Raw genomic sequence first — 288358 nt, 5'->3', positions numbered from 1 at the left:
GAGATTAAAAATAACACTGCTGATCGGAAAATATCAGTGTCCACTACGCAGGTCACACACTTGGGGCTATCTGAAAAAAAGCTTCAGAAGGGTCTAGACCTTGAAAGCAGGATAGCAACATCAGATAACTTGGGAGAACAGATAATTCCCAGGTTTATTCAGGCATCCTGAGGGTGCCCTGAAACTGCCTGCTATGTCAGAGCTGTGAAGGGAGAAAACACAGAGGTCTCCGACACATGCATTTGTACAGGCAGTTAGACCTCGTTAAGGTGTTCAACATTGCATTTCAGATTTGAGGTACTCAGGAGAGCCAGAGTGGAGTGTTCAGGACCAAAATTGTTCCAGAACTTGGGCATGGAAGTGGCTGAAGGAAAAGCTGCTTCTACGCAATAAAAAAAAAAAAAAAAAGAGGTTTAGGAAATATCTTGTTATTTTGCATGTACTGAATAATGGGTAATTTCACAACTTTCAATGCCCATACTTAGGAGAAACTTTTACAAACCAAATTCAATGAGGTCTGCTCAAGGGACTGTCTTGCAACACTGGAACATGCAATATCCACAGGTATTGCAACATCTAATTGCAAAACCAAGACTGTTTTCCTCCAAACCTCCTCATGCCCTCCTTTCAGCCAACAGTGACAGTGTTACACAGAGCTAGTTTTCTTTTTGGTTAGTGAGTTGTATCAGCTCAATAAATGTCTGACAGTCGCTCAGCACATCCAACTCGAGGGAAATGGCAGAATTGCAAGGCCAGGGGCTAAGAAGGGGAGTAAGACTTCTCCTGTCGGTAATATTGGGCTATTAGCAGAGCAACTTCTGAGACCACAGCATTACTTGCAAACTGCTCAGTTGTCCCCTTGGTTACAGGAGAGAGTTCTGCATGTCAGTACTGTGCCCAGAAGCTACAGCACCGACAGGAAAGCTGTGCTGCACTCCCACCACTGGCACTGTGGCCACAGTTACAAAGACCAGGGAGATGCAAAGTTTAATGAACATATATTGGACTAGGTGGTCTTGGAGGTCTCTTCCAACCTAGATGATTCTGTGATTCTGTTATATATTGGTCTGGAAAATGCAATTGTCTGTGAGTGACGAACTAAAAGAAGGAGCTTTTAAACACACCAGTTCAGAGAAGAAGCACAGCAGTTCATGACTACTGACCAAAGAACAGTGGGTATCTTGAAATAACTTAGTACAAATACCTGGTACCTATTCCCATGTTCCTATGTGGTCCTTATGCCCTGATCTCCTCTTCCATGCACACTCCCAATTTTTCCTCTACCGTAGCCAACTTCTACCCCTTCCTCCACTTTCCAAGTCAGGACCACTGTAAATGGAGTAACACTGGCTGTTACAGACAGACAAAATACGGTACAGAAACGGTTCAGGTAAAAAGGTGAGCTGAACTACCCAGATGGTCGTAAGAAAAACAGCACCTTCCAGCGGAGTTCAGTGAGACCCAGCTGAAAGTTGAAGGGCTCTGGAGGACCCCCTGAGGCCATGGCTCAGCTACCTAGCCATGCAGTCACAGACGGAGGGCTCCTGTTCCCTCATGCTGTTACTCTCCTTCCCCCTGTGTCTCTGGGTGCTATCTGTGCAGCCCAGCCCCTCCTGCGGCAGGGGCCCTGCTGATTATCCAGGTTGGCTCATTGTCACGGTAGACAATTTAGCTTCAGTTCCTCAGTCTTACAAACTAAGCAGGTTGAGCAAGCAGTGGCGGTATGCCAGAGCTGGTGTAGGGAAAGCGTCGGGAGAACACAGTGGGTGACAGGAAGATGGAAGGAGCAGGACTGCTCCCTCTCACTTGATAAACTGAGCAACATCTTCAAACCTTACATGACTTCTGCTGATGGAGCAGTGAGTCAAGGGGGCTCAGTCCCAGCGATGCTTCCACTGAAGTGCTGGGAGCACCCCTCACCACCAAGGCTTCACACGTGGGAGAAGGATGGAGACAGCAGGAGGATGGAGGCAGCAGTACTGCACAGAACGGACACTCTGAATGGAGGAAGACTGCAGCAAACACACAATAGCTAATAGACAGTGAGAAACCTGGCTTAGAATAGCACTAACAATATTTCAGGGACTGGACTGTTCACACAGCACTGGTGTTTACATGGACCTCGCGGGGTGACCTGTTCTGACAGTGCCAGCTTATTAATGAGTGGTTAATACACGCACTAGATTTAAAATTCACATAGGCAGAAGTAACAGCTCTGGGTTTTAAGTGTCTATAAGCTTGACTGCAGTTTTGGAAATAAATGAAAAAAGTGTTTTGTTATGTCAGTGTGACAGAGCACCATAATAGGAGAGCGCTAGTTGCCCCTCAGCCTCTGTGACAAACAGGGACCATTTCTTATTCATCGTACTTAAAGCTCTCCTAATACTGCTCTTTATTTTTTGCAACCCTGAAGCTACAGAATTTGCAACCCTGCCCCCCAAAGTGGCATCCTAAGACTAGGGGCAAAAAGCAACCACCCCAGCACCGAGCAGTGGCAAACATAATGGGGATACATTAGCTTTGGCTGACAAGCATGGACCAAAGGCAAAGCTGAGCTGGGCATCTCAGGCAGCAGAACTCTCAATCCCATGTTCCTCAACTCCTGCTTGAGCAACAACAAACAAAACCATCCCAGATCTCAGATCAGCCTAGGTGTTTGTATCTTACTGCCTGCTGTGACACCAGATAAGTGCACTTGCTCAGAGCCTTCAACGTCAAATAGCCTGGAATTATTTGTAGGAATTACATCTCTTGATCGCCTCTAGGAGAACCATCTAAGCACCTCTCTGCAAGCAAATTTGCTTTGGAGGAAGGGAGCAGTTTCCCACATCCAAGGCAAAACATATTGCCATTAATATAGGCCACACGTGATATATGCACCATCTGAAAACAAAAACAAACAAACAAACAAAAAAAAAAACACAAGGCAACAGGGCTGATCAGGAAGAAGGACGAGTCCTGCCGTTTGCAGCCCACAGCCATATTAGGTTCTAGATACCACAGACACCAAGTGAGTCTCTCCCCAGCCTCTCCCCTGTGCACAGGCCTCATCACACCGGGATAACCCCAGGGGGTGGCAGGTAGAGAGGGAGAGGTGATGACATGCGAAAGCTGAGTGGAAGGTGGCATACACCAGCCAGAGACTGTGGCGTACACTGTGACATTTACTCCTGCCTACAAGAAACCTGCCAAGTGCTGCACGCAGTCTGCTGTCTCCTTGGCTCTCCTCGGCGCTCAGTCCAGGTGCATTGCCTCTCCAGCCCTGGCACTGCACTTCACGCAGAAGTCACACTCGTCCCCCATGGTGTGCTAACACTGCGATAGCTCCCAGGGATTTGGGGACAATGCAGTTCTGAGGAGGCAAGAGTAGGAAAAAGATAAGGCAGTGCATTTCTCACCCTCAGAGTGGAATAGCCTTTTATTTCAGTGCCATGAGCTCTTGGCAACCCCACCCCCTTCATAAATCTGCTTCTACAAAGCTAGAGCTAGAAGGCAGAAGGGACTGGGAGCGAGGGGGCTCATTGTGAGCTGCTGTCTCACAAGTGACTCTTCACATGGGCTTACCTAGACAGGTACCTACCTACCTCCTACAGGTACATGTTTTTGCTGGCTTCTTATGAAGCAAAGGCAAAAGCTGTTGGAATAAAGCTGTAGACATATATATGATCTGTTAACTCTGGAGTTCCTGTGTTGCATGGCCTCTATTATCTACTGCCATCATCATCAGATGGTGGTTTGGCTGTTAACTTCAGAGGACATAAATGTAGTTCCAAAAAGAACATTGTGTGAAAAACACTCCTGATAATACAGCAGTGGGCACAAACCCATTCATTAAATAAAGTAATTAATAGTCACCTAACCTCTTCCCACTCACAAGCGAGTGATTAGATGCCAATTGTAGTGCTTATTGAAAATTACCATAGACAGAAGTGTATATCCTAAATGTCAGTAAATGTGGGCAAGCTCAGCCACGGCTACCCACTGGTGCCCAGGGGAGGACTCAGGGCAGCAGGAGGCAGAGGCTCTGGCTGAAGGAATTCCTACAAGAAGCTGTAGGAAACGGCTGTACCCTGGATACGCCTCTCTGCTCCCACCAACCACGGGAAGGACACAAACACTCCATGGATTTTATATCCTGAAATGGTGGTTACGTTGGGAAAGCAGTGGTGGAGTCAGTTTGTGTATGTTTCCCAGGCCCTTCTGTGGAAGTCAGTGGTGAAAATTCCCATAAACAACAGGTCAGGATCCAGCCTCTCTCTTTATATCTCTGCATAACCCTGTCATTGGACACTCAGGCACTCTCAAATAAGAGTGAGAGGAAAAGGTTACCTGATCAATCAAGTATTTCCTTCAGCTGCAGTTCTTTTTCCTACAGGAAGCCCTGGCTTGTGTAAGCCACTCAAGAAGCAAACATCAAAGGACTCCTCTATCACTTAGATAGAGGAGTAATAGACTGTACTTGAACTCTACTCAGTGAAGTGAAACTTCTTAAGCTGAGAGCTGAAGTTAAATTTGTTGTTCCTGGCAAACTGCCCAAGAGGAAATGGATCTAGGGCAGAAGTTTGTTTGTTAGATAGTAGAGAAAGATTGACACTTTTATAACATGCCACAAAAGCAGGGGAAATAGAAAGAGTTGCTCAAACTACTGCTTGAGCTAAGATCTACTCTTAATGCTGCAGTGGTTATAAGACCTCTTTTTAGTAATTGGCAAATAATGGAAAGCAGAAAGTAGGAAGTACGCTGAGCAAAGATCCTGCCCATCAGGCCAATTCAAAAGTAGAGGAGGTAAAATCCTTGTGTAGCATCAGCCACTTTAGGTCTTTGTATACAACAGTTGTTACTTCAGAAGGAGACTCGGATCAAAGATGCTCCTCCACCAAAGACACGAGGTAGTGACTTGCTGGTCCTGTCCACATGCAGCACTTCAGAGCACTGTGTGCCCATAGCCTGCCACCCGCTCTAAAAGGAGTCATGCAAGGAGTTCTCAGGTGTTTGATAAAATACACTGCAGCACACAGCTCGGATCCCACTCCAGCACGCTCTCCTGGAGATCTGCTTGCCTACATACCTAGAGGTACCTCATCACACAGACCCTCTCCCATCCGGTGTCTCCCAAAGGCTCAGTCAAGCTAAGCTCTAGAAAGCCAACGGAAAACATGGACTTTGGGCAAGCAGCAAGAATGGTTTCATTGCACTGAAATTCTTTACTATGTTTGTCAAAACAACCAACTGCACCTAGCTGTCAGCCCTGTCAGCCACACCGCATGCAAAAACATCACATGAACTTTGCCCAGTCATCTCCCAGGTGGAGCTCAACTAAGATGCCTTCTCCTAAATAAGAAATCTGCAGTTGCATTTTGATTTTTGAAGTAAAGAGGTTTACCTCTTTATTACCTATTAACAGTAAAAATATTTCATGGTAACATGCATTAACAGTAAAAATATTTCATGGTAACATGCTATTTTGGGATCTCCTTTACCATCTATAACTATATTGCCTATAAGATGCATTAAGACAGAGAATTCAAACTGGTAAAACCACACAAAAGCAAAGGCAGTGCATTTACCAAAGATACCAAAAGACTTGATCTTTGCATTTTTTTAATATTTGTTTCCACTTCATTATGCCTGGGGTGTAGTTTAAAGAGCTGATTGTGTATAGATACAAAAACAACTCCAAGTACAAAGAAGTGTTACTGTGCACATTTAGTGATGACTCAAAGTTTATTGCACAGATTTTGCAATGTGGAGGAATTATAAATATTGTTATATCCTGTTCCTTGGTATTTTTTTTCTTTATTATTATTATTACTATTATTTTATTTGGAAAGGCTTTGCCTGAAGGTTAAACGGTCCCCATGTAATCTATGAATGACACAGAAAAACCTGCTTAGATATCAGGTCCCACACCTGCCGCTCCTCCCAGGCTGCACAAACACTGACAGCTCCCAAAGCACATTTGCCACCAAATCCTTTCCTTCCATGTGGGCAAAACAGACAGATCCAACCACCAGGCCCTCCACAGACACAGAAAGCAGTTTTCAGTTGTTGGACCATGATTGCTGCCTACAGACAGTCCTTATCTTTCTAAAAGCAAGCGCTCCAAGCATACAGAGGCATCCTGTGAATGAAACCGAGGCCATGAGCTGCCAAACTGACCCACACTGGTTCTGCCATACGCCATGAGAGAGGCTACTTGAACACTGTCCAAATACATTTCTTGACTGGGCCTTGGCAAGACTGTCTCTTAGGAAGGCAAGATTAATCAGCAGTAATCAGTAAGCATTCATCCATGATTAAGTGCACAGGCTTTGAACAAATCTAATAAAATAGCAAATAACTCATGAATGGTATTTATACTATAAAAAGATAAGGGAGGACAGAAGGGAAGGAAGGGAAGGAAGGGAGGAAGGGAGGAAGGAAGGAAGGGAGAAAGGAAGGAAGGGAGAAAGGAAGGAAGGGAGAAAGGAAGGAAGGGAGAAAGGGAGGAAGGAGAGAAAGAGAGAAAGAGAGAGAGAGAGAGAGAGAAAGAGGGAAAGAGAGAGAGAGAAAGAAAGAGAGAAAGAAAAAGAGAGAAAGAGAGAAAGAGAGAAAGAGAAAGAGAAAGAGAAAGAAAGAGAAAGAGAAAGAGAAAGAGAAAGAGAAAGAGAAAGAGAAAGAGAAAGAGAAAGAGAAAGAGAGAAAGAGAGAGAAAAAAAGAAAGAGAGAGAAAAAAGAAAGAAAAAGAAAGAAAAAGAAAAAAGAGAGAAAGAGAGAAAGAGAGAGAGAAAGGAAGAAAGAAAGGAAGGAAGGAAGGAAGGAAGGAAGGAAAAGAAAAAGAAAGAAAGAAAGAAAGAAAGAAAAAGAAAGAAAGAAAAAGAAAGAAAGGGAAAGAAAGAGAAAGAAAGAAAGAAAGAAAGAAAGAGAAAGAGAAAAAAGAAAGAAAAAGAAAGAGAAAGAGAAAGAGAGAGAGAGAGAGAGAGAGAAAGAAAGAAAGAAAGAAAGAAAGAAAGAAAGAAAGAAAGAAAGAAAGAAAGAAAGAAAGAAGGAAAGAAGGAAAGAAAGCCCTAAAGAGAAGCAGGAGGAAAGCATGAAATCATATTTTGGCTTCTTGCACAAGAACTACAGAATAAATCATATGCTGTTGATACATCGCTTTAGGATTCTCACCCAATAGCTGTTATGATCAAATCTATAGCAACTCCATATGTTAACAACAAGGAACGGGGCTGCTGGAAACTGTTTGGTTCTTCAAAGCCAAAATAACTATAAGCAGGTAACAACTTTACCTTTAAATTAACACTTTTAGCTAATTGGGCTGTCACTTTTCCAGCTGCAAATCACTAAAGCATTTGCCTCCTAAATTCAGGGAAAAAGTCTCCAGAGACCATGAGTCAGTGAATGAAAACTGGTTTGGGTCCCATGGCAAAGAAAGCACTTCGCATTCAAAAATAGATATATTTCTTGTGGGAAAAAACAGCCCAGCTCCTTCCTCTCCCATAGATAATGCAAAATGTCAGGCACCTCCCACCCTCCTGTCCCAGGAGATCAATAGTGTTGCAATGATTACTTTGTTTTGTTTGTGTTGTTTTTTCCTTAAAGGTTAGCTCACTTCTAATTGCAAATTGTGACCCAACAGCCACCAAATCCAGCTCCCTGCTTATGGGAGGATGAGGCATGGGACAGCAGGGTGCCACTCGTGTTGAACTGCTACGGCTGCAGAAAGCAGCAGGCTTTGGACACTTGGAAGAGACAAAGCTGAGATGGGAAGGCCAGGCTGGGCGACGGGGAACGGCTGGGTGCAGGGAAGCGGGTAGTACCTGCGTCCAGTGCACAGCAGCAAGGGGCTCCAAAGGGACTGGGAGGGGATGGCATGCTGGGAAAACCTACCTGCACGCTTGTGTTTGCATTTACACAGCAACAAGCCTGTAGGATTCATCTCCTACACTGAGAGCACATCCTAAAGGTTGGGGGCTCTACAGAGGAGCAGTGTATGGTGCTGAACCTCAGAGATAACATTCAAAGGTATGGCATGTCCTACCATTTTAAGTCAAGGCTTGCAAGCAGCAGGTTCAGTGACTCCAGCATAAGGACGCCTGCAAGTCCCACGCCGTAACAGCTCCAGGGGTGCAGCAGAGCCACAGCGCTTGCCTTCCAACTGCTGCACAGGTGAGCCTGAGCCCTGCCAGAAAACTGCAGTCCCAGCACGGTCAAGCAGAGGATCCAAGACAGTCACGCAGCATCGCTGCAACACCGCCGTGTCATGCCACAGCACTGCAGCCTCATGTAAAACCACAGCTTATCTGGAGTCTTGGTAACTCGTGCCATTAATCCTTAGCCCTCTGGGGCCTCTCAGCTCTGCCCACTCCACCTGTACTGCCATTGTGCCGCATTTGCAGGCAGCGGGGCCAGGCACGCGAGCGTGGAAAGATGTGAGGACGCTCCCTAGAAGTTCCTCTGCTCTATTGTTCTCATTTCACTGGATAATTTCTACATCATCTACATTCCATCTACATGGAAAAAATAAAAAAAATAGACTAAAACTCCCAGACAGGCAGTTAAACTGAACTCTAGGCTGTGTGCTACCACTACTGGCTAGGCAAAGTTCTCACAGTCCTAGGGGAGTTAGGAAAAGGGGGAGTAAATATCACAAGGGATGGCTTTGCTTACTCACATCATTGGCATAGGCACACTTGTTTACGTTGGATTGGCCTCATCTAAACTTTGCTGGAGGTTGACCATAATATTTACAAGCTAAAAGAACAATTATGTAGCTGAGAGCAGCTAAATGGAACAAAACAAAACCAGAGAGGCAGAAATCATGTCGTTTGCAAAAGTCAGAAAAACAAACTGAGCCATCAGACCACACATCTTCCCCACTCTATATAAATTTACACCGTGGCACAATTTGTGCTGCTTTACTGCAGTATGGATGTTCTTTGAGTTTATAAACACTTACGGTGCTTATATTCTCCATGTTCTGATCTGTACCATATAAATTTATATGAAAGGATATTTCCTATGCCTCATCTGTTTGTTTACAGAGTCCACCTTTAAAAGACCGATACTTTTTCCTTCGGGGCCTGTTTACAATCTGCACCTGTGATGCTTTCTTCAATTCGAATCTCATGGGCTGTATTTATTACATAACTGTTTTCCCTCTTTTAGACACTATTAATCATCCCTCTGCCAAGATCTTCTTCCCACACCAGGCTTTACTGTACATTCCTTGCATTTTCATACCATGATGTCAGTCCAGAGTTGGAACAAAGATAAGAATGGCTCATGATTTTCCTTCAAATGATCCCTTTTATTCAAAGCTATATATAAATTAAAAACCTAATATCCACCGTGGAATTCAGGGGGGGCCAGGCCTGGGGATTTACGGTCCTCTCATATTCCGTATCCTTATTTCCTGAAAACTAAGAGAACATATGCAAAATTATTTTGGAAAAATGATTGTAGGAATACAGAGAGCACAGCAAGCACAGCATGGCTTTCTAATCAATGGTAAAGCAACTAGGCAAATATGTAAATTACATCTGCAAATGTTTTGAAAATAGTTTGTCAACTATGCTTGAAAAATTATGAAAATCTTTCACACTTCTGAATGTTTGGAAAAGTGAGACTGTTGCATACATTTAACACTTTTTTGTTATTGTGAATGATTTTTTATGTTTTAGAATAGCAAGAAGAAAGAATGCTGAGACAAGTTCCATTCATTTACATGTTTCAGAGATAGGATGGACTCTGAATTTTTAATTATGAACTTCGCTTTATGAAAGAAAAGAAAAAAACTAATAATCTGGCAAATCACTGTTCTGGGGCAAACACTCATCCTACTGTGGTTTTCTTTGGCCTGAGTACCCCAAGTAGGTCGCTTCCAACTAAGTTATAATACTCACATTATAAAGTGTAAAGACTGCACATAACGTCATAGCAGCATATCAGAAGAGCAGTGCTGTAACATGCCTGGCTGTCAAATCTCAGCCTATAAAAATACCTGGGCAGCTCTGCTCTCTTGGAGTAAAGAAGAGAGCTGCTCAGGCAGAACAGTATTTGTTTTATTGACAGATTTTACTGTTATCCGTTATCCACCAGTGGGCTCCATTTGCAGTTTTCATCACAGAGTAATTGCTTATTAGAGACATTAGCAGGTTGTTTATTTGAAAACTATTATGCTAATAAGGAGCAATCATATTAGCAAGGTGTGCTCTGTACAACTTTATTTGTTTATCCTCAGGGACTAAACTTCTGAAAACCCATACCTTTTGTTCCATACTGAAGGATTTGAAAGTAAAACATCTGATATTTTTCAGTTTGAGAAATTCGTCCAATAATAATCAGTAGTTTTATTGCCATCGTAAATAACAGGAGCTGTCTCTGACAGGAAGATATTCCTAGCATTGAAGGCCATTCTGTACACAACCATTTACTTGCTAAGCAGCCTGGAAAAATTATGTTGTTGCTGTATTTGCATATTTTCTTATTATAAATGTTACCATAGTTATAATGTACCAACTTGAGTACATTATTAAGCCCAAAGGAAAGGAAGAAACTAATTGTAGCATAACATCTAAGGCTCCAGGAAAGCACCTGTTTCTCTTATCCTTTGAGCCTCAGGGGGTTTCTGACTTCAGACTCACCAACAAACTCCGCTATGAAAGCCTAGATTGGATTAGTTATATTTACACATCCCAAGACGGCTAACAAACCAAGAAATGCTCACAGCACATTTGCAGTCTTGCAAGAAAATACATTCACCATTGGCACAGCTTAAAGTTTTTGCCATGCTGTTGCTGTTTATTATTTTATTGTGCTGGGGGGTTATTTGTACTGTACACAGCGTAACTTTCAGGCAAAAAAATAAGAAAACGGTCTTGCAACGGGTAGTGCCCACAAGCACAGCAGAGCTGCAGTGATTCCAACCTGACTGCATGCCAAAGCAGCTACGCTTATTATTATTTATATTGCACTAGCACACAAATCCAAATTTGGGATCAGAGCCCAGTACTACTAGGCGTAATGTAAACACGTAGGTGAAGAGCTTCCTGACCTAAGCAATGCATAATCTAAAATGACAACAACAACAACAAAACACAGGAGAGAAAGAAAGAAAAAGAGAAAGAGGGAAAGAGCGAAAGAGAGAAAGAAAGCAAAATGCAGAGCAAGGGAAGAGAAGGAAGAGAGAACGTGTATGGGGACTAACCACACACCACTCGGCTCACCTCCTGCTTGCCTGTTAGCCTTGGCAGTAAGCGAGCGTAGGATGAGGTCTGGATTAAGTAATCAGACAAGTCCCTGTAAAAATGGAAACAGAATAGGCTGGATTTTGTTATGCAAACACATACACATTAAGCACTCAAAGTATCACAGTGTATTTCCTATCTCCCTGTTTCTATATACATACAGACCTGCATGTGTGCTCACATATGACTCGTGACATAGTGAAGCCCATTTAGATCTTACTGCAGTATAAGCAAAGCACTGAAAAGGGAGGTAACAATGCAGGGAATCAGACATGTTGCATCACAATTGCATGTGTCTATGGGCTGGAGTCCAAAGCCAGCAATCCGGGTATATTTTGGAAACTCTTAAACCTGAAGTTGGGTAAGCACACCTGGATATCTACCTGAACTTTCACATCACTGCCTTCAGAGGAGAAACGAGGAGCAGACATAGATGAATTCTCACAACATAGTCAAAAGTATTCATGTGGGAGACTTTAACACAGTAACAGCAAAGGAAAAAGAAATACATAAAAGGCTTAGTTCTGAAGCTTCAGCCACTCTTCAGGAAAGAGACCTATCACTTTACATAATACTTTACAAATCAATGCTTGCTTCAAAACATGTCTATTAACAGCAAGACTTGCAGATCTGGCAGTCTCCCAGTCCAAGCGCTTCCTCCGTGCCAGAGAAGCCTCTCTGAGTAAAGGCTGCTTTACATTACAGTGAGTCCAAAAAGCTCCTCGAAGTGAAAGCTCAGCTAAAACCCAGGCAGTGGGTGCCCTCGCAGCCAGCCCCTGCTCTGCCAGGCACTCAGCCCCCTGCTATGCCAGGGGAGGCACTTCTGTGCCGAAGGACTACCCCACAGCTGGAGCCTCAGGACAAAAGCCAGTTATAGACAGCCGAGAGCACACAAGAGCATGTAGATGCCCTGGAGTTTGCAGGCTGTGCTGTTCCACCCCGCCAAAGCACCAGGGTGGCAGCCCCACAGGCTCCAAGCTCTCCCCTCAGATGCTTACATCACCCGGCAGAAATCCTTCAGAGATGGAAAGAGGGCTAGATATTTAAGAGGGGTGTTTATTTTTCTGGAATAGCATATGCAGTCAGCTGCACATTCTCTTCATCACAAAGTCTGGTAATCTGAACACCCCTTAGCTGGTGTCCTGTGTCTCTGGTCCCTCTTGATCATCTTAAAAAAAAAAAAAACAAAAAAAGAAAGAAAGAACACACTGCCACTTTATGGTGCTCTTACAAGCACAGTCTTGTTTGTTAGCACTTAGTGGGAGTACAGAATGGCTTTGTGAAGAGCTATCTGTTCCAGCAGGTTTATATTTGAAGGTGACAGTAATGAATGGGATCAGCCTGTTCCATGTTAGCAAGAGGCGAGGCTCAGGCTGAGACAGGCAGGGCGCTGAGGCAGATTTGTGTCCATTTGGGCTCCAGCACTGCACCTTTAAAGCCCTTCTCTTGGACTCATCCTCGCTCCAGGTTGTTGCTAAGGGAACCAGCATTTGAGGATTTGTTTTGTTCCTCCATCCATAACGCACTGACGAGCTCTGCTTGTATCCGAACTTCGAGGGAGAGCCGTACCGGCTGCACGCACAAATGACTACAAGTGAAAACATACCAGCGATGCCACAACAGACAGGAACAGATGAGCTGAGACTTCACAGCGTGCTCAGAAACACCTATAGGGGGGAGGCAAAGCCAAGCCCGGGCAGCTCCAACCACCCGCGCTCCACCCACCAGCACCACCTTGGGTGGCCAGGGCACCCGTCCTGCCGCTCTCACAGGTCCCTCCTCGCCAAGGCAGCTGGGTACTGACAACCCCCATCTGTTCCTCTGCTCCGTCTGCCCATCTGCTGGTTGTAAGGGCAGTGTTCCACATGAGACAGGCTTGGTCTGACTGGGATGTCTAAGGCGTGGAGGGAAAGCATAGCACGATGTATCTGCACAACCACCGCTATGAACCATCAGGGCATTTCAAAATCACCATTTTCTCTTTTACCCAGTAAGTCTTCCACAGCGTGCATTGCTGAAAAATAACTCTTCCTCTCTTCCACACTTCACAATTTATTTTTTCTTCCTTTTTTTCTTTGTCTATGTCAGTTCTAGCATTCAGCAAGGACACCCCAGGATCAGAGCAGGTGGGGATTTTTCTAGCCATTACACTGGACTAAGCTCTGTAGGGCATCCCCCAACCTCGTTTCAGGGTTGGCTTTCCTGCTCTGCCTTCCTCCCTGGCATCAACTCAGCCGCAGTGTTTGGGTTATGCACTGGATACAGAATCAGTCCTCCATTCTGCTGCTCCTGCAGCTCCATTCATTTCCCACTGAGTACTTGAAAATAGCATTATATGTGTGTGTATACATTCATACACACACACACACACAAAACAGAGCTCTCAAGAGTTTGCATCCTGGGAGGAAGCCAGCATTGATTTCTTTAAACTCCGAGTGACTCCTGACTTATGAAGGAGGTCATGTGTCTAAGAAACAGCAGTGGAAATTTGTCTTTCAGTGTTTCCTCTTATCACTCATCAAGGTTCTGGAGTACATTCACATCTCTGTAAGGGCCCTGAAGAAGCTTTACTGAAAAGCCTTTTCCCCATTAGCAAATCTGTGAAATTGTCTGAGAGACTGACATATGGGAATACAGATAGATGCATCACATTCGTTGATCCTTGCTACCCAGCTTCCTAGCTGCGGCGCTTAGCTCTCATGCAGCATCACTAAGCATTAAAGCCTTGATATTTTATCCATTCTTACACTTGTCACAATGCACAATGAGTCTTAATATTTTTAAACAAACTTGTGAGCTCACAGGAGGGAAAAGTAATTTGGCAAAGGTGAGACACGACCGCCTGGGTGATGGCTGACCCACCGATGTTGGTGAGGAGCTCAGGAAGCGCACGCACTGCAAACCTGCAAATGTGTTGTTAACGTCCAGGGAAAAAGCCTGCTGCCATAAATCACCTTGTCTAGGAAAATACTCTGAAATGACAGTAACATTCTCTATATTTGGGAGATAAACTTCAGTTTCTTCAGCCTCCTTCAAACTTTATCACAAACACAAAGGAAAGGGAAAGAGAACAAGAAAGCAAACTACCTGAGAAGCCATTTATTTTCATCTGCCTGGACCTCAAGAATATAATTCACCCAGTTTTTCTTCAGCACCTTCCCCCTTCCTGGAGACATCACACCTAAGAAATAAATTATCGAATTAAAGTGAATGTAGACACTCTCCTGGGACAGAGAAGTCCTTTGCCCCTTGTGTTGAGAACAAAAGGACAGGAACAGGGAACAGGAACTTGTGCGTTCAGTGGGTATTGGCACACAGAAACTCGGAAGAGGTGGCTTCCACTTTCTGTGCTTATACTACTGCCTTTAAATGTCGATGTGTCAGAGCAGGTGGCTGCTTATCGTGTCGTACCAAACGTCTGAGGCTCATGAGTGAGAGCTGTGTGTTTGTCTCTGAGGCTGGCTTTGAATGCTGCGTCCTGAATGTCCCTGGGGCAGCCTATGGTCACATCTCTGCAAGCACCTGCAGGAGAAGTCCTGGCCCCTGCAGAAACTCCTGCAAACAGAACCTCTCAGACAGCAATACCCACAAGTGAGTGTATTATAAACAGTAAAGAAACCCTGAATGGCTCTTTTCTACTCAAGATTAAGGCTGTTGTCAACTGATTTCATTTCCCCGGAACACTGTATAGTAAAAAATAAATTGCATGTAAAGATCATGTGACTGGGAACGGAGAGATGCCTCTCGTTGTAGGCTCTCATTTGCCCTTTATCACACTGTTTTGCTTCATCTTCTATAAATAGATTGCATGCAGTGCTTTTCCTTTTGGCCTCATAACCATGAACTGGATCTTCACTGGCTTTGGGGAGTCTGAAGAAAATCTGCAGAGAATGCTACAACCGTATTTGATAGAAGCTCACAAGTGCATTAATTTCAGAACAGGGCTCAGCTGGCACATTTTAAAATACATAATAATCAGAGCTGGTTGTAATAGATTCATCTTCTGCAGTAGAAATCAGGACTCCAAATAGCTTGGTTTCTGCAATCTGATTTTAGTTACAGTTAGGCTGCAATCTATTTTTGGTAACATACTGTTTCCCTGAGACAGATTCAGCTGCTCATGAGCATTGGGAGCCTTCTCTACAAAAAATATAGTGAAATTTCCTTTTAGCTCTGACTAGACCTGTCCATTAGAACTCAAACTCAGTTCTGCAAAGATTCCTGTCCATCTTTTCATTGATGGAAGATACGGACACTGGAAATAAATTTCCCCTTTCCCCTAATTTTTGGGTTAGCACACAGTTTCCATTTAAAAAGGCAGGAAAATCTGTTAATCTGATATATGAATTAAGAGCTTAAGAAAAAGAAGCATAATTTAAAATGAGGTTGAATTAAAAATAGTAAAATACCAGTTGTGTTGAATTTGTGGTGTCATATCACTCAACTACTTTTTTGACACAGAGGCTGGGGGGATTCTCTGCAGTGACTCCTCCAGATGAGATGGGTTAACAGGGGCTTGGCATCCAAACCATTGCTTCTACCAACCGAGCTTTCCAGAAGGAGTTTAATCTGCTTGGTTTCCCATTTCACTGCTGGTCCAGCCCCTGCTGCTGCAATCCACCTGCCTGCTTTTCCATATTAATCAGTATTTTGCAGGCTGTTTTTTCTGTGACACCGTACAGGTAACCTCCAGGCACCCTGACTTCTAGCACTCTGATTTCCAGCATCAGAAGCACCAGCTTGGGTCAGTCCAAGGGTCCCCTTAACCTCCCTCCAACAGGAGATCTTGTAACCAGCTGAGACTATGGTGTTTAATAGCTATGAACTCCTATTCTCCAGATGCGCTTACTTGTGCTTATGATGTCTTAAAGTCGCACGCGGCAAGCAGAAGAGATTTACTTTAGCTCTACCCTAGGGCTGATGAAAAATGCCTCCCACTACAGCACACTGACAAGCATCAGCAGATGGTGGTCCCGGCACAGAGCAACCTCTTGAGCCATGGTTCTGAGAAATGTAGCTCCTTATTTTGCCTCAAATTCTGGAGTAAAAGATAAACTCACTTCTGTACAATATTTGCTTTACTGAAGATGAACCCTACCAGCTGTCCAAAGAAGCTAATTCCAAAAATGGCAAGTATCAGAGTTCAGATGTGCCATTTGACAAATTTGGTGCTTGCTGTGTTTGGTTTTGTTTTTTAATTCTTCGACTACTACTAATGATGTAGTATGTTAGAAATTTTGCTCACTTCAATTATTATCAAGGTAGTCAACCTATTGGAGTGGATTTCTGTCTATGCCTGCCTAGAATTTCAAGCTCTAAAACATCCTTGACAGTTCGAGTGTTACAGATGTTGTAAAATTTGAAGAGAGTTACTCTTAATTTGCTTGAATTCCCAAACAAACAAATACATTTTCATACAATTCTCTGGAAAGATATTTTTTCCCTGAAAAACAGTTATTTTTGGTTATGTTCAACCACTGTTTTCATGCACAAAAACAATAATAAATCCCACTTCACTTTAAAGTATGAATGCAATCTTAACTATTAATTGTGGTGCTGTTAAACAAACAAACAAACAAACAAACACCAACGAAATGGGTAAGAAAATCGCTCAGAGCAACTGACAAAACCTTTTCACAAACCAGTGCAACTTCTCCAATCCATACATATTTACACACAGAGCTTTCAAATATATGGATATGTTTGATTTTGGAAATGAAGTCAATTGGTAATACATCATTTCCTGATGTAAGGGATGTTGTCTTCATAGATTTTCACTGAAATCACACTAGCTGATTCAAAATTCTTAAACCCCTTCTTGTAACTAACCTTGACCCTTCAACCCTGAAAGGTTTCACGACTAATTGCCTGAGCCAGGCACTTGCTTGAGGGAAAGGTCTTCAAATGATGGATTTCAAAGAAAAACAGAGATCATTTTATATCAAACACTAGCAGGCTTGCAGGCTATGGCATCCTCCTGCTTTGAATTTGCCTTATTTTGACTGCCTTCATCTTAACTGATGTTATTTCAACAGGAATTTGGGTGCTTAGCTTCCCTGTGATGGTATCTGTAGTAGCACCACAAACGGCCCTGCATTCTTCGCATATTTGATGGCATGCATCAGCCCAGTGTGGAACAAAAGCTCTTGTTTTGGACACATCGCTGCAGACTGTTGCCTGATCCAAACTGTCTGCTTCCTTCTGAACTCTTAAACAGAAATGACAGATCGTTCTGTAGTTTTTAACAGATCTAGACTCAGAAATCTTATCTGACATTGCCTAAATTTGAGCTGCATTCTGCATCCAGTTTTATTTTATTCTTTAATTTACATCACAGCACCAAACAGCATAGCACCAAAAAGACAATGAAAATTTAAACATAAGCTCTAGCTGGGGAGGATTTTACTTGCAAAAGAATCTGAATATATGCAATTAGCCAAAGCTGAGGTGTTACTTGAAGAACTGTTGCAAATGCTAATTACGAATCCACATACACAGCAACTGCATAAAACAGCTTCATTTGCAATGTCTGGATATTAAATATGGCCTAGCTGTTCACAGCTTGCAGTCTCCCATGCAAAGAAATAGCATCTCTTACCTCCCATACACAAGCTGCAATGCTGGCTGCAGTGGGGTAGGGGACAGGTTATCCTCCAGATATTCCTTGACACAGACAAGCAAGGAATGGAAATGTGAAAATCTTAGATGCAGTCTTGGCTGCTCTCCCTACTTGCCAGGCCAAGAGGATTGTTAGGAACAGAGAGTAACAACTCTATTTTGAAAAGTAAATGAATAAATTTAATCCCCACATACCTCAAGTATTAAGGCAAAACATTCCTACTCAGGAGAAAAAAGATCTTCGAAAAAGAAATCAGATAGGGACACTGAATGGACATCTAGTCCATCCCAGGTCCCGAAGTAGGAACAAGTTTCTCCATGTCATTCTTGAGAGATATTTCTCTAACCTGTTCTTGATTGACCATCAGGGATTTCATAATCACCCCTAGTTCTCCTTTCCAGTGCATTGCTGCCCCTGCTTTTGGACAGGCTTTTTTTCCCCTCATCTTCTTCTACTTTTCTTTTTTTTTTCCCCTGTCTTCTTTGAATCTCTTCTGCTGCAATTTAGTTCTAATATTTCTTGTTCCATCTACCACAGAGCTTTTACTCTCTGCAAACAACACACTGCTCTTCCTTAGAGCAGCCTTTTCTGTATTTGAAGAGTCTTGCAATGTCTCCTCTGGTCTTTTATTCTTTAAACAAGCCAGGTAGTTTCAGTCCCCCTTCTAGGCTTGTTTTCTAGTTGTTTGATCATTTACTCTTTGGAGCCTCTCCAATCAATCCACATCACTCTCAAAGCTACCATTCATCTTGGGATGTCCTCCTGGGACATTATTACCACGTATGAAACCACGTTTTCCCATTCAGGTTTTAAAACGACCTCTATTAAGCTGAGGGTTGCGTCTTCAGTGCACAGTTAACTTGAGTTATTTGTGCTTGAGTTAATATCTCCCCAGTCAGCCTCACGTCACAGTCACAAGAACAGAGAAGTGGAAGGAATCTCAGGAAATCATCTCGTCCATACCCCACCTCTGAGGTGCAATCAAGTGCCATATATCTACACTGCTTTTAAAAGACTCCAGCAACAAAGTCTTCATGACCTCCCTTGGCAGTCTTTAGATTAGAAGTTTTAAATCCCCATTTGCTGGTTCATCCCAGGGATGTTTCAGTCGGTTGCGTGCTCACCATACCATGTTTTCATGATAAAAATATAATTTGTGCACGAGAACATCATGTAGGACTGTATCCTAGCTGTCTTTGAAAAAAAGGTTCCACCAAATCTACTAGACCAGTCACACACAGTGGCACCATGATAGTTATCTATCATATTCGTGAGGACAATACAGATTTTAAAGTATCAGCTAATAATTTAGACCATTATCCATTTTTGATAGTGAATAAGCATTAGCTTTCTGTAAATTCTCCATGACATCCCTCCTCTCAGATTCCCCTGCATTTTCAAGCACAGATAATACATTTGGCTTCTCAACATCATCAGGAGAGTCACTCATCTTCCAATTTTCTTAAAGATAATGGCAGATAGCTTAGCATTTGCAATTTTTTCATATTCTAGGATATAGTATCAAGTCCTGCTGACTTGCATAATCTGTCTTATCTGTCAAGTACACCTGACCTGTTCCTTTTTATTTCTGTCTGTTTTTTGTTAAAATTAACTGCATTAAGCATCTGGTCACAATTCATCTTTTCTTTGGTGGCTGAAGGGAGAAAGACATCGAATACCTTTGCCTAGGTCACCTATTATTCTCTCATTTCCTCATTAAGTAATAAACGCCTACTTTCCTCTACTTGATTACTCAGGTATGTCCTTGCTATCCTTCCTGCCTTGGTAGCTGCAATTTTGTTTTTAGCCTGAGCTTTCTGACTTTTACCTACACATCCACGAATCTGTCCTATCAGTCCTTGGCAAGTAGAAATGCACATTCTCCCCCCAGTGTTGTAAGTCGTGCTCCTCTCTCACTTTTGGGGATTGTTAGCTGAATGCTCATCTCTCACTCTTTGGGATCATTAGCTGAGACTGGCCGCGCTGCAAAGTAACACTTGCATTGCACAGAGGGATTGGATTACTGCACAGAATAACTGTGTTAGCAGCTGTCAAACTGTGTTAACTCAAGCTGTAGCCTATTTGACCAGACAAGCCAGGCAGTTCAAGCAAAACTACCACTATCCTCATCTCAAAATTTCTGCATTTGGACAAGACTTGAGCTGGGGCAAACCTGAAGTCCTGACTCCAGAGTACTGCATAGTCAAGGCAAGTCCAGAGAACACTAGGAAGAGACATTAAGTGAATACATTCCTTCATCTCTATTGAAATAAAACAAAAGCAACAGGCTACACAGCAGGAACAGAGGCCTCGCTGCCCACTCGTATTTCAGCTCTAGTGACAATGAAAAGGATAAGAAAGTTTGATGCTTTCAGGATGTGGTTACTCCCAGGGTTGCTCCTTCTCTGCTTTCACACCAGCTCGCCTGTCCCAGAGGGTGTACAGGAATGCTCTGAGCCCACAGAACATCCTCAATACACCTGCTAATGGAACAAAAGGCTTCCAGCAAACCCAGATGAAACACTACACAGCATGTACTGTAGATAAATAGGATAGATGGGGGTCCTATTTATCTGTTCTACAAATGGAAAACATTGAGAAACTAATGCAAATGGGAACAAGCTCCCAGAAATGTCCTGCACCCATAAATTTACCATCTAAGAGCACGGCAGGCATGATGCTGGTAGTTCTGTGCTTCGTTTAGCTCCTGCAGTCATACAGCTCTACGAGTTTCAGTGGAAAAGAAAATAAAATCCTCCAGTCCTTGGGGAAAAGTCACAGTTTATCTCTAGAAAGCATGAAGCCGCAAATCTGAAAAGATGCCAAAGTTGACAGTTAACTGCCACATACTACTGAAGCCTTTTTTTTCCCCCCTTTTTCTTAAACTCTTTCTTCCCACTCCCAGGCCAGGCTCCAGTTTGGAAGTCACTGAATGAATTCCACAAGTACTACAGTTTGTGCTTTCACAAACAGCTTAAAAGCTGAGCTATCAGATTTCACAGCTCTGTGAAGAGGCTGGAACAACTTCAAAGCACTTCTGAAATATCTACTACTTTATTCTGGAGAGACAATGGCCTCTTCGTAGCTAAGGCTGAAACAATCCTTCCGTTTGAAAGCTGATTTTGACACACGCAGTCTCAACTTCAGTAAAATAACACCACCATGTCTGAAATTCACAAGCAAGACCTTAGGGCAAGGCAAAAATTACCTGAAAATACTGAAGCAAATCAGTGTTTGAGATCTCAAAGTTTTTAGAGAGATTACGTGATCTTGGCAGGCTGCATCTCAAAAACAGGGTGAATTCAGAATCCTAAATTTGCTTTCATGTGCTAGTCCTGGTGCAAAGCAGGTGTTTTTGACAAGTTTTTTTAGTTAGTGAATGTGGCTCAGTTTTACACTATCAGAACTAAATCATCTTTAATTTTTCTCTTGACTTTAGATAAATTTTAGAGACAAATACATTCAGCCCTGAATATATAACGCTTCATAAAACCTTCCTATCCTGAATTATTTCAGATAGCCAATAGCCATTTTTTAAACAAACATCATTTTCTCCTTTGATACTGTAGGAACTCTCTACACTTTCATAACTTCTTGCCTACAGAAAACATGCAAGATTTTATACACTCTTTACCAATCAATTTACAATCAAAACCTTCCACCCAATCTCAAGAATGGTTGCAAATGTCTTTTCCCATAAAGACAAGGGCAGGCTAAAGAAATGTATGTTTACTAGGAATAGCAAATTGAAATAAGAAATAGGAATAATAACAATAATTAAAAAAAAAACACAGATATTTATATCAAGAGCAGCAAAACTGACTAAGCAAATACTGTACTGAGAGTACCCTTCTAAGCTCCAGGTCAATGGAAAATTTTGATTTACAACTGTATCATGTGTAACAGAGCTGCTACAATTCCAAACATGACAACTGGGTGACACGTGTCATTTCCCATGTTCTTATATGTCCTAGTATTTCAGTTATTAAATGACAAGCTAGGAAACAGTAATACACTGATTAGTGACAATAAAGCTGGTGAAAGGATAGTCAAAATTTATCAAAGTGCGATGGGAGCTATAGGAAGGACAAAATGTTAGCTGCGCTGATGTTTAGGAAAAAGAAACAACTTGAGAATTCTAAGCAAGGACAAAATGAAACACTAGATTCGTTCAGGAGGCAGGATGGCATGTACTTGTATGATACTTGATAGAAAAGTTTACGTGGAAAGGACAGGAAAGGCCAGCTGAAAGCACGGCAGTCTAATGCTTCACCATCCCCTCTCCTTCCTCCTAGAAACCTCCTGGAACAAACTGCACACAAAAAAGAAGACAAACTCCGCACTGCTGATTAATCATAGCTCTCGTTGCTAAAGAATCAGAGGAGACAATAGCAAAGTTTCCACTGAGTTTATCAGGAAGAGGAATTTACCCTGATTACTTAATCCCCTTATCCTCTTGATCTGGTGCTTTGCATCTGTACTACTGCTATCCAGTCCCTGGGAGACAAACTGTTCACGTGGTTCGCCCTCTGCCACCGTCCTCCTCAGAGCACTTATCTCACCTGTTTCATTCACAAAAAATGAAGGGAAAAGACGTTTCAACTAAATTAGCAGCTGGCTTTATCAACTCACGCTGGTCTTCATCTGTGGAGCTGGACGAGGTGACGATGTTGAAGAATATGCCCTGCTCTGTCGTTCCGATCTGTGACAGACATAACTCTATTAACAAACTTCAGGTAGATTATGAAAAGTGTGGAAACTGCCTCTCAGAGCCTCAAGTCACTTAAAAGCCTCAAAGCCACTTAAAAGGCATGAGCTGTTCTTAGATGACACTACTAAATTTGGGAATCTGTCTCCAGTACTGACTGCAAAGCTGATAAACCCAACATCCAGTTTCTCTCTTCCCACTTCCTTTCCAATAATCTCATCATGTAACCTTTATTTTTCCCTAGTTTCAAATGCTACAAATTATACTTCAAGCCGAACTCCCCAAGCACTGTATAGCCAAGAATTAGCTCAATGTTCTGTTAGGGGTCCCAAAGTCACAAAATTCAAAGGCAAAGCAGAAGAAGAGACTTTGATGGAAATATAGTTTACTTTCCCTAATGACTCCTCAAAAACAAAACAAAACCAAAAAAGTGAGGGGGGAATTTTCTTGAGCTAGCACTTTAAAAATAAAGAAATATACTCTGAAAAGATAGCAGATAATAAAGATCAGACACAGTACTGGCTTCAGTTTAAACTCATTTAAATTAGGTATGCTTTCTCTACTCCAAGTAGAGAGCATATTGTTGAGAGAACTTTTTCCCATGAAACCCCTTCCACTCCAGTTCAGATGTAGGCATTATTGTTGAGCCACATTTTTAATGATAATGTTTGGTTTGGCAAGTTTTAGTGTGGTTATCTTGGAAAATAAATATTTCAAGCTATGCTATTTATTTGATCCCAGTATGTTCCAAATTATTTTGATGAAATTTCAGATGTTGTACGAAGGGAAAGTCATAGCTAGTAAATCACCTGGAAAGCCCCATAAAGGACAGGTACTGAGGGCCTGGCCTTGACAAAGAAACAACAGTAGGTTGCTGATCTGTTGCAAATTGGAAATGCCTACAGTAAAAGCAAGGGTTCTTTTTATTGCAAGAAGGAAAGCAAATATATACAGCAGAAAGAATAGTAATATGACCCTACAGCAATGCTCACCATTAAACAGAAGGATCATAACTCTTCAGAGCAGTCAGCACTTAAGTTCATAAAGTTATTGAGGTGGTTCTCCCAGCATTCACCTCTCTCTCTTTCTAAAAATTGTTATTTATGTGCATGCATGCACATATATGTTATGTGGTTTATTAACTTAAAGGCAAGAGTTCATACCAAGCAGGAAAAGAGCTGTTTCTTTATCAGCACTATCTCCTTTAAACAGAAAAGAACAGAAAAAGCACTGCAAATCCTAATAAAATGCAAAGAACAAAGATTTAAACCCTAAAATGATGCATGATAGCTTACCCAAATGTGATTTTTTTGTTTTGTTTAGTTTTAGGTCTGTCACTCTTTAATGATGTCATAAGAATGGCTCTATTTTTCCTGAAAATACAAGGGTTTTTCAAATAATTCACAATATCAGAGAATTATATAAATCACTTTTTATAGTTCTGAATGCCTTAAGAAGTTCATTTCAGGAGTGCAGAAGTAGCAGCAAGTGGCTTGGTTCTCAGAAATGCTGCATAACCTCCGATCCCAATGGAGAAGACAGTATCTGTCATTGCCTCACACTTAGGGAAATCAGGCCTATTCTAACACATGGAAACATATAATAAAGACACTTTCTATGTCTGTCACATTGAAGTAATTGCTAATGACCTTGTAAAAAATTCACCTGTTTTAAAAACAATACTTCATTGGAAAACTCATAGGTTTGTATTATTTGCATTGTTTTTCACACAAACGTTCAGATGTATCTCTCCAGCTTTTAAACTGTTCTCAATGAGAAACACAGACATGAAATACCTCTTTTTCAACTTCCTCCAACACAAATGCTGTCTGCTTAGGAGTTAAGAATAGCAGCAGCAAGCTGATAGGAAAAGTAGGAAGAGGAGAGCATTTGAAAATTGATGCTTAGTTCCACGGCATTATCAGAATAGGCTGACTGACAACTATGATAACCTTACATACTTTATGGGAAATTTCATTATTTCATTTCTTTCATTACATACAGTATTATAAATAGAAACCGCAATTAATATGCAATGACAACAGGTAACGTAAACATTTGGCCTCAATTTATTTCCTTCTCTATGCCAGTCTTTTGTATTGCATATAAACCCAAAATACTGCACAAGCATTTCAGAGAAATTCTTCGGGTATCATCTAAATAGGTAGGTAGATTTATCTGTGTATTTGTCTTTTTCCAGAAGAGAGAGCCCTCAAACCTAGCAGCAATACAAAAGGATTGTCTAATTTACTAAGTAGCCTGCTCAGAAGCAAGGATCATATACAGACTGCATTTACACTGACAGAGATCCAGGATGACTATCACCTTCAGGAAAATAATTCCAAACTTCCCTTGCTTCAACAGAAACTGCTGAATCGTACCCCGATCTCACAGAAATGTGTCTGTTAATGAAATTGAGTCCTGAGTGAATATTTTACACATTTAAAACACAAATAATTAAACGTTTCCTCTAACAGATACTCCTCTTTAAAAACATCCGCTACAACATGTGCATCACAACTGCAATATAAAGCAAGCCATAACTTGAATCCAAACAAAAAACATCACTTGTAATTCACTATGTAATCCAATAATGAATAAATGCCTACTTAATACAGATGTTAAGGCTGTTGTGGGACAAAAATAGAGTTTTCAAGGATGATTTGTGACTGTTGGTTAGTTTGCAATAGGTGCTGTTTGTACATTTGTTGTTTTTACACACAGATTGATACACACACACTTTGATAGTCACTTTCTGATTCTTCTCCCAGTATGTCCTTCCTTATCTACTACACTACTATCTAATTCATTTTTTCCTTCTTTTTATTTTCCTTTGGATGGCCATAGTTTATTTCCTTTGAGAAAGAAGAAAATAAATACAAGTAATTTTCACTAACCTTCGCACAGAGAAACACCACCGCTATGGATGCTGTCTTCTGCTACCAGCCAGTCAGGTTCTCTAAACAAGCTGCCCTCTGCCAAGAGACTGAAAAAAAAATTTAAAAACAAATTAATTAGCTTCCTACAAATTAAATTTTTCCTTTCTGCAGTCTTAAAGATTTTATCTACGTTTTCCTCTTTAACAATAAAATTGATTAAAGTCAAATTGCATTTCTGTAGGCATAGATTTGCTAAAGCTTTTGATACAGCCCATTCCAGATGCAGGAGCCGATATGATAGATCCTGCCTGGGAAGCTGCCACTGACTCCAGACAGTGTCTGAAGTGCAGTTATGCAATGAATGCCTTGATGCCCAGCTACTCAAATTATTTGTTCTTCACAATTACCTGGTCGTTTTGGTACGTGGCTAATTCACACAGATCTGTGCTGGTGGCTGCATATAGAAACTGCACAACTCTTTGGACAAGGCACAGTTTAATATGTACTCAGAAGTTACTATATACTGACCACAGAAGTGGTCACTGGGAGTAGTTCAAAATGTTTTACAAGAATGCTTTGATGCTATCCAGAGCAGCGCTACTGGCCAGTAGCAAAACTGTAATTACACTAGCTGGATTTGAAAGCCAGGGTTGAATTGCAAGAATTCCCTCCTCAGCTCACCCGTTCCAGAACTTTATCAAGGCCAACGTACTTTTGGAAAGTTCAGTTCCAGTTAAAATGTAAGGCTACAGCTGAAAGCCTCCTGGGCAGTTTTTGTTTTAAAATCTAGGTCACGTCACTCGAAGAGCAGCTGTAGATTTTCCACACAGGTGCAGAGGACGCAGGGATTCTGTATAGACGAGAAGATACGAACACAAAAATGTTTACAAAACTCCAACTGTATGTGGGGAAAAAAAGTATTAACACCAATTCATTATAAGCTTTGTCTCTGGCCTTGCTGCCATCTGCGGTGGGGATTTTGTTATGCAGTGAAACAAGAGCAATATACAGCCTTAAACACTGCCTGGAGCACACAAGCCCTGTGTTTATTCCCAGTGACATATTCATAAATTATAAAACCAAAAGAGGACCACTTTGACTGTGTGGGCTGCAGGAATTTACTTAGTCATGACATGTTCTGTCTGCTACTGTGGCCAAGGCAGGCATTCAGGTGCTTGCAGCCAAACGCTCATTTGTTTTAGTCAGGTATGTTGCCACTGTACACCCGAAGAATGGCCCCATAACTTCCCCCATTGGGGATGAGTGGTTGATAGCAATTGCGTGGCTTCCCACTGCTGCAGATAGACTGGGTGCAGCTGCTGCTGGGCTGGGACCTGGGTGGCAGAGCCCTCACAGCACTGGAGATGCTCCACAGGAAGGGCCGCAGACACTGGTGATCACGGGCTGAGCCCTCTGACAGTGAGGTGCACCTTGCTCCGCAGGCCTCAAGTGCTGCGTGGGGTCAGGCAAGGCCGGTGCGGAGAGGATCGACGCTCTGGTGCCAGCCGGCTTCAGGTCAGCAGCCAAGCTTCACGCTGGTCATGCAGTGTCCGTGGGCAAAGATCACGGCTGTGGATTGTGCTAGGCTTTTTCCAGTCTTTGCTGGCTACGTTTTTTAACCTGTTGCTTCCCTGCGTAAACACGTGCAAGCTTGAGACTATTGCCTAACTTTCAGCTCAGCTGAATTTTGCTGATTTGAGGAACTGTTACCTCTATTCTCCACTCCCTAAACTGGCTCTAAACCAGGGGATTGAGTGACCAATAATAATACAAGAAGTCCCTATTTGCTTTGTGCCTCATGGCACTGGTTTATGGGAGCTGTGCATGATGTTCTCCCACACAAGCCCACGTGCAGTTCCCGTTACCTAAAACACCGGCAGGGAACCACTCCTTTCCCCTCGCCCCCAAACAAAGAATCCTTACAACACCAAACTCCCTCCTTTGTTTAAGCAGCCTCACTGCAAGCTACTCTATTTAAACAACATACAAACACCAATGACTTAGATTACTTTATGTCATATAATTATTTTCAAAATAAGCTGCTGGTCTAGAGAATTATCTTCTTTTAACTCAGTTTACTCTGAAAAATGAATGCTTTTTTCCTACTTTAGGAAGTCAGGATACCTTATCATGTTCACATATTTCAGTTCACTCTGCCATACATTACCCTGATTAATTTTGGCAGTGACAAAGTTGTAGAAGGAATTTAAAGTTGTGATCATATGGAAGCATTGTATTTACTGCAGCAAAATCAGCATTGACATTTTAACCCTCATGACCTTTCTCCTCTGCAGAAGCACAGGAGGTAAAACCTCTATCTGGAGGGGTTTTTTTGAATATTTTGATCATGAACCCTACATGATCAATGGAAATGTGCACAGTCCTACACTTGGAGAGAGAATTTAGTTAAGAGAGGTAACAATTTAACTAAGAGTATTGTAGTACAGCAATAGCACCAAATAGGTATATTAAAGATGGAACTACAGAAGAACACTAAGGCTGTTAAATCAAAGATAGTCATAAATCTAAATTTGGTTTGTCAACATTACAAACCAAGAATGTAAATGATAGACATAAGAAAACTGACTTGTTTGCTGGGTAAATTTTCCTTAAAAAAAATAAAAATAAATAAATAAAAATGCAGAAATACTGAAAGCAACAAAATAGGCAAAGATGACAAAGGAGGAATTTGAGTACATTGGACCTGTAATTTATTTCCTTTATTGAGTTTTGTTTCTGGTTTCCTTCTCATTATAGCTATTGGAGTATTTTTTTTAGGGAAGTATTACATCTAATGACAGTTACCTATGTGAATTGTATGTCATTCATGTCTCAACTCTTCTTTTTGAGAATTGGCTTGAACTATTTTCAGACTGAGAGTGTACTTCCAGTAATTTCCCAAAATAACTTCTGGCGATCCCTGGAGCTAGATTTGCTGATTTCTGCAAAGTGACACAATAAGTGTCTACATAAAGATCAAGTATGAATTTATTAGAGAGAACCTATCTGAATGTCTACTGTGATGTGATCAATCATAGATTCTTCACTGACAAGCTTCTGAAAGTGCTTTCAACCCTGCACACACACACAAAGGTACTAAGTAGCAAAAATATACTAAGCAAACAACAACCAAACAAAACAGTAAATTCTTAAAGCTGTGATGTTCATCACAGCTCTGCTAGAAAGAGCTAACCTATTTGGCATCAGTTTATATTGCTGTTATACCTGACAACCATTTTGCTTAAATAACAACACTGTTACGAAAATGGATGAACACACCCACATTACTGTTTTCACCATGTTATTTGCTTATCAAGGATATGTGATGATTTTACAGTGCTGGAAGTTTCATTAGGAAACAATTTCACTGCACTGCCAGCTAGCAAGGTGTTAACAAACACATTGGGTGAAAGAGACTCTGCTCCTAACACAAAGTTCATTCTAGATCTCATCAAAAGAAAGCAGCAAATTCACTTAGCCATTAGTCTTCTAGTTTCTTGCTACTTCTAGAACCAGAATAAGCTTAATAGGTTGCTATGATCCACACTGGAAGTTGACAACTTTTGAGTAGTATTGTGACCTATGTGACAGTGTTTGAAATTGTACTCACGAAATAATGTTTAGAAAGGAAAAAGAGAGAAAAAGAAGAAATATGTTAGCTCACTTTTTATTTCAGAGGTCTTATTTCCAATGAAATCATGGCATCTAGCTAGTCAGGAACAAAATTACCCAGCCAGACAAAACCACCTGGTATTCCATCCAGCCATCATTTTCAACCAAAGATAACAGAGAGGACAGAGCCTTTTTAAACCAAACTAATTCTAGGCTGTGGAGAAACAGTCTTGTTTCCCCAAAAAATTAATGCTACAAGCTCATCTGCTCTTCATAAAAATCGCAGAGACTGTAGTTGCATGACCCAGTGGCACCAGGCCAATTTCAAGTTAAGAGTTTCGCACTTTTCCTAATTCTTGGGTCATGTAAGTCCAAGTCAATTCAGTGATATTACTCACAGTATGTCTCCAGAAAGCTTTGCTGGTATGTTCTCCTCAATCGGGGACAAGCATGACTTCCATTAATAGATTACAAAGAAGGTTTTTGAGAAGAACTGCAGACCTGGCTCAAAACACATTCTGGTGGGAACACCTTGACTGTGCAACAGCTAAAAAGAAACACAAGATCGAAGGGGACTGCTGGGATAGAGAATGAGACCTTCCAGCAACCAAGTGATCTGACTGAACAAGATAACACTAAAAAGAACAGAGGAAGCATTAAAGCGGAAATCTGGAGAGAGAAGAAGGGCTGGATAGTACTACTGTTCTGCAACAATGAAGCTCACGTATTCTCTTTACAAGTAATTCTGTGTTACTCAACACTGCAGGAGTTGAGTAGTTCTTATTCTATATTTAATCCTCCTAGCAGCTCTGTGAAGAAGGTAACAATCATCTTCATTTTGCATATGAAAAGCTAAGACAACAATATTAACTGGTTTATCCACACTCATACACTGTTTTGGAGGAGGTAAGAACAAACAGCTTGCTCATGTCTCATTGTTAGCTCTAATTTTAAAAATAACACAGCAGACAGGAGTGTCTTGATCTTTCACATACATGTGTCATTTCAGATCCTTCCCCTCATCTTTCACCTCAGACGACAACCCTCTGGATTAGCCACATGACTGAGAGACTGGTGATGAGCCAATAGATTACCACACCACTTCACACAGAGAAAGCCTGAAAAAGAATCAGGCCAGGCAAACTCTTTTCTGGCAGGTTTGGGAAAGAGCAGAGTTTCAGCTTACCTTTTCCTGGGGGGTGCCCCTGAGGTGGCACTGAGGGTTGGGATGGGAGGAGGGCCATGTTACTGAGGGAAGCCAGCAAGCTTCAGCAACAGGCCGCATTATGGCCATCACAGGCCCACTGAGAAGCAGCTAAAATTAATGCAAAGCATGCTGCTGATAAAGGCACACTGACAGTATGAATGAGATTACTCTGCCATGTAGCTGAGGAAAGCCAGAAGATGAGGTAAAATGGCAGGCTAGGCAGGACATCGATGACTTCCTCCTCTGAGGAGGTGAAAGCATTCAGATTCAGTGCACAGGGTCTTCAGGCTGCACTGAAGAAAATATAATCAAATTCTAGTTACTGAAAACTTGGGAGTATATAAAGGTTGCTGGAAGTTACTGAAAACTTGGGAGTACATAAAGGTTGCTGGAAGACACCCTCTTCCTCTCAGGTCAGTCATATCCATATTTAAAAGACAAATAACCATCACTTTTCGGCCTTCCATGGGCTGTAGTGTTTGGGATCGAGACTGTGACCACGGTCACCTCATTTCTGTAAACTTTTTAAAAGAAAAACCAACATCTCGTTCTTGATTTCAGAAAATATGGCCAGAGGACAGAAAGAGATGAGTTTGCCTTGCACTCACCTGAGCTGACTGCAGAAAGAATCAGGCTATGAGAAATTTTGTTGTCCTCAAACTCTTGCATTCCTCAAATTTCCAAACAGTCTAGAAAGAACTGAATCCTTTCTTTTTCAGTTAATGTTCAAAGAAGTGGAAAACCAGCACTATGCTACGCTGAATAAACCTGAAGGGGCAGTATCTCACTGTTGAGGAAAAACTGAGAACACCATGACATTTCAACATTTTGTTGACAATAAAAGATTCACAGAATAACTGACATTTTACACAGTCTAATTGATAATTGGTTATTTAAAAACAAACAAACAAACAAACAAACAAACAAGCAAACAACAAGAAAATGAGAGATAGGAGCTATCATTTCCTAGTTAAACAGGGTGGTGGGCCCTGAGGCCTTCTCCCACTGCTGTCCCTGTACAGGCCAGCTTTAAGCAGTAGGCCGGGATTTCCAGGCCTTCTTCCGCACCAGGAACATTGCTTCATGACATTAAATTAAAATTAAAAAATAAAAGTATACAAGACAGACTGACTTTGTGACTACCACATACAGTATACTTAAAATGCCACAAACCTTTGACTTCTCAAACAGGAACAGAGCAGTAAGGAGGAACTTTTCAAAAGTTACTGGCAAATTGTCACAGACGTTATCCTGTATTTTTATCAATTTTGTGGCATCACTGCTGTTGTAATAGTTTTTCCCTGTGACATTCTACCCTCTACAAACACAGGAGGCAAGTTCTCCAGTCAGGTCTCATTCCTCCAAATACTCTGTGCTCCATTTTCCATAAATACAAGCAGGGCCTGAGAGCAGCTGAAAAAGCATAAATATATATATTTTTTTTCCAGTCACAACACATTATGTCATTGTGATTCAATATCATTTATCTGCCTACAGATTAACTTGATTTCTCCGAATAGATGAATTCTATTTGTTTAATCTACAGAGTGCACATAAGTTTTATTTCATTTGTTTGCTGCCAATCTCCAAATATAACTGTCAAGTATCCTAATACAGCAGAAATAGGAGGCTGGGGGTCCCAGCAGCCAGAGAGGTACCTACCAAACAAAACCTTTTCATAGGTTATGCAGTGTTGGGGTATTTCCCAGCAGTTACTTTTGCATGGTTTTTGTTTTTTTTGTTTGTTTTTTCTTCCATGCATTTTGGTAATGCAAAGCACTGATTTTCAAACCATCTACCGATTCAGATCAGTAGATCAGAACAGCACAGAGCTTCTTACAGAAAACATACTCTTGGTACAATTTATGAGGCACAAGGTGTCCAAGCTCCCCCTCCCTCCCAGAGGCCCATCTATTGCAAGCATAGACAAACATTTGATTATCCCATTACTGTTATCCCAAATGTAGAACGTGAATGTATTTAAATGAAGAAGTTCTAATAATGTCTGCTTTTTTATTAGTCTCCACCTTATCTTCTCATATATGTTTTTTCAGAACATGTATTTGGAAAGAAGTGTGTGGGGCAGATCATGGTCCCCCCTATCTCAGCTAGATTTCTCATTTCATCCTTTATGAGAATAGTGTCATATTAGAGGCCCCCAAAGGGAAGAAAAAAGAAAAAAAAAAAAAAAAAAGACCTTTTCTACAAACTCAAAGTCCTTATTTTTTTTCCAATTTCCACTCTTTTTCCATTCACCATCCTACAGACTGGATAATTTTATATGGGCATCCGGTATGTTCACAAACAGCTTATTTATGCTATCTTCAAAGTCATAGCAAAATGAAATTATTAATAAGCAGATAAATACAAGGTGAACTGGACAAGTGTGAATACTGTAACTTTACACCAGTGAACTAGCCTCAAGGCTTGCAGGCCAAAAACATAGGCTTCACCCAAAGATGGGTGGGAGGTCACACAAGAGATGGACAAAGGATTCACTCTCACTTTAAGAGGATAGGTTATTAGTTATTTTCAGTATCACTTCTTCAAGGTAAACTAGCTTAGGTGAATTAAGTTGCAGAACAAAGCACTTATACATCTATCCAGACTGATTCAATTAACAGTTGATGTGCTGTACTTAAGCTCCTACCAAGTACTAGCTTTGGCTAATCATTTCAAAAGCAAATGTGAAAGCTGTTCATATTGCAGCATTAATCTCGGTTATTGCACAGTAGACTTACGTAACTAAAGTACAACACATATTGAGTTGATAGAACCCATTTAAGCACATACTACTCATTACACAGCCCTTGAGTGTTATAGAGGGCATGAATAAAAGCATCAGCTAAAAGTCAGCTGGTAGCAAGATGGACACGGATGCTTAGTTCTTAAATATGCAACAGCTCTAGAATATATCTACAAACGTGGCCTGAGTTTCCTTTTTCCTTTCTGAACTTGTATTTCTGCTAGGAGAAAAAAAATAGAAGACTTGACATTTTAAATGCTAATTAAATAGGTTAATATCAAAGGCTAGAAGAATGAAAATTTATCTGGAGCTTGACAACATATGTGCCAACTCAGCAACAAATTTAGCTTTAACATGGCAATCCTTGCAAAACAAACAAAAAACATCTATAAGCATTGCTATTACTCCTGCAGACTGCTTCAAACCATTTTTCCAACCCCATTCATTTTCAACCTATAGGACTAATAAATGCATTCGGCATAGATTTTTTTTGGGGGTGGGGGTGGATTGAAGCTGCCAGTAATGGAAGCAGAAAGAAACAAATAATAACCAGCAACTTCCAGTTGAAACCAAAAAACCAACCAACTCCTGAGCATCTGAGTTTGACAAGCTGATGCAGGACAGATCCCATTTTTTCATTTTCCAACTTAAAGAAATGATCTCTTCTGTGTCAGACAAAACAACAGAATACATAAAGGGATAAGGTAGGATAGTACCATATTGTTGACAAATTTGTACTTTAATTTAAAAGGGTTTGCTTTATAACATTATATTTATTAAAGTCTGGAATTTGTAAGAATAATTATGAAGAAACATCACGATGATCATTTGGTTACAGATTATTTTTGTTTAAAATATTATCAAAACATATTTGCTAAACAGGCAGGTATAATTTTACTGAAGGAAAAAATAATCACTAAACCAAAATGTTAACATGCATGTTAACATCATTAATAAGCACTTTTTTGTGGCTGTATGTACTAATGACATGAATGGACAGATCAACCCATCACAGCAGCACTATCCTCCACCCACTTCTCCAACCAATATAATCACCATTGCCAATTTCTACATTTAAAAAATATATATACTTCATAAATAAAATGTGTTCATAGATCTATCATTGCAAAATAGTTCCGCCTCAATTAAATGTGCTCATTAACGCCTCTTAACATTTAACAGTAGCTTCCAGTACCAACAAATCTGTTTTAGTTATTGCTGGAGCATGCAAGTTATCTGAAACAATGCAAAGAACAATGGCCAGAAAATACTGTTTTATCCAAGGCACTTTAACATCAACACGCGCTAATATTTAGCAACCAAATCAAACACTGTGAGAATTTATGTTAGGATGGAGAAGGCTGTGGGGAAAGTGTTTGACAGGGGTGATTATTTATTTACTTTACTTCTGAACATACACAGATTGACATCGCAACTAAACCCCATTAAAAAGGATCATAAGATAAAATGAAAATGAGTAACTTACAAATTTAAGCACTCGTCTGAGGCATGTGGCTTTCTTTTTGAAGCAAATGCTACATTCTTACATATTCATGGTTCTTTAGAAAAACGCATATTGATGCTCTTCATGAGCAAGGGATAAGCTTCTGTGGATCAACTTGCCCTTTCCTATGTAAACAACGAGCAACGCCTCACATTTTACCAATCAGTATCAGCCTCTTTTGGTGGAGACTGTCCTGTCAGCAAAGGCCAAGATTTCCAAAGGCAGCACCCTTGGTAGCCACAGGTCCATCTCAGGCTGCAGCCTCAACCATTCAACAACACCCTCAGGTCTGCCAGAATCACTATTCATGCAGTTTTTGCTAGTGATCGGGAATGATTCAAATATTTAAAATATTTTTAAGCTGTAAGACCCTTCTTCACTGAATATTTTGACTTGGCAAGGTCAAAAAGGGGTTATATATGTGCAATGATACCAGCAGATCTAAGGGAACGATCAGCCTCCAAGCAAAAGGAGAGGTGAAAAACAGCTGTGCAATGTCCCCTTCATCTATACTGCAGTCAGAAGAGGACACTGCATTAACCTCAGCCTAACCCCAGACATCATAAACACCTCAGGGGAAAGAAATCCTTTCTTTGAGGGTTTGACAGCCATTGTGCAGAGAGGGCTGGTGCATTGAGTGCCTAACTTTTTGTGGTAACAAAAATCCTGTTGAACGTGCCCTGGTCCATAGGGTTGCTTCGCAGAAGCAAGAAGGATGACCAACAGGGACCTGACATGGCTTCATGTTCAGTTATCACTTCAACAACATTTTGCTTTAAGATCCAGGATCTCAACATTTCTCCAGTCCCCAGAAGAATTACAGCTCTGCAAACGCTACACACAAAAGAATTTCATATGCATAGACCCAGAGTAAAGCACAGGAGAAGTCGCAGAAGAATTCTTCCTCATTCTTCCTCTTGCACCGAATTCCAGACAATCATCTGGGCTGTTCTGCAAAAATCTCATGCTGAAGTCTTGCTGTGGCTTCCAGTGGTTTCACTTGCTGTGAATTCTCCTACCGACTTAAGTGGAAGGAGGACTGTATCCTGAAGATTCCCCAGAAAACTGAAATAAGAATTTTAGTGAAATATTCAAGGAAGCGTACTCCCTGCTACACCTAATTACAATATAATTTTTTAATTCTTAAACTGTGGTGATCCAAAGCTGATCTTAAAAACACAGTGGCAACATCAAAGAAAGCTGGTAGGACAATCTGAAACATGTGAGACAGCTCACCAAGAAAAACAAACAAACAAACAAACTACAGCAGATAAAACAGTATCTAGTTTATTACATATAGAAAGAGATTTCCAGAATTTACAAACACCCACATTTTCATTCCAGGGAAAGAGTTAATTTGAAAAGTTCACCCTTTTTTTGTGTTCATTTTGTTTTGTGGTTTTCTGTTGGTTGTTTTTCTTCTTTTCTTTACAATATATACAATGGAAGACTTTGATTTCTTTTTTTTCTTCTGATTTTTTTTGTCAGTTCCTGTGCAATTGATGAACTCAAGTTGACACTTGTAAATACCATGTACAGTAAATTTTGTCTTCATTGTAGTTAATACAGACTATTATTTTACAAGGAGTACAAAATTACTTTTCTTTTGGAAAGAACTCAACTCAACATCAGGGTTATCTTACAACTGATAGTATCAGTAAATATGACTGTACAATCAAGGCCCAGGGACCAATGACTCGTATTATATTATTTTCTGAATTACAATCTTAAAACAAGAATAGTACCCTAACTCTATTCTTAGAAGCCTTGTTTTAAGCAGGTTTCCCACTCTGTTTACAACAGAATATAGTATACCTCAGTTCCACATCAAAAAAGATGTGCTGTAGGAAAAGTTACATTTTAATTAAAAAAGTACATGTATAAATCAAAACCTATGTTAAATATTTAATACTCTTCAACCAACATTAAGTTTTGTATGTAATAATTTACAATGATGATTTGTCATACAGGTTTTCAGCAGCAAATGAAGTTGTGTAAATGTGCTAGTAAAATACCCATTCTCACCATGACATAGTGGTGGGCACATCAGTTCATTGTGGCCAGCTAAGTCCTTATGGTAGAGGATGAAGTAAGAGAGACTCATTGTCCAGGTGTCACAGTGCTTCTGCTTGGCACAACACAGGATGTGCAGCTCAGTCAACTAACTCCTGAGGTTTGTGTAAAGTAAACAAACTGAACTGGATGCATCGTACCCATTTACAGAGGAAGAGGAGGAGGAGGAGGAGGTGAGGTCCTAGTTGTGATAACATGAAACATTTAGAGTCTTGATACCCATGAGTTAAAAGAAGGATTTGCTGAGGTTGTATAGGTCATCAATCTGAAATGGAAAGAAAAAGAAAATTAGCATCTTGGGCACTTAAAAAATGTTGCTGCAATCATCACACTACCCGTGCCATCCTCCATTGTTGTTTTTTTTGCCTGTTTTGTTTAAAGCGTTATCATCCAAACTGAAAACATTAGCACCTTGAAAAATGATGGCATTCACATTTGAACTGTACTGGAGCATCTGAATCCCCAAAAGCATTTCAAACAGATGTTGGCGATAAAATTCCAAGCAGTCAGAAATACACATAGAATTTGCAAGAGATTCACCTAAGCAGAAACAATTTAAGTGTCTATAATGATTAACCCTGACAAACTCCTATGACAAAAAAAAAAACACCTCAAACCGTTAGCCTGCTGCTGGCATTTTTACCCACTACAAGATCTGGGCCTCCTCGTAGGGCTTCCTGGCCACCCACAAATGCCACGATTTGCACCCACACGATGGAGCGGGGCTCTCTGTGCCCTTCCGTCTCGCATCCCGCTGGGAACCCCAGGGCAGACCCTTCAGCGCCTGGCAGGTGGCGGTTCCCCTGCTGGAGGAACCAGGGCTGGAGTTGCACGGGGGGCACCCCACAGCGCCCATCAGCAGCCAGCCCCCTCCCAGCCCTCAGACCGCAGCGCGCACAAGCCCAGACCGTCCCTCCTCGCCTGCAGCCATACGCAGCCGTACCCACTGGGGCCTGAGTAACACCCCTGTGAAATGAATACTATTTTTGTTTGAGCTGGGGTTAGAGGACTGCCGCCATTTACATTTGGGGAGTTTCACATAGAAACTGATGAAGCAAGACTTAGATTTTACATAAACGTGTGTCTATTTCTATATTTAATATTAACTATGCTCCTGAAAAGATATGTAAATAGCGTATTTTCCTCAGTACAAATAAAGGCTTCCCATAGACACGTTGAAGTATAAAACTGAAAAGACCTCCTGTCCTATATTCTTTAATTGCCCAAGAAACAGAATTTACTTTGTGTGGCCCTTCAAGTGAAAGGAAAGCCTATCCTTGCAAGTGATGTGTGGTATGCTGTGAAAACTCCCCAGAGAATTATCTCACAGATCTCTTATTTACTTTCAACTTTCTTCTGCACTCATGTTGCGATCTACTGGAATGTTCCTACCAGGATATCTATATACAGCTTCGCAGAGCCTTGCAGCTTTCAGCTATGCTGCACCTAAAATTAGCCAGTAATGCCATACTGCATTAATAAAGACTAACGACAAAGAAGAAATGATTTAAATTAAATTGAGGAGTGATGTGTGCATGGAAGCGTGCATTTCACACCCAGCTGGGGCCCAGCAGGGCTGCAGGAAGAGTTTGGTGACCACCAGCAGGGCCTCAGCCTGACCCTGCATGGACAGGGCAAGACGAAGGAGACAGGTGCTCACCTCATTGGAGCTTATTGTATTAAAGGAATTTTAAATATATAAGTAATAATTTGCAGTGTCACGATTAACTATCACACCTCTTAACTAGCATTCAGGTAATCTCAACTGAAATATATAATCTAGAAAACAAAATGGTTTATCCAATTCAATTCCTCACCCTTTCAGTCCATGTAGTCGAAGTGCTACTCACAGACGAGTGGGTAGCATTGCTGGATTGAGAAGTCAGAAAAGCAAAGGAAGAAAGAATAACAAGTCTATCCAAAAAAGAAAACACTTCCTAGAGGAATTCACTAAGAAAATAGTACTGAGGATAATCACAGTTACAGCAACCCAGACACTCACATATTGAAGTCCTGAGCACCTGTCAAAGGAATAGAAAAAAAACAAAACAAAACAAAACCCAGCAGGCTGAAATATCTGGGAGTTTGAGACTTGGGATGACGAAACAGAGTCATGCAGGGTGTGAACAGGAATGCGTTGTGTTTCATCCAAACTTCAGCTGCAGGTGTGACAAGGGCACGGACCCTGTCTTCAACCTCGTTATTGCACCTCCATCCGGTATCTTCAGTACAACATGGAAACCTACTTGTCACCCCCTCAACAAAATAAGTTGGTTGTTGTTGTTGAAGTATCAAGCAGGAAAAAGAAACTATTGCAAGTTAATTGGAAAGTATTACCAGATCAAAACTCAGCCTCCATCAGTTGTTTTAGTCAGTAATGATATTCTAGTCCACAAGTGTCAGTGATCTTGTAAGAACTAGCATCATTAAGGAATACTCTTTAGAAGTTGTTTTAAAGAATTCCTATTGCTTTCCAAGGTCTAGAAGTCCATTTAAAAACTACTTATTGTTTTGGCCTAACCAGAACCCCCACCACCTTTAGAACTTTAATTAAACAAACAAACAAAAAACAATCCAAAGCTATTCCAGTTCTTGGGGTGGTAATGCACATGTTTAAAACCTGCTACACATTTTCTGCGATTTCAGAAAAACAAGTTATGCTGGAGAAGGAGAAATTTTCTTCTGATTTTGTGAGGGGAAAAAATGAGACTGTATGTTATGGACCCTCTGAGACTACTGATTGCAATTATTTGCTTTCAACTCCCCAATTCCTTTTACGAATCTCTTTCCCAAAACAAGAACTGTGCCCCCGAGAACAACAACGCCTGCTACTACCACGATTTGTCTAAATGCCCCAAATGCCCAGAAAGCAGCCCTTCTGAGAGCAATGTGTCACTGGAAACTGCCAACCTGTAGGGCTTTGATCCAGGGAATTCTCACTTGTGCACAACTTCTAGCAAAAAGCCCCGTCCTCACTTTTAGAGTACAAATGCTCTTTGTTAGACTCAAAGGAATAGTTCTTAATTTTTTGGCATAATCTTCTCTCCTCAGTGAACGATTACAGTATGTTTCAAGGAGAAAGCACCTTCTACAGCGCTGAAGTCATCAGCTGGATACCCCATTGTTTCTTATCAACAGCCATCAGCATTTCCTTAACAACATATGAAAACAGTGCGGAAGACAAGTGTTTTAATAGAGAGCACAACGACTACAGTGAGCTGAGGTAAGGATCATTAAAACCACTGACATCACCGTTGGCAAGCACAGAGAAGGGAAAACCTGTGTTTAATCTATTTCCTATTCACCACAAGCTTTAGCTGGAGTCCCCAATAATGCACTTTGTGGTTGACTTTATGGAAAAGATTAGTGATGCAAGAAAAATGTACTGAAACAACCAAGCATCTTTAAAAGTTACTATAAGGTACCTCTGACAAGTAGTCTCTGCTCAACATCTGTTACAACACACACGCAGATAACACTAACGCACGTTCCAGCTGGCAGCAATTTCAGCTCCAATCTATTAGTCCAGGCAGGATACAACACAACCAACTGGAGTTCCTATTACAGCACAAGGCCCATTCTTAAATCCAGTAACTAAAAATAAGTCGATACCGCATTTTATTTCCATTATGGGGGAGCTGGCAAGGCATACCTAAAGTTTAAATTCTCAAAGAGCAGAGTGTCTAGACAATTTACCAATATATCTTTCCTGAAGTTAACTGAATTTTCATACATAAAGTAGGTGCACTGTTAAAATATACTCACAGTGCAATCCTTACTCCCTCCTTACAATCCGCCCTTGTTAAAAGGTACCCAAAGACCAAACGTTTCAACAAATGCAAAAACTCAACTGATCCTCAAGCAAAAGACTTCAGTCACCAGTTAAAGCTTCTATGTATTACCAAGGGCCAACAGTGCGTCCTACCCCAAAAACACCGATAGAAACGTCCTTCCACAGGGTCATTCCATTGCAAAAGAAGATAATGTGCAGTAGCTGTTGAAGTTCTGTGATCAATGTGGCAAATAAATGCAACTACTACATCAGGGATGAACATACTGGGGCAAAGCACAGCTCCCAAACGCCCAAGCTGCTCAGTACCCTGTGACAGCTGGACATCCGTGGGACACAATGCTGACAGCAATGGGAAACAGCTCTGAAGGTACCCCTAAAGGCAACAGAGCCAGGGGAATTAAAAGATCACCCCTGACTGAAGAAACAGTAGATTTTTCTACATCTGCTGCAGGAAGATCATGTCCCAATCCTGCTATCAGCCTTGCTAAACCAAACATATTCTCCAAAAACGTTCCTGTCCCACCAGCATCTTATTTGAAACAACGAACAAGGAACAAATGCATTTGTTGTTTACTTTAGGATTGTACAATGCATCTTATTCTGTATAGATTAAAGAGGGCTTTAGTACATAATGAACCCATCTACCTAATACAAAAATAAAAAGGTCGTGAACAAAAGGTCAAAATTAAATAGATAGCCATCATGAAAATACACCAGAAGACTTGTGCAGAACTTCACAAGCCCCAGTCAGCACCTGACCTGGGCACCTGTGATCTGCCCAGGTAACCAAGTGTCTTTAGAAGTCTGACACAAGGTAAACGTGTTAAATAGTGCTGAAAAACTCAGTTACAGCTCTTGGTGACTTTTGCATGAGCCATCGTCTACTTATAATGAATTGGCACAGGTCTACTTAAAAGCTGAATTTGTCCATGTCTTTGTGTTCGCCACACTCATTATCATAAGTAGTGTCTGTTTACATTTTTCTTGGCATTACTAACGTGCACACAGATATGGGAAGTATCCCATTCGGATAAATTAAAAACATCAACCAAAACTTAAACTAGCTCAAATAACTTCTTTTCAAAGAGATGCATACATACGGTACAATTTTCCCAATCTCACACAGACCTTGAAAGAGTAAAGGAATGCAAGAAGAAACAATGGTTGCTCTAGTATGTTAATTGCAGTCTGAGTACTAACAAAAGGAATTCAAAATAGAACTAAACAAGGTAATTACAACATTGCTATTTAACTTGACAGGCTATAATCTACATTTAATAAGCCTAGACAAGCTTTTCTTCATTGTACCCCAAAATGCCTATTTCAGCTTTCTTGTGATCATCATAAATAGGGAATTACTGATGATTTGGTTTCACCAAGTCCTTTCCTACCAGACTGAGTAATTAGATCTGGTGTTTTCATCCCCTTTTTCTTCTTCATATAGGTAATCATTTACTGATGGAGACACCTCAAGACAAGTAATAGGTTGTAAAGTCTTTCTGCTACGAACTCAGACAAAATTTACACCTATCACATACAACACGGGGAAAAAGCCATCTTCCCCACAAGGGAAGCGTCTTCTCTGTAACCCGGAAAGAGATGGCAGGAATAAACAAAACTAAATGACTTTTAAAATAAGATGAAGAACAGAACAACATTCTCACACTTATGAAGCTCATACTCCTGTTTCCTGTGTTGTGAGTGTAATGGGAAAACACCAACTAAGCCACGGACATTCTTTGGGCGAGCTTCTGCCCAGCAAAGAGCTTGTACATCTAATTTCAACTTCACGGCACGTCAACCTGACTTACACTCACTCAAGACAAAACTAAAGTCTTCACTGAAGTCAGCAAGAAAGGCTGCTGCCACAAGCAGGAAACCAACGACCGACTGCCAGCGAACATCTAGCACAGGAGAGAGTGACATCATTAGAGGTCAGATTTGTCCTTTTCCACCTGTAAGGAGCAGGAAACAAGCCAGCTGTCTGCCCTGGTATGTAGATACTGGAAATAGTAATTCACCACAGAAAAACTGTTTAATGCATTCCCTGCTCTATTATGCCAAATCAGCAGCAGTTACAAGGTTGAACAAAACTGAGTTAATTGAATTTCTGATTAAATATCTTTTCAATTATGGGGAAAAAAATGTATTGAGTTTTTGTTTTTCTTAAAAGAAACAAGATACGACTGGGTTTAAAAAGAAAGACCTTTAATTCTATCAATAGACTCTGTTTAATAAATAAATGCTGCAACTTTCCTTGCTGTGATGCAGCTGAGCATTAAAACAAGAGGACCGCCCAGCAGTTACAAGTTACAAACCAAACAGATGCAGCCCTAGATTCAGGTTGGTTTTTTTTCTTCTTTATGATGAAATGGAAAACATGAAAAAAGTATCTCTCATGAAAAAGTGCTACATTGTAAGTGGGATTATCATGTTTTTTCTTCCAATTTTCTAAGGACAGAAGGTCTGGATCTTTCCCCTTCCTTTGCTAATAGTCCAGGCTGAGTAATCACCTCAAGGCTGAGCCCAGCTTACATAGAGAAATTCCTTCTGTTTCAGGACTGAAAATAATAATGTTACTAGTGCAGTGTTTATGGCTGTATCCTTGAAAGAGAAAACCACTGCTCAGTGTTTATCTTTATTAAAAAATATAACTATATATCAACCACGTTAACAAGTAGCATTCAAAAACACATCTTCATTCTGCATTTTGTTTCTCAAAGGAGCTTTCTTAGTGGAGATTTTTTATTTTACTTATTACATTTATGGTAATTTGGAATTCAGTAAAACTCAGCAACCCTGGGAACCATTACAACTGCTCCATCCCTATGGGGAAGCAGATGATCAATGCACTTTTAGATGCACTCACACACCCTCAACTTGCTACCAATTTAAATACACACAATTAAATTTGACCAACTTGAGTGCATGGAAACTGTGCTCATACTATATCAAAGAAATTACATCAGCAGTAGAGCTGAGCAACTCCTAACACCCCGTGTAGCTTCCAGAGCATTAGAATACAACTCAGCCACAGAATCCTGTTCGTTATCTTCCTGTGAACTTGTATTTCACTTGCCTTTCTGCGCTGTGGTCTATTTCCCCATTCCTGCAGCCAGCATTGCCACTTCTCCTCCCTGCTTTTCTCTCCCTATCTTATTAAAAAAATAAAGTAACAACAAGACCCTGCATAATTAGTCCCATCTACCTTGAAATTATTTTTGTGACACACACTAAATTGTAAGAGTTCCACCTTAATGCAAGGTTTTGCACCATTCGCCTTAGCTAGAGCCATTTCCTCCCAATGGACAGTAAGGGGAACAAGACGGAAGAAAAATGGCATTTAAAAGGAAGACATACAGAAGCCCCGTGGGGGATAACCTGGCCAGCTGACCTTCCCTTTGAAATTTTGCCAGTGCAAATTAAGTAGCTAGTCTGCAGCACTTCTGGCAGCAGCGTGGGAAGGAAGTTCGGCAGTGACTTTGGATGAAACACTTCCTCAATTCCCAACAACAGCGCATTAAATATCAAAAAGGATAATAATGATAATAAGGAGGTGCTGGAAAACACATTCTCAAAAACAAGCCAAGAGAGCACAGGAGGGGATTTGCAGAAATGAATTGCGATGAAGTAGAAAAAATGTAACAAGAAGTTCAGAAAGCTAAAGCAGATGCAAAGCACACGTTATTTTGACACCATTTGCCGTGACTTAATACAAAAGCTGTAACAGAAGTAGCAGTTAAAAACAAATAGAGGTAGTGCTTTGCTAAAAGACAAGGAGAAGGCCTTCGGTAAGTGACAAAAAGCCCCAGTCAAGTTTGTTACAACTTGAAGATGCACTAGAAGATGATTTAACCATAGTAATCTGTACTCATCTGAGCTGACCTCCCCAGTGCCTCGTGAGCGGGCGCAGCCGTGCTCGGGAGGCTGTGGGACCCCTGCTCCCCCTCCATCAGCTGCTCACCACCCCTGTTTCCAGCCCTAAGATGTTTCCAGCAGTGTTGGTGACAACTGGATCACAAATAGCTGCCGTCTGTGGACTTGATGTCTTCATCTTGCAAGGTGAACAGCACATATACAACAAACCTGGGCTTCAGGACAGCACGAGGGCAGCCTTCTGGTTAGATCAGGCTAGAGTCGCCAGAGACCTACCTCCTCTCTCACTGCCACACACGGCTGTAATGGTGCATCCATGCAGTATTTTCCCCTTCTCAGAACTTCAAACCTGGTGTTCAGAATCCTTTGGCACTGAAGCCGACAACTGAAATCCAAGGCACCAGCCAATTCTACCCTATTCATACTACACGGTCTTAAACAACAAGAACGCATATGCACAGGGCAGGGACAAAGTTATCAGTGCTTAAAAAAATGACATAGCATTTGAGATTTTCCTGACTATATATTACCAAGCATTATTCTACATTAGATCAGATTTGTAAAATTAAGAAAACTCTACATGCAAATAAATAAAAAATAATAATAATAGTAAAATAAAATAAAATTGGAAAAGGAAACAAAATTCCAACATAAGAATGTTTTTTTTTATTCATAGAACATGAGATCCACCCTTCTAATCGCACTGATTTTGTGATGAAGATATTCTGGGCTGCAACGGGATTAACCTTAAAAATAATGCTGAGCACTTCAGTGAGGTCTGAGGTAGCTCGTGGCTCAGCTACCCACTGTACCATTTGAACACTGAAATGGTTGTTTGTATATAGATGAGGTTTTCAAAACAATTGTCATCCAGCTTATTTTCAGAAACCATGGTAACAAGAAAGGAGTAAACAGAGGGTGATGATAGGGCACAAAGGCAACGTAATGGATTCCAAACAAGGGGCTACCTCAAGCTGGAAGTCCATGGGCAGAGGAAGCAGCACCTGGCAGGCTCTCCAGGCACCTATTTGGATACAGCTGTGAGTTAAATCCAAAGGACAAACACCGATCAGAGAAATCAAGTAAGTCCTTTACTGCTGTTTCTTTAGAGCTCCACTCTGTGAAATCCTAAAAGCCTGAACGCCTGCCAATATTGTATTTTAAAGATATGAACGGCTTAAACAGACCAGTCTTCACTTGCTCAGTTGCTATGATTTCAAAAGGGAAACCGATCAACACTCAAATTAATAACCTCATTTCAACACCAATCTAGCGTTATTAGACTGTATGGTTTCACAAGCAAAAGTCAAAGTAGGTAAAAGTTGTTCTCATCACAGAACTTGCAGCCAGGCATTTTAATTCAGTAATTCTTTAACTTTTTCAAAGCATGCCAAGGAGAAAATTTCCCCATATAATGGAAGTTGTTCACAACAGTATGAGCAAGTAACTTGCCAGATGATAGGTACCGTGTTACTGTGACACATAAATCTTCCATCAGTTGTCACATCCAGTATTATGGATAACCCTGTAGAAGCTATTACTGTAAGTCAACAGAAAATTAAAAGCATATAGTAATACAGATTAAAGGCTTAGCATACACACAAAAGGATCTGTACATGACATTACATCTTATTAAAACATCATTAAGATGTCTTGGTTAATCAATGATTAAAAACATCCACTAAACATTAACCTTGACAAAATACATATAAAATCAGCTTTATGACATAGCATGACTACACGATACAAGCTCATAAAATAGAAAGTTCTCCATGTTCTTGTAACCTAGGACATGAACTTACACCATCTGCCACCCAGTCTTTTTAACCAAGAGAGGAGCTTTTAACTATCTTGGGCTGCTGACAGTCTCAGTGGCTACAAGTACACACGATGCTACAGCTAAACCCCCACAAAAAATAAACTACATTAATCACTCTTTTGTATTCACTTAATACGAAATGTTACTCAAAACACGTTTTACATAGAAGAAAACGTCTCCTGAAACAGTAAGACATTTAATGTTATATTGGTCGAGCATCAATAACAGTTTCAGGAAGGGTTTCATGAAATACTATCTGACAAGAGCTGACTGACACTACGAGTCTCATTTGTTCAAATCGGAGCTGATGTAGCACAGGTTCCTTGATGTCCAGGACTAGCCCTACTTTTATCCCTTAGCAAGTCAAAGATTGAAATGTGCTAAAAGAGGCAAGGAGGGTTAGGAATAAGGATAAACTTTGCCATATAAAAGTAAAGGTCCTCAAGACAAATTCCAGAGTTTGACATTACCCTATGCTTCCTTTTGCCATCAGGTGTCTTAACAACTGTGTATCCCACTACTGAAATCTTTGTTAACGTTCAGCCATACCTCAAAAAATCCATTGATTAAAATAGCCTGAAAAGAGCATTTCTAGGCACACAAACTTTTTCTTTTCCTTCAGGGCAATTGCTCAGCAGATTGCCCAAATGGCAGCTAAACAAGCCAGTTAAGGGGCAAAGACATTTAGCTGGAGAGAAGCAGAAATACGGGCAGTTAGCACAAAAATAGAGACAGCACGAGCAGCATGGAGAGCACGAGAGCAAAAGAAGAAAGTATGTCCAGCCATACTCAAGAAACCTCAGCTTGCATTGGTTTCTTTGGTCTGGCTTCCTGAATAAATGGAGCTCATGTGACTGATAGAACAGAGAGCTGACCACCTAAACCGGACATAAAATTCAACTTAATTTTGGCAAGGACATGAGATTTCAGATATACCAAGTTGCCTGATGTTTTGTAAAAATCTCCGGCCGAGTAAAGGACTCCTTTCCTGAGGCACAGCTCCAGCCAGCGTGGCTCAAGAGGCAGCGGAGACCAAGGGGATCGGCTCCCACCCCAGCACCGTGTCTGGCAGAAGAGGGCGGAGGTGTGCTGGGGGCAGGAAAGGACCCATCATATAATAAATGGAAGAGAAATCTATAGGAAGTAGGGCCTCATTAGTCCCACTGCTCACAGATCATCTGCTGGTATAAGCAGTTTTGCTCAGAGCAGTGTTTTGTCACTACCGTCACTGTTATGTTATACATAGAGTGTATTAAATTCTTAAATATTACATGAGATTTCACGGCTTGTGTATCACATGTGGGAGGTCAAATGAGGCAAGTAATGTTCTGCTCAGCCTCATCATATAATTTAAAAACCAGAAGCCTGCAATATACTTCAAGGAGCAAGTGCAGTCCCAATGAATGCCTGAGATGGAGGCACCCTGATACGCAGAGCAAAAATATCAGTGGTTGTAACAAGCAATGGTGCAGTTTTTAGAAAAACTCTTGCAGCTTGGATCTTAGTTGTAAAGGTAACCCAAACCACAGTAAGACCACAGCCAAGCAGCTATGTCATTCAGTTTAACTCGTGGGAAGTCACTTCCAAAGATCCTGTCTACCTGTGTCTATCCTGAAAATCCATATACCTGAGGGAATAGTAGCAGATAGTAACAAATAAGCATGTTCTAAGAAAACTTTCTAAAAGATAGAAACCAGAATACCCCCGAAGTTGCTCATGAGACATCCTTTATGCAACTAGTATCAAAAAATGAAGGTACTGTGCTGCCAGGGACAATGGGGAAGTGGTAGATAAAAAATTCTCACCAAAAAGCTATTAAATTCCCCGGAATAATTCTTTAATTATCCAAGGGAAAATGAAAATAAAAATATTTTTGTTAATACAGGCAACATAACCATATTTGAAATACTTCCAACTTTGAGAGAAAAAAGCAAAAAAATAATATGATCAATAAATAAGCTTGAATGTAACAAGTTGAAGAAATGGTTTTCTAAGTGAACTATCCAGCTCATTGAGCTGAGTTTCTCTCCCTGTCCCTTCCAAAACCTTTTCCACTTTCAGAAGATATCTTTTTAAAATTCTCCCTGCATCCCTTTCCTTATCCAACAAACTACTGCATTCATTTTTTTTTTAAGATCTTCATATGCTTGGAAACTCTCTGCACACCTAGTGGTAGGGACTGCAGACATCCTTGCTACAGTCAGGAGAACAGATGAAGAATGGCAGAAAGTATCTAGACTTCTACTTGCTAGCTGCCTATTCACGCCTGCATCAAAAATCATTTAAGTCTCATTTAAGAGAAATGGACCTAAAATTAAAGTTTTAATTAAGTTTTATAATAAAAATGCTAGTTTTATCTTTGATTTTCATGGGCTTTGGGGGAAGAAAACAAACAACACATGCCCAGCACAACAGAAGAGATGCCAGTCTATGTTATTTTTCCATCTGTTTTCCAGTAACAGTCAATTTTTCATATTATTGGCAAGGTTTTTTGAGAGGACATTTCATCTTTTTAAATCACATAGGAAACCAAAGAAAACACCCTTGCAACTATGTCATATATAAAATACATATACCATGCAGTTCAGAATTTCATCAGTATACAGTGCGCATCACACTTTTCTGCAACATGAATTACTACTTATCACGTGCATCATACAAATTAAAGGGGTATAATGACCCTTGCCTACAAGTATACATATATACAAAGATGAGCTAAAGTAGGCTATAATTGCATGAAAAAAATTAGTTCGGTTCATTTCTGGAAAAACAAAAAACTTCAAAACCAGGTCAGCTCCCTGTCTCAGCTGAAAAACAAAACCCACAAACTTCTCTATTGTTAGACACAATTTATGATGCCTAACACAAATTCCGAGTGCTGTCGGAAATAAGAACTCTCTTGCAAGGAGGAGGAGGAAAAGCAAGGAACAGTTATTTTCTACAGATAACTACTTCCTGTATGGCTAATGATAGCTTTCTATTACATTTTATCCACAGTCCCAATAACTGCATCATCATCTGCTTTAAAACATTCCTTTCAACTTCTCAAACGTGCTTCATTTCCAGTTACCAACTAGGTAGGATGCTTAATGAAATGTTTAATTTCAACTAAGAATCACGACAATTAGAAGTCAGAGCTCCTGCAGCATCTGTAGACATCTTGTTCTACAAAGGCACCAAGATGAAATACAAACACAGGAAACTTTCCTTTCCATAGCTCAGTGTCCTGGTGTTTCAGCAACGTGAAACAAGCTTTCCAACTTCTCTTTTTGTCTGTGATTCTCTTCTAGCTGCAAGTCACATCTGGTAGGAGAAGCTGCATCAAGGTCTGCGGAGCACGAAGGCTGGCACGTGCAGCATAGTGGGAGCCACAGCTTTCAGAAATAATAATTGAAAGGTGTAACAAGTTCTACTGTAAATACAATTCCGCAATTCTTAGTTATTTGAGTATTGACATAACAAAGCATGGCTTTCAAACAAATACAGCACCTGAAATTTAGAGAGGACTTCCTTCCAAACTTCAAGGTCACTGTTTGACACCAGCAACACATCAGAGCTGCTCAGAGTATTGCTGGAAGGGCTGGAAGGTACAATGTTCTCACCAACCATGCTCCTGAGGATGACCAGACAAAGCTTTCCAATAAATTCAGACTGAGGGACACAGGTACAAAGCACGGTAAAATTCATCCTTAAACTCTGAAAGTTGTCAAAAATATTAACAAATTAGATGTTCACAGCTCATGGCAGGTGGTGTCCCTGCCCAGGGCAGGGGGCTGGCCCTGTGTGGGCTTTAGGGTCCCTTCCAACCCAACCCATTCTGTGATTCTATGATAATTTACACAATCAAGATTATTGCTAGCACAGTCTTTGCATAACTGTAAATGTAACTTTTTATTGAATAAATACTCCTTTGCTACTGTTTTTATTTGGCATCTATCTTCCAGGTGTGCTTAAGAGTATGCCCACACATGCTTCCATCCTCTTAAGTCCTTTTCCATGTGCAGACAATAACTTGCTGCTATATTATTTCTCATCTTAAGCTTTCAAGAATGAAGTAAACAACACTTTTTTTTGCGCTGTTCTTTCAGTCAGAGCAATCTTAGGACAGCAAAAAATAGTAACGTATTCAGACACGTGCAAGATTTCAAAGCTGTATATTTCCAGTGTTGAACTGGCCACTTCAAACGTATAAAATATTACTTCACTAAGCAGAGTTATGCTTCATTGAAAGTCAGATCACAAAATTAATGGAAATGCAAGAAAAGAGAACAGGATTTTGGAAACACCCCACAGTTCCCATTGAAAAAAATGATTAAGCCAGATAAGAACACAGATGTCTGCTGACATTTTACTTTAGAATATTTGAAGACGACCTTCCCCTTCACTTAACGGTTTACAAATCAGATCTGGTTACAAAAAAAACTGTGCTACAATCTCCATTTATAACAACCCCTAAGAAAGCCAGATTCCTTACTAGCAATGAGCAGATTTCAACGCAGCGGGGCCGGTACCTGCACCACGGAGCGTCGGCCCCAAACAGCCCAGCTGCTGCCTCCGTCCGCACTCACTGCCTCATCACTAGGATTTGGGAAAGCCAGCATTGCTTTTCTTTCTTCTGACTTAGGAAACCAACATGCAACCATGAACAATATGTTTATAACTTTATAATCCATATTCTGTAATATGTAAACAAGTACCCATTACTTAGAGGCCATAGATGTGCATAATATTAAATAGTAACAGAAAACAGCTGCCTTCTCCTTCCTGATTGTTTATATTTCTAAAGCATCCGCTCTTTTAAAATATTGTCCATGCAAATCAAAACATGCTGTGCCTAAACGAAGGACAAAACAACAACAGTAGTTTTAAAACACTGCACTTCCTGCAATATTACGCAAATCCAACTCCAGGCTGCAGCCTGAGAGCTCGCCTGCTTCAAAGGGGGAAGCAGCCAGAGAGGTGGGGAGGGACAAAAGGCACGCCTGGCTCTGCTGCACAGGTCACCCTCAGCACCTCCCCAGCAACCCTGAGACTGCTGTTAGGTACACACGTGTGTTTTTATGTGAGGGTGCCTACTCTTTGACTTCCTTTGCCACAAAACTGTGCTATTATGTCTCTCTCTATATACATCTGTACAGAGAGATTGATTACATAGAATATATATATCAATATATATCTTGATATATGTAACTCAAAATATACAGACGCTCATACTTTGCTGATACGGGTTAGCAGAAAGGAAGATTTTTCTTACGATTTCCTTCAAATGTCTACAGTATGTGCCATGTTTCCCATCGGTATTAGCTATAGGTACAAACCACGTGCACAGATTTATCCATCACTAGAAAATAACCAACCCAAAACAAATGATCCAGAAGCTTTCAAAGCTCTTGTGACGCACGTCTGAAGCAGCTTACAGGCTGAGGGAAAAACAGAAACACTGAAATCACTTTTAAACTTAGCAGCTGTGGCACATTGTGTGATCATCAACGTTGCTTCAAAATGTGTGATGAACATCAGGCTACCTTACCTTTTGCCTTCATTTCCAGCGAAGCAGCATTCAAATAGGACCCTGTTACCTGCACTACAGCAGTACCCAAAAGAAGCTGGTTCAGGCTTTTGGGGATGAGAGATGGTTGCAAACCTGCAGATATCAGCAGAGTCTCACACGCACATCTGCACAGAACTCGCAACCCAGTTTTCAGCCACTTCACAAGGAACATCAGTTCGCTGTTTACAGAGCTACCTGAAGTGATCACAAGATGACCATCTCCTTTCCTGCGCACCCCCGAATGACCTGCAGATGCCAAGCGATAGCTTGGCTACCATGGCACAAATGAGGCACTGTCAGTAACCAGTTCAGCTGGCAACTCCCTTGCAAACAAAGTTTTTAGTGGTTTTGCTGATTTTAATTAGTCAGTATTGCTTTTATTTTAGCTCAACAAAAAGCTTGTAGAGAGGCTCTTGTGACAAAATAACCTGATGTTCACTTTCTGTCATTTTAACCCTTATCAGAAAAAAAAAAAAAAAAAGAGAAAAAAAAAAAGCTTTTAAGAGCCCCTGGTACCTACAACACCAAAATGACCCAAGCTGGGTTACCAAACAACACCTAGCCTTCCTATAGCTATAAAATATTTTCTGCATTGGTGGCCATTGTTTCGGTGAAGGCCAAATATTGTGGTAGCAGCAGTATGTGCTGACACACAGACCAGCTCACCATTCCATCTCGTGGGCTGTGAAGAAGACAGGAGACCCACAGGAAGGCACTGCTTGCTTTGACTTTGAGAAGAATTTATCTGTCCCTGGATTGAGTTTCAGCGGGGCCCAGCCGCCCCTCCGCACGTTGCTGGATCTGGCCCCTTTCCAGCCGCGGAAGCTGCCCGTGCTCCTGCCCCAAACCCCGCAGCTCCTCCTGCAGCTGACTTCACTTGTAGACCGATCGGCTGGGCGGTGGGAAGTCACAAACACCCAGACTGATTACTAAATCGCTGGTTACATTATCGTTTGCGAGAAATGCTGTTTACAAATTGGAAAGGCCATTAACTAAACACAGTGCAAAACAAGTGGTCTGCTTTATGTTTTTCTTCCGTCATCCCATTCCTACCTCTTTTTGGAAGAAGTGCCTGACTGGTTCGAGTCGCAGGGCAAGCACCGAGCCCCAGGCCTGCGCACGCTGCAGCAGCCGCTGAGCATCCCCAGATACCAACCTCTGCACGGCAGCTGCAGCAAATCAAAGTCCTTGCTGCACCAGTTTTTCTGATCACTGAATGGTCACCAAGTGAGGGAAATTTTTTTAAACAAGTGAAAAGACGGGGTTAGCTCTGTTTCGCGTGTAGCAAGATGTTTATAGTAACCACACAGAACAAACAAAACAAGCAAGAGTGTCGGAGGTGTCACTAACACAACCATGAGGTCGCAATCTTGCTAGTTACCACAAACACAGGAACATCTGCGGGCAGCAGGTGAGAGCTCCAGCGCGTACACAAAGAAGAAACAAGGTGAGCTCACAGAAACACTCCTCTAACGTTAGGTTCGTAGTCGATGTGTCCCGATACCCCCGCAGCCAAACCTTCCCCACAGCTTCCCAGCGTTCTGCTCCACCCACCCATCGCCTGCTCCTTCCCTGCTGCACCACACACCTCCACCTCCCCGCCGATACCCTGCCCATCAACATGCTGATAAACCAAACACAACGGTTCGGAGAGGCAGGTATAATTACCTCACATTTCAAAGCGTATCTAACAGCCTGCTAGCTCTCCTGCATGCCCCTGCGCATCGGCTGGGAACCACCACTCTAGGGGCAGTCTTTCCACAGCTACAAAACGGAGTACAACGAACCTTTAGATAGTGCAACTGAGCTGTAAGTCAATGAAAAATATTTATTGCAGATAAAAAAACAACAGCATTGAAATGTCAGACCTCCCCTGTATTTTTTTTTCCCACCGTTCACCAAATGTTTTGAAGGAATTCATCAACTTAATTTCTCTTGCAGTATCACCCCAAGGCTGCAAGAAGGAATCGAGAACAACTATCAATACAGAACATCATGGTCATACATTGTTTTTCCTAAAAAGCCCAAATCAAGCAACTACGTAACTGCACTGCTTTCTTCTACAATTAGAGGATAAGATAAGCTGGGGAAAAGATTACACCAAGTCACCGCACTGCCACAGCCCAGCATAACAGCGTACTCTGCAGCACAGTTGTGTGCGTCTCAAGAGCTTCAACATTTGCGGGAGCTTTCCTATCTGCTTCAATGAAAACCAATACCTCTGGGTTTCGCTTCTGGCTGTTTATATGAAACTAAAGTTAGAAGGCAAGCTGAGCACCATCGGGGGAATCAAGACAAGTGTGCAGCCAAGAAAGCTGATGCACAGGGAGCCTGATCTCATCCTTACTCAAGTAAGGAAGTGAAGGAAGTAAATTCATGTTCTGCCAACAAATGTTACCCTGAGCAGAGATTTTGAGAGGACAAAAAGATGTGTATTTTTAAGTACGATGAAATACAAGTGCACGTCATGGAGAGCTAGCTACCTTTTTATAACCAGTCTAAATGCCATTTACAGCAGACAGTTTGGGCTAAATATAAAAAGTCACAAATCTCACATATTGAGATAACTTCCACGGAGGTGCTGAAATTACCTTTCAAACCATACAACACGACTTCACCCTTCTCATAATAAATAGTTTGTTTTAGAACAGCCAGGAAAGGACAACCATGCAGCGCTCTGTGATTTGTGGGAGCAGAAAGGCTGAAGAGATTATATGGATACTTTATGTATTGCTCCACAAGAAACTGAAGGGTACAAAACACCAAAGGCAAAATCTCACTCAGCCCATAGCTTCGGCCACCTCTGCCTGCGGCCAGGCTGGGTCACTCCTGCCTGGGGCAGCGGGATTCACAGGGCTGCCATGGGAATCGAATCCTGCAAGGTCTGATGTTCTGCAGCACCAGGAACCTGAGACAGGGAGAGGACAGGAGTCCAGGCAGAGGTTTGCAGCCTTCAGTATTTAATCTTCTTGTTAAAATAATTCTTCCATTCTAATGGCACATGTGACAGACGGGCTGCCAGCCCCACGCTAGCCAGAGGTACAAACAGAACTCTGGATACAGCTTGTTTGACAACTTATCAGACGTTTTTTCCTCTTTCTAACAAGCTCCTTTTGTATTTGATCCAGCCAAGCTGCATCTTTTCTATCTGTGGTAATGTCCTGCAGCCTGCAGCAGCAGCTGGGGACAGTAGCTCTGATTGTCCCCACTTCCCAGCCAGCTTGGAGCTGCATGTCTTCCACCGCCTCTCCTATGCCTCGAGCTGCTGGGAGGATGCAGCTGCCCAAGAAGCCCTCCCTGACATGCTATGTTATGGTCAATTACTTCATTATTAGAGAAGAGTATTTTGGACTGCTTCTGCCAACCTCTCACAGCTAAATAACCAAGCAAAGCTTCAAATCCAACTGCCAATAGGAATACACATATATTAGGAAGTTGGATTGGATTTCAGTTTCTGCTCCACAAATATAGTTGAAAAAAAAAAAAACACACCACGAAGACCACAACAAACAGCTTCCATAGAAACAGAGAAACAGAATTGCTCCAGTTGTACAGGCTGAGAGCTCTCTCCCTTCAGCAGCGAGCAGGCTGTAATGTTATCTGTAAGCATCCATCTGCAGAAGAATAATGTCAATGCTTTAAGTAGCAAGGCCACTTGAATGGATATCGAGTGCTCTGAATTCATCACTCTCGGTATGCAGTTTACAGCTTTACTTAGCCACAGAGAGAATCTCAGCATCTTACACTTCTCTTTGTGCTGCGTTTGTCAAACCCTCTCTCCCTCAAAAGCGCACTCAGACATGTGCTTTCAGCTGCCATTTTTTTTTTATTCCTCCCCTGGATGAAAAGGTGTTGAAACTCATCCCTGAGCACTGGTATGCAACACGCAAGGTCTGATGGCCCTCTGCACACCTCTGTGCGGCAAGGGGGGCTCCGTGTCGCCCCCAAACCTAGCAGAGTTGGGCCAGTGCTCAGCGCTCACCTGGGCCCTGTCCCCGCCTAGGTCCAACTGGAGCCGTGTACCATTTGGAGGAGTGGTAGGGCTGCCAGTGGATGAGAAAAGCAGCCCAGCAGTGTTTTATGTTATACTTTGGCCTTCCTTAAAAGGCCAGGTTTGAGAAGGACCTAATTTCCCCCCACACTTCCTTCATCCTTACAGCTGGTTATTTCTAGGAAGCAGGAAGAAGGCACAAGGCCATCTACCTCACCGCCATTCTCCCCAGCCACCAGAGCAGTAACGCTGTAAGGCAGCAGAACGGTGAATTTCTCCTGAGTTTTTCAGGCAGGCGCATCCTAGAAGGTGACAAAAAGCAGAGGAGGCTTTCTCCATCCACTTGTTTTTCACTGTTGCATGCCATGGCTGGCACCAAACCAACTGAAATCCTAAGCCTCCTAAGGTCATGTCTCCAATGTCAGTGCTCATCATGTTACCAACCACACTGGTCGTACTCTTTTAGTGCCTTCCTCCCCACCCACCAAGAGTGGCTTTTAGATAGGCTCATCATACTCATTTAATGCAAATTAAAACACTATTTTCATCAGTGAATACTGCATCGACATTTAACAGCATTTTCATTGGACTGGATGGAAACAGTAGATACTCAAAACCAAACCAAAAAAGGTACAGAGCTGCTTCAAACAGCAAATATTAAAAACAGTTCACAGAGCAGTAAATATCGACATTTGCATGTACATATTTCATAATTTAAGAAATTATTCTCTGGTCTGAAGAAGCAGCCTTTTTTGTTATTCTTCAGTTCTGAAGTTACTGAGCAGGCTTTACTTTCTACACTTGCACTCGGCATTAAAAATAAATAAATCAGAGGCTCTTTTTCTGTATTCTAAGAAGTCAACATCTACAGATGAGATTTATGGTCTCTTTCAAGGAAAGACTTTCATATAACTTCGGATTAATTTACATTCTGAGCTATCAAATTTTACTTCTGAGTTGTGGAAAGAGAAAGAAGGGACAGGGAGGGCAGGAAGAGAGCGAGAGAAGCTCTCACAGGGCTCATGCTCGGCGTTCTTCCAAGACAACTATGCCCCAGCAAGAAAAATTCAGATGGATATATCCACGTGAATAACCAACTATTGCTAGCACAGCCTTCTTAGTGACAAATGCTAGAGCAGTTTGACACTAGACTAAGGTGAAGCCCGACTATGTTCAGATTTGGACATAACCTAGCTCTTTTATTAAGAAAGTTTTCCTGCAGAATAAATACATTACAGAACAACAGATTAAAAATAGGTCAAGTTTAAAACAAATATCTTTGAAAGGAATGTCCTCACCATTTTTTCTCTTTTTCCTATTATGCCACTTTAAGCATTTGTTCAAATTGGATGTTTTTAGCCTTGCAACCTCTCCAGTCTTAAAATTATGCATAGACTCCAAGTTCTCTTTATTAATATGACTTTTAGAAGATTTCCACCCAGATTCATGCTAAAAATATAGCAAAGAAAACCACTAACAGCACTAGGCATACTGTCTTCCAGTTACTAGTGGTTACCACCCTACAAGCCACTGCTATACTGAAGTTAACTTTAAGAGATTTTTACAAAACCACATTTACTTGAAAATGGTGTAATACACTCTCTTAGACTCTAACAAAAGAGCTACTCACATTCTTCAGATTAAGATTCAATGCCTTTTAACTGAGGTTTTACTCCCCCTCAGGAGCAAGGTCCACCCAACTACTTGCATCAATACGCAGCACTGGCAACTTAGGCAGAGGCTGAGGAACTCACATTTCTCAAAGTGCAGCAGGACATAACCAAACACCGAGGAGCATGTCATGCTGATCAAGTGATAAAAGGTGTTTGGAGTCTTGTTGCATAAACAGTGTACCTGCTCCCCACCACAAACACTAAAGGAAGCTAAATCTAAATAAAATCTTATCACTTCTAGCTGAGCACTGTCCTGAACCTCTCGTTGCAATCCAAAAGGAAAATGATGAGTGTGACCCAGATGAATCACATTCCCAGATGGACTTCCCAGTCTTTTTTTCCTGGCTAGAAAGAAGGAAATTTTTTCCAGTTTCCTATGAAGCAATAATCATGTCAGCTTGCAATACTGATAAATTTAAATAAGTAGATCAAAAGTCTCCCTGGGAGGTACAGCTTACTGAACATGAAAAAAAAAAAGAGAGGAGCCTTCACGCCTCCACCTAACCCTGCTACAAATGAGAACATAATTTTGAGCGAATGACAGAAAGATACCACAGAGCTGCAGAGCTCAGTGTAAGAAGTGCCCAGCTGGGTCAGACCCACAGCTCCCCTTGTCTAGAAGGCATCTCCAGCAGGGCAGCAGAAGGTGCTGTTTCGAGAGAACCTATAAACCACGGTCTGTGCAAACACTACCTGCTGACCAGGACTTCTCCTGACCCTGTCTTGAACCTGCTCTGACTGCTTGTTTTCAAAACATCCTCTGGCTGCAAGTTGCATAAATTCACTAGCTGCTGTGTAAACAAATACTTTCTTTAATCTGTTTTAAACTGATTCTCAACCAGTTTCATCAAGTGTCCTGTAATTCTAGTACTGCAGGATTTCTGTCAAGTTCTTCATTCACCTTACCCACCACCTTCAGGATTTTGTAAATCCTTCATCACCTTGCCCACGTCAGCTTCTCCTCTCCTAACTGGAGCCTTGTAAATGACAAAAACTGCTGCTCCACGCAGGGCAGCGATACCATCCCTTTGACCTTGAGTTGCCTTTCTCTGTACCTTCCCTAAACTACATATTTCTTAAGATGCAGACACCAAAACTGCACCCAGTGCTCAGCATGCGGGCACACCAATGTTTTAAACATTGGCAAAATGATGCCTTTTTCTGATTCTCAGTACCTTTCTCTTATGATGCCAAAAAGCACTGCCTGTGGTTTTCTGGCTGCTGCTGCTCCACATTTGCAACAAGGATAGAGGGGAGCTGTGAGTGACAACAACAAGGCCTCTTACAAGTTACAACCCTCAGGTCCGAGGTCAGCATCACACAGGCATGGTTTAGACACATTTTTTGCTTACTGAAAAAAGACTTCTACTTGAAGACTTATGTTTACCTATGCCGATGTTCCTGTACCGCGTTCCTGCCCACTCAGTTACAACGATGGTCTTCTGGAATTCCTCAGCACTGACGAAGCATCTGACTACCCATCAGGAATGGTAACGTTGGTTTTCATCAGAACTGGAATTATTTTGAGGCTGTTGCAAGTTAACAAATCGGGCTGCTGAGTTGAGTAATGTCTGGAAGCCAGAGGGAAGGCAACTGAGATCAATCAAGACCACTACAGCTACTTCTATCATTGTGGGAAGATTACTAAAGACAGAAGAGTTATTAAGCAGGGCAGAAATCATAGGCAAAATTTTAGAATGTTCTAAAAATACAGAAAATAAAAAAGAATAACCACACCTCCATGACTGATGGATGAGGATAGCAAACAATCTTTTTTCCTATCACATGATCAGATTTGGGAAGAGTACCCAAAGGGCTTTTGAGATATTAAAGACCTGAATTTTGATCTTAAAGGGATTTTTTGGACATTCTCTGCATCTCCGTTTATTGGCATTAATACCAGCCCTTGTTTAGTCTACAGCTAGCTCTCCCACCTATGAAAGCGGTGGTGCTTGAAGAAAAAAATAGATGTATGGGGTAACATGTTTTTCAGTGCACTTCCATTCATTTCTTCCTTAACAGGCAAACATTCACCCACAGTCCTCAAATTCAGAGGACTGATTCTGCCCGAGTTTCACAAACAACTTGCGCAATTCCAATACCTTCAACTGAGCATGGAAAACAGACTGAGCAATCCCCAGGAGATCAGCATGCCTTGTGTGGACTGGGATGTACCAGGTGGCACTGTCTTTGGACATGACACACTTCGGGTCTTACTGCATTATGTGAGTCAGCAGTATTTGGAACAAAGTGCACCAAATATTTTTAAATGTATTGAATAAATTAATTGGAACTTCAGTATTTGTAACTCAGTAGAGGGGGGTTAATCTATCTTTTTTGTCTTTAATTTCCTACTTGACTTTTCCCTGGATTTGACTTCTCAAGTCCAATTCGCTTCTTTCTTCTTATCTTTTTGAAGTTTAGCTGTTACATGTATCCATAATACCAACAGACAATTCCCTGCATTTACATATAAATAATATACCAGACTGTAATGGATTGTTCATAGCATTTCAGACAGTTCATGGAGGCAGCTACTTGATCATTACTATGGAGGAAATCAGATCTCCTGCAACACTAACTCTGGTAACACTCTGGCACAATGACCAGAAAGCAAGGTCCCTCAGGCACTTTCAGATCCATCAACCATCAGTCCTCACTTCTACTTTGCAATGAAAAGTGACTGTGAAGACAGTCTTCAAAACTACCTTTTAAAAAGTTAAAGAAAAATCCAAATAACATTATAGGAAAAGAAAAATTACTATCATAGTGAAGCTTGAAGCAGGATTTTTCTGCTAAAGAATTCTGTATTAGAACAAAGCTGAATCACCACAATACTGACAGAAATGAAACAAAAACTTACTCAAATTAGAGGGTTGCGACAGCTTATCACACAGAATAATTGACCAACAATGGTAAACAAAAGTCTTCAGAACATCTGTGATTAATGCAAGACCTTAAGAAAACAAACATTTTGGCTCGGCTGCCTCCTGAGCACTAGCTGTTGTACCACCATAGGAACTGTCATCTATCACGCACAGCACTGCCAGGAGCCGTCCCCTAAAAGACAGCACACAAACATCACGTCGCATAAGTACAACACTGGAAATCAAAAAAAAAAGATAAAAAAATTAAAATTAAGACAGAAAAAAAAAAAACACACTACTTTTGAAACTGAGAGTTTCATCAGACTCTGTTGATCAGACTTTACAAGAGAAAGCTACTGTTCTTAGCCATAGCTAGTAGTAGATTTAGGTAACCTGGCAGCTAAGCGTGCACTCTCAATGCGAGCAAAGAAGCAGTAACTTGCTGGGAGTCTGCTTCCAACCAAATGTAAGTAACACATTCCTTTTGTGTTTTTCATCAGTGTATCCATTGCACGTAACAACTAGGACCTATCCTATTTAATGGAAAAAGGTGTCCTGTCCCCCCACAAGAACTCCACTAACTTCACGATTCTGAGTGCTGTCTCTTAAATAGAAGTCTTTTTTTTTTTTTCCTTTGCTTCTTTCTGTTTCCCTACAAGCCAGCCAGTCAGAAGTACGCTGTGCTATGGTATCATAGTGGCAAAGCCATGCTAAATGCAGAGAACTTTTTGAACCCGATCAGCAAACAGGACAGACAGCACGCCCTCTCCTAGCCCCCAGGGCAGAACACGGGGCCGTGGGCACCCCGAGGCTGGGCATGGAGAGGTGGAGGTCGCTCTTCCTTCCCTGCTTTTCTCAGCCAGGCACCTGCTGCTCTGCTGGACAAACCACTGGCATCCCCTCCGCACAACTGTCTCCAAATAGCTGGATGCTAAAAACAAAACAAAAAGCACTTCCATTCCTAAATGGAAAGAAAATTAAGTGACTTTGCTATTAGTAACCTACTGCCTCCGAAAAAGAAAGACATCTCTTTGCAGTGCTATCCTGCTGGTAGCTGAAGCAGGAGGTACGTTTCATCTCCTCCTCTGCCAGAGGGTTTCTCTGAAGGAGCAGGAGCTGGCCCCCAGGCTCCCAAGCAGGTGAAAATGGCAAACCAGCCCATGGAAGGAGCGAGAGATTTCAGACCAGACAGCAAATTAAACACTAGCAAACGTGGGAAGCATCAAGAAGTTCAGGAAAGAAAAAATAAATAAATAAAAGGAAGGATTTGTGTAGTAAGAAATTTTACAAAGTAGACATTAGTGTTGTTGCAGTGCCTACTGAAGGGAAAATAGCTGCAAGCATTAAGCTGCATGGTGCTACGTGTTGCGGCCTCTCAGTCTTGACCACACAACCAGCAGCTCCAAATTCCTCTGGGGACTATCAGGAAAGAGCAATTTGGCTCCTAATTATCATGCATCACCATTCCCTCACGTAACGTGCTCTGACTTTCTGATTCTACACAGGGAATGGTGTTTGCCTCAACATTCAAGTAAAAACAGATTTTCACATTATTAAAAGGATAAATTTCTCTTGAAGGAAAAAAAAAAAAAAACCTTTCTTACTTATCTAGATTTGTATCTTCCCCTTTCCTTATGATTTAAATATTTTTTTCCACTCAGGACAGTCTGTTTACACTTTTAAAAAAAGATGCAAATAGTTCATTAAAATAAAGCCACTCTCAAACGTTCTTCCTTTCATCCTAAAAATTATTTTCTTCCTTGTCCAGCTCCAGATGTTCTGCCTATTTCGATCCCACAAGACATCAGAAAGCCTTAGATACAATTTCATAAACTGAAGACGACTTTCCACTCAACATTATATCTGCTGTCTTTTCCTTGCGAACAGTGTCCTAAGTAACAAGTCTGCTGCTTTGAAACCATATCATAGCCTCTATCTCTGTTTTACTTTCCTTACAACCTTTGTACGCAGAATCTGTTTTCAAAACATTTTGAAACCTGCGTGTGCAACAACTTGTTAGCAAGTAAGCTGCCAGAATACACACACTTGAGATATTAGCATGTGCTAAATCAGGTTTTGAGTTGTAAGTACCTTACTCGGGCATTCCAAGTTTGTTTAACTTAGTGAAACAGAAAAGGACTATTACTATCACATTTACCTTGGCACGTATACTCAATCCTTCACAAAAAAGCACTTGGTCCCACGTAAGTCAGAGGCAATAAATAACATCATTTATAATCTCCTTAGAACAGGCAATGACCGTGTCTCAAACACTGTAGCTCATCCCTCTCCTCTTTCAACTTCTCTGCTATATGTCCTAGATCAAATCTTCTGGTTTCTTTAATCTGCATTTGCCATTTAAAAACACATTAGATTTAAAAAGGCTCCCTGTAAAACGTGGTACTTTCTAAAAGGAAACAGAAGAGCTGACACATGAAATGAAGATAATGCCTGAAAGATGCACTTACAACCTTGATATTTGTCTTTTTATACATCTATCCACAGCGGTGAAGAAACATTCACCTTCATTTCCAAGGTGCTGAAGGACTGCCCCAGGAATGTCTGAGCTGAACACTGTCTGTGTCTTCTGGGGTCACTTCTTAGCGCTCAGCCTCGTCTCGCATCCCAGACTGAAGCACCGAAGGGAAGATGCAGTCACCCTCAGTTGACTAGCACTGTTTACATGTGTTCATTTATATCTGTCTTGTTCCATTTGAATGAATTATTAATTTGAGGTTCCCTCTACTAGGACTTTCATCTGTTAAGGCATTAAGTTATTAAGGGAGATGAGGCACATGATGATGACAGGTCAGTGAATCTAAGATGATTATCTATTATCCTATGTCTTTTATGAATTGGTCATGCTTGACCACAAGGATAATGGACACAGTAAAGAAGAGTAAACTTAAAAACAATTTCATCCAAGATTTTTTCAGCAAGATCAAATTATAGCATTCTGTCAGTCACGTATAACTTGGCCTGCACATGAGAGCGGCAGTGATCCTGTCATGAATTATGCTCACAGAGGTGGAGCACTATAGGTTCCTACTACAGATAACCCTGTCACTTGCTCTACTGAAATAATCTGAATGATTTACACAAAACTAATACAGGTTTGATGGTCTAAGGAAGTGGCATTTTGTAGCAAGGGATAAGAATTTCAGCACTAATTAAAAGGCCTGATGAACACAGAATTAAAGTACAAAACACAATGTCAAATTGCAAAAGAAACAGTATGCATATTGCCAGCGATAATTAAAGAAAATATTGCACATGCACTTTTCCAAGAATAAAAGTTAATTCAGTGCTTGCAAGCACCATGCTCACTCCTGTCCGTGCTGACTCTAGGGCGTGCAATCCCCTGTGTGTCCATAGAACAGGTTTTCCTTGCGCTGCCGATCCCTCCTGCTTGCTTGAAACTCTCTCTGACCTCTGCAGCAGAAGAGAAGTTGTCCTGGCTGCCAGGTTTAGCATGCCCTGATGTTTTAAAAATAATAACAACTTAACATGTTAGCAGCACGCACTTTAATAAGAGAAGCTGAGGAGGAAAAATGGTGATGCGGCTCTGGGAAGCAGCGAGCAAGCAGCTGGCCGGCAGCTGGCGCGGCCGAGCGCGCACCCGCGAGCTGGAGGCGAGCGCTGAACTTTGCCCCATTTCCCGAATTCCCGTCCTGCAGCTCCTGCCTGCGAGCAGCAGCCCCAGCGCTCACAGTCGGCAGGGCTGTTTTCTTCAGGTTTGTCAGCAACACGCTGCCAGCTCCGGACCCGAAGCAGCTGAGTAGGTAGCAGCACCTTCCAAAGAGAGGGTTTGTGTCCTGCCCCTCGACCAAGCCACCTCAGCCTGCCACCACGCAGAGCTGGGAATGGAAAGGGAGGCCGAGCTGCGAACAACTCGTGCCATCAGCAGCTCCCCTGCGCCCCGCGGCACCTGTGACACTGCACTTCGTGACCTGGGGAGCAGGACACCGTGTCTAAAGCCACTACAGAAAAATCCACACATCCCGAAGTAAATATCTGACTATTTCTAAATCACAAAAGAAGTTGAAAGGTTGTTCTATTTTTCCAAGAACTTAGTTTCTGTGCAGCTTTCCTTTTTCTTTCACTTCAACTGCGGTTCCATTTGTGCCTTGCTAAGTCTCTGCTAATTCCCACCCTCAAATTGTTGTCCCCCCCCCAACACACACAGGTTCCCTGTTAGTTCACCTGAAATGGCTTTTCAGCCCTGCAGCCCCCCCAAGTCACTTGCTCACAAGATCCAAAATACCCTTCTCCTGCTTCCCAGAACACTCTGAAACATTTTTCCATCCTTTACGTGACCTCACCCTTAAGGACACTTTAGAAAACAGCGTTCGATGCCTTCTGACTCACAGCCAGTGGTTTCACTGGCAGCCAAACATGTGCACTCCAAAACACTCTGCAATCTAAATTGCAAATACAGTACAAGTATATCAAGTTCCCTTTACAGTTTACGGCTTCATATGTGAGTGGAAAAAAACTCAAAAATAAACAGAATCAAATGCTATACCCTACGTTATGGAAAGGGCTTCAGTTATGGAAGGACTGTGAATGTTTCGTCCAAAAAGATATCCCAACCGTCTATCTGTGCTTTGATAAAGCTAAGCAAACAGCTTCCAGCAATAAACACAGGGGGAGATCTTTAGATGGCAGCAGGTAAAAAAGCAAGTACAAACTCACACTGAGAAAGAATAAAGTAAAGGAAACCATGGGGGGGGAGGAAGGGGAGAGAGGAACCCACACCTTTTTATCCCCTGAAGTGCAAGATGAAATAAAAAAAAAAAAAAAAAAACTTGTTACAGAATGATGGGTTTGGCATCAAAACTCATAATTATCTTCTCCCTTCCTCTCACCTCTCTAAAATTCTAAGTTTATTTCAGAGCTTTCTGAACTTCTTCCCCAAGGCAAAGATACGAAGCAAACTTCCACTGGAAAACTCCCTGCCTCTTCTCCGTGGCAAAGCACAGCTGTGGAAGGGAAGGGCATGCTCTCTTTGAAGTCTCGTTATTAGCAGGTCTATTTGTTAAAATCAGCTCTCCCTCTTGCACTGCTCAAGTGATCATGCTGTGCATTTTGATACCTTTTGCTTGTCTGCGTCAGTTGCCTGGCCTGGTGTTCTCTCAGGTGCCCTCAAAAAGAACCTCCCAGGCTATCCAGTTTCATCATTGCTGAAATCACTGAGGATTCAAAGTTAAATGACCCGGGTCAGAAAGAGTTGGGAGCTCTTCCTCCCTCTTCAAAATGCTGAAGTTTCAGGCAGTTTTCAGGGCAGTGACCGCGTCTGTCTGCTCCACTGCACCGAGAAGCCAGGTTCGCAGCTCACACGGCACACAAAGCATGTTGCACACCCCTGCAACCATTGCAGAGAGGATAAAAAAGAAAGAAGAAAAAAAAAAGGCATAATCTGTCATTTGCTTTTTAAGCAAGTATCACTTGATGTTAAAAAAGATCCAGTTCTTACAAAATAGTGAAAGATGGGCTTCTTAAAAAGCTCTCTGTTATTCCTAAATTCCAATCAGCAAGTAGAGACAGCAAGACAGATTACAAGGTAATGACAGAAATTACACGTGTGATTCAAAGTTAAACACAGAGGAAAGGAAGCTGGTACATACACCGTATTCCTGGTTATAACCTTTATGATGCAGGCTTGAAAAAATCCTACAGCCAGCACTTCTGGGCATGTTTCGGCAGAAACAGCTACTGGGACGGAGAAGAGGGAGAAGGCCTGACGGCTTCACTCGAGGTTTATAAGCACGGTGAGGCTCACTGATCTAAGCCTTATGAAGACTTTGAATCTCGGCAGCAAGTTGCGGGTTTGGACCAGGCCCAGCATGGCACCAGAGCGGGTGCAATAACCCGTGATAGCGGCTATTTGTATTGCTTGCACTGCAAGAGCGCGCGGCAGCCTCAGCCGCAGGTGAAGGCCTCGCTTTGCTGGCTGCTGAGCAAACAGAATAAAATGACAGGCCCTGCCTCAGCAGACCTATAGGGAGAGAGAAAACAGACAAGCAGATACATCTGAGCATGGGGAAATAACAGCGTAATATTTGTCAACGTGTCGTGAGCTGCATCTGCAACTTGCCAAGGGACGCAGCTGGGCTATTTCACATCTATTAATGAACGTACACCTGCAGTGGTGCAACCACCCAACCTCCTGCCTGTGTCCACATCAGAGGACTTCCATCCAAACAGTGAGGACTCTTATCTTTAACTGTGCTTAGCACACTAGCACAGCACACACCACTCCAAAAGGCTGAGCGCCGCAGGCTGGGCTTGGGCATTTTCATTCTCCTGCCTCAGGTGACTATCATCCTGCACAGAGTAAAGCTTTAGAAACACCTCTTCACTATTACCAAACACCAGGTAACATTTGGATGGTCAAAAGATAAGCGATGGGTTACAGAGGCAGAGCCTCCATTAACTCCTTCATGGCCAGAGGCCTTGGATGATGTGGTTACTGCTTCCAAACGCGGCCTGCTGCAGAGGTCACCGTACCACCCATCAGTTATGCCACCCACAAATCTCAAGGCTTCTTCTTTTGCAGTAAAAATTTCATTAACTCACTTTTGGTCTTAGGGACTTACTCCTTACTTGGCATTTCCTGAAAAGATCCCTAAGGTTTTCCTTTGAAGTTCATTATTTTTCTCCCCTCCTCTGTCTAGCTTCCTAGGCCTCAAACATGAGGAAAAATCTTTATTTCCCCGTTTGAAAGAATGCCTTGAGTTATTAGTATTTCATCCATGTTACAAAAACAAGGAAACACACATCTGTTCTTAACTTTCAAACAAGTGATAAAATGGTAAAAAGCCTAAACTAAAATATTTGCATGTAGATCTTAGAAACAAAATCTAGAATATGCCTCATGGCATAAAGAAGAGTCACCTTTTAGGGCTTCACAGCAAAGTGAATTACTCATCCCTTCTCTGTATGTCAAAGTCATGCACTGGGCAACATAAACAACCAGCTCGCATGTTGTTGATAATGACATGTTTATAGAACAAACCTCATTGTATTTTTCTACTAGCTAAGTGTTAGAGAAAGTTTTGTGTGACACATTTCCCAAGCAGCAAGAGATTGTACGCTTCCTGCAAGCCCAGAGAAAAGACAGAGAAAGCCTTTCAAGATAGCTAACTCAAAAGAAAACAAAACAAAGCAAAACAAAACAAATCAACAGGAAAAAAAATACACTATGAAAACCAGAAAAACAAAACAAAAAACAACAAAACCCCATCAGCTTTGTGCATAAGGCTCACTTCCACATATTAGACTGCAAAAGTTTCCCTCACCCTAAAGCAGGAAGAGACCTTGTCCCTTCTGCTTCACACCACCAGTATAACGCCTCAGGACCCTGCTATCATCCTGCCCAGATGAAATAAGCACTCTGAAAACCAAATGAAAATGTTGCAAGGAGATGATGGTTGCAAGGAGATGACGGTCATGGTCTCATCCCCACTTGAAGCCTGTGCTGAAGCTCCAATCACCCCTTCTTCCTCCTGACATGGTATCTAACAAAAAAACAAACAAACAAAAAAAATCAAAAAAGGAAGCAGCACTCAAGAGAAGAAGGCTCCTCCAAACAATGGAGATCAGAAGCACTGGGGGAAAAAGGTAGAAATTAAGTGGAAAACAACCAAGTTTGGAACAGAGTAGGGAATGTGACCTCTTGTCTGCCATCTGGACAAAGGAGAGGTTTTATCAAGGCTCCATGAGCATACAAGGCATTTATTTTTGGCAGAGTGGAGAAAGCAAAAGCTATCATAAGGTTGTAAAAGGAGAACAAATATAGCTGACCTAACAGCCTAGGAAAATTGTATTTCCAGCCACACACAGTAGATGTGTGGATTAGATGGGGAAAAACTAAACAAGCCAGAGCTGAAAAAAGTAAAGCAGAAAGTACTGACTTCCAATGATAGAACTCTGGACAAAAGCTGAACTGGGAAACTAGCAAGAAAAAGCCAGCTCTGAAATTTTACAGTCCGCAGAATTTAGATACACAGCTGGAGAAGGAGGTCCAAATCAAAGACAGCATGTTCACATCAGCGGCCTGATTCAACACAGGAATATAATGTCATATGCTCTGATCAAAAACACAAAGGACTTATGGGGGGCTGGGGGTGTCTGGTTTAGCCACATGGAACTTGAGCTGATGACTGAACCTTGAATAGCTGCTCATACCTGCAGCCCACATAAGTAAACAAAGTCACTGAACCTACCCTGGTTAAAATTATACCCTGCTGTAAAAAAAAAATAAAAAAATCCCATCTGCTATGGAATGTCTTTGTGTCTTCCCCAAAGGTCAAAATGAATATTTTGCTTTATTCTATGGCTTTCTTTTTGTCCAGACCAACCACTATTATGCATGGTATTGAAATACTTACATAAAAACGTTAACTTCTTCTAGTTCACACTTCTTGTTTCTCTGTGCAAGCATGTACATAGGCCAGCCTTTAAAATCACAGCATTTCTTCTTGCTTAATCAAAGCCTTGTGTGAGGACACTGACACACAATAACTTGGTACTATTCAGCCAAATCAGAACACCCCACGTTCAACAAACAGACGTATGAAACAGATTTTACAAATCCATGACATACATGTCAGAAATATTTCACAAGTGATTTTCATTTCCAATCTTTGGTGACCCTTTTTTCTCCAGAAAACAATGCTCTTGAGCAGATTGGCTTAAGCAGCACTGAGCATACAACCCTCACTCTAACGCGCACATACACGTCAGTAGGGAAGTAAGAACCAGAGAAAATAAAGAGTTCAATAACATCCGCTATCAACTTTTAAACGCTGATAAGGAATCCATGGAAAAGAACATTTGTGGACATGCAGCAGCACTGCAGCATAGCAAGCCCTATCTGTTCTCTCTGTAGTAGTGAGGACGTGCCACTCCACTGAAGTGGATGGAAGTTTTGCTCCCAAACCCTTGAAGGACAAAATTCCTCCACAGTGTGCACACACATGAGCAAAGCCATCTCCTCCTGCCACCCTCAGTGTAATGGTACAAAGCTCAACCTGACATTAAAACATGCTAGCGGTACCGAGAAACCAAAATGAGCCCTATTTTTCTAAGGCAGTGCAATTCCAACAGCAAAAGGATCCAGAAGGCAGCTGTGGAGGTGAGGAAGAAGCCCCATGGAGATCAGCCTCTCCAGCAGAGAGCAAAGTGCCTCCCCTCCAGCCGGCGGGGCGGGATGTCCCTCTGAAGGGAGATGCCGCTGCACAGCACACGCAAACCCAGCTTGCACTGCATCTCTGAAACAATACGCTCAGCATTTTGGTTCTGCTTTTCTTATTTCTGGTTTCCATACCATTGCTAATAATGAGCTGCCAGATGGCAAATGAAAAGAGTGTGCTGTGTGACCTTCAGTTGCTGAAGCAGAATGAACTTGGGGGAATCCTGTCACTGACAGGCAAGCACATCGCCTAGGAGGTGCCAAAATACTTGCACTGCCAGAGCCTCTTAAGGTGGAGGAAAACTACTCATCTATCTGGACTGCTGGATTTCTGTGAGGCTGTGAAGAGGAGGAACATAACTTAAACACAATAAGGCAAGATCATGAAAGCAAAATTAGAATTTCTTTCTGCAAAGTTGTAGGAAACCTGTGTCTGTGTGCCTTTGCGCGTGTTTTGGAAACACCCAAGACACACCTTTATATAAAGAAAAGGGGAAAGAACTAAAGTTCCCTCACTTCCTTGCTCAGAAAACATTCATTGTTTGGATAAGCCACTAAATTAACTTCAGCTGTAGAGAAAATGACTCATTAAAGAGAACAATCAAAAATTTCACTGGAGAGAGGGGGAGGAGGTAAGGAGGAACTTTAACCTCCCCCCTCTCCTGCCAAATAAATGACACAGTAGTTTGAAAAAACAAACAGAATGCAATAACACTTCTTAATAAATAAGGCTTAAAACAGAAAGCTACAGAGAACAGAGGTGAATGAAAAAAAAAAAGTCACGCTAGGGACGATTCTGGTAGTTTTTGAAGCATGCTAATCCTCCAGCTGTACTCAAACTACATCTGGAACCGCTCCGTGGAGCGGCAGGAAGGCAGAGCTATCTTTCAGAGCTTACTTCCTAACACGGATCGTAGCGTTGGAAGCTCATCACACAGTTAAAAGCCAGTTTTGTTCTTGCAATCATGCATCTGCTGGACAACGTGCATTCAGCTTTTATATCACACCACAGGGGACAACACGCAAAAGACTTTTAATGAATGAACAACAATTTTCTTCCCCAGGCTCATCTGAGCTGCCACTAGATCAGCAGGGAATGTTTCAGGGAGACTGACGCTTCCTCATGTCTGTCAGTGACTTACCAAACCTCCTATAATGAACTGGGGTCTGGGGGAAGAAGAGAGTCCCTGCCTGTTTCTCATGTGTCGTCTGGAGTAACCCAGCAGGTCTGAACGACCGCTGCCTAAAGCCATTACACGTACTTAGCACTTTCACCTGAAAATTATTTCCATGTACACATGGCCTTATCTAAACTAGAAAGCCTGATTTGTCAGCGAGGCTTTTGGTTTTGGAGGAAAGGTTTGTTTGAACTGATGACAAGCACAGACAGCTCTACCAGTATGGATGCTAAAAGCAGCAGTTCTGCTGGTGAACGATGCCTTTTCTTATATACAGCTTACTATCTTTTTACCTGGACCAAAACAGGCCGTAATGGAAAAGGGTTTTCTCCATAGCATAAATACAGATATACCACGTTTGAGTCCTGTAAAGCAAAGGCTACAAGTGTTCTGCAGTCTCGTTTATTCTGAACGCTCACCATACAGCACTCCTGTATTTTGTACAAGTCTTTCGCCTTTACCTGTTTCCTCAGCCTACATGCATATGCTAAAATGTGACCCAGATCCATACGGCAGAAGACATCACAAGAGACATTTGCTAAAGGAATAAAAGCTGATGAGCTACTCTAACAAACATAGAAGTAAACAAGCTTGAATCGAGACAGATCAAATGTCTTCACCAATCTGCAGAAGAATTTTTGGAAAAGACGAAATACCCAAGGTAGGAGATAAATTAGACAGTGAATTACAGATCATTTTGTAGCACTTTAGAACTAACTCATTAGTAGAGCTAATTAAAATTAATGGAGACTTGCTATAAATTCAAACAGAACAGTGTAGTAACAGCTTACAGAAGAAAAAAAGTTTAAAGGGACACATCCTAAAAGGAGGTATATGATGCCCCAGCCCCCTCAGCTTCAAGCAGGCTACAGCAATTTACATCAGCTGCAGATTCCTCCCCTTTCCCACCAAGATGAGAAATATTTCATAGCACTCATCCAAAAGGATCATCGTGCAAACATTCCTCCAAAATATGTTTACACAAATGTTACCAATACCTTACACCATTTTTTTCCTCTAACAATCCTTGGCACGTCAACGCTTCCTACCACTGCAAGCACACAATGAAATCAGTGTAAGTAACTTCATTCATACCTATGTTTAAAATTTTATAACAGCCTATCAAGCTAAGAGATTATGATTCATCCAAGCCATTAAAGCCCAATTACACTGACTGAAATGTGAGCTCCCAGCCCTATTCCAATTTCTGCTTCTGCTCACTCTTTCCCTGTATCCCTGCCTACACAACTTTGCCTTCTATAACTTTGTGAAACGCCTCTACGCTCTTATCCTTCATCACACTGAAGCTCCATTTCTCTGTCCTTGTGGTTTGTCCTCTCCTCGCACCATCACAAGCCCTTACCATGCCATGTGCCATCTGCTCTCCTCCTCCAGATCACGCGAGGTCCTGTAACCAGGTCTCTTCTGTGGCTACGCTCTATTTCTGCTTGATCATATCAGTTCAAATATATTTAATTATCATATATGTACTGACACTTGACTTCACGGTGGATTAATTCAAATTAAAGTGATTAAAATAATCAAATTTAGATTAGTAAATGAGGAAACTTATCTTTTTTATGTTCTTAATGGTCATTCTCAAAGAGCGATAACCAGTAAATCATGCTGATTTGCAATACAACCTTTTAATTTAGCATTTGGTGTGGTCTCTAGTTAGACAATACCATTAGTGTATATTTATGCAGATTCTTGATCAATAAAAATTTACGGCCAATGCAAGTCACCATTTGCTAGTTGCCTAAATTTTGTATTTATGACTCGTCAAGCTGTACTTGAATGAAAACGGGGATGACATGTTAATAGCATGTTCTGTACTTAGTTATCAGTCAAGTAAAAACTAACAAAACATCCTGAATACATAAAGAAGTTGCTTAACAAAATAAACTTTGTATTTAATTACAATTTATGTTTTTAAAGCCTGTTCCACATTTAGTAGATGAAACTGAATGGGCTAGGTTACTATGGACTCCCAAATTTCAGATTTAGTAAATGGTTTTTTTTGGTTGTTTTAAACTAAACAACTGCAGAAAGGAAATCTTTTTTCCCATCTTTTCAATTTCAGCTTATCTCACTCAACTCTGAATAAACTACTCATGTAATCACACTAGCTGTATATTAAAATGAAAACAAAGTTCTCTGAGTATCCATCATAGCAGCTGCTGTTCTCAAAAATGAGTTTTTAGCATTTGAAACCCTGATTCTGGATACTTCTTCAATCATGCTCGCTACAGCAATAGCTTTGATTTCCCTAAATATTCAATAGTTACATTGACTGAACAGGTCCGTCTTAGTTTAGCTAACATTAGTATATTAAAGCACATTTAGTTCCAAACCCAGGTTTATTTTTCAGAAAACATTCCAAAAGTTATTCCAACCCGAACCACCCTACTTTCTCAGCCTCAGCTTGCCTTTCTCTCCAGGGACGTGCTACCACCACCTCAGGGTCAAAACAGAATCTGAGAGAAATGTAAATATTTATTCTCTTCCCGGAAAAGCACTCCATGGAGCGGAGGGAAAAAAGGGGATGCGCGCCCAGGGAATCGCATCGGGGTAACCCGAGAGCTTTGCTAAGCCGGTACCTTTCCGTGCAGGCAATCCCTCTGCTCTAAGGGGTAGTCCCTAACCGAAAAGATGCACCCCATTTTCCAGAGCCACCCACCCGAAGAAACACCCCCGGGTGGCCGGGCGCGGGTGATGCCGAGCCATGCCAGCCCCTGCTCAACACGGGCTGGCGTGCACCAGGCTCTGAAGACACAATAACATTCCTCTCGCTGGCTTTGAGCCCAGAGGCTAAAAGCACCAAATAACTATTCATTCTTCCATCTTGAGACACATTCCTAACCTAGTTCAAAGGCCTGAAAAAACATGCCCTAGCTACATGCCTGCACACCTCCAGACGGGCTTTTCCCTTGCACCACAGCTTGCGAGGAAAAGAAGTTTCACACCAAGAAGAATGAAACATATATGAAAGTTTTGTTCCCCTAACATTGTTTAAAGCATTCGAGGCTGAGCTGCGTACAAGTTCCTCAGCTACGTTGGCCCATTTAAGAGTGAAGTTTCACCATTTACATGCTCGACCTACAGCGGTTCCCCGCGCCTGCTCCGAGCGCAGCGCTGGGAGGGGAAGGGAGCTGACCGGGCCCCGTCCCGCTTCCACCACCGCTCCTTTCCACTCAGCATCGTCTGCCTCTGGCACCTCGAACTAAGATAGATGGAAATGTCACAGGGCTACACACCCCGATCAGGATGTCCAAGGACTTCCAGCACACTCAGCTGATGTTCACCAGATGATTATATAACGTCAACAAAATACAAGATTATTTCCAAAATATTGATGCTAGGACAAATATTAACCTTCAATAAGAAAAATATTTACAGCTTTCAACCTACAGCTTCCTAAACAAACTAAATTCCTCTTTATACTTTTTATTTTGCCGTTTCTCAGAAAACTGCATGCTGTTATGTGCAAAATGGGAAAATATAAACAAGTTACTAAATAATAAGCCGACCTAACTACAGTCGCTGTTACTTGTATAGAATGAGTCAAGGCACAACTGCTGCAGATGCCCCTGGTCCTGGCCACATCTCCATGGCTGGTGCAGCTCCCTGACCTGTCACAGGCTCGCTCTGCTCCCCACGCCAGCTGAAAAATAAGGCAGAACGACACGGGCATCCCTGCACGCTGCCTGCCTCCCCCGAAGGCAGAACAAAAGGAGCAGCAGGAGCAAAGGCCAAGGTGAGCCCACCCTTCTCAGCACAGCATGCTGCTTAAATCTGCCCCAACATCTTGCAGGCCCACACCCAAGCTGCAGCAGCCAGCCTGCTTGTTGAGATTCCTCAACCAAGGCAGAGGGAGAGTTTCCTCTGGTTCTGGGTGTTTCGGCACACCTAAGCTGTAAAATGCTAGGGTCTCCTTACCTCTGGTTCATTTTACGTATGTGATCAAGCCATTAGCTATCTAGTACTCGTGCACTTTCCGTTGCTTTTAAGGACAATAAATATTTATTATTCTGAAGTTTAGCTGCCGTTACTTAAAAAAATAAATACTCAACTTTGTTCTGCAATGCAGAAAATCAAAAATGGACAAAGTGCTACAAACACCATAACACAGCAAAGCAAGAAAGGCTGGTGCACTGTGCCTGTGCTTTGCAAGCAGAGAAGTCAAAAAAGAGAAATAGATTAAGTGTAGCAGGTTAAGGGAGGCATTTTTTTCACCTTTACCAAAGCAGTTCATACCTGCCCAAACCATATTGTGACCATCCTAAGGATTTCAATTGTCACTCATTTTCAGCAGATGAAAATTGCGTAGCTTGAATTGACTATCACTGCAGGAAGATGAGCGTTGCTCACTCTTCACGTAGCCATTGCAGAGATCTTCATCCCCACCACAAGGAGCAACACATCACCTTGCGGACATCTGAGTCATTCTGAACCCTCCGAGCAAGCCTAGGTGCCACAGAATCACAGAATGTCCTGAGTTGGAAGGGACCCACAAGGACCATCGAGTCCAACCCCTGACTCCACACAGGACCACCCCAAAACCAGGCCATGTGTCTGAGAGCGCTGCCCAAACGCTCCTTGAGCCCCAGCAGCTCAGTGCTGTGACCACTGCCCTGAGGAGCCTGTGCAGTGCCCAACCACCCTCTGGGTGCAGAACCTTTCCCTAACCCCCAGCCTGACCCTCCCCTGTCCCAGCTCCATGCTGTTCCCTCGGGTCCCGTCGCTGTCCCCAGAGAGCAGAAACCCTACCCCTTTCTACAACCATGCAGCTGTGCTACCTGCACTGGTCTCTTCCATGAAATGCAACAATACTATGGAAGGAAATATCCTCAAGGATATAATCCAAAGTAGAAGGTTGCCTGTTCCTATTCTCTAGGGGTAAAAAAAATATCTTTTCTAACATGTAACCTGTTCTTCAAAAGCAGGCCAGCTATGCTGAAGATGAATTACCATCCAGTGCTTTAATCTAGATATCCTCACTGACACAATCTGCTGTCACCGGGACGTCTTTCTGCATCTCGCACGCAGCGCAGGGAACGGGAAGCTGGGGTCCGAACTGAAGCAACAAAGTCACAGCTCCAGCTCACCGCCCCACTCCTCTGCGGTCACTTACAAACTGATAAGCAACGGGAGTCAAACCAAGATATGCTGCAAGAGCAGCAACGAACTCAGCCAACCTTCTACCTCAATCTACGCTCCAGGAGGTCCTTTCATTCTCTCGACAAAGGCAAGTGTCTATAGACACTGCTTGACCGTGATGTTACTGCTGATGTCCATGTGTCCATTAGCTCGTGAGGAGGATGAAGGGGGCTTGGGGTTGGTCTGGTTGTTGTTTGTTGAAGATTTTTTTGGTTTGCCTTAATCTCCTTCACTCCAGCTTTTTTTTCCCCCCTCTTCAGGGGACTGCTCCACTGAAGGGCAGCCCCCCTGCAGAGCCTAGGTATGCAGTTTACTGAGCGGCAAAGCCAGCTTAAGGAGTCGCTGCCCCATAGGTATGTTTTAGCAAACACCGTGCACCACACCAAAAGCCAGATCACTGAAAGGTGACAAGAATCAAGGCTGATGGATATTTCACGTTTTTCTTCAGATTCCGTATTTCAAAGAAAACTTGTCCAGTGCTTAGATGCCCTAGCAACTTACAAATATCCAACCTACACAGACTGGAAAACAAACAGAAAATACACAGCAAATTAAAAGGAAGCTGTAGATGCTCCCACACTACTGCCTTCCTGCATTTACAACATGTATCATCAGACAGTTCAAATGCACAAACACACTTCAACAGTTCTACTAGCTGTAACGAGTGAAACACTCTTACAACCTAATTCCTTTCCGCCAGAAGTGCATCTTACTTGAAAATTTAATAGGCTATTTTTTGCACATCCCCAGCTCCCAAATAAATGGAATTTAACAACAGTTGTCAAAACATACACAGGCAAATCTGTGCTACGGCACAGGAATGGTGCACCTCATCACACGGTTCAGGCGGCTGACAGCAGGTCTTTTAACTAGGCCCCCAAATTATTACAAACAGTTGAACACAAACAAACTTTCACTGTCCCACCTACCTGATCAAAAACTCCTCTGAAGAAAATACAGTTTGCAATTACCCAAGGTTAAATCTCTAATAATAGTCTTCAGAGAACATGACCTAGATGTGTCAAACATGATCAGAGAGATATATATCAAGACATCTTTTAGTTAGTTAAGAGCGCCAGACTTATTTAAATCTCCTTTATCTGTTCACACCTTGGCTTTTATTATATTTCTCAATATTTCTGTAAGTGGAGAATAAAGCTGTTAAGCTTCAGAATCTTTTTTAAGTTACTGACATCTCTCCTTCATTGCCTTTATCTCACGAAGTCAGAATAACAACCATCATAATCCCCATTTATCTAAAACACAGAATGATGTAAAAACAGAATGCCGCTACTCGCTTTTATGCATAGGTACTTTAATATGTCTTATTACACATGGAAAGCCAAAAGCCAGCTCTTAGCATTCTGACAAATTGGGAATTTAGATACAGTTGTTAATATTAATATATTTGCATTGCTGTTTTCACCACAAAATGAAAACCTCAAGATCTGCTGTAACAAGCCATAACATTTTTGCCATTTTAAATCTTCTTTTACAAGATATTCTTTACACTGAAGAGTTTTAAGGGAATCTATACTTACTAATCCGAAAGACAAATCACAAAACACTAGCGAACCTCATTTTAAATCAATTTATCATAACTGTCCAAGCAGTACAGCGTAAAGAAGAAAACACTGCCGTGAAAGAAAGTCTGTGTGAATATAGTTCTCCTTTCACGACATGTTTTATAATAACAAGATTCTTTCACATGTTAAAAGTCACTCATTCTTATTTGCTTTGTACTTAACTCATATCCCTAGCTGTGGTTTACTGTTGTGGTTGTAACAGGGATGCTAGAAGACAAAGAACTTGGGAAAGAAGAGCCTGAGGCAAATTCGGCTTACCTTACCAATGCACATCATCCTGTTTAGGCCAGCAAACTGACCAAATAATATATAAAAATAAAATCTCATCACAAGTAAGGGGTACATATGCTTTCTAAATAACATCTACCAGTTATAAAGGTGAAAAGAAAAATATAGAAGTAAAAACACCTTCAAGAAACTGCAGCACCATGCTAAATGAGCACCTCTGGAATAAACTCTTTGTATATATACAGGCTTTCCGCCTTTCTCTCTACTATTCCTCAAACTTTCACACACCTCCACCCCAATTCTCATCGGACCACAAGCACCCTGTAGCTCTCTCCACCCACATCATCATGCCACAGCTTCTCTGTGTCCCCCAAGTCCTTTCTAGGCCCCACTCCCAGCTCCCTACCCTACCAGTTCCTACAACTGTTCCCTGGTCAGTGCCTCCAGTTCCCATTATCTCATGTCAGCATCCCATAGTTTCTCTCCCAGCCAAAGTAGGGGGCCCAGCAACAGCATCTCCCCTATTTTCCCCTCCTACCTTTTACCTAATATATTTCAAAACTGTCAATCAAATGCAGTAACTAGTTTCCAGTGCTACTTGGAACAGAGATTAAATCCAGTGTCTAATTAGTTTTGGAAAAGTCTATCTGTATTTCTCCCATATCACTGGACACTAAAACGTATTTTTAAGTTTACTTTCACTAGTGACTTTACTGAACCTCTGGAAGTGGACATGCTCTGTTCTGATTATTGTACAAGTGATTTTTGTACATAAACAAAAAAAAATTCTTCACAATCTATTGTAAACTTACTGCAACTTGTCCAAAAGAATATTCAAGCACCCTTTAGTTAAAGTACTTGCATTTATGTACCTATAAAGAGTCATGATGTACTGTATAGTCCTAACGAATAGCAAAATTCCGGCTAACACAAAGCATCCCTGAAACAACGCAACATTCTAGGGGTGTCAGTCAGTCGGCATCCTCCTCCAGAGCTGCTTGCTGCGCTTTGTTTAGGGGTTGTAATTCCCCATTTATGAGTGTTATCTAAGGAAACACATGACTCGCCACAGCTGCTAGTTAAAAACGAGCATCCTCCTGGCCCCGCAATGTCCTGTTTCGTTTGAACTGGTTTCTGAATGTGGTTTAAATTTGAAAACATTGACTAAATATGAAACCTATGGGCTAGAGAAGTCCAGATAGTACTTCATTATCTACTGCGTTGGTTTATAAATCATACAGCTGCAATTTTTAAGCCAGGAAAACAAAAAAGAAAACTCTTAAGAAGCCTGTCATTAAAATCAAGGGAGGGAGGGAATAAATCAATACTAAAATGCAACGTAGCTATATTAAAGGAACTGATCTACCATCTCAATTATGAAAGAATGAAAAGAAAAAAAAAAGAAACGCATTAATAATAAGCTTGTGGTCTTGTTAAGCAGGAGAACTGCAAATATGCAAGTATGCGGAGACAGAGGCTCAATTTTGGCAAATAATTAGGTATGGGGAAAACTGGTGTGTGCATACAGTAAAAAATCGACTGTTTTGTCTACAGAATACCCATAGAGCATGGAAAACTTTCATAATGTACTGGTATTTGTGTTGGTGCTGACCCAAAACGAGGGAAACTTCTGTTCTTTCAGTTCTGGAAACAACCTCCCCCCAAAACTTATTTTAATGGTACACGTCTTGTTTTGGCAATTGCTGTGTTTAAGTTGTTCCACCTTAAGCTTCTAACTCGAGGAAGCAAAACCAACTATTGAAAACTATTAAAAAATAAATAAAGTAAAAAAAAAAACAAGCAACGTGCCAACAAACCATTCCAGATATATCAGACACCAATCACCCGAGTTATTTTCTGTTTACCATTATGTGTATTTTCAGAAGCAAAATATACATTCGAGATTTTCACCTCGGTAGTGCTTTGCTTTAACTGGACGCGGACATGAGGCAGGGGCACATTACAGACGTCCTTGCCCTGCGTGCTGGTTTCCTCCAGCACCCAAACGCCCACCACGCGCCGGGCAGAGAGGCATCATTAAAGCTGCGAGGAAGCCAAGTTACCACTTGCTCAGGCTGCACATATTCCATTCAGTGTTATTAGTGCTCACTTTCACAAGTTCTCAGACTCATCAACGAAATGGAAATGAGGCGGGGGAATAATGTCTTTGCTTTGAAGCTCTGGAGATCAAAGCCACGTACCTGGATTCATTCTGCCATCCTGCTTCAGCCTTTCCTGTTTCTCAAGAGCCAACGTCTAATGGTTTCCTTTTTGGAATATTTTTTGATTGTATTCTCTGAACACAAGCTATCAGCTGCTCATCTTCATACCCCTGCTAATTCTAGGAGGTTTCTCTTCTCACAGCAACTCCAAAAGCAGGTAAGAAGCACATCCGCGATATCTGCTCATCTGTGCATGCAAAATCCTGAGCAGGAGGAAAATGCCTTACAGCAACACTGCTCCCCCCACTCCCCAGCTACAGCCTCAGCTTCCTCGTGTCACAGGCCGGTGTTTTCCAGCAGGATTTGGCCACTAATGCATGAAAGTCCACCTGTCATGGGATCCAAGCACCAAGGAGCCACCGGCTGGGCTAGGCACACGCAGCAATATCCACTTCTCACAAGGAGAGGGAAATGTGTGGGCAGAGGAGCTTGCAGGGCAGCCCGTAAACCACTGAACTTTTAAAAGGATGAGAGAAGAAAGGCTAGGGCAGGGCCACACCTTACAACGCAGCCAGGAACATATGACAGGGAAAGCAATGGGATTTGAGGGGGAGTACAGAGAAATGCTATGGATGGGAGAGATTTTTATATTTTTTTAAAAAATTTGCAAATCAATGATTATTTCACCTACTGTCTTTAGTGTTAGGAGAAATAAGTACCACTTGAATGAGGATAAAACCCCTGCAGAATGTAATGTCTCAGCAACCTGGAGGTGGCAGAGATGGGGGAAAGGACAGGGCAGCAAGGAAAAGAGGAGCAAGCTGGCTTGCAGCAAAGCAACAGCAATAATTTTACCCACTGGGAGCTGAATGGCAAACATGTGAGGTCCTTGCCTTGTAGTCTGGAACAACAGATAATTCCAGAATGGGTAAAACAAGAGTTGTCCAAATAGTTTTGGCCTTTGCTGGAGAGGAGGGAAGGAAGACTGCTTTATGGAAAGGGAGAAAAAAGAAAGTAAAGAAATAGCACGTTCAGTCCTTCTGCCACTTCTGAGATTAAAAGCGTTAAGTAACAACCCACAGCTACAAAAGGCATGGAGAACAAAGCAAGGGCACTTAAAGCAGCCTTCCCCATCCCTTATTCCAACACCTGCAGCTTTGCCTCTCCCTCCCCAGGTCCTGATGTTCTCCCTTCTCTGCTGTACCTGCGAACGGCCCAAGTGGCTTCCCCTTGCTACTCCACGCTGCTCAGGCAGCATGAGGAAAAGCAGCAGCATGAGAAGCAGCAGGAGCAGCCCCCCTGCTCTCGCAGCCAGTGCCCCACCAGCCGTGCCTGCAGGAGCAGCGCGGGGCGATGCTCAGCGGCTCCCTGGGGAGGGTGCGCAGAGCTCCGGGACCTGGAGCGCTCCCCGCTCACAGGAGAACAGTTTAGCTTAAGGTGCTCAACAGCTTCTGCAGGCATGTGCAAGCAGACTGTTTGCAGGCCTATAAATCACTCACCTCCGGGCAGATTTTCTTAAGGACGGCATAAGGTGTGCCCTACATGGGCCGATTCCCCTGCCTAACCCCAGTTCTACCCGCAAAGCAGAAAAGGTCTGAGGACTGGTCTAAAAACAGATGTCAACATGGTGTAACACAATTTTTTTCCTTAACACACTCAAGAAGATGAGCTAGTTGGGCTGAATTCTGAGGAAAGTTGCAGCTGATGGTCAGGAATGCAGCGTGGGAAACGGGAGTCCAACGAGTTAACATCTGAGCAAGCTGCGAGCAACCGAGCTGGATAAAGGGGAGGGCACGGGAACAGGCACGGCTGCTGACTCCCCACATAATTACAAACCGACTCTTCCCGGCCTCCCAGAAGCTGTACTCGTTTAGTCCAATCCTAATTCGGGGAAATAAGAACCAACTTCAAATAGCAATTACTCCGCTAGACACTACCTTTCACCACGCTCCTCTGCGAACAGCTGCGTGATGCTTTCCAGCATCTCCTGGTGCCGGGTCTCTCCTGTCCTGATCCCGCTGCACAGCGCAAGCACAGCGGGGATCGCCCTACCTCCAGGATGGAAAATCTGCTGCAGCCTTTACATTAGCGGTGACACACCAGATCAGTTAAGGCAAGGTGTCTGCAGCAACGTAAGCAGCGCAGGTGCAAAAATCTGTGCAAGTAAACAGCTGTGGCACTGCTCCTCCTCAGACCTGCACTCTCTTCCTCTCACACATTTATCATTCATCCAGATCTCAGCAGTGGATTTTCTCTCATGCTTGCTCCCCCAATCTTAGCACAGAACAGAAAAAAATAGCAACACACCCACCGACGTGAGCACAACACGCTGCATGCTCCGGCGAACATCCCTGCGCCAGGAGCTCAGCGCTGCCCTAGGCAGCCGGGGACTCACAGGTCAGGGCGGCACGACACAGCCAGCCCAGACGGCCGCTTGAAAGCGCTTCCAGAAGAAAGGCGTGGCGGGTACGGCTGCTCACCAAGCATTGTGACAACCAGCACGCTCCTGTCACACAGCCACGGAAACGATTGTTTCCTACAGGCACCATTCGAAGCAGACCTGCAGTACCCGTGCTCATGTGAAACCTCACCTCGAACACTGCAATGAATCTGCCGTTCGTAGGTCACCTAAGACCAGTACTTAGCACCGCATTGCTCTAACAGGCAACAGTGGAAGTGCTAAGCAGTAAATACGGAGAGCTTATTTCGCCTTTGTTCAGGTATATAAACGTGTCCCAGAGTAACATGGAAGCGATGATCCCAGGCACCTTTCCAACACCAGCTCCCAGCATTCCTTCACACCGAGTGAACACACAATACAAACATTATTATGCTTCCAATAAAATAATAAACAGCGGTATGAGATTCAGCCCCTCGTATCTCCTTGTTTACGTTCATAGTAATACCTGCTCACACTGCTGGGATCGCTGCTGCTCCAATACACAGAAATCCACTAACGGCAAGCGTCACAGCACAACAAACCAGGCAGCTAGCTACCAGTGCTCGCCCGCAGCACTGCTGCTCGCCGTTCACTAGGACCCATCCACATGCACGGTAACGCACTTCCCGGGCTCTCAGCGGGATGCGTTTGCTCCGTGCTGCGTTACGTTGCTATGCTGCAGGAACATCACAATGCTTGTTATGATGCCCCGCTCACCTTACACCTGTCATCAAGATGTGGCAGCCTGGCAGAAGATTTTCCCAAATTAAAAGAGGAAAGTTGTAAGGGAAAATAAAGCACACCAATGCAGCCAATGGCAAGGGCACAGTTTTCAGGGCCCGTTTCTCATGCAGTCTGTAATACTGCTGCAAGCCCCGGACAGCCACGCTTCCTATCAGCTGAAGCATGAGGGATGGATACAGGGCTTTGAAGACTTTCAAATCTTTCTCAAATCCACAGTCCCTTCCAAGCAAAGCTGAATTAACGCTCATCACAGCCCTATGAGGTAGGTGCCATTAGCCATGCTTCATGTGTGGGATAACAAGAGTTGGTGTGGGTCACTGCCTTACCCCGGCCACAAGAGCGATTACTGACCAAACAGGGATTAAAATGGGAGCTTCCCATTTCCAGCCCTACACCCTCAGCTACTTCACTTGTTCATTTCCTACACCCACTTCTGAAATACACCCAATCCTAAACGCTGAGGAGATGAGGCACTGCCACAACCAAGTCCCATCTCCGTCTCAGCAGGAGCACCCCAGCCTGTTCTGGAAGCACCCTCACCAGAGGGGACCTTGGCCCCAACCTCCAGGGTGCTGCACCCTCAGGCAGCCTGCAACAAGGCCAGGCAGCAGGTACCCGGGTGCAGACGGGCAGCAGAGCCACCCCAAGGGACTCAGAGCCGCCCCAAAGGGACTAAGAGCCACCCACACTTCCCTGATGCCCACCATGAGGGTCCCGGCACCCCTGTGGAGCCCGGTGCCGGCGGCGGGGCTCACCTTCCCTGGCTGGCGCCTGGCTCCTACATCTCCTCCCGCTTCTGGAAGCTGATGCTGGCGTACGCGCTCGAGTCATCGCTGGGGTGGCCGCTCCCACGAGGCTGGCTCGGGGACTTGGGCTGCGGCGGTGGCGGGGGCTTCCCCCCCGACAGGGAGGCGCCCTCGGCGGCGGGGTGCAGGTGATGATGGTGGTGGTGGTGGCGGTGGTGCCCAAAATCCTTCACCAGGTCCAGGTCAATATAATTGAGCCCGTTCTCCAATGCGGGGGCAGCCCCAGGCTCCCTGCGGGCAGCGGGGGCTCCGGCCGCCTCCCCGGCGGCGGGCCGCAGCCACACGTTGTCAAAGGAGGCTGAGCTGTGGCGCTTCACCTCCTCGGCTCCCCCCACGCCCCCACAGGGGAACGGTGCCCCGGGGCAGCCCCCTGGTGCTCCACGGGCAGCCGTTGGCGTGGACGAGAAGGTCTCTGAGCTGTGCCGCCGGCGGCCGCCCTGCGGGTTGGCACGGATCACTTTGGCACTGGGCGTGCGGCCGGGGCTGAGGCTCACGCGGGTGAAGGCGCTGCCCGCACCAGGCCCCCCGAGCAGGGAGGAGGACGAGGAGCGCGGAGGCGCCGCCGCCGCCAACTCCGGGGAAGCCACCGCTGGGGGTTTATCGGCGTAACCCAGCAGGAGGGCTGGCGAGGAGGGCGAGGGGCTGTCGGAGCAGGAGCCCCCCAGCCGCATGGTCACGTAGTCCCGGCCGGAGGGAGCCGCAGGGGCTGCCCGCGGGCCCAGCTCCATGTTCATGTACTCCTCAGCAGCCTCGCTCCCTGGCAGCCGTGGCAGGCCCAGGGCGGCTACAGGGAAGGGTGGCTTGTCGCTGGCGATGAACTCGATGTTGACGTACTCGCCCGGGCTCTTGGGCTCCGGGGGCAGCAGCAGTGGGGGCTGCTCCCGGGCCCGCGGCAGGGTGCTGGCCTTGGGGCCGCCGAGCGACAGGCGTGTGGGTCGCGCCAGGCGGCCCTTGGTCTGCACAGCCGTGTCCACCTTGCGTGGCGGCTGTGGGTGGGACGGGGGGACACCGTCAGGGCCACCACCACCACCACCCAGGCTGTCGCTGCTGGCAGAGGAGGACGAGTCCTCGGCAGCATAGAGGAGGCGGTTGGAACCAAGGGCAACGCGGGGCTGGGGGCTGCCCTCCTCACCCGCTGTCCCACCACCGCGCCGGTGCACGTGCTTGAAGGAGCGTGGCAGTGAGAAGTAGGAGTAGATGGGCCTGTGGTGGGCCACAGCAGCAGCCTCCTCGACGCCTGGCTGCCCCGCACCCCCAAAGTAGCAGTCGGGTGGCGTGCTGGTGGTGGAGCCGCTGGCCGGGGACATGTTGATGTAGTCGCTGCCGCCACAAGGGAGCTTCCCCTCATTGCTCTCCACCGAGAGCTTCGGGTGGTGGCCGGCACCATTCGTCCAGATCTTGCCGTAGCCTGCGGAGCCACTGTCCGGGGAGTAGCTGCCACTAGGGGACATCATCATGTAGCCGTTGGAGTCCACCGTGGCTGGAGGGTGGCGGCCCCCCCTGCCGGGGTTGATGATCTGCTGTGGGGCCGACACACTCTTAGGACTCATGGGCATGTAGTCACCGCCCTTGGGGGGCGCCCCGCCGCTGGGGACAGGGGCCACGCCAGGTGACATGGGCATGTAGCCATCATCTGTGTGAGGGGCAGAGTTGGTCCGATGGTGGCCACCATCCAAGTGGTGCATCTCCAGACACTCCTCTGGGTAGGAGTGAGTGGGCACAAAGGCAGAGTGCCGGTAGGAGGGCAGCCGGCCACCGCCACAGGGGTAAGAAGGCAACATCTCTGTGTACTCCTCAATGGAGGCTACTGAAGACTGTGAGGGGGTCTTCTGGTGGGAGATGGTGGGTGAAGTACCTGCAGAGTGAGTCCGCTTTCTGAAGGCCTTCTCCAAGTCGGCAACATCCTCGCTGCCACCTCGGGGACAGCACGGCGTACTAGGGTAGCGGGGCTGCTGCTGCGGGTGGCAGGTGCGTGGGATGAAGTGGCCATTGGGAGCTGCCAGGCTGCAGCAAGATGAGGTGGCCTTCCCCCCCATGCAGATGTAGTTGAGCTCTTCATCACCCCTAGCTGGTGGGGTGTGCCCCAACGAATCTGGGGTGACACTGCGAAAAGAGCTGCGAAAGTCACACGGGCTAGAACCATACTCATCAGAAGAAATAAATCCGCCATCGCTAGGGGAGCCAGAAACAGAAGCACTAGACCTTCGTGGAAACAGGCAGTCCGATGTGGAGCCATGGCCACTGGTGCTACTGGATGACAGGCTGACTGGGCTGGTGGCTGAAGGAGAGCAGCGCGAGGAAGGCATCGGGATGGAACGGCTGTGGTTGAGCGGAGGATGGAGCCTGGAGTTACCACGATGTCTATGTGAGTGTGTCCGGTTGGCACTGGGACTAACTGGGCTACCATCCACTGAGGCAGGCCTTGACATCGTGCCTTCCCCATCGCTTGATGCGCGAACCCGGAAAGAGCTGGGTTTGCCACCCGTGCCTCCACCCCCTCCGCCGGCAGGAGAGGTGGCTGTGACACTCTCAGTCCTGGAGCGGCGACTGAGCCCCACTTGGCTGGGCGGAGGGTTGTTGATGTGGTGCCTACTACGGAGGGGCACTGAAATGGGGTTGGAACAGTTGGAGGAGGACTGGCTCTTGCTGCGGGGCCGGAATTCCTCACTCATGGCTCGCATGGCCTCCAGGATGGTTTCGTGCATGTTCTGCGCCACCACCGAGTCATCCACTTGCATCCAGAACTCACCGGGCCCGGTCACAGCTGAGCGCCCCACCTCAATGAAGAAGAAGTTCTCGGAGTGACCACAGCGGCGGATATTGAGCAGCTGCAGCACCACAGCAGCCGCATCAGAGTTCAGCTTCACAAAGCTGATGGTCTTGTTAGTCAGGCACAGGCGGTAGATGCCAATCAGGTTCTTTGTCTGGCCTAGCCCCTTAGGCTTCAGGATTACTTGCCAAACCTCCTTAAAAGCTGGGCCAGGGGCTACCTCGCCGTAGCTGTCCTCTCCCGCTTCCCCCAGCCCCACGCTGCTGCCTCCAAAGGTGACATCGCTGTGGTGGTGGTGGTGATGGTGGTGGAGGTGGTGGTGGCCCTTGGCCCGGTTGTGCAACTGCAGCAGCGCTTGGTACCAGCTCTCCTGCTCAGGCTCGCTGTCAGCTGCAATGGCAAAGTGCTCGTCCTTGGTGTAGAGGGCCACCAGGTGCTTGTTCTTGGAGTCAGCCCGTTTGTTGATGTTGAAGCAGCTTTCCAGTGGGATGGAGCGCTTGGGGGCCCCTGACTTGTGTCTCCATTTCTTCTCATTCTCGTAATACTCCAGCCGGGCGGGTCCAGACTCGCTGGCTGCCCTCAGCACGAAAAAGCGTTTATGCATGCTCTTGGGTTTGCGCAAGTAACCCACCTTTCTGACATCTGAGAAGAAGCCCTCGTTATTATCTGTGGGGCTGGCCATGGCGAGAGGTGGCGGTGCTGTTACAGCAGTCAGTAGTACACAATACCCCAAAACAGCCAAGCCAGCCGGAAAAGACAACCACCGAAAACAAAATTCATGCAACAACAATTAATAATAATAAAAAAAAAAAAGACAAAAGAGCTCAGGATCCCCTTTTGGAAACAGGGCAGAAGCAGGGGGCGAGCAGCTGTTCAGCGGCAGAGGCAGCTTCCAGCACCAAATCAGAGTTTGTGTCGCTGTTTATGCCCGAATCGCCCTCAGATGGGTGACCGTGTCCATAAAAAGTCCAGTCCCGCTCGGTGCAGCCGAAAGCCTCGTCCCAGGAGCAGCGGCCGGGGAGGGGACACGCATCCTGCGGGCCGGGGATGCCCGCCTGGCCCAGCACCCCGCTTCCCTTCGCAAGTTTGCCTCCGCGAGTAGCGATTTCTGCTGCAGATTAAATATCCTCTTGGGGGCGGAGATTGTTTTGCGAAGTCCGGGCTTTGCACCCAAAAAAAAAAAAAAAAAAGCACTCTTCGTCCCCCCAAAAAATAAAAAAAAAAAACCAAAAATAACAAACAACCACAAGGCAGCCGCCCTCCAAGTATCAGCGCTGAGGTTGCTGCTGCTGCTGCTGCTGCTTCTCCCGCTCGGCCGTGCGGAGGAGGCTGGCGACCCCATTCAGTCCCATCTCGTTAGGCGCACAAAGTGCCATCTCCAGGCGCGGCGGCGGCAGGCAGGCAGGCAGGCAGGCACATCCCCTCTTCCTCCTCCTCCTCATTCCAGGCGGCAGCGCCTCGGCGCCCGGCGGCGCAGCCCCCTCCCGCGCCCCAGGCCGGCAGCGGCTCCCTGCGGGCCGGCTTCTCCGCGGACTTTCCCGGCGCCCCGCACCCAGACCGGTGGCGGGGACCCCCTCCGCCCGCCGCCGCGGCTCAGGCTCGCTCCGAGGAGAACGACGCGGGACGGCGCCGCTGCGTGGACCATCCCCGGAGCCGCCGCCGCTGCCGCCGCCAGGCTCCCGGCCAGCCCTCCGCTCCCTCCCTCCGCTCCCTCCCTGCCCTCATTCAGCGCGGCCGCGGGGGCCGCCGCCGCCGCCACCGCCGGGCCCGGCCCCGACTCCAGCCCCAGCTCCGCCCGCCGGGGGCCGCGGCCCGCATTGGTGCCGCCGCCCGTCAGTCAGGGAGGCGGCGCCCGGGCCGCGCTGAGGCGAGGCGGGGAGCGAGGAGGAGGCGGCGACGCCATTTGGCGGCGTGGTGGTTGTGGAAGCCGCTGGCGGGGCAGCCCCGGAGCCCCCCGGTGAAGTGTGTCCCCGCCCGCCAAGCGAGTCCCGCTCGGCAGAAATGCCGGGGGAAGGATCCCCGAATAAAATTATTTGACTCTGCGTAGCGTCAAGTAGCCGAGTGTGTTTTCCCGCATCGTTGTGGGCTGAGTTAAACTGAATATTCAACGCGCTCTGCAGTTAGCCGGGCCGAAACGTGCTGCATGCACAACTTCCACCTCCGAGGGGGAAACAAGTGCTGCAAGCCAACTCCGGAAAATAAATTGCTCAATGCTGCCATCTCCAGGGCGGCTCGGGGCGCTCCTGGCTCAGCTCCGTCCCTGAAGGGAGGCAGGGGCCCTGCGCCCAGCCCGGTGCCCGTGCCCCGCCGCCATTTCCCCGCGCGCCGCGGCTCTGCTGCTCCTCAGCGCCCCAACAACGCTCGTGCCCACCCGTCAGGTTGAAACCTTCCCCTTCTGTGGAGTCATGTAGGCCCAAACATGGAACGAATAAGCTAAAGGCTTTTCCAATGCATTACAAACTCTGTTGTCTGGAGATTGTGGCTTTGCAACTATTTGAGGCCACAGCTTTGCTGCTCAAAATGGGAAAAGTTCCCCTGAAATATTTGCAGACACGTGGAAAACTCAGAGAGGACAACAGGCAGCACTGTGGACCCCTGTCTCTTGATCTCTTACAGATAACACAAACCATAGCTCTGTTTAACGGCATTTACCAAACACACGGTAACAATGTGCAATGTAAGAGCAGAATCTACTTGGTAAGACATAAGGACTGAGCAGAGAATAGCCTATACCATAACAACCTGTACTATCATCTCATTCTTTCCTCCCCTTCATGCTGCAGTTCGCCATGACAGAAGTGTACGTTTGTATTGAAAATAAATCCATTGTATGTACCTTGAGATGAAGCTTGCTACATCTTGAAATAGGATTTCAGCAAATTGCTTCCCCAGCCCATGTCATGGAGTTGTGGGACAGAATTCCAGCCGTGGGGCAGTATTCCGATCAGCTATCGCGGCTGTCACTAACACCAGGTATGCTTTGTTGGCAGAGGGCACTGCCACCGTACACGCGTTGAGCCGCACACACTAAAAAGGCAGTGGTTCCTGTGGCAAGAGAATAGCTCCTGAGTTTCCTCTCCCTGTCCCTCCACAGATGTGGGAATGCATGTTTGTGCACAGAATATAGACTATTCTTTAATCAAATATTTTACACGTAGTAGGTAAGGTCGTTAGTATTAAGTAATAGCTTGCATTTACTCTGCCCTGTTCTTTCCCTTCCAAAGGCAAGTGATACAGCATGCAAGAGGAATGAGCTCCTGATGGAGAACAAAAACCACCTGATGTGCGCTGTGTTGCACAAGGGAACATAGATCTGAGGGTAAAAGCAGGAGATGGTCCTGTCCACAATATGTAGGTAGACAGTATATTTAAATTGTTCCATTTATCATGGGAACATTCCCTTTAATAACAAAACTGATTTGACAGATGTAATGACTTTTGGTTGTTATCTGGTTTTCAGTGGGATTCACTGAGTGTCCCAGAAGTGTTTTCAAACTTCATGAAGATTCATGTCCTTTGTCCAGCAGAACTAACAGGCAATAACTAATACTTCTAGCATATTTTCAAGCCTATTTTTCGAAGATATCTTACATCATACCACAGGACATCTTGGAATTGTTTTTCTGGTTTTGTTTTTTCTCTCCTTGTGTTCCAAAGTTCTGAAACACAACACTTTTGTGTAAGGTACATAAGCACAGACAGCAGCAGACCAAAGAGAAGAACATGCCCTGGCTTTTTCTATTAAATATTCCCCCTGCTTTGAAAGGGGACCATTGAGAATTCAGACTGCATAATTAATTGCAGAGGCTCTCACATTCTAGAATATCCCAGCAGTAAACCAATACAGGATAAAACACAGCAAGTTACTCAGGTCTTTGTCCAGTTGGGTTTTGAATATCTCCAAGGATGGAGATCTCAGAGCCTCTCTGGCGACCTGCTCCAGTGTTTGACCACACTCACTGTAAGAAAGGCTTACATTTGAACAGAATTCCCTGTATTTCAGTCTGTGCCTGTTGCCTTTTGTCCTGCCACTGGGCATCACTGAGAGGAGTCTGGCTCTGTGTCCCTCCCACCAGGCGTTTTTACACATTGACATGGTTATGTTCTGGCCCTTGTTCCAAGGTTGACTTGATTGCATATTTTATTTGTTTAAGCTCATTTGTATTATTTACTTTTCTCTGCATTCAACAGTAAGGATGAAACTTGCATAACTCCTTCAAAAATAGCATAGTTGACTGTAAGCTAGTTAAATCATTACTTAAGTAAATAAGCTGTTTAATTTCTGTTAAAGGAATGGTAGTAATACCATGACTACAGCGGAAACAGATCTTACATCCCCAGCTTCTACTGTCATCTCTTTGAGGCAAATCAAGCGCGCTAATGGAATGGCTAACGACAATCTTCAAATGTATTACATTACAAACAGTAAGCTTATCTGATAGCAGTTGTACTTAAGCGTATCACGGTAATGAGAACTAAAAATGTCTAAGTCATCTTTTCCATCTGTCACTTATTAGGATTGTTTCTACAGTGTATTCTCTGTGGATCGGCCAGTACACATGTAAAACAGTTTTACTGATATCAACATATAGACAGAGTACATACACTAATTACATCAAATATTTAAATTTTATGCATTGATTAACCAGGTCTTATCTTAAAAAAAAAAAATCATATAGATTTTTTAAGTAACTTTGTATGTCTCTGTTTAAAGAAGCAAGGAAAGCTAAAATATCATTCCTATACTTTCCATTGAAGTGTAAGTGGCTATCCCACTGAACTATCACTAAACTAACAGGAAACTAAGCAATACTTTTGGATAATTCCCAGACTACATTGATCAACCTTCAGCTCTGCATCTATTATCTTTAGATTTCCATCTTGTAATATGTTCAGAAAAGGTGTCAGTGCTTCACTGGCTTTTTTCTTTGCTTCAATTCTGTTTCCTTCTCCACAGACAAAATTGCCTGGAGCATGAATTTCAAAAGTGAAGTTACAGGATCTTTTATCCAATTTATAATAATTTTTGTCTGTGCATGTCCTAAAGCAATGGTCTCAAGCAGCTTTTGACTGAGGAAGGGAGTTGCATAAGTCTGCCTTTTTTTTAACCCCTGTAGCAAAGTCCACAGAGGTATGAAAATGAAAGCCAAATACAAAGTTTTGCCCACGGTTGCTTGACGATAGCAGCATCTTGGTCTTGCTCAGTCAGCTTTATTTCATCTTTTAGTTATCACACTGTTTAACCATGAATCATAGATAAAGCAGAAGGTAATGTGCCTCTTGCTGCCAGCAGTGTTTTTTCTAGCAAACAGAGAAGAAAAGGAGGAAGTGTCGATCCCTACAAGATCCCATGGGTGAGATACGAGAATAAGCTATCTGTCTGCTTGCTCTGCAGGAAAGGAGCAAATGGAGGTGGCCTAACTATACTTCAGGGTCCGCTGTGTCAGAAGATGCATGGAAAATGTGTCAGCGTGAAGTCAGAGACCTCCTTTTGGCCATAAAGAATCTGCCTGTGACCAGTTGTCTTTCTGCTAGTCCTTGCACTGCAGTCTAGTCTCGGTGCCAATTACTTCCTAGCAGGAAGTGCTGCTGGTTTTTAATCATTACTGATTTCTCAGTTATATTAACCAGGAATGGTTTCTAGAGAAAAAGGAGCACTACTGTGTTTTTCAAAGAGTTTAGCAATAGAGCTTATCTAAAGACCCAGCTTATGTCCAGTGATAGTTGACAAAGTTTATTGATTCTTATTGATCTAGGAAGATATGGACTTATTTCACAGACTCCAGCTCTGATTCTGGCTTCCTTGAGCTTTCACTTGTGCGATAGGATCAAACTTAATTGTGGCATGCTGATCATAAATGGAACATGCTTTCTTAGTTTCTGGTCTTTCAAAGAATTACTACAGGTTCAAAGAGCTGCTGAAAAAAATCTCATGACACTATGTTGTGCTAGCTTTTTGATACATGTAAATACACACAGGAAAAAGCAACTGACTTTTCATATTCAGTGAGAGACAGCTAATTACAGATACACGTGAACAAGCTCTGGGAACTGTAAGAGGTAGCACTATGAAAATATCAGCTCAGTGCTCTTGTAAAAATCAAAAAAAAGTGCTCTTGTAAAATCAAAAAAAAAAGAGAGAAGATTAGGAATTATCATGTAAAGGATAGAAAACAAAATAGAGAACAATTTTGTAAATGTATAAATCTATTGTGTACTTTGCCTTGGCCTACTGTGGGAAAATCCTTCTGGTCTTGAAAACACTATTAAGGAATTGGAAAAGATAAGGATGTGTGATCAAAGATAGCCCAAACTGAGCTAACAGACTAAGATTTTTCAGGCTGGAAAAAGAGTGCCTGAGATGGGATGTGACATCCGCAAATATCGTTACTGGCATGGAGAAAGTGAAAGAGGAGTGATTGTTCCAATGCAAAAGATAAAGGACGCAGAAGGTTCAAAACAAGAATGAAGCCACTTCTTCAGACAACATCAGTGAACCTGTGAAATCATTGCCAAAAGATGCTGTGACTTGAAAAATCGGCAGATAAATGCTTTGGATAAGCATCACCATTTATGGGTGCCACTGGCACATGCCTCTACATATCCCCTGTTGGCTACTGTCAAATATCAGCCTAGATGAACCTTGGTATTACTCAGCAGACATGCTTACGCTTTTAAGATGCACTTCACAGTTGTTCTGTTGATCCTATACAGAGTTAAAACTGTTCACATTTTCCATGTTTGAGCCTATAGCATAGGCTATTGTATGACAAAATACTGTAAGAACTAGTCCATTATTTGTGAGCCATTGTTTGTCTCAATTTGCATCTAAAAATTGCACCCTTAGTTGAGGGGGACACAGAACCAGGCCTTGGATTCAAACAGATAATTTAATGAAAATTCATATGCATGACCCACAGAGTGGGGATTAATAATCTAAGTGTGTTGCAATTTTAAAATTATTATTCCAATGCTTTAGATCTTTCTGATCAGGAAGCACAATCTAACCTTCGCTTTCTAGACAGTGAAGGCAAAAATAAGTCCATCCCATCAACAAGTGTGATTTAGAAATTACAGTATTAGACTGCATGTACTGTCTTTCAAGATCACACGGGTGATATAGCACCTTTCATTGGACAAAGCAGCATTTGTCTTGTATATATTACTTACTGATTTTTTTTTTTATTTTTTATTTTTTAATAATGAAAGATGGTCAGTGGAGCCCAACTTTGAGAAGGTTTTGTCAGCCTAAAGGAAAGTTTAGATTACTAAGCACAAGCTTAGCAGGATGCATTTCAACAACCCTCCGGACACAGTATGGCACAGCATAGGAGGGGTAGCGTCAAGGCCAGACTCTGAGTAGCCTCTTGAGTGAGAGTGCAGCAAATGATGAAGCAGTGCAGATGCAGATATCCCCTTCCATCTTTCAACAGTTACTGCACATTGCTCTTAATGTGACAAAGTACAAAGGCAAAAAGTTTCCCACTTCTAGAGAAATTCATACGCCTATTTGTAAAATAAAGTTCTCTACATTTCAGGAAACATACATTTGTAAACAGTGGTATTAATTCTACATTATTTAAACAGGAACATTTATGAATCTGCCAAATATTCTTTTAAGTTACTGCAGTGGGGAATCCAATGGCTTTTTAAAAGATGTATTGGACAGAGAATGATTCAAAGTAGAAATTAAATGAGTTGCTGAGAATCCCATACCTCTCCTAAACCATACTATCTGAGCAGTTTCTGGGATGAGACCCAGAAAATATCCACGTGTTTGTGTATGATGCAAGCAACAGTAATATACTAATTTTGCTATTTATACACTTTTTTGTTACACCTGTCATGCAAAAAGACTTTGTGCTTGTGAATAATACCCCAGACACTGTAACCATGCTGCCTTCCATAGCAAATGGCCTTTCTAGGCAGACCTGAACTGAACTCAGCATGGAATCACCTCAGCTGGATGTAGTTATCGGTCATCATCTATTACCTCTTCCCACTTGCTGATTTCTGCTAAACATTTCTAACCATTCCCACCACAGCATTACATCAGCGAGCAAAAGTTGTATGGGAAAACGCGCAGGCAGAAGTTATCACCCAGAGGTGCAAACATGCGCCTGCAGCTGATTCAAGTGCATTTGCTGCAGTTTTTCAAAGATCTCTTTTTAAGCTTTAAGCATAAAACTACAGTTTAACCACACTTAAGCACATTGATTAATATGCTTTATGTATTAGTCTGACCTGGTTTCCAAAAGCTTTTATTCGCATTTGGTGGAATTTGCAGGGTGAATGGGGGTGTATCAAGCACTGAAAAATATTTTCATATGTGCCCCATGACAAGCAAGTATACCTGCAAGTTCATACATTTTATTATGCAAAGGATGGCATTGGAAGAACTTCGTTCCATTTTCACATGCTTTCAGAACTCAAGATTTTGACTGATCTCAGACAAAAATCTCTTAGATAAAATCCAATCAATAGTTTTGACTTCTGCCTGCATGAAGAAACCCAAACTGCATTTGTTCTTTATTACCACTATTCAAATGTTTCCTTTTAGCCTGTTCTGAACAGTCTAGTCAAAATCCATTAGATTCTTTCAGCTCCTACTTCTAGGCACAGGTTTGCTGTATAGAATGAAACGCACTAAATGCCTTTAAAATGCTACCTCAGTAATTGCTACTTAAACAATACATGCCAAATTAGAACAGTCATTTTGGGGGACATCTCTGAAAAAAATGATTTCAGACTAATGGAAGTTGAGTAGCTGCTACTCAGACATCATTACCATCATTGCTTCAATAAGGTCAAATGTAATTAACAGGTCTGAAGCAAGGGTATTCTCAAAAACACCTGCTAATCCTGGTTCCTGCAAATATCTCAGACTCAGCTGAAGGCGCAGAGAAGAACCACTGCAGATTCTGCTCTGGAAGGGCCGAGGTCCTGCGTGGACCTTGGCCCACATCTGCCAGTCCTGGGAGAGCACCTGGGATATGCTGAGTGCCTGGAATGGCACGGCTCACTCGGGACCAGGCACCTGACTCCAAGTATTTAATTGCCTTGATCACCCCAAAAAGATGGGACTCAGATTAAGAACACTGATCTAGTTCAAATGGATAGAACTGCTACTTGCTTGTAAACTAATGAGCTTGGAGCCTCTGAAGTTCAGGAATGCCAAACAATATGGATACAGGTGCATGAGTGGGACTCCAATCAATGGAAACCACATTGATGGGATATTTAGTAACAGGAAGAGCAACTTTTTTAAAAATGCAAATGAGCAAGGAAGAAATGGGAAGAAAACTTAAGTTTATCTGCCTTCTTAAAATGTTATTTCTCTTTATTTATATTTTTCTACGTCTAACACTTTAGAACTGAGCAAGAAAATCAGACACTGGTCTGTGAAAGCCAGTTTTGCCTTGTAGGCTAAAATTTTTAAGATATTTTTTAAATTATTGAAGAACTGTACATATATTACATTACTGAAAGTCTTAGTGTTGGTTTATTATTTGTCTGAGATCTAAAGAACCAGGCAGGTTTGGAAAGGATTGTGATAAATTAATGGGGTTTGGTTTTCATCTTTAATTCTCCATCTGAGATGGTTCATATTAGAGATGAGTAAGCATAAAGATGACTAAGCATAAGTCATAAAAAGGTCCAATTTTCATCTCATGAGCAAAGCAGGCAACCTGAATATATGCAACAAAAAGTTATTTACCACACCACAATATGTATGTTTAGCCCTAAATAGATCTGTCCAACAGTGCTGTTACATCATTTGTTTCTAGCAAGTACTTTGAAGAATTGCTATGTAACAGATAGTGTAACTTTCTTCCAAAAAAATGTCTTTTGAGATTTCTGGGAGCTTAATAATAGAGAAATAGGCTCTTCTTTCTGATTACCAGAAACACAAAAATAGGAAATAGCCTGTCATCCAAGTGAAGTGTTGATCCAGCCATAAAACAATTATTGAGCTCATTTTATATTAAAAAAATATTTCTTGTATATCAGTTCTAACCATTTCATTAGTAAACTGAGGAGATCCAAGTTACTGTTAACTCCAGGGCCAAGGTAAACTCGGTTTGTTTACAGTGAAAATATTCCAGCAGAAAGGAAAATGTAGTATATATAGAAAGAAAAGGAAATAGTAATTTATGCACATCTTTTCCAGATAAACATTTTTATTAGCTGAATTAAGCTCTCTTAGGAGTGGAATGAGACACAAAGATAAAGACAATTAACCAAAAGCCAAACATTATAAATCAAACATTGACCTGAGTTTAATTTTTTTCCAATTCTGACAGTCGTTTTAGAAGACCTAAACCACATGATGTGCAGTTGAGTCCCTCTGAAGTTACAGAATTAGAATAAACGGGTTCTACTATTACTGTACAGGAGTTCTCTGGTTCTTGCATTCTTTCCTGTTTTGCAGCCGTGGTCTGTACTCACCCCAGGACCTACAGCTCAACAAACACTAACGTAATTATAAATGAAAAATTCTGATGAGGCACTATTGCGGTCAACACCAGTTTTATCAAAAATTAAGCCAAGTTATCTAAATGAAATGGTGTTAAATACACTTTGGTCTCCTTAGCGTGTCTACCAAAATTAGAGAAAACTACTTGTTGCACTAATACTGTATTCAGCATGACATAGCTAATACAAATGGAGCAGAATTTCCACCTCTTTCACTAATTGCTCCTAGAAATTAAAAAAAAAAAAATCTAACAATTCAATTTTTTGTAAAATAACTTTGCTAACTTCAGGAACCAAAAGACACATCTTAAGAAATTCAGGTGACTGAATTGAGAGAAGGTTTTTCGCAATAAAGTGCCCATAAAAACACTGGTAAGTATCTTGGACTTTTCTAATTTGATTATTTCACTATGCATTCACATACAACACACACACAAGTATAAATAACAGCATTTAATACATATAACAATATAAATACATGAACACATGTTACTCTGGAGTTACTGCTATTAGGTGATTCTCTAGTGCTGAAAACGATTTTGCACTGCTTTGGCACGCACAGCGCTCCAGCGAGTCCCACCAATTAACAGCCTCTGCTGACAAGCAGAAGGTCTCCATGCCTATTATCCTCTGCTAGCTTTTCTAACCACCTTAATAAATTAATTCTTGGGGATGTTTGAGTTAATTTACATAAATATATCCTGCCCTCCTATCATGCTATTACATTCACTAGATTTTTTTTTTCTACAAAGCATTTCTGGGGATTATTAGTAGCCAACAGGTATATAGGATATATATATCTATATATATATATATATACAGAACATATCATCTGTCCATAGAAACCAGAAAAGAGAGTCTATGAGCACCCTCTTTCTATGGTCTCTCTACTTACACAGATTTACATGCTTTTGTTTACACTGAAGGGGCAGGGAGCAACTGTTTGTCACCCAACACGAGACCAGCTAAGGAGGGAAGGGTCTCAAAAGGGATATTATCTGCATTTTTTTTGTCTCTGGATGCGGGCAAGAAAGTATTTGTCAATTGATTGGTTTCAGCAGACTGAAAGGAAATAGCAGAGCCCAGCTGTAAAATCTGGGAAATCAAGACAATTATGAAATAGCTGTGGACTGAAAAATAGGTTGTTTACATTTGATTGAGCTGTAGAACACAGATGAGGCTTCCTACAGTCTATACAGTTTTTATATATGAGGCTATTCCCAGGAATCCCACCTTTATTCTTTTCCTTGAGGGCTCTTACTTCAAGGACCAGACCTCAAATAAACATAGGTCAGTTTCACCAACTTCCTCACCCAGTATCTCCCCAAGTCTGCACCACTAGGATTTATCTGGCTGTTTCGATCTCTTCTGTATTTATTGCCTCATGTCACAATCCCAAAGCTAGTGTAAATACTGTGAATAATATTTGTATGTTTTGCACCCTAACATTTCCTGGCTGTTACTGCCAGCATTCATAGAGGCTTCCTTCAGACACCCCTTCTGTGTCCATTTGTAGTTCCTCTGCTTGCTTTCTCAGGCAGAAATCTTTAGGGATCACACAAGTTTCCAATTTGAATATTTTTACCAAAAATAAAACCTGAACATGCTACTAAGGCTTTTCTGATTTATGCAGATGAGTACAATTGCCTTACTTGTTCCCTCCTTCATAGGATTAAGCTATAAGCATGAATACAGTTGCTCAACTGATTTGTCTGTTTCTTCTGCTATTTCTAAAAATAGCACCCAGGAGATAGCAAAGGAATTGTGAATTTATACAGGGACAGGATACCTCTTGGGCTTTTTAATCCTTTAAAAATTTAGGATTTTTAGTAGCAAAGACAGATGCGAGACTGACATCTCAATACAATGAAATCCTCAATTTACCCATGCTATCAGCAAGGCTCCAGTTATTGCATGATTCTATAGCTACGGAGTTTGTTACAGAATTAATTCCCTCCAACAGAATGCTGATTAACAATCTCAGCTTCTCTTGTTTCAAACAGATGTTTCTGGCCACACAATGACAAAGATCAACTTAAATACATGAGCAGAGTATAAATAATGCCTTCCTGAGTCTGCAGAACAACCTGAAAAAAAGTTAATGGAGCAGTCTGCTTCACCCTAATCGTCTCAAAGGGCTGTCAAGTCTGGAACTGGAAGATAAGTTTAAATGTTGCCCTCAGTAATTATTCCTATATGAATAATTTCAGCAGAAGCATCCAGCTTTTGTTCTTAACCTCCAGTCTGAAGCCGTCCATGTGGTGGAGAAATTAATAAAAATATTATCCCAGAGGAACTCATTCTTATTATGAAACACTTTCATATTTAACCAGCTTCGAATGTCTTTTTAACTTCAATTAAGCCACCGTAGAATATCCAGTTTCTTCTGTTATGCTGAAGTCCTGTAGCAAACTTGGTATAAAACACAGGCCCAACTTGCTAGACAGCATATAGCATCCTAGGTACGTGCGCATCAGGGTCCTGCAAATATGCGCTACAGAAGTACAGCTTCTCCCATCAGCCACAGCCTGCTTCTAGTAGCAATGAGCCTCTCTACCTTGCTGGTACTGCTGGGGAGAACTCTAAAAGTACTAGGGATGAAACGATACTTCTTGTGCCACCCTCTCTCAGCTGAACCTGGTGACAACAAGTGGCATCAGTCAGCTGAGAATAAGAATTAGCCCACCAGGTGTTCTACAGGTGCTCTCAGGGCTGCAGCTGAGGCACTGAATTGCAATGTCCACCTCTGCCAGCCCGCTGGAGATTCCCACCGTGCTGCCTGCACCCAGAGTGGCAATACAACATGGATAAATACCCCATGCTTTGGGAGTCTTGCACTTCACAGCTGTGACTTGCGCACATCAGGCATCCAAAAGGAAGTGTGCATGTAAGAAAAAGGTGCACACTGTGAAGCCTTAAGACTTGCAAGTGAGGTTACCTGTTTAGAAATACAAAGCCTTCCCCAGGAGTAGATGCTTATTAGGGGAACTGGAGGGCTGCAGTTGGCTCTATGGAAGCAGACTTATATAGCCAAGATAATTTTCTTAAATCTGTGATGACAGTCTTCCTTGACAGCTTCATTCCTCAGAACTGCAGCAACTAATCTCCTGGATGAAGCTCCTGTGAGCAGAGACCACCACCAAAGCCTGTTGGCTTGAAACTCCTCATCCAAATGAAATCACAATGACCACAAATTCAGGTTTAAGTGTTAAAATAACTTTTCTTCAACTGTGCTTTCCCACAGCAACAGTTGATAGGAACAAAGGATAGAATGCAAAAGAGTAAACTAGGAACTGAGAAATACAGAAAACACTCTAAAGTCAGGCAGGGAAAAAGCTTGGCCCATAGATACACCTCCCCTTGTCTTGCAGAGAGATAAGACCATTGAGTTCTGTGGTTTCTGCATCTGAGAACGGGGGTACTATGCTAATAGCTGTGATTATAACATTTGATGTGGGTTTCCAGGTCATTATGGATGCTATCAAGGTGTTTCACTGCAGGAATACACAATTCCCACTGCAGTGGCCTCATTGAGAGGAGGGTCAGATGTATAATCTAAGAGATATGCCATCTCTTTAGCACACATACCTTATTCTGTCTGTGAGTCCAGCTACACACAAACACTGCAAAGAGCATAGAACCCCTGTCCAGCTCCTGGCTAAATCCCTTCACCTGCAAGAAAAGGGAGCGATCTCAGTGGAATCAGCAATGAGTTTGACCCAGTACCAGTGCAATATTCACTACATGTTTTTAGTGCAGAGCATGACAGGCAGATCTGTTGCTGGTGACCTTAATACTACTGATTACTATGCAGTTTGTTGAGTAAGCACTGTGTAAGCGAGCAAGTCAGAAGCATATCCACTGAATAAACATAACACCACATCAATATATCATTATGTTAAGCTTACATTAATCCAAAAACATTTGTTAAAATAGAAGGAATCTCACTTTGCACCATGCGAAGCCCTCTCACTTCAGCTTTAATACAAAGCATCTCTACAGTGTGATTGCATGATTGAAGACTTCAAAATCATACAAGCAATAAGGAACAGTTAGGGTTTGCATACATAATCTAAATTTTTGTTATCTCCTGACATTTCTGAAACTTTTTTTTTTCCAAGAGGTTTCAATCTTTCAAAAGTTTCCAGCCATGCTTAACTTTAGTTTACTGAGCAACACCGATGGCTGTACTGGAATTACTGTCTCTATGAATGGGTCCTCCACAATCCCAAAGGTTTTGGAATATTTTGCATCAGTACATGAATAGATGACTAAACATAAGAATGCAGAGTTTGACAGCTCTATTATAATCATGCAAAAAAAAAAAAACTTCTCTGCAGATTACTATTCCCAGGTAGTAATTTGTATACACAAAGCTAATGATCCAACATGACCTAAACGAGGAATGCCACTTTCCATTCGTTGAAAATGCAAATAGTTAAGGACCTTGAAAATGGTGGTTGCAGAGGTCACTTCACTGATCTGTTATCAAAGCTTGCATAATTAAGTGGATGCCACAGCCATTAACTTGCATATGGGTTTGTACATGTCAATGCAGGCCAGCTTAATCTAAAGGTGAATTCAATAATGTTATGCTGAATTGCAGTCCACAAAGCCTATGATTAAGGGTCAGCACATCTGGCTTCTGATTTGATGTCAGCTGCTAACCTTTCTTTGACCTTATCCCCTGCAGACTTTCTAACTGACTATTACCATGGATATTTTCCAATATCATCCTGCTGACTCTCGCTATGCAGTGAGAAATACCACGTAGCTTCACCTTTACTAAGTTAATTTCAAAACCTCTTTGGTGTACCTGGAAAACTAACATTTCATTTTAATTTCCTAAAACAGCAGTAAATTGTCAGCTCACATTGGGAGGACATGAATGGAAATTAGAGGAAAGCTTAATTTTGCTTTTCCAGAATAACTAACCCATCCATTAGCCAGCGTGGTTGGTGGAATTTGCATGCTTTTCATACAAGCACTGGTGACTAAAATTTATTCTCCCTTAGTGTAGCTGTGTGAAACAAACAGCAGAAAATCTTGCTTATGCTATATAGGAAATCATTCACACTGCATGAGATTTCCTGCTTTACTGGCTTTTATTGTTCTCCCACTTATTCATTTCCCTACATTTGGCAGGTTTGCATCCCGTTTCTGTTTTTGATAGGCTGAAGTTTCTTTTTGCCCTTGAGTAGGGCAGTCTGAACCTGCCAAAAAAGGACAACGTCTGTTGAGACTTCAAGCTGCATCATTTCTTCGTGAAAAAAAATACCTCCCAACTTGGCTTTTCATTTGCATCAGAAAACACTGCTCATTAGAAACAGCTCCTAAACTTACATGGTTCTCTAAGCTCCATACCGACTGATTCTCTTTACAAAACAAACAAAAAATTACAATTTACAAAGGTGAAAGTAAGTAATTACACTAGCACACTGCATTATTATATCATTTCCAAGAACACAAAATGAAGTAAATGAATGGCTCAAACAGCCACATGCAATAGCACACTTTTCTTCAGATAAATGAAGAAGTTTTTCAGCACAATGAACACCCCAAGGCACCACAAGGGTTTACTTCATATTAGAAAAAGATATATGAAGAATTCAGCACCTTAATATTTTAGGAATACTGATCAGTTAGAATACACATTGGGATCGTTTGCATAATACTTGGTTCTTTTGTCTTGAGAATGGTGTGCTATAGGCTGATTTATAGGGAAAAAAATCATACTATTTCAAATAGCTTAGTAGCATTCGTACATAGGGTTTTTTCCGTATTTAGAATTGTAAAAGCCTCAAAAAGTACCTATCCAATGCTTGAATTACTTATTTTATGTTGTGCATCAATGCACTTAATATGTTTCTTTTAGAATATTAACAATTATCATCACCTCCCACTTATTCCACCTCTCCTGCCACACAGAGGGAAAATGGGGCTTAATTGTGGAAGTTGGCAACTGTTGTAGCCCCATAATACATACAACACCAAAAGACTGTGGACCCATTTCGTGTTCGTATTTCAAGGAAGCAGTACAGCAGTTACAGCATGTTCCACCATTTGCACTGTCCATATCAGTAGTAAACCTCAAATCAGCTACATGCTGCATCACTGAATAATAAACAAAACCTACTGGGACACAGCTGAAACCAGGATGAATTCAGAGCTACGCCATATTCAGCAGGAGCTGCGAGTTCTGAGCAAGGACTGGGTTTGTTGTTCACATCGTGAACATTTCAAAGAGATTTTATTAATTTCCTGGAGTTTGAATGCTTTGTTTGGAGGCCATTCATAAGTGCTCTTCCAGCCACACTTGGGCCCCCGAGGACACATTGCTCCCCAGCACCACTGGAGGACAGCTTAGATCTACCAGCTCTGTGCAATTGCTCTGTAAACCCTGCTGGCATATGCAGGTAGAATTACCAATCTTCTCTATCATGCCTCCATCCAGATTGTAACAGGCTGGGGAAAGACCCCGCAGGTGCAAGTAGCAGCTTCCAGCAAGGGACAGTGAGGACAGTGACAAGCTGCTAAGGCAGAACAGGGCAGGCATCCTAGGGACTGGCACAGCTTGCAGCCAGAGGTGACAAATGGGACTTACCAGCTGCCCCAGGCTGAGCACACCCCAATCCCTGGGGTGCCTGCAGTCCTTGCCCAAGCACCCCTTTTCCTCACAGAGAGCCCCACGATGCTCCAGCCTGACTCTCACCCATTTCTCCCATCAATTCTTGCTCATCTTTTTTTGTCCGGCAAAGAGAAAAGCAGGTGTCAAACATACCTGGTACAGTCCTGCAAAGCCTGACGGCCCCTTTTCTCTTTATTAATATTCTCAGCCAAAAAGGCAAATTTAAAGTCCACCTGGTTCTCAAAACAGGGCTTAACACCTGTTCTGGCATTCTACAACAGAGCAAATTTCATCCCACTTCATAGTCATTTCTGCTAAATTGCCACTGCTATCCAGTCTATCCACCTCTTGTTTGCAAAACCTACCCTATTTATAAACAAAAGGACTTGTCATATATGGTAAAGAGAAGGTAAAGACATTTGTTGGATGTCATGCCATCACCATCTCCTATGTCCATATCCGTAATGCAAGCCTTCTATTAGCATTAGTAACTGGGTAAGCACAAAGACATTTCACTTGATTCCCATGCAGGTTCTCTTTGGCACGTACAGCAGTCTCATTTTGCTTGTGTAGAACTTTCATATTTTTCCCCATTATGAGTCCCCATAGCCCAGATTTATAGTAGACCCAGCTGTCCTTTATAATTACATTTTAATGACTTAGGATGGTTGTTTGCATTTTGGCAACTTGTTTAATAGTGATGACATTTAAATTGTCACAACTAGACTTCAAAGTTATCAATTTATTAGATGATCAGGAAACTTCACACCTATGGTGAAGCAGTTTTTTGGCTGCAAACTCAGTAATCCATCAGCACACTGATTTATATAATGAAGGTTATTTCATAGGGATATGCTTTAGTTAATCCATCCCTGAAATAGAGTAACTTGCACAAATTAAAAAGGTTCTGATTACTTATTTATTATTACATTAGATTGACAGATACTCTAAAAACACACATACTGTGTTGTATTCTGGTGCTTGCTTCATTTCAGTATACTGACCTTTTTGTGTGCACATCCACTGATTTCTTCTGCAAATGAACCTGGGATATGCAGAATCATATGATTCCTTCAGAGAAACTTCTCTCTCATATGCCAATACATGCTCTCAAATACTGCATAAATTATGTACTTCGTAAGGCAGGATTTTTGGCACACTATTTCACCTCCCCCAACCTAATGCTGCATCAAAACAGGTAGGTGCTCAACTTCTTATAAAAAAGTAGAAGTTGTGAATAGCAGAAAAATTAACCCTGATCTCCCGTTCCACATATCCAGTTCATCCACAGTACTCAGCTCACCCAACACATTCCCAACACGCTGCTTGGCTACCCCTCTTCCTCTCTGCTTCTCATTTCTAACCTAAAGCCTTCAAGCCTCTGATGTCTCCTGTGCAGCTATGTCAACCTGCTATCTGGAGAAGAACCACCACACGGTGTGAGCATGTAAAGCTGTGTGTCCTTACTCACAAAGCCACTGATGCATTGCCCCTCAGCAACCGAGAGGGCAAGAAGTGATCAGTGCTGGACAGCCCACTTTTGTCTAACCAGCCTCTCTAGCTAGGTCTCTCGTACTTGAGCTCAGCTCCTGGATTTGCATGCATACCCTTGACCCCATTCTCGTTACATGGCATAGAGCAGCTTCCCTCACCAAAAAGGGACCACCACAAGTAGGAGCCTCAGTGAGCTGCTGGAGGTGCTGGAGCTGCAGCCCATGAGCAACGCATGCTTCTGGCAGATGCAACTGAATCAGGTTAATTGATTCAGATGTTCGTGGCAGAGGCTAACATCTAGGTAAAAACTGCTACACATTCATTTTTTTCAGGAAATCAAATTAAATGCATGTTAATAAGTGGCTGGTGATCAACATAAACATGGCTATGTCAGTCATCCCTGAGGAGAGCAACTCTGGCAGGGGCAGGACGGTTACTCCTGCTTGCTGCCAAGTCCCCAGTGTCACAAATGCCACCTCAGAAAGGCACCATGCCTGTACAAGCTGATGCCTTTTGAGCTCCCACCTAGTTCAGGGGCTTGGCCCAGTAGGGAGTATACCAAAATTTTCCCTCAGAGAAGACTGGCTTTAATACATGAATGGTGGAAAATTCTAATGAACACACATCTCTTTACTTACATTTTTGACTGACCTTTCCCCCTTATCATGGGTATTACCTTCAAGCAATCATTAAGTAAATAGATCTAAAAGAAAAGTCATTTTAAGTACAGATTTCTTCCACTAAATTCCCCAGAGTGCCCACTCTGTAGGCCTTGGGCAAAATCCAGCACGAATTTATCTCAAGAACAGGCCAATGCTCATTAATCAAGCAAAGGCCTGGCTGAAATCTTCACAAGCGGCTGTGCAGAACGCTGAGTCACCTTGTTGCAACTGATCTAGGTACTCTGCAATGCCAAAAGCCAACAAGCTGCCAGAGACCATTATTTTACAGATGGAAAGCCAGTAAAGAGAATAAGAAAAGTAATTAAAATTTTATTTCTCAAGCTTACTGGACAGAAATCAAAATTAAAAAGCAATGAATAACTGAAGTAAATGTGACAGGTAGCAGAAAAATACACATTATACAGCTGCTGAAAGAAAAAGCTGTAAATATGCTCTCACATGTATTTTGGTAGAGGAGGAAGAAGTCCCCAGGGAAATCCCCAAGGAAATTCTTTGGCTCTTTGGGAAGTAGGAGGGTTTGCCTCCCTGGAACCACTGAAAAACCTGCCCTTCTACCTAGAAAGCTGGAAGATCCCCAGAAACCTCAACAAGTCCTAGAAAGTTCACATCAATAACCACACAGAAGGCTGAGCACTATCTTTATGCCCTTGTTGGAGCTCATTCCATGCCAATTGCATGCTCCCTGTCCCGGACTCCGCTTTGTTCCAGAGATGGCCTTTGAAGTGTGAGATTCCTGCTCTCAGGATGGTCTGTGGGACAGGTAATGCAGCTCCAGGCTGCACTACCTGTTCTTGCTCAGAGCTGTATTGCCTCCTCTGATCAGAATGATGGAGCCCTGCCACCGCCAGCCCCACCCAGGCCCTGGAGACAGCCCCAGCCAGGTCCCAAGCCCTTCCCCTTGTGATTTTTGTTTAAGGAAGACTAGGAAGCTCTATCAGTAGATGAGTGACAGGCAATCACCTCCAGCAAAGGGGAAAATAAGCTACAGAAGGAAGACAGCAGCCTCTTTGGGTGTTGCAGTTGTTTGCACCGTGACTGCATCATAGCACATCACTTCTCAGCCTCAGCTGGGCATCACGAGAGGCAGGCATAGAAATGCAACACTGAGACATCTCCCACTGCTGTTTCAAGTCTGAAGCGAAACTTTCATCTGTACTTGCTGGTTCCAACAACAAGAGGTACTACATGCCCCTGTTTTTGTCCTTAAGACACCAACAGCACTACCACAAAAACAGGTGTGAAATTTACTGTTTGAAACCAACCTAAACACTGATGCCTGTTTCGTATGGAGACACGAGAGAAAGCTATTGCCACTCAGCTGCTACGTGCAACTTCCAGTATGCTCTGAAGAGAATCAAGAATTGCCCCCAATTTGTATTTAATTTTGAAGTCTGCTGCTTCTATTTCAGAGCTAAATAAGGCCTTGCGTGCCTGAACGCATCTCTATTTCTCCTATCTATATTAGCTGATTAAACAGAATATATTACACTTGCTAGAAAATTCCTTACACATCCCCCCTCCCCGCCCCAGTAGAAGTGAAATTTCTCTTGGTCAGAACCTTATTAAGACCTAGCTGCAACCTATGAATACAATGCAACTCCCAGGTTTGGTAAAAGTCAATAGCGTTACAGTATTTCATTATAATTCTTGCAGCATTGCTTATGTTAAAAATATTTAGATGTGCCATAAAGCCAGTTTGATCTTCATTTAATTTACTTTTCTCCTTTCTGAGGAAGCTTTATCATTTCTACTGAATGTTTTAAAAGCAGAAGCACCAACAAAGGAAATTAAATAGATGCTTTGAAAAGAGTTTACCAATTCTGAATCATCACTTTCAGATCCACTGCCTCAAGTATCACATTCACCCCTTGGTCATGCTGGAAGGAGCAGGGAATGCCCAGAGGTAGCAGCCAGGTTCAGCCAAGAGCCCAGATCACAGGGGATGCCCACAGTGATGAGGCAGGCCAGAAGCCAAGCCACAAAATCAATCTGCAGTACACAGCCAGGATCAGTCCTGCTGAGGGACACAGGACAGGCACAGCCCCAGGATGGCCAGGCTGAGCTACGTGCCTACAAGCCAGGCTCAGCCTAGGCCAGACCCAGCCTAAACCAGCAGGGCCCCCAAGCAGGGCTGTGGTAGAACTGAAGACATTGGGGGGAACCAAAGGCCTGGGGCTGTCCTGAAATGGGGCTCCTGGGCCCATGGGCAGTGCATGTGGGTGGGGGAACCCAGGTGAGGCCGGTCAGGGGAATTAAGGCCTATCAGTGCACTCCCCAGGACAGATGCCTTGGTTAGGCTTAATTTTGTTGAACGTAACTTAAAGACGGCTCTAAACAGGAAAACAAACAAACAAATTAGCAATTCCCATTTCAATTATGAATGTAATACTTTTGGGATTCAAGCTTCCAAGGGAAATTCAGCTTCTTTCATTGTATAAAATCAGAAATAAAAAAAGACCGAATCATGAAGTAAAATTTTAGAACCAGTCTTTCACAGACAAAAGGCAGCAGCCCCTCTTCCAAATGTTTCCCCGTGCTCCGGCCTCTCAACCTCTCTGCAAAGGACATGCTATATGGATTGAGTTGATGAGTGTATATGTTGTACATCCAAGGTTAGATAAAAAAGACAAAAATGTGAAGAACACAAATTCTACTCCTACATCTGTAACAAATACAGAACAAGAAAAGACTTCCAAAAAGGGGCTTACTGTAATTTCTGGAGAAATTCCTTTACTATCTTTGACAAATACTTATTTGCAAGGAGTGCCAGATAAAGCCCGTCACTATTGCCTCTGGATTAGCCCAACTTTGAGAGCTGGGAACCCGAGAGTACTAAAAATTGATATTTCATCACCCCAGGCGAGCACATTGCTTCAATTGTCCTGGCACCGTGCAGGCCAACGGCGTGCACAAGAATGTCACCAGATTACTGATACAGCCTTGCTACAAAGCAGTTAAATTTTTTTAAAAAATTGGATCAAAACCCATGTTTCCACAAAAGAAAACATTATGCGAATGCTTTATAGAAATGGGAAATAATCACAAAATTTTCACAGCTACAGTATTAACAAAAACTCTGCCAGCAGCAGAATATAATTTAACTTTGCATTTTGTATAAACTGTGAATGATGAGATGTAAATTATGTTGCCACTGAAAAAAGAACTGTATTCAACAGAATACTTTCTGCCTATAGTACTATTATAGTTAACAACTTTTCAGACTGTTTCAGTAATGATTATTAAGATTTCTGTGGTCAAGCAAATATGTTTGCATATTCATTACATGTTTTTATATCAATTTTAGGTGATAGCAGGTTACTGTCTTATTGTCCCACAGTAAATAAACTTTTGTGTTATAGTTTGTTTTCACCAGTGACCTTGAGTTATTTTTTTTATTTTTTTTTTATAAAGCTCTTTAGTTGAGTAGAGAGATTGTCTGGTACCATCTTCGTGGCATATTGCACACATTCATTTCCTTAACATTGTCTTTTGGTCTATTCTGTTCTCCACTGGTGACATACAACAGCTTAGGATTTTAAGGATGAAAATGCTTTGGTTTAACTGAAGTCTCTCAATGTAATGTAGAAGTATCTGGATAAGCAGGAGGTGACTAGATGATCAAAGGCCCTTTGGATGTAAGCATTATGAAACCTTTTTGATGTTAGTCCATTTCTTCCGGCCCATATTCAGACCAATAGACTCTTTTATTTTTCAACAGATGTTTCTTCTTTTCCTTCCGGCAGACTATATGTGCAGATCAAGAACCTCCAGGATATATTCCTTTTTATCTCTACAGGCTGTAGACAAAGCATCTACATTTTTCACACCATTTGTCCACACTGTATTATAAAGTGATAGTGTTAGTGATGGTGACAGCTGAACTGGAGAAAGTACACTACCAGCTAAGGAAAAGCTAGTATGGGTGGGCTACGTGACAAAGACAAAGCTATTATCAGATCAAAGACTCCAAAAGATTAAGCCCTGAACAAAACATTTGTTATCAGATCATATTTCCGTATGTATCTCTCAGAAGGGCTTGGCTCCACAGTTTCCAAAGCATTATTTTGTTTTCAGAACCAGAATGGTAGCAGAGGTAAAATAGCTGTATATAAACTAATTACATATTTAAACCAGTCCTTTAATCATCTGTATTTTGTTAATTTTCTGACAGGTGCATAATATCCTGTGTATCAAATTTTGGGCTACTACTTCTCCTTCTACTGTTTGTAAATACTGTCGTAAGAAAGTCACACAGTTCCTTTATTCTAACCGTGCTTAGACATTCTTCTGATGTTTGTAGGCTAGTCCTAACCAGTTCTTTGAGATTAACATAAACAGTGTTTCAAATATGCTGCTATTGGATTCAAAGCATTAATTAAAAAAATATCCTTCGGATATGCATTTAATCTGCATCCACGCATTCCATAGCAAGCTGTTCCTTCCCAATTATTTCATTATAAAAAAAAACTCAGTATAAATATCAGAAAAATTAGTATTCTGAGGTACTCTACTGCTCCTAAAACCCGTTTAGACCTTGTGCTATTAAGCAACGGAAAAATCTCAATGTCACTTTTTCATTATTGGTCAACATATGACTAAGTTGAAAGTTTACAGTGATAATAGCTGTAATATAAATATTTTCATGGATTATATAGTTAGCAGTAAGGCGTAAGCAGTGCTAACCATATGCGTCACTGCTGTGCTAACTGTACGTGGCTTATGAAAATGATGTTTTTGTTTATTTCTCCCTTATTTTCTTTCAAAGTACTGAATTTTCTTTCAATCAGCTCAGACAAAAATAGGAAACAGAAGCTATACTGTTAAAAGCTGCTTAAATGGAAAGGGACATTGTCTTACAGGTACTCAGGTAACTTTCTAGGTGCCAGCTCTTCAGCCTAACCAAACTGCTATTCTTACTCAAAAACATCTTCCATGTTAAGGGCATCTGGGTAATCTCATGTACACGAAATATATAAGCATGGCTAAAGAAATATATTTCATTATTTATTGAAATTCTCCACTAAAAAGTTGTAGTTTGTAAAACAGCATTTTACATTTTATTCCCTTTTATTGATAAGAAAAATAAACCTTCAGACAAAACAGTAAAAGAAATCCATGAGGTGAACAGTGGCATGAGATTAAGGATAGAAAGCAGCAGTTTTTTTTTTTTTCTTAAAGAAAAAATAATTATACTTAAAGATATTTATATAAGTATAAAATAATCTAGAAGATGTTTGGTTTTGTTTGATTGTTTGCCTTGTTTAGCAAACAGTTTTTGTAGAACAGGAGGAAAATCAAAATTTCAGACCTCACACTTGGGTAAAAAGTACAAGAACGGTGGCTTTCTACATATGGGGCCAATTGATCACAGCATCATTCATTTACTTCACCTATCATTGTTCCTGTGGCTTCTATTCCTCCTGACTTATCAATAAGGGCCCAAAAAGATAGAAAATATAAGATTGCTTGGGATAACACAGGATGTGAATTAGGAATGAAGTCAGGATCTTCTAGGTCCCAGAAGAGAACCACAACCTCAAGACTTGTACATCCAGTAATAAGATCTGGACCTGCACACAGGCAATAAATACTGCATTGGTAAGAATTATAGACTGGAATTATGATTGCATGAAAATGGAGTACACTATTACAGAGAATGGTGCCAATTATAGAAAACCTGGTCCATGTTAGAAAATCTATCAGTCTAGGCATTTGTAACTCCCACACCCTGTGATTTCTATGAATTATTATGATTAGCATTAATCGTGGTAACAGATCTAAATGTGCCAAAACTAAAGAGTTTAAGATAACGTGTCTAAATGGTGGCACACACAGAATCTGCCCTCCTCTTTTGGCTTCTGTTCATTCTTGGAAGAGAAGACTATGCTGAAGTTGCTTGTTTTGGCACGGTCTGCTCCTTTAACTTGATCTCCACCCTATTTCTAGGAATTCAGCCTCTTTCATGCCTGCCAGTCTGCTGAGCTGTGTGCTGTTTTTGGAAGGGCAGAATACAATTTTCATATAAATTCTATGACATACTTGTATGAATTGCCAAAATGTTCTCTGAAACCTAAGTGCCACATAAATGACAGCAAAATAGGGCCATTTACAAGTAGCTTTGGCTATGGATTTTGTATGATTCATTTCTAGTCACATATTTGCACCACCAGCTTGCCAACATTTCTGTGATAACCTATTATTTTAGACATTTATCGTTTGCTCAGTGTATTCCCTGCTGAATGCTAGTAACAAAGCTCACAGTCTAGATATCTGCATGGAATTTTGGGAGTCACTTAACACCGGTGACCAGTAATCTACACAAATTAAACTAATGTGTTCATCCAAGCATCTTTAGTACTGGAACAAAGCAGTTGAAGTAATAAACTTATTGAACTAGTGCTTGAGCATATAGTAAGGTTTTCAAAAAGAACCTAATTACGCGTTTTAATTGGATGCAGTACCAGTAGGCAGTATTTTCGCACGATTTATTGAATAGACACAAAAGCCTACGAGGCGAAATGGGGGGCCTACGGGCCCTACGTCCCCTCGCCTCAGCCAGCCGCCGCCCTGAGGCCACTGTGCCCGCCGGGCCGGGCTGCTCGGCGTTAAACCGAACGCCCACAGCAGCACACAGCCGCCATCTTCCCGCCCCCGGTCTTGTGAGGGGCCGCGCCCCGCTCTGCCTCAATGCGCACGCGCGGCTGAGGCGAGTGTCGAGGGAGGGTTTCGAACCCGCATCCCTCTGCGCAGAGTGGCGGCCGAGTCACGTGGGGCGGCGGCGGGGCCGGGGCCGGGGCCGGGGCCGCGCGGGGAACGTGAGTGGAGGGGAGGGGACGGGAGGGGCGGGGCCGGGCCGGTGTTGGTGGGGGGGGGGGGGGGGGGCGCCTCCTTTTCCTCCTCTTCCTCCTCCTCCTCCTCTTCTTCAGCGCCGGCTCCGGGGCCGGGAAAGGAGCATCATCGAGCGAAGGCTCTCGGCTCGCCACCTTGAGCAGTGCTTTTACAGGCTATGTGAAAATAGCCAGGGGATTTGTTTTCATTTTTCTTACTTTTTTTTTTTAACTAGAACTATGTTCCTCTTTTCTTAAAGTGCTTAAAAACAACAATAAAGAGCCCGCAAATGATTTGCGCGTGTATCGAAAGGAGGAGGGGTAAACAAATGGCCTGGCTGTATGTTGGAGGCTTTCTGAAGCGGCTGTAAGAGCACTTGGCGTGACTCAGCTGGTTGTGAGACGGGGTTAGTGGTACCAGGCTGCGTGGTGAGGGCCTTGCAGCCGCACTGCGTTACTGCAAGGAGGTCTGAGGGCTTGCCAGGAGTTAGCACTAGTGCCAGAAAGGGTGTACTTCCGGGTGTTCCGCTGGTACGGTTCATTAAACGGCTAACTTCATCCTTTCGCACTCCAGACTGCAGGCAGATTTCTCCTGAAGCAATAAAAAGAAAGAAGCACGAAGCTTGTGAGGGCCTTCGCGCTTCTGAAGTAGTCAGGGAAGCATGGATTATTTCACTTCAATTATATCGCCAAATTCTTGAGCTGAACAGGGGAGGATGCTCTTCTGATCTAATTTATGCTGTTTTTTTGATTATAGCAGTATAAGGTTTGCAGTCAAATCCAAAAAAATTCTGACCCTATTTAAAGTAATTAAACATCCATGAAGTTTAAAAATCTAACTGTGCCCTGATCTGAAATCCTCTTTTGTTCTGATAAGTGTGTGTGTATCTATTCACAACTCACACCCCCTCACCTTCACCAGTAGAGTGATACAGCTATAAATGTTAATTGTGATTTTACTTCTCTCAGTTAATTTATATATGTTTAGGTGTATCCTAGCATTTTGAGAAGTAGTTATTCATTATCTGTTATGAGATGGGGGTAGTAAGAACGTTTGTCAAATCTTTTTGTGTCACTTTGTTCCCACAAAACTGGGAAGGATCTTAATATGTCCATTGTCTCCCCCACAAAATGGTATTATAATAGCAAGTAATTCTGACTAACTGACCACAGAGGTTCAAAAAAAGCTGACCTTTCAAAGAAAGAAATGCTCTATTGACTTTTTTTTCTTTTTTATCTGTTTGATTATATGTGTCATATAAATTTAGAGGTACAGGACTGTCTCCGTTTTAGGATTCCAAAGCAATGAAACCAGTGGTGGCTCATGGCTGTTGTGTGGCCTCTGTTTGAATCTTGAACAGACTTTTTCCAATAAAGGAAAACAGTAATTTCTAATGAACTTAATTTCTAAGGAGAGTTACTAAAATGTAGAGTAGCAAAATGTAAACTACAAAAATCTATAAAGGATCCTGCTTTTTTGTCTGCTTTACACTGAAATGGCAGCAGAATTTCTGTTATATAAACTTATATAAGCCCAAACTACTCTTTTTGATGGTAAGCTAAAACTACACTTTCTGACTAAACTAAGCTATATCCATGAAAAGGGTGTGTGCATGTGTGTATGTATATATATCCATATAGATAGACTCATGAAAGGGATAGACCTAATACAGTATTAGGTTATTCCATTTTGGGAGATTATTTATATTGCACTATGAAAAGTGATGTGACCTTTGCCTCCAGAGGAGGAGGCAGTGAATATGACCAGTATATGTATTACCAGTAAATCCTTTCACCATAGATAACGCCTTAGTTTTGAGGCACATGAGCAAAGTATCTGTTTCCGTAGTGGCTGCCAATGAAAGGTAATGGAGAGACTGAAAGATCAGGAAGGAATGAGTTTAGTGGTAGACATAGCCTTTAATGCAGTCATTTTATGTTAATATTTCACTTTGTGTTGTTTCCTATCAGCAAGGTAGTTACTGAATTATTTTGACATTTTCTGATATGTCATGTTGTCTGGTTTTCAGTTTAAAGTTCAGTATTTTATGAATGAAAGCACCTTAAGGCCTTTAAAGGCCCATTTGATTAGTCTAGAAGTTATTCTCTATAAATTAATTACCTCTATAATTACATCAGAAGCTTGTCTTTTGCTCTGAACTATGTAATTGACTATATATTTGAAAGCTTATTGTAACTGACCGACCATGGTTGTCCTTCTCGTTGCATACATATTAAATATAAATGGGCTGGTTCTTTGTGTTTCAAATTGTTGAGGTTTTGCTTGCACTGATCTGTTTTTCTGTTTATTCTGCCTTCTTCTGTCCCTGTCAAAATTTGAGGACAATAGTAAGTGTTTGCAGTTTGCTTGTGCTTCCATTGTAGGACTCTCCTTTTGCCTTAAAACCACTGGTTCTTTTTCTGTTTTGTTCTTTGCTTGGGTAAGATTTTGTACCCTTAGACTCCATCTTCATAGGCAAGTACTACGGGTCTGTTGGGCTTATAGGTAGTGAGCAGCAGGTTATGCTCAGGATCTGGCCTTTGCCCCTTTCACCATGCTGTGTGTGTGTGTGTAAGTTTTTTTTGTTGTTGTTTTGTTTTGTTTTGTTTTTTTACTTTGGACAAGCTGCAGTCAGGACCTGGCAGCAGAAGGCCCAATTTTTCTGGAATGCGCTGGGTTCTTTCTTGGAGCATGTCTCCTGGTTTGGCTTGACCTGAAAAGAGACCGAACAGTTCGTGCCCACTCCAGAGAACAACAGTGAAACCAGTGGGAGCAATGGAGAGGTTCACTTCAAAATCAGACTCCCAAGCCAAACGAAAGCATTAACACTGGGATTTTTTCTGTCAGTGGAGGTTATACAGTGCTAAGGTTCCTCTTTACAAATCAGTTTTGCAAGGCAAGGAGAAGAGCCCAGTAGTTCTAGAGAGAAGCTGGCAGGGCTTCTTAAGATCAGGATGTGCCATGCAGGTAAAAGCAAAATCTGTAGGTCACAGCTGTATCCACCCTCCATATGAAAAGATAGGTTGCATTTTTTTGTCAATTCATGAAATCTAGGCTTATATCACATTGTGATTTTTGAGGAGAAGCACAGTGGGCTGGGTTTTGTTTCACATAAACCCAAATGAAAACTTCAGGCTAGATCATCTACAGTTCTGTCCATTTGCGGGGGGAACAAGGGTATAAGGAGATTCTTTTCCTCTAACTTCAAACTATAGCTGGAGGAAGAGACCGTGTAACATTTCATTTTAACTGGTATTTACTAAAATATTTACTTTATTACATGATTTTTCAGTAATATGAGGTTGTAATATTGTAGGGGTGCCAAGCAAGCAAGGGGGTTTGTCACAGTAAAAATAAAAGTTGAAATGCATTGCACTTGGTTAGTACAAAACAAACAAATAAATTCCAAGAATGTTTAGTTCAGACATTTATCTTGAGTAGGTGACAAAAATGCAGACACGTGGCAGTCTAGATGCAAGACAAATGTCCATTTCAAGTCTGTTCTGGAAATTTGTACATTTTGAAGTGGGTGGCATGTTTTCAAAAAAAGAAGGAATAAATGCTTCATTGTTTTGAGTCCTGTTAGGCTTTTAATAAACAAAGTTGAGGCTGAGGAAGAATGTTCAAGCAGTTGAAAGCTCTATAGATTTTAAGTGAATTGCATTCCAGAAGGCTCTTAAATAACTCGTTTTTCTTTCTTTATATATTTGTCCTTTATAATCAAATGCATGGTGTGTTTTGGCTTATGTTTGTGCCCCCAGTAATAGGAGCGATTTATAATACATAGCATAGCTGTAATCGTGGAGCAAACCGTTCCCTGTCATGTTACATGGTCACAGAGCTGTGCTGTGTGCAGGCTTCTCTTCCTGGGTGCATGTGTGTTAAAAGTATGAATGCTGGGAATTGAAGACCATCAAAAGGGGGGAAAACCTTTAAAAAGCGAGACTGTGTATTATTTGGCGGTTTGAACAACGCGGTATGGCAGAGTTTCGGGGTTTCCACATAACTTGTGCTGAAGCGATGTTGATTTAAATTCTAACAGTTTTTGTCGGCTGTTCTGTGGTGGGAAAAAATGTCGCTGTGTCAGCGGTAAAAGAGAAGTCAGAGGTTTGGGCAGATGAGCGCAAGAAGAGTTTGGAGCATTGGTACACCTGGCATGTCATATGGAAAGAGAGGATGACATTAATTAAAACTTCTGATTAGCTAAGGACTTTTCTTACAACATTGACATCAAAAAACAACAGCTGACAATGTTGATTATCCTCTACAACAACTGATTTACATTTTAAGAGGCCTTAGCTCATTTGAACTTTGTAGGGACTGCAGCTGTGGTCTCTGTAGTTAAATGAGGAGGGTTTGAAAGCAGTTTCTAAAGGTACCAGCGCAGTTTGGTTATGTGCTCAGGAAGCCTGGCCTGAAGCGTGTTTCTGCTGTTTCCACTCTGCTTTGGACAGGGCTTAGACATTATGGAGCGTCTCAGAGATTAGACCATGGGAAAAAATGCAGTGAATTTCCTCTCATTGTGACAAATAAGTTTATTTGCATTCTGTTCTACTGCATTTGCTTTGAGAATGCCAGCATTTTTTTCTTCTCTTAAAGCGCTATACTAAACATAAACACAATTTGAAGAGAAATCCAGAGGCTAGAGTAACTTAAACTTAATTTGATCAATTATTTGATGTTACTGTACTGTGTGAACTGCTGTGGAAGTATACGCTGCTTTTGCTTATGTTTAAGTAGAGGAGATAGGTTGGGCTGGAGACAGTCTTTTCAGATGTTCAACCCTGCGCAGGCTTCATATTCCTTTTGCTGTTATTGGATGACGTAAATCAGAGGTGATTTCCCTCTCAGTTTATTAATGATGCTCTGAACGCCTGAAGCAAAATGTTTGCAGACATAGCAGCTGTCTGTAAAAAAGCCAAATTTAGTAAATCCCAGTAGGAATAACGTGGAATGTTAAACTTTGCATCAGGAGCTGTTGGCCTTTCCTCCTTACACAGGTGTTATTTTTTTCTGCTGTTCTCCAGAAGAATGAGGTGGTTGTTTATCTAAAATAAAAACCCTTACAGAGGAAGCGTTTGATTTGATGAGTTGGAAAGGAAACTAACCAAAATAAATAAGTATATTGATAGTTTATTTGAGCTATTTTAGAATGTAATGGAAAAGGAAGTGAATGAGATGCTAAGATGAAAATTTTGTGTGTATCAGGATATTCAGGAAGTTTCATTTGAAACCTAATGGGGAAGTTTGGAAGAATAACTGTATTTTGCTGGCTCTGCTTAGTTTTGAATAATGTATCGTGAATCTTTAATAGTTCAGCAAAGAACTGCCATCCTAGAGGTGGAGACGTGTGGCCACACTGTTGTGCCCTTCTGGAGAGTTTTGAAAAGTAAAAATAGTGCTGGCCGAGTTTGGACGGCCCTGAGAACCTACTCGAAATTCCTTGTCATTCCTTTCATCTGTAGGCAGGTCCACGGCGCAGTCTCCGTGCCCCTTTGTGCTGTGTTCTCCCAGTGCAGGTACCTCCTAGTTGGAATTCTAGACTATAAAAACGAGAACAATTTTCAAAGCTTACTGTTAGGAATATGTAGCTGTCTGTGTTCCTCTTTGAAACAGTAACTTTTAATTTTCATTCATAGCTTGTGCTGAATATTTATAAAAGTCGGGATAAGGTCGTGAAAAAAATTACACATGTAGCAAAGATGGCCTGAAAATTGAGACTCTATAGAGAATATTTTTTATTTTTTCTTACCAGTTTCCTGCCTGAAAGTTTAGAGATTGTAAGTGAATCAGGGTAGTAGCGAAAAGATGTCTAGCACAGCCAGGAATTTTATAGACGAAATAGTCTGTCCAGGGCCACTGGAGGGAGGTTGCAGATTCCTTTTTGTAGTAACGCTTGTCTGGGTTAACTGTATAAATCCATTTTATTTGTCTTATACCGGTTTAAAAATTGTGACTTTTTTTCTCACTTGATTTTTTTTTTTCCGATTAAGAGGTGCCTCAGATGATGAAGTTGAAGAATTTGTTATGTTTTCTTAAGTGCATTAAGCTTGAAAACACGCCTGTTTCTGTATTATAATGCAGTTAGTTTTTTTTCCTTTCAGAATTTCCAAAACGTGTATTGTCTTGGATTTGAGCAAAAGTGGAGAAATCAGAATAAGCTTTGCATTTGAGTAAGAAGTGATAATGCAACGAAGACAGGGAAGAGTGAATGCTGGACTGCTTTTGCTGCTTTATCAAATTTCTCAAGTTGGACTTCAGAACATTCCTTCTGTTACCCTTGCAGTGCTTGTACTGAATATTTTTTTCTTTCTGAATCCCGTGAGGCCACTGCATGAAGCATGCATCAGTGTAAACGAAGGCTTCTACAGACAGAACTGGCAGCGTTTACTGCTTTCTCCTGTCCACCATGCAGACGATTGGCATTTGTATTATAACATGATTTCCATGCTCTGGAAGGGGATAATGTTGGAAAGAAAGCTTAAGAGTGTGTGGTTTGCTTATATAATTGCAGTGTTTTCAGTGCTGATTGGAGTTGTTTATATGGCGCTGGAATTCATGCTTGTGAAAATTCTGAATGATCCTTCATATGAAATGCATTGTGCCGTAGGTTTTTCAGGTAAGTTGGTCCAATTTAAGTGTGTAAAAATGAACGTTTATAGATACTAGCAATATTTTTGAATGTAGCAGATGGACACCTGTACAGCCGTGTGCATGTATGTTATGTCCCTGAAGTAATCCTTTTTTATTTAAAGAACGTATTCTGGGAATGTACATGGTGTGTTTGAGTACATGCTTGTATGACCAGCACAGTCTTTACCTGAGAACATGAAAAATATGATTACCGCAGTAGAATCGTGGTTCCAGCCGGTGTTCAGTGTCACTGACTACCCAAAGTCTGGAACTTGTTGTTTGCTGATGTTAATGATGCTTGTTAGTAGACTCTAGAAAAGCCCATCAGTTGACTATTATTTCTGAGCATCTTTTCTGGTATGAGCTGTGCACTATAAATGAGGTCTTTAGCTTCAAATTGTAAACAGTTCATGCCTGTCTTTAGAGACTTGCATTCATTTTTCTGCTAGAAACAATCAAGCAGCTGCTTGTAGGCATCTTCCAGTAATGGTCATGTCTCCTTATTTAGGAAGTCAGAGTTTCAAGTTGATGAATTCCTTTAAGAAAGTCTGAAGTTAAGGGGAGTAGTAGTACTGCTCTCCTAGGTACATAGAGTTTTTTCCTTGATGCCATTGGGACTTAGAATTAAATGGCAAAACCCGTTTTCTATCTCTGAGAAAGATGTCAACACTTTTTAGGTTTCCCTGTGGTATTCAGGGTGGTACTAGGCTGGAACATCCCGGCGGTTGCTCATTTGGAGCTTCAGTACTCCCTGGTCACCCACCTTTTGGTAACAAGGCATGCCCAGTTCTAGTACTGGCCTCTGTAGTGGCTGTAAGGGCCCTGAGCACAACCTCTTCCCCTGTCTAGGGGATCTGGCTGCCTTGCTCAAGGACAGCTTTGATATGGGACACTGCGATCCATCTCAAGCTGGTGGGAAAAGAGCTGAGAAGCTTTTGCCTAGCAGCTGCTTTTAAGCTTAAACCCTCTGCCTTGTCCCTGCTGCATCCATGCGTGTGTCTGGCCCTGCGCCTCACTGATCTGGACCTCCAGCTGGGTGTCCTGACTTCCTTTGGCCCTGCTTTGTCAAAGGGGTCAGCCTGGCAACCTGGGCTCTTGGCCGTTCACCAATGCACTTTGTTCAGGGGCTGTGGGACTGGACTTCTCCTGGGGAGGTTGCTGCTGCTGCCTGCCTCCCTGATCCCTTCGTGACCCTTTCCTTGCTGAGAAGAGTGAATTTCGAGAGTTTGAAACTTCTTTATACTGTATCATTGGGAACTACTACTGTAGTGTTGAGATTTTTCTGCATGTTTTTTTTTACCAGATTAGTTTCCACCTTCCCACTCAGCCAGATAGCAACCTACGTGTCCCTCTGCTGGAGCCAACAGAAAAAGAAAGTTAGATTCAGTGCTAAGATTATTCACAAGGTGCAACTTTATGGCTTCCTGCCCTTTTTGGCAAACGGGACCAAACTGCTGACAGCAGTGGTGCTGGCAGGCAGGGCGAGCGCAGGTGACTGGCCAGATGGGTCCTTATTTTATTCCTTACAGGAGACCCAAGTCAGCCATGCTTCAGTATTGGCTGGAGTGTGTATTTTGGACTTCTAGTGAACAAAAAAGGGACTAAACCTGTACAGAGCTTCCTCAGTTGAGGGATTACCAAATTGGATTTTAATTTACACGTTCTGCGAGGTACCTAGTTCAGATCTTGCACTGAGTATTGCAGCCAGTGCTGATGTGACTTGCCGTCTGCAGCAGCTGCGGGTGTTCCAGGCCTGGGAACGTGGGACTGCAGCCTGCGTGCACATGCCTTTGACTGCGTCTCAGGCAGTACGTTAAAGAAGCTCTGGCAGAATTAGTATCCATAGTTCATCTTTCAAAACCTTCAACATTTTCAACGTAACCTTCAGCATATGTATTTTCTCTTCAGTCAGGGCAAGTGACGTATTAGGGAACAGGCGATGAAGAAGAAATGTGTATTTTCCTGACAATAACTGTTTCTTTAAGAGCCAGTTTGTATGCGTGTTTCTGACTCGTTCATTTTATCAGCTCTTAAGAGTTTTAAGATGACTGGATTATTTATTTACCTATTTTGCAACTGGATAAAATAGGCCAGGGCCTTGTCCCCCTAACAGGAACATGACAATACAGCAGGCCTAGGCCCTTCCAATAGGCACTTAAACCTTAAATAAAATAAAATGAATTGAAGCTCTGCATAGAGAATTCTGGTGAGTCAAGGGTGGATTGGATAGAGACAACTCCTGAACTGTGTACTGCTATCGAATGTTTCTCCCCTCGAGTAAATTTATAGTTTCTGAACCAAGTCCAGTTTTATCAGCAGCAAATACTGTGTCTGTGCGTGCATAAAAACATTTCTTTTTAAATTTGTTCCTAAAATAAGAATATTTACATCACTGGATAGAGGAGTTTTGCCATTTCATGTTTTCTGTGGTTTTAGAAGGGGGAGAACCTTTTTCATGTTTTCTTTATTTAGTATATCTGAATTCATGTCCAACTCGGCTATCTTTTCTGTATTAAAATATTCTACTTTTCAATTTTGTGGATTTTTCAGGCAACTGTGTGAGATTTCTCTTCAGAGTAACTTTTTCAAAAACATGTTGGATGTTCTGATAAATTATGTGAATTCATTCGATCACATCAGCTTTTACTTGCATGATGGAACAGTTGGAGTCAGTTAGAAATTATTGTGTTTAAAGGTGATTTATCTAATTTTTCTTTTCAGAAACAAGTGCTCTGGAACATATGTAAGATTTTTTTCCATTAATTCCAAATTTTTGAGCTTACTGTTGAGCTTCACAAATGCATTTCTCTTGTTTTCAGTCATGGCTTTTCTCATCTCACTGAACAGTTTGAGTTCAATAATTTTGTCCATTATTACAACTAGAACTTTTTGTTTCTATTGTTTTGATTACTTGAATAACTACAGTAAGTAGGTGTATTAAAAAAAAAAAACAAACTTAAATTGGCTGTTATACGTAAATTTTTAATGCTTTTTTCTTAAGTGACTGAAAATTATCACTGACAAAACAGCTTAGAGCTGCTGTTCTGGCATGCAACAGTATTGCTTCCTGGTGCTGTGAACCTGCATGGTATTCCAGTTTCAGTAGTTAATTCATTTTGGTAGTTAAGTCACTATTTATTTTTTGGGCACGTGTACTTCTCTCTTGATGTGACTTGTTCTTGTTTGCAGGAGTCTTGTTTGCTTTGAAAGTTCTTAACAACCATTACAATCCAGGAAGAGTCAGCAATGTCCTTGGATTGCAGATACCCAGCAAATACGCCTGTTGGGTGGAGCTGGTGGCTATTCATTTAATTGCCCCAGGGTGAGTACAGGGTAATTCTTTGAAGTTAGTAGAAGAGATTTGGGTTATCTGAAGTAGTTGGAAATGTTTTATGAAGTAAGAGTAGTTATCTGATACCCAAATTGTACACTGGGGCTACAATTAAGTGCTGGGGCTATAGTATGCTTTTTCCTGTAACACCTTTTGACCACGCTTCAAAATGAGAACCTGGAGTACTGTGTTTGGAAGGTATTGTGAACTATTGGAGGGAAGTTGTGAGAAGTTGATGGTCAAGGAAAAGGCACATGCACTTTCAGTAAAATAACCTAACGCTGGGGTACATGACTATTTCTAAATAACCTATATTGACATTGTTGATCTGAGCCAGTTTTATAGATTATTTTTGGCAACTTAAAATGCTTATTAGAGTTTTTAATCTCAAAAAAATTAGATGACCTCACAAACTGAGAACTACCCAACTACCCCAATTAAAGACCAATAGCACAGGGGCAAGTCTTCATCCTGCGACAGAGATGCAGATCGCTGTCATACACATTCATGGCTGACAATTGAAATCAGAGTTGTAACACATTATGAATCAACAATGAATATTAGTTGCTTAATTTTGTATGGGTTCAAGGATCCAAAAGAGTTCAGTCTCAAAGCAAATCACAGTCAAAATAGGTAAATATAATAGGAATAATGAGCTTTTCATTTAAAAAAAAAAAATCCATGTATATTTGAAAATAGAGGAACATTCTGAAAAATCTGGCTTTAAATTCTGATTTTTTTCCTTTCACTTGTATACCTCTCAGCTTTACCCCTGGTGTGACATCTCTTGTCAGTATAAATATCTTGCATTGCTCTAACATTCTTAACCTCATGAAATCTTTTTAATGTGTTTATTTTCCTATTTAGTCTGTCTTTTTTCATTGCTTGTTTAATGCTTAAGGATATCACTGAGTCTTCACTGGTTATCAGTCAGATTTACTGTTGAACTTTTTTATTGATTAGAACTGTTCCTCTGGAACAAGAGGGCTTAAAAAAAAAAACAGGTTTGCTGGGAATGGCATTATATGGTGAAAAACATTTTCTATTGTTTTGTTTTGTCAAACAGCTTTTACTTTTCTATATTATGTTCCCAATTTATTACAAAATTAGTAACAAATTCCCAACTTCCAGTTAAAGAAGCAGCAGTGTTTTCCTGTACACGGTTGTGTAAAACAAGTTGTCTTATACTTATGCAATCGTTTAATTTGGTCTAATTTGCATTCAGATAGGTTGCTTAGCACTGGTAAATTGACTACATGCCCTTCTTTCTAAGCGAGATTAAATTTAGAAGCAGAGGCAATAAATTGTAATGTGCATGTGACTATGTGGTTTGAGTTAATATGGAAATGAACTGTGTGTATAAACACATGGATTTCATCCTATTGTTCCAAGAAATTCATTATTTTTCAAAGATAAAGCCAGCCTAGATTCTTGTAGTATGTCACTTACCTTACTTGTGTGTTTATTTAGTGAATATATGCCTTCCAGCAGAGCATCAGAGGAGGAGATGATGGAAATAAGTTGTCATGGAAGACAGTGACAGTGGCTAAACTAAAGGCAAACTTTTGTTGCTAAATAAGTGGCTTTGTCCTGTGATAGAGTAGGGTGCTTAAATGATGATTCCTACTAGCCTTTTGGGTTTGCTGTTAGGCAGAAATTGGGGAAATGAAGTAATACAGGTGTAGGTTTTCTTTCTCTGCTTTCATGTGTGCTGCTGCGTGACTGACACCACAGAATTGAAATAAGTCAGGATAAATGCAGTAGCAGCAAGGAATTGATTTGAATTCAGTATAAGAATACTGGAACATTATTCATATAAAAATAATACTGGGAGATGCTTGTAAGCATGGGATCAGAATCGGATAGATGAAGCATAAATCTTGTTCAAATGGATTTCCTGTAATGATAGCAATTTTCATGGAAACTACACAGTCAAATGAAAAGTCTAGTTAATTCTGTTTAGAAGATTTTGCTCAAGTAATGTGTGCATCAGCTTGATGGCAAATTTCTTCAGGAAACGGTATTTAGACATATTGCATAATTATCATTGGTATGAAGTGAATGGTTGAAATAAGATCTCTGGGGAGATCTACATTTTCAAACAAAAATTAAATGAGACATCATTTGAATTTCTTTATACCAGAGAGAACATTATTTAATATCGATAAAGCTCGTTGACATTTAGGAAAAAAGCATGCAATTTAAAAAGTCAAGAATCCTGTTGCTATTCCCACTCAAAGTTCAGTTTGCATTATGCAAACTGCAAGTTATACCACAAGCAATAATTCTGTCAGTTTTTCTTAACCAGCAGGAGAAAAGGCAGTAGTTTATCTTGTTGTTGCAATCAGGAGGATATTTATTAGTCTAACAATTTAATAACAGTCAACTTTGAAAAATATACATTCAAATCAAGATATTGCTATTATTGCAAATAATGTAAAAATACTATTTTGGAATTTGATAATGGAAGTTGCTTTATGGTTGATAGGGTTTTTTAAGTATATATAGAATTATTTCACGATATATAAAAAGCAGAAAATAGGAGTAACCTCAATTTTCTGGATTAGATTTGAGAGGAGTGGAGTTCATAATACATGTGAAAGGAGCCTTGGTAATGTGTTTGGACAAGAGTTTCACGCAACTTTTGTGCTTTTCTATAAACTATATTTGTTCATTTCAGCTAAAATGACATTTAATTCCAAAACTTGTATATTGTCCTGCCTTGTGAAAACAGTTGTAGTTTTGCCATTAGCTTTAATGTCAGCAGATAAAACTCATACAGCCTCATAGGCCAGAAATCCATTATGCAAATTTTTTGAAAAGCCAGTCTACTGAAAATTAAAATTCACTGTAAAATGTAGTAAAATGTCAAGAAGGTTGACATTGACACTGAAGTATTATCAGGAATTAATGGTTCAATTATATTTGAGTTCATTGGAAACAGGAATATCCACTTTGGGCTAAGGCATGTGGTTAGAAGAACATTAATTGCATGTGTGAAAGTTATTTTATCCAGTTTACTTATATTGAATAATTCCAGTCTACATATTTTCATTAAATAAGAAACGTTATAGGGGATCTGAATTAATCTGATATCAGAATGAATGCTCTGAGTAATAACTGCAAAAGGACAAGGATATATCTCTATACACACACATACTTGTATAACCATAAATGTTTATACTCATCAGTATTTAGTATAATGTGCTTCCCAAGATCACCACTATATCAAACGGATCTTTGCAGGGGCTTAGCAGCCTCACTTTTTACCTTGCTAAGCAAGGGCAAGCGGGCCCGAACCCAGCAGGGTTTGGGAGGCCTCTTCCCCTCTGGATGGGAGGCCCAGTCCCTCCAGGCAGCCAGCTCTGCCGCTCTGGTGTCAAGTCTCTTGCTGCAAGTTGTTTGTTACCACTTACTCTATGGGTTGTGAAGGTGCAAAGTTTGTTTGTTCCTATTTCTGGCTCTTTTGCATTTTTTAAATATGTTGTATCCATGAGAGGTTTGGTCAATGGGCTAAGTGATAGTGGTTCCTTCAGTCTTTTCCCAAAAGTTGTAGGCTTCTTGGTTTTGTTGTCTTTGGCTTATTTTCCAGCTGAGACCTACCACTGTTGAATAGAGTGGAAAGTTTTACTTCGTTTTACTTTCAGGCAGCGCTCCTGTCTACGTGTTCGCAGTGAAACCCATGTTTCCTGTAGTGGTGTGGCCCACTGACCTGTGCTTTGTTGTATGGCTCGCTGCGTGTGCCGGCTTCTCTCCTGAAGCTTTCGCACTAGGTAGTCCCTTCCAGCCTGTTTGTATAGCTGATTTCTGTGACGTGTTCAGAACTTCGTACTTGTCTTTGAATTATATCCTAATGCTTTGTCACTGTGTCAAGGTTGCTTTAAATTATAATGTCATCTCCTGTCACTCGTGTAGCTTCTCTCAGCTTGTTGTCATTTGTAAACAATACTTGGTATAGACTCTTGTGGAAATACACTTGGTTCATATCCTTAGTTTGATAATGAATCACTGATGAGCATTAACCCAGGCTTTTTGGCCAGATACATATCTGCTTAGTGTAGTTTTACTGCTCAAAGTTTATGAGAAACCCTCTTCATGAGAAATGCCGTGAGACAGTGCTTCATTCTCACAGCCTGTCGTCTGCAATTTCTCCCTTTCTTGGGAGGCTTGGAGCCCTGTCAAATCCTGGGGGATTTGACTGATTTGTTCGTGTCATAGCTGTTTTCTGCTTTTGATGTTACTTGCTTGAGTATAGAAATACCCTTCCAGTCTTCCAAAACTAACCTATCTTCAAAACAGCTGCAAAAGACAGTCTGACTACTTTAGAATTCAGCTGTATGGTTAACTTGTTTTTTCATTTGTTTGCATAGAGTGACTTGTGTTGTGAAGGGACCTTAAAGATCACCTAGTTCCAACCCCCATGCCCATGGCCCACCGACCGAGGCTGCCCAGGGCCCATCCAGCCTGGCCTTGGGCACCTCCAGGGATGGGGCACCCACAGCTCCTCTGGGCAACCTGTGCCAGTGCCTCACCACTCTCTGAGTGAAGAATTTCCTCCTAACATCTAATCTAAATCTCCTCTCTTTTAGTTTAAAACCATTCCCCCTTGTCCGATCACTTTTTATTTTGAGGTTTGAAGTTTTTAATAGAATAACTGTTTTTTCTTTGTAAAATTGCATAGTATCTGTCTTTTAGTTGTTCCATGTAGGAAATGCCTGTACAGATCTTTTCCATGCTATAGATTACACATTAGCAAAAAAAAAAAAAAAAAAAAAAAGTATTAAGTCACCATTAGAGTAAATTAGAATATAACACGTTCTAAGATATTGTTTCAAGAACTGATGTTTGCTGAACTTGGATGAAACATTAAGCATTTTGCTAATATAAGGGTTTCTATCTTTATGCTATGTAATTGCTTTTCCTAAGTAATTACAAGTAGCGTATTTGTGTTTGTCACACAAATTGTATGACAAGATATATGAAGATTTGGTTTATCAAATATGCTTATTTTGTGCATGTCAGTGGTAGCGTATATGTGTGACAGTGTACCTGATATTATTTTTCCTCTAGGAAAAGCTGTTTAAACATCTTCGTTATTAGTGCGTTCTCCTTGAATAATATAATAAAACAAGTGTTAGGTTAGTATACTAGGTGCCTAAACACTGTTCAGTAGACATGAAGTGAATTTATCCCCCAAAAGACTTATTAAAGTTGAAGGTTTCTGATTGCTCATATTGTATAAATACACAGCTTCACTGTGTTGCAAGCAAAGGCTTTGATTTTGGGTTTTGTGGAACAGTGTTGTGCTTAGATGAGCATAAAATTTGTTTAAAACACTGCCTGTAATATAGGCGAATCAATCTCATGTTGGTAATTTCTAGTGTAAGGCATCTTTAAGTATTTAATGTTTTTTGTGTACAGGCATTCTCCACGTCAGGGATGTATTTTTCCTAATTTGGAAAATCTGTTCCAGAAAAATCTGTTTGGAAAGCTAGTTCGTTTATAAATCCCTAATTTATCCCTAATCCCTAACTACCTCTTACCTATGCATTTTCACAGCAACATTTATGCTACTGCTTACTTGTGGGAGAGCTGCAACTCTACGTAGCATAATTCAAGTTCGTGGTTCAGTAGGTGGCAAAGGAGTGAATTTAAATCTGATCTTTATCTCCCTCTAGTGACACACAGTTTTTCTCACATACTTTTACTAGTGGTGTCTGGAAGTTTTACCATCACGAGTGCATATGGTATCATTACTATATCTGTTTTGGATTTTTGACCAGAACATAAAATGTATGTTTAAATCTATTTTTACTTCAGACAGAAGTTCCTTTTCTGCTTTATAAAGGGAAGGGGGGGGGGAAAAAGATCATGGTATTTGTTGTTTGGACAGCCACTAAAATATAGTGGGCTGATTTATTTATAATTGCATAGTTCAGGAAATGTTTTCTCTTTAAAAAAAAAAAAAAAAGTGGCTTTGGCAAATTCATAATAAAGATGAAGAACCTGATTAATTTTTTTCACTAAACTCTTAATTTGAGTGCTGAAAATTAGTTTATGAATTTATCAAATCACAATATTCATGGTGATACTTGGAGCAAATTTCCTTATTTATCCTATATTTATGCTTCCATGTTGGTGATTCCTCTAGACGTTTAAGTCTTTTCATTCCATATAAAAATGGGCAGTGATAAGTTTTTAAAAAGAAATTGTTGATATATTTAGAAAAAAATTTGGATTTCAGCATTTCACTCGTTCTTTTAATTTTGAAAGCACTGTTTTACAAACATGTTGCAACAGGTATGCATTTATGGTTAAGATAAACTCCTGGTGGGGTTTTATTGATAGTATAGTAGTAAAGTACTGTATAATTTTGGTAGATCCTACCAGCACATTTCAGTGCAATTCTGTGGATTTAAGTTCTCTGAATTAAAACTAGTTTACTACCTCAATAAGACTTCAGTTTAAAAGCTTTTAGGGAAACAGTGTTCTATCTGCTAAACAAGCAATTCAAGGGATCTCTCCAGTTAGCTTCTGGCTTTTTCAGGATATTTGTTACATGCTTTTCTTTAACTGTATATACCCACCACTTTTAGGGTTTTTATGAAGAAAGAAAACTTGGCACTTCCATTCAAATTGATAAGTTGCTTAGTTCAACTTGATTGTGTAGGATACTTCTATAAATCATGAAATGAGGGAAATAAATAACTCTTGTGAGGAGCACTGTATTAAACTACATGATTAACTTTATAGCTCAGTCTTTAATTTGTTGTGGCCACACCTCTCAGGCACAGCTGGGAGTGAGGTTTGCTTGGAGCTTTTCCTCAAAATCAATAAGGTTTAAAAAAAAAAAGTTTTTTGCAAACTGCACATGTGGGTTTAATCAGTAATTAACACTAATGTTAGAAATCAGACTGAGTAGGTCAGAGCAGAAATTAATAACTGTTTGCATTACCCTGTGTCTTTGCAGGCAAGTCACTTTTCTATGCTTAGTTACTCAGGGACTTTCTGGGTTACAGCAAACTTTGCACTTCCCCTAAAGGATTCCTACCAAAAAAAAATATCTTTCTTTCCATCACTCACAAGATTATTATTATCGTTTTTTTTTTTTTTTTTAGGACTTCTTTCACTGGGCATCTGGCAGGGATTCTTGTTGGACTGATGTACACCATGGGACCTCTGAAAAAGATCATGAAAGCCTGTGCAGGTATATAATTTGGTTTGACTTGTAAAATCTGCATGAGCAACTTTTAGTCTTAAAATTCAGTAAACCTTATATACTTGCAGACATTGAGGCAATTCCAGCAGTTTTTAGGGGATTAAAGATACACTGACTGATAAACTGAATGCAGAAGAAAAGCTCGCTTTTTTTCTTTACTTGTTCTTATCTGTGTTAAAGGTGCCTTTCAGGAGTCATGTTTTTACCTTTGTTTTTAAATTACATATTTAAAGTAAAATCTTTCGTGTAAGATGCCAATGAAAATGTCATTTTAAATGGAGTGGTGAAGCTGTAGACATGTCAGAACACAGTGCGTTTCTATGATGGTTTTCTGTTGCTTGTATCCATTCATGTGGAAGCTGCTAAATTTCAAAAAAGATTGTGGGATGCTTGAGAAATTGTTGCAAGATTCCCCAAGCTTTCCAATAGTGAGTTGATATGGTTTTTCTTATTGTAGAAGTAATTTTTTAAAGGTAGAATCTTTAGACATCTTCAGACAAACAATTTTAAATATAGCCCTACAAACTTTCATATGAACATGCCCTTAAACTTCAGTGTTTTAATTAGAAACCTGAGCCCTGTTACAACAGTTGTGCTGGACTTGGTTGTCAGAATTTTTGTCCGATTACTTAATAAGTTGGGCACCTTATTTATGTCTGTGCCATTAAGTTGACCATGGATGTGGTGTTTGTACAGTGAAAAATTACTTGTTCAGATGTGTGCATTCTCATGGGAGGTTTTATCGCAGTTTGGTGTTAGTCTGTCATATACGCTTAAGTGGAAAGCAGTTTTAAGTGGAAAAATAAAGATCGAAGCATCAGAGTTCCTACCCTACTTGAGTAAACTCACTACTTATTTAAAAGTTAATATTTTTTCTTTCTGTGGCATGATGAGTATTAGGACTGTTGAGCATTGGATTAGGTTGCATAGGGGAATTCTGCAGTCTCCATCCTTGGATGTTTTCAAGACCTGGCAGAATAAAACCCTGACTAAATAAACTGGTCTGATATCATAGCTGACCCTCCTTTGAGCGGGTTTTGGGCTAGGGACCTCCTGAGGTCCCTTCCAAACAGAATTGTTCTGTCATTCTGGGAAGAGCCATGGCACTGTTAGTGAAACATGCTGTGGAGATCCTGCTGCTGTGAAGGTTGCTGTGTAACTAAAGACTGGAAGACGGGATTTTCCATTAAACAGGTGATTTTTGTCAGCAGAGCACAAACAATGCAGTGTTATTCCAATCCTAAGGTCTCTATGCATTAACCCATTTTTACAACTGTACAATCTCAGTGCAGAAATTATTCATTATAAGTTCTGGAGAACATAGGTTGGTTTGCATCTTTCTAGTCTACTTGGGTATGTTGATTAAATTTGATTCTGTGTTTTAAAGAGATACTATGATTATTTTATTCTAATAGTGCATGCATTATTCTTATATTTAGGTGGTTTTACTTCATTCACTGATCCTGACAGGCCAAGGGACTACTACGCAGGTTATTCAGGTAAATGCTCTCACCCGCTTACCAAAACACTTATTTCAGCTCACTTTCAGCTTTACAAATATGGATATCATTTTTGCTAATGATAGAAAACCTACCAAATATTCTGCCTGTATGTGCACTTGCTAATCAAAATCAAGTTGTCTGGCCTTGTCTTTTCCTACTTGGGGAACTGTTGGATGTGTTTTGTACAAGAGTCTTTAAACCTTAAATTAAGGTTATGACTTTATAAAATGCTACCCTGGGGCAACACCGTCCCTTTCGTAGAGTCTGCAGCAAGGATGAAATTGTCTACCAGAAGCATCCTTTTAAACATTGGTAAATCTGCCCTGATTTGGGAAACTTACCCATTCCTTTCTAGGATCCAGACTACAAAGGGAGTGTGAGCTACCTGTTTCCAACTGGCAGTCTCAGGCCAGTTACAGATGTTTGCTGAGCTACAGTTACTGTTCTGTTGCATTGCTCTGTGTTCCACCGTTGTAATGACCAGATCTTCCTTCAGTATGCCACTACGGTAGCATGTGGAAACTAAGAATTTATATCAGAAAAAGGAATTTGATTTGCTAATGGGGATAAGAATTTGCACTTGACATTTAAACTCTGTAATCTGTTGCATTCGCTCTATAAACACCAGCTGCTCAGAGTGTGGGTGGGTGTAAAAGACAACTCCTGTGGAACAGGAGCAGATTCCAAACTGCCCTTAACTTCTTTTCCAGGTCTCCCTAATCAGGGAGAAGGGAAGATATTTCATGTAGTATATTTAGAATGATGAATAATGACATAGCACCAGAGAAAAAGATTTGGTACACTGATGAAAAATAAATTTGTTTTGTGTTGCATGTCTTGGGCAGTCTGTGAAGTAACCATGGTGTTGCTTTGAGTTGGTGTGGATGAAAGGAAGATAAAGGAGCAAGGTTAACACAAATTATCCTATCTTGAATGCTTGGCTTTAGATGTAAATAACTTTTTTTTTGTAGTAAATTGAATACTCTGAATTGATTTATAATTGTAATTATAAAAGATATATATTTAGTATGTTCATTCCCTGTGTATATATACATCATAATTTTCTTTTACCTATTCATAGGAGTCTTCATGCAAGAGTTAACCTCTTGCTTTTTGTATGATATAGTAATGGATTTCGCTGTCTGTGAATTAAGAGAACTTTCTAGTATTGTATGCTAATGATGCATGTGCAGTACATTCTTACCTTGATTAATTTTTCATTTTCTGGTATTGGTGATTTATTACTTTCTGACTTCAAATACCAATTAAATAAAAAAAAATAAATAGATGATAAGAACAGATTTTATGAACCAGTACAGAGAAACAGCTTTAGAAGGAAAATAAAGATTTCAAGTGTGATTCTTAACACATTCAGCGTTTGGTGACTGAATTAGGTTTTCTCGAAATGCAGTTCATGAATAAAGTATAGGGACACTTATTTTGATTAATAGGAACACCTTGAACATGTCAATATTACTGAGTTGTTTCTCTTTGTAAAATAAAAGATTGCAGCTTTGTCAGCACTTACATCTTGATGACAGTGTAAAACATCACACAAAAAATTTACAATAGAGCAAACTTAAAATGACATCCTTTTTCATCAGATAGCACCATGATTTTTATAGTCTTCATGCACGCCCTTTTGAAGCCTCCAGAAAATAGATTTGTAGCTAAAACAATGTTCATTCAGATTAGCATAATGCAGAGGGGAATGAGAGGAATATATAAAGATCGCATCTGAAATATATATCTATGTCAGCTAAAAGGTATCCTGCAGTTGATTTTATTTTTTTCTGCAGAACTGTCTCTTAAATATAGCCAGTATGACTGAAAGGCTTTTAAAACTTGTTAACAATATGACTAATTTATACAGATTTGAAATTATGTATTTATCTCTTTTTAGCCAGAGGAATAGCAAATAACTTGAGAAATGGCAGAAGTTCAAGTTACGGGAAGATAATACCAAGTCTTCACTGCAGTTGTATGAAAATTTCTGCCAGTGTTAGTTGTTGTATGTTCCAAAAAGGAAGAATTTACAAATGGGCAAAACTACTTTCTTGTGTGTCCATGTATAATGTGCATTTGCATCCATGCACACACACATGGATATAAAATTATATATATCCTTACTTTGTAGTTTGTGCTTGGTATTAATCACAGAAACTCCACAGGAAAGTTATACATTAAATCTATATAACTATTGAGATATCAACATCAATAATAATCCTGCATTAATCTGAAGATAAGAAGAATGCCATGCTGTACTTGTCACACAAATATTTTCATTATTTTTTTCATTTGGAAAATCTCGTCTAAGTTTTCTATCACTTGGAGAAACTGGCTGTGTTTCTGTACTTTGATTCTTCAAAATCTTCTGTCCGGGTGTCTAGAAGAGAAGTTAAATATCCAAAGTTTTATATACTGACAATACAAAAGAGGAATAGAAAAACGGCACTTCTCTCCTTAGTTTTACTCAGCAGAGGTTTTCTGTGTTCAGGTTTAGATTGTGTTAAAGGAAGAGATTCTCATTCAAGTCTCTTGCCAAGTTGTTTTCTTTTCTCTTAAATCCCAAAAGGATTTGGGTGGATGATGGTTTGTTCATGCTTGTTTTGACAGATTTTGTAAGTGGTCAGAAATGCTTGGTGGTCACTAGCAGAGGCAACATACAGTGGCTGTGGCATTAGATGAGATCTGCAGTGTGTTTTGGGTTTTGTTAGTTTGTTTAGAGCAGACATAGCACAAATTAGTTGCATATTTTCCTACGAAAAACACAGAAGTCTTAATCCATATGCATTCTAGTTTCAAACATTACTTGAATTTAGGATGACAGTCGGCCACTAGGGTGAAATGAGAGACAGGTGGAAAAAAGCCTGAAGCATACCTGTTTTGTGGTTGCTGTTTCAGTGACGTAGATAAGGTGTCCTAGTAATGATGTTTAAATGTTAAAAGGAGATGATGAAAATCGTCTTTCAATTTGATTGAAATTTTAAATAATGGTAATTCTATGTCACTTATTTATAACTGATAAAAGATGGAGATGTTTGATGCATCTTTCTTGTTGTTATTGTTCTCTCTCCTGTTACTGTAGTCTGGCTTTGCAAATTACAAAAATGTATTTTGATTTCTGGCATATCATAAAAATCCTAATAGTTTTTTTTCTTCTCTGTGGAAGAAAGATAAAGATAATGTCTGGCTTCCTCCCCTCCCACTGAATATCATCAGTTTATTTTCCTTTAATTTTACAGATTATTATTATAGATATCCAGATTATCAATACACAACACCAAGGAACTACTACGATTATACAGGTGGGCTTACAGAGGAAGAACAGCTTGAAAGGGCAGTGCTAAACAGTCTTAATGAAAGAGGTAAGGCTTCTATTGCATTTCATATATCAGATTATGATTCATATTGAGGTGGGAGGAACATGGGAAAGATGTATTGTTCATGATTTATTTCCAGTCTTTTGACATCTATTCAGAAATGGACAAATGTTTACTGGTAGAATTTTCAGAGAATGACGTGAGGATGGAGTACCATTCTTTGTGTAACTGCATTTATTAGTAATTGCTTACTGTTTGATTTACCTGCTACTTCTATAGTAATAGAATTGCTTTTATAACAAACAAAACTGAAGTAAACTAAGTTGCTGTGCCAAATAAACCCCTCACATTCTAAAGAGTAGTAGGGAGCAGTATAACAGAGGAATCGATGCTGCCAATATTTAAACTTTTTGTGTATATTTTGCTTTTTATATGTATTTGAGGAGCAATGTACGGATGTCTTACTCTTCACATTTTCCTCTTTCACCCTAAAAAAAGTTTGTGCTAGCTAGTGGAAAGACCAAAAGAAAAAATAAAAGCAGTTTAGGAATAAATATAGTATTTGTTTTTAATTGCAAATTATTAGTTGAATTGGTATAAAATATATTAACTGGGATATACTTTATTTTTCTATAATGCAAGTAAAGTCAACAGAAAAAATTCTTAGTACAATATATTTCTCATTCTGAAAACTTGGATTAGAGCGAAAATATACTAGGCTAACAATACATTACTAAAGCATCAGGTGTAACGTTTACATCAGTTGTGCAACATTTTTATATTTAAGTGATGAAACAAAGGACAAAAATTACTGCATATGTTGTCTGGTATTGAGATTTTTAATATCAAAAACTGCTCTTTAATCTGTTGTATGTCAATATATGACTTCAACCAAAGGCTTTATGTTCTCCTTAAGTTGACAAAGCTGAAAGGTTTCTTTTAAATTTGATGAAGCTCTAACATTAAATCTTAATAAAAATAACCTGACTGCCACTTATCAATGTAATTTTTCTTCTTTTGTTCATAGTCTTGGTATTCTAACTTCCTGGGTGCAAGGAATCATTCATTAGGAAAAAGATGAAGAAACTCATACTTGTCACTACAACTCCTAAAACACGATGCACTATTCATTAATCTTTGCTTAGAAAAATAATGTACATCACTGGTTTATGGCTGTTAGAAATATCAGACAAAATATGAAAGTAAATATCTTGACAAGTCGTCATCACTTTCGCACTGTCTGTGATCATATATATTATGAAGGATGTTGTGTTATCTGGAAGATAATTTTTAAAAGGCAGCAGATGAGGCATTGTTGTATATGAAAAGGTTTCTTCAGTTTGAAAAATTGATTAACATGTTTTTTAATGTAAATACAGCCTTTTGCTTTACATGTATTGTGAGAAGTTACTTTTGAGGCCGAAGTGCAGTCTTTCAGGAAAACTAGTTCTAAAAAAGTGGTTTTTGTAGTTTTACGTATTTAGGCTTCTAACTGTCCATAAATATTGTGAGACTATAAACTTAAAATCAAAAACAAAACAAAACAAAAAAACACTATTTCCTGCAGCAAAATTAATAGTGGAAGAAGTTTTAGAAATGATAATAATCTGAGCAGTTCCTTTTAAATCAAACTTTTCAGAAAAACTCAGAAGCTGGTGAGGGTCTTAGCTTTCAAGCAAATTAATAATACAACATCTAGTCGGTCTGGTCTGCCAGCAAAAGTTGGCAAATTAGATATTGTTCATGCTGTTTTAGACGTTTTAAAACAAAAACCAGCAAAACCACCACAACAAACAGGTAATATCAATATTTTGTCCTATATAAATTTGTCCTATATAAGGTTTTGAGAAGGAATGGGTCTAAAGTGAGCTTTAATGGAAGGGATATTTTTTACTTTACTGACATTTTTACTTGATGTTTTACATCATTTTTTACAGATTGATTTTGAGAAAAATCTTTCAAAGCTTTTAAGTGTTTTGGAATGTGTTGTCTTGCAAGAGCACGAACCTTGTTTGTATTTTTTTGTGTTTTTATACTATCAACACAGTAAAACTGAATTTTTGTTTACTTGTTTTTCAAAACACTCTATATAAGACTCCTGCTCCTGTGAGCTTTGTCTATAACAGCTGAGTGCTAATGGTTTTTGAGTCATTGGAGCCTAGGCATTTAATGGATGCCTCATGCCTTTGGATGAATGATGACTTTAGATGTAGTTTTAAAGCCATTTGATATTCTTTTGAGGCCTTAAGTCACACTGCAGAAGGAAAAAACATAAATTATTACTCAAATCCAAAGCGTCCAAAGATGTCAAATTCTGAGCTCACTGTAAAAAATATATGCACGTAGGAGTTGGTATTACGATAAAAGAAAATGCTTTTATTTTCACTGCCATAAAATGAAGTCAGTTTGTAATAACAATGACGAGATTATGAGAATATACAAAACTGGACAGCATACATTTTAGTCTTTCATGCATCAGTATGGAACACCTGCAGCTTTCCATTTGTAGCCTTAAATAATCTACATCACTATAGGTAAGTGCTTTTTTCTGTTTGCTTTTTGAAGTACTGTGCTGTATTTGGACAAAGATAGATTTTCAACTGTAAGAGGAAATGTATTCTTACTTGGAGAATGCCCTTTGAAACCCGAGAAAGAATTTAAATAGCATCTCTAGCTAAGTATGTCTCGCTAGCAGATAACTGGCATACCAAGTCACATTTTTAACTTCAGTTTGAGACGACAGCATTTCTTATGTCTATGCTCGTGTCTGTTTTCAGTGCTAGTTAAAGTTTTTAAACCTCACAGATAAGTGAAGTGGGAAAATATATTGTATGTTGTTTCCAATGTAGTTTGGTACAATTAAATTTATATAGGTGGTATTTTTAGTGGTTTCACAGCAGTGCTTTAATTTTGCAGCTTTCTCTGTTTGTCACAGTACTTTAGTTTGGAAAACTAAGACTTCAGAGCTCAACTTTGAAAAATATTTCATAAAACAAGCTACTTAAAGGTTAAAGTTACCTATGGGCACATCTTATTTCCAAAAGAAAGTAGTATAGAGTTTGTAATTGATCATACCTGCTTCAGAGTGATAGAAAGGATGAAATGAAATGTATTGTGGTAATGAGCAAATAGAGTATTCTTCCTTGTCAGTCTGAAAAATAAAGCTTGAGTGAGTACTGTCCTTTGAACAGGACACGTTTTTCCTTGAAGCATGGGATTTGCTGTAGCTTGCAATTATATGGATGATGAAACAAGTACTTAACATGACTAAAAATTGCCGAACATAATTTGAAACAGGCAGCTAAATGGATGTAAAAACAGGTACCAGAACCAAAATTCAAGGCAGTATTTCCATATCTTTTTGTTTCCAACTGTGGAATTTATACTATCACATTTGCTCTGTAGCGTGGCTGAAAACAGACATAATTTTTTTTTTCTTAGACAAATGTATTTATTAGGGTTTTTAGGCCACAAAGTGTACCATTAGATTTGGAATGTTGATCCATTCTCACAAACTGCTGTGTTAGTATCCCGCTGAGCTTTTAAAAGACTCAGTGGCATAGTCCAGAATTTTCTGGTAGCGGTCATTGTCCACAAGTGAAAACTAATTTGTATTAAGACAGGCAACAAGTTTAATCTAAATAATTATTTTTATATAATCCCATACATGAGTTTATCTAAACCCAGCATAAAGGTACTGTCTTTCTACTTAATCTACATTCAGATGTTCCAGAACTGCAATTTTATTTTTGTGCCATATCCTGAAAAATTCTTTAATAATAATAATAGGTATCTAATGCAAGAAAAAGTAATTGCTAGGGTTGTTTATGTGAGATTTATGTAGGCACTGGTTTTGGCAGTCTGTCAAATTGTCATAATGACCTAAGCTCGTTTACTAAAAAGAACTTTTATATTCTTTCCATCACTAGTTTTAGATATTGTCAAACAAGAACCAATGTAAACAGCATTAGTTTTCTTTACTTTTTATTTTCATTCTGATTCTCATAAAGTAATTTTATATTACTCACAAATTACAATAACTTCTCCTTTAGTTAAGTCAGATAAGGACATTTACTGTTTTAATTAAAATTTATTTATGATATTTAAATTATATGGTTTTACTATGAAATTAAAAATATATGGCTTTCCATTTTGGTTTAATCCTTATATTAGTAGCTGTATATGGTAACCCCGGTATACCGTCTCTCTTGTTCTTATCTGTTGTTTCCTTGCTATTTTGCTCAGAAGAAATATCTGGATTAGTGTGGGATGGGGATTTTTGTAGTGGTGGGTGGTGGGTATTTTTGTGAGCTGGACTTCTAAGTTTGTCTTTCAGTCTCAATAATGTTAAGAATCCCCTGCGTGCTCATGTCTCTGCACAAAAGAATTTTTCTCTTAAGAAGAAAGTTTTTAAACATGTAGTTTTTGTATTTTGTGGTTAAAGTGAAATATGCATATATTAGATAGTCCTCATAAGTTTCAGTGCAAATATGCATTTCTTTGATTCTAATCTGATTTAAATTAAAGAAAAAAAATCAAAATGTTTAGATGGCCCAGTATGTACCAATCATAGGTACATCTGCAATGTGGTTATGAAATATTTAGTCATCTGGCTTAGCAGTCCTCTGAATTTAAATTTAGTTCCCATTTCTGCTTTCTTTTATTGAGATTGGGCTTTTTTTTCTATTTAGGCTATGAAACTTGCTAAATCCATTGAAGATTGTGAGTAGTATGAAACAGAAATGCTATATAATTCCATTTTTCTCCAGGCGGGGTTGTCTTTCCTCTTTTGCTATGGTAGGAATGCCAGTCATTGCATTTAAATGGTTTTCTGTAGAAATGTCTTAAAATAAATTATATGCTTCGATACGCAGTGCATGATATCAGATTAAAGTACATTTCATAAAGTCACATGCTATGATCGGCATCTGATTCTGAAAGGCCAACTTTTCCTTTAGTTGGTCTTGGGTACCCAGAAACATGTTCTGGGAGAAAAGCTCTCTCCTTCAAGTGAAGTTCTTGCTCTGAATATCTTCAGAAATAACTTTCTAGCATTGCATATGTGGTCTATGATACTGATTGCTAGCACTTTGTTTAGGCAAATTTCCAGGAAATTTAATTGGTAAATATTTAGCATTTTCACGTAAAGTTCTGGTGTATGCTTGGTGTTAGTAGCAGACCATAGTAGCCAGAATTCTGTTACAAATACTTATTGATTCCTGGTTTCCTAATGCTTTTGAACTTCAAAATTTTCCTGAGGCTAATAAGCAAGTTTACCATTGGAGCTTTCTTCTTTCCTTGTTACTATTTATCTAAAAGATAAATATCTTGTAAGTTAAAAATAAACAAAAATCCAAACCAACATGCCTAGGAGTAGAAATGTTCATTATTGATAGCCGCCGATTTTTCTTTATTGTATAAAATATCTTCCTAATTTCATCGAGCAGTTCTTTTTCAGTATTTATGAGACACAGATAAGCAAAATCCTGTCATTTTGTTTCAAAACTGCAGACTGTGCTTGATTTTTGTCTTGGGTAGTTGTATTCAGACAGCATTCCAGTTTCATTTGCAATATTACTTCTGCTTCCCAGACTCCATAGTTAAGTAGATAGATACCAAGTTTCAGATATAAATCTGTCAGAAGTGAAGGATTTGGTTTGTCTCAGGAATATCTCATTCCTTGAAGGGACCCTTGTCCCATTTAATTTTCCATTTCATGTGCTGCACTGATATTTTAAACAAATTAGAATCTCTTAGTAAAGTGATGAAATTGCACTGGAAACTAATAAATTAGGGAGTTCTCTAGCAGGATCTCCCAGTGAAAAGCTAATACTGTCGCTCTTTTTCTAGCAATAGAATTGTAGCAAGAATCATAGCTAGAGTTTTCCAGCAACAGAACTCAATTTCTGAAAGAAGATCAGTGATGCGTAGTATTAAAACAAAACAAAAAAAACTATTTTTGAGAATAAAAGTTCTGATTCTCTTGGTAGTGGTGATAAATGCTCACCAGATATGTAAGAAGAAGCACCACCAAGCCTTTCACAACAGGCTTGGTGTGAACCATAGACCCATGACCATTTGGCACCTATGAGTTACCGCTGTGTGACAAATCATTCTGTAAAGCAAAGAAATGGTTATATTCTGAAATCTCAATTTACACACATGAACTAGTTAGCTTCAGAAAACTGAAATAGTTGCTGCCCTTTGCTTTCTAAACTGCTGTTCATTTAACTTTGCCTGAAAGGTGTTGGACTGAAAATTGACCATTTGGAAGCCTCCTTGTGCACTGTTAAACTATTTCTGTTCCAGTAGCTGCGCAGCAGTGGAAGTTACATGGGATGGACAACCAGAATTCACAGCTCCTTCAGATCTAGGACTCTCGTTTTTGTATGTTGACAAGCTGTATTCTTTATCTGGTTTAGAGATCTTAAATCAAAAGCATGGTCTAATTAATTCCCTCAGAAATATTGGAATGGATGTAATAGTAGTTGCTTTAAACTTCGTATACACTTGACCTCTAAAGATAATGCTATGTATATTCAAATAGGTGTAGGTATTTTGAAAATACTGGGTTTAGACTTGAATCCCTTACAATCCTGTCTTAAATCTTGTGCATCTTGTTCGATTTGTTTTATTTTTAGCTTTTTTTTTTATGGCTGTGCCCACTTGCTTCAGACACTAAAACACAGGTAATAAACAGTTCAGGACCAATTGTGCTTGGTTTGAGAGGAGACACTGAGGTATTGGTATGGTTTCATTCAACGGTGACAGAGTGTTCAAGATTTTAAATTATGTAAAGACTAATATAGAATTAACATAATCAGGGAAAATTATTTTTTCTGCTGTCTCTTCATGTCATCAGTGCTGCACATCTTTCTTGTTCTCCTGTCTGTAGGATTATTAGTATACACGAATGCATATACTTTGGTGTTCATCTAGATGAGGCGAAAATTCCTTTCAAGTGTGGTGTGTAAAGGGCATTCCTTCAGGTGTCTGGAGGAAAATGTACAAAGAGAATCATACAATCATAGAATGGCTCGGATTGGAAGGGGCCTTAAAGATCATCTAACTCCAACCCCCCTGCCATCAGCAGGGATGCCACCCGCTAGATGAGGTTGGCCAAGGCCCCATCCTGCCTGGCCTTGAACACCTCCAGGAATGGGGCATCCACAGCTTCTCTCAGCCTTTCTTCGTAGGAGAGGTGCTCCAGCCCTCTGATCATCTTTGCGGCCCTCATCTGCACTTGAATGCTCATGTGGTACTCAGTAGTTGGTTCTCGGCCTTTTCTACTTCCCTTCCTGCCCATTATGCAAGAGCACCGTACACCTCCTTTGCCTCTTGCCTTTGACACAGTCCTACATCCAAAAGAAAGCTAGTTCAACAGCTTAGTGAACTGGAAGAGCTGAGCTGTGTTCTGTTAAATGATCATTACCAGAAACTTTTTGATGCAAAGTCCAATTATAAAGTTGTTGATGCAGATTAATGTGATTGGGAACAATTTCTATTCTGTCTTTCCTGAAAAAGTTCTGCCCAACTGTTATATACAGGATTGCCTCAGGTTTGGGGCTTGCTTGGGTGCAGTACTCTTGAGTTGTGTATTAAGGGGATTAAAAAGATGTCAGTAATTTAAAAGTAGGACTTATTCTACTTGAATGATGAAGTGTTCCCACTTATGAAAGTGGGAAAAAATAGATTATTGAAGCATTGTGATGCTAGTACACTTCAATAGTTTAGAACATAACTTTAGATTCTGTTTAATACCCTAATACAGTATGCCTTTCAAGGCTGTTCTGCTCCAAGTTTTGTCCTGGTATTTGCTTTTCTCTAGTTTGCCCTGGATGTAGCACTGTGGTGAGTTTACTATACTCAGTATTTAATACCTGGAGATGATGGCACTCATTTTGCAGTGCAGCACATCTTTCATTCCTTCTGTCAAATGCTTGGTACTATATCCTGTATTTTTGGAAACATTGCCTTGAAGGGTTAACTTCCTTTGGTCTTTAAGCAACAAGTCACAGTGACACAGTAGTTCCTAGGTTCTGATTATTGATACTAAAGATTTTATTGTATGTCTTAATAACCATTAATTTTGTTTGCATTAAAAAAAAAGTATATGATACTGATACATTTAGATCTTCATGCTAAAAGGTATACAGAATGCTGCTTTTTTCTCTGACTTCCTAAGTATGCAAGAACATTTTGGAAGGTATCGCCAATACAGCTTTCTTTTGGATGCTTTTCTTCATGGAAAAGTGTCAACTGCCAAAGAAAAGTGAAAATAGCAAGAAATCAATAAAGAAATAATTAAATCTTCAATTGTAGTTAGCAATGTTTTGCTTACATTCATGCTACATTTATAAATGCATGGTCTGCATATGGAGTAACTCTGTTCTTGGTGCTTTGACCCAAGACGCAGTGATACAAGTGGGAGTTTTTATATCAACTTCAGTGGTCTCTGGACACTTATTTTTTTCCTTAGTAACTGGGATGTTTTTGTAAAGGAACAAATGTTGTTACTTTCACAGTGGGTTTGGCAGGGTCACCTTGCTGGAGAACAAGCAGTTCTGCTTAACAGCTGTGGGCATAATTAGAAGAAGCTGTGTGTGGGCTACGTAAAAACACTCTTCCACTCTGGAGAAAGTGGTAGTTGCTGTGGAGTGGCTTCAGTCTGCATTGGTGTTTCCATTCATCTGGGTTTCTTGGTCCTGGCATTGGGAAATGGATATTGTTTAGAATTTCTTTGTTGTGTCTTTGTTAGGCATGCAGAAATGACCTAAAAGAAAGACAAAGCTTTTTTTTTTTTTTCAAATGTGATTTTAAATATATAAAAATTCTTAAGAACACTAACAACTTTAATTTACAGTTAAAAGCAGCTCCAGACTAAGGTCAGTGAATAATCCTAATCTTGGATTTACCCATTGATTTACTATTTCTTCTCTTGTAGTTTTATCACTGGATTAATTTTATAGACTGGATATAACTTGCAATTTGTTTATTGAGACTATCTTAAAAATAATGTTCTGGACCTCTTCCTGATGTCTGACTAAATAAATTACCATATTCTAGTAGTTTCAAGAAAATTAGAAATCTCCATGCTGCGTCTTGTTGGCCAAAGTCACATCTACATCCTTATGGTCCGAAGGCCAACTGTGTTGTGTCCCTTCTATAATTTTTTTATTTTTTTTCTATTGATAGTCTGTAGCTTGCATTTTAAAAAATATATAATTATTTTATACACACATAATAATTACACATGTTCCCTGCTGTTGTCAGTGTGCAGGTAGGTTTTACAATTATGCTCAAAAGGAATATATGGGACACTTTCGTCTTTCATCTTTAATGTAGTACGTGAAGTCGTGTAGATATTGATGAGCAAGCTCAGCTGGCCCTGAAAGCTGGCTGGATGTGATCAGAAAGTCTTACTGTCATTAGCTCAAGCAGGTTTTTGTGCTAATGAATTTAGTTATATTTAGCAAGCTTAAGTACAGACAGAAATGATCCATTCTGGAAAGGATTAATTAGACATCGCCTCAGTTACATATTTCAGATGTGGTTCCCAGGCAAAGCATTGTAAGGTGGCAGTGAGTGTGAAGTCTGCACTTGTTCAGTTCTTTGGTAACCCATCAGAGGCAGTGTAGCACCATTTATATCGTGTTGTCCATGAAGAGGTGTGGCTAGCATCTATGTTTGATGAACCTGAAAAAATCTAATCTTTCTGTGTGTTTTTCAAGAGGGAGAAATGGTGATTCAGATAAGCATTACTTGAGACTTTTTGCCTGTATTTATCCAATTGATTACACAGCTTAAGTGTTCAGCTAGGCAGTTTTTGATGTGTTACTATGACATGATATGTAAAGGAAGAATAATGCATTTATTTAGTACTTTTTAAAATCAACCTTATGTGAAGCAATGTTTGGATGAAAAATAGAATCTAGTTGAAAAAATGTATCCAGTTAGATTTCTGGATACTTTTAACAGTTTTTTTAAATGGAAAAACAAGCCCATTTGCCTTATTAAAGAAAGGAGTTTCTGCATGTAATTAAAGAATTTGCCAGAATTATTTCTGATCCTGTTGGTATTCAGGATTTTTGAGATAGTGCTACATAATGAGAGTTTTACTGTCTCCATTTGCAGTTATTTGAAGGTGGATATGAAGATTGCCTTTTCAATGTCTACTTTTATTTCCTTAGCTGAACAAACAGAAATGCAGAATCTTGTACACAGCATGAGCTCAACAGAAAAAAAAAAAAAAAATGTTAGATCAGAATCTGGCAATGTCTTCTGCTTTTAGGATATCCGTACCTCTCTGGCTTACCTGTGGCAGTATGTACATTTCCTAACTGTTGCTATTTTTGTTTTTTAATGGATAAAAAAATACAGATTGTAATAAGGATTAATAGTTTCACATCAGCTCTGTTAAGACAAAAGTAAATTTAAATTGTGGGTTTGGTACAGAAATGACCAGAAATTCCCCGTGAGCTTTACAATTCAGAAGCATTGAACCAAGTTTCACAGCATCACAGAAATATTTTCCAAGAACAGGCCTGTTGATTTATACTGCTGAGGACAGAACTTGGGTAACTTCCTAATTCTACGCAAATGTGTAAGGGTGATGAAATTTTACTTGTGTTTATTCCTTTTTGCCAGAAGAAATTTTCAGACCTTTGAGTTTGATTTTTGTCAAACTCTTTGTACGATTTATTTTGTTCATGCTGTACTCCTGTCTTAGACCTCATTTTTAGGGCTTTACTTCCTTTTGTTTTTTGACATTGTTCATTACTTGATTTGTGCAACTTACTGGAAAAACAGTCCAGGACAATAAAATACAGGTCATGTGAATAGCAAAATAAGTCACTTAAGTAATTTTATAAAGTAATGAATGTCTTAGTATAATTCAAAAGAAGGAATTAGAAAATACACATAAACGCTAGTGAATATGCACTAATGAACCAGAAGGGAAGAATCTGCATAGAGAAGAGCATGGAATAACATAAGGTCTTCAACTTTTTTTGGAGGATGTACTGTGGATGCTTGAAATAGATGAATATAAACTAAAGAAATGAGTAAAGCTTGCTATTTGCAGCTGAAGACTTCTATTTGATTATGCTGAATATGCAGTCTACCTGGAATTCTTCTTGTAGCTGAAGTTAATCTATGTTTTCCTTACTGCTCTAAAGAGAAATAGATATCTTCCTGTCTTAACCTAAGGTAGGTTAAGTAGCATATCTAGAATAGGTCAAGGTTCCTCTTGAGTTGGTTAGCAAATCCTTTTCAATACTTGGGAATGAAAGATACATTTGAATTTGTGTATCGACTATGTTGCTTAATGCATGTCTCCTTGTTAAGTAGACTAAACATCCTGAGACTTACTAGATCATTGGAGAATGCAGTGAGATTATTTTATATCAACTCTCCTGTAGTATCTTGAATACGCAGTAGCTAGAGGAAGCTAACCCAAGGCACTGACTGATAGTCTGGTCTCTAAGTATGTGCTTCTAACAACTTTTGTTACTTTAACAAGTCTGTCTGGATGATAGGAATACAGCAAAGATTAGACTCTGAGGCATGATTAAACTAAATAATTAAGTTCATGTATGAAGGCATTAAGGTATTTGTGTTACCCAAAACAGGCCCTCAGCCCTTCTGGAGGGAACATTTTACATGTTTCTCACTGCTATCATCTGTCTTAGAAACAGAAGAAACCGTGTGTTCAGTATTGACCTGACCTGCTCTTCTAACAGTCCATTTGAATCTGGTTTCATTGTATGCTACTTTTCCTCCTAACTTCACTAACCCACACCTGACTTCCTACTAGTTTGATCTTTCAGTTGTCAGCCCTTCCACAGCACAGCACACAGACGGTTCGTAGGCTTCCCTTCTGCAGATCTTTACTGGCCACCTTGCTTTGTGCCTTCCAGTTTGAAGTTATTTTTGCTTTGGAAAGGATGTTCATTGGGTTATGAAATATTGTAAGCCCATGTATGTCTCAGCAAAACAACTGCTTGTTTTTTTCTTTTTGAATACGCCTTGTATAAGAAAGTAAAATGAGGGAAAATAAATGTAGTAAATGAACATTTAGCTCAGCTGAATCTTTTTGTTAATGAAAACCATTCTGCCCATGCTGCATATGAACTGGTGTTTGTTTTTTTTCAGACAATGAGATTGTTCTTGGATTTTAAGTAAAAAAATTGAGAAGCAATTTGCCCTTTGCTAAGGTCTAGGATTTCCAATACACATTAGCTTTTTGTAGCATTCTGAACAATTTTTTCAAATGTCCATTTGCTGTTGCTCCTATGCACGTATATTTATAATTTTCACAGTATTAAGATAAACTGTTGGAGCGCATTATAAAAGAGATGGCATCATTTCATCACTTAAACTTGATGAACTTGCTAGCATGGCATGCTGTTTTGCAATGGAGAACCATGCATCTAGATGGGGTAGAGTGATGGTAGGTCCCAAGGAGTTCATGTAACATTTGTCAGTTAGTGACGTTGCATTTTTCAGAAGCAGGGTAACAGCTTAAATTATTTTGAGAATTGTCTCTGGTAAATTGAAACAGAGGGACAAACTGAAGATAAAATACAAAAATATGAATTAAGTTGTCTGTATATTAATTAATTTGAAAAATACTTCTGAACATTGCTTCTCATTTTATAAACATTTATGTTGTTGCTGCTTAGCACTGTTTGAGCAGCTGTAGTTATCTCTGAAAGCACTTTCCAAGAGCTTGACTGCTTGGCAAGCATGGAAGAAATCCTGAACGTGTTTTCAAAATCCTACATTTGGTTAGCACTCTACAAATTAAAATGCTCTTGTAAGTGAATAAGAAACTTAACAGAACCCCTTTGTAAATTGGACTTCCTGATATTATGCAATAGAAACAACAGGCCTTATGTGTTCACTACAAACAACTTCTGATACAGGATACAGCTGCAGTTAAAATCCATTTTTGAAAATTAGCTTAATACAGTATTTGCCTTTGGTTTTTGATATTGCTAATATAAATGAGGTTCTGAGGTGGATGTTTAAGAAATACCAAGTATTACAAAGACTGTTGTGTTAGCTTTAAAGCTACTTTGTTTATCCTTACCTCTGTAAGTGAGCTCAGAGAACGGTTTCTCATTTTTGTTTCCCAAGGCCCCTTGGTTGTGTGTAACCACAGCCTTTCAATCTTTTCTTTGCTCTGTAACTTAATGTGAATTGTGAGCAGTTGCTTTGCTTTGTTTTCTCTTGCAGTGCCAGGGCAGAGAACCTTCCTTCAGTCTTGGTGTGATATTTCTGCTCACATTAACTTATAATTCTCTCTAGCTGAGCTGCCACTGGAGTTTATTTATGAAATTGCTTGCTGCCAACAGGATGGGAGTTATGTGCATCTGGTATTGGTCAGCACATGTTCGACTGCTACACTAAAAGCAAATACAAAAGCTTATTTTGCCAGAAGTAGCTACTGAGGATGTTTAAATATTCTAACAATCTGGAGTTCCCTGTGTAAAGTAGGGACTGAGAAAAATGTTTGCTCCCAGGTTAATACGCGCTAGACTTTGGGGTTTGGGAGTTCTTTTGGTGGTGTTCTTCATTTCGGTGTTTTAAGAGCAGTTGTTGGAAACTGACAGTCCTCGAACCATTTGAACTGGAAATAATCAATTCCCAATTTTCTTTGTGTTGCGATGCTTTGGATTACAGGATATACGTGCATTTTTTTCAAATTACAGAACAAAATAACAGTTGTGTTTCATTGTCTTGTAGATTTTGGTGGAGCAACATACAATACTGAGCGGCGACCCTATGGTTTTTGGTTTCCACCCGAGCAGAATTCAGAAGAGGAAATAAGAAGGCAAAGACTTCGTAGGTTCGACAGAAGATGAAGTTGGCAGGTGTTGATGTAAATTGTAAAGTGCTATTCAGAGTTAAAATATTTGCAGATTTATTCTTTTATTTTTACTATTTGTTGCAAAACTGCAGAAGATTTTGTGAGTTCAGGCTCCAAATTTGAACTTGCATAAAAAAATGAGTTGGGAATCGAAACGTGATCTTTGCCAGTCTCCATTTTGATGTATGTTAAATCTGGAAGAAGACTGATGGTTTCACCAAACTTTTTCCCTTCGAAGTTCTTCTTTGTACCTTCAAGAATTCATTGGCTTTTTGGCTGCTGGTATTCTCAGACAACAGGTTTTCTTCATCCATCACAGAAAAGAATAATACCTCCGAAATGTAATTTTAAAATTATGCAATTCTTTCCTACATATTTCCCATTTTTCTATGATGAATAACTCTTGGGATTGGCATGTGAATTGTCACTTGAAAAGACTGCTTTGATGACAACAGTTAGATCATAAGAGTTGGGCTTAAGCTTTTCCGCAGTTTTGCAAACTGTGTGAAAAATAGTTGAAGCTATTGTTATCCTAAGGAGTTACGTAATAGAACCTTTAGTGTTGCAGTCTTCCTCAAAATGTGCCATGTAGCGTAGAGCTTAAGTGTGATAAAACTGAGTTCTAACTACTTATTCCCTAGAACCAATCCTAATGTTTACATTTTCAATTAAAAAAAATTAAAAAACGTGCTTTTACAGAGTTGAAATTACTTGTTGTTAGGAATTTTATGGAAAGGAAGGTGGGGGTGGATATGCCATGAAAATACATTTATTTGTTAACTTACTGTTTTGGAAATAACTATTTTTCCTTTTGAAGAAGGCTTAGAAATTATATCGTGTATGCTGTTTACGGACCTATAGAAATTCTACTATTTCTCTGTATGTATCTCATCTGAGGTCCAGTCCCCATGCTGTTTGCAGACTTGTGGAGATCATACCTTAATATAGTTTACCTTGAGTTCTTCATTTTCTAGAGAGCATTTCTTGGCCCAACTCCAGAGTAGCTGGCAGCAGACCAGAGAGCTCGGTTGTCACTTTGGACGGGACCTCTGTTCGCTGCTTGGCGCACAGTGCCTGTCCTGCTTGTGGCACATCTGCCTGTTCGATGATGTAAATTAGCAAACCTGAAGGTTTTTTGAGTATCGAACATTGAGAAAAAAATACTCATTGCCTAGATGTTTTTTTACCTTGTGATGGAAGAAATTCGTCTGAATCTGGGAACACTCCTGTAACTCTTTTCAGTCCTGAAGAGATGTGCTTGCACAGGAATGATTCCATTATTGTCTTTAGGCACATAATTCTTTGAATCTCATCAACGCTCCTTTACTAAAGTGTTAGGATGAGCAATTTAATAGTTTCTTTTCAGGTATCTGTGATCACCAGTATGTGCTTTATAAAGTCTACCTCTCTATGGAGTTAGAGTGTAAAGCAGTGTTGTATTTTTCATACAGAAAAGAAAAACCCTGAAACTAACACCTTCTGGCTTTAATTAATGTATGTAGGGGAAGCTTTTTTTAGTAGAAAAGTGCAAAAACTGTTCTCCACCTGTGGCATTCTCACTTTCACCGTCTATCTTATTTATACCTGTTGCTGATTGTATGCCAAGAAGCAGCAGCACAAAAAATATTGTTAGGTTGGGTATGTTCAAGGCTCTGAGAGACAACAGATACGGCTGCAATGCGACTTTGGATGGATGTCCTTGTTGAGGTAATACTAAAACACTGATGTTATGCATAGTGTTTCCTTGCAGATTCTAAGTTAGTAGGTAAGTGATGGTAAATTTCTGTATTCTTGGTTTTGGTTGTTTTTCAATATATGCTTGTCTTGTTTGTTATTCTGTGGCTACTGAATGTCCTGAAGAAAACAGCAGATACTTGTACCTTATTGCAGACTAACTTTTCTATGCCTTTTAAATTAAATATCAAAAAAATGCATAGAGTTTGCATATTTTGCTCAGGGTACAATAATTGTGTGTGAAGAAGGACGTAGCATTGTTTCCCCAAACTGAACTTAATGCTCTGGTCAAAAGTTTGTGTAACTAAAGTAACAGTTTAGCAGACAAGAAATTATTTTAAAACACTGGATTTCACTAGCCAGTTGAGGGGGGGGGGGGGGGCGTGTAAAATCAAGAACGTGATTACAAATTTAAAAGCACTTGCATGCTTTTGTTAAGGAAGGATAAATACCAACCACGTGAGGAGTAATGCAGGAAGTTCCTCATACTTATGTTAATAAAAATGAGAGCTCTTGTTAGTATGTCTCATACGAAGGATCTGTTTTGGTCCCCCTATTGTTCTTGTTTTGTCAAGCACTTGCGATTAAATGCCTATAAAAACTGTCAGTACTAATAGTTGTTTTCACTTTTTCATATAAAAAATTGGAATAAATTTTTGTACATTTCAAATTGTCTGTTTTTCTTTATAATAGTAAGGCATATATTTTAAAAATAGCAGAGCTGCCGCAATATTGTTAGACATGAAGGCTGGTGATACAGAGCGGGGCAGATGATTTACATCAGGACTAATTTTTCTTCTTTTTCTTTTAATGACTAATTTTTCTTCTTTTTCTTTTAATTTTTCTTCTTTTGAATTTGGTGGAAGTTTTAGGATTGGATTATTGGGCAGTTTCAATATACATGGTGTTTTGGAAATTGTAACAGAATGATTCTTCGGTTGGGCCTTACCATCTGTTAGGTTGGGAGCCCTGATGGTGGTAGATGCAAGTCACAGATGAATCCCTAACATATGCTGGCAAAAATTCATGTGTATATAAATGTATAAGTATATAAGTGTACATAAATGGGTCCTCCACCTTGGAGAGTTTGACTGTTAAGCAGCTGACTATATATAAAATATGGATTTTTAAAGAAAAAGTAGTTTGGTTTTTAAAAAAAAAAAAAAACAAACAAACAACAAAACACTTTAACACCTGAAGTTTGGTTCCTCTGTTTCAGGAGCTGTGATTTCTTGTGAATATTTCGTGCTTCATCTAAACTCTGTGATCAAGTACCATGTAAGAAATTCCACCCCCTTAATTAATCAGCAGACTTGTTAACAGGTCCATTCCTGAAACTTAATGATTAAATGACCGAACATTTTACTGCTTATAAATGTTTTTATTGCAGTCCAGAATTATGATGTGGTTAAATGTGTTTAACTTTTAAAGTTCTTTTCCCACTTCTGTTTTATCTTGAAGCAAAAGCAAATAACGTATTCATGTGTGTAATTTTTTTCCTGGCAGTACCACTTCTCCTAAGGGGTAAAGTGCCCTAAAAAATACTAACAAAATGGTATTCGTACATGTCCCACGTCACAGCAGGGGAGCTTGTGCTTGATGAGTGTCAGTGGTAACATTGTTCTCAATACAGGCTGTAAATGAGATCAAAATCTGCCCTACTTCCCTTAAATTGTCATCGCTGAAAATCAGGGTAAGTAAATACTGACAATCTTCAGCTTTGAATTCTAGAACCCTTTCTAAAGGAAAATTACTCTTTCTGAAAGTCTAAATTTAGTGATACTCATATCCATTAATTGCAAGCTGAGACAATTAGAGAAGGAAATTTTTCCATAAAATTTCATGTGGTTTAGGTATTTTGTTTATATTCACAAATATGCTCAGGGTAAAGCAACTGGGTTAGTAAAAGACAAGAGTGAGCATACATGTGGCAGCAGTCTTCTGCTGCATGAGAACAGAGAGAAGTTCACCTCTGTTACTCACTGGCTACTAGAAACTTCCTAATTTGCAGCAAAATGTAAGCAAAGGATTTCTAACCACGTTGACAGTGAAGCTTTATAATAAGCTAGGGATACTCTGCAGTTTCGTTTCCTTCCTCAGTCTTTTTGGAGCAGGTTAGACAAATATCTCTTTAGGAGTGTTAAACATCACTAAGGCAAGAGGAAGTAAACAGTAGGAGAGCAATGGATTGTGTTAGGTCCTTCACCAAATTATTCATTACAGGGATCATTTAAAAGCTATTGGTGCGAAGGTTGCTTCTGTGAATCTAGCACGTTGGGTAGTACTTTCCTTCCCCATGTAGCAAGTTAAGGAATGGTCCCAAAATCTGTACAGTGTTGAGCGTGGAATGACTTTTTTGCTGACTCCTTAAAATTAGTTCAAATGTATGCATAGCCTTCTCAGATGCTGAAGTGCGTATTGTGTATTCTTTTGCCTAATTAATGGATGGATTGTGTTGTTTCTAATTAGCTAAATTCAGCTATACTGTTAATGATGTAACTCAACTGGTTATGGTAACATTTTTTTCATTTGCATTAGTACAAAGTGTAATTCAGCAACAATTGATAAAATCTTTGAAATAGCTGGTGTGCAAGGGTCAAGCTTCCCGCCTTCATTCTGACCAGTGTTTTGGGGAGAAAAAAAAAAAGAAGAGCTTAGGTCAGAGCTGCCTTCATGGAAAAATTGCCTGAGAATGAGCATCTAAACCAGTGATATTTGTAATCAGTGCATGAAAGACAGGATGAGGGGGAATGGGCTAAAGTTGCACCAGGGGAGTTTTAGGCTGGATATTAGGAAGAACTTCTTTACTGAAAGGGTTGTTAGGCATTGGAATGGGCTGCCCAGGGAAGTGGTTGAGTCACCATCCCTGGAGGTCTTTAAGAGACGTTCAGATGTTGAGCTTAGTGATATGGTTTAGTGGAGGACTTGTTAGTGTCAGGTCAGAGGTTGGACTGGGTGATCTTGGAGGTCTCTTCCAACCTAGATGATTCTGTGATTCTGTAAATTCTGCAAAAGATCTTGCTTTTCTGTGTAGTGATACTTTGTTTTACCAAGCTGAACATGATGTAGCTTTGGGGCTCAAATCCTTTATTCCAAATCTTTCTATAAACTACTAAAATGTGTAAGTTAAATACTGTGAGCTCAAACCTGTCTTTTGAGAAGCAGCCAAGAAGCACTCCGTAGTGGTTGAAAAGGTGAGTTTTGCTATGAGGTGGTTTTAGATGCTGAAGGCCATCTACGTTATACTGAGGAACCATGGAGCTGTTCTTCCACTTTACACTTGTATCACCTCTAATTGAACTTCCAGTACCTTCTGATGAAGTGAGTAGAAAAGGGGGAAAGTTTAAGTATGAACACAGTGCAGTATTTATTTGAACTATGATGATTTTTTCCCCCACCTGGCTAGTTTTCCAGCTGGTTAAGTTGGGCAAAACTTCAAAGGTTGACTTTTTTAAATGCTGATTTCTGAAATAGTATCCAGTCATGAAACAGATTCCCATTTTGATGAAACAATTGCTTCACTTGCCAAAAAGTTTTTACCACAACCATTATCAAGAAGTTTTTATCATCTCAGAGTTGAGGCAAATCAGCTCTGTCTTTGTGTGACTGCTCGTCTTCACAACTGGTTTTTGAGTAATCCTTTTTCTGGCAAACAGCTGCTCCCCATTACTCTTTTAATTGACTGATCTTCCCTGTGGTCTTGAATGCTTTTTTCTTTCTTGCCCAGACAGTTGATTCCAGAGGGCATGTAGGGCATTGGAACATAAGTCCTCATTTGCAGCCCTTCTCTAAGTATGGCAGACTGAATTCAATTAAAGGTTATTTAGGGATTGTTTGCGTTAGACCTTACAAGGCCAGGCTTCAGTCTGTAAAGTGATGTCATTTTCAGCAGTCTGTCTGGAACACCAGAGAGTTCCCCAGATGGATGCGGTTTGTTTCCTGAGTTTGGATCTTGGCGATGCTTAAAGAATTGGTGAGGGTGAATGTGGTCTCGTGCCGTGCTAGAGGGCTCTCATGGTCATTGTAAACTGGCTATCTTCAGCTCTATGTTGGGAAGAATTGGCATGAAATCAGATCAGAATCAGTTTTTCCTCAATTAATAGTGTACTTTGAAGCTTTAGGGACATCTTTTTAACAAAGGAAACAAGACTTGGGTTGACAGGTAAGAGACATACCCATCAACTTGCACCACTCATGTTTTTTAAATTTACCCCAAACACAGGCAAAACCCACGTAGACTAGAAGACTTGCATTTTTTTTTTTTGACTATTGCACTGGTGCTTACGAATGAGCCAATGTAGGAAAGAGTTGTTTTGGTTAAGAGTTTACTCTGGAAGAATTCCTGGAACAGTTCTGCCTGAATTTGTTGCATATGATAGTGCAGTTCTGGGAATGAGTCTTTAAACATTTTTCTGATCTAGGAATAGACAGACTGCTGTTGCTCCTATTCCCTCTCAACTGGTAGGCTGACAAAGCTTTATCTGCTGCCACGGCCATGTGCCAGTAAACTCTCAGTGAGCTTTTCAGGAGGGAGAACAGCTGCGCTGCTGGCCCTGCTGACCCAGGCCCACATCAGCCTTGTCCCCAAGAGCAGGTTCTGTAAAGATAACCTCATTGGCACTTCCACACATCCATAGTTAAACTACGGAATTCAATGGGACTTCACATAAACATGCATCTAGTTTTTATCCTCCCAGCACTGGGGGACAGCACAGTCCAAATGAAATCCTGTTCCAAATGGAAAAAGCACTTGAAGGCATTTTTTAAAATAAAATCAGGTACAGGAAGCCTGTTCCCTATTCCTTGTGCCATCTTTCATCTGACTTTTTGTTTTCCACGTCCCTTATTTTTCTGAAGATTTCAGCATTGTACTTTTGCCTGGTCAAAGGAATAAAATCAAAGGGCTCAGAAAGCTTTCTAGCAATATAGATATCTGTAACTTGTCAGATATCTGTCTATAGATATCTGTTAACTTGAGGAGGAGGGAGTAGAAGTGAAAACCAGCAGAGAGAACGCCAAGGTCAGAGGAAGAGGAGGCGGCGCTCCATGGGGCACAGCCCTGAAAAGCAGGCTCTGCAGCCTGCAGAGCACCCACACCAAGCACAGGCGCCCCAGAAGAGACTGGTCTGCAGAGGAACCCATGCCAGAGCAGGTACAATGCCAGAGGACCACAGCCCATGGAGATGCAGTGTCAGAGCACAGGAGAAGAGCGAGGAGAAGCAGCGGAGAGGAACTGCCACCTGTGTGCCAGGAGCCCGCGCACTTTGTGGCGCCCGTTGCCTCACTGACAGGCCCGAATGCCACCTGCAGCACTAACAGGGATGCAGGAGAGAAGTCTGGAATTATGTTAGGCCTGGGAAAATGGGAGGAAAGGTGTTCCAAACTTTGCCATCTTGTTTCCCGATACACAAATCAGTAATTAAATTTTTAAGCTGATTCATGATAAATTATTTACACTGCCCAAGCTGAGTCTGTTTACCCGGCAACAGTACTCACCAAGTGATTTCCCTGTCTTTACTGGGATCCATGAATTTTCTAACTCCTTTTCCTCCTGTTTTCTCCCGTCCCACGTGGGCAGTGTGTCTGTGTGTGTCTGTGATCAGCTCCCACAGGCATCGAGGTGCTCCTGACACTAGTGCACCTGACGATCGGGGAGCTTGGTCAGGCCCGTGGAGCTGCACTTAGCAGGAAGCTGCAAGTTGGGGTCTGCTCGGGGAGGTAACGGCCTCAGGTAGGCTCTGTGTGGAGTTCAAGTATCTTTTGTTATCTCATTCTGATACCTGGTTTTGGCATGTCAATTCTGGGCTTTCACTACAGAGACTTTACTTTATGGAATGCATTTAAAGTATACTTCAAAGAATATAATTTTTACGATATAGCACAATTGCGATAAAACGAGTGATAGCTGATTTCAGTTTTGCTTTAGTTTCCCCATGCCTGCATGCTTTCTGTACACCAAAAGAAGAAATTCACTTGAAAAGACATCTTCAGTACTAGGCCTGTGCATTTCTTTCCCTTTCTAGTGAAAAACAGCAAATGAAGCAAAAATGGCCACATGTTAACAGGTCCTTCTCTGCTGCGTGGGCAAATGGGTGGTGGTTTGCTAGGGCAACAGGAAGGAAAACTCTCCTGGTCTCTCAAGGGTTGTGAATGGCTTAATTCCAGGGTGGGTCATCCTGAATGGCTGTAATGCCAGTGAGCTCAGAGCACTGCCAGCATCACTTTCTGTGGTGCTATTAATGATCGGTGTGCTCTGTAGGAAAATATTTGCTTCTCTATGGGGCCTACGCAAGATCCAAAGCACTTGAATGCAACCGTGAGGATTATTTGGATTATAAGGACTAGAACAAGGGTGTTCCCTTAGAAGTGTTTTAACTCTTAAGAATAGTTTCAGCTATACACTTTTACATATAATTTTATAATTAGATCCCACATGACTAATTTACCTAATTATTTTCTGTGTACAGTCACTGGACAAATGATTGCAGGAGTACATGCTGCTTTATAATTTGGTCTGTCTTATTTGCTTTATAATATTAAGCAATTTATTTGCAACTTCATTTTGAATTAGTATCACATTTGACAAATGCCTTAGCTAAGCACGACACAGGAGCTTAGGCAGCTATTGGATATTCTAAGGTGTCGGTAGTAGCTTGAAATACATCTCTGATATAGTGTGCTTCTGTAGAAAATAGTAACACTAACTACCATGTGCAAAAACTGCATCAAAATCATAGAAAAACTTAATTGTTTTACATCATGTTTAAAATCTAACATGAACAAGATGGCAGAGAGATGGCTTATTTAGGTGCCAGGCACCATGCTTGGGCCGTAACAACCCCTTGCAGTGGTGTAGGCTTGGCAAAGAGGGGCTGGAAAGTTACCTGGAAGAAAAGGGCCTGGGGTGCTGGCTGACAGCCAGGTAAACACGAGCCAGCGGTGTGCCCAGGTGGCCAAGAAGGCCAGTGGCATCTTGGCTGGTACCAGAAGCAGTGTGGCAGCGGGCTGAGGGAGGTGGCGTCCCTCTGGGCTCGGCACTGGTGAGGCTGCACCTCGAGTCCTGCATTCGGCTGTGGGCCCTGACTAGGGGAGGGCGCTGAGTTGCTGCAACGCATTCAGAGAGGACCTGCGAGGGAATTGTCACGTTCTCATTGGAGAAGAGGAGACTGAGGGGAGACATCATCACTCTACACCTGGAATAAGTTGCAGCAAGAAGGGTGTTGGTCTCTCTTCTTGGGTGACAAGTGATAGAACACTAGGAAACAGCAAGGGGAAGTTGAGATTTGATATCGGGAAGAATTTGTTAATGGAAAGGGTGGTTAGGCATTGGAACAGGCTGCCCAACAATGTGGTGGAGTTGTCATCCCCAGAGGTATTTAAGAGACGTGGATATTGTGCTTACAGCCATGGGTTAGTGGTGGACTTGGCTGTGGTAGGTTGATGGCTGGATTTCATTATCTTCAGGGTCTTTCCCAACCGAAATGATTCTATGGTTCAAGATTATTGGGTCTTTGATTCTTGCAGATGTTTTTAAGACTTTTCTTTGTACTACTTCAAGTTGGAACTACATACAACTCCAGCCAATCCAATTTCATTCCATTTTATGCCTTTATCTTATTAACACAACTTTCAATAATGTAGCATGTAAGAATTTCTTCGTTATTTACCTAAATGCAGTTAGTGCCATAAACCACACTGTAAATACTTCTAGAAAAACAAGTGCCCTTTTCCAGCCCCTCTGACCTGAAAAGGGGCTGCAAATGAGTAACAGAGAAGGTGGTGAGTACTGCCAGGAAAATCTCCTGAGATATAAATGTGGAATTCTCTTTATCCATGGAAAAAAAAGGATATCACCTGAGGAAAATGGGATATTCAGCTGCTACCAAATGTATGCTGAAGCCACTAGCTCAGTGTGGTTTTAGAGGTGACCTCTTTGGAAATCCAGTTTGCGCGCCTTATGGGGTAGGTGACTAGGACACAGAGCTACCCTTCACGTGCTGCTTTCTTCTCAGGAATAAGCTCTGAAGTTTCTCAGCACCTTGGAGAGTCACAGCCTTGGTTTTCACTTCTAAACCAGAAAGCTGGTCTTGTGTCTGTGGAATGCTGTCTGAAGCAGGAGGGGATCAAATTCTATTGCAGATTGGTCCCTCAAAAAATAAAAGTGACGTGCCAGATTTGAAAGGAAGAGCATGCAGCTATGATCACTGAGCTGTGAACTGAGAGGTGTGCCCTGTGCCAGTGGGCAGCCAGGACCCCAAAGGGCAATGTTTCTCTAGCCAGGTGGATACAGGAATGTGTCCCAAGAAGGCTCTTCACCCTTTCCCAGGTGAAAGAGCAGGAGAGTTGACCACCACAGCAGCACAGCAGATCAACGAGGTTTGGGTGGATTTGTTGGAAAGGAATTGCAGCCTGATGTGTTTACACTTGAATTGAATTACTCTGGTTTATTTTCGTCTGGCTGCGACAGGAATGTCTGTTTTTCCCACTTTCTGAGTTTGTGTATCCAAAGTTGAAGCTGGCTGATCAGCTGATTGTGATGGCTTCAGAGGGAGTTTTCCTGGAATAAGGACTTTTGGATGTGCATCTTAATCTGTTTGAAAATCCTTCTGCTTGTGTTCTCTTAATAAACACAGTGAAATGAAAAGTACTGGAAAAGCATTTTATTCCATCCTAGTTTTTTTGTTTAAAAAGGTTTGTTTAAATGATAACAGGAGCATTTGTGGCCCTTCTGCACTAAGTGAATTTTCAGTCTTTAATCAGTGAGTTTTCAGTAGTTTCACTGTAATTTAAATGTGCATTTTTCTGGTTTTATAATCAAGGTTTTATAATCAAGGAGGTATAGAGGAATTTATTTATCTCAAAAGGTGATCAGTGCTTTAACTTACAGAATTTCTAACAGTCACTGCTTTCAATAATAAAGAACATTTAGAGCTATGATTCCATAAGACTCTGAAAGGTGACAAGTTTTTTCAGTGGTATATTTACCAAAAAAAGGCAAAAAAAAAAGGCAAAAAATTGATTATCTTTGGGTTTAGACAACTGTCCAAAAACTTATATTCATCACACGAGTTCACTCATTTTATCATCACACTGAAATTTCCTTTCAATTAGTATTAGAAACTGCTTTGTTTTCTTCAGCTTCTTGGATTGGAGCTTAATTTAATGTGACTGCTCTTAGAAATTAATCGCAAATATAAATATTGCTTTTTAAGGCTTCATTATCTCAGCTAATTTTATTTTCTTACGTAATCTGCTGTCAAACGGATTTGCAACTTTGTTGCTTATGAAAGCTCAATTAACAGTTCTTTCACAGTTTTGTTCAATACTGCAACAGTGAGGCTTTGATCTTCATTGTTTTTATTATGCGTTAAGAATGTATTTTAACAATTACTTTTTCCCCTTCCCTCAGAAAAAGCTTGTGCAAGCTTCTTTAACTTGGGAGATTCAGCTATAGGGCTTTAAGACACTTATGTGTTTGCACATCTGTATTTATACATCTTTTAAGGGATAATTATTTATACTATGCCATATAAATACCTATACTCCTTCTGTTCTAAATGCCAATTCTAACAGAAAATCCACTGTTTTGCATAATCATGTACGTCTCATCGGTATTCCAGACTTAATTCAGCCTTCCGAGTTCACCTTGTTACCTGAATATTATGGTACTGGACTCCAGTGTAATACAGCTTTTTTCCTTTTTTTTAAATTAAGTTCTTTACACTGGATTTTACTATTTGCTGATGTGTGCACAGGGTGGATGAGACTCAAGAAATGCATCTTTCCATCCTAGATATCCATTCAAGCAAAAAGAACAGATCTGCAGCTTAAAAATATATTCACATATTAAATACTGCTTAACTCTTCAGCATGCTTTTCCTTATGCAGTCTCGCTGTAGCTGTTAATTTGTTTCACTTGTTAACCATGCTTCAGGCATACTTGACATCTACTGATTTTTTTCCTCTGCTCTTGTCCCTCTTTAAGAGTTCCTGACAAGGGGGCTGATGCAAACTGCAGTTCAGGCATCACTGTTGTTAGCCAAAAACTGTACTCATTAGCAAAAAACTGACAAGTTCCTCGCTGACCCTGGCATTCAATGAATGGTGCTGATCTGAAGTCTTCTAAGCAACTTCCAGGTGACATAAGGGACTGTCCACCACCCTGATCACCAGATCCAGTGTGCTGGAAAGAACAACGAAAGAACTTGATAACTATGCATGAAAAATAGGTAAATGATGTTAAATTGGCTTTTTGCTTTAATTGCTTTTAATCACACTATCTTTGGTGATCTTAGGTTGGAGTAAACTTCCTTTGCCAGAGAAAATCTTAATCTCAAAAGTCTGGAACCAGCTCCCTTACTTTCCTGGTATTTATCAAGCTGAAGAAAACAGTAATTCCAGGTGGATTCTAAATGGTGCGGTTCAATCTGAACTGCCTCTAATACGACTAGAGGACAGCGCTGAAAAGGCCTGGACCTCTAATTCATAGAACCGCAGAATGGTTTGGGTTAGAAGGGACCTTAAAGCCCACCCTGTCCCAACACCCCTGCCACGAGCAGGGATGCCTCCCACCAACCAAAGCTGCCCAAATCCGATCCAGCCTGGCCTTGGGCACTGCCACAGATGGGGCATCCACAGCTGCTCTGGGCAGCCTGGGCCAGCGCCTCACCGTCCTCATGGTAAAGGATTTCTTCCGAATGCCTAATCTAAATCTGCCTTCTTTTAGTTTAAAACCATTACCCCTTGTCCTATTGCTACACTACTGACGCTTTCTGAGAAGTGTCCTTGTCCATGAAAGTTCCGTTGTTCATTAATGACAAGCATGCAAAAATCTTTGCAATGTTAAGAAATACGTGGCTTAAAACTATGACTTTAGTGTATATATGCTCATGTGCCCAGACTTACCATCAAAAAAGAATATCCTATCCAAAGACTTCTCCAGTTCATGGGGCAGGGAGGAATTGACTGATCTTGGCTGTGAACTGCTACTGCTTGGGCTGGGGCCTCACATACAGCACATCTGCTTATGTAGGGTTGTATTTCTTCTTCAGAGAGTGGCGTCATTGGTAAAGGAGCAGCACTTGACAACCAGTAAGACTTATCATTTCGGCTGGCATAGTAACAAACTTGGTTGATATTACAGTAAGCGAAGGGCATAGTATTAAATACAGGAAGACAAGATCCTGCTAGACCTGAAAATAATAATAACAAAATTATTGCACTTCTTTCCAGGTAAGTTGAAAATAATCTTGTGGCCCATGTTGCTGCAGAACTACAGGCCTTGGCAAGAGTTATCTAATTCATGTATCTTAAACCTCCCAGGTTCCTTACAAAAATGGTTAGCTATATTGTAAGCATTTTTTTTAACCAATCAGTCCCTTAATTTGACCAATAATGTTTAGTGGTGTCACAATCCAGTATTTAAGCATGATGCAGCTTGTCACTACGGGAAACAGTTATCGTAACAAATATCCTAGCTGTGCCAATGCTGAAAAATAAATTAGGCAGGAGGTGGTGGCTGGTTTAAAAGATTATCTATTTACAAACTCATTAGAAGCAGTGAAAAACCACATGCCAACTCCAATAAATAGAATTTTTTTGTAAAGTATGACAAACCCTTGCTACCAGTGCATTAAGCTGAAATCTCAGCAGCTGTTCCTGCTGCATTCCAGAAAGGTTTCACAGACTCTGAGTGAAATAAATGGACTGAGGGACTTTAGAGCCACTCCTGCAAAATCCTCATCAGACAGACATCTGTGGGAATTGACAAGTGATTTGTGTGTACTTCAGAAGTGAAGTTCTTCTTCCAGAATTGAATTAAGAAAAGTTTCATAATGACCTATTTAATTAACAATAATAATAATTTCATATATGATCTGCCCTGAACTTTGGGCACGATGCATTATTTCTGCAATGCTCCCAAATCCTGAAGTGATCTTTAAGGACAAGTGACATAGAGAAGTCGATTTTGTTTATCACTGATAATATTCCATAGCAATAATAATATGGGATCTGGAGTAACCTGAATAAGGAAAATGCCTGCAACAACAATACACTGGTCACAGGGACCATGGACTTTTATTTGGCTCTTATTTTCACTATTGTTATAAGGCATTCCATTACCAAGTGTGGTTATCCTGGGGAATGCCAAACACATACTAGTGAAAATATTTCAGAATGACACTGCTGTACTAAAAATGTTTTTTCTTATTCTTTTGAAAACTTTTTTTGTCAAGCTAATTAGGTCATCGATCTTTCCTCCTAGTAGATTTCTCTACCTCTTGCATAACAAGATGACAATTTAGGAAATTACTTCTATGCAAACTGCAGCCAATGAGTTTTTCAGGCTGCAAGCCAGGCCACTTATTATAGATTGTTAACTGTAGTCAGAATTGTATACGTAGAAGAAATAATCCAAGACACCAGGAGGAGTTATCTTTGGGAGAAATTCTTTTTCCAAAAAAAGAAAAAAATTGGATTTTTACACTCAAAAGCACATCATTCTGCTGTATATGATGCAAAATTTTATTTGTAAAGCTTACTTCTGCCATCCAGCCATCTAACCTAAGCAGCTATTTTTTCCAAGATGCCTATACAGTAAAGGGGAGCAAGCTCCTCCGGGGAGTTATTTTGAAGTGCCAAATGAGATTCCTGATCTAAGAGAATCTCTCCAATGAGTTCAAAGACAGCCCCAAATGACTAGCCATGGTGTGTGAGGCAAACCAACGCTGACTTTGGAAATTAGTTTTGAGTCTTTAGCAAATAAGTGATTGATGATTACTTACTGTGCTACATTTGACTTGTCTTTAATTGTGTAGATCACACCACATTAGACCTTGACCAGAGGGCAATTACAATTATACTGCAATACATACCAAGATCTTGATTGTGAGCTTTTTCTTGTCCTTCCAGGTACAGCAGACTATAGCCCGTCCATAACTTTGGCATTCCCTGTGGACAGAGCGGTTCTCTGTCTGACTGACTGTGAAGGACAAGCAAGAATCCACTTGAAGATCTAACCTGGGGGCCTGGTGGTCCTGGGATACCAGTCTGGCCAGGTGGACCTTAGAGTACACAGGAGAAAAGGTAAAATAAATTTGCTTGTATGAACACGTAGATGGTGGGAACATTTATCTTTTACTGTATTTCAGCTTTCAACAAGGGGGTCCTGACTGAATCTAATACAACTTTGGAGGTTGTCATTGGCAATAAAGACACTGGTAGACTCATGTTATCTTTCTTATTGGAGAGAAATGAATTAAATTGCCACTGAATGCTTCACAGCTGGCTTTTCTGTTGTGCCTCTGTCCTGTGCTGCACGGATATTCACCCATTAAGAAATGATCTGAGGTGGGCAATGATTTCCCAGACTTACTCACAGGGATGACTTTGGACTGGATTTGAATCCCTGCAGTAACAGTCAATGCCTTTTTTCACATGTTAAATCAATAGATTATTAAATGGCAGCCACAGCTGCAATACAATTTTAATTACTTGGACAATTGCACCATTAGTCTTGACTCAGAATTGCATACCTGTTGATATATGGCATTTAAGTTGATGTGTGATTAATTGCTTTTCTGAATGATCATGGCTGCAGAGAGAAATTTTCTTTCAGGGGCATATTTGTGTCATGGTATCAGTCACAAATGTCACAATCAGTGCTTGAACTGAGAGGGGAAAGAAGTGTCATGATATCTTAGGCTAGAAGTGAATGCATCCAATTGAGAGAGCAGGGAGAACTTAGTCTATGCACCTTGCACATCTCCCCTCAGAAAAGTCCTGTGATTAGGTAGGTAGCTGTAGGAATAGCACTGACAGGAAATCAAACTCCTGCTGAGTTGCCACTCTTGCTGAGTTCTTTGAAGGCTTTCTGAATTGGAGCCACCACTACCCAAAAACATCAGTGAAGTTATTTTCAAAATGAAGAAGTTTCTGCTTATCCCATCCCAGGGTGGTAAACAGGAAAGAAAAAGCAACCATTCTTACCTTGTGGTCCAGTGTGTCCTTGTTCTCCTACATGCCCTTGGTCACCTGGTGGTCCAGGTGCCCCAGGTAAACCATCTTGACCTGGCAGGCCACAGGACCCTTCTTCACCTTTTCTTCCTAGATAAGTGTAAAATATGCACTTCATATGCCTGTATTTAATGCTTACATATTGTCTAAACACACACAGGCACGCAAAGGGCCTGTCAGCAGAACCGACACCACCAAGAAACAACACTCAAGGAACTGAGAGGAGCAGAACTGCCTTTTGCTGGAATTCTCTTCACAACTGACTCTCCTGGTGAATGCAGCAGTAGCTTGGAGGTGGGTGTTCAATAACAGCAACTGCTGATAAGGTTTTTTGTTCTCTCTATGGAATTTGTGTGATTTACAGCTGAAATCAAGCCATTTACAAACATTATAATGACAAGCCTCCTGCAGAACTGCAGTATCTGTACCACGTAATGTGCTACATCCTATGGCAGGCCTTCATCTTTTAGGACACAATTCAACTAAGTCTTTAAATGTACTGAACTTACTGTGAAGCACTGCATGTATTAAAGTATTTACAAAACAGAGAGGGACAGCTGATTTGGACTATATCCAGTGGGAAAGGATAAAGGCATTTTAGGTTCTTTATAGCCTCACCTTTTTATATTCCTTGCATATCCAAACATCCAAACATTTATATACATTAGCAGGTAATGCTAATGAAGTGTGGTCATGACAGTAATAAGTATCACATACAGGGTGCACAGACAGTGATGGTTCTGCTCACTGGCTACTTTAAACACAATCTAAATTACACTTGCCAGATACTGTTATACTTAGTATAGTCACCACAGCAAACTTCACCGAGTAAGAAATGTCTAAAACGATAGAAGGGTTTCACTGTCTGAACTGAAGACACTATGATGATACGCTACGCTGTTTTTCTGAAGATGACAACTCTTTTGGATTCATCACCCTCGTTTTCATCTATCAGAAGAATTTTTCAGTTGTCAGTATTTCATTACTTCTTTCTGAGATCCTTGGACAGTTTTCTTTTGCTACAATTTTTCATATTCTAACAGAGACATAGCAGCTTCTGCCTTCAGTATCTTTTTAGGACTTTCATAAAGCTATGCTAACCAATCTTTCAAATATAACCTGTCTGGGCCAAACTACCAGTTAATACTAAACCATGGAGAGCATTTGAAGCATTACTTTTCATTCGTTGGCAAAAGGAAAAACACCATCTGAAGAATTTCTTTTTCTGAACTGTGCATGATGCTTTTGCCCTCCCTGGCCTAGGAAAAGAGAATGCTGGCAGGCTCAGGTAGCCTGGTTTAGCCATATTGTCTATCACCCTCAGCATTAACCAGCACACTGTGTATTTCTGGGGACCATTAATTTAAAGGGAAGAGATGACAGGGTAAAAGCCAGAGAAGGAACAGACACCGACCCTTTGCAATTCCTTGTCTAAAGGCTGAAATAGACATCCAAGACTTCAAAAACAAGCTTACCTTGGGGCCCAGGGTGACCTATTGGCCCTGATAATCCTATAGAGCCATCATCTCCTCTTTGTCCCACTTCCCCGGGAGGTCCTGGAATTGTAGGGCATGAGTCATCTACTCTTCCTGGTTCACCAGGGTCACCTGTTGTATATAATAGGAAAGTAAATTAGATTAAAATAGTAACAACAACAACAACAACGGGTAATACCTCCCGTGTGAAAACTAAACATACATGTTAGTTGTTTCTGGTATTCAAGCGTATACTTTAATATTTTAAAACCTCGAGTTATTGAGTTTCACTGCTTTTAATTTTACTCTTGGTCTTTAAGAACAGCATTTAACAGCATGGCAAGCATGTGCTACCAAGCATATGCTAGCTGGCATGTTTCAAATATTTGGTGTACAGTTTCTGTCTTAATGTGCCCCAAATTGATTTGAGTTAAAGCATAAAGTCTACCCAACTTTAGCTCCAACACCTTAGCAGATGTGATTTACAGTACTTTGCTTCTGCTGTGGCTGTAAAACCTCAACAAGCAGGCCAAAGGAAAGGAGCTAACTCTTCTAACCTACAGTGCCCATTTAAAATGATAACGAAGAATTGCCACTCTTGTGTTGAAAGTTACCAGGAGCTATTGGCTATTTATATTTTTTGAGCAAAATCAGAATCATGTCAGTCAGATTAAGAGCTCAGTGTCTGTACTAACCCAGGGTAGGATTCAAGCTTTTATCAACTTTTTGGTTAGAAATTACCTGGTGTGACGACAACAACAGAAGTGATAAACTGAGATAAAGATATTCTGCATGTCTAATTGACATCTTAGCACAAGACTTCTTCTCAATGTAGCATTATTATGATATTGGTCTGCTTGGAAGCACTAGCTATTTATGTGAAAAATCTCTTAGCACTATGTCGTTGTGGCATTATCAACTATTCCTAACAGCCAAGCCAAGACCACCTTCTAATACGAGCATAATACATCTATACATAAGGAAGACCAGATGAACAATAATCAATAGTCATCAACTTACCAATGAAACCTGAAGGATGTGAAAAATGGACAGTAGATTGCAGCCATTGTGGTGTAAGAGGAAACAAGTTTCAGACATAGAAATTAGAGTAGAGAATCAAATGAGAACTAAAACCAATTATATGAGGTGATAAATATATAAACTACATATGTGAGTATATAAATACATAGTTCAGAAATCCTTACACAGCTCAAATGAGAAATCAATTTAGATTTTTTCCAAGTTTGCTTGAATTTTTTGTATGCAAGTAAACATTAGTAAGATTGTTTTATATACAAATATCATCATTACAACTGAATGATAATGAGCAACAAACTCGTAAGTACCTGTGGGACCTTTAGGACCAGGTTTCCCTTGAAAACCTTGGTCTCCTGGGTGTCCTACAGCACCAGGTGGACCCTGTGGGCCGTGGATTCCCATAGGACCTGGAAAGAAAACAATTATACAATTGTGCAGTTGCCTTCCAAGAAGGTGAACACATAAATAAGATGAAGTCTGACTGCTTGAGTAACAACAAAAAAAAAATGCTTGAGACAGCTAAACTCTGTCTTGCAAAAAGAAATGCACCTTTTTCACATCTCTTCTTAGTCTTGAACTGAATTAAAATTTGACTTTTCTTTTTGCTGAGATTAGACGGGATTTGTGTAGGTAAGGCTACTGTACGGTGTGGAGGAAGCAGCATTCAGATCCCTGTTTTCAAACTAAGGAATCTGTTGAAAGCTGCAAACTACTGATATGGGGCAGATGTGAGATACCTACTTCAAATACATCTGCAGCTTCCACAGTTCCTCAAGACCACTGTAGACAGGACAAGGTTTACTTTATCTAGAATAATCACATTATAGTTTTACTTCAGAATCTCAGGTTGGTCTGGTACTCTTCCAATATTTGTTGGAAGCAGTACATACAAACCTGGCTACTCTGACCTTCTGCAGCCCTGTTGTATCTGTAGGTAAAAGGACAGAGCTAAGAAATGTCTAGTATACCCTTTCCATCAGGCTACAGCAGACTGTCCAACAGCAATCCCCTGTGCATGAGGCTCAGTTGCACAAGGCTGGACCTAAGTGCATGTACTAGTTAAAAACATCTCTGATCATACCCTTTGGGCCTTCTCTTCCTTGGTTCCCTGGAGGACCTCTGGCTCCTTGCTGCCCTCGCTGCCCAGAAATACCTGGTGCCCCTTGAATACCAATGTCGCCTGGATCTCCTTGCACAAAGATGGTCTCTCCAGGAGGACCAGGCTTCCCAGGCTGACCTACAGTAAAAAATAATAATTAAAAAAAAGTTCTTAATGCACAAATAATAAACATCTAAAAATAGTCATGTTTCATTACTGTCTATCAGTTTTCTTCCACTGGGACATAGGACAACCCTTGCATGTTTTTGGACATATTAGCATTAGTCTTTCTCTAAGGCACTGTAAAGAAAGCATAATATGAATAGCTCCCAAAATGTGTAGATTCTGTGCAAACAAAAGGTGGCAAGCTGTTACCTGCACTGAGACACTGTTTCTCTGTTTATTATAGTGTTGCTTACCCTTCCAATCTCCACCCTTATTATCCAACAGGAAGTTTTTGGTCTGGGTAAGGAATGAGTCAGAAAAACTAAAAACGCTCCATTTGAGGACCAGCGTCTACAGAAAGAGGAAGTAAGGTCTATATAAATCCTTACAAAAGGGTTGCCAGTTTTAGCTTTCTCGGGGCTATATTTTGATTGGAAAGCTTTTTGTGGGTTTACAAACAACGGCAGTTTGTTTGTAAACGACAATGTGTTTTATGCTTTTTGCTATCAAGAAAGGTCAGTAATCTTTTTTCTGTTTGTTTCTGTGGAAATCAAAGACCTGCTGTAGCAACAGGACTTGTACAGAATTACCATAGAGGCCAGAAACGTGAATCTGGAGGTACATGAATTTATCCTTGTTCTGGTGATCTATCTATCCAGTGTTCACTTCTGTTTATTTACTGCAGGATTGATTGGTTTGTTTCCCATGTGCTTTTAAATGTTGTTCCACAGGCAGCAAACCTACCTGACTTCTAACAGCCTTAGGGATTTTTTACATGAACAAAATTGAATTTTTTCTTCTTACATACCTCTGATGCCATCTAAACCAGGTGGTCCCTGATCACCTGGAAGACCGGGAGGGGCACTACTGGGAGATCTTCCCATAGGTCCAGCAGGTCCAACAGGCCCTCTTATACCTAAGGGATCACATTAAAATAAACATAAACAAAAACAGTAAATTTGTTTTTCTTAAAGGTAAGTTACTAACCAAAAGAATGATGACATGATGTCATGGACGGAGGGTAATGTATGCTCTCACTTGCGTACTGAATGTACCAGTGATTGGGAAGACAATAAGTGAAAATATTTATCTTCTCAAAACTTTGTTTCTATTAAATCTACTTAGACTAAAGAATGCATCATTACACATGGACATATTGCCACAAATAAACTCTTGAGTTCTAGTAATCAAAGAAATGGTAAAAATGTAAGGCAATAGAGGTCTAGAAAATTATTCAACCTGAGGCTGGATAAGTAGTCACAGACTTCCTAAGAAAAGTGAGTTCAGTCATTTCCTAAAAACCTTAGTGAACAAGATGAACTTTATAGCCTTAAATGTATTTTTTTTGACGTGTAATCTGGATTTTTGCAAATTAAGATGTTAGTGTCCTTACGTGTGACAGGCAAGAAAAGTTATCGGTTACCATCCTCTGGGTAACGTTTCTGAATACTGGAAGGTGTTTAGCATGTGTTGCACTCTGCTGCCTTCTCTTTTCTAAAGAAAACAAATCTAGTTTCTTTAGGCTTGTTCCAACTCCACCCGTCCATTTACTCTCTAGTGAGTTCTCCCTAAATTGTCACAGCTGGACACACAGTATGCCATGGGAGGTCTTGACCATCCTATCTCAAGCAATGTTAGTACATCTTGGAATAAAACTTCTCTTTTTTTTCTCAACCACATCATTCAGTTCACAAACTAGTAGCTAACTGAATTGAGAAAACTGTGTTCATCTTAAAATAATTCACTTCACCAGAGTTCATCTCAGCTAGATTTTTTTCCCTGTTACATGACTCTGTAGCAAGGTTTGATAGAGTAAAAGTAAAGTTGTTTCTAACCACAGAATTGCTGCCCCTGGAATAGGCCTCTGGAAACTTTCTAGTCCAACTCCCTCCTCAGAGCAGGGTCAGTTAGAACAGCTTGCACAGACTGTGTCCAGCTGGGTTTTGAATATGTCTCACAATTTTTTCCTATTTCTGTGCAATTCCTACATCACCAAGGCTCTTGAATAATCTTAGCAGTCTTGTGATATAGTTCCATCTTGCATTTACATTGGAATAGTTGATTTACTGTATATCTGTGATTACCAGCTCTACTGTACTCTTTCTTTAGGTACTTTTTTCCCAAGAGGCAACTCCACCTAGCAGTTCCCTGAGTCTGTCCAAGTCATTTTCTATTCCCATTCTTTCCTCTCTGGTAACATAAATGTTTGCAATAGGAATGATTTCAGTGAGCAAATCTCCTGTGCATATATTCACGTTGATACTAACCTGGGGAAGAGCCTTTATGAACTTTACTTCAGTTCTGCAGAGCATCACCGAGGAGAAAACCCTTTCTTACCTGGGAATCCTGGGAATCCCCTTTCTCCAGGGGCGCCTGGAATAGAAACACCAGGCCATCCAGTTTCACCTCTGTCACCTTTCGGTCCAAGTTCTCCTGAGTATCCTGGGCGCCCTGTTTCACTTTGACCTTTATAGGAAAACAATTATGTACGTAATGTCTACAGTGAGTACAAATACAGATCTGCAGGATAGAAATACCAGCTGTAGGTGTTCCTCCTTGCAAGGGTTGCCTAGCACTGTTTTCTTTTGGATTTCCCTTGGAAGCTGGATAGAGTTCTGTTGAGTATCGCCCTTAGTCATCTCTTTTGAAGAAAGTAATCTCTGCTTTAGGGCTCTTCTTCAGGGTTTATTTTATATAGTGTCATTATTGCCTATAATTAGAAATGTAAACTGATTGTAGGGTCCTAAATTTACTTTTCTATCAGTATAAATTTGTAATCTCTTGATAGATGGTGAGCACTCTGTTTTTTAAATACTGCTTCAAAAGCACCTTTTGAAAGCTGCAAATAGATCAGCATGAGTGAAAAACTGGTTCCTCTGAAGTTTGCACTACAAATCTCATTGACTTTAATGGGGCTGGGATTTCATGTCTCCTTTCAAGTTGTTAGTTTACCTTATACATGTTAAAAAAAAAAAAAAACCTGCACTGAACATTTTCATTGTATAAATAGCTTTGAAAGGTTCCAACAAAACTATGTGAGTAATGGAAGTTTTAAAGTTTTCTTCACAAATAACTACAGGTTTGTCATTAGGCACACTTTAGATTCTGTTTGAAAGGTTAGTTTGAGCCTTAATGATCTCTTCTGGGCAAGGCAAATATCAAAGTAATATGCATTATTTATTGTGCATTTACTCATTCAAGAATGTATTTTCTGTTCCTCAAGGCAGTTTCCATTCTTTACCTGGAGCTCCTGCAGAACCTTTTTGACCTTTTAGTCCGTCCAAGCCATCCAGTCCAGGCAGTCCAGGAAGACCTAAGACATATTGCAGGCATGAATGAGTGCCAAAATAATTCTTTAAAGCTGCAATTAAAAATTACACCTTTTTTGTTGACAATGCACTGTGGATCAAGGCAGGACACTTGCTGAGTTTGATTCCTATTTGTAACTGAAGAGATCACATTGTACCTGGGTGCTGCCATCTTGAAAAGGAAAGTGTGGAAAACCTGAAAATAGCAACCATAATACAGTTTCGTTTCAAAGTAACCAGAAAGCATACGCTTTAAACCTTTAGGTATTTCTACATTGCAGCTAGCAGCAGGAAGCTCACCGTGGGCTGATTTACTCTATGCTGAACCTCATGGTTGTGGCTAGAGTACTACTGCTGCCTGTGATTACCTAGTCCAATGTTAGTCGTTTTATCACTGCATAACCCTGTAATAACCTGGAGACTAGAATGAAGATCTACATAAAATTACTGGGAAAATGGAACTTCTTTACGGTTTCTTTACATGAAGATAAATGCAAATGCAATTTAATATAGCTGCACTAGAAAGAAGCAAAATTTTCACCTGTCTTCTTATTTTTCCTGGTCCTGCAGATTTCATGAAGGAAACTATGCTGTTTTGCGTCATTCTGCTACAAAAATTCTTCAGCTCAGTCTTTGAAAATACATCTTTAAGGTTGATCTTGACATGTGATAGCATACAGCAGCTTTGTTGCTAGCAATGTTCACTTAGATGACCAGATCATAAACTGAGTGTTTGTGCTAGCTGAAAATAATTTTCTGCTTTATCATCTGAGCTTTTTTGAAAACTGCTAAAAAATAAAAATAATAAAAAAAATCTACTTCCATTTTTCCTTATCTTTTGGAACTAATCTGAGATTTTTTTTTTGCAGTAGTTATTTGCACGGTTTATTACAAGTATTCTAGAATTGAGTCAAAAAGTCCGATTAAAAATCCTCTCTCAGCCTGATTATTATGGTTTTGTTTCTTGAGAAATAAATAAATTATGTTATGGTGCTCCTGTCCAGGCAAAACCAGAATTCAGCATTCAGCTACAATTTAAAACTGGAGCAATCACAAATTACAAAATGCAGGGTGAAATCAATTGTATTTTTATGGTTTCTATCTTAAAAGTGCTGAATACTGCAATCTTTTTTAGTGTTTTCTCATACTTTGCTTTTTGTTTAAAACTGGGGAGGCAAGATGGGGGCCCTATCAGTTGGATGTTTGCCCGGGAAATGAGAATGCAATATCTGGATCTGTTACTCATGCTAAGGCTGCACCTGGTGATAGGACCAGATTTGACAAAACCAATGGGTCACTTGGCAACAGGTTTCAAAGATTTCAGACAGAGGAATAGAGTTGTGACATTGTGACATTTCTCCTGCCAGAGTGGGACAGACTAGAGCAGATAGTGATCTGCAAGAAATGGAACAATACTGACAGTGCTTGTTCCTGTTCTTTTTCCACCTTTGTTGCTTATCTCTAATTTCCTTCTTCTGCCAGTTCCTCTCCCTATGATGTATGTTTCCCAGGCCAGTTCCAGCATTTTTCTCCACAGTTATGAATTATTTCTCTTTTCCCTGTCTAGCCATTTCCTAGAATAGATGTAGGTTCTCTGTTTCAGTTCCTGTGCTCGATCCCAGCATGTCCTGCAGCACCAAAATCTTCTGTTTATCCAGAGCATGAATCATAGAAGAATTTATTGCTGTACTGTGCACATATGAATGGAATTATTTTTTTCATTTGTTTCTAAGCTGGTCAAATTTGGCAGGGATGAACTGCCACAGGAACAGTAACAGGAATGCCCTTTATCAAATGGTTCACCTGCCGGCTTTAAACATCCTTAGTTCAAAGATGGGGTCTTCTGAGAAAGGAAAAATAAAAGGTCACTAAGGTTCTTTAATAAATAATAAATATAAATCTTGGAGCTTTATTCTCAGAAAAATTGCAGAATTATTTTTGTTAAAATATAACAAAGGAATGGAAACCAAACCAGCCAACCAAAAAAAAAAAACAAAACCCACAACTAAACAAACAAACAAAAACAGCCAACAACAAACACTGGTCTAGAAAAATATAAATCCAAAAGGTTGTTTGAAAACCTGTAACACATTGATAATATACTCTGCAATACCCTTTTATAGTATGGGATACTACTAACCCAACCTGTAGTATCTTCTGTGCCCTTAATTCACTGCTCTTAAGTTTCTTAAGTTTCAGTCCTGCTTTCTGTAGCCAGCTTGTGTCTTGGGGATGTTCCCATTTTCAAATTTATGTGAGAGCTGCATGCCAATCTGGGGAATTTAACAGTGGTATTTTAAAATGATTATGAAATACTAATGACATTTGGCATCCTGTCCACCATTTAAAACTTTTTTGATCTTTAGCTTATTCAGTCAAGATTGATGGCTTGGTTTACTTGCTTTCCAGGGAATTTCTGACACCTTTGCCAACAATCCATTATAATATCAGCACTTGTATTTCTAGATTTTTGGATTGCTCTAGTCCCATACTTCTAGGTACAGCTGAATTGGCTGACCTACATATGAACCACTATTCTGCATTTTTACAGCCCAATTCAGCTTTTACTCACACAAGTAATTATGCTGATGTTCTTAATATTACTTGCTTCATGAGGGATTACTCACACAAGTAAGACTTGCCAGACTGAGCCCTTAACTAGTAAAACTATCTCTGTAACACAGAAAATGTGATTATGCTTTGGTTAAAAGCCCTTTAACTACATTTTTTAATCTAAAAGTTCTTCAGGCACGAGACATTTAATGTAAATGAGAAGCAATTAGACTAACAAGGCTGTGTCCTTAACAAGGAACAGCCAATTAACAACTTCACATCTAATGGTAGCTACGTTATTTATTAAAAACAGCATATGATATATTCTCCAGTAGACCTGGAATACTAATTCTATTCAGTTTTCATTACTGAGTATAATTTCAGGGTTGTTAACCTTCTTTTCAACTTGGCTGGTAATATACAGGATCCTAAGGCAGGCAAGCCACTTGGTCTCTAATGAATTTCTATTTGGAACAGAACTTTTCCCTCTGCAGCATGTGTTAATTTGTTATGTTTCCTTCGCGGGACTTGGGATAACTTCTGTGTAATAGAGAAGTGGCTGACCACTCATGGCAAGATGGAATGAGTCCATCTTTTTACTAAGAAGTTTTCAGCAGAACAAATTTTTCTCTCTCAATTTAGACATCCCTGTCATTGCAGATTTCTGCCTTTGTTACAGAAAATACGGTTTGGAACAATGAAATGTTCTCTTGCAAATTATGCACCAGCAAGAAGTCTGTCACAACAGTTTAAAGCAGCACCCTTTACTTTCTGCAAGTAATCTGAAACTTCCATTTTTCATTTAAATTTTCAGTAGTTTTTAAGAAACCTTCTCAATTTATCCTTAGTCTGAATTAGTGAATCTGTTGTCCTCCCTAGCCATTTTTCATGGTCACATTAATAACTTTACTATGCTATCTGTATATCCGTCATTAATATTCTTCTTGCCCAGGAACTGGTTATGAAGCTCACTATTGCAGAGAGGGCATACAAATTTCGTAGTTGATTATCTTTCTTTATAAGACATTACTGTAACTTATGATTTCAATATTAACTTTTACTATACTCAGAATGACATACTGGCTTCCATGTACAGATGAGCTGCTGTTCAATCCAAATGTAACAATCATTATGAAAAGTGTAATTTAGGATTTTGGGGAAATATTTCTACATAAAATCCTCCAAATTTTTTTTTTTTTTAAGAAAATCAAAACAAGTTATCTTATGATCACAATTTGTTGTGGATGAAACTGTCCACAGCATTCTGCTGTTTTTGTAGAGGAACAGTGGCACTCCATGGTAAAAAGGTAGAACACAGTGTAATTGAAGTCAAAGTGAAACGTCTGAATTAATGCAAACTCCTTCTCCTTTCCTTAACTTCTGTTATCAGTTGCATTAGGAGAGCCAGAATCTGTTTCTTTCTTCTTCTTGACTCGTTTTAGATTGTAGTCCAATTCTGTGAGGTAGCATTTGTTATTTTTCAAAGGTGCTGATAACTGGCTTAACTCTTTAAGTAGTTTAAGTGAATACAGAATCAAAATCATGCTTGCTTTTTAGGCCTTTTCCATTTTCAGTGCTAAATGGGTATTAACATATGGTGATGTCACACTACCAGTAGAACTGCACTGTATGCTGTTTACCTTTCCTGCCCTGTGATCCAGCTAATCCTTGCAATCCTGGAGGTCCCAAAATTCCTTCTTTCCCTTTTTCTCCAGGTTCTCCTGGCAATCCTGGAGGACCTGGAGCTCCTGAGAATGGAGGAAAAAAAAATCCTTGACTATGCAAATCCATTGAACAGTTGATTTTTTTTTTTCCCTACACAATTTAGCACACTACATTATTCAGATATTCAGAGGTACCTGAAAGCATATGGGACTGCCTGAAGAACTGATGTAACTTGCTGTCAGGATCTGAGCCAGCTCTACTGCTGCTGTCTACAGATACTGAAATAGCTTTCAGTACAAGCCTTCTTACAACCTCTCCTTTCTATAGCCTTCTCAACAGAGGTGCCTCCTCAGCTACATCTTCCTGATGTCTACCCCTTCTGAGCTCTTAGATCACACTAAGTTTAAAACTTAGGCATTACCTGGAAATCCAGGTATTCCTGGGTATCCAGACTCGCCCTTGGATCCTGGTCTTCCAGGTTGTCCTTGGATACCTGGTGAACCCTTCTCTCCGGGTAACCCGCAGAATCCTTTAAAAAATATATAAAATATAAAAGTTCAGTAAGATTTTAGAAAAGTTGTTTTTGTGTTTGTTTTTTTTTTCAAATACTGCAGATCCTTGCATCTATTTATTAGCAATGAATTACAGTGATATCTCTGATGATATCTGAAAGAGCAGAAATGGCTAGCAAGAGATAGACAAGACAGGTATTCTGGGAGGTCTTGGGGTGTTCTCCAGTGCTGTACTAGACAATACCAGCCTCTATCTCTTATGTTTGCACTAGCCATATTGCACATTGTGATGCCGCTCCTATCCCAGGGCTTTTAACTGTGCAAAATACAACTCAATGCGTACAGAAAATAGAGCTCCCTCTCCACTAACAAAGCTTACAGAAAATTCCTTAAGTCCGATTTTTTCTTTAATCATACTGAATTACCTGTTAATCCTGGGTCTCCGGGAGGCCCTTTTTGACCACGTATACCAAGCAGAAGAGTTGGGTCACCTCTCTTGCCTGTTAAGGTACAGTGACTTTCATTTGATACAAGTATTATTTTCATCCATGAATACAAAGCTGGACAGTTTTGTAAGATCTTATAATTTAGTCATAGATATAACAACTATAAAAGGGAATGAGAGAACACAAAAATACTTTGGCACATGGAAATTAGCAGACAGCTCATCCTATCATGAAGTACTAACTCAGCTCGTATTTAATATGATTCCAGTCAATATTCATGTAAATTTCTCACTATGGAGAAAAAAAAGGGGGGGGGGGATTTTTCCAATACTGACAGCATATACTGAATATGAAAGATATTGCATAAATTCCTTATGATACTTTATTAAACACAAAGAGCTCCTTACATAGGTTTGTTAGGATTTACACAATCAGTACAGCATGAGTCCATTTACTCAGTAAAGACCTTTTAGGGACTAGCTGGGGACTTTAAGCCAGCACAACTTCTGTTTGCCCTGAAATTCCTGTTTGTCAGAGAGTCAATAATTTCAAGTGATTTTGTCTTATATTCTCTGTACAGACTTGTTCTTTGCTTTTTTTTGTGTGTGTGGGGGGGGGAATATATTCCCTGGCTGAGAAGGTGTTGAATATTTGAAGAAATGGAAACTGTAGCTGATAAAAAGAGCTTATCCTGTCCCCCTGACATTTTTTTTTCCCTGGCAATGATTTTATTATGTTATTCATTATTAATGAAACCATGCTCCAAGGAAATTTCGAATATCATGGATGACACCATTTTGTATTTTGCTGAAATATTTTAAAAAATTCAAGTATTGTAAATTTGTCAGAGTAATCTCTACCTATGCAAAAAATACAGATACAAAATTTCATCTTGTGAGCAGAATAACTTTGCTTACACAGGTACAACCTATGCCTGATTTTTGTTAATTTCAGAAGTTACAGGAACTAACAATCATAGCCTAAATTGCTGGAAAAGAAGTGATGTAAAAGTAACTATAAATCCTGCTGTACTATTTTAAAAACTACCTATCTGCATAATACCATAAATAATTGCATTTTCTCTCATTTTGTTTAACTAGTTTTACAGATAACATAAGTTTGTACTTGTTTTTTGGAGTTTTGAAACTCCATGAAATCTGACAGATTTATCTTCTAAATTAATAAAAACTATGTTATAAGGAACAATCTATTAAAGAAGAAATGTATTAAAATGCAAATTTTGCCTTCAGGTATGTCAGACTTGTTTGTAATGCTATTCATATTTGAATTACGTTCACTTCTGTCCTGTTTTCTAATGTCTAGTGAGTACTCTCCGCATATGAAAGCATATATAACATAACACTATGGTTCTTTACAAAAGCATGTTTATATGAACTCATTACCTTTAGATCCTTTTGGGCCAGTCAATCCTGGGTTTCCAGGCATTCCTGGTAAGCCAACATCACCCTGATAAACAGCAAAAAAATAATAATTGATTTATGATATTCATAATAAGAATGATCTGTAAGAATATTTGGTTCTCATATGCTAGTAAACAGACCAGAAATCAATACGAATAGCAAAACTGTATGTTTAGTTTAACAGAAAAGCATTTTGTCTTTACTACATCAAACACTGACCATTAATACTTCCAAGAAACTCTAGATTAGAATTGCTAATAATTTTGAATGTGTTTGTGCTAACACTTGGCTTGAACATCTTGAATTCCTCACAGATGGCTTGAGTTATTTGATTTAAAAGGTACCACAACAGTGTACCAAATATTACTGAGTTTTATCCCGATTTTACTATAAACAATAATGAGAAATATGTTGTGACATTACAGTAAAAATGTAAAGATTTCTCTATTTTTCTTTTAAATAATGACCTATGATCAGCAAAAGATTCTTTCTTCAAAGAAATATAACACAGAACAAGCTAAGCAAAGATATGTCCCTGCACCAAAAATGAACTGTGATTTGTTTCATGTAATCTCATTGCCTATCTACCTAATGCACAAGCTAGTGAAGAACGTAACCTCATATCCATATGGGACATGTGGTTTTGTATATTTGTTCTTGAGCAAGATGGCTTCTCTGGGTTCTGTTTGGTGCAAGCTGTCTGTATGGGCACAGGTCTGTTTTTTCTTCTTGTCTGTTGGTTTGGCAGCTCCTCATAGCAAGATACGAAGAAGCAGCCATATTAACTTCAGCCTTGTGCTGTTCTAATTAGTGAAGCATAGCCTGAACTTCTACCAAGTGGCAGTATAACAAAATCCCAACATGCTGCTGGGAGAGAGGCCCTTTGTTGACCCTAACTATAGCTTCTGCTAAAATGTATCGAAGTATTGACAGTCTCCTCTCAGGAGGAGCATCTATTGGGTAAGTACAATATAGGCATCCATCTTATTTCTTGGAGTTGGTAAAGATGTAAGTGTAAATTCTGGGGCACTGTCACTTGCAATTTACCTGGTCACCTGGTTGTCCTTGGAACCCTGTAATTCCTTTAAAGCCCTTTGGTCCTTGGAAACCCCGTGATCCTGGAAACCCCATCAGTCCAGTGTCACCATGGTCACCTGGCAGTCCTGGGACACCGTTCTTCCCTGGAAATCCTGGGGCACCTCTGAAACCAATATTGCCTTTTTCACCTGAAGTTAATTGCAGAACAAGATAATGACCAATATGGTCAAACAATTATTTGACGCTTATCTTGAATATGGCTATGCTTTCACACTTTGTGTATTGCCTTAGTAATTGCTCAAAGAAACTAGTTTGCTACCTTAAGAATCTATAAACACAATAAGGTAGCTGGATATTACTGCAACTATCAATCCAAACCTGTGAAAAACACACACCATTTATTATGATATCAGATAAATGTGTGTATGCACAGCTTTATTTTATGAACTTACCTCTTTCACCTCTAAATCCATTCTCACCAGGAAAGCCTGGCTCTCCCTTTTGTCCTTTCTCAAGCCGAATGTTAATGGAGCCACTGTCTCCTGGAGGTCCTCTTTCACCTTTGAACCAAACATGGAATGTAAGTAAATCCTTATAAATGACACATCCTGAAAATTAATATTTACTGAGGACTCCTCTACCAGAGGAAGCCTTCAAATACTAATGCAGATCCCAGTTGTTTGAGAAGACTTGCTGCTAGCAAAATTCATTTTCTTTTGCTTGATTTTTAGTTAATTCAGGAGTAACCCAGCTGATATTAAATCAGAATTATTTCCTGTTTGTCTGGAATAAGGAAGATAGCAATTGTACTTTCCACTCTATATTGTATTGTCTGTGACTGAATACACCTTGGAAATGGTTATTCTCTTTCCCATATTAATGTTCATAAAGATGATTTCTTGTATGTTTTAGATAGATTGAACACAGACAATATGACAGAAAACTTTAAAAATCTGGTTTCTCATATGTACAGGACAAAATTCAGGGTTTGTTTGAATGAATGATTCTTACGTATGTTTCGATTTACAGTGGTAAATGTATCCATTGATCTCTATGCTATTCATTTTTCTTTAGTTTTCGTTATGCATTCATAAAGGACAAGAGCTGGATTTAGTATCTCTGAAAACAAGTGAATATACGCTTATACCAAACATAGTCTTAACAAAACTGATCATAGAAATAAATGAAAGTACAGAGTGAAGCAGATTTTTACAAACCTTTCATTCCCATATCCCCACATTCTCCACTAGGCCCAGGTGGACCCATTTTTCCTTCTTCACCTTTAACACCAGAGATTCCCATTGGGCCTTGTGTTCCTGGGAGTCCTAGGAATCCTTGGGGTCCTTGAATCCCTTTGCTTCCTGACAATATTAAATGCTTTATTGACACACTCAGTCTGCTATGCTGTTGCTGTCATATTCTAAAGAAGAGTATAAAGCAAAAGGTAGGAGGTTTACAAGGACTCATAAGGAAATCACCACAGCTAGAGAGCCAATACTTGGAGCATGGCTTCATGCCAAGATCAAACTTGTCTTGAAATCCAGATTGCCTTGAGGCAAACATCTCCTCCTCCTGTACCACCCCCCCAGAGATTAACGCTATTCTTATTACTAAAGCAGCTAACTCTCAAGATAATTGAAGCTGCAAATTGGAAGTTTTACGGTTTTTTCCCTTTCTGTTAGTTTTCACTGACATTTAGCCTTAGTTTAAATCTAAGCAGACCCTTTAATCTACACCCAGCTAACTAGGTTACTCCAGCCTTAGTGCACCTCAACTTTTGGACCAGCCATTTTCCTGGGAATGGTAAAGGACATGTGATCTAAAACGAGTGTAAATGCCCACTTCCAATGTTATTTTCATACCTAAGTACTTTTTAAAGTTTTGTGGCACAATTTCTCACATTTTCAGAAGTACTAGACATAATGTGAATCTATTTCTCCACTTACTCATCAGCATACATTCTAGATACAGAATACAATCACAGACTGCATCAGTAAAGGAGATAGCCTGTGGGTAATAAAAAGTATCTTGTTCTTATAACAACAAACTATTACAAATAGTTAGGAAATAATATACTGAAAAATGTCAGTGTTGTAAAACAACCAGTGCACCAGCATGCATCAAGGTGTATCGAACTCTTCCAATCCCTTTGTTTTTATTATAAGAGAAAGAACAAAGCTTTCTATTGTTCCTGACTCTGCCTTGCTGCAGGATCTTATTCTAGAAGCCGGAAAGGGAGGAGGGAGCAAAGTATTTCCTAGCTTTAAAAACAGTAAAAATAGCTCCCTGTACAAGAGATGTTACAGACAAGATGTTTTGAGGGATGTTTAACATACCTGTTTGTCCTGGGAAGCCAGGTGGTCCGTTATTACCTGGAAGTCCTGGAAGTCCTCGGTAGCCTGCAGGACCCGGGGGGCCCCGTGAGCCAGGAGAGCCTTTGAGACCTTTGATTCCAGGTGGCCCAGCTAGGCCCCTATCTCCCTTCTGACCTTTAAAGCCTGGTAAGCCTGAAAAAAACAGTTTTTACTCTATGTATGTAAATGTAGGGAAAGGATTCAGCAATTGTATCTAAAAGGTAGAAAGTGATAAATATCATCAAACATAGCAAAATGACTTGGAAACTTTGCCACCATGCTGAAGTCCTGCCTCTGTCTAGATTTTCTTCTTTAGTCGGAGACATATCAGTAGAAGTTCCCTGTGAAAAATCCCAACTTTTCATTGCTAAGTACTTTTAATATACGTCTACTAGCTCTCATTAAGTAACACTTCAGCTTAAGAATAAGGAAGATAAAATTATCACAGCAATGCCAGGAGTTCAATTAAGTTACACAGGACAACAGAGTATAAGGTAATTAATTCTTCTCTTTATTACTTTACAGTAAACACATTATGATTTGGTCAGTTAAGGATCAGTATTTATGGGAAGGGATGGAGAGTTGGGATAAATCTGAGTTGAACATATTATACATTCTCCAAGTTATAGGAAATGTACAAAATACACCTCCACTAATGAGCAGCCCCCATGGAAGTATTTGTCATACTAGCCACAAAAACCACATGGTTAAATCTCCTAGAAAAGACGTGCAAATCTTAGACCTGTGAGGAAACCTCATGAATTCTACATACCTTGAGGGCCTGGCAGGCCTATGACACCTCTGAGTCCTGGTGGCCCTGGTAATCCCGTGTCACATGGTGGACCAGGGAAGCCTGGACAGCCTGGTGCTCCTATATCACCTTCTGGGCCTCTAAAACCTTTAGCACCTGGAAATCCTGGGGTACCAGGCTGCCCTGGAAACAAACAAAAAAATAAATTGTAAAATCTTCCCCTTAAACTTCTCACTATCACTCAGAATTCCTAACTTCAATTTTGAAATTATATGTTCAGTAATTGGAATATCTCACTTATCCTACAACTTTTACGTACTTTGTGAAAACTGATCTTTTCTGCAATTTAGAATTGGCTGTTTTGGAGAGCTTCATTCTTTGAAGAACAATTATTCAGCTCTCACCTATAGGTGAGGAGGGCTTATACTGTATAATATAATATATATATATATATACATATAATATTGTTCAGGATTATATTGTATAATTCTGGGCAAAGAAATTCACCTCTCTTTCCCTGAGTGTTCTCCCACCTTTAGCCCATCTTTTCAGATTTGAGTAAGCAATTTGAGGCAGGGACTATCTTTGCATCTGTAGAACAGAGCAAGAGACCCTAAGCGCAGATGGCCTGTAGGCAGAAAGTAACAGCAGTAACAATAGGAAGCTGCGCTGTTACTGCATGGACTGGGGAAAGGCATCTTCCTCCTCCTGCAGTTCAGATCTCCTCAGTGGCTGATCAGCCTTAACTGTGACAATGTAAATGTAAAAATATGGAGTACCCTACATAGTCACCATTATGCAGACAAGATGCAGGCAAGAGTAGGTTTTATTGCTATCAGCACTGACCTCACTCAGACTTTCTCCTTTGACTATGTAAAAATGCTTCATAAAAACTTTCGTACCTTGAAGCCCAGGAATGCCTGGATCACCCCTTGCTCCTTGTGCACCAGGTGGTCCTGGCAGTCCCCTATTGCCTGGGGTTCCTGGAGGACCATATGTAGTATCACCTGGAACACCTTTCTGACCATCTATGCCAGGTGGACCTGGAGCACCATTTTTACCATTAATGGTGGATCCTCTTTCACCTTCCTCACCAGGATCACCAGCTTTGCCTCGGAAGCCTGTTGGTATGATATCAAGTTTTTTTTCCAAAACTGTGGAATATTATAATGCAAATTCAACCAGAATTACATTACCAGTTTGCAAAGAACAGTATTACACAGACAATGTCAGACTTTTCATTTACAGATAATGATATGTGAAGAAAAAAGGGGAAAATTATTCCTGTGGGAAGGGACAGTGATTTTCTCTAGGGCAGCATTTATCTTGTGTGTTGTCATTCTTGTTAAGTTCAATTCCTTTACTGAAATTATACTAGTTATTCTCAGTTTTCTATGAAAATTTATAACACCAAATTTATTTCCTCCCTGTACAATGAACTTCAGGTCACTGCAGTACCTGCTAGAAGAAAGGACAGACGCTGAAGATTCCTCTTCTATTAGGTTTGGTTGAAATATAATTCTATTCCACCACAGTAGCTACTTTACCCTGTATATATGCATTACAGCTTGACCAGCATATCCCCTGGACTGAGAAAAGCAAATTCACCTTCTGGCCCAGGGATTCCTGCTCCTGGTCTGCCTCGCTGGCCTTTTTGCCCATCAAAGCCATTTGGTCCAGGACGACCAGGGAGTCCTTTTAAACCCTTTGGTCCTGGAAACGGAAAGAAAAGAAGTCAAAACCCGACAGAGCTCTAAAATTTGTGACCTAAGGAAACAGTATGTCATCTTTATTCCATGCAGATTCATGTACTTTGAAGACAAGTAGACTCATGAACTTCTAACATTTTAGGCTAACATTTCTAACATTTTAATCTAACATTAAGATCCAACACCCAAGTCATAACCAAATCTATGGCTGCTGTTTTTTCTAAATGGATTTGCATAATGCATAAACAGCAGACTGCAAATCACCAGAGTAAATTAGGAAAAAAAAAAACTGTAACATTTTAATGTTAGAGGACAGCAACCTAGTTATTGACAAATTACTAGTAATTTGTCAAATATTAGTAACCTAGCAATTTGTAAATTTACAAACTTGCAAAATTAGTAACCTAGTAAATTGACAAAATTACAGTTGTCAAATCACATTCTTCTGTGCTATCTGCTTCTCCTGGAATCATTAGGTTTAACTCAATACACTAAACTCTGTTCTCTCATGTCTGTATAGAATTTAGCTACCACTCACAATACTGGTATCGGGGAGCTGTGTAATACCACATTAAAGGGACAACTTGAAAATCCATTTGTTCTGATCATGATTTTCTGTGGTACTTCACATGTTTCGGAGGTGATCAGAGCAATATCTGGACAGTTTCTGGATGAGTTCTTTGAATTTAAGTTAAGTTGAACAAGGGAAGTAGTAAGTATTGAGATTTTAAGGCTCACTTGCAACCTGCCATGAACAATATTATCTTAGAAATTACAGACTTGCAGCGTATCTTTTGCCAGGCACACCTTTTTCCCCCCTTATCCAGATATGGATGTTCAAGGTCCTATCTGAGTCCAGCCAACTGCCCATTTAACAGCTTCTCATATTTTTTAACTGAAGCAGGACAGAATTTCAGAAATGAAGCTACCTTCATTTAATATCTTGATCGATGACCTGGATGAGGGGATCGAGTGCACCCTCAGTAAGTTTGCAGATGACACCAAGTTAGGTGCGTGTGTCGATCTGCTCGAGGGAAAGAAGGCTCTGCAGGAAGATCTGGATAGGCTGGACCAATGGGCTGAGGTCAACTGTATGAAGTTCAACAAGGCCAAGTGCCGGGTCCTGCACCTGGGGCGCAACAACCCCAAGCAGCGCTACAGGCTGGGAGATGAGTGGCTGGAAAAGCTGCCTGGCCGAGAAGGACCTGGGAGTACTGGTTGATAGTCGGCTGAATATGAGCCAGCAGTGTGCTCAGGTGGCCAAGAAGGCCAACAGCATCCTGGCTTGCATAAGAAGCAGTGTGGCCAGCAGGTCTAAGGAGGTGATTGTCCCCCTGTACTCGGCTCTGGTGAGGCCGCACCTCGAGTACTGTGTTCAGTTTTGGGCCCCTCGCTACAAGAAGGACATGGAGGTGCTCGAGAGAGTCCAGAGAAGGGCAATGAAGCTGGTGAGGGGTCTGGAGAACACGTCTTACAAGGAGCGGCTGAGGGAGCTGGGGTTGTTTAGCCTGGAGAAGAGGAGGCTCAGGGGAGACCTCATTGCTCTCTATAGGTACCTTAAAGGAGGCTGTAGAGAGGTGGGGGTTGGTCTATTCTCCCACGTGGCTGGTGACAGGACAAGGGGGAATGGGCTAAAGTTGCGCCAGGGGAGGTTTAGGTTGGATATTAGGAAGAACTTCTTTACTGAAAGGGTTGTTAGGCATTGGAATGGGCTGCCCAGGGAGGTGGTTGAGTCGCCATCCCTGGAGGTGTTTAAAAGACGTTTAGATGTTGAGCTTAGTGATATGGTTTAGTGGAGGACTTGTTAGTGTTAGGGCAGAGGTTGGACTAGATGATCTTGGAGGTCTCTTCCAACCTAGACGATTCTGTGATTCATTTAGCCATTTCTACGGAGGCTGCCTGCACACCTTTTGATCACGCAAATTGCAGCTGTCTAGCTCTTGGTTGTAAAAGATTATTAAATTCCTGTGCACTTGCAGTTTTACATTTTGAGACATCTATCTGTTGAAAAACTAGAATGTTTAGTGTATCTTTTTAGGATAGCTTCTTTGTTTTTTAATTAGCAATTAAAAACTCTGTTTTGATTAAAAACAAAAATTCCCTCATTTGTAAACATACCTTGAACACCTTTAAAACCTGGGGGACCTCGGTTTCCAGGGGATGGTGATACAATACAGACAGTCTCACCTGAAGCAAGAGGGACAACGAAATAGGTCTATTTGATTTTAGAATAAATAGTCTGAACATTTACTATAATATTTCTGTGGAAATAACCAGCCAGATGCGTAAAGAGAAAGGTCTGTTTACGTCTATAGTTATTTCCACATCATTTAAGGTTTGATGAGAATCTTAAAATGTATTTCTCTTGCCACTTATTTTGTACAGAATATTGGTAATGACTCAAGTTGATGTAATACAGTTGTATTCTGTAAAGACAAAGATTTTTTGTGTCTGTGTTGGCAGAAATTTGTCTTTACAATAGAGTCTGTTGAAAGAAAGAGAAATGATATTTTCATCTCAGTTCTATGTACATTTCTGATTTATACATATTGACAATCAGTGAAATTTTTTTTCTTTGGTAGGGAATTTTTGTAAACAAACAAACAAAAAGACCATGCCTTAAATATTAGTTGTCTTTTCCTGCTCCTTCAGCAAAAAAGCATTGCCCTGCAAATCCTTATATACAGGAGTAGTCTTCACTCCAGCAATTAATTCCTCTGGTAGTGTGCAAGTAACACACTGCAGGTTCAAGGCCCCTTGAGATTCATATAGTCACCAGTGTGCACTGCTAAATGCTGACAGTTTTGTACCTTTCAGTAGCCATGCTTCATGGGACCACTGAGCTTGCCAAAATTGATTTTTACTATAAATGGATAACACTGTATAGAATACATATGAAGCTGTAATTGATGCTATCAGATGTGTTTTTCATTATTTGGCTTTTAAAGTAAATATTCAAAATTACCTTTCTGACCCTTTAGACCAGGCGGCCCAATACTACCAGTATCACCAAAGTCTCCATGGGTACCTCTGACTCCAGGAGGGCCAGGAATCCCCAAACCTGGCAGTCCTATTGGTCCTTTTACTCCAGGGAGTCCTGGGATTCCAGGGAGTCCTTTATCACCTGGCACTGGTATTCCAGAATCACCCTAAAAGAACTAAACTGTTAATAAGAAATAGCATGACCTGATTCCTTTCCTCTCTTTGATTATCAAAAGCCACGTTAGAAAATTATCTGGAGAAACCACTGTTCTTCATGTAACTATATGGGTGATGTTATTAGTTTTAAATATTCAAAGGCAATAGGAATAGAGGGCAAATTTTGTTTCTTCCTGATCCCATAATATTGACACAGTATACGCAGAAGTTATGTCTAGAAATAACAAAATAAACAGTAGTATTTCCAATAAAATCTTTTTTTCAATGGATACTATGATTTTTGATCTAGGCTAACAGAAAATGTTAAAACTGATTAATCTGCTACAAATTTGGAATACAATGACAGTTTTCATTAAGAGCTAGCCTTTCTTAAGACACTATATTAACTGATATAAAAAAAAAAAAATCTTAGAAAGTCAAACGTACCTCAGCTCCTTTCTCCCCAGGCAATCCTAAATCCCCATCTCTGCCATCATTACCTCTTTGGCCTGGAAATCCTGGAACCCCAGCAGGACCTCTTTCACCTTTTATTCCTTAAAACAATTAAAAAGGTATAATATTTACACCATGTTTTCTTATTTATTTTCTGCTTAGATAAACACAGGGTAACCATTCATCATATCTGGATCTGTATGGCAATTTTCAGTTCTTGAATTCTGGTTTCCTTAATGAGGTAATTTAGGCTTAGGAAGGCAGTATGTATGTAGTTGGACACCTCATGGAACAATGTGGTCTCTGTAAAAGATGTGTTTACAGGCACTGGAAGTATGTAGCTTCTGTTCATGTTATACACAGAGTGAAAACATTGTGCTATTGAAATCAGTCAGAGTTTGATCCTTAATTTCAGTGAAATCAGTATGCACAAATATTCCCCAAAGGTTTTAATTGTTTCTTTTTTCTTCTTACTTTTCCCTCCAGATTTCTCTTGGACTGATATTTATTAAAATGTATTTTTTGCATAAAGGACAATAGTACTATTCTAACCCAAAAATTCATTTTGCTGTGTCAAGAAATTCTTTATAAATAAACAGCAAATGTTTTGCCCTTCTCCAACGTCTGTAAATAAACACAGGCATCCAAAGCTAAACTAACTTTTCACAAACAATAAGATGGGCTTTTTTTTGTCTGAATAATTAATGTAGCATTTGTAACTAAGCTTTCCCATCAGATTACTGTAATTTGTTGTGCTCTTTCTCTTTTGGTTTTGCAAATTATAACCATAACTGTGGAGAGTTTTTGATCTATTTAGTTACAAGAATTTCAGTTGTGCAACTGGTGGCCTATTGTTTCTTTTCAATCCCTGGTCAAAATTAATTTTTCAGAAAGAGGAGTAGGAATTCAAACGGCCACTGAGATTTGTGAGTTTTTCCCAAGAATTTTGGTTGTTTAAGTGGAAATAACAGCTGTGATACTGACATATGACACTTCAGGAGGTGCCTTTTGTATGATATTTCTTCATACTTTCATAGTAATTGTATTCTGTTTAGTCTTTGCTACACAGACCTCTGTAAAACCCTGATTATCCATCAAATGATACAAAGTCATTTGTTAGCATTAATATCAATCTGTTAAAACTAGTTTATGGCTCAACTATTAAGTAAAAAGCACAAAAAATTGTGTCGACCTTGTGTTGAGCAAGAAAAAAATGAGAGATTGTATCAAGCAAGCAGTCTTGGTTATATGTGACCTCTAGGTTTCAGTAACTTGCTAAATTAATTACTTAAAGAGCAGATGAATGTGTCTTGTCTCACACTATATGAGGCACTGTGTAGGAAACAAAAAGGATAAAACATGTATTTACCTTTTATTCTAACTCGTCCTAGGTCACCCTTTTCTCCTTTTTCACCATGTTGTCCAGCAGACCCAGGTGTCCCCTTACCATTAACAACACCAACACAAAAAAAAAAAAAAAAAAAAGTCAATTAATCTCCAGAAAAGAAGCAATATGGGAATTGAGGGGAAAATTAGTTATCTGTCTCTTGCTCTTGCATTGTTTCCCAAACCAGGCTAATTAAGGTAACAAGCCAACAAAGCAAAAAACTCAATTTTATCTCTTTTGATATCTATAAAGAGTTGTGTGAACGGCACCTAACATTTTCAGCCTGACTGCCACCAAATGCAAACAGATGCAACTGTGTGAAACCAAGTAATGCTGGAAGAATTGGGTCCATGGCCTCATTCAGCTGTGACTGCAAATGCAAGAATATTAAGATGCAAACAATTAACAATTCATAAACTTCCCATTACAGATTTTGACCCATGATTCACCAAGGCTACAGAAGAAGGAAATCTCTCTGGAGTGTTGTGACTGCTGGATAAGGCTGCCCTCCTGCTACTGAACATGGCAGTTGGTAAGTGCTGCTTTTTTCCTGAATGAAAGCCCACAACGCTGCCAGTATAAAATATCATCTGCATCTAGTTTAGTACTTGGTGTTGTCAGAAGAGTCTATTACTTGCCAGGTTTAGAGAGTGAAAAAAATGCTTTTCTTCATTTTTATGCTGATTTGTGCTCTCAGCTCTCCAAACAGTCTGGATTGCATATCACCTTGCTGTGAGAGTCTGTGCAACAGGACATGTGGGTAAATACATTTTACCTTGTGAAGTTCACACAAGTAAAAGGCCACTAAGGTTGTAAAATTGGGTTATTATTTAGCCATTCCTCTCTATGTATGAAGAAGAGTTCTGCCATCTAAAAAAAACCCAAACAACTCCCTCCCCCTTCCCCCCCCCCCCCCCCAAAAAAAAAAGTAGTTGCTATAAAGCTAAGTATATCCAAATATATTTTCAAAGAAAGTGATCTCACACACACAAGAAACTATTAAAAAAAAAATCTCTATTTGGCATCACTTTGCTATGCAGCATCCTAGATGGACATTTTTAAAAACTTTGTATGTTTTTTCATGAAAAACTGCATGTCAGATTTTTTAACACTAGAATGAAAAAATGAACATTATATGCTGATGTCAAATGATTTAGTACACAAAATCTTTACCACCAAAAAGTTAGTTCAGTTTCTTTTCTTGAGGAACACAAAATGAAATTATTATACTGCTAGGAAGCTATTCAAGCAAATGAAAAGTCTTTATTTTCATGGTAACTTTTCCTTCTAAGGATTATTAAATGAAGGGCAAAATCTTGATTCCACTTCAGCTTCATTGCTAATACATCTGTTATAAAGAGACAAGGCATTGCCTATAGCAGCTGATCCATATGAAGAACAAACTTTGAGTAGTGACTAAAAATGGGAGATTCTAAAGTAATACAGAACAGTGAAAGGATAAACAAAACTAAAAAAGTAGCACTGATTTTTAGGCTCTGTGGGAGTGAAGACTATTTTGTTCAGACCACCTCATCAAATAAATTAAGCATTTCAATTAAATTGCTAAAAAAAAAAAAAAAGAAAAAAAAAGAGAGAGAAAGAGAAAAGGAATAAAGAAAATGACTTGAAACGCCAGAATAAAATCTAAGGTTTCTACACGCACACACACAATAGAGAGAGATAGTTGTTGACATAAAATAAATCTTGATCTGAAGACACCATGCAATTCTTTGCCTCGAAAACATTTTGTTGGAAACACTTTCATTAGAACTAACTGAAAAAATCATCTTCAGTGGGCAATTTGTGCATTGTTTTCAAGAAAAAACAATGGGTATTTGAAACTAAAAGTAAAAACAAATCAAAAACAAAACAGGATTACCAAACACAATCTTTCCTAAGCCTCCTGGCAACCCCATCTACACAGCACAGGATTCTGTCCCTCAGCATAAAACTCTTCCCACTGCCGCAATCTGACAAAAGCTAGTAAGTGCATCCTCCCACAAGACTGTAATAAGCAAAAGTAGATAATACTTTTACATAATTTTCCAGGTCAGTTCCTCCACCGCTCATCTTAAATGCCTCCTGTGTGAGTGACCAGTTGATGTTACTTATTTACTGAAGCTCATACGAACTACTCACAGGGAGCCCTGGTGATCCCATTGCACCAGATAAGCCTGGATCACCCTTTTCTCCGTGTCTTCCAGGGTAACCCATTTGTCCTTTCTTTCCTTGAGTACCCGGAGGTCCTTGTATACCACGGGGACCAGGAGGACCAGCACTACATGAGCAGAGGCCTTGGTTTCCTATGTAAATGTATTAAAATTACATTGAAACAGCTGCACAATACATAAAAAATACTGCCCTTTTTCTTTTCTGTACGTGTAGTGCACAAACGATTTTATCTCATTATGGCCTTCAAAGGAGTGAAGCATATCAGTACTTTTTCACAGTGCTGAGTTAAGTGTTGTACCGATATGACTGCTGATTTAGAAGCTGCTGCAATGTGAACAGACATTTAACTACACATTTTGATGGTCCTGATCCTACAAGCTACCATAAACTTCTGCTTGCAAATATAGGCCTGAGATGCTGATCTGGCAAAGGTCTCATATTCGAATTGTTGCTATCCAGACATACATACCTACCTTTTTCTCCTTTTTCACCTTTTCTTCCTGGAAGGCCTATCTGACCTTTTGCTCCAGGTTCCCCAGGGATTCCTCTGTCAGTACAAATTACACCTTTGAAAAAACAAATCGTACAGCTACTATAAATCAGGTTGACTTTTTCCAAAGCTTAGGTCATGCGTTCTCCTCTCCCTTACCTTGTTATTCTCATGTGAAAATCTAGAGATCTTAAGAAATGCTTTACAAGTTGTTGCTTACAGATTATACTACAAGAGTCAGTCTGGCTAGAGTTGATCTTGACACAAGTGTTTTTTCATTGCTACTATTTCTTCATTTTTCTGCTGCAGAATTTTACAGCTCGTTTCTTTTCTAAAGGATGCTGATTTGGGTTTCCTCCCCAGTGTACTATGTTTTTAACTTCAGGTGATACGTATTTAAGGACTTTTTTCACGTGTTATTTTGTGGGTTTAAATCAGCCAGAAAAAAATGAAAATCTTGGTATCTTGGTGATTGACAATGAATGGGAAACACATGTTTTCTACATCACGTATAAAATTTGACACATCTGTCAAAAGGCAATTCTCGCTTTTTTGTTTGTAGAACCAACAAAAGCAATGGGTTTGCTAACCTAACCTTAACCCTAACCTTAATATGTAGAATGATATTTTCACAGATTAAATTGCTGTTGCACATACTAGGTAGTCCAGGTAACCCTTGCCTTCCTGGCTGTCCCGGTAGTCCTGGCGGTCCAGGATATCCAGGTCTTCCTGGAAGTGGTTCACCTGTTCCTGGCAAACCAGGATCACCATGAAAACCTTGAGGTCCTGGTGCCCCACTCAGTCCTGGCAGGCCAGGCAGACCTGTAAAGAAAGTAATGATATAGGGCCCAAACAACTTCACAGTAAGGATTAATACCAGGTGTCAAAAACAAAACTACAGACCATTCAGAACTGCCATGCAGAAGAGCTTCTGTATAATAAAGACTTAAATCTAAGTCTTCAGATATTTCAGGATTCCAAGGAAATAAGTGCTTTCTGCTTTGTACATACAAATGCCTCTTCTCCTCCCCATTATCACCTTTCCAGACATCCTAATTAATGTAGTTGTTTCTTATACAGAGCAAAGTCAGCCACGTCACTCCTCTTAGTGTGGGGATTTTTTTTCTTTTTTTTCATCACTTTTGAGATGGGGAACAGAATTTTGAGCACAGCACTCCAGATACAGGCATACCGTAGACTTACAGTGCATAGCAGCATTCTGCTTTTTTTTCTGTTCCTTTTCTAGTAATTCCTGATGTTTATTTGGAATATTTTAGTTCCTTTTTGGCTACTAGCAAGTGCTGAGCTAGTATTTTTAGTGCACTGTTTGCAGAGCCCTAATCCTTATTGTTGGTGACTTACATGAAAAAAGAACAAAGAATTTTCTTTTAGCTGTCTTATCTCCTACTGGTATATAGTTCATGTTTTATCCCCCAAATCTCTTACTTGCTCCATCATCTCCTGGTCTCCCCAGTGGGCCTGCAGGACCAGATGGCCCAACTGACCCCACATCGCCAGCAGGACCTGGAAATCCAGGATCTCCTTGTGGACCTACACAGAATTTTAGAAATGTGAATTGAACAATGTATGCAATTGACAGTTTATATCTAAATTAGACTGCAACTGAAATTATAATTCAGGAACTACACGAAAGTAAAATACAGTGACCTCCCTTTTTTTTGTCTTTATGGAACAGTTTTAAATGTGTGACAAATTTTAAGGTAGGAGGATTTGGTTGCTTTTCTATGGATTCCTGCCCATTTCACGGACACAGTTTTAAAACTTTGTCACTCAGTAGTAGTATCTTTGTGGTATATATTTCAGAATACCGAGAGAAGTGTTTGCCAAAAATAAATACATGTAGGAATTAAAATAAATGAACATTTGATATGTATCTGACAGTGTTCATGAGAAGGTCATTTCAGGATCATCCTACCTGAAATTATCCAAATTTTTAAAAGTATATCTTCAAAATTTCTATAATAAATAATTTTTTGTTATTATTGAGTGATAAAGAAAATTTAAATCAGATATAAAGGGCTTCATTAAACTGGAAAAGTGAAATATTGGTACTATTTCTGTTGTCAAACAGCTCTGCAAAAGGTCATTTTCTCTTAAGAATGTAAGAGTATTTCAGTATCTACTCACACAGCATGCACATGATTAACTTTAAACATTACTTGAGATATTAAAATTAAACATGGGCTTAAATCTTTTGCCACATGAGCTGGAAACCCTCAGAAGCCAATGGGAAACAATTTTAATTGATTTTTGATGAGGCTACTATCAGCATTTGCTGCACTAGAAATGCAATTTATGGGAAATTCTTTGTTAAAGTGTTCCTACAATACAGGTTCCCTAACTGTGAGATGCCAAAACAAATCCCTTAAAGGCTCCCCACTGCCTCCTGCTGTGTAAGAAGTAAGAACTTCCACACATTATCACCAATTAGATAATAAAGATACGGATAAGGGAGATAGGATATAAAACAAATGCCTGAGGTTTTGGTAGGAAGGCAGTGAGATTGACAGGTATCCTGTTAGGAGTACAAGTTCCAGAGAGATAGGGAAAAGATGACAAAGTTGAGGGAGGAAGGAAGAGAGGGTACAATATATTCCCTCCTGTAAATGTATATGAAATAAACACCGAGAGGTGTTTATTGATGGTACCAACACAGTTGCAGCTCTCAGGCATAGCCAGGCAAACAACGCTTGGAAATGCCTATTCTAAAGCATTAAAGTTGTGGACTGAATTACTGAGTGATAATGCAATACTAAGGTAGAATTAATGTATGATGATCAATCTTTTTTTGCAGGCAACCATGATTTACCTGTGCCTTTTTTATACAAGGGATGTAAACTGAATACTTCTAGGACCTCTAGGACCTCAGTACATGTGCAGATTAGGTAACATGCACAGCAAGATCAGCACTTTCCAAATACTTTGGTGGTTCTGGATGTACAACCACAGAACACATGCTTTGTCTGTCCAGAAAATCTAGAGGTAAGTTTGAGCAGATCATCTCACACTACCACAAATGTACTATTTAGCTCAAGAAATTTTAGATAAAAAGTTATTTATCTCCATCTGCCCAGATTAGATTTCTTCAGGGGAAAACAAAACAAAACAGCATGTTCAGGGAATAGAGGGGGAAATAATGGCTTATGAAATTCTGAAATCTTTCATTTTTTATGTTTGCAGTACTCAATGAAACACTGACATAGCCTGGAACTTGAATTAACACAGTTATTAAAAGCAGTGGACCTCAGTGATGAAATCCTGTCTGAATTAGCTTACTACAAACTTAAGAACCAGGATTTCATCCCCGCTGTGCAATGAGAGGTTTAATTGCAATCTAAAATCTGTGTGTTGTGGCAATTCTGAAAACAGGATTTATGAAATACAATATGAAGTCTGATTGTTTTATTTACCATCCATTACCCAGCACAGGCTTATTTTTCAGAGCTGTTTCCTAAATACACCTAGGTCCAATAACAAGGGATAGTCTAGCAGATCTAGCTGTGACTGTGCATAAAGGTCTTTCAAGTGAACATTTAATCTGAAACATGTATGTTTAATGTAGTTCCAGTAAGATCAGTGAGACATAAACTCAGAACGCTGCCAGTAGGAGGATAATGTTTTAGTATCTTGTTCCTAATGATCACTTTCTAAAAACACCTTAGCAAAATAGGTCGTATACACTTCATAAAGCAGAAAGAGTAGTTAAAACTAGCTTTAACCTTTCACGGGAAGCAATGGAGTTCCAACAGCTCCAGGAGGACCTGGGGGCCCTTTTTCTCCAGGATCCCCCTGTAAGAATCCAACAGCAGATTTTACTGATAGATACAAATATGCAATGCCCTGGCATGCAACTAAAAATTCCAAAATGATGGGGTATGCAGGGACGTGACCTATTCATATCACCTGGGCAAGACTTAAAATAATGATCTTTCAGAATAACTGTGACTTGATAATATAACTATCACATATATCTGTTTGGCTTTTCAGAACTTGCAACTGTTGCATCTGATTTCTTTCATGTATTTTAAAGTTGAGTCAATTACAGTAAAATCAGTACCATATTTAAATGAGATGTTTCAAATTAGCAACCAAGTTGTAATTATTTGCCTTAGAATTCTATATGAGAATTTGGAAATTACTTCTGCGATAACAGATGAGGATTAAGAAAACAAATTTCAGTTTGACAGATATTATCAATGACAAGAGATACTCAAAATTCTTGTAAGAAATTGAAAACATCTGCGTTAGGGAAACATAAAAGTGCCCACTAATAGCAAGGAAAATCACTTATGCTTGGAGGATTTCTAAATTAGCTTGGATTCTGATATTTAGAATTGCAAGTGAAGTGGACTTCAGGGAAGTCTTTCATGTGGCAAGCTGTATTAGAATTTTTGCTTTGGTGTAGATTAGGAATCAGCCCTGCTCTCTGCAGCGAATGGGATCAGAGGAAACAAGAATGTGAATCTGGGAACTGCATAGTTATGTAGCATTCCTCAGGTTGGAGTTCAGGGCCTTTTAGGACAGACAAGGAGAACTGGGACTGCAAAACTGGATGCCTATCCTTATACAAGTGAAAACAAGGAGTTCATGCCTCTTTATGGGGTTTCCCTTTTTAAAATTGATATTTCTATGATATTTAAACAGTACTGGAGCTGCCACTGATTGCTGGCCCCTTAATCTTTAGCTTTTGACTTGCCTTTTCCCTTTGACTGTATCTTGCTGAATGAAATAACATAATTGTGTACTCTCTATTTTAATCAATAATGTAAACTTGTCTTCCTTAATGATTATAGGAGAGTCTTCTGTGTAGCAGGAAATAAAACAATAAACCTAACATTTTTCCTCCTCTGATAAACTTAAATATTTTGAGATTTTAAAAATTAATGTAATGATGATAAAACTAAAAAAGATTTGTGCAATAGATGGATATGGCCCAAGTCTTTTATGATTTGTATGCTTAACACTAGCGTAAGATGAGAAAGAATTGAAGAATTTTCAAGCCAAAGTCAACAGTGGCAGGTCTTGGTGGTCTTTGAAAAACAGAATATGACTGATCATCTCCCTTCTGCAGTCTTCAGAAAAGAATTCCATGAATTTTTAACGTGAAATATCACTAGACTGGCATCTGGATCTTCTGGAATTGGATTAAGCATCTCTTCCATGCTTTTCAGAAGAATGTTCTCCTCTTTTACTCCTTAGCTCCCCAGACATGACACTGACACTTCTATCCCCTAATAGAAAGCAGCATCCATTATAAAATGCCAGAGTCATCTATGTGAGCAAAAGTAAGAAATGTTTAAACGAAGCCAGTGTGAAGGAGTGCAGTTTCCACTCTGGTTACCATCTTGAAAAAGCCATTTATGAGGACAGCATGAATGCATGCAAAGAGACTTTGGTAAGTTATGCAAACAAGCCCATCTGACTCAAATTTTGCCACCTCCTTTGATGACAATTATTATACTAGTTCACGGGCCAAATTACCTACAGTAGCAGGTTGCCTAAAACAGCAGTTCCTTTACCTATGGTAAAGGAAGTATCCATACCACTCTTGGGAATGCAACTCAACCATGAATAACTTGCAGAGTACAACTCATGGATTAGATTGCTATACTGGTACAGGTAAGGGTAACTATTGGCAAATGGAATTTACTAATCCTTATGGTATACAAAGTGGAATTTCCACTCCCACACACCAAGCAGGAATGTTTACTTACACTGCTGGTTACTACCGCTGTACTGAGTAAGCATGACTGCCATGAAAACAGTAAATCTTAAAAGCAATTATGACTGTAGAAAAGGCAAGGATCTGATAAACAGGTACATTTGGGAAGAATCGTTAGCATTGATATAAGGGAGTGTGTGTCTGTGTGTGTGCGTGTGCTTGAGTTCTTTTTTTTAACCTTTATGCCTGGATAGCCAGGTTGTCCAGGAAAACCAGCAGCTCCTGTTTCTCCCTGTAAAGGATCACATAAAAACCATTTGGTAAATCTGTTACAACATTGATAATGATTAATTGTACAAAAGACAATGAGATAGCCATACAATGAGACTGTCACCTTATAATTGCATCCACAGTTGTTTTTTTCAGAGAAATTCACTGGGTTTGTATGAGAGATGACATGTTTCATAGAATCTCTTCCATAAAAATTAGTAATAAAAAAAATATTTCTCCAGGTTATTTAGATAGTTGTCAGTGGATTCAGTGTAGCTGGGGCACAGAACTACTTGGAATACATACCAGAAGACTTTAACAGACTGTTTAACACAGCTGAAACCGGCTTGCTGCCTGGTGAATGACCCTCTTAAAATATTATTACACAGCTGCTTATCAGTTCCTCCTGGCCTTTTATGATCTTTTATGATATACTTATCCATCCCCTTAGGTAGGCAGTGGTTTAAAAAAAAAGAAAAAAACAGAGTAAAAAGTAATTCTGCAGATAGAAGTCACCTGGAACATAACTCTACACACAAATAGCTGTACATTAATGTGATTTGTGAATAGCATGATCATTACCTTCATTAGATTTAGAAATGAACAGGGGAGAGGAAAAAGGGTGAGACATGGATCTGTGTATGTACATCTGTTATTCTTTAATCCATGTTCTAAGTTCATAACTACTACTGGATTTTTTTGAGCCAGAAGTATAAAAAAATGTGTATAACACAAAATCACAAAAAGAATGTGCCCATGGCAAGTGTACCATGCTGCGTACCTTTTCTATTGTGTTATCTGCATGCCCCACTGCTTTCCCTTCTGCTTACAACTTCATATCCCATTAGCCAATTTCAGACAAATTTCAGAGAGTGGCAGAAATTCTAAGACACAGTTCATACAACTTTTGTGGCAACAGATAACACAAGGACATAAGGCTATCAAGTATGAGGAAATTCTGTATCTGCACAAACCAACAGAAAATCAAACCTCACTGATGCTACTGTTCAGAGAGCTGCTTGTGCTTTGTCTTCTTACCTTTATTCCAGGAAAGCCTGCAGGTCCATAAGAACCAGGACTACCCTGATAAAAGTAAATAGAATCCAAGATAAAATGGTAAAAACTTATTCAAAATTACACTTGTGCAGAATTGCTAAGCAGTTAATATTCCTCAGACAATTATTACTTGAGTTAATATTTCCCAGTAGCTAGCACTTGCAAAGTTTTTGCAAATAGTTTGAGAGATGGCCATGAATTTGAACTATAGGTCAGAGTAAACCGGACAGGTCTTCATTTATTTTTATCTTATCGCAGTAAGTATAGTAATAGGTATGTTGCTCCATGTGAGTACTGTTAGGCAAATCAAGAACAAGCTGCTGTAAAAAACTGCCATTGGCAGGTATGGAATACATTAAAATCGGTGTGTTAGTATTGCGCTATTCTAGAGAAGCTTTATGCAGCACTGAATATTTAAAGGAAAACCACAGAGATTTGCTTTCTTTCCAAGAAAGGAAAGTCTCTATGAGCTTATGCTTAAGTGTGTCACAGGGTGACTCCCAAGACTCCTAAATATTCTATACAGAAAGTATGACAAATTAATTTCAAAAAAAAAGAAAAAGGAAATCTTGTTTGGAAATACATACTTAAACCAACAAATATTTTATGAATCTAATTGTAGTGAATTTGTAAAATAACTTATTCCGGAACTTCCTTACCCGCAATCCAGGGAATCCAGCAATGCCTTTTTCACCCTTTTCTCCTCTCCCAAGTATACCCTGGAGCATTCAAAACACTCAGTTTAAACAAACTGCTTGGTTAAGGTAGGCATAAAATTTATTTTAAGTGCATGTTTATTTGGTTATGTATATATTAGATTAATGGATCTTGTTTCGCTTGCTAGGGTCAATCATTGGGACTTAGTTCATACAGCACTACCACAGTAGTGTCTTCATAGCTTCAGTTATTCAAGAACCCTGCATGAACTCTTCTCCAACCTTAAAGTGCTTTCAGCAGTTTGATTTTTTTGGGGCTGTGGACACCTTTTGGGCACCATCACACAATTCCTCAGTTCCTGCTTATAACTAACAAGTGTACAGTTACCAACACGTACAGCTCTTTATGTTGTACAGTAGTAGAACAACCATATGAATCCCACATTTTTCAAAGTAAATCTTATATAAAAGGATGAGTTTTGTCTCCTTTTCCAGTGCTAAGTAACAGTAGTCTGGTTATGATGGAAAATGACTTCCTGAAAAAGTGCTAGACTTTGAACTCAGAAATGTGATGTTCAGACTTCTTGCTTCTTCTCTTCTGCCTACGAAGTTAAATAAGTGTGTAACATAAACTAGCTTCATTCTTTTGTTATCTTCTGTTATCTTCTTTTTTTTTCTGAGATCTGGTAGTTTCCTGTCTGTGGATTTCCCCCCTCCAAATCTATCAGGAATAAAGAATCTAGAATCTTTTTTGTGACTGCTTCTGCTCAGCATAACTCCTTACTGGCATATCAACGTTTAAATGAATTATACTGACAGAAAGAAAAGCAAAGCTAGAAGAGACAGCAAACAGCAACTCTCTCTTCAGACAGGTGTCTCTGCCTTGTCTACTCTCAAGAACACCCAGAATCTGAAGGTAAAGTCGTTCCCTAACAAACTTAGGGAAACAGACATATGCCCCATAAAGTACACAAACATATCTTCTCGATTTCTCTCCTTGAGAAAAAATACGTGCTTCTGTTTTCTTCACAGTCCCAGTCACTTGTGTCAATAGTCCAACTGGAAACAACACTGACCTTTCACGGCCAGGCAACATTTGATAGGTAGGTATAAAACAGACTTGGAAAGGTGTTCCAAAGGGTTCTGAAATATTTTTGCTTTCACACTGATATAGGTGGTGATTAAGTGCTGTTATTTCTTCTACAATCTTGTGCTTTAAAATATTAACTTAAAAATAACAGGACTTTGCCAGCATCATTGAAAAAAAAAATTGCATTACTTACTTTGGGTCCACGTGGTCCTCTGTATCCTGTTATTCCGGGTAGTCCTTTTTGGCCCTGCGTATGCAGGAAAAGTTTTTGTATATGTTACTACAGAGGACATACTTATGTGTCATTTAACATTTTAAAGTCCTGTTCTGAATTACAACTATTAAAATGCTACTGGGCCTGTTCCCCTAGGTGTACTAGGCAGAAGGAAACAAGAAAAATAATTAGGTACTGATTTTTATTTGTTAACATATTGTCAAACCAGCACAATGACTGTGGACTGAGATAGATGTATCTTTTCACTTGCAGAGACTTGCTAATTGGGACGTTGTTCCTACAAACATGTATGAGTAGTTCTTTTTTGTCTGTGGCTCTACTAGTTTGATGCAAATTTTCACATATATAAATCTATGCCTTTGCACAAAGCTCCAGTCTGAATGGGATACATGGTGGATTACATGGTCACAATCATGTCGTGTTGCACAATGTCATAAGTCACATTCAGCAGTAACGTGGAGTTTATACAGATTCTTGTGGTTCTCTCCTTCTTTCTCATACAGCTCTACATAGCAACCCTTTCCATAATGAAAGCCTAAGATCCAGTACATGAAATCTATCAGCTCCCTGAGTTGAGGCTGTGGTGCTGGCAATGCTGAAATTCACATTTTCATTTCTGTATTCCTGCAAATCAGACTTGAGAAACACAGAGATGACAACACAGGGTTCTCCATAACGCAAGATTTGTAATTCCTTTTTTAACATACATTCTAATGCTTTAAGGTATACAGTTGTAGCTACAGTAGGTGTATCACTGAAGAAATACAATAAATAATAGGATTTTGCATTAAAAATAGACAACAAAATCACCCTTATTTTTCGTATCAACAGAGCACCCTAGAAGGATTAAGGTTGACAGCTCAAAACATTACACTGGATAAATCTCAAAGAGAATAAATGCCAAAGATCTGAAAAATAAAAGCCTTACTGAAGAGCCACAAAAGAGATTCAATACTAGAGTAATAATCATTGCTTGAAATGCCTGAAATATGATTTACTAATGATGCAAAGTAATGAAAACCAAAGCAAGGGCAGTAGCTCCTTTTTTCATCAAGACAGGCTGTTTATGCCATCCTTACAAAAATTACATTTCAGGATTGTACTTGCCAAGTTGAGTACGGTTAAATGTGAAGACAATTAACACCTTTTCTCCTTTAAACAGCTGAGCTCCAGGAGGTCCAACTAATAATGGCGACCCAGGTGGTCCAGGAAGTCCAACATCACCCTGTGGAAGCGAAAGGTACACAGAAAGATGTTCTGTTCCATGCAGCTTTCAGTGAGACTCAGTATGTTTTTCTGTTGTACTACAGCACTATATATTTTTGTACTTATGGAGCACATACTTGTACTAACGCCTATAGATAAAGAAGGGTTTGTACTGAGATCTGTAAGCCTCTCCACAGTCTTCGCTGATAGGTATGGCTCACAATCTTAATAACCATTCTATTCTCATCACTCATTAAAGATAATGTTACAGGTAAGGAAATAAATGAGAACCCTGTACTCATGGCTCCTGCTCTGAGTCTGCTGTGGAGATGGTTACAGGATTGTTTAATCTTGTGTGCACATACAGTCTGTCATGCTCCAGACCAACGCCTTTGAACACAAGGCTTTGTGAATGTAAAGACAAAATTATTGATTTGCTATGGAAAGTTGTGCATGTTAGAAACTTACACCAATTCTAAAAAGTGACTGGAAACATTCACAGAAGAAAAATCAAATATTCCACTTTGATTCTGTAAGTCCTGAGTATGGTACCAGGGGGAAACTGGGAGAGGAAACATTGTGCTTGTTCTTTTCTTACACCCATTCCTTGGCATCTGCTGCTGAACACAGCAAGAGATTACATTCAGGAACTGACCCAGTACAGACACTGTTACTGGAAAGGTATTACTGTGATTCTTAGGGTATACTTCTAATTCCACAGTAGTAATAACATATTTAATATTTTTTTTCTTACCGGCTCCCCCTTTTGTCCATCTACCCCAATACCTGGATTTCCCTAGATGACAAAGAAAAAAAAAGTGCATAGTTTGAAAGTAATTAGAAAACGTTGACATGATAATTTAATCAAGTAACTCTTTTGAAAAATTTGGTAACAAATAGCCATGAAGGACATTTCAAATATCTGTATAAATTAATCTATTGTTTCACTAACAACTTCAGGAAAAGTCATTGCCTACCTGTTCACCTGGCAAACCAGGGTAACCTGGAATACCCTTTAAAAGAGAGTGAAGACAAGTTAATATGTCTGATTTAGTGAAAGAACTTTGCTTTGAAAATTACCTCTACTTGCCAGTATCACCTAGAGGCAGAATTTCCTCTTGGGATGTTCCTATCCCACAGTGCAATCTACTTATCATGGTCACTGCTTTCAGGAGGGCTGAACTCTGGCTCCCCACTTTTCTGTTTCACAAGGTAGCCTTGAATATGGGAAATAAGGAGGGAACACTAGCAGCGTTCCCCCATGACCACAGACTGCCAGGATGCTTCAGGTTAACACAGGCATGGAATGAAACAACATATGCTGTACTTCAAAACTGGTAAGGTACAGCAAACATCTCTCTTTTTATCAGCTGCCTCAAAAATTACATCTAGGCTTTAATTCTCTCTAAGGCAAGTTCTAAAACAGGTAAACAAGAATTTACACAAATCCTGAAAATGCAAGGCTGTAAAACCACGGTGATCTTACGGGCAAGCCTGGTTGGCCTGGGTATCCAGGTGGGCCTGTTGGACCTCTTGACCCTCTAGAACCCTGAAAGAGATGGCAAAAGGCCTGTTGGTGAAAATACCATACTTTCTTCACAAAACTAGTTTCTCCAAAACGCCTGCATCGCTTGGACTCAGTCTAGTGGCGTTCCACCCATGTATTCCTTGCCTGAAGGTATACCATACCTGAAACCTCACTGTCACTAGGGCAGCTCAGCACCAGTTTCTGGATAATACTGTACAAGCACATGTCAATACAGTGATATATTATTAATGGTTAAAAGAATACTTTGTCAGTAACTGTGCTACATATAGTATGTGGACTTGAAAGAACTCATCAGTGAATACTTTGTTGACAAGCATAAGAAGAGGAACCAAAGTCATATGAGTGAAAGTCTGTAAGAGCTCAACAATGAAGTTAAACTCTTCTTCTTATGCTTTTATGGCAAAAAAATGTGGTCATGTGCTACATATTCCCGGGAGACCCACCAGGTACCATTGAAGAAGGTGTCACATTTCTACATTTCTCCTGTGAAGTCTTGAATTTCAAGGAAAAAATATTCTGCAAACTGAATACATAAGGAGCGACAACTGCTCAATGCACAGCGATTGCCTGCATGCAAACCACAATGCAGGTGGGTACAATGCAGCCACCATGAACTGGTCATGGAGGCTGACAACAGGGGATCGATGTTTGTTAAACTTTATTCTGGAATTTTGCTATTTAAGGCAGGCAAAGAGAAACCCCACTATTGCTTTATTTTATTAAGAAGGAAAATTTGAAAGATCTTCAAGGCAAAAAGCATGTACAGAATCCACCAACTGTACTTACAGGAATGCCAGGGGGTCCAGGATCACCCCTCTCTCCCTGTAATGACAATCATTTAGCAAAGGAAGTATCACAAGTGTTGACTTTAAATTGTTATCGGAGTTCTCTAAATTTTATAGCTTTTAAGATTTCAATCTATCTGTTCCAGTTGTATATTTGCTTTTAATTTGTGTTTGCACTAAGCTTCATAAACAATGAGGAGATAGAACAATTAAATTTGCCATACATTTTTCCTATGAGATATGATTTTTTTCACAATCAGATACTTACTGGGGGTCCTTTTCCAAAATGTGAAACAAACACTGAATTTCCTTTTTCTCCTTTTTGCCCTGGATTTCCCTATAAAGAAGAAAAAAAACCAAACCAACACATCTTTTATGTTAGGCTGTACTTTCCTGGTGTCCATATGTCACAAGGTAATCCACTAGAACCACCATAACTGTTTTAGCATTTTGCAGCTCTTTTGTCTTACAAGACCCTTAAATGTGAAGTTTTGTTCTGGAAAACTGAGCAAAACAGCTCCTCATAGATTCTGACTCCTGCTCTGAGTATCTCCTTAGCTCTTGGCTATTTCAATATTCTACAATTTTCACAGATTTTGCCTTTAGTATGAAGTATATCAACATTATCTTTTCTTTCAGTGAGTCAGTGGCTTTAAGTATTACATACACTGCCTTCTCCAAAAGTCCACGCTGTGATTTAGAAGGATCTAATGTGATTCTGCATACAGTTAAAAAGCTGGGAGTATGGACTGTGTTACATGCACAATATTCAACATTTCCACCTATTAGCAAATGTTTCACAGTCTACAAAAAAAAAAAAATATATATATATATATATATACACACACCTACAGGCCATATTTATTTTTTAAAATTAAGTTCTTGTGGTTCTTGCTGTGAAGTCCTTTGTATAATTTGGCCTATCATAACACCCTCAAAACCTCAGTATCAGTTAGCAAGAGCAGATGACCACTTTTTCAAAATTTAACTGTAATGTTCAATTGACTGTTAAAACCATGATACGTATATATCTGAAGAACAAATATATTAAGACATTATTTCTGATATTTTCTCCTTTGAAATCCTGACATACCAGGTACAATTTAACTGAAGCCCATAACCACTTAACTATTGATTTCAATAAACTGGGTTACTGTTTTCCATGGAGTTTAACCACTTTAAAACTTTACTGGTTTCCTGATATTATACACTTGCTGTTCAAATCCTGAAGTCAGAATGAAACAGGGAAAGTAGTTATCCCTAGAATGGTACAATAAGAAGAGTTACAGCTGCCTGCAGCTGGATATACCTACAGTAGACGGGATGACATTTACAGGTCAAACAACAGTTGCTAGGGAACACATTAAACATCTCAGAAGTTATGCTTGTCTTTTCTTATTTTACATGTCATCTCTTGTGTAATCAAAAAATCTTTATTAGATTCAGTTTATTAACTGACTTAAGTAAGAACTTGCAGATAGAAATGAATCTTTTTTAAATTTATTCGTGAGGTAAATGAAGTAAAGCTGAGGAATATGTACACTGTTATATAAAATTATACAAGATGATGTTATAAATAACAAGTAACATAAAAATATTAGCTGTAATATATAGTCATGTTGGTACTTGGTGCAAGAAAACTGATTTAAAAACAGGCAATCCACATTGAGGTTGGAGTAGCATTCTTGCACACAAGCAAATATGGTTACTATGTCTTGTTTTTCTGGATAGCCAAATTAATTTGCACTGGATTTTAGTGTGGATATCCAAGCCTACATGCCTGTTGTGTTTCCTTTTCTTTGTAGGTTGCAAATACTTTTCTAGGCCTAACAAAGAGCATGCTCCTGGAACTGGGAGGGTTTATGGTGCAGTTTGTCCCATGTCTCATTTTTCTTTTATGTCATTTGTCTAATTATTAAAGGCAAAACTCCATTTTGAAAGCCATAAGTAGGAAAACACAGGCAAATGTAATAGAGCTGAAACCATTTTACCATTTGGAGTGTAATGGGTTACCTTGAGAGGTATAACAGATGAGGTTATTAGCAGGTTTTTTTATCAGGTTGCGTGTTTGACAGTATTTACTACAGGTCCAACACTTGAACTGTATGTTTTTTCTAATTGATAAATTTTGGTAATGTCTTCTCACCCCTTCTCATTGATTGCATATGTCTGAATCAGCATCTTATTTAACTCCTACTAAAGACATTCGACTTTTCATGTAAATTGTACTGTTTTTTACTGTTTTATTTAGAAAGGGAAGCACTTAGACCAACTAAGGACATATTATTAATCACTGACAAGTAAAAATTGTTTCCACAAAAAGTCAAAAACTGGTGACTAGATCTGTTCAGCAAAACTGCTCTGGAGCTACAATAACTTATATCCCTTACTGATATGAATCTGTGTTTTATCTTCATTAGAAAAGCACTGCTAATCTATTTAAACAATTTTAAAATGCTTTCCATTTTAACAGGAAAAGTGAACAATATGAAAGTGGCAATTTCAACTGAAATTATCTCCATGTATACAGATAAACACCGAGGCAAGATTAGGTGTGCACAGAGTGATCATGAGTAGATATCTTTTTAAAAAGAGACGTGAAACTGTAAGAGCGTGATTTTGTAAGAGACCTACTAGTATATTTTTGTGATCTACCACTAAAAAATCTTAAAGTATTACAGGACTTGTTGAAACTTCCACTGATTGATTGCTAACTCATCTCAGGTGTGTTCCTACTATTAAGGCTTTTATGAAATTTCAAGCAGTGATAAGTAGTATGTTTTCAAGGTACTCCTCCTCAGTTTTACTTCCATAAAATGGTACTAGCTTTGGTGTGGTTATGTACCACGGAAACAAAGTAGAATTTAACTCTCAAGCTAGACGTATATACTTAAAGGCTATAGGAACTTATTTCACATTCAAGCTCAAACTTAATCCACCAAGGCATCAAGTGTTCTTCATTCCTTTTAACCTTAGCAAGAATAGAAGGTGCCTGGAACTTCACTGCCAAGTGGAAAGCTAGTGCCATAGTGTAAAATCCTTTCATTTAAAGAGCTATTAGCTTGCAAAGGAAATGTAGACATACATGAATAACAGCCAATAGGAATGTCTTTAACATACATAAGGACCTCTAGGTCCAATATATCCATTTTCGCCTGGAAATCCTGGGTCTCCTCTTGAGCCATTGCAGCCATCTACACCACGTTTGCCCCTGGGTCCTTCACTTCCTGGTAATCCCTGAAAGACAGTTTACTTTTTATTAGAGGCATGCCACGATACACAGAAAATTAGTTTTTAAATTAACAAAACAATTCAGGAACAACTATCACAGAACTGAAACAGAGGACATCTCACAGTGGTCCCAGCTTCATCCTCTTTACACTAGAAATGTTTTCTATTGTGATCTCTCTCTATATATATGTTTTTTGTGTGATAAGAAGTGAAGAATCCCCACCTTTTTAACATGTTGTCCTTTGATGCATCACAAATATGACAGGGACAGCACTGGGTAGAGGGCCAGACTGAGCTCTCATTTGAATCAATAACTAATGTGCTATTTTCTCAGGGAAAGCAGACTCCAGCTCTCTAAACTATAATCTTTCTTGTGGCTGTAAAGAAAAGTCATCTTGTCTAGGAACACATGATGTAATTTTACTATTTCTGAAGGGCATACACAAAGGTCATCTGAAACAGCCTCATATTTTTTAATTGATAGGATAAAATGATGAAAAAGAAGACACAGCTTAACTCAAGCATAATCACAGAGAATGACTGTATACTCCAGAATTGAGGAAGTAATTTTCCAGCATAGCAAGACTTAACCAATGTAAAGATAAAGTTTAGTTCTACTTCAAGTTAGATGGTAGGCAATAAAAGCAGTGAGTATTTTTTGGTTCTGAAAAATAATCAGGAAAGTATCCTGGCCAGTTGCCTGAAATGTTCTTGCCAATTTTACTTTCTTCTTACCTTTAAGGCACTTCAACCCAATTTGTGGACACTTTTTCTGATTAACATTTTTCATCAAAAAGTTATACATTTCTTGGGAGTGATAGATTTTGGCCCCATGAACTCTACATTATACAGACATTCCGGTAATAGTCCCATTGTCAAGTTTGGACAGCTGACAAGCAGATGCTAAGACACCCACTCAGTTTCTAGTTTTGTTTTCACTTTCAAAATTCAACATTTTAACTTTGTTTGATCCATATGAAACCAATAACAGAATAAGAATTTAGTTATAATAAACATTTTTCAAAATACTACATCTAAGAGATACTATTTGTCTTTTACCAGACCCATTTCCACAGTGAAAACCACATTCAGAAAAATGTATCATCAAATGCTTATATATTTAGGACTCACTTTACTTCTTCAGTCTCTATTCAGGTAAAATTCAGTGATTGATTTTTTGATTGATTGATTGATTTATTTCCCTGCCAAAGGACTATGGGAAAAAAAAAAGTTTGAACAGAAAACAATACACAATTTGAGATAACTTTCAGAGATGTAAATAATGCAGCATGCAGGCTATAGCATATTACAGAGCCTAAGAAAATAAACTCACTGTTTTTAATCCTAACACATGCTGGGTGGACTTGGGTTAGTCTCTATCTTCACTGCCCCTCTCCCCCATGAAAATGATTTACTTACCTCACTGAGATTTTGTGGAATTTGATATAAGTAGTAAACACAGTTGATGTTGTCCTGGCTACTTAACATTTTTGCAACATATGTAATTCTGAGGTAGTACAATAAGAATGGATGGATATAAAACCAAACGATTTATTAAGTGTATTATTCTATCAGAAGACTTGCTTTGACTTTATAGAAACTGTGATTTTATAAAGCAATATTCATTCAATACGTACAGGAACACCATCTAGACCAGGAAATCCTGGAACTCCAGTTGGGCCCTGAAAACAGGTGACATGAAAAAAACAAAGTTGCTGAGGTCATTAACTCTTTAGAAGATCTAAATAAATAAATATTATATAGTGAGAAACAAGAAATGCTTGTTTGAAATATGAATCAAAGCCTTAATTATTATCAGAAATAAATATCCGACAAAAGGCTTAGTATCAGACTAGCCAATAGGTACTCATGTAACAGGACAAATGTCAATTTCTCATATTCGTTCTTTTTCCAACAACTATAAATGTACAAAGAAGTGAAAGTTGACTATAACTTACAACATTATTCTGTACTTAATTTCATGACCTGCTCCTGTTTTGATAATACCTGTAGCACAATTTCTATTTACAGGGCTTATATCTCACCTGTTAGACACTTGCCTTAGTGATTTTAGTCATCCACTGAGATGTGAAATTAGACCATTAAAATTAATATAAAGTACCAAGAGCTAAGTACAGGGATTGCACAGCTATGAACGATATAGACCTGAACTGCAGTTTATACTCCGTAAATGGCAGTAAAATTATATTTAGTGTACAGTGCTTTTAAAACCACCTTGCTCCTCCCTCCAGCTCCACATTCCTCCCCCAGTCCTCTGAGGTTAAGGAGGATGACGTGATATATACTATCAGAAACTTAATCTTTTTCATTTATTTTTTTCTTCTGAGAATTCTAAGTTCTCGATCCAAAGGGAAAAATAATCCCTGAAATACTTTTTCCAAAGAAAGCTGTAATTGATTTCAGTGAGAATTTTGGGTGAGCAAGAGGATAGTTTGGCAAATGCTTTCTAATCATTCAGGTTCTGTTTTACTTGCTAGCATTTAACAATATATACTGTATACATCCAAAAGAGCTGTCTATGGTGTTTCCTACCTTATCACCTTTTTCTCCAGCTGGCCCAGGCTGCCCATTCTCACCTCTCTGTCCTTTTTCCCCTGGCAGACCGGCTGGTCCTGTAGATCCCAAGGATCCAATTGGACCTTGAGCTCCCAACTCACCAGGCTGACCCTGAAAAGAGTCCAAATAAGCCAGTGAATAATACTGTAAACCTCACAATAGGCAGCATTTTGGACATGACTGTATGGATAAAACAAGGCTTACAATGTTATGATTCAAAACAGCTTACAGTACAGGCAGCAGATCTGTTACATGCATTAGATGCTATAGGAACAGAACTTTCAAATTTAACAATTTGGTCAAGGTGATAATTTCTTTTCATCTTCATCAGGTCTCCAGCACCACCTCTCCAAGATATCTGGGATAAATTGCAAGTCCTCCTGGGTCTACCAATGTAAGTAACTCCTTCTGCAAGAATAAGACTCTACTGAGCATCATATTTTTGCCACCAGAGAAGTGTTGGCTCATTTTAGACAAAAGGGCTTTGTAGACATTAGAACAAATCAAGAGTTCCCTCTCTCTTTCAAGCCACGTTATATACTCATTGAGTTTTTCTAGCTCACATATCTTCCATCATCACTCTCAGATTTTCACGCCTTATATAATAGGTGTGAAGTTTCCTGTAGGACAAAATGATAGTTATTAGCGAATACATTTACAGAAAATACAAATTTGAACAGATTGAGTTAAAAATGTTTAGGAGGCTGCAGAATGTCATTTATTTATACACAGCTCTAAATTCAATATCTGTACCTGCAGTATCATACAGATCACCTCTATGGATTTCTATGAAGTTTTCCAAGGTAATCCATATTTTCAAGTAAAAACACTCCCCATTACAAAACAACTGGATTTCTTAGTCTATAGCGTTGGTATGGAGTTGTTTTGGTTTTTGTTCTGTGCTGCTAAACAACTATTAAATCACAGACTCAGTGCTAAGTAAAATAAGCTTTCTAGTCAAACATTTCACATATGAGCTGTCTGTACTTTCACCCTACAAAGCCTACATAACGCTCTTCGTTATTCATATTTTTATCATAACATTATTCATATTTTTCATTATATATCATCGTAATGGTCTTGCTATAAGTTTTTTTAAGAGTGCTTTGCTTTATTTTCAGAGTTAGTCTATCAATTATACCACATTATTTAAAAAGAGAGCAAAATGGATCCCCATGCTTTCCAGAAAAAAAAAAAAAGGCTATGGCTCTAAGACCACTTGAGGGCAGTAAAGGATATTTCAGTACAATCTCCATTCACAGAAACGACAAGTCATACATTCATTTCTATGAATGGATTCAGGAAAAACAAAAGGACAGAAACCAAAGGTGGCTGTAGACATGTATGTTAGCTCCAGGCATCAAATTATATTGAAGTGATAGAACCAAATTCCATTCTGCTGAGCGTAGACTGAATCTGTCTGAACAAAATCTTTTCTCGCAAATTGCAAGCAGGGCCTTAAACCATTTTTTTTCTCTAAACCTCTGGGCACTAAAACTATGAACAAGAATTTAGTCCAGAGGCTAGGAAAAGAAGTCCAACAAGGATAGTGGAGGACTACCTGAAGAAGTATCCTTGTATACCTTGTGTTCCGTTTGTCATTACTGGCACCCCTCACTTAAACCGTGATTTTGTTTCCAGTGAAGTCACTTGCAAAAATTCCAGGGCAGAATCAGCATTTTGTCCTCAGCAACAGTTGTTATAATTTTTTGATAGCATAATTTGAAGTATAAAATATTATGGAAATTAAGAGCTACAAGTATTAAAATCTGCTGATTCTACATTTTTGTTAACAATGAATGGATAGTAAGGACTCTGGGTATTATTTGAATATTTGCTTGTATGGGCAATTGCAGACAGTCTGTTGGCAGTGCCTTGCACATTCTGTGTTCTAAAACTGAATTTATTCATTGAAGTACCTTTTAAAGCAGCTATGACAGACTCTTAATACTTGATAAAAAAGACTGGACAACCATTTTAATTATAGCACAATTCTGAGTATTAGAAAAATAAAATGAATGAGACTAATAAAATAGTAAATACAATTATTCGAACTATTCACTCTACTGGAATCAAGACTTTTTCTTAGTATACTAAACTAGCTTTTACCATGCAAGATATAACATTCATCATCAGGAAAAAAAAAGGACAAGGTATTTCTCACTAATGTTCCAATGCCTTGGTGCTAACAATGCATTTTGTTGACAACGTATTTCTGCAGCAACTTCAGTATTTTTAATTAATGTGTACACTCTGCAGCCAATAGTTGAGAAATTTTTCAGATAATCATATATCCTTTGGACAGTTGAAGAAACATGATTTTCAGAGTACTCAGAAAAAAGGTGAGAAACCTTATGATGGTAATTAACCACCATAAGCAATAAACACTTCCAGGATATATGGTCCTTTAGGCTGACAAAAATGCCTTCTCTAGTTGCTAAGCTATGAATTTAATTGACTCCATGGTTTATGTCTTCAGCATGAGGTAGTGAAGTCATAAAACACAGCCACTGAATCCAGAATTCACAATAGGTTTGACAGCTGATACAACTTTAGCATGCCATGTGAAGCTGGTGGATTGTCTCTCTTTCTTTCAGCTCAAAGACTGATAATGACTGGGAGCTTTGTTAAGACCAAACTGATACCATGTCATAACATCTATTATCACATCTATTATTTGTGCCCATCCAATGTGACTACCACAGCATTACAGTCTCAGGACAGCTGTACAAATAAAGAGGATGAAGGTAGTCATGCTCATGTGGAAATGACAAATTAGCTCAGTTAAAATGGACAGAATATTATGTCTTCTCTGCCATTTGATGCCAATAAATTCATTTAGATCCTCACTGCCTTGTTAATTGTCTAGCTCAGGAACTGCCCATGTCAAGACTATGGTCTGTCATTTTAGCATGTCCTGGACTTGACCTGCAGTAAGAAACTGACTTTTGACAAAACAAGACCGTATCTTTTAAAATTAAGTATGCTTCCTGTGACTAAGACTCAAAATATTTCACAATCATGCAGCAAGGCATTTAATACTGGGTAGAAAAAAGAATGGCCAGGATTATTTGGAATTACTTTTTTTTGGTAGCCTGAGACACTGAAGAGCACCTGATTTTTAGATTGCCCTGAGTACTATCTGCATGAAAATCAGACATTTTAGGGGAGTCTTCCCTGGCAAAGCAAACAAACAACAGTTCAAGCTATCAGAGTGAATTCTATGTTTCACTTCTCATTATCAATAAAGTTAAAAGAAGTCCAGTTATTGCCTTCAATTAGAATAGTATCTATGTTACATGCTATATGGATGAATCAATGATACGGGAAATGGATTTACCTTCTATTCCCATAAACAAAAGCAAAACTTCTCAGCAACTGCACAGAATCAGACTGTAGGCAAATACTATAGTGCTCCTTTTCATTCTACACTAGACTCTGGCATGTAAACAGTCTTTTTCATTTTACCAGTGGCAGGATGGAGAAAGGGAGGGAAGTAAGAGTAGTCTGGAGGCGACAGAGAGTGCGCACAAAGGCATTTGCAGACAGATGTTTTCTTTTGTAATTTGCTTTGTGAGGTGGAAGTATCTGCTGCTACTCTAAGCTCCACTCTTGTCCTCTCCCCTTTTGGAAGAACAGGTCTTTTACACAGCCAAGCCACAGCTTCCAGGACTTGTAGGTGTGTCCATTCTGGGAGGTTTCCACTCCTCCACTCTAACTGTGTAGGACTGGAACCAAACTCTTTTTCACTCGTAGTCAAGGCTTCGGAATCAACCTTCTAAATATTAACATTATCGAGATGAGATACAGATGGGAAAATACATGACTAAGTGACTTTAAATCCTCCCTCTTTTCATTATTAGAGCAATTTTTTTTTGAGGATCAAACAAATACATGGGATGTACTTTATTGTCAATTTGTTCAGAAACAACAGGTCACATAGCGCCTTTTAAGTATTAGGTAACTTCTTTTTATAGTCAGATTTTGAGCTGATTAAATGCAATAGTAACCCTTAATGTTTGACTTGTCTCAGCATCTAGATTGTGCTACAACCTTCTAGGAAATTCTGTGCTCTTTTAGCATATTTTGTAATGATACAATATGCTAGAGAACATAGTACCTGATGATGCAGCTTAACCATGGTATTTTAGTGAATCACAACAAATCACAGTGAAGAGCTGAAAACATTTTTCACAATTTTGTTTTGTTTTGTTTTGTTTTTAACACTGAACAACCATGAAAAGAAGAGGCATCCAATAAGCCAGCGGGTGTCACTATTGTGTCAAAGAAGTACTGCAGCAGAACGATCTTGGCACAGACACTCTAAGAAAGACAATGGTTGAAAGCAGAGAGCTGCAAATAGAGTGTCTTGGACCACAAATGACTAACATCAGATGAGCTAATAAAATAAAATAAACTTTTGCTCTGATTCCATCTCTTGAAGTGTTCAAGTCCAGGTTGCCTGGGGCTTTGAGCAATCTGATCTACTGGAAGATATTTCTGCCCATGTCAGGGGTGTTGGAACTAGATGGTCTTTAAGTCCCTTTTTACTCAAATCATTCTTTGACTTTATGATCCATTTTATTGAAACAAGTCACTCATTGGTGATAGTTGGTTGATTCAAATCTATGAAGAGGAATGATTTTGTAGAGTTTTGTAATCCCTCAAATTCTGTTGCCCAATGTGGAAAAGGTTACCAATCTGAAGCAACTAAGAAAAACACTATTAATAGTATAGTGGGACAGGAGAACCAAAATTACTAAGGAAAGAAAATATTCAAGGACAAAAGAAAAGATAACTTATTAAATTCAAAACTCTTGAAAAATTTGGAAACACATCTAATATGAAAATTGCTAATTTACAGATGCTGTTGTTGGACACTCTGTATGAAGAACAGTCTCAAAGAGACCTTACAGTGAGGAGAACAGAGTGATCCTGTTCTTATTCCACATTCTGGTAAGTAGATTCCATTCTCTATCAGTTCAAATCCTAATTTCTGAAACCAGAGAACTGCTTTCTGCTTTGCTCAGCTACAAAAAAAAAAAAAAAAAAAAAAAAGTCTGCTTCAGATATAGGTCTGGGTACTCCTTTCTCTAGGTCTGTTGTTCTATGGTTCTCAGCTAATTTAAGTGAAATACAACAGAAATGCTACAGAAATGTATAACTCATGTCAGGAGTCTTATATTTTAAAGAAATTAAATTGTATTTTAGCTAACATACTGAGAAAAACGATCAACAAGTACAAGGCAAAAAGTGGAACAGATCTGTTTTTTTTCAAATGCTAGTGTGTATCTCTGATAAAGGATTCAGCTAAGCACATGCATTTTGAGATCAAATATATGGATTTTGCATATTTTACAAGTGCCGGATATTCCACGTGAATGACAGACTGCAATTCGTTTGTGTTATTTATGTTCAGTATTTCAACACCATATTGGCAGGCAAAAAAGTGTGGTTTAATAATGCTTCTTAGGCACAAAAAATGACAATTTCATGTTTCTCAGTTAGTAAATCTTTACACTGTGCTGTAAATTGGACTCGGTTAACCCACAGAATCCACTAGGGAGACATGATAACCCACAGGATCTATTGGAAAGATGTGATGAGAACAGCAATACCGGAAGACAGACCTACCACAGTGTTAAATTTCACCATTAGTATCCCACTGTCCAACTCATTTAGTATCACTCACAAATGCTTATTCCTTACACCTCATATGCAAGACGTCCCTCTTAGATACCTCTTTGCTATGTTACCTCCTCACTAGTATGAAAATAGGCCACTCGCTTCATCTGCAAAAGAACGAACATTGGTCGTGCTGAGTTATACTTGTTATTCACTTTGCTCCAGGCATTTCACATGATCTCATAGAAGCTTGATCAGGTTGGGTCATGAATAGACGCTTGCTTTCTAAATCTACTTAACTCTATAAACAAAGCCAAAGGAATTGAATGGGATCAAACTCTGGGGTCGGCACAGGACAGGTTTACAATCGGTCAGTGCTAACTGCAAACATTTTTTTAATTATCTGTTAAATACTGTTAGAGCAGCCAGCATTTTTTAGGCCTCTGATTCAACACTTCAAAAATTATTAAGGGTATAACTTCCCATGTTAGAGAAAGAGGGGAAAATGGAGGAAAGATTTCACTATCTCTTTGACATATCATATGGAAGAATAAAGAGGAAGATAAACTAAACCAATTAGAGGCTGTTTGCCTCTAATTACATGGACTGCTACTGCCTCCTTAAAATCTATGCATCTCGACTAGGAGAGAAGAGGCAAAAGAAAGTCTCAGTTGATCAGGGCTGGCACCAAAAATCATGAAGAACACTTACTGAACATCCCCAGCTCTCTCAGCCTTTCTTCATAGGAGAGGTGCTCCTCCTCTAAGGATAAGGATAAGTCTTAGACTACCATGTTCAACTGAAGATAATGAAGAGAATGCCATACATCTGAATCCCCATGGCAAAAGAATTCAAAAACAAACAACAGGGGAAAAAAAGTTGGTGTGGGCTACATATACCAATGTAATTCAATTACATACACTGTTGTAGCTCACTCAGATGCTGCCTTTCTCTTTCAGTCTTTGCAAAAGCGCCCCATATTGCAGTTGCCTGAACATAGCTGGTTGCTCTAAGTCTGGCTTTCCAGCTGGTCTGGATGGGATTACTGTCCCATTGCCCAGCAAGTACATGAATTTTCTAGTCTTTTTGTGCCTTCAGCAAATGTTTGCTGAGGGGGCTAGCTTATCCTTATTTTTGACATCTAGCCTATTCTAAATAGCAAAAAAGGAAAAAAAAATGAAGCACTAAGCAACAAAATGTACACTGTTGCTCATATCTCCACTCCTTTACAAAGGAAGTTTATTTAATAAACTGCACACTTCTGAAATTTTAGGCTTTGATACTGTAGAATTCCAGTCTTTCAATGTTCATCTATTTCTTGCACTTTGAAGACCAGATTGAGGAAGATGCAAACCTCTGATGAACCAGCCTGGGAGCAGAATTCAGACTGGAAAGAAGATAAAGCTTGATGTTTTGCATTCTAGGAAGCTAACAACAAGATAAGTAAGTATTTTGTTTTGTAATAAGTAGTCTCCACAAAAGCTAGGAAAGCAAAATTAGTGTGTCAGAGTGTAAAGGCAGAACACAGCAGAGAATCAACAGGATTGCAGGCTTAAAAAAAGATTAAGTAATACTATATAGAATAATTCAACACCATACATTAGAAAACATTTGCAACAATCTATCTGAATGATGTTTATTTAAACTGTATTTAATACAATGGCTGTTCAGAACTTTAACTCCTTGTGGATTGATGACTAGTAATAATTGCATGGCATATAAATTCCTGTTGCATTGGAGAGATTGTACTTGTTAGTGTGCATATGTATTTCAGAGCTGTTTCAGAGAAGGGTAAATTCTCAATTTACATTAGCATAATGATAATTGAATTTATTTTGAAATGTTTATTTTCATACTACACTTCTGTTAGGCACTTAGGTCTAGACCTTGTAAGTATTTAGAAAACTAATTGCAAATCCATGAGTCATGGTTCGGTTTACCTGTGGAGGGGGCGACAGCTGAAGAAAGAACCTTACTGACTGCAGTGAGTATTGATTACTGACTGATTACAGGCATGTAATTCAGAACTTCCAGACTACTGAGAGAGAACCAGATTCAGGGGGAAATTTCATCATCCTTTCTTTTTCTTCTTGTTTCACACTCAGTTGTTTTTAAATGGTACTTCAGATCACATTTTTGGTATCCAAATCAGTCTATTCTGTAGCACCATGAGACACTGCAATGCTGCTAGTCAAAATACTCTTCCTGGGATGCCAATTTGTTAACAGTGTTACAGAGATAGACACATCCTAGGCCCCTATTATGAAAATCCTACAGTATGGGGGAATCTTGTATAGACGTAATCCTGGAGGATTAGGATAGGATCCAAGGACACCAGGACAGTGATCATGACACAGCAAAGCATGCCGATGACTGCAGAAGCACAGGAAGGGAAAGGTGTGCCTTGCTTTTGTGGCCACTCAGGTTGTACAGAAATAAACAGGGCATGCAGCTCTTCCAAAAACTGATCCACTATGCCCCAAACTTTATGTTTTAAGCCCAAAACTTTAACATTAGCGCTTTGAAAGAAAATTGTTTCAATCACTGACAGTTTTTCAGTTGTTTGGTCATCAGGGAACAAGAAACACCTAAGCTCCCACGAAACTAGTAAATGGCATAGACATTCTCTTTTAAATAACTTCTTAGGAGAAAACAAGCATAGATTTCTAAACTTAATATATTATATGATTAGGCTTTGTCTAACTTCCAAATTGATCTCAAAGAATACTTACCAAAAAAAATGGCACCAGGATTATTAGAAACATAATTTACAAGCAAACCTGCTCACAATCTTAACTTCCTTCAATGATAGGTGTACTTCATACCAGCGACAGAATTATGCTAGCTTGCTGTATTCAGACTTGTTTATGCTCACAAGCCATACTGATTTTAAAGAATAGCAATGTGCACAAAATGAACAGTATTTGCAACAGCAATTATCAGTAGTTCTGCTTATCACTTACTCTTGATCCTTTTTCTGGAAAGCACCGACAAACTGAACAATCCTGTCCCCCACATGGGTCAATATATGCGTATCCTCCCTAAAAATTGACAGGTTATGAATTTAATAACACACAATAGACAGCAAACAGTTTATCATATGTCATGGCACTATTACTATTATTATTAAATTCTCTTTTTTTTCTGAAAGGGTACAATAGGAAGAAATTGCTGTTTAAGCAAACTTATCCAGTATTGAAGAACTGAACAACAAATGTGAATTCTCTGTTAAAATGTTACCAAAACTAATAATATATTATTTATTCCTATTTAATTAAGATATGCACTAAAGTTTTTGATTTGTACACATACTGTTGAATTAGATGATTTTTAAGGCAAAAGATTTGGCTACTGTTGCATAACCACATGGCAATTCCCTGCTGAGGAAGGAACTTGGCATAGCACCAGATGTCAGAATACAGCATAGATTTTCAACTTGATGCAGAAAAGCAAGGATGGTTTTGATTTTGCAGGAGATTCAGTATTTTATGGGAATGATGCCCACACTTTCAAGCTAGTGAGGTCTCAAGAAATGCACTTCCAGCACAGCCAGGGTGTGTCCAGACTGCTTAGCTGAGGACCATAGCAAACACAGCACTGACACAACTTGCCTGTTTGTGGTATGGACTGGCACCACAAAACACTGCTAGAGCCTCAAAAGCTGTTCTTGCATGCCAAGCTTCTCCTACATTTTGGAAGTCACTGGGCAAAGTCAGGGCCTCTGAGGGACACTGGTACCAGAAGCATGTGATCCACATCTGATCATTTCTAACACTTCATAGAGTTTCTAACTCTTCACTTATAAACTCACTTATGTGGTTGGAATGTCCATTAGGTCACAATTTTTCAGTAAAATTAAGTGTGTAAATGATCAGAGTGGAGATTTAAAAGCAGTTTAGGTAAACAAGTAAACAGTGATAACATGAAAATATTTGCTTAGTATGGATTTCATTTATATCAAGGTCAAAACGTTTTGTTATTCATTTTAATAATCAACAGAACACAATAGGTTCATACTTCAGTTTTTCAAGGAGAAAGCACTGACAAATATGAGATAAGGAAGAAAATTTCTGTACTTTCTATATACAATATTTTTAGAATATCTGGTGCTCCCAAGCCTTAGAACTAGATAGAGGGTATGATAGTCTCTCTCATAGACTGCTTCTCTTTCCCATAGTGGACTTCCCATGAAATTCCTAATCTATTTCACACTAGACTCTCACCTAGTTATTAAAAACTTGACTCTACTGGAATGTGAATGGAATGCAACTTTCTAATAACACATAAGCTGTTTCCTTTTGTTCTAATAGAACACATTTATTTTTAAAAAAATACTTCAATCTTCAATATTTCAACTAAAAAGGGGTGACGGAAAAAAACATAAAAAAGCTTTTCATATATATTTGAAAGAAAGAGGATGGACTCAAAAGATGTTTCACTGAGTACACTGCAAACATGAGATTAATACAGAGGACAGTACAGAGAGAAAAGTAAAGTAGATATTGAGACTACATGAAAATTTTATATGAAAATTTTGACTTCAAGAAGGTGGGAATGTACAGAGAGGCCAGTTTCAACATATAGAAAAGGGCTTGAAAGCTAGAATAAGCATAATATGTATAATGCAGAGCCACTGAAGGGATTTCATGAGGAAAGATACAGTGCATGAGAGTGATTTTTTTAAAGGCAGGTTTCCAAAAGTGTCTAAAGATGCCAAAGTTATAATCTAGAAGAATCCAAAGGAGAAAATTACAAAATAGTCAAGCTGAGCAACAGGAACATAAAAGAAAGTAAGAACTGCAAGAAATACTAAAAGAAACATCACAGTTTTCCCACAGGTTATTTTGGTGTATATCCTGTTCTTTGTTTGAACTATACCATCCTATTTATCAAATGTCAAAAGTAAATATTGTCACTTACCCCATCAATTTCTTGTGCTGAAAAAATAACCAGCAGCCACCTGATTTAAAAGAAGGAGAAAACTCATTTAAAACTAAACTTCCAATATTCAACCTTCACAAACATGTAGCCTCTAAGAAGAAAGAAGTGTAGACACATGATTAAGTCCTGTTTGAGGTGATTACTTACTTAAAGGATATAAGAGATATGTGTCATCAAAAAATGGTCAACATATGCTATATAATTTTATCTTTTTGATTTGTGATCCTGAGTACAAACAGATAGGGATGTACAAGAATATGTAAAAGTTCTTTTTCCTCCTGATAACCTACTTCCAGTCCCACAATTAGGAACAGCCAGAAAGAAAGCATTCCAGACAGACTTTTGCACTTCCACAGACACCATGGGTGAAGATGGAGCAGAGATGGGGGTGATTTGCCATCTGCCCCAAAATGAGTTAACTGGTACTGTTTTCTTTTTCTCAGAAACACAGCAAGAGAGAAAGGCAGGGAGCAGAAGCGCACTCAAAATAGCTGCATGTTTCCAGAGCAGCTGCTGGGGAAGACCAGCTCCATCCCAACCACTGCAAGTGGTGGATTATGAAGTTGCAGTCATGCCTTTTCTGACTTCCAAATGAATTAATAAATAAATAAAATTTTTAAAAGAAAAAAAAAAGAAAGATAAGGTAGGCCAAAATTGCTGCAGCAATACAAGAAATAATCATTATCATTAATGATTAATATTAACATTACTATTAATGACAAATAAGTAGGTGCCCACTCTTTACATGGAAAGCTACATTAGATACAGCTGTAATGTATAGGCTATACTGTGTATTAGTCTACAGGCTACAGTAAAGCCTATAACAAAATGCTTCAACCCTGCAAATTTAGTACATCTCCCAAAGTCCTATTTAGTTCAACCCGACTTTATTTTTTCTTTATGTTATTCATACGACCAACCCTTTGCAGCATTGACAACTGTGCCGGCAAACCCAAGCTTATCGTTTCAGACTATAATTGTTCACAGAATCAGACTGCAAATTATAAAACCTCTGTATGCACTGATACATACTGACAAATTGAATACTGACAAATATAATGTATTTTAGCTATTTATGCACATTTACTCTATACACTTTTTAAACTTACATTGCCTGCTACTGTTTTTCAAGTGTGCAGATTTTATGAAAATTAAATGTTCATGAAAATGATTACTGGTGACTGAAGACAAACTCATATTCTCTCTTGCTAAAAGTGAAATAAATGATTGGTTAAACAAGGTGAGGTTGTCCTATGATCAGCTATACAGCAGTAAACAGTAGAGTTTTGCATAACAGTTCTCCATGCACAGCTGAGAGAAAGTCTACTGGAATTTAATCAGATTTGGAATATATTTATACATACCAACATTATTACACAGCCCTTTTTTTGTACCTAAAGAACTCTGCAGTTCAAAACTTTTCTCTGCTGTTAGGCTTCATTCTCACTAGATTTACTATCACTGCCTCTAGTTAGTGCCCTGACATGGGCCTCTGAAGACCTGAGCTCTAAGAAAGATTAAAGCTCCTTAAAGCACTGTCTTTCAGTATGGCAGGGTTTATTCGAAAGACAGTGACGATGCCCCATATCTAAGTGTTTCATCTAGTAGATGAAATCACACAACACAATAAGGGAAGAGAGGGTATGACAGAAATTCCTGGGCTTGGTGATGTGCGTCATTCCTAATGACCTTACATCCAAAAGACTTACTGGCAGCATTAAATCTAGCTGGCAGAAACCATAGGAAATATAGAAAATATTCTTGAGATGAACTGGTTCAGTGGGCTTTTTTTAAACCACATGTGCAGGTGGTATAATAAAGACAGAAATACTATCCAAAATAGAAAGAATGAGATATTTGTGTGACAAATGAGTTTAAAAGAACCAGTGTGCCATAGCAGTTACTTGGGTTTATTATGAATTTGGGAATATTTGGGTTTGCATTGACTTTCTATGGAAGATATTATAGAAATGGAATTGTTTATCTCACACATTGCTCATTGAACATTCCTGGTCACATTGACCCTCATCTTCTCCTTAGGATCATTTTCCTCCAGAAAGAACTCCTGCCACAGCTAGTACTAGCAAGTATTCCCATCATAATTTCTAAAAGTTTTCTTCATACCTTTTAATATTTCTCCCTCATCTGCAAAATTATTCTGGGACAGGCATTCAGGTTTGAATTAGTCATTACTTCTACAAATGTGCTCATCACTAGAATGCAGGTGTAAGAACATCTTTTCTGTTAAAACAGACTCAGAATTATAGTTCCTGTTCTCTACTGTTTAAATGGTGTAGTACCCTACGTTTAAATTATATGAACTTACAGACAAATAGAAATCATATAAACTATCTTATATGCTTATAAAATTTAACACAGACTGCAGATCATTTAACTGGTGATTACTGTTTAATTGATAGCTAAGAATGTATCTCAGTGACTCTAGTTAAAAATTTTAGTTATCTGTAAAACTCACCAGGCAGCTCTGATAAGCCACTTAATCCGTTCAAACGAATCCTTTGGTAATGCCATTCACATTGATCGATGATCTGCACTTTTTTTTTTTCTTTTTTAAATAAAACAGCAGGTTTTCTGTTTCCTTCTGTTTGTGGATGGTTTACAGACACCATTCCATTCTGTTGTTCTTTTCCCCTCTGAACCTGTTTATATTAAAATATATATCTGAGGTACAATTTTACGAGAATAATTACTGGAAAACCAAAATGTGTCAACAATTTAAATATATCACACTGCACAGCTTTATAGTGGCACTATTACCCCTATTAAGCAGCATTTTTATCATTTATGCAATTATTTCAAGAGGGCTATATATGAAATTACAGGTAACATGAGAAGAGTACAAGATTTTACTCTAGAAAAGATTAGTCTTCACCCAGTGTTTGAAATAATGAACAAAGAGCATCTTGCGTAATTATTTCTTAAAAAGCTATCATACCTACTGTTTTTGCTAAGAGCATTAAAAAAAGATGACACCTTTCTACTGTAAAGACCTAATGAACTTTATATATATATATATAGTCTAGATATTAATGTCAAGACTAGAGTTAGTATCTTCTGCAAACTGAGTTGGATTGGTGTGTAGGCATCTGTATGAGCGTCTGAGCAAAGGAAGACTGCTCTGAGTGCAGCATAAGCATTATACAGTTTCAGGTCAAGAGTTATATTCACATGCATGGATAGACAACACTCATAGCAAACGTTACCTAGATTTTTTAACTTTATTTTTAGACCATTTTTTCCACAAGTTTTGCCAGGATTTAGGAAGCTGGAAGCTCTACGTGCAGAACTTACCAGAGGGCTCTGCAGTCCCGGACAGGTAACAGTTTGCATGCATAAATTAACTATACCATGCATCTGTGACCTCTGACTTGGGTCCAGCAGCATACATGTAGATTTATGTGAAAATGTGCTGCACCAACTTTTTTGTAAGCTCAAGCTCCACAGATCTAGAGAAATGGCCAAGTCCTGTGCAGATTTCCACATACCCCAAATAAGACAAAAGCTGAAATCCTTTAGAATAAGGAACCTCTGTGAATCCCTTGCCAGAGGTAATCTCAAAGTGAAGGCTTAGAGGCTTGGCTTTTCCTAGGGTAGCACAAGTTTTTACAACCTTTTATTTTTCCGTGCTGTAGTCTTCCAAATCTGGGGAGGTTAATTTTGAGGAGACTGAACACCGCCTAGGGTAAACAGCCAGGGATTCACTTCCTTTGGAGAAGTCCCCTGAGTAAGCAAAGGCAATCAGCTACATGAGAAGGGAGCAAGGACACGAACCTGGAGCAAACTGGCTGCTCTCTTTCAGCTGTTCAACAAACAGCTATATTTTCTTTGTAAAACGAATGTGCAGTTCCGGAAACATTACTGTCTTGCTTTCTGTAATTTACTGTAACGGCTTGCTAACTAGAACTAATTTGTGAATAATATTGACTCCTATGTGTATGCACAGTATATCCATATCCCACGGTATGAAGAAGAGACTTTGTAAACTACCATGCACTGACTAATGAATGAATGGCATACGGACAACCAGTCCATGCTGCAAGATCACACTCTACATATACTGTACAGTACTCCCTTCATCTGCCAAATTCTTAGCCTCTTTCTGTGCCCCAGTTTTTCATCTGTATGGAAAGAAGCAAGGAAGCAAGGATGCACAAATACTTTGATACCTCACTGATTTTTTTACATTAGTAATATAAGCAAGACTGTGAGGCATTAAAATACAACAGGGAGGGACTACCTCAAATGGAAATTCCAAACCAGTCATAAAGTGTTAGACTTCACAGAAATTTGTTCTTGTTGCCTGTTATCCATGTCATTATTTCATTATCCAGACAGCTTCTGAAAATGATGAAGAAATTCAATTTGGTATGCTTGCTTTGTATTAGCACAGCAGCTTTAACTTTCAAATTAAATTCCATTTTGATCCAACCCATTGACATAGTTTGAAATCATACTTAAAGTATGAGTGGAAGACTTAACTCTGTTTGCTTTTTCATCATGCCCACCTAAAACCCATCATTTTCTGAACAAGCTTCATATAGTTCAAAGTGTTTAGCAGCCAGTGCAAGAATAGAAGGATTATAAAGTGTTATTTAGGCAGATACAGCCATCTGATCTCATATTTTACATTTTGAAGTAATCACAAACGTTACCGCCACAGAATACTTACCTAATACTCAAAGTGCAGAGAAAGCTCGCGCTGTAACATAACCTAGTGTTTAGTCTCTAGACTTCAACCGTGAAGGAAGACCATTTCATACTTAGGGATTCTGATGAAGTAAGACCACATCTCCCTTGTCAGTATTTTCCCATCTTTGCTTTTAGACTTGTTGATTTATTTTTTGGAAATTGCCACATGGCTTTGCATCATTTGAAAACTGACTTAATAGCTTTGTATTATAGCAGTATTTCATTCACTACGTCCTCTGCATGTATTCTTTTCTCCTCATAGTGTTTTTCCTTATTTCTTCTGTTTCTTCCAATATTTCTTTGGCCTTGTATTCAAAAGCCCCCGTTAAGTATCTTCTTGTTTACTCAGTGAGAGTTATACCATTCATCCTGCGTCTGAACTTTCATCATTTCTGACCATTCTCTTCCACTGACCCTGCTGTCCCAGAGAATCTCACACCTTCTGTTTTCACTTTTGTGTGGCGCTCTGCTACCTTCTGTCTAACACTAGTTCTTCTAATGTTAAATTTCAGTGATGGATTTAGGTGCTTACAATGTACAGATGCCTATGGCTTATAAACTGTAGGCCACATTTTTGTCCTTATTGCAGTATTCGTGCATAAAAATCATAGCACTGCTACAGTCGATTGGTTTAGGGATCTCACAAGTGGATGGATTTAGTGATTTTCTCCCTGAGGTATCATTTTCTCTACATGGTCACCATCAATCTGGCTTGAAAACCAGGGATTTTTTTTTCCTTTTCTTTCTGTACCCGCCAGCTTGCTCTCATCGATCGATATTTGGGATTTTAGAGTAAAGCCGATCATGTCTATAATGATGTACAAGATCTTTGGCACTGAATATGATACTCTGCGCTTCCAGAGACATGTTTTTGCTGTGGGGAAAAGTAGCCTCTACTAACTCGCTTTCACAGCAGATTTCAGAGGGGGTTGACAGCGCACTGTACTGAATGGAGACCCAGCTCTTCCACTCTCACGCCTGTATGAGCGGCTGTTTTACAAAGCTCTGTGGTTAACTTTATGCTCATGAAAGACTTTAGATTTCTATCTCATGAGTAATCCTGACTAAATTCAGATACATATATTATATTGTTGTACAGTTAGGCTTTTCCTGTATCGCTTGTAATGCTCACCAAAACCCCTAACACAGGATGTCCCGTACAGCACTTCAGAACACTACAAATAAAGTGGAGCTGGCCTGGCCAACGTACCTCCAAAGTCTGCCCAGCAGTCTTTTTGGTGAGATGTTACTTCTGTCAGTAATACAGATGCGATAAACTTTACATACTGCCAACACTTCACAAATCACGCTTTCATTCGGAAAACCTCCCTATTACTCAAAGCTGTGTGAAAAGCCCGGGCAGAAACGCTTCCCGGGGGTTGACAGCGCTGCAGCGGCCAGCAGTGTGTCTCCGCCGCCTCATTACCGAACCCCCGCTAAAAGCCGAGCACAGCCACCAGGTCCCGGTCCCGCCACCCCCGCGCACCTCAGAGCTGCTCCCCCGACCCCTCTCCGGCCGGGTCCCCGTCCCCATCCCGGTCCCAGCACGGCCCGGGGCTGCCCCCTCCGCTCACCTCAGCTCCCAGGTGGGAGAGCCGCCGGCTCCTCGCCTACCCCGCGCCCGACGGACAGACGGCGGTGTCCCAGGCAGGGGACGCGGGGTGTGTGGGGGTGTGGGAGAAGAGGGGTGGCCCCGCCCCGGCCAGCCCTGTCCCCTGTCCCCACCCCGTGGGGCCGGGAGCGCTGTGGAGGGTGCGAGACGGCAGCCCCGGGGGGCAGAGTCGGAGCGGCCCGAGCCGAGCTCCGCAGGCAGCGCGGGGATGGCCGCCGGGGGCTGTCCCGGCCGCCTGCTGCCGCTTCTGCTGCTGGTACTGCTGGTACTGCTCGCCCTGCTCCGGCCGGGCCGCGCCGCGGCGGCTGAGGTGAGTGCAGGGGACGGGAGCGCGCTCGGAGCCGTGAGGAGGGAGCGGGGCCGCGCCTCAGGCCTCGCCCGCCTGCCCCAGCCGCGCCGCGCCATCAGGTGCCGCCGCCCCGTCAGGGCTGGGTGGGCGCCGTCCCCCCCCGGTTGTGTTCCTCCCGCGGCAGCAAGGTGTTAATTTCTCCTCGTGTGCGGTTGCTTCGCAGCCTGTTAAAACATCTCACCGGTCACCGTTATGAGGAAACTGACCGTCTACTTTGCCGCTGTTAAACGGAGCCAAATGCTGCTTCTGCTGTACAGATTGTCTGAAACAAACTAATTAATAATAACGTGTCTTGTAAAATACTGCACCTCTTTCATTTGCTAGTTCTGTGTCCAGAAACAGACCAAGCACCTCACATCGTGTTCTTTCCTGGCACTCTGTGGCTAACCTGCAGTCACGTTTAGTCGTTTAACAAAAATCTAATTGCTTTATTTATGAAGGAGTTAAAGCACCTCCTGGTTCTTCAGTAGAACAGAGATACCAGACCTATTTGCCATTCCAGTAAATTACTAATTTTCTGCAAAGTTGTTTCAGGCTCTGCGTAGAAAGCCACACGAATAACCTGTAATAAGTCCTGTCTCCCTCTTCTGCCTGGTTGTTCTTAATTCCATTCCTCCTCCTCTGCGGGCATCCTCATTGCCCTCCTTGCTCCTAGGACACGGACATCACCGTGTGCACTTCTGGATGGCTGTTCACAAGCACAGGCTGTGCACCGGGAACGCCTTCCCCAGCACACACACACTTTCTCTAGGCTTCTGTTCTGCCTACGTTGATCTCATCATGTTGGTTTTTTAACTACAAGGGAAGGGACAAGGAGGTGTATTGACAGGAGACCACATATGTCCCAGTAAAGCACTTTCTAGCATGCTTGGTAGGATCCTGGAGTATTTGCCAGTCTTGCAGACTCAGGTACCTCAGTTCATTAGCAGCCTTTTTGCTAAGGGTAAATCACAAAGTTCCAAGGTACCGGTTTTCTAAATTGTTGTCATTACTAGATCCTTGTTTATGCTTAGGTCTTAAAGACAGGATAGAGGACAGTGAGAAGTGTCTGCACTTCTACGAGATTTCTACTGAAATCTTGCTGTTTAAGCAAAGCTTGAATACAAGGTAGTGATTCAGTGGTTCTTTGAAAGTTCAGATTTCAAATGTTGTCTGAGATTAGTTTAAACTAGATTTACAACAGATAACTGAGGTCAGTTTAAGATTCAGATGTCAGTTTCTGCTCTTCTGGTATATTCTAAAGAAAAAATCTAAGAATGTTTTCTAGATGATGGAGGAAATTGGAACTTTAAAACCAAAAGCTTAATTTGACATCCTAATTAGTGGTTAATGTTAACTGGCATGAAGTGATTCATTATAATAATTGACTGAATAAGTCAGTGCATCTTAGCTGGACTGTCCATTGCAAGGAAATAGTTATTATTTATGTTTTAAAATCATGCTACATTTTCATATGAAAATTAATTGATATTTGACCAGCTGTATGAATAAGTTAGAAGATGTTTCAATACAGAAAAGTTTTCGATTTGTTTCTTAATCACTCAATAAGTAGTTTATTCCCAAAGACAAGAAATAAAACTATTAATTTTTGCCTGCTGCTGTTGATATAGCAAGTTTTGGTCCTCACAGCCCTTCACCGTCGTGACTTCCCTGTCCTTAGGAGCCTGAACTTTCTGGCACATGCTAGGGAGTATTATTATCTGCATTCCTGGCCACTGGCATGCTCTAATCACATCTTCTGAAAACTCAGCAGAAGTAGCATCTTCCCATGTCAAAGGCTTTTCAGCTTGCTTGATGTATTCCTTCTTTTTCCCTCAGGGAATGAAGTCTTTCTCATTCCTCATATATATATTTTTTTTCCTCTCAGAAAAAAAAAATAAAATTTGCTTTCCTTTTCATTTACTTTAACAGCATCTGGAGCTGGTACTATCTTGATATTAACATACAAGCCAATTCTCGTGAGAGTGTCATAACTTTAATATCATCCATGCTTTTCTTTTCTGGTTTACAGTGATGTATGTCTTGAAATTAAACATGAACCTAAAAATGCTTCCTGAAATTTGTTGTTTCAAATAACACCAATAAGAAAAAGACATAGGTCAGTTTATCGATAACTGCTCCTTAGTAGCATTGATCACTTTTACGGTAGCATCATGTTGACGTGTTCAGGATAAAAGAAGGCTTCTACTTGGGCGAGATTACTTAATTGCAAGTTAGTTGTTCATCGCCTCACATTACTGCTAGTGCTGAATTTTCATTGTAATACAACTACAATATTGTATTAGCTCACAGGATAAAGTCAAATACTCTGTATCCTGTATTTGCATCAATCATTACTCTGCATTTTTTCATCATGGCAAAGGAGGGGAGATAAAATACAAAAAATACAAAAACAGTGACTACAAAAGTAGAGATCTTTTTTTCCATCCTCTTTCTCACTTATGTTTATGGACTGTAACTAGATGCAAGTGTTTACTTTCCACAATTAATTTTTATTTTTTATTTTTTGTCATGAATTTTAAAATTCACAGGCAAATACTTGTAAGCTAGTCTCTTCTTTATGCAATACTGATATTTTTCCCTAATTATATACAAACCATATTGCAGTTACATAGATCATAGCACATGGCTCTGGAACAGCACAGTGTTCTAGCTCAGCCATGAGCACCTCCAGATCTTGTAAGAATGGAACGCAGGCTGACTGGCTTTGTGGAACTGGGAATCAAAATGTTGGAGGGACAAATTAGTGGCACAGTGAGAATGGGCCTTCTCTGCCGGCCTTTGGAAACACCCAGGCTCTGTCCCATGAGACAACTGAGAAGGGACAACATGCAGCTGAATATACAAAAGAGTTCACTGAGCATGTTAGAAGAAATTCTTTGTGAAGTGCTCTCTTTGATTTGGTTAATACGATCCCAAGTCTGAAGTCAGTGGGGGTGTTACTCTGATAATTGACCCCAGTTTATACAAGGCTGTTCTGATCCTGATTGCCACTGCAATTAGTTGCAGCCATCATTTCCATAAACAGGCCAATGTCAGAGCACTGCAGAAGAATGTTTTTCCCACTGAGCCATGATCGGAGTTACTATGAATTGGTAGAATTGCCCTAATGTTGGTGCATCACACAATTGATGGAGTTCAGCTCTCTTACACTGCATGGAAGCTTGCTCTGGTGGCCCAGAAAGGTTAAGTGCTCTGTTTAGAGCTGCAGGCCGCAGCACACAGCTGAAACGAGATGAACCTCCTTAGGCGATCTTCATAAAACGCCTGTGAAAGCTGAACTGTTAACACTTAATGTGTTGTTTTTTTCTAACAAATCTGCAAAGTAAATATATTTTTAGCCAAAACTATATAATTCAAGTTATATCACTGACTGAATAATATTAAAATGATCAAAGTAGGCAGGCAGACACTGGTTCTTTCTTAATCGCTTTGCATTTCATATAGAAATAACACCATTTTATTTTGAGATCTGTGCAAGCATTCTCTTCTGCAGTACCTAGAGCTGGTTTATCATAACATGTCTTTGAAACAAAATACTTTGCTATTAAGTGCAACTAGTATGGGATGTCCGGTCATCTATTTTACTGTCACATTCTCACCCCGCTGCCTAACACAGTAATACTAGAAGGCTCAGTATGCTGGCATGAGTTACAGAAGCTTAGGAGGACAGTGAAATACAAAAAGGCTTTTTTCTTAACTGTTCACGTCTCAGTCTCTCTTGCACGCTGAAGTTCTGTTTTGTCACACAGTCTATTTCTAGTTTTATTTTCATTATTTGTCTTGTTTTTTAATTTAGAAGTTTTGTGATAGGGTACAAGTCTCACAGGTTTACAGGTTTTCCATTTGGCCTGGTTCAGTGAAGGCTTTGTAATTGGGACTTGAAGCAGCATTTTCCCAGTTGTAGAGGAAGCTGCAAGAAAAAGCAACCTTTTTTTGTTGTTGTTTTGCTTTTCTTTTTTTTTAAATCTGTAAAATCATAAAGCCTTTCCAAAAAGCAAAAACCAAAGCATGTGCAGTAAGCTTTCTCTGAGCAAGCTACTGTTGCTTTCATTTCTATTTGCACCACTTAACAGAAGATACACACCAGGAATTTTATGAATATACAAATATACAGGCCTGAGGAGACAACAGTTATAATGAATACCATTCCCACACTCAACAGTTGGGAAGAAATGGTGTGATATAATGCTAATCATACTATGGTAGGATGGCAGAAATTCACTAGTTAAATTATATGTGTTCTGTGCTATTAGGTTGCTCTTTTAAGATGCCTTCCTCTTAGGAAGGAAGAGCACGGATGAATAAGCTGCTTAAACACCCTTAAGTTTGCTACACAAAAAATTCTGTGGCCTGAATTGCCTAATCTTTTTTTTCCCTGTGGATAGGAAGAATATTTATTTGTGTTGTCCCAATGTCCTGTTCAAGGTCAGGAGGAAAAAAAAAGAAAAAAGAAAACACAGAGATAGTGTTTATGGGACTGCCTTTGGAGATTGAACCAGTCTGAATGTATCATGAACATTTAGGTCCAGTTTCTGATAACCCTCATCACAGTATCTTCCACCCCAGTGAGATTGTGTGTAAAGTAGGGCAGTGGTCACTGCATCAAAAACTCCAGGGTTCCAGCAGAAGAAAGCAAGCCATCATTCTCTCTGCTTAAAGAGGGCATAATTCTGTATCTTAAAAAATAACAGATTCAATTGAATTTCGACTGATTGTTTTCCAAAACTGCCCACAACGTGCCAGGTTTAGTTACGTAGACACAGTAATTTTAGGCAGCTTCTACAACACATGCCAAGGTGGTTGTCACTGAGCTCGCAAATTTCAGTTGGGGAAAACTCAGGGGTGTTTTTCTTCTAAATGACAACATTTTACTTGTTTTATCCAAACATAAGGATGACAACGTGCAGACACAATGAAGATTGCTAAGCCCTACTGTTCTCACACTCCCTAATTCTTTACCATCGGTGAGCTGGAGAGGAGAAGGGAGTAGCGCCGTGCAATTAATTGCACTGTATCTGCCTGGACAAGAATGTGGCTGGCACTGTGGAAGTTGGACGTGGAGCTATGAGGAAGATGGCAGAGTGGTATGCTTTCATCACCACAGTATAAACAGCGATGCTATGGGAACTTCTTGGAACTTGCACACAGCTGGGTTCGTTCACAGCAAAAGAGGATATGCTGTTTAGTTACATGTAGTACAGAAGGAGAATTGCAGAGTGTTTTAAGTCTTTTTTTTTCAAGTGCATAATATACCTCATTTGAACAGAGGCTGCGAGAGATACCAGAATTTTTACTAAAATTTTGTTTCTGTTTTGCACTGTTCTGTGTCAGGTTTTTGTTGTTGGTTTGTTTCTTGTAACAAATGTGAATACTACTAATGAAGAGACTTAACTAACAACAAAATTGTCATTAAGTGAAGTTCTTATGCAATATTTTTTTACTTCAAAAACTGATCAGGATTTCAAAACTGTTTAAATTTATGAAGTGAAAACAGTTTCTGTACCCATGTACCTGTGACATAGTAGAAGGTTGTCTAACTGTTCATCTACAGCAGCTTCTCCCATTTGTCCATATCAGTCATTTACCATTGATTTTTGGTTGATTTGCAAATGCAATTATAAATACATCTTCCTATTACATTAAAAACAATCCTTTTCAAAATAACTCTAGGCTTTAAATTAAGGACAGAAAGCAAGGAAGTTCTTATCAAATACGGATAGGCATATGTTGTACGTTCACATTGATCACAAATTGTGTATTTGTTAATTAGACACAAAATGCTGCTGCTGTGAAAGGTTCTGAAGATTTTTTTCCAGAAATCATAAATGCTTAGGACGTCTCTTCCATGCCTCATGCTGAAAGCAGCACATATCCAGTAGTATAAGGGCCATGTTACCAGGGAGGGGTAGTGATTCAGTAGCTATTCCCTGAGCAAGGTTCCCATTACACGTGTTTAATGGAGCTTATTCAACAACAGCCGTGGCTGGAGCATTACAGTTGTCTTCCACAGCCTCCGAGATCAGTTCTCCCTGCATAAGACATTGACTGAGTTATTTATTAGTTAAAATTGCAGGTGTGTTTCTTGGTAATGGAAAGTAAAAATGAAATAATTTGTGTCAGGTGCAAGGTATTCGTCTGATAGGCAAAATGCTGTGAATTCTGATAGCATTCGTTGCTGTTAACAGGAGTCTTCGAAGGTAGGAATGTCTGGCTGCCTTCCAGTTCACAAGTGACTACACAATGTTTCAGGGTTCGGGAACTGACATATTTTCCTTTGTCTCATCATCTCCTATTTCTGCTCTATGTTGTCTATACTTATTGAAGGCTTAATAATTTGGTTTTGTTGTACTGGTCCAGCAATCACTAAAAAAAACACAAAGTTCTTCATAGTCTTTGATAATTTTAATGAATTCATGTTTGATGCTTAGAATGCATGAAAAACTTTTAGTATACAGATTGCGATTGTGAGAGTGGTATTTTGTTATGATAGCAATGTTTTGGAGTGAGGGAGCTTCATTCTCCAGTACCTTGTACGCTACATAGTGACTTGCGGTTGTGCAAAAAGAGGAAAATGCTGCCAAGGTCACGTATTTACTAACTGAGTCTAGGTAGAATTACTAACTGTGCTCGTCTAGCTAAGTATCCTAATGCAAGTGCATCTTAGATTCAGAAAAAAATATTTTCTTTATATAACTTTTTCCACACTAGGAACTTTTTTCATGGGATACAAAGATGGTGAAGGGCCTAGAGGGGACGATGTACGAGGAGCGGCTGAGGTCACTGGGCCTGTTCAGCCTGGAAGGGAGGAGGCTGAGGGGAGACCTCATCGCAGCCTACAGCTTCTCTCGAGGGGGAGTGGAGGGGCAGGTGCCGATCTATTCTCTTTAGTGACCAGCGATAGGACCTGAGGGAATGGTGTCAAGCTGTGGCAGGGGTGGTTCAGGCTAGACATCAGGAAATGGCTCTTCACTGAGAGGGTGGTCGCACACTGGGACAGGCTCCTCAGCTACGTAGTCACAGCACCAAGCCTGTCAGAGTTTAAGAAGCGTTTAGACTGTGCTCTTAGTTACATGGTTTGAATTTTGGGGTAGACCTGTGTGGTGCCAGGAGTTGGACTCGATGATCCTTATGGGTCCCAACTTGGGATATTCTATGATTCTATTATTAACTTTCTTGATAGTGGCCTGCAACTCCCTCACAAGGGGAGCGGAGGGGCAGGCACTGAGCTCTGCTCTCTGGGGACAGGGACAGGACCTGAGGGAACAGCATGGAGCTGGGACAGGGGAGGGTCAGGCTGGGTGTTAGGGAAAGGTTCTGCACCCAGAGGTGGTCGGGCACTGAACAGGCTCCTCAGTGGTCACAGCACCCAGCCTGCTGGAGCTCAAGGAGCGTTTGGGCAGCGCTCTCAGACACATGGCCTGGTTTTGGGGCAGTCCTTTGTGGAGTCAGGGGTTGGCCTCGATGGTCCTTGTGGGTCCCTTCCAACTCAGGACATTCTATGGTGCTATAATAATATTTTACACCTATTTTTATTAGATGCAATCGAAAACACGTAGTAGAGAACATTAGAGAAATGGGTCTTTTGTAGTTTTAAACAGTGTATGACCATCAGCTATTTGAGCAATATTATTCTGGTCTGAGTTGTGGTTTGTAGATGCAGCTGGAATGTGTGAAGTGATTGCTTTGCACTGAGACAGCTCAGGAAGAATTCAGAAATCTCCGTGTGTCAGCAGCCCTGAAAATAGACAGTCAAGATTCTTAAAGGAATTGGCTCACTGATACATCATTTTTAATAAGTATTGGAATTTAAGAGAAATTACAGAAAATGGGAAATAAGCCGATAACTTACTGCTACTTATAAAGGACTGTTGTCATGACATGCATAATTTTAGGCTGCTCAGGGTACCATTACTAAGCAGAAAGGTGGGGGGAAAGAAGTGTTACCACAGAAAAGTAGATCTTGTCCAACTAAAGTTATTTCATGTTTTAGTGGAGTTCTACTTCAGTGATCTTTGAAGTTAAAAGATAAAGACCTAATTACAGGATGGGTGAGATGCTAATAAAAATGAACTTTAAATGAAAAATCAGACTTGCATTTTTAATAATGAGCCAGATCAGCGTCCAGAACCAGCAGTGCAGGCAAGTGACAGCTTCAGCACTCACTTGAGAGAAGACACCTGGGTTATTCTTACTGTCCGCTGTAATTAATGAATATCACTTGCACTGCTCTTAATTCATGTTAAAATTCCTCATGTTGCACAGTCATCTTTCATTTATGTTAACCAGGACTTACCCCTGGAATCAGTTGCATTCACCCATGAAATTAAAGACCAATCAGGCCAAAAGTGTGAATTTAAGCCCCAACTCAACCAGGTTACTTTGTTCCTACAGCACACATTTAATTTCAGCTCACCTTTCATCTGAATGTCTTTGTTACTCATCCTGGGTGGTTTTGGTATAGGCTTCATCTGAAACCTGCTTAAGGAATACGGTACCTGATCTTTGCCGTCTCTGTCCTTGTACAGGTTTATTTGTTTGTGTCTTTTAATATATAAATAATGTATTTTTAAATTGTAGCTGACCATTATGGCTGACCTACTATACTCTTCTCCAGATCTAGAAATAAAAGCAAATGCTCTGTCTCCTCTGTCGTCATAGATGTCTTTATGGAACGATGTGTGGAAAAATACTGGCACGTCCTCCTCTCTGGCTCATTTTGTATGTTCCCCATCTTCTTGCCCTTAACCCCCTCTACTACCCTCCAAATGTGAGTGACAGAACTCAAAGCCTGTGCTTTTGGTAGAAATGCCTATCGTTTGCTTTTCTTTCCTTGCATTGATGCTTTGTGATCTCTTTTGAGACATTAGGGTTTGGTAATATCCCTAAATACATTCTCTGACATCCTCCGTATAGCTAGGTCTGTCAGCATGGTGCCGTGAGCTGGGTGACATTCCCTGATGCTCCACTATGACTGCAGCGCAGGGAGTCGTGGTGTTTTTAAACAGATACTTAAATTAGTCTCTGAATTGGGGGAAGGAAGACGTCAGAGCCTCACAGAATCCAATCCCATAGTGTGGGAAGGGCACCTCAGTATTACACATACCATTGCAGGAGGCCCCATAGTGGAGTCACCCAGTGAATAAAACTGCAGAAGATGTGCTGCTGCAGAATAGGTGCTTCAGTGTACACTGCTGGAATTATTTAAAATGCACGTGCTACTACACTACCACTCAAAACTCCTCTGAAAGGAAGTCTTCTAGGTTACTCCAAGAAAGTGGTGTTGGTTTTTTTGTTTGTTTGTTTGGTGGTTGTTTTTAATTTTGCTTCATTGGTTAATTTATTTGACTTGTTATCCACACAAGGACTTGGCTTTGTTCATTAGCCTAGATTTTTGGATCAGAAATCTAGTTCCATCTCCCTATCTGATTATTTGAAATAAAACGTGGTGGTTATTAGAAAAATCACAAAGCTGAAAAACATGCAGCCACTTACAGAGATGTTATTGTGAGTATTTTGAATAATTTGTTAATACCTAATATTAAATTTCCCTATCTTACAACTTGGCAGTAGACTATTGCTTTATTATGATCCTTTGATAAAGAAGCTGCAGGCATCTTGCAAGGCTGTGGAAACATCCAGGCAGCATCAGTAGTGTAAGTGAGCAATGACTTTTTGGTTCAAAGCTCCTTTACAGAAGGCGTAATCTAATCTTACGTAAAAATCATATGCCAAAACATTTAGTGTTATCCAACTAACTGTCTGTGTAATGTAGAATTGTCTTTGGTCTTTTCAGTTTAGTTTAAAGTGAGATGCATTCACAAAAAGATCTAAATTGATTTGAAAGCTAACTAATGGCAAATTAAACACATTCGAAGCATTCTGACTTCTTGAAGAACAAAGGCTGTCTTTCTTCAAATGGTTTAATAACCTTCATTAGTTATGTAGCATCATAAGTTTTTACATGTTCATGCATTTAACTTCACATTGAATTAATCTGTGATTATAAGTTAAAAGTAATATTTTCGTCTGTATCCGTACATACCAGGGCTTCTGCAGATTATACTTACTAGGGAAGAGTCATGTCCCTTGGTGATTTCTCTACGTGTCCTCAAAATTGTGCTTTGCATACAAACACTTTAAAGAATCTGCTTTATTCTTTTATAGTTAGAAATAAGGCGCAATTCCGTTAAAGTTTGTAGAATTACGATGGCAAATACTAGCAATGTAGAAGCCTGTAAGTATTTATGAGGAAAGCTCACTCTGCTCAGCAAGGATGTGCTCCCAGGTACTCTGAATCAATCCAGAGAATTTGGACCACTTCAAGTATTCTTTCCTAGTAAGCGGCACCTTTCCTGGGCTGAGGTGGCTACTAAATCTGTAAGCTAAATCTTTGTATTAGCAGTTGAGTTTGCAAAGTAACTGGGTCTCACAGCTCTTGTAGTTAATTTACAATTTTCGTATGCAAGCCTTAAAAACGTGATAGCTTGAGTAACTGACCAGCAGAAAAGTGCGGTGTCTGCAAGTGAAGACTGCTTTTATCCTATTGTGTGATGAACACATCAACATGAGCAGGTACTGTTTTTATACTGTTTATCAGACGTACCAAAAAGGTGTCAGTAAAATGTACTATTCTGTAGAGAATTCTTTGGGATGGAAGGTAATGTTATTGAATAGGAAACAATCCATTCCCAATTTATTTTGAGATGTCTATCCCTTTATCCTTTTATGCTTATACTTAAAGGCTTAAGATACCTGTCATATAATTCAATTGGTGAATTTAGAATACCCAGTGGCAAACTTACAGACCTCACCAAGAAGAAATCAGGATATTTGTTGTTAATTCTGAGCTACTGTTTATTCTTGTGCCTCTGGTTATTAAATTGTACTGATTAAAATAATATCAAAGATAGCATAGTCACGTCTCTTCTGTTTTACAAGACAACATTGATTTCCAAATTTCTGATGCAGTGCTACTTAAACTCTAGCTGTCAGATCTAGGGAAGAAAGTCTTCTTAAATCTGCTGAGGAATTAAAGTTTGCAACACTAAAAACCTCACCTGTACCATCACATAATTGCCTGTTAATCTGTCCATGGAACACATTGCCACAGATATTTCTTGGGGGATTTGCTTTTCATGGCTGATGGATTCTAATTTATGCTTTATTTTGTAAATAGCTGTTCACTTGAGGAGTATTTCCTGCATCTGTTTTTAAACTACTAGATGGAGTTCTCACCTAACTTCAGCCACCTAAAAGACAGAGAGCTTCCACCAGCAACTGTCTAGCCCCCAGAGAACGGCAGATACCTGCAGCATCCTTCCTTCATCTGAAAAGAGGCACCTAAAAAGACGGAATGAGTTGTTCCAAAGTAGCTGTCAGGTTCCTGTGTGGAGTCAAGGGAAAGAGACGGACACCATCAACTGTGTAGGAAAGGAAGGCAGATACCTGATACCGGATACCCTGGTTTTGGCTGATAAAGATAGATGAAATCGATCCTAGCTTGTGGGAAGAAAAGATGCTTTTCAATTCTGTAAAATGTTTTACCTGAACATACTGCCACAGAGAGATTCAAATTTAATGACAATCTGACACCGTTCTTTTAAAATGTCACGGAGAACGTTTTCTCTATCTTTTGCTTTCTGTTTTTTTGAGAACACCACTGGAAAAGTTATAAATTTGGAACAGTGCTGCCGTTGTATTATGAACAGCTGTAGGGGTTAATTAATTCTGTCTTCAGCATCTGAATAGAAATTTCATGTCATACCATATTAAAGGCTTTGATCTTGTAGGAAATATAGTTCCTCCCTCTTTTCTGAGTTTTATGAAGCTCAGGAAAATACCATCATAGCCAATGTAGGATATTTGTCCCTTTCCTATTGTCTGGAGCTGTACCATAGTATAAGTAATTGTGATAAACAAATAGACTGAAATGAGAAGCTAAACTGAAAAACAACCTTCTTTCTATAGCAGTACAGTTGAAAAAGTCGTTCAGCAATAGCTTCAAAAATAAATGGAAAAAATTAAATAAATAAGGACAATAAATGCACATTACTCCGTATCTGTATGGAATATATTGCTTCAGTAGCCTTAATAATACTTTTGTATGTACAATATTTATGTTAATATTGATGCTTTTTCCCCTCCACTCCACTGAAATAGGACATATATACATGAGTGTAGAAAAAAGTCCTTTGCAGAGTTAACCCAGCCCGACTGGACTGGCTCGGGTATGGAGTGCATGGTAGCTGTAGCAGGATCAGGGCATGAGGGGTTAACATTTCTCATGCTCACCAGAGGATCTCAGATGTGGTTTGCAGCTCTTCCTGAGCTCACTGCTAAAACCACTGTTGAGTACATGAGCTAGATAATTTAGTCATGCTTTCTATCCAGTTACACTCTGAAAATCCTTGTTGTCGTTTGTTTGTTTTTTTTTTTACTTAAGTTTATATTAAGTTTTTAAATGAATCATCAGTGTTTACTGCTGTGATCCCAAACTCTTAAATTTCACACATCATACTGATATTATAACCCTGATTGTGTCGAGCACAGCTTCTTGGCCTTTGCCCCAACTTTTAAAGGGAAGCAGTGACCTTACCTGTCTCAAAAGACAGCACTGAGGTATTATGAGCTATTTTCTTCTGTTGAGAATTACCACGCTTTGTAAACATTTTTTTATGTTGTATTATCTATAAAATAATTACCTTACTAAAACCATTGGGCTTTCATTTGCCCTTCACCAAGCAACATGATGAGAAAAATTGTTTTATTATAGAATTTGTCTTTTTGTTTTTCAGAGCTGTGTATGCAAAGGTAAAAGTCCTTGCTTTTGTGACGGCACAAAAGGTAATAAGGTAAGAGCAAATACATTTTTCCGAAGATTAGTTTATACTGGGAAATTGTTAATAGTTGAGATGAACTAGGAAGTGATTATTTTGTGTGATGGTATTCTGTCAACAAAGTCTATGGAGAATTGTAAAAGCAATACGTTACCTTACAAAAAAATATTTTAAAATAACTCTGGACGCACTGTTTAACTAATAATTTATTTTTTTTTAATGCATTAGTTTGTTTACAGTGTTTCATGATGTTAGGATACCAACAGAACAACCACCAAACCATTAGGTACTTTTTACAAACTCCTAACAACTGCTGTCAGTTATCACTATCAGCAGCTCTCCTGTTACAAACTTTGTAGTGCCATCAACAGAGCCATGTTCAGTGCCTCCCTCTTTCCGTGTTAGGACCTTGCCATCTGCCTCCTACCCCTGGACCCCTGTGCATTTTCTGGTTCTTGGAGGAAAGGTAAAAGCATTGGTATCCAACAGACAATGCACATCCCGCAGATTGAGACACAGGACGAGTTTCTGGGTCCTAATCACAAACACCTTGCCAGGAGCTGGGGAACAGTCAAGTCTACTGAAAGCAACAGAGCTGCAGCTCTGCCTGTTGCCAGCAGTAGCTTGGCAGAGGCTCAGTGTGGCTTTTAGACAAACCTGAATTACACAAATGCCAAAAATTCTTTCAAACTCTTTCTTGTAGTTGGAAAAACAACCGATTCACAAATGAAAGGGGCATTATTAGAGAAGTCATGGTTTTAGTTCAGGCTAACCATGGACACAGTGATTGCTGTACTAAACCTTTTCAACAGATTTCAGATACGCACACACCATAGTGTCTACATAGACTGACAGTTATGATTAGTCCCGCAGCTTGATGCAACTGGTTGGTAAAGAATTACTTTTGACTTCCCTGCTGTACTTTTATTGCCAAGAAAGTATGTCATATTGCACCACAGTAAACACTACTAGTCTTGCCTTTAGAAAGCTGAAGTGGTGCAGAAAAGTAATCTCAAAGTAAATGTTCTTTGCTAAAACATATTTGTATGTGGTAAAAGAGGATACCCATGTCTTTAAAAAAAAATCTCAGTGCTTGTTTTTCATGTTCTTAGTCGGTCTGACCTTTGTCCTAACCCGTACAGATTGAGACCAACTGAAAAATAAGAAAAATATAACTTAAGATGCCCACTAAAAGAAAAATATTAGTGAGTGAAAACCTGCAACTTGTCATCTTCAGTTCCAAGTAAAATCAACTGAGAAATGTATAGGTAATAGTTAATCATTGTTTACACTGATCTAGTTTTTCATGCAGTTGTGGAAAGTAAGGACAATTACATTCATCAGTAAGTTTTCATAACTGTTCGATGTTGAGAAATTTTCCAACCTGAGAATTATCTGATCTTGTTGACCTGTCAAGAAGACAGTGTGGGTAAAAATGCCTCTGCTGTGTGGCGATGATCAAAGCAGTCAGAAGAGCACGGGGCTGCTCTGCAGCTGGAGTGCGTCCCACCACTTGCTGCAGTGAGGGTTAGCAAGCTCAGCAGAAATCAAGGACTTGTGTCGTTTTTCAGTGAGTTAGTTCCACACCCCCTCCAGTGGCACATCTCGGTACAGCATTATTCTTTTTGCCTTTCTTGGCACGGCCCTGGATGAAAAAACTGATTTGTTATAAAAAGCTATGACAGTTTATGATACAGATCTCATAGACACTTCATAATGCAATCCTCATCTTGCAGTTGTGTTCAGATGTTCTGGGATTATCTTCTGTGTTTATTTTATTTTTAATTCAGAAATTATTTAAAATCTGGTGAGGCTGGGAGATTTTGAGGGGTGAGAATTGGTGGTGGGACAAGCCAAAATATTTTAGCTGCTCAAGATTTCTTTTGGATCCTATCTTGTACATTGACTACTAAGATACCAGCAAGATAACTTCTGCACAGCAGAATTTCAATTGCTTTTTTCTGTAACTCTCTTCTGATAAATAGGAAAATTGACTCGAAGAGAATCAATAACCCCATCCTCTCTCTTCTATCTCATGCTGTGTTGTAAACTGTCTTAAGTAGACAGCTCTTCACTGATGTAACACTGAGCATGCTAAACTGCTGCTATCTAAAGAGTTGGACACCTTTTCTGTGAGTTTCTTAGGCTTGAAGCACTTTATTTTAACCAGGATAAAACTTGCATGTTCATTATATTTAATTAAAAAATAAAAAAGAAAAGAAAATGCCCCTCCTACTGTAACGTAGTCTCCTTTATTCCATTTGTGTAACTTTAATCTTTTCTGTTTCCTTCACATGGTTTGCTCATTTGAACTCGACCTTGAAAAAAATATATATAAAAAAGTAATTGGTTGGCTTAATTTTTGAGACTCAGAATAATGTTGTAATGTTGTTACTTAAAGCAAACTTATTTTTGTTCTATCTGAACAGTTTTGCTATATTTGACTCCCACTGTTTCTTTCCATGGCCTGCATGAAGAGAGAGAGGTATTGATGATTTGGAACTGACCTTACTGTACAGCAGCAGTTATTAAGTTTGCCAGCTACAAATTAGGAGTACTATAGTGGACTTGGATTTGTGTTTCTTGTAGAGGCTAAGCATGATATAGAATATTAAGAAGAAATATGTGTCAGCTGCTTTCTTAAACTTTTCATGCTGCCAATTAACTTCGGTACTCTGTGAAAACTTGAGTACTGATGTCTTCTGATGTCTTCATAATTAGCTTGTTACTTTAGTGGTACCATGTGGCCTAGGCAGCACACAGGAGAACAGGTCAGTATGAGCAAGGATAATCCATCACAGTAGTTGACACAAACATAGAAGTTAAGAGGTACTGAAAATAATAAATGTCTTAAAAGTAAGTTATCAAAAAGAGAATCAAGGATTTTCTCAGGAATTCTTTCTCTTAATGTTTACAGGGTGAAAAAGGTTTCCCTGGTGTCCCAGGTCCACCTGGTCATAGAGGCTTTCCCGGTCCAGAAGGGCCTCCAGGGCCACAGGGGCCAAAGGTATGTTCCCATGGAGGCACAGGGGTAGCAACACTACATCTGTGCTTGACTGTGAAAGTGAGGTATGACTGGATAAAGAATTCTGTTTAAAACAAAAAGCAACAACAACAACAAAACTCTGTTTCAGAGTCTTCCATTTGGTAAGGGATGTGTGGTCAACAGCTGCAATGTTCATTTTAGACAAAGTGGAAGTAGTTAATACGAACATGGGCTTTTGTGGTCAGTTGTTGAGGAATCAGTTCTAAAGCACCTGGACTGACCCTCCAAAGGCAAGAAACATGGCTCTAAATAGATTTTAGTAGCATAACCACAATTTTGTCTTAAGTGTACTCTGACTTCTGTTGCTAGAAAGAGAGGAAACAAGGTACTTCTGAGACAAATAATTAAAAATAGATTTAAGAAAAGTTGAAGGAGAGATGGTTTTTAAGATAAATCTTGCTCTGTCTAGGAAATACCATATGTCATAATTACCTGCAGTATGGGGAGAGTGACTTTGGTGAGTTGGGCTTTCTTTCCCATATGGCTAAAACTCAGGCAGAATATGAATTTTCAGTAACTCCTGAATGAACAGGAAAAAAAGTAAGTATTGCTCATTTAAAAAAAAAAAAATTCATATTTGTCTTGAGGAACAGCATTCCTGCTGTCATTAATAAAATGACTCTTTGATGAACAAACTATCTGTAAGTATGGTCTAAACTCAGCCACAATATAAATCAGGAAGAAGGACTGACAGTAGTGCCACAGTCACGTTATTATCTGGGACCTGCACTAATGTGGCTCCAGCCTTCATCCACGCCTTTAAATAAATGTTTCTTTGCAGTTTCAATTTGTTTAGGTGTTGCTGTACTATTTTCTCCTGTCTCATTTTTACAATATTTTGTTAAACTGATACTCATGGTGGATCTCATACATGTTGATGAGGTGTTTATGTAAACTCATTGAAAAGTGTTCAGTAGAGCATTTCCTCTGTTATAGCTGATAATGACTTCTGCAAGAATGGGAAAAAGTAAGAATAATTTACCTAGCAAGGACATCTCTGTTAGCTTGAATATCATATGTTGCAGTGTATTCCAGTTAGCTTTCCCTATTCCAATTATCTGATGCATTATCTTATGTGTTATTGGCAACTGTCACCCAGGATTTAAGGAGCTGTGTATTTCTGTACATTCCCCATTTCATTTCCGGGCAAAACGAAAGTTGTTTCTTATTCTCAGTAAAGCTCTAAGTGTCTTGAAGTAATTCTAGCAGATTCTGTCTAGACAGTGCTGTGGCGTGTTCAGCTGTCTTCCGTTCAGCCTTGCTCTCCCATCCTGCTTAGCTCCCTGTCAGCCTGCTCCTGGGTTTCCTTTCCAAGTAAAACAGGGGTAAAAGCAGGGTAGAGTGGTGCCTGTATGTATCTGATTGTTATATTGACATCACTCATTCCTGAGAACTGAAAAACTCTCCAGAATACTGATGAGAGGCTTCCAGCTATTTCCTCACGGAGAAACCCTTTCAGGTCTCACAGTTTGAACAGACCCATAGCAACTGCTTTCTTAACATACCCTGAATGTTGTTTTTTAACCTCTGATGAGATTTATCCCCTGTAAACACTGAAAGGGAGGGAAAGATGACAAGATTTATACAAGTTGGATTAAAAGCTTGTTTCTTTTAGTGTCTGTAATGGACAAATCTGGTATTTATTCATATAGTTTTGTGTGCATATGTTGTACCGGTATTTAAAAATGTTGCATGTCCTGTTGATATATATGTGCATTTTCTCAATTATATTGCAATGTGCTGTTGTCCATTTCTGGTCTAGGGTTCACCAGGACTTACGGGCTTAGTTGGACCCAAAGGTATACGGGTAAGTATTTTTGTTTTAAACAAGCTTTTATGTATTAAATACTCTGTTTAAAGCTAATAATACTTCGATCAGTAGTTCAATAGTTCAATCAGTAATTTGTGAAAAATAAAAAATTACAGATATTATATATATAAAATTACAAATATTTTTAAAATCATGACATGGAGTATGTACGTGCACTGTCTGTATTTTAGAATTTTACCTTTTTTGCTATAGCTTATGCACAAGTTTAATGCTGTATGTATTTAGTATTAGGATATGCAATGAAGAAGTCAGACAAGAATTCCACAAAGAGTTGATTTTGAGTTTTTCTTGGCAGGGGAAACCTGCCCGTTTTAACAGTTCATAAGCTACCATTATACTTGATGCACAGTCAGAAGGGTTAAGGAAGATAAAATAATGAAACCATGATTTTTTGACAGAACTATACTTTCATTCATTATTCTTGTGAATGTGATAAAAAGGAAAACTGCATCATAAGCTCTTTCTTAATACTTGAAATACTCTTCCTCTGTTTTTATATCATTAGGGAGCCCCAGGAATACCTGGATTTTCAGGTCCCCCAGGTCTTCCAGTAAGTAAAATTGAAACTGATTTATCTGATTTCTCTCTTAATATAGTCTTCAGTACACAATTACCCTCAACCCAGTGTACTCACTCTAGTGTCAACATCAGCGTTGTCTCTGTCTGTTAACCTAGAGATAACAATCTTAGCATCAGCAATTCTTACTCATTGCAATGATTTCAGAACACATTGTAATCTGTCAAGTCTTATGGAACACTGCTTCAACATAAACTGTTTCAGTGTTGCTGTAGAGTAATACGAATGTGCAAAAACAAAGCTTGTGTCAATTTTGCACTTGCTTTTAGGGTGAACCAGGAGCTGCTGGCCCTCCTGGACGCTCGGGTGTTCCAGGATGCAATGGCACAAAGGTACAAACCAAGCTGAATATCATGGGGATTATGTTTGGCTGTGAGTGGGAATGATGAAAAAGCATTCATTTTTCTCCCAATATACAATCATTTTGATTTGTTTTGGTTTGTGACTTTATTGACTAGGAAAAATCTGAAACATGACAGTCACCAGAGGAAGGATAAATGCTGCCTTTATGTGTAAGATTGATAATGAAATAATACATGTTGAACATGTATTCTGTTTGACAGAAAACCCTTTTTCTTCATTTAAAATCCGGAAGACCTAATCAGTTTTTTCTAACCAATCCTTCTGTTGAAATGGGTTACATCTGAGAGAATTAGTTAATTTCATTTTACCAGTATATAGCTTGCAGCTGACAATTCATAAATCCTGAAGGCAATTAATAGAAAAAGTTTAACATTACGTTACAGGTTTAATCATTTTTCTTTGCTCATAGCTTCAAACAATCGGAAAGAGGGAGTCAGAAGAATTCCTACTACAGAAAATCATACATTTCTAGTGAAACAGTAAATTGGTTTGACATAACTAATAGAGGCTAGTCTTTGTGATAGAAGTAAAGATCCCTAAGGTCAAGCTGTGCCTCTTTTAGTAAATATAGTGGTAATGCAACTCATAATTTTAGTATGATAATATAAAAAACTTCTTTTGTAGTAGCATTTGCTAGACTCAGAATAATAATCAATAATATGCATTAACAGTTGCTCTTACTGTTTGCAGGGCGATCAAGGTTTTCCAGGTCCTCCAGGTAGAAGAGGTGCTCCAGGCATTCCAGTAAGTGTCTGTGAAATTTGTGATTGTATGAATTTCTGCCGCGTACAGCCACTCAGTGAAGGAGTGTAAAGCCTCAGATTAGCTGATATTGACAACAGGTGAAATATGTAAGTATTCCCATTTTATTAGTATGAAAACAGTGCAGTAAAGAGAAAAAAGAAGTGATGCTTAATCTGCTGAGTGTTAGGCCTCAGCGTCTTAAGGTGTGAATGCACACATGTTCATTGACTGATGTTAGCTCTTCAGTGTCTCAAGGCATACTTGTCAACATTTAACTTGCATCTTTAAAGGTGTCCAATATGTATTAAACAGATTCCAGTTTCAGTTCATGCGTAAATATCACCAAGGACATGGCCTAATTAAGTTAACGACAGAACCAGGAATTCAACCTGGAACTTCTGATTATGGCTGCATTGCTTTAACCCTAGGATTTGTTTTTTTTCTCTGTAGAAATGTGATTTTAAAAGAAACTTATAAACAACAAATGGGGAAAGGAATGCTACCTGTCAAGTTCCTGTGGCTTCAAATCTGATAATTTCTGAACATGATCTTTATTGCACCAGCTCTCTTGATTATTTTATTTTTATTTTTTTTAAGGTCAGGCCTCAAAAATGTTCCACATTCATTTGTAGAATTGCAGCAGTGAGATTGGACTACTTTTTGACAATATGTCCTTTCTTCCTCAGTTGAAGTCTGGCACAGCAAACATGTGCCTGGCTATACACCATTGTCATGAAAACAAATCACTTCAAGAGCACTGAGCTTAGAGAGTATTTAGAAAGTTTCCTTTCATCATTGTTGCTTACTTTTCTGTTTTAATAATATGATTGTTCTTCTTCCTAGGGTGTCACTGGCATTAAAGGAGAGAAGGTCAGTTATTTACATCATATTATGTGAAGTATGTATTGGTAATATTATGTATTTATACTTGATGATGGAAAGGAATGCGTGATATCTCCATTCAGGGAAAACAGAAGATTTACTTTCCATAAGAAGCAACAACTGACTTTGATGCATGGTCTCTACTAGTTAACTTACCCCAAGTCACAAAAGTGTATTTGTTTGTTTCCTTTCCCGTAACTGCCGTTGCTGCATGTTAAGAATTAACTCTTTCAAACACACAAAGGATTAAGCCTCTCCTCAAACAGCTTATGAATTCATATGGAAATCTGCAAATGCACTAGAGAGTAGTTCAAAGGGGAAAAAAAAGTGCAGAAAAGTTGAAAAAGGTCAAGACTATGTGAGAGAAGTATATAGGTCTGAAATGAAGACTACTTGTAACACAGAAAACTGTCTAAAAATGCCTAAAAATGGTGTATTCTGTTTAATAAAATCTTTTTTTGACAGTAGAACTATCTGTAGTAGACAGTTGCCTTCATCATGCAGTTTTGATACTGATTATATCCCTACATACTGTATTAAAACAATTGAAGCCTAAGATCCACTAAAGCGTTCTACAGCATAACTTTTTATCTTCCTTTTTATCTAATTGTCTAGGGGTGCCCTGCAGATGGATATAACCAGGGATATGATGCAAAAGGTGATCCTGGGTTGCCAGGAATGCCTGGACTTCAGGTAATTCTGGATTAATTCATTTATATCTCATGTGAGATATAAATGCATATATATATATGTGTATGTATACACATATATCCATGTAATGCATAATTTTATGTATTATATATTTTATATTAATTATATATTATATATTATATATTCTTAGTATTCTTACAATTATTCATTTCTAAACCAGAAAACATCTATAATATGATTAATGCAATGTATTAAAAGTATTTCTTCTGACTTATCAGGACAAAGTACTCCAAGACAAGAGTAATTATTTTGTCATCAGAACCAATAGTCAGTAAAGTCAATAGTTAGTAAAGCAGGATGAGGAAGTCAGGTTGCAGATGAGCAAAAATATTTCAGAAATGGAGAAAAGTTCCCCAGGAAGTAAGATTGGTTCAACTTCTAGAGAAGCATTAACAAAAACCAGTATGAGCCATATTTTTTTCAATGAGATTAATAGAAGGAGGCAGAACAGATGTTTCTTCTGACTGTTAAAATAATTGGAAGACATTGAGTTAAACTGAAAGTCAACATTTTTCATTTTCCATTTATTTGAAAGTGAAGCTTCAAAGGATAGAATGTATCGCATAGAATATTCTGAAGACTGTAGGCTCACTATGGCTAGCAATAGGACTAAATGGATAATTAAGATGTCAGTTGCATTAAACAGGACTTATACCTTAGAGTAGTTTAGTTTTAGAACAAGTGTGTATTCTCGTGTTTCAAAACATATACCAAATGATGATGCAGCAGGGAAGAATTGTACTTCTGTGTTATCCTGAGACATGAAGAGGAAATCAAGAGACAGGGCTGCCCCTCCATTATTCAGTTCATTGAACTTAGCATTGTGATTTACTCATCATCTTGCCAGGACATTTATTGCTGTTGTGGTTTGTTTCTTTTGTTTTTTTAATATGCAGGGTGCCCAGGGTGTTCAAGGATATCCTGGGGAAAATGGACCACAGGGCCCTCCAGGAACTTCAGTGAGTACGAATTTATGTCTCACTTGTTACTTTAACCTTTTGATTTTCAAAGTAACCAAAAGAATTACCTGACTGTCCCAGACTTCTTGATGTTTAGAAACATGGATATGTGAAATCCATACCTTTCTACACCCATCTGTTTTTTTTTTCCTTTTGATTATTTATTATGCACAATCACTTCCATGTTTTCAGAAGTGTTCTTGTCTACATAGGGCTAAATTTTCATTTTCAAATAATTACCCATAAATTCACATTAAATACTAATGTAGATAACTATAACAGAGGTATATGTTTGCAACCAGACCATATAGACATTCTGCTATCACTTCCACTGACAATAAATTGCAGTTGTAATGGTGGAAGAAGAAATTTTAAAAAGTAATATAACTCAGGTGAAAACTGGGTACCAAAACTCCTATGTTGGTGCTGAAGATTGTAATTTTTTACAGGTTTTTTTTGTTGTTTGTTTGTTTTGTAGGGAATGCCAGGGAGACCAGGACCTCCTGGACCTAAGGTAGTCTCAGATTGGTAATAAAAATGAAAGCTTGCTACTAGCTCATTTTATGGATGCTATTTAAAATAAAAATAACATTTTTTCTTTTCTTTTCTTTTCTTTTCTTTTCTTTTCTTTTCTTTTCTTTTCTTTTCTTTTCTTTTCTTTTCTTTTCTTTTCTTTTCTTTTCTTTTTTCAGGGTCTTATGGGAATAAAAGTAATAGGAACCAAAGGAAGAAAGGTGCATGTCTAAAATGCTTAAAACATTTTTTATTTCTGATATACTATGGTGAAACACTTGGAGAAGTACTGTGAAATAAAAATTTTCAATATATATATGGAAGTATTTTACTGGAAGATCAGAACATGGCAGTTAATGTCTGAAGACAAACTGTGTTCACATAAGAGCTGAAGATAAAAACGTCCTAACAAAAGGGTAGAAACAGTTAATATTTACTAATACATAGCATTATATTCATTTATATATAATTTTCACAGTATTCCTAAATAGTTATCCAAGCATGTAAACAGTGGTAAATATATAGCATCATGACTTACCATATAGACTCATGACTCATTGTGGCCAACATCTCTTTGGTGTCAGCCCTCACGATGCTAGTAAACCTCCCAGATTTTGAGGAAAAATTGAATGGTTTGTCTTTCATGGTTTTACTTTGTATCTATATAATTTACATTCATAGAAATGACTATGAATAAATACATTGTCTCTCAGGACCTCAAGGTGCTGTTGGAAGGCCAGTGTAGTCAGTCTGAGTGTCCTTATAGCACCCTTTTAAGAACTTGGAGCATCTCATAGTTCAGCTAATTGACCTGCACAGATTCAGTTGTGGACTGAAACATCACTATCTGACAGTGGGATTGATTTTAATTGATTACTACCAGAAACATGCTAGAAGTTTCCTGGCAAAATCTCTAGAAACATAACTTATTATTCATTAGCATTAGCTCAAGTGAGCATGTAACATCTTGCTTCTTTACAAAAAAGTGATGCATTCTTTGCTGTTATGCTGCTAGTGCACCCAGAGACATTCCCTTGGCTTAAAATCACTTAAAATTATGGCTAATGTTTTGTTGAGCTCTGCAGGAAAGATCATATTTAGGACTTTCCCTGTTCTAAAAGATCCTTAGTGAAAAAGTGCACTGTAATACCATTTTAGGTCAAGAGTACATGAAAGCTAATTTTACCTGACAGCAACATGTGACAATCATCTACTTATAGTATACAGACTGCAATTCTGAGGATGTCACTGAAGATGCTTCATATATTTTTGTTAACTGACTTAAACAAATTGGGAGAAAACTGATAATTGTTTTAATTGTCAGAGAAATTTTAATTAATTTAGAGATAAAATTGTATTAAAAACACTCTTTAAGCTAATTTTAGATACTTTAAAAGAAGTCAGTATATGCATTTTTAGATTTCTCACCTAGGAGAAGGCTTGAAAAGTTTTTACAATGTCAAAAGCATAGCAGTAGTAATTTGAAGTAAAGAAAAAAACCACACAGCTTATAATTGCTTCATTTTTATCTTTCTTTTAAGGGTGACACTGGATTAACTGGACCCCCTGGACCACCAGGAACCGTTATTGTGACATTGAGTGGACCAGACAACATGACGGTAATAAAATGGTCAAAGATGACATTTAGATAAGCCATCTTACTGTTTACTTTGTGCAGGACATTTTCATCTTCATTGTTCTGATTACATTTCCTTTCATCCATCCTAACTTTTTTCAGATTTATTTAGGTAGATGCAAATCTCTTCTTAGAGCATGTGTATTCGGCTCAGCTGAGGCCTGTATATTCATACACACATCTGAACGATTCCAGTGGAATGTTAAATGCTCATTAGTAACCCATCTGCTGTGGATCTCTGAGTACATGAAAAGTAAATCACGTATAGCTTCACCAAATCAACACAAGTTTTTTGACTGGCCATCAAAGCCACAGCTGTGATGACCTCTGGGCCTTGTCACTGAAAATATCAGGACTCCGAGCTACTGAGTTTCACAAAAGCTTACAAGTTGTTCATATACATTTCAAAGTTTGTTTTCTCATGTTTTTACTGGAATGTGAGTAATCATAGAAAGTGTTGGAAAAACAATGAGTATTTGAGAAAGGAAATACTCTGAATCAACTTTCATTTTAAATAATGTTTTGTGCATTAAGAGTCTTGCATTTTGTCCTTTTATAGTACTTAGCAGTTCTTGATACCTGGTTTTATATGTTCACATGTTAACTGAAACAACTCTTCAACCTGGTTTTGAATGTTTTCCTTATTCAAGCTGCATCTAATCCATGGAGTTTTCAAAACTTCTCTGTTATGGGCTAAAATAAAAAGTGATTTTTGTCATCAAAATTATATCGGGGAGGAACTTTGCTGATGCAAAGTTTCTGTTTCTTTTAGTCATTTAAGTAGAACTATACATGCTTAAGTAAGCTTGTTAGTAAGGTTTGGCTTTCCTATTTGTAACACACAAATGTTTTCGTAAGCACAGAAACATCCCAGAGACCATGCTAGATTTTGACTTTCTGTGTAATAGGACTTGAAAGGAGAGAAAGGGGAAAAAGGATCAAGAGGACTTCCAGGACCTATGGGGTTTACAGTAAGTGACCAGAATAAATCCCTTAAACCCAGACATTCAGGCAGCATCACCTAGTAAATGCTACTCTAAAGAGTCCCATATTTATGCTATTTATTCTGACCTTTAAATATAAATACCTATTGATGACATTATATTTGTATTTTTTTAAAAATTAAAAAAATGATAAAAGATGTATTTAATTTGGAAAAAGGTGACCACAATTATGTATATTTTGATGGTGTTTTTGTTACAGGGGCCAGTTGGTGATTCTCTAAGTGAAAAGGGTGACCGAGGAGAACCCGGAGCACAGGTATGTGGAAAAAGCACTTATATGTATGTTAGATAATTAAATGGGAAGGTACCACTTGGTATTGAAATGACTTTCAAATTTTCACATAAAAACTTCTCAACAAAAGGTTCCTGTTCATAGTAACTAAACCTGTATGAATTTCTGACAGTGTACCAATTTATAATCAAAAATTTATAGCCTTCTATAAAATTTATAACCCTAGAATACTCAAATAATAATGTTTTGTGGTATTTTTCTAAACAAAACATTCTAATTCCTCAATTTCAAATAAATTTTCAAAGCAATATTAAGAAATATCTCTTATCTGAAGTGTCTAATATAAACACACTTTTAAACTTTTCCATACTTATTCTGGCTATAATAAATTTGCTTATGCAAGAAAGGGTAACAATGGAAAACTTGTACTATCTATAGATTGCACTTTCTTCACTTGTATGGTACTTTAACAATGATGATGCTGTAGACCAGCCCAATGTTTATTTTTATTATTCCTATGCATTATGAAAAACTGAAGCAGTAACTCAGACAAAAATTTAAAGTACCAAAAGTTCTTGCTATCCAGGATGTATTGTCATTTTTCTATCTTCTGTATTCTGTATTATGGTAACAGTATGCAAAACTTTACTAGAACTCTTCTTAATTGACCTTTCACATCCTCTTTTCTGGAGAAAGTAGTAGAGCACTCTTGCTTTTCTGCCTATTGACCTTAAAGAATGCTAAGAAAATACAAACTATGTTAAGACATTGACTGACCAACTATTCTAAAAAGAAAACAAAATTATTGCTACAATATACCAAATAACTGTGAATTTCATGTTCTAGAAAAAAGGATCATTTTGTGCAAATAAGTTTGAGTCACTAGTGATATCACTGCTACTTCCAGCTCCCCCTCTTCTCTTCCAGAGTATCACCTTTGGTTAAGTTCTGCCATCTCTTCAGTATTACTGGTTTTTCTGATGCTTACATCGTAATTCATGGTCTGATCTTTTTTTAAAAAAAAAATATTTTAATTTTCCTGGACTTATTCTGTGCAAAATAAATCTCTGAAATGTACTTCCCTTCTTGTTGTTCTGAACTCATAATCTTTCACCCCCCTTTATCTTGTCACTACCTTCCTGCTATTTTAACAAACCAACTTTTCCTGATTTCTGCCTTCAGGGTGGTAAGTTAAGGTATCCATAATTATTTTGTCACTTACTTCTGTTTTGCTCTCCATTTTTTCCCCTCTTCTGCCTTCCCTTGTCATTTTTTTTTAACAAAAAACATTTTCTTTTTTTTTGTTTTTTAAGTTGTTCAACTTCATGCGTAGTTGCCACACTAGAAGCCAGGATGCCAGCAGAAAGCTGCCACAATGTGCTGTACACTGTGGAAAACAGCAGATATGTCTGGCACGCTGCCTTCTCCTGTTCTGACTTTTCCATTTGCTGCCCTACTTCCTTTACCTTTGAAGTGCAGTCCCTATTCTTCTTCATTAAATAGCTTCTGTTCAAGCCACCTCTTAAGCCCAAGTCCTGTAAGTCTTTCATATCTTTTTCCCTTTGGTATCTTTCCATGCTCATCACTAGAAGGACTATTAGCTGCTGTATTGTCTGGTCATAGCTTGTCTTGCTCCTGCAGGGACCTCGTTTTGCACCAGGCTTTGTGTACTTCCCTGGCACTTTGTGCTGTTGAAGTGTCTGCCTCAGCTAATTCTCCACAGGAGAAGGAATGTCCAGGGAATATCTTTCTCTGTTTTTCTAAACATTAATTCTGATTAGAAATAATGAACATTTAGTAAATAGCCTAAAAGCTTTTCAAAATTAGTAAGAACCTAAAGTACAGTTACAAGCACAGCATTTAGTTGTATGCTCTTAGAATGCAATGACACCTCTTTAGTTCTTTTTATTTTTTATTTTATTATTATTTTCCTCTGTAGGGTAAACCTGGAAAAGAAGGTGCCCCAGGTCCACCTGGCTTACCGGTAATGAAGGAAGCCTTCAAAAGTTCTTTTAAGTACCAGTCATCTTTTTTTGGTGGTCATATCTTTCTGTCACAGCTTCTTCACGTTGTGGAATGTGTCTGGGAATGTTGATTTGCATACGTGGTGAAACATTACTTTTCACTAAACTGGCCTAAGGACATACCGTGTACCTATAGATGTGTGCAGGAGAGAGAGGTTTGCTACATAGATCTTGTTATTCTGTGTAAAAAAAAAAAGACCTGTTGTTTGCTTCTGACTATCAAATGAGTTTGAGATGGAGGTCAAATGAACATCTAAATTACCGATTTTCATTCTGGTTAGTCACGCTGAAATATTTGCAAAAGAGCTATATCTTCACTTCAGAAATCAAGAAGCAAAATGAATAATTTTATTCACTAGAATCAAAGACATCCTTTAAAAGGAGAAGCTACAGTCAATGTTACAACTATCTTGGCCTAAAGTGAGACGACTGATAGATATTAAAATAATCATTTTGGAGGAAGTACCAAAATATAGTTCGTAAAATATATCATTTCATACCCAAAATGATCTCATTTGTATACTGGTTCAAAAGCTCAAGTTGTTGAATTGTCCTTGGAATGCTTATTCAATTGGTTAAATATCAGTTCTTCTCTATTTAATTCACATCCACTTTAATGATGTAATTAGGGTCACAGTGGCCATACAGAATTCTTATTGTTGGTATAACCCATTTCATAAATATCTAACTAAAACGCCATCCTCATTGTATCAAAACAACCTTAGCACCGAGTCTAAACACATTCCAGTCTGACAAAAAAAACTTGGAATGACAGTTTGCAAGACTCTACTGCCTTATTACTCAGCTAACAGAAAAAAAGCCTTCTGTCATGACAAAGACATGTCATTGTTCTGTCCCCATTTCTGCCTTTTACCAACTAGGGGTGCATTCAGCTCCATAAACCTCTGCAGAATCCTTTTTTTACACATATGTACGCTTGCAGATAGTGCAGACCACTGTTAAGGCTATTTTCCCTCTTGGTCTTGCTGACACCCTTCAGTAGACACTAGCTGGACAAGGTCTGTGAGATGGAGTTGATGAATATGAGAATATCACATTGTGTTCAGTTTCTCCCCTTTCAGGAACAGCAGTTTACAGAGGGAGGACAAACCAGAGCCTCTTACACTTGTGTTATCTGGAGTGGCTTCATCTTGGGATTGGTAGAATGTGCCATTATAAAGGCAGGTTTGGATATGAGACTTGTGGTATTGCCTGCAGACATGGAACTTTGCCCCATACTGAGTCTTTCCCTGGAATTTCTTCCTCTGAGCAAGTCATATTTGTGTTGCCATTGCCCTGAAAGATCAAAGCTTTCAATTTTAAATTTGATTGATGACAGTGCTAAAAGATTTTTTCTCATAAAATTGTATACTGTCATCTGCAGGGACAAAAGGGTGAACAGGGCAAACCAGGAGTGGCTGGCAGACAAGGAGCTAAGGTATTGTCTAATGCTTTTGTTGTTTTTGAGGATGAGGATAAGGTATGTTTGGGGGTTATTATATATTCTTTTTTATCACTGTCTGTACAGTATGTTTGTACGTAGACAATATGTGTACAAGATGACAAGTAATGATATTGTGGAATGGGGAATTGGTCAGCTGAAATAGATGATGTGCATGAACTGGTGTCCATCTTTGCCTGCTGGTGTACTCCTGTAGTTTTTGGAGCATGTGGCTGAGCAGTTCTGGCAGGAACAGAGGACAGGGTGCTGAAGGACTGGTCAGGAGTAGAATTCCTTTAATGTTGTAAGCTATGTACTGAAATGACAGTGGATATCAAATGTCATGTCATGTATTCTTTTTAATAAATAAATTTAACCCATTTCTGTCCTCTAATTAAGGGGATAAAAGGCAACACTGGTCCGCCTGGAGCTTGTGGTCGAGTAAGTGTAAATTATCTTCATCATGTCATTTGTATAAACCATTAAAATAAGTCAAACTGACTGCATGTAGCAATAATGGATGCCATGATGCTCTAATTGGGGTATGTCATTCTAAAGTACTGTTATTGCTGGACATCTCGAAGGCATGGCATCTCCCTTCATGTAGAACTGGATGAAAGATCAACACCTGGTTAGATTTCACTCATTTCCAGCAGTTTTGGCAGGAGACTGGACTATCACAGAACAGTTACAAACATCACTGGAGTTGATTTTTTTAAAACCAAACTAATCAGTTCTAGAACAGGTGTTTTTAATTTGAAAATCCCAAGGTTCTTTATTTAAAAAAATAAAAAATAAAAAATAACATCAAACTAACAGATACTATGAGTACAATTTCTTTGTCTAGTTATGCTGTCTCTCCAGTGTTCTTCTTAAAGGACCTGTGTGCATCTAATGGAAACTTTCTGCTCAAGTTGTCCAAAAAGAAATAACTTTAAATAAGCTGAATGAATTGTGATATTGACAGAGTACTAAAAACCACTGCTTTTCAAAAAATCAATAGAACAAGAATAGAAATTGCATATTTTAAGCAGTTTTTTATGCCTTTTAAAATTAGTGTTTTAGTAGTCCATTTAAATTTTAGTGTGATGTTTATGTGTCAAGGCACAACTCTTACCATAATCTTATTTTCAGGTAAAGGTGCCCATTCAGAATAATCCAGAAAAGAGCAAAAATTTGTAGTTAGAAAAAAGTAGAGCTATAGTTAATAGCATTTTGATTCTGCCTGTCATTTATATAAATTTCGAAATGTCATCATATTAAACTATAATAAATTGAGAATATTAATTTCATAGGAATTAATTTTGTATGCATTTGTGATTTAACTAGTTGATTTTTGTCTTTTTTCATGTATGATTACTTAAAAGAGTAGTTTCTGTATAGCTGAATCTGATTTGAAGCAGTAGAATAGACTTTATAATTCCTAGAGGTTTCTGTCAAGAATATTTTCTATCTTATGCTACTGTAATATTCCTGATTGGGTCTCTAAATCCCAATCTGCCTGTATAATTGCATCCACAGGCAGAGGAATTCTTTGGGAAGTAAGGAACTGGGCTGAAAATCCCAGCCCCCTCTATTTGTACAGGTCTTTTGGCATTATCTGTGTGTAACAATTGTAATTTAATTTGACTACTGACTACTTGTGAATGATTAGCATGTGGTTAGGAAGGTCTCATGGTGTCACAGCTTTGGAAGGATGAATAAGGTCATAACATTGTACTAACCAAATGGTCAGTATGAGGCACTGTGCTTTTTTCTTCATTCTTACTATTCGTTCTTTTCTTACAATCTTTCTATTAAGACAGAGTATTATGATAATGTAGTTGGTGATAGGGGAGATGAAGGACCCCCTGGACCTCCAGGACCAAAAGGTCAACGTGGTATGCCTGGTGAGTAGCATATCAAGACTACAATCTTTTAGCGTGATGTTGTGGTGTAACCCCACAGGCAGCTAAGCACCCCACAGCCGTTCACTCACTCCCTTGCCAAGTGGGATGGGGGAGAAAATAAAATTAAAAAAAAAAATCAAAAGGTAAAACTTGTGGATTGAGATAAAGACAGTTTAATAGGACAGTAAGGAAGGGAAGAGAATAATGATAATAATAATGATATGTACAAAAAAAAAGTGGTACCCAATGCAATTGTTCACCACCTGCCAACCAGTGCCCAGCCAGTCCCTGAGCAGTGGCTCCTCTCCCAGCCAACCACCCCAGCTCTTATTGCTGCCATGGAATATCCCTTTTGGGTCAGCTCTCCCTCTTGTGTCCCCTCCCAGCTTCTTGTGCACCCCCAGCCTGCTCACTGGCAGGGTGATGTGAGAAGCTGAAAAGTCCTTGGCTCTGTGTAAGTACTGCTCTGCAACAACTAAAACATTAGTGTGTTGTCAGTATTACATTTCTCCTAAATTCAAAGCACAGCACATACCAGCCTCTACGAAGAAAATTAACTCTATCTCAGAAGAAGCCAGGACACGGGGGCTGTTTATTCAAAGGGCTTGTTCCAGGCTAGGTTTCTGAGCACACAGCAACCTGCTTCTGCCTTTCCAAATTACTCCCATCAAATTTATCCTGAGATACGTAGTAAGATTTCTCTAAAAATAATGAAGCTGGCATACTTCTTTGTGCACATAATTGAGTTGAGCACCTAAGCTCACTCACATCCTATATAATGACCTTAGTGGATTACTGCATCAGTGTTACTTATGTATGCCATAGACAAAACGCCAGAGCTTTAAGTCTCCTCTTAAAGGTCATACTATTTTTGTAGCTTTCAGAGTTTCTTATGCCATTTTTATTGCCTATCATCCCCAAATAATATTTTTTGTTGTTGTTTTTTGTTTAGTTTGGCCATGCTGTAAAATTAAAATGTCTTGATTTATTATTTGAGCTGTATCACAATGTAATAATAACTTGTGGGCTGAACTCTAAGGCAGCATGTTGTGAGCTACACCTCATACTCACCCAGCAAATGCTAGCCTACTGTATTTTGGTGTTCTGTTTTTATGAATATTCATGTGTGCAAGTGATCACGTTGCATCCCATGAATACCCTTTGTTTTAATAAATCTACTTACGTGCTTCCAAGGGATGACAAGAGGAGAGTTGAGCCTTGCAAAGATAATGCATTTTTAAGAAGTGGTATCTCTATTACAGCAAGTAATAGTGGCAAAAAAGAAGGAAGTTTGCAGGCCTGTAAGCCCCTCTCAAGTAACTGGTGCATCCCCACCTGAGGATAAATGTGGTGGGTCCTATTCCTACCTCTTGTAAACACCCATATCTTGCCAGATTTCAGTGAGAATTGGCAGTGTGCAACAGTTGCGTAAATGGTATACGACTACTGAGGTAAAACCAAATTCTTAAAAGATAAAATAAGCATAGAATGCAGAAACGCAAAGATTGCAGTCAGTGTTACTGAGTAGTGACTTTGCTGAGGATACAATGGTTTAACTCCAGTTCTAAACATGTTGCTTTTGCAGGGCCACAGGGTCCTCCTGGAGGTGCTGGTAGACCAGGTATGTGTAATGCTCCAGTACCACAAAAATTGTTCTTCCTGCCAGTTATACCAAATCACTGTTGTGAAATCTTAATTTTGGATGTCTGTGAACATATCTCTACATAGCAATAAAATAAAAATAAAAAATGTCAGCCACAAGTTTTGATGAGCCAAGCATGTAAAGAGAGATTAAAGAACATTTTAAAATATCTTTACATTCTCATTGTGATTATTTAATATAATATTGATATTAAATAATATAATATATTAATTATTAATAATTTTATATAATATAAAAATATATAATTATATTTATATTTATTATATTTTATTTTATAATTATAATAATATGTAATAATAATATAATAATTTTTAATAATTATTAATAATTATTAATATAATAATATAATATTTTACATAATAATGTAAAAAAGATTCATGGTATGAACTTTGAAACTGTGTTTGTCTCTCACTCATCCTGCTGAGTACTTGCTTACTTTGCTTTGAAGTTCCTTTTTTTTTTCTTTAATTTCATTTTTGTATTTTCTCCTCTTTGGTTAGGTGTGTCAAGACCTGGTCTGAGAGGTCCCCCGGGATTTCCTGGCCCAAAAGGAACAAAAGGAGAAAAAGGACGAACGGGCTTGTGCATTGTAGGCCCTCCAGGACTACCTGGGATTACTGGCAGACCTGGTTCTGTTGGATTACCAGGTCCTCCAGGAGAACCAGGTGACATTTTATTATTGTATATATAATACACAGCAACAAATCCAGTTATCTCAATTGCTGATGTATGAGATTATATAAACATATGATTTATGGAGTATATCATGAGTAAAGTGGTTGAATAGATTTTTTTTTGGAAATTTCACTTTAGAATATTCACGAAAAAGTATGTGTAGCAATTGTCTGTGCTCCATTTCTAATGAGATTCTGTGGGGAAGGTACAATGACTTTCCAGTATAAAGATTTCTCGCTTTTTTTTTTTTTTTAACTGTGACTAAAAATATACTACTTAAAAACAGGAAGGACTAATGAGAAAAAAAAAATCTGTTCTTAAGATTAACTGTTCCAAACATTGCAGTTCATCTGTAAAACTAAACTCAGAAAGGGCTAATCTAAAAGTTAGAGAAATCACTTGCATGCCTTCCTAGGTCTTAGTGGGCCTTAGAGCAGGCTTGAAGTACTGGCATCATGAAAACAAAGCAGTAGCAGCTTTGAACCAGCTGAGTAGTTCCAGTTCATACAACTTTTAGAAAGTGTATTAACCAGGAGTACCTCTTTAACTAGGAGTACAAACAGCATCATATTTCCTTTATATGTGGTATGGCCAAAGCAAGTTCTTTTCAGAAATAATACCCATGTAATGCTTATCTTTCCTCCCTTAAAATAAAAAATCTGTCCTCCAAATGATTGCCTTAGGAAGAGCTCAATATGTCATCTGTTTTTTCCAGAGTAATAGTAAATACAGCTGAATAATTCTAATAAAGATACTTGAGCAGGATTAATAATTTACAAATAAAAGTTTTCCTTCCAAAGCTGGAAAAGAAAGAATTATGTTTCTGTTAGAATGTAAATATTTCCCAAAGGAGGAACTGTGCTTTTTAAAGGCAGCCCCCTGGCTAGACAGATAAATCCAGCAGTCTGCTGAGATTTACTTTAGAATCACCATATTTTTCCTCAAGTAATTCCAGTTAAAGGAGTTTCGGTTTTGTCCAGGTAGTTCTCTTTCAAATGAATACTGTCTCCAGATCATCCTTGCACCTTTTTTCTGCCTTAGCAAATAGAGAATGTCTGAATAATCTGTAAATGTAATGGTGCCATGCTCATTTCATTTCCAGGTAGAGTAATATTTAGAACAGGCCCACCAGGACGTCCTGGAGAGCCAGGGTATGCAGGACCTCCAGGACCTCCAGGAGATGTTGGCATGAAAGGTCAGTTACTGTGTTTATAGACTGTTTGAAGGATTGACATAGTGTTCACTCAACAGGGGATAACAAGATATCAAAAATGTCAGGGAATCTTATGGTTTTGGAGCAAGCCCTTCCATATTCAAGACAGCGTGTATAAATTAGGAGAAATTAAAACAGAGTGGAAAAAGTTCATGTTCATTCTCAGTACAGGGTTTTTGTACATTTCGCTTTCATGTACCACATTTTTTTGTGTGGGAGTGTTTTCTCTGAATGAGGACGGGAACGTATCGTTATTGACAGTTACTGGCCTTTTCACCTGAAAACCAAGATGCAGAGCTGAAAAATTACTTTTTCCATTTCTACATCCTTTCTGAAAGCTACCGCTTAGAAGTTGACGGTACAATCCATTTATCTTCATAGATCCTCATGAAATTTTGAAATTAATTGACCTCTCAAGCTATTTGATGAGTTCAGAGATTTTTAAAAAATTCATTAGGGATAGCAAGATGTCCTCCCCTTAAAGTAAACAGTGGCTAAGAACAGTGCCTGTGCCAGTGCCAAGCACCAGCTGTAAAGCACTGCAGCCAGGGTGTAGATCTTCTCTGGACAGTGCTTATTACAGGTTGGTGGGGTTTTTGTATTCCCGTGTTGTTATGTCAGCACTAACGGTTGTTCTTTGAGAGAAGGTTCATTCTGTAAATATCACCACAGGAGCTGCTAATTTTTTTTTTTTTTGCTAAATGCCACCTGCCCGTCTTTAAAGTCACTCAGGCTGTTATGAAGCCATGTTAGTTCAAAGCCTGTGTGCCTTTCTTCTTTTGAGACAATTTGGCCTGTCGATAGAGTGACTGTATCCAAATAGCTTACTGAAACCAGACTTGAAAAACAAAACAAAACAAAAAAAAAAAACACAAGAGATTTAAACTGTGTGTCCCTATGTTTTGAATTAAATGTAATCAGTTCTGATTCACTGTCTGACCACAGGTGATCTTGTATTGTGTTGGAGGTGATCTTCCATCAAAATTCAGGTCACATGCCTACTGCTCTTTGACCAAGAGGTGTTGACCACCCTCTATAAAAAAAAAAAAATAACACATTAGTTCAGCCTGGGACTTACTTTGTGTGGAACAACTAATGAATTATATTCCTTCTAGGTGATGAAGCTTACGTGTGTACTGATTGTAGCTATGTTCCGGGAACGCCTGGTCTTCCTGGTTCGCCTGGGCCACATGGCCAGGATGGCATCCCTGGTAAATTATCTCAGTATTTCTAACAGGATGGTAGGAAATGCCACTGCTTTTGCTTTTAGCATGAGAATCAGGACAGATATGAGCATGTCTGCATCATGCAATATTCCAGATCCCAGAAATAGCCCTGAGGTTGTGATGAGTGTGATAGCATAATGCAGCTCCATCTGCTGACGTGAGCACAAGCCCTAAAAGAGTTGAAGACTAAATGCTAATGGGCTTAGGTGCAGCCTGAAGCCAGGTCAGTCTATGCTCATGCAGTGAGTGTAAATGGGAGTAACATACAGTGCTGCATGTGATTATGAGAGCTTATCAAAATCCATTTCCTTGTTTTCTATTTTATTTACAAAATATGTTTGTTCTTTTGCAGGTAGGGAAGGAACACAAGGTCCCAAAGGAGCTCCAGGTTCTCCAGGAGCACCAGGTTTTCCAGGAGCTCAAGTAAGACTTGCATTTTTCAAATCATTTTTCAGATCCCACAAGAATTTCATAGAAATGTCATGACCAACGTTAAACGAAGTGTCATACTAAGTGATATCAACAGTTTTCTGTTGCAGCCTCACCTTGAATACTGTGTACAGTTCTGGGCTCCACAATGTAGAAAGGATATTAAGAAACTTGAAAGCTTCCAGAGGAAGACAATAAAGTTGGTATAAAAAAGGCTGGAGGGCATGTCCTATGAGGAGAGGCTGAGGACACTTGGTTTGTCTAGTTTGGATGAAAGAAGTCTTAAGAAGCAAACTCATTGCTCTCTACAACTTCTTGAGTAGGGGAAACGGAGAGAGAGGTGCTGATCTCTTCACCCCAATAACCAGTGATAAGATATGAGGGAACAGCACAGAGCTGTGCCAGAGAAGGGGTTCTGCCTGAATGTTAGGAAGAAGGTCTTTACTGTGAGGGTGATCAAATGCTGGGACAGGCTTCCCAGTGAGGTGGTTGATTCCCCATGTCTGTAAGTGTTCAAGAGGCATTTGGGAAACTTGCTGAAGTGGGAAGGCAAGCACCTGCCACAGACATACTACTTGGTTGTTCTAATTTGTGCCTGTAGTAGTAACAATTCTTGGGAGATTACAGAAAACACTGTCCAAAACAAAACTGTCATGCACAAGAACATACTGTGGTGGCTGCCATACAGATGCATAATTGAAAGAGCCTGCTAGGAAGTTTTTCCAGAAAACTCCCAAGAATTTGTGAGCCCAAGATCACTAGAGCCCAGTGTGCTTGTGTGCTTTCAGTTCCACATTGTGCCCTGAGGGGCTAAGAAAAGAGCACAGAAGTTAGCTACAGACAGACAGCTGTGGTGGCTGTAGTATCCCTAGGGAGATCTTCCCATGTAGAGAACAATGTCCTCTCCCGTGTCCTCTCTAATCAGATTTTAAATTTTTTTTCTTGTCCTTCTAATTATGCCAGTAGTTGGAGTGGGCAGTTACAGTGAATAAAGATACAAATAAGGAGAACCATTCTTAGGTATTTAATTTAAAAAAGAAAACATGAAAATGGTTGACATGTTTAGCACTGAAATTTTCTTTGTTCCAGGGACCTCCAGGTTTTAAAGGAGATCAAGGACATAAAGGATCAAAAGGTGAGCCAGGATACGTGTATCCAGAAGGGCCAAAAGGTGAGCAAGGAGATCCAGGGTCCAGGGGAGACAAAGGAAGAAAAGGTTCAAGTGGATTCCTGGGAAGACCTGGCCCAAAGGGCTACAAGGGTTCTAAAGGTGAAGAGGTAGGTATGCACTGTTTACAATTAACATAGAATTCATGAAAAGCTAAGTTAGTGGTTGTATCTTGTATGACACTCTGTTCTACCTAGTCCAGTATTTTAACTGAATATCATCTGCCTGACTTAGAGGTGCTATGCTTAACTATAGCAACCAGTACACATAAGTGGAAACAAATGAATTAGAATAAATATTCTTATGTAATACCAGGGAGAGATGAGGCTAGTGTGGATGCATGCTGCTGCAAAGCCTCAGCAATTTATTAGTTTATTGTGCTGTTAGTTTGGACATTTGTATTGGAGTGTTATCTTGGATTGCTGTGATGAATAAGACACGGACCAAAAGCAAACAAATAAAAATAGTTTTTCTGTCTAGTCATAATGCTTAAAGTGAAATAATAGTACAAATAATACCAGTTTGGTCTTTAGGAATTAATCTTCAGTCAGGGCTGAGAGAAACCACAAAAGCTGCGAGAATTACTTTAAGACTAGCTTTCTTAGAGCAGAGCTCTTGGATCAGCAGAAACAAAAAACTAGCAATTGTTGTTGCACTGTGTTGGCTGAGAAACTGTAAAAGTGATTCAGATATTGCTATTTTTAAACCTGACCCCGTAGCACTTACGGCAAATCAGTGCTGAAATTGTTTTTTTTCCTAATGTGTTTTGAAAAATAAAAAATCATACAATATAATGCCGTGGTAATTGAAAATCAAGCTGTTTTTGTACTTTTTCAATTTTAATAGAAAGGCTGGATGAATGCCCTACAGTTTACAAGCATTGATATTAAAATTCTTATTTTTTTCATCACAAGTAAATTGGTTGAAAAAGTCCTGTTCAATCAGCAGAGCTACTCTGCTGCTAAAATAGTATGAGATCATAGTCGTACAGAGAATCAGGCATTTTGTTGTGAAAGCTGGCATGGAGAGCAAGTAATGTTTGGTATACAGACATATATATCGTTAATAGGGATTGTCTGGCACAAAAGGAGATAGAGGACTACCTGGACTGCCTGGTAATCCTGGTCTCCCTGGAGAGATGGGGCTTCCTGGACCACCAGGTTATGGGCCACAAGGAATAAGAGGTTTCAAAGGCTCTAAAGGAGTACCTGGTCCTCCTGGATTGCCTGGAGAAGCTGGTTTGTAACTTCCTATTTTACTGTTCTTTACCTATGTTAAAGTTTTAAACTGCAGAGAGAGATTAAAGACAAAGACATAAATTATGAAATGTAGGAAGTTTTTTCTTGGGATGAGATTTCCAAAGCGTTGTTCCATCTTTGGTTTCACTAGAGATAATAGCAAAAGTCTTAGGGTCATAAGATAATTGAGATTGGAAGGGACCCTATGAGGTCTTTAGTCCAAACTCCTGCTCGGAGCAGGGTTAGCTATGAGATTAGAGCAGTTTACTTCAAGTCTTGACTGAGTAATACTTTAAAACCTTCAAGGACAAAGACTGCACAGACTTTCTGGGCAACCTGTTTCAGTGCTTGACTATCCTCATCATGAAAAAAATTCTTTGACTATAGATCCATTTCTCATCATTAGTGTGAGCTAAGTCATCAGAGGAAAATATGAAGGAGTTGATCACTTTGGAGTGCCGGAAACATACCAGTGTATTTATTTATAGGCAAATATAATCTGGAAGAACTCGAAGCTGGGCAGGAGAGATATAGTCAAGTCACTTTTTAAGAGAATTTTTGAATTTTAAATCCAGGGGATTCTGGGGATTAGTGCTTATAACTGCAGTGATATGTTGGGCACAATATACCCATGCTTGTGCTATTGACTGATGTAAGATGTGAATTTGTTATCCAAAGGGATGAAATTTTTAGAGTGTGTCAATCTGAGTCTTCGTCACTCTTTCTGGGGTTGTCACATTGTATCAGGAAATGCACATGAATCTCTGTTGGAGACCTTGCTAATTGTGAGTTTTGTTTTTGTTTTTATTTTTTTGTTTAGTCTGTTCTGAGGGTCTTCGACCTGATGTTGACAATAACTTATATTCCCTACTTAAAATCATTTTGTGCTCTCTGGGTGTCTGTTAGACTGTAGGAGGGCTGAGAGAAGGGCTTGAGGTGGTCTGGGTGTCAATAAAATTCTTTTGCTGTATGAAGTCAGGGTTTAAAGGATTTTCAAAATCTGTTGGAGCTTCAGAAACATGGAAACAATAGCAGACCAGATTTTTAACTGACTAGCTTGCTCATTAATATTTTTAAATTGTAAATTATGTATTTTAAAATTGTCTTATTTCCAAACCATAAGACTTTGATAATGTATTTGCTGAAGGTCTGAAAGGAGAGACCAGTAGGATAACTCCATTGCCTGCATTGCCAGGACCTCAAGGACCAGATGGTTTACCTGGACCCCCAGGGGTGCCTGGTGAGTATGTTTGCCCTAAGGACAAAGTTAGAGATGACCTGATTGGGATTTCTCTACCAACTCTGGCCAGATGAAACTGTTGGAGAGAACTCTATGAAGGATTTCATACCAAGGGCAGATTGCATGAAGACTTAACAGACTCGTGCATGCTTTGATACTGAGAACACAGAGATCACAATTAGCATTTTAACTACTGTGGAGGAAAAACAGTGTCTAAGTTCTAATGATGTCATCTACACTGATGTCCTAATCAATAATGATAAGCTGGAAAACACCCCGTCGTTATGTGTTGAAGTTCTGTGGTAAGATGGACTGCAATTTACTTATTTTCTTTGAACAGGTAGGGTCGGAACAAATGGTCAGCCAGGTGATCCAGGACATCCAGGGCCAACAGGTGACACAGGCTTTCCAGGGCTTGGGTTTCCTGGAAACCCAGGTCCAAAAGGTAAAATACATTTTTTGATATTCTTTAAAAAAAAAAAACACAACACCTTTTCTACTTTTTTTTTTTAATCTGAATTGACAACAATCATCTTTAAAAAAATAATGAATGAGCATTAATCAGATGGTTTTTAGCACTCTTGTAATTTACTGCCTTTGAGGGGGTTTTGTGGTTTTCTTTGTTTTTGAAATATTTTGAAGTATTTCAGAGAAATAGAATACTACAACTACTACAGTGTAGTTTTTTGAAGAGAACAGTGAGGAACTGGCATCAGAAGGGGTTCACTCCAGATCGGTTACTTAATGCAGGATGTTTTTGACGCAAGTAACTGAGCAGTGTTACAATGAGTGTTGAGGGAAGATGCAATGTGTCAAATGTGTATCAGGATTTCGTTTTCAGCTCCTGTAACCTACAATAGTGCAGAAGTCCATAACCACATTCATACAAATACCCCTTTGTAAAATAAGGTGGTAAATATAGCATTTGTACTGCCATATAATTCTTTTTGTAGGAGATAAGGGACGTACTGGAGGCAGAGGATCACCAGGTTGTGAAGGAAAAATTGGAGAGCCAGGCCGAGCTGGAAATCTGGGACAACCAGGAGAAAAGGTTTGACTAGAAATACAGCACAGACTTTTCCATAGGTTCCATTCATTAACTGTGTCATTGAGCAAATAAATTAATAAGTGCATGGAAAATAAGAGTTCCTGTATTTGCTAACCAGTGATGCACAAACTATAAAATGAAATATTTTATGAAAGAGGTTGTCAAGTCAAATCTTAACTAGAGATACAGGATTTCAGAACTCCCAAGTCGTTGGGATGTTTTGATACTTCAGTTTTCAGAGCATAAGAAAACTATTGCATTGCTTACAGCAAAAAATTAAAGCCACAGTTTCTGAAGAGATGGCTGTTCAGAAATTACTGATGGAATATATAAAGGTAGGACTCTTGACTACTCTGTAATTAGGATCCAAAGGTGAACAAAATAATAACACTTAACTGTTTTGAAAAGGGGGCATTTCTTTTTGTTTTTATGCCCATATGTCATTCTCCTATGTGTTTTTTGATATGGCAAAGTATGGAGATTTTTGTTTAGTTTAATTATTACTTACTCTGTGCTTGAAACCACAGAACAGCTGGATTTGGAGTGACCTTTGTGGTCCAAATATATAATCAATGACTGGTATAATCTCAGCTCTACCGGCCTGTTTTAAGAACATATTGATTTGCTCGTATTCAAAACTAGTACCCAAAACAACAAGCAGTTTGGTCAGCCAATAAGGAAAAACATTTCAACTTTTCCTTTCAGGGAATAGACTTCAGATATTTATCATAAAAACAGTCTTCATAGAAAACAATGTTCAGAAGAATGACAGGGGTAAAAATGCAATAACTAAGTATTCTGAGACATATCTGGGTGCTGACTTTGATTATTTCAATAAATATTATGATGAAAATATAACTACTATGTAAAATAAAGGAAAAATTGTATTTGCACAAACTTTTACATATAGGTCCAGCACCTTACATAGTTACAGCAAGCATCATAATGCAGTAACAGCCAAAGAGAGGGAGATGTCTCGTAATGCTCAGGAACGATTTCTTAGAGCAATGAGACAGTTCAAAAGCTGTTTAGACAAATTAATCTTCTGGTGTGGAACCTGCAGGTGGTCAGTAAGGAACATCCAGTGATCTACTGAACTAGAGCCATTACAAATGTGAAAGATCCCCAGGGAATGGAGGTGATAATCCTAATTAAAGAAGCTAGTTGATTGCGGGGTGGAAAGAATATTTTGGCAGACTTGCAAAACGTAGTACATGTGTATTGTTCACATCTCTGTGTTGCAGGGGGACCCAGGCATGATTATTCATGGAGAGCCAGGCAGACTTGGTTCACCAGGAAGTCGTGGCATTCCTGGTCCAAAAGGTGATACGGGATTTCCAGGACTTCCAGGCCTACCAGGACGTGCTGGACATGATGGTGATGATGGCCTAAGAGGTACTGTGGTCAAACAAGCATGAGATACACAGCAAGTTACCTCCCTATGTTAAAGAAAGGGAAACCAAGTCAAACAGTGCTCACTCAAAGCCTCAAACTACTATCTAAATCATTATGAAACCAATCTCCTTTCTTTTAGGAGATCCTGGCTCACCTGGAATTCCAGGGGATCCAGGTTTTCCAGGGAAACCTGCTGAGTGTCTTACTGGCCGGCCAGGTTTGCCAGGTGGCCAGGGAGCTACAGGCCCACCAGGTAGGACCTTCCAAATCAAATGTGCCGTTTGGCTGGGTGACTGGGTTATATTTCTGCCTTCAAACATCCTGAGGGACCTGAAGTTGTTTATGGGTATTGGTTACAGGTTACTATGCAACATCGCATTTAAAGGTGCATTGTCTGCAGATTGGAGGAAAACGCATGTACTAATTAAAATGGATTAAGATTTTTTCATCGTGTGGGGGAATGAAAATGCATACTCTGGAGTGTTTGGAGGATGAATGCAGAATTGGTGGGGTGTTTGTTTTGTTTTATTTTTGTCTCTACTGTCTTTTTTTTGCTTTTAAATCTCTTCAAGATCTCCTGAATGTGTATATTATCTTGTATAGATTTACTGTATAGCCCTCAAACAGGCTCAAGAAGAGCTTGATACTCATGATGGCAAGATAGAGATGAAGGTTTCCAGCAAGAAGTATCCTACATGTACTGTCATGCACTTTTCTCAGGAGGAAGAGGTTCATTAGGTTCAAAAGGAAAACTTGGTCCTCCTGGCTTGGGTATCCCAGGGATCTATGGAAAACCAGGGGAACCTGGCTTAATTGGTCTTCAGGGAAACACAGGATTACCTGGTCTCAAGGGACGGTCTGGAAGACCAGGAATCGATGGTGTGCCAGGTAAGGATTCCCCAAATGCCTGTTTTGACATAGAAAATTAGTCAGTCTCTACAAAAAGTAGTCATGCTAACATGCCATCGACTGTAAATTGAGGATACAAAAATATTTTTCCATTAGCAGCTTTCATATATACATTTATATGATCTATAAGGAAAACAAGTCAGTCATCATTCCCTGAATGACTAGCATATCTTGAAGCTGTGATGACACAGTATTGAATTTTCTGCGGCACTCCACTTAGAATAGAAAACTACTTCCCATTGTTTTCTGTACTGCAATGTTCTTGCAACAGGACACTAACTAGTTCAAAGCTGCTTCCCAGCATAATGAAAGTGTAAGGTAAGATCTTACTCAGCATCCCTTTTGAAGCAGATGGCTTGTTAATGCTTTCTCTTTTTCTGGAAAACAAAAACAAACAAAAAAAAAACACAAAACAAAACAAAAAAAACACAAGATCTTGAGTTTATGAGAGTTGTGACTCAGATCAGACTGTGTCATGTTAACCAGAGCTGACTTTACTTAAGTAAGTAATCCCCATAGGGTTTTTTGTTTTTAGAAATGTGTTCAAACTTGATTTGTAGAATACAAAAAATCAGGTATGTAATGCTGCTTATCTCTAAAAAAGATTTTTCATTATTCTCAAATCCTGCATTATTCTGTTGCAAGGAGATGGTAGATACCTTTTTATATATACAACCTGTAAAACTAATGATGAAGGTGTAGGCCAAACCTAGGCTTCTAATGCCATTTGAGATGAGCTGTCATGTCTCAGCTGGCTTCCAGCTCCTGAGCCAGAAAGGAATGTCTTTCCCATACATCTTGTGATGGATATGGATCTACCAGCCTAGTGTGGCTATCTCAGATACATTAATCACTCTCAATTGTTTCATTCATTGATTGAAGGTGTTGCAGCTGTTAGTAAGCCCTCAAACTACCCACAATAATCTGTACATCAGTGCTGTTCATGTAGTTAAAAGCTGGAAAACTTGCTTCTACGATATGTTATAGAAATGGAGAAAATGTTAAAAGAATTGATTAGCTATCTGACAGGTACATGCATGCCTTTCTATGTTTCACTGATTAAATAAGTTCCTATTGTTTCCTTTCCGCAGGCCCTAGGGGAGAGCCAGGTATAATGGGGCCATTAGGAATTCCTGGACCCCCAGGCATGATTGGAAGTCCAGGCAACCTGGGTGTCAGAGGTAAGTGACCATAGTATCTGTTTTTGTTATTCCTTAAGAATATAGGAACTATCATGCTAAAGAAGACTTGTGATCAATCTTGATGTATGTTATCACTCCTGAGTATGTGTTGGTCAATTGATGACCAGAACTTCTTTGCGCTTTGGTAAATATTTGACTTCTGTACCTGTGCAGTCTACAGGCTGAATGACATTTTCTTTTAGCAGTATTGAATTGCCACCTTTTCCATTTCACAGGTATGTGTGAAAATGGTTGGAGATTTTCTAAATAAAGAAGAGAGCTTTTTGCCCTGATTTTTTTTTGTCTCATTCATGTTCAACATATTATATCTGTTTAACAGCTATAAGATTATATTCATGCCAAGATACCATAACTATTTCTCATAATAATCTGTGGTCATAAATGTTTATTGATGTTTTGAGTAATTAAGAAGCTGGTTTAAGTTGTTGATTTGGCATGTGTATTTACATACGTTGTTGACCTTAGAGACGGAGTTTAATTGCTTCCCTTATGTGCTATCACCTAGACACGCTACTTCAGAAAATGTTGTTGTATTTTCTTGCAGGTTCTTTTGGCTTCCCAGGACTAAAAGGAAGAAAGGGGTTTCTTGGAGCAAAAGGTGAACCAGGTGATAAAGGTTTTCCTGGACCATCTGAGACCTTGGTTGGCATTGGAAATAAAGGAGAACAAGGCCCAAAAGGTACATATTCATTTTTCTGTCATGCAAAACCAGGTAGAGTTATCTGTGTGGCAGTTCCAGTGGGCTCTAACAAATGGAAGAAACTGGCTTAACTACTTAAAGTATTCATGTGGCTTTGAAATAATTTTTGCCAAACACCGTAAATGCCTTTTATGGGATAGTTGGATGTTACACTGAATATTTATTTCCATTTTAACAAGTCCATATTCCTTAAAAATCCTCTCATTTTAATGTCAAATTAGTAATAAAGTGTTGCTGGTAGTAAGTTTATATATATGCATCCTATATAATCATGTTTCTACACACTTTACCCACCTTCCCTACTGCACCTCACAGCTCTGGCCAGCTTTGTACCCAACTGGAACTGGGGTTATTCAGCCTAAAGAAAAGGAGGCTCAGGGGAGACCTTATCACTTTCCACAGCTACCTCAAAGGAGGCTGTAGCGGGGTTGGGATCAGTCTCTTCTCCCAGGCACCAAGCAATAGGACAAGAGGAAATGGCCTCAAGTTGTGCCAGGAGAGGTTTAGGTTGGATATTAGGAAAAAATTTCTTCACTGAAAGAGTTGAGGCGTTGGAACAGGTTGCACAGGGAAGTAAAGTCACTATCCCTGGAGGTATTCAGAAGACGTGTGGATGTGGTGCTTAGGGGCATGGTTTAATGGTAGACTTGGCAGTGCTAAGTTAAAATTGATAATTTAGAGGCCTTTTCCAACCTAAATGATTCTATGATTTAGTAGTCCATGAGCACAGAAATGGTTGTGCTTACCAACTGGATGCTGGATTTCAAAGAAATGAAGTCTGCTTAGAAATATTTGACCGTCAGAATTATTATTTTGTGTGTAGTATTAATACAGACTCTCTGTATATGAGTTGTACATATTTAATTAATGCTATCTGGCTTTCTGTGAAGACATTTTGTGTGGTAGGTTTCAGAAATTTCCTTTCGTCTCCATATAGGAAATGCAGAACTCATTAACCATGAGCTTGTGTCTTACTTGTGTTTATTGCAAAGTAAAAGTCCTGTGTTCCACTTCGGCTTCATTAGTTTTAAGAGTTATAAAATGTTAAACTTATATATAAACTTATCTTATAAAATGCTGTTGTGTGTGTGCGTTTGTTTAATGAAATTGTTTTAGGAGTCCAAGGAAGGATGGGTCTAAGAGGAGAAAAAGGAGATGCAGGTGTACAAGGTCCCCCAGGTCTTGTTGGATCTGAAGGAGTACCTGGTATACCAGGTATGGAGTATGTATATTGAAAATTACTATATCACAGAATGGAGAGCAAGGATAGTATTACTTCAGTGCTAGCACATAAACTTAGCTCTAGCAGCAGCACTGTATTTTCTGTATTAACTCTGAAGCTCCTTTGAGAATTCTGAAATGAAGCAATATCAAAAGCTGCTATTTCAAAGTCATACTAGCTACAACTAAATGATTCTTTATTTCCTTCCAAATATGGATGATTATGTGAGGTGATACATAGAAAATAATATTAACTTTAAATGATATAAAATAATAATAACCTTAAAATCTAAAAGCTGATGAGGCCAATGAATAAAACTTGGTATTTATAAAATTTAAGAGAAGTTTGATTCCTAATATAATAAAGAAGTAGTAGGAATTCTAAGTTTACCACAGGTGTGCACAAAAATATTTCAGAAGCTTTTTGTATTTAAGATTGATTCTATTTCCCTGTTGAAAGCCTTCATACTTGGCTTATATTTTGGAAGTTAACAGGTCTTCAGTGAAAAGCAGTCTTAAAAAGAACCAATGTAATTATAGACCTACCTAAGCCATTTCACAAGGTTTAGCTCTGCCATCACCATGCCCACATACATAATGATACATGCTGATCTTGAGTGAGAAAATGAATCTATTTTTTCAGATTAATTAAAACATCTTTACTTCTCTTTATACTATATTTTGATACATACAGAAGATACTTGTTTTTTAACTTGATTTCCTGACAACAGTAATGATAATTCTATGTGCTTCTAGAGCAAGAGGAAGAATTATGCTCCACTGTTTGTTGATTTATGAAATCAAAAAGTACCATGGCAGTGTGTGAGAGAGAGGATTCTGTATTCATCACAACTCTGCCAGCCAGCCAATGTCTAAACTTGTCACGTGAAGATGACACTCATTTCTTCATCTTGCAGGTGCCAAAGGATTTATGGGTCTTCCAGGGATTCCTGGAGGGCAAGGATTCCCAGGTGCACCAGGAAACAAAGGGAACATGGGAATTCCAGGTTATTTTCTCTTAAGTCATGTTGCAAATTGGTAGAGCCTTTACACAGATCTGAGCAGTTTCTGTAAGCACACTACACAATACTTAACTCAGACTGGGATTTATTCTCTGAAGTGCCTGTAACCTTCTCATCACCCCAGCATTTGCTTGAATTGCAGAATGGAGTTCTCCCTCTGTCTAGTTTTGGAGCATGACATTACTAATGTATTGCAGCTGGCCATCTCAGTGTATAGCTTATAGTAACTTTCCGAATAACAATTTCAGGGCGTTAATTAGTTAGGGTATGGTGACATATAGTGGCTCTGTCTGACTTTGTAACCAAATGTCTGCCCAGTGATCATGGGTCTTTATTTTTGTAAGCTTTGACTATTGAAATTACAGATAATAAATTACATATAATTAATTTATATACTGCTAAATGTAAGAACCTATTTTGAATGTGTTTAGAGTAAAAATCACTGAGTGCACAAAAATTATTCTATCTCTGATGGAAAAAGTGAGTATGAAAATACAAGCAGTAGTTAACAAAGCATGAGATGTAATATTTGATGATGATCCTTTTAAGAATGCTATTGCTGTCTGTGTTTCTCCAGGTTCAAAAGGACAGAAAGGATCTCCAGGCTTTCCAGGACCATCAGGTGACCCTGGTCCAACAGGCTATGGTGGCTTTCCAGGTGAAAAAGGAGACCCTGGGCACCCATCTCCTGGGCCCCCAGGAGAACCTGGTCCAAAGGTATAAAGGCCATGTCATATTAAGCAATAAGCAGAGCCTTTGACAACAGAAACAGAATAACATGTAAGCAAGAGTTGCAGAGTTTGCAGGAGATCAGTAGATGATATCTTAGTGATGATACATATGGAAATCCTGTTACGTCAGTATTTAGGAGAACATGTTGAGTTCATTGTATTTCATTTTTCTTGCAATGCAAGAATTTCTTATTTGTAAAAATGGAGTGTCTTGGAAATAGCATTGTTTCTGTAAAAGTTACTAATTTGCTAAGAACAATGATTTGTACCTAAATAGTCAATAGTAGAAATACTTGTACATCAAGAATTTCAGAAAAATTATCTTAGCAATAAAGTGGTGTGATCTAAAATTGTTCTGTTGGTTTTTGAAAGTCTATTAATAGCATTTTTTTCTTAGGAATATATAATATAAAAAGTAAGTTAGAAAATTTTACTCCATATGTCCTGGTTGTTGAACAACTGTGAATCTTTACATATGAGATAATTTAAAATAAGTTGCTGGCTGTAAACTGTACTGTAACTCCTGTAATTTGTCCAAATTATCTGTTAGTTTCTTTATTAGCTGCGTATCCAAAAAGGGATTGCTGTTGTGCAAATTTGTAGGAATTCAATGAAAAATGTGTGTTTTGTTATTTTGTATGGCTGCGTATTATGTAAGGAATGTATTTTTGGTTCAAAAGAGGAGCTATTAGAATAAAATTGGAGAAAAGTCTATGAAAATATCTTAAGACTGAACTTGGTTTATACAGATTAAAGGTAGAGATTGCTCGTTAGATATGTCTAAAGGATCAGTGGTGTTATTAGAAGACTTCATATTAGACTTCATATGTCTTTTTTGATTTTTATCTGAAAATCATAATGAACCATGATTAAACTTAAACATTAAAATTATCTATTTTTCTATTCTTCATATACATGTAATGTATTTAATGCAATGTGATTCTTTACCTGTTTGTGTGCAACTGCTGTTTCTTAGGGAGATACAGGTGCTCCTGGACGTTTGGGCAGCAAAGGAGAAAAAGGGTCCCAAGGTCAGCCAGGACATAAAGGAGTACCAGGGCCACATGGGATCAGAGGAGAAACAGGAGTTGCAGGAATCCCAGGTATGTTTTGCTTTGAAGGAGTGTTGAGATGCTGACATGCTTCTAGAAGAAGAGAATTTCTCAATAAACTATGCAGGGTGCCTGTGGGGTGGCACATTTATATTAAAATGTTGTAAATGTAAACAGCTCCTTTGTAGTCAGCACAGCCAGGCTGGCTTATCTTAGCTAGAGATCTGTCCCAGCTGGCTGAAGTAGAAACAATAGCAGTGTTAGCAGACTGTGTCTGGGCCTAGTGCTGAACTGAATTCCAAGTGATAATGCCAGTTTTCCTCCCCCAAATTCTTTCTTCTTACAGGGAAACCTGGACCTCCTGGAGGTGTTGGTGTTAAAGGACAGGAGGGTCGCCCAGGACAACAGGGCATTATAGGCCCTCCTGGTATGGTATATAGCATCTCTCCCAAATCACTGCCCTCTAGCTTGTTATTTTCTCTGTGATGAGGCAGTAGATATTCTTCTGAGCTTTTTAGAATTTACCTGATATAGTTGCAGTCTCTGTTTGTGTTGGTAGGAGGCTCTGTTTACCTTCTCCAGTTCAAGCTAAGGTCTTTAACAGCCTGTTCTCAATGTTGTCAGTTCAGCTGAGGCAAGAGATTTTAATTTTGTTTCACTGTTGTAGAACTTACTGCTCTTCTTTTTCTCAGTTTAGAGTTCTCAAGATGCAATATCCACATATATCGTAGGAATGGCTTGTTTTACCTCCTAAAAGGGAATAATAAACTCAGATGTAGCTAGACAAGAAGGAAGAATAAATTAGAGTTGAAAGAGGGGAAAGGCAGAGTTGCAGTCATTTATTAGAACAAACAAAAAGATTAAACCATTTAAAAAAAACGTAAGGGGGAGTGTGTAAATATGCAGCAACAAAGGTATGCAGTGTAGACTTCATTAATGTTGGTGATGGTCATTATCTTCAAAAAGCGTTATTGAATGTTCTGTTATGCAGATCCTCGTCTAAATTACATTGCAGTTTTGTAGTTCATATTAGTGAACTTACACAGACGTAGCAAGAGAGTTAGCAAAGATCAGAATCTACTCCCTGTTTACAGGAAAGTTGAATTTTTATGGAGAGGAACCATACTACCTGTATAGATTCCCACCAGCATGGATTAAATCAAAGGCAGAGTCCTAAAATGTCTTTGAAAGACAGGAAGTTAATGCCTGTGGAAATAGTGGGAGTGCTAAATTTCTTGAAGTTCAGTGGACTCAATAAAAGTTATATTCTGCTCTTTACAAATGCTTATATACCAAGATAGTTGCTTCTATCCTTGAAGTAGCTGCACTTGCACTAATAAAATCTTTAAAAAGGGGATTCATATCTTCTCTCTTTGTGTAAAATAATAGAAATTAAAATTATACTGTGGTCCTTTATAATTCACAGGTGCTGTTGGATACCCTGGAGAAAATGGACTTGTTGGTGAAAGAGGCAATCAGGGTCGGGATGGTATGCCTGGTCCCCCAGGAGTAAAGGGAGAACCAGGTAACAGCAGTGAAATATTTTCATTCTGTTTTAAAATTACTTTTTTTTCCCTAGCTTAACTGATAAGGATTTTTTGGGAAGTATTAATAAGGAGCTTTTGTGGAGCCAAAGATGTGTTAATAAGTAGAAGGCTTTTAAATTGCACATAATTCACTGTTTTTCTACGTAATCGTACATGCTGTTAACAACACAAATGTATGTCACTCCTCTATTATGCATATGATTTGTCATAATTTCCCCTTAAAATATTAATGTCTGCGAAAGCGTAAGTATCACGTGGTTCTTACATGTTCCATCTCAAAATAATTAAGAGAACCAAAATCTTTTTAAAGAAGTCTCAGTTCTTATGTGGAAATAGGATGAAACAAATTAGTGTTTACTCACACGAACAGTGAATGGCCTTTGAGTTGTAAAATCTTTCACTTAAATATCACTCCTGATGTCATCAGTATCCATACATACAGTCCTCTGCTGAATTCTGACAGAAAATGTTTTTATGTTTTACAATGAGAATGTTTTTGTATATTAGTATTTACAAAAAATATATTGGAAAAGCATTTATAGTATTTAATAAGTCTTTCCATATTAAGTTTTGAGTAATCATTGTTGAAATTATAGGTATGTATGTTTTTTCTTTTATTTTTCTTAGTAACTAACTTAAATACAGATTTTTATCCTGCACCTTAAATACAACTGGTAAATAAGAGTTCCCAGTTTAAAGAAAAACTTACAAATATCATTTGTATTTCTGGATAGAACCAATGGAAAATAACCAATAACTGATATTACATATATAACTAAAACCTATGTTTTGATTCAGTGAATTTTGAAGAAATGTATGAAACATTAGATAACTGTGATGTTTTCTAGCAATTATTCAGGACTATTGAGTATAATATGACCTAACATTTTGTAGGGGCACCAGGGAGAGGTATCCCTGGCCTTCGAGGTGTTCCTGGTCGTAGAGGTAAGTTGTCGTTTCAGAAAGCAGAAGTATTGTTTTTAAATACCAGAATCATTAATTGCATCTTTAAAACACCTCCTGCTTTTGGCTATTTAAATTGGCACTTAGTGTCAGAGGAAATAAAGAGTGATTCTGTGCTTATGATCAATTATTTGGATTATATGTTAAATGTCAAGAATTCTTGCTTGCAAAGTTAAGGCTATTGTAAAAGGAAAATAAAGGAACTAACTTCTTTGGTTTTGAGAAGGCAATATGCAGATTCTAGAGCTTTTGAAACATTTGAAATACATATTTGATTAACAGTGTATGTTTTTATGAAAACAGATGATGTTGCTGAACACCAAGCATAGTCTGTAGGAAAGCTATGATGGTGCATTTTAATTTACTTCGCTTCCTCTTTTTTGTTGATGCAGTCACAAGGAGAATGGTTGACTTGAAGGGGGCACTCTTTCCATATTTTAGGTTTCACATTGTGCTTACAGTACTGATACAAATCCATTGATCTGCTTTACTTAAAAAAGAAAAATTAATAATAATTCTCCCTCCATATATAGGCCCTGTGCTCTTAAGGTTGACCTTAAAAAATCCGTTTGGAATAGTCTCTTATTTTTCTGTACTCATACTGATGCTTTTATCTGGAATTTAGTTTAATAGGATTTGCCAGTTCTGATGTTCAAACTAGCATTTCTTGACTGTAGCATCAAGCAATATCCCCAACTCTGGTCTTTCTACCCTTCTTTCAAGTTTCTTCCATTGTATGAGCAAACTCTGAAGTGGAGTTTTAAAAGAAGTGGTGTGTACACTTCCTTGCAGTGAGTCACGTCTTCTCAAAACCATTTTGCTTTAGGGTAGCAAGGTGGCTTTGAGGATTTAGCCGTGCAAAAAAAAAAGGCTGCATTCCACCTTTGTGTTAGAGTAGACACACATACTCTCTGTACTCCTGTTTCTAAAAGCTATCATGGCGTCTCACCATCATGACAGCTCTCCTCAAATATATTACTTATGCTTTGCAGGAATCAAAGGGGACATGGGGCTGCCTGGTTTTCCTGGGCCACCAGGTGTGAAAGGTCATCAGGGTGATCAAGGACCCATTGGACCTCCTGGCTTAATGGGGTTACCTGGATTTCATGGTGCAACAGGCATGGCAATTACTGGCCCAAAAGGAAATAGAGGCCTTGCTGGTGCAGATGGAAGACCAGGTGTGTTGTTATAACTCCTTTCTCTGAAAAGATATACTGATAATTGAAAGCTGAATTCAGTCTGTCTAAAACTCAAAATTGAAGGGGGTTCTTCCCCAGACATCTTCATAATTGAACAAGTAGTTCCTTTACCAATTGATGCAATGTTATCATTGCAAACAGCAGGATGGTCTGTACAGTATGATGTAAATTAAAATAATGCTAAGTTTTTTCAGTTCACCCAGTTTTGCTGCCCTCTGCTGCAATCTGTAGGACAGCTGAAATCCAGCTTAAAGAAGTGAAATATCGTGTGTTATTCCAACCATAACTGCAATGGAAGGATATTAAAAAATGTAGTGCTGTTAAGGATTGGAAGAACTCAGCTCTGTTCTCAGATTAAATTAATAGTCTACAGAAAAATTAGTGGTTTTTTTGTTGTTGTTGCTGTTTTATAATTGATCTATTTCCTTCGGAATTGCAGAGACAGTAAACATGAAGTACCATTACAGAGTTGCTGAATGTTGTACTGTGTTTTAGGTAATGTATGTGAAATGCTGTTGGCAGTGATCTTTAGGTATTCTGTTTCTATACAGGTGCGCCTGGTTTTCAAGGGTTGCCTGGTCTTCCCACTCCCAGCATGAAAGGAAACAAAGGTGCTAGAGGGGCAGATGGCATACCAGGGCCAACAGGTCCAACTGGCGACAGTGGTCCTCCAGGTCCAAAAGTCAGTGAAAGAAATGCTACTTGTTTCTTACTCAACCGTTAACTTCAGTCTTGCCATGAAAGTAACACCCAGAGGAAAACAAATAAATGCATAATAGGGGAAAGATATTAAAACAGATACAAAAATATAGTTTTTGTAGACTTAAATGTACCAAAAAGAAATTATTGGGTCTTTCTGATATGTTGTTTCCTTGGCCATTTAGTATTACAGAACAATGTTAACAATAATATGACTGTATCTAACATGCTCATAATGGAGCAAATAATTTTAGTTGCAGCATATTCTGTGGACACAATGCTTTAAATATTCTGAACAAAAAGGAAGTGCCTTGTTTATTATTGATGTTATATGATTTGCAGGGAATAGAAGGTCGACCAGGTTATCCTGGTGCTAGAGGGGACCCTGGTTTTCTTGGATTTCCAGGTGTAAAAGGTATTCATATAATTACTACGTACACTTCTATGTGCCAAATACAGTAACTTACATGTTGTGTTGTAATGGTATGATAATTAGAAGTGCCACACCACTACTAAAAGATGTGATTTTTGGCAACATCTTAGTTATAGAACTCAACAGCATTTAAAAGACAAAGCACTGGGTCATCTGCTTGCCAGAAGAATAGACTCAATTATGATCTCATTCACCAGCTTATCGGTAGACAATTTGTAAAATGTACTGGCTTTATAAATTTCATGTTCCTAAGGGTTAGTTGGATTTAGTGGATTTTAATTTTAGCTGGCTAAAAATCCTTTTGAAACTTTCTTTTAGTGATTTAAATCTAAGTTTGCATTGCTCCAGTATGTTCATTTTCAGTTACATAATTTACAGTGATACAAAATTGTCATTACTGGTTTAACCCAGTGCTTTGAGTTCCATGCAAATTGTGTACTTTAAATTTGTGGTTCTAATTTGAAAAGTCACTGTACAGACAGTAATTCTATTTTCTTAAGCAAAAGCCCTCATTTCTTCACATAGTCATATCTCCTGACTTAATAAAAATTCTATTTATTTATTTATTTCCATCAGAGCTGTCAAGAGAATAACCTGGATGAGAATAACTATATTTTACACTGTAAAAATAATTGCTTATTAGATTTCAAAGATTTGAAAAACTTTACAACCTTCCTAACAGTCATCAGCATATCTGATGGGGTTTGAAGGGAGTTGAACTGCTCTATAGGGAGATAAACATCAAAACAAATTCTTGTAAACTGACTGCACTTGGCCTATAAACTATAGAGTAACAAAAGCTATGTAGAAGTGCACACCCATATTTCAAATTAATCTACTGACCGCAAGACACTTAAAGTTCTGAACATCTGACAATTGTTTTGAGATTTCAAACCAGAAAGACATGTCTTCAATCTCCCTTTTTAGGAGAAAAGGGTAATCAAGGACCCCCTGGACCACAAGGTGCAGAAGGGCCAAGGGGACCAAAAGGCCAACGTGGTAACTTGTTATAACTCTTCTCATTCTAATAACAGCTAACTTATCTTGATTTTTTGTTATTATTTTATTTTGCTTGTTTTTTTCTTAATGTAAAGTATCTGGCTCTTCATTATATTTTTGCTGCTAGGTCCACCTGGAGTCCCTGGGAAAATATTCTCTGTCCCAGGAAGCAAGGGGCCTCCTGGACTGCCGGGAGTCCCAGGAACACCAGGAGATCAAGGAATTCAAGGGATTCCTGGGCTACAAGGTGGTTTATATTTTTATCTCTGTACTTGTTTGTGTGTCTTGTTTGATGGAACACTTTTTGGTTTGGTAGGCAAACATACTTCTGCATTGAAAATTGACATGTTTTTAAAAATACTTCTCAGCATTTAAAAATAGCTATTGGTGCCTTGTCAACAATACTTTGTTGAAAACAATACTTTTCTTTTACACTTTTCTTAAATTTATTTTATAAAGGAGCTATGTTATTTATGGAATTATGAACTGTGAAAAAGATTATTATGGCCCATTATTATTATTTTAATATTCTTATTATATAACAGGCTAAAAGAAAAAGCTATTTGCTTTGACTTATGTAAATGTTCTTTGTAAGAATAATATTCTTCTGCAATACATTCAGTATTTCCTTGTCATCTTCCTGATGTGAAATATGGTGACAGTAACACTACAGACAGTCTCAAAATTTACAAAATTTGTGCTGGTGTTTTTATTCTAACACAGCTATGTTCATGTAGGGATTTTAACTTTACTGATTGGCAGTTATTAATATCTAGAATAACTATTGCTATATTAATCTGTTTTTTCTTTATTACGATTTTAGGACCTAAAGGAGTAAAAGGTCTACCAGGAAGCTTTGGTCGTCCAGGTCAACCAGGACTGCCTGGTCTAAAAGGAGACCAGGGACTTCCAGGAGAAAGAGGTACAGGAAAGCAGACATCACTGACTGCTACCATTGAATCTATAGATAGGCTGTATTCCCAATTTCTTTAAAGCCTTCCTTTTGTATATAGTGAAATTCTGTAACATTTGCAGCAGGTTTAGGGCCATCAACACATGCAAGCAGTTGCTTAGTTTTTAATAGATGCATTTTCACAACTGAAATAATAATTTACAAAAGTGTGCCTTGACTGTGCTCCTCTGTTATTAATCATATTTACATATCCGCTTGAAAATTCATTCAAATCCCTAAGTATCAGTGTGTCTTACTTGGCATCAAAATGGAACTGAATATTTTTAGCGAATCACCATAAAACAATTTTACTTTAACTTTTTTTTGTAAAAATGGCTATGATTCTTTGAAATATCTCACATTGCATCATTTAGAGCAATAGTAAAGCTACCTGAGCTAGGTCTGAAGGAATTAATACATCTAGCAACAAATACTACCCATTTTGAAGTTTCAAATTTTTGGTTTACTTTCAAGTTTTTCCCCTAATTTAAGTAAAGTAGGAACTCAAACAAAATGACAATATTTGCAGTCATGTTTTTCTTCCCCTCCGCAGGACAACCTGGACTGATTGGCTTTCCTGGTCTACAGGGGTTACCTGGATCACCAGGTACTATCATCACTGGTCCAACAAGAAGAGGTTTTATCTTTACCCGGCATAGTCAAACAACAAAGATTCCTTCGTGTCCGCCAGGGACATCACAGATCTATGTTGGCTTTTCGCTGCTTTTTGTTCAAGGAAACGAACGAGCGCATGGACAAGACCTTGGTACTGTATTAGTAAAACATTCATATCACCTTCAGTAGAGTGCAATAATCCAAGTTGTTTTCATGAAAACAAACTCACATTGTGTCTGAGATGAACATTGGTTCCAACCATCAGTCTACAGAGCAGTCTGCTGCTCTGAGACAATTCAGTAATCATGGTTTGAAAGACATCTTTTCTTCCTGCACTCTTATATTCCTTTTTGCTCTCCCTACACATTTTTCAGGAGGAATTCAGTTATTTATGGATAGATGTCTAACATAAATGTCCACAATATCTATGTAGGGTTGATAGTAATGTTACAGGGCCTGGGAGAGAATCTTATTTTTAGAGGCCAAACTGAATGCCCTAGGGTGTCAAAAATAGCATTAGAAGCTTGTGTTTAGGTAGCTGACTCCCTGCCACTGTGCCAAGGACTGATATCACTCAATAAGATAATACTTTTAACAAATTTAATTTTTAGCCCTAATATTTTAAATAAAAAATTATATATATATATGCCATAAGTATTTTGTTTTCCTATAATTTCGCTGTATAGATGCTTCTCTCTTTACAGTTATCAATTTTTTTTAATTCTTACTGTAGTAGACGATCCCATCATGGGTCTCTTCTCTTTACTGTGCTGTATATAATCTCATTTGTCACAAATTTTCCTCTTGTGTCTTTTAGGAACAGCTGGTAGCTGCTTGCAGAGATTTACCACTATGCCATTCTTATTCTGTAACACCAATGATGTTTGTAGCTTTGCTTCTCGCAACGACTATTCATACTGGCTGTCAACTGCAACAGCAATGCCAGTAGGCATGGCACCGATTTCTGGCAGAGCACTAGAGCCCCATATAAGCAGGTAAGAGTATAAGAACTTTAGTTCTTCTGGCCTGCAACCATGCATTTGTTTTGAACAGCAAACCTTAGACCAAGACCTGCCCATCTCAGTTAGTACAAGTGCTGCTTTTAATTGCCTGATTTTCTCACCCGAGTATGTCAGATATTCAGTGATACCCTAGGAAAAGTTAAGGTACTACCACAGGCTTAATCTGCACAGCTGACAAGAGAAAAGGGCACACGTTACTGATTGCAATGATCAATAGATTTTTTTAAACTATTGCCATACATGGTAGAGGCAGGCTAAGATGACATAACAGCTTCAATATTTAGATAAATAGTACAAATTAAATTCTGCTTCCAATTACATGTAATATATTTACTGTAGCTGATGAAGAATATTGTAAATCGGGGCTAAAGGTTCTCTGCTATGAAACACCCTTGTGAAAATGTGGGTCTTTCTAGTTGCTTTAAGTTAGCTGAGAAGGATGAAAAGCCTCTTAAGAGGGAAAGCTCTAAAAGTACAAAAGACCAAGAGTAGCAATATCAAAAATGGGAAGGCAAGCTTTGCACTCTTCCTTCTAGCCTGCTGTACACAGTTATTGTAATCTAGCTTTATCGTTTCTTCATTTTGGAAATAATGAAGAATAATTTTAGCAAATAAAGGTACAGAACTTTGATCTAAACCATAGTAACATAAGTAATGAACACATGAAGAAGGCAAAATTTAGCTTGTTACTTTGGTAAAGACAGTATTAGGAGGGTCAAATGTTCTGGGATTAATTCCCATCTTTCACCAGTTTTTGTTTAGTAGAGACGTCAAAGCAGGTACTTAGGTTACCTTCAATTTACTTATCTCCTTATTAAACAGAGACGATGTGTGCAAGTGGTGACATCTGTAGTAAGCCCTGCCATTTGGTAACTAGTATCCCAGCAGATGTTTTTTTTTTTTTTTTTGTCTGCTTACATGTTTTCCCTCAACTCTGCACTGAATGCATGTGCGCTTCTTACAGATGCATTGTCTGTGAAGGACCTGCAATGGTAATAGCAGTTCACAGCCAAACAACTGTAGTTCCTGCATGTCCAGAAGGCTGGATATCTCTCTGGAAGGGTTTTTCTTTTGTTATGGTAAGGATAAAAAAGATTGGAAATACTTATTTTCTGTCCTCTCACTTTCAATAGCATTTTCATCTGCTTTTAGTGCATTTGTGTATTAATGATTATTAATTATTTTTTCTTTGCCTATAATTAGACAATAATTCTATTAACTCTAATTAACTATAATTACTGTCAAAGCATAGAAGCAGAGAATCTTTTAGATTGGAAAAGACCTCTAAGTGAAGTCCAGCCATTAATCTAACAATGCCAATCTACCACTAAACCATGTCCCTAAAGAACACATTTCCACATCTTGAATGCCTCCAGGGATGGTGACTCAACTACTTCCCTGGGCAGCCTGTTCAAAAATAGGAACAACTATTCTGATCTGTCCTCAAAAATAGGTGACAGAAGGAAAAGGGGAGATGAAAGGAAAACCACAGGATTCTAGTGTGTCAAAAATAACTGCATACTCTTACACATTACACTAAACTCTAGGAAGCGCAGGTTTGGGGAGCTAGGTGATTAAAGCAGTCCTGACCACAGATATGCAATAATACGCTACCCACTGCTATACCCAGCTCTTCTTTTATAAAAAAGTCCTCTCTTAGGACCAAACCCTATAGAAAGCTAAAATCAAAACTGATGCAGTACATTCTCTATAGAGGACTGCCTCAGCAATTTTCATGCCATAATGAGATATGACTGAAGAAACTTCATAATGTGCTTGTAAAGTGAGAACTGAGTATGGGAATAAGGGTGTATCTGTACAAGGGGATGTGGCCCTTCAGCTTTGTTATCCGTGCCTGTGGCATGCCATAGGAATGCCAGCAAATGAGGATGAAAGAACCAAAAACCTCTCTTGTAGGTCTGCATTTCTTCTGCTTGATGGAAAGTTCTTTTAGGTCTAATGTGAAATTTGTTGTCTCTCCTGGGATTTGGCCCTAAGTAATAATAAACATCTTGGAAAGGAGAGATTTTTTTTTGCAGCATTGAGCTAAAATCTTTGCCTTTTTAAACATCAGCAAATTAAAATGGTATTTTTCTAGTGAAATTTCTTCTGTCATAAATTTTAGAGCTATTTCTACAAGCATTTACCAACATCAGAGATCGAAAATGCATTATTTGCTGTTTGTGTTTGGAAAAACAATCAATGCAATAAAAAGTATGAACACAAACGTGCACACACCCACAAAATACGGGATTTGGTTTATTTGTAATTCGGTTACTGTAGCCCTCAAATGGACAGAAGCCAGCTACTTTCTAGTCTTTGTACTGGTTACATTTTCATGCCTTCTCATATAGCAGAAAAAGGACTTTGCAAGAACTCAGAAATAGCATAACTGCTTGAATTTTCATGAGGCTTCTGTGCTTCATTATGTCTGATTAAAACCAATCTATGCTGATTTTTGTTTTGTTCAAGAAACAGCACAGAAAATATGGTATGTTTTAGAGATTATTTTTTTTTGCCAGCAGATTGCTAAATACTGATGTACATGTTCTCATAAAAAATGTATTGGTGGTTACAGTATACAAGTGCTGGCTCAGAAGCTTCTGGCCAAGCGCTGGCATCTCCTGGATCTTGCTTGGAAGAATTTCGAGCCATCCCATTCATAGAGTGCCATGGCAGGGGCACGTGCAACTACTACACAAACTCCTACAGTTTCTGGTTGGCATCACTAAATCCACAAAGAATGTTCAGGTAAATTGTACTTTCTTAGCTGTCCCACCCCTGTTTCCAGCATCCATGCTGCAGGTGGCTGAGAAGTCCCTAACTGCGGGGGCTCCCCTACTAATTCCTGTCAGATTAGATGTCCCCCTTTGTCAGGTTTGTGGTCATTCTGTAGCATAAAGAGACCTTAAGCGAGCCAAGGATTAAAATGTCGGTGTCAGTAATGTCATATCCAAAGTTTTATCACCTCTTCCTGTTTTTTAACAAAAAAGTAATGTTTGTTTTCTTTTAGGAAACCTCTGCCACAGACACTGAAAGCAGGAGAACTAGAAAACATCATCAGTCGTTGTCAGGTCTGCATGAAGAGACTAGTGTAAACAATGGCCTCTCTTGATGGAACGTGAAACTCTGCTTTTATTGCAAAGAATTGCCTAACTTCGAAGAGCTATAATTTATTAAAGTCCAACTGCATCTGGAAAGAAAACTTTAAATTGCCAGTGCAGCACTGTGGTGAGGTAGGGCAACGGTTTGACTTTTGTCTTTGGCAAATGACAAAGCACTTTGTTGAAGTAAGCTTGTAATGGCAGTCTGCAGGGTCTTCTCCAGAACTGTGTCATCTCTATGCTGCATCTTCACAACAAAATCTGTGGCATTGCCAGATCTTTAATGAAAGACGTTAATGCTGCCTTGTGTCATGTGCTTTTCAAACCGCAAGACAAACAAAATGCTGTAATATCAGCTTACAGATGTTCAGTGTTCAAAGTAGGTATAATTTAAGATAAAAATCTGGCACTTACGAGAGATAGGGTGGGATAGGAAATATTTTCAGTGCACTTTTAAATACGTATTGCTTAATTTAGGGTTGTTTTGGTTTGGGTTTCTTGTCTAATAAAGAAGTATTTCCCCACTTAGCTCACCCTTCCTTGGGCTGGGAAACAGGAATGCAGTCTTTCTGTATCACTGCAATAATAATGGATTTTGACTATCCAGAAAGGGAGCTAAACTGAGCACTGGATAGACACTAGAGAGCTGACATGCACTAGCTGTGTTCTCCAGGGTGACATCAGCTAAGCTCTAATTGTAAGTGTAGGAAAATGTTCTTTAGAATCCATGCTTTTGACACAGATTATGAGATCTTTTAAAGTTCCTGGAAGTTGACAGTATTGGGCCTTTATTATGGTCATATGGTTTTTGTCTCTAGTAAAGAACAGCTATTTAACATATCATAATTTAAGAAATTGATGTAATTTACAATTACTGTATGGTTAAAGAGCTCCCATGGCATTATCAGGTTATCCGACAACCTCCAGGAGGTAATCTGTAATTCATTTTTTAATATTCCATTAAAAATTCCATTTACATATTTATCAGAAATTGTATTTCATTTTTAAATATGTATCACAAACATTTCCTCAAATTTCTTTTATTCCATCCAGTTAAATTCATGCATCCAAAATGGAAATAAGACTGATATTTAAAT

The 288358-nt window shown here is 39.5% G+C and overlaps 4 protein-coding genes and 2 long non-coding RNA genes across 9 annotated transcripts; 2 read left to right on the top strand and 4 right to left on the bottom strand.

Annotated features, from left to right (window-relative positions):
* Positions 1-22306: 22306 nt before the first annotated feature.
* Positions 22307-26367, bottom strand: LOC118247266 (uncharacterized). Its single transcript, XR_004778327.1, has 3 exons — positions 26147-26367; positions 25453-25541; positions 22307-22409 (listed from the first exon to the last, which is right to left on the bottom strand). It is a non-coding gene; the product is annotated as an uncharacterized LOC118247266 (long non-coding RNA).
* Positions 26368-35769: 9402 nt separating this feature from the next.
* Positions 35770-87448, bottom strand: IRS1 (insulin receptor substrate 1). Its single transcript, XM_035545068.2, has 2 exons — positions 83596-87448; positions 35770-36841 (listed from the first exon to the last, which is right to left on the bottom strand). Exon 1 carries the CDS (start codon positions 87096-87098, stop codon positions 83619-83621), a length of 3480 nt encoding a protein of 1159 aa, XP_035400961.1. The 5' UTR covers positions 87099-87448; the 3' UTR covers positions 35770-36841; positions 83596-83618.
* A 24944-nt stretch (positions 87449-112392) lies between these two features.
* Positions 112393-150808, top strand: RHBDD1 (rhomboid domain containing 1). 4 transcript variants are annotated; one of them, XM_035545081.2, is made up of 7 exons: positions 112393-112512; positions 118630-119144; positions 122348-122480; positions 129608-129696; positions 131148-131207; positions 134456-134578; positions 148283-150808. In XM_035545081.2, exons 2-7 carry the CDS (start codon positions 118712-118714, stop codon positions 148399-148401), a joined length of 957 nt encoding a protein of 318 aa, XP_035400974.1. In that variant the 5' UTR covers positions 112393-112512; positions 118630-118711; the 3' UTR covers positions 148402-150808. The 4 variants fall into 4 exon arrangements, with proteins under 4 accessions (XP_035400974.1, XP_035400971.1, XP_050568574.1 ...); XM_035545078.2 differs by lacking the exon at positions 112393-112512 and adding an exon at positions 112915-112931 and having other exon boundaries at positions 148283-150762; XM_050712617.1 differs by lacking the exon at positions 112393-112512 and adding an exon at positions 114370-114389 and having other exon boundaries at positions 148283-150762.
* A 9251-nt stretch (positions 150809-160059) lies between these two features.
* COL4A4 (collagen type IV alpha 4 chain) lies at positions 160060-222766 on the bottom strand. Its single transcript, XM_035544727.1, has 47 exons — positions 222711-222766; positions 220214-220253; positions 218257-218334; positions 209645-209779; positions 208729-208773; positions 206981-207097; positions 204129-204197; positions 203862-203897; positions 203013-203075; positions 202504-202539; positions 202281-202322; positions 201465-201545; positions 200279-200332; positions 198999-199058; positions 198322-198366; positions 197252-197305; positions 195071-195140; positions 192777-192881; positions 191988-192152; positions 191314-191406; positions 190808-190971; positions 188651-188723; positions 187276-187382; positions 186656-186839; positions 185809-185877; positions 183590-183694; positions 182884-183102; positions 182003-182164; positions 181213-181383; positions 180094-180237; positions 179329-179436; positions 178886-179064; positions 177821-177884; positions 176397-176471; positions 175881-175988; positions 175435-175542; positions 171175-171246; positions 170271-170399; positions 168742-168849; positions 167751-167906; positions 166978-167076; positions 166652-166660; positions 165632-165763; positions 164130-164246; positions 163016-163204; positions 161046-161332; positions 160060-160323 (listed from the first exon to the last, which is right to left on the bottom strand). Exons 1-47 carry the CDS (start codon positions 222764-222766, stop codon positions 160060-160062), a joined length of 5046 nt encoding a protein of 1681 aa, XP_035400620.1.
* Positions 222767-226732: 3966 nt separating this feature from the next.
* On the top strand, positions 226733-287255 carry COL4A3 (collagen type IV alpha 3 chain). The gene is made up of 52 exons (XM_035544696.1): positions 226733-226866; positions 239703-239759; positions 242662-242751; positions 244553-244597; positions 245127-245171; positions 245468-245530; positions 246252-246305; positions 247149-247175; positions 247803-247880; positions 248795-248857; positions 249336-249371; positions 249550-249591; positions 250912-250989; positions 251915-251977; positions 252210-252266; positions 254182-254226; positions 255651-255704; positions 256107-256148; positions 257509-257596; positions 259182-259217; positions 259760-259924; positions 261037-261129; positions 262263-262358; positions 262726-262796; positions 263892-264080; positions 265040-265208; positions 266356-266448; positions 266789-266893; positions 267402-267499; positions 268741-268891; positions 269031-269144; positions 269612-269779; positions 270892-270981; positions 271547-271681; positions 272819-272917; positions 273841-273930; positions 274523-274662; positions 275653-275779; positions 276075-276155; positions 277155-277253; positions 278170-278220; positions 279231-279416; positions 279989-280119; positions 280479-280551; positions 281497-281568; positions 281696-281815; positions 282392-282490; positions 283074-283286; positions 283953-284130; positions 285122-285236; positions 286736-286908; positions 287171-287255. The coding sequence occupies exons 1-52, from the start codon at positions 226765-226767 to the stop codon at positions 287253-287255; spliced, it is 5034 nt and encodes a 1677-aa protein (XP_035400589.1). The 5' UTR covers positions 226733-226764.
* On the bottom strand, positions 268660-275812 carry LOC126913406 (uncharacterized). The gene is made up of 3 exons (XR_007708640.1): positions 275625-275812; positions 269732-269798; positions 268660-268894 (listed from the first exon to the last, which is right to left on the bottom strand). It is a non-coding gene; the product is annotated as an uncharacterized LOC126913406 (long non-coding RNA).
* Positions 287256-288358: the final 1103 nt, after the last annotated feature.

Source organism: Cygnus atratus, chromosome 9 (genome assembly GCF_013377495.2).
Source record: "Cygnus atratus isolate AKBS03 ecotype Queensland, Australia chromosome 9, CAtr_DNAZoo_HiC_assembly, whole genome shotgun sequence".
Taxonomy (NCBI): Eukaryota; Metazoa; Chordata; class Aves; order Anseriformes; family Anatidae; genus Cygnus; species Cygnus atratus.
This window is presented reverse-complemented; position numbering and strand designations above follow the sequence as displayed.

What these genes read in the sequence shown, in the direction of transcription:
- RHBDD1 (XM_035545081.2), top strand. Translation starts at nt 118,712, where the DNA reads ATGCAACGAAGACAGGGAAGAGTGAATGCTGGACTGCTTTTGCTGCTT. An exon ending in ATTCATTTAATTGCCCCAGG is followed by an intron (nt 122,481 to 129,607) that starts GTGAGTACAGGG and finishes TTTTTTTTTTAG; the next exon opens with GACTTCTTTCACTGGGCATC. An exon ending in CTACTACGCAGGTTATTCAG is followed by an intron (nt 131,208 to 134,455) that starts GTAAATGCTCTC and finishes TTAATTTTACAG; the next exon opens with ATTATTATTATAGATATCCA.
- IRS1 (XM_035545068.2), bottom strand. Translation starts at nt 87,098, where the DNA reads ATGGCCAGCCCCACAGATAATAACGAGGGCTTCTTCTCAGATGTCAGA.
- COL4A4 (XM_035544727.1), bottom strand. Translation starts at nt 222,766, where the DNA reads ATGGCATTACCAAAGGATTCGTTTGAACGGATTAAGTGGCTTATCAGA. An exon ending in CAGGCCAACCAGGCTTGCCC is followed by an intron (nt 202,540 to 203,012) that starts GTAAGATCACCG and finishes TCTCTTTTAAAG; the next exon opens with GGTATTCCAGGTTACCCTGG. An exon ending in CTGGATTCCCTGGATTGCGG is followed by an intron (nt 198,367 to 198,998) that starts GTAAGGAAGTTC and finishes TACTTTTATCAG; the next exon opens with GGTAGTCCTGGTTCTTATGG.
- COL4A3 (XM_035544696.1), top strand. Translation starts at nt 226,765, where the DNA reads ATGGCCGCCGGGGGCTGTCCCGGCCGCCTGCTGCCGCTTCTGCTGCTG. An exon ending in CAGGTCCACCTGGCTTACCG is followed by an intron (nt 254,227 to 255,650) that starts GTAATGAAGGAA and finishes TGTCATCTGCAG; the next exon opens with GGACAAAAGGGTGAACAGGG. An exon ending in AGGAGTTGCAGGAATCCCAG is followed by an intron (nt 275,780 to 276,074) that starts GTATGTTTTGCT and finishes TTCTTCTTACAG; the next exon opens with GGAAACCTGGACCTCCTGGA.